Genomic DNA, 288,358 nt, shown 5'->3' on the forward strand with positions numbered 1-288,358 from the left:
TTTTCCAATAGATGTTGAAACATTGCTGGAGGGGACTTGCATCCATTAAGCCACAAGAGCAATGTTGGAACATTGCTGGAGGGGACTTGCATCGTCGGGCACTGATTTTGTGGGCGATTAGGCCTGGCTTGCAGTCGGCATTCCAATTCATTCTAAAGGTGTTCGGTGGGGTTGAGGTCAGGGCTCTGTGCAGGCCAGTCAAGTTATTCCACGCCAATCTCGACATACCATTTCTGTATGGCCCTCGCTTTGGGCACGGGGGCATTGTCATGCTGAAAGAAGAAAGGGCCTTCCCCAAACTGTTGCCACAAAGTTGGAAGCACAGAATTGTATAGAATGTCATTGTATGCTATAGCGTTATGATTTCCCTTCACTGGACCTAAGGTGCCTAACCCAAACCATGAAAAACAGCCCCAGACTATTATTCCTCCTCCACCAAACTTTACAGTTGGTACTATGCATTGGGGCATATGCATTCTCCTGGCTGCCGCCAAACCAAGATTCATCCATCAGATGGTTCACTCCAGAGAACGCGTTTTGGGGGGACAGAGTGGCGCAGCAGTCTAAGTGCAGCGGTCTAAGTACCAACTACAGACCCGGGTTTCATCCCGGGCTGTATCACAACCAACCGTGATTGGGAGTCCCATAGGGCGGCGCACAATTGGCACAGCGTCGTCCGGGTTAGGGGAAGGTTTGGCCGGGGTAGACCGTCATTGTAAATAAGAATTAGTTCTTAACTGACTTGTCTGGTTAAATAAAGGTTAAATAAAAAAGAATACAAAAAAAGAATGCGTTTCCACTGCTCAAGAGTCCAATGGCAGCGAGCTTTACACCACTCGAGCCGACGCTTGGTGCGTATGGTGATTTTAGGCTTGTGTGCGGCTGCTCGGACATGGAAACCCATTTCATGAAGCTCCCAACGAACAGAGGCAGTTTGGAACTTGGTAGTGAGTGTTACAACCGAGGACAGATTATCTTTACGTGCTTCAGCGCTCGCCGGCCCTGTTCTGTGAGCTTGTGTAGCATACCACTTTGCGGCTGAGACATTGTTGATCCGATACATTTCTGCTTCACAATAACAGTTCTTTAAGTTGACTGGGGCAGCTCTAGCAGGGTAGACATTTGACTAACTGACTTGTTGGAAAGGTGGCATCCTATGACGGTGCCACGTTGAAAGTCACTGAGCTCTTCAGTAAGGCCCTTCTACTGCCTGCAACAGGTGTGGCTGAAATAGTTGAATCCACTAATTTGAAAAGGGTGTCCACATACACTATATATCTACCTCAATTACCTCATACCCCTGCACATCGACTCAGTACTGGTACCCTGTGTATATAGCCAAGTTATCGTTACTCATTGTGTATTTATTCATTGTGTTGTAATTGTTATATTAAGTAAGCATTTCACTGTTAGTCTATACCTTTTGTTTACAAAGCATGCAACAAATTTAAATACAATGTGAAGCTCCAGTCCAACAATTTCTAACTGAACAGTGACACCTACTGGTATATGACTGGTAATGTACTTCAGTAGTAACCAGCCTACCATGTTACATGCTGCCAAGACAGGACACGTCGCTTGCGCATTGCAAAATAAATGTACACATGTTATTCAATCATTGCACCCACACTGCTCTCGAGCATCTGTGTGGCCAGGCACTAAACTAGAAATTGGTTCTCTTTGTGACGCTCAACGTGCTGCAAGTTTGGCCTCTCCCATCTCCTATTTGGTTTTTAGGAACGTATACCCACGTGCCAACTCCTCATTGTTTTTTTAGGAGCATATACCCACGTGGGTGATTGAAAGATGAACTTAGGTCCACACTCGTCGGTTGCGGCAATACACCTAAAGTTGGTTGCCAACCACCATATAAAGTCCAAAATAATAATAATAAGCCTTAAGGAAGGAGGAGAGATGACTAGAAATGAATATTTCAACCTGCATATCCTGATCGTGTCTGATGTGGGTGGGCAAAATCAATGTGCGTACGTTGGTGCGGCCTGGTCAGCATGCAAGACTATGTGCCCTGCTTAGCTTTGAAAATAAGCTATGTTGATTCAGCTGAGCTACATTTAGACATTGATCAGCTTCCATAGTCATTTGCATAGACTACCTCAAATAAAATGTCTAATCAAATATAGAATTCCACTTCATTTCAATCACCCAATACATGAATAGGATTAAAAATATCTTTAATGTTTCCATGTGGAATTCTCATCGCAATTTCAAGGTATATATAGTTCTGATGATTATGTTGAAATTAGATTCATGTAACAACCTGTTAGTCAGATGTAGTCAATGTATTTAAATTGACAATTTACCCTAATTGCAATGTTACACTGCTGGTTGAAATGAGAAGAAAACGTTTTTTCAAATCCAATGTATTTTCCACGTTGATTACACCTACATTGATTACCTTGAAAACCACTGTATGCCCAGTGGGTGTTGCAAATCCTATTTGCGCCCACTGACGTCCATATATTTTTTTTGTATTACTTCAGGAGCCTATAAAATTCCTAATTACAATTTGCTTTGCTTATCACGAACCATTAACACAATATAAAAGTAATAAATAGGCAGTGCCGAATCTAATTTGATAATCATGTGATATTTACATAATTGTGCGGACGTGCAAAAGCGGTCGGGGATGCGATGTCAGCAATGCATCCCCTGCTCCAGAAGTCTCCTGTGCTGCAGCCCAGGTTGAAGACGTACAGACGTCGGTTCTGGCTACACACTAAATTATACTGCTGCTCTGTCGCGCTCCACGTCCGTGGGCGTGGCCTAACAGATCGTCTGGGTAGCCAGGCAACTTGTTCTCGCCACTGTAAGAAAAAGGAATCTTTACCTTGTGTCGTTGATGCTTCAATTTCCGTATCGACTCCTTTCTCCTCCTCCACGCAAGACTTCTCATCCGTACCCCACCTCTCATCACAGCGTTGGTTTTATCGGGAGCGGCAGGTGTAGACTGGAAGGAGGAAGCCGCGACATAAATCATGCTTTGTCGGGAGCAGTCGGCTTTGGAGCATGGGTAGGCTACGGGTCAACTCCCTGTGGACGTTTCGTCCCTCATGGATAATTTAGCCAGTGTTGTGAGCTCGCCGAGCCTATGTTTTTCTATCAGTTATTTTCACATTTTAGCGATGGAAATACAAGGTGTAGTAGCCTATTAACTGTTGACAGTCTGTTAAGGGTTATGAAATAACATGCCAATTGTTGCTCGAATCTTCTTAATGTGGTCGAATGTTTCCATTCATGGCTACATTATTGTTTCATCACTAGGCATTAATAACCTACTCTGGCACGCTTCCTAATTGATAGCCTTGGCTGCAAACACAGCACCCAATTGAATAAGCTGAGCTATTCAATTGCATGAGCTATTCACTAATACATTGTCAAGTGTGCAAAGTAGCTATAGCCCCCCCTCCCATATATATATATATATCTCACACACACACCCTTTATGTTCTCACCAGTCAGACTGAGGAGCACCTCCCTTTATGAAGGGGACCAGTTCCTTAAATGACCCTCTGCTGAAGTCATCTTGATTTATCCCCTCAGATCATGACATGCGGCTCATACCAGATCTCCATAAGCGAGGCGCCAAGGATCACGAGTGAACATGGGGATCAGGTCCAGAAATGTTGCTAACGGTTCAGAGGAGCAGAGGGACAAAAAGTCATCAGCCCTGCCCGTGGACTTGGACCAAGAGGCTGGGGTGGACAAAGATGGAGCTCTCTTGTTGGTGGCTCCGGGTCGGGAAGATTTCAAAAGGAGCACGCAGGGTTTTGGACTGTTGGCCAAGACGCCCCTGGGGTACACGCGACCCGTTAAGCGGAATAACATCAGGAAGCGAAGAATTCAAACCCTTATTTATGATGCCCTGGAGAGACCGAGAGGATGGGCGCTACTGTACCACGCGTTTGTGTAAGTAACCAAAATATCTATGTGAAGTCTGTTTTACTCACACACATACATAACTTGTTCCCTTTGTTCTACAGTATTTCAATTTGAAACATTTGCTGAGAAAAGTCTCTGGCAGAATACTGGATAGAAATAAAAAAAAGCACACCTGGCTCACACCTTGGAAAATAATCCAATATCAAGTCAATTTTATTAATTTTAATATCCAAACCGTTTATGTAAAAATTATTGCCCTAAGATAAAAATGGAGGTAGACAGCATTATATGCTCAGAGCATCTCAAGTGTCTCACTTATCAGTCTCGCCCAAGTAATTTGAGTATAAGTAGTCCACCATTTCCAAGACTTAGCGCTCACAATTTAATACCATTTTTTTTAAGCCAGTCTTTTTGTAATGGAGCAAAATGTATGGTTTTGCTTTCATGTGTTTTTCCATGTCACAACTCTCTTCACAGATGAGTAACTGTGTGTATGTAAGTCTGGTAATCCTTTAATTTAGATTAATTGGAGAAGTGGTTGTTTTTAAGTCAATGAAAGACGTTTGTTTCACCAGAGGACAACAAAATAACACCTAAAGGGGATGGATGCCCCAAACCCAAAAGCAAATGGATCTCAAATGAAATGGTGACCAATAGTCTAGGGCAGGGGTGGGCAACTTTGATGGGGTGGGGGCCACAAAGAAATGGAACTCATCATGAGGCGCCGCAGTGGGTCTGCGTATCCACATCAGTCCATTAGCAAAACATTTTAGTGGACCCCCTCGTGAAAGCAGAGATACTTAAAAAGTATTCATTTTCTGCACATTTTGACATGGGGCATAGTGAACGTTTTTCTGTTTTAAAGCAAGTTTGCTGCAATTCTAAACATTTTGCTATGGAGCGGAGAGAAACATTAGCAGTTTTACAGCTAATTTCATGCAGTTCTACACATTTTGCAATAAAATGGAGGCAAATGATAACAGATGATCAATAGGTCAGTAATTCGACCATGCTTACTACGATTTTAGATAGCTGGCCGCTAAACATTTAGTTGACATAGGCTAACTGAGTGACTGCTGATGCACAACCACATTTTTGAAATTGCACCTTGTGTATTGTATTATTCTAACTCTCAACAGTAAGTTGAGACCCAGACTGAGTACCCAATTTGTGTGAAATTGGTCCGTGGGCCTACAAAAGGGGGTCCGGGTTCCACCAGTTGCCCATCCCTGGTCTAGGGAATTGACTCTCATGACCATTCTTGATCTTAGCCTAATGCTGTAACTCAGTGCAGTTCAAGAAGAGTTAAGAAAATATTTACCGAATAAAGTAAAGGATAATAAAAAAGTAACACAATAACAATAACAACGCTATATACAGGGGGTACCTAGTTGGTGTGCGTGGGTACAGGTTAGTTTAGGTAATTTGTACATGTAGGTGAAGTGGCTATGCATAGATAATAAACAGCGAGTAGCAGCAGTGTAAAAAACAAATGGAGGGGGGGGGGGGGGTGTCGTCAATGTAAATAATCTGGTGGCCATTTGATTAATTGTTCCGCAGTCTTATGGCTTGGGGGTAGAAGCTGTTAAGGAGCCTTTTGGTCCTAGACTTGGCGCTCTGGTACTGCTTGCCATGCAGTAGCACAGAAAACAATATATGACTTGGGTGAATGGAGTCTCTGACAATTTTTTGGGGCTTTCCTCTGACAACGCCTAGTATAGAGGTCCTGGATGGCAGGAAGCTTGGCCCCAGTGATGTACTGGGCCCAACGCATTACCCTCTGTAGCGCCTTACGGTCAGATGCCGAGCAGTTACCATACCTGGCGTTGAGGATCAACGTAGCAGACGTGTTGTTACCTACCCTTACTACCTGGGGGTGGCCCGTCAGGAAGTCCAGGATCCATGTGCAGAGGGAGGTGTTTAGTCCCAGGGTCCTTAGCTTATTGATGAGCTATGAGGGCACTATGGTGTTGAATGCTGAGCTGTAGTCTATGAACAGCATTCTCACAGGTGTTCCTTTTGTCCAGGTGGGAAATGGCAGTGTGGAGTGCGATTGAGATTGCGCAATCTTTTGGGGCGGCATGCAAATTGGAGTGGGTCTAGGGTATCTGAGATACCTGTTGATGTGAGCCATGACCAGCCTTTCAAAGCACTTCATGGCTACCGACGTGAGTGGGGTGGTAATTATTTAGGCAGGTTACCTTTACTTCCTTGGGCACAGGGACTATGGTGTTCTGCTTGAAACATGTAGCTATTACAGATTACATTTAGCTCATCTGGTTGGCTCGTGTCACTGGGCAGCTCACGCCTGGGTTTCTCATTGTAGTCCGTAATAGTTTTCAAGCTCAGAGACAATTTAGTAGGATCTGATCTTAATTCTGTATTGACGCTTTGCTTGTTTGATGGCTCGTCTGAGGACACAGCAGGATTTTTTTTATAAGTGTCCGGATTAGTATCCCGCTCCTTGAAAGCGGAAGCCTTTAGCTCAGTGCAGATATTTCCTGAAATCCATTGCTTCGTACGGTCACTGTGGGGGCGATGTCGTCTATGCACTTATTGATGAAGCTGATGACTGAGGTGGTGTACTCCTCAATGCCATCGGAGGAATCCTGGAACATATTCCAGTCTGTGCTAGCAAAACAGTCCTGACCACTTTTTTTATTGATCTAGTCATTGGTGCTTCCTGCTTTCATTTTTTCTTGTAATCTGGAATCAGGAGGATAGAATTATGGTCAGATTTGCCAAATGGAGGGCGAGGGAGATCATTTGCAGTGCTTGACTTGGGCAGGAGCTCACTGGAGCGGAGTACCGGCATCTCAAATTTTCTACTGCTTGAGCTCCTGTTCCTCTTATAGAATGTTAGCTCAAAAGTATTGTGGAGCTCCTGCACCTCAGTATAAACAGTACCTGCACCTATTCCAGTGCAAGTCAAGCACTGCTCGTTTGTGCCTAGGTGAGAACTATATGTGTGGTCCATTGCAGGGGCACATTTATATATCTGTGTTAGGCTCAGGACTGCATCTGTTAGGGTCCTATTTGGTAGCATCAGGAGTGTGTGTGTGGTAGGGTCAAGAAGAGTTTGTGTGTGTGCTCTATGGTACATTTAGCGTGTGTTTGTGGTCATTGACTGAAGTCTTTGCACTTCGCAATTGTGGTAGGAGTGTGTATGTGTGTGTTCACGCACGTGTGTTTTTAAAATTTGATTTAACCTTTATTTTGACAGGAGTCAATGCTGAGACTGGACAGGCATGTGACCTTTTTTGACTGTTCAAGTACTCGCACTGAAAAAAAATATGTGTGCATTTATCTATATGCTAAAAGTGAGAAACAATGGCTAATTTATCACAACCTTTACAGATGATGAATCCTAATTGCTAAATTGGACATACCTACTAATTTAAGGGTTTTTCTTTATTTTTACTATTTTCTACATTGTTGAATAATAATGAAGACATCAAAACTATGAAATAACACATGGAATCATGTAGTAACTAAACAAGTATTAAACAAATATAAATATATTTGAGTTTCTTCAATTTGGTTGAGGTTGGGTGATTGTGGAGGCCAGGTCATCTGATGTAGCACTCCATCACTCTCCTTCTTGGTCAAATAGCCCTTACACAGCCTGGAAGTGTGTTGGGCTATTGTCCTGTTGAAAAACAAATCATAGTCACACTAAGCGCAAACCAGATGGGATGGCATATCGCTGCAGAATTCTGTGGTAACCATGCTGGTTAAGTGTGCCTTGAACCTAAATAAATCACAGACTGTCACCAGCAAAGCACCCCCACACCATCACACCTCCTCCTCCATGCTTCACAGTGAGAACCACACACGCGGAGATCATCTGTTCACCTACTCTGCGTCTCACAAAGACACTGCGGTTGCAACCAAAAATCTCAAATTTGTTCTCCATCAGTCGAATGTCCATTGCTCGTGTTTCTTGGCCCAAGCAAGTATTTTCTTCTGATTGGTTTCCTTTAGTAGTGGATTCTTTGCAGCAATTTGACCATGAAGTGGTGTAAACCTTGCCGCCATTGGACTCTGGAGCAGTGGAAACCCGTTCTCAATGCATATTGGGTCATGTAGTAAATAAATGAGTCAATTAAAAAAAACAAGTGCCATTTATTGGAACTGTAACATCAACTGGTTATATTATAAAGTAGTCCTGTTTTGCTCAGTTGGTAGAGCATGGTGCGTGCAACGCCAGGGTTGTGGGTTCAATTACCACGGGGGATCGTTATGAAAATCAATGCCTTCTGGATAAGAGCGTCTGCTAAATGACTAAAATGTAAAAATGGCTGTGCATTGGCATAGACTTGTTTTGTTAGTTTAGCAGACAAGACAATCTTATTTCCAGAGCCCTTATCACAGTGAACACCTATTTTATAGTGTAAAACATTATTTAATATAACAGAATAAAATGGAACAAAGTACTATGGCTGGAACAGTTGTTTTCAGTAATTATTTGAAACGGTGCTCAAATTGGCAAGTTGAAAGACACCATTTTGTAGTGTTAGAACGTCTTCTTTTCGATATACAGATGTTCAATTGACTTTATTATGCTTTTTCCTTGGAATTTTCTACATGGATGAACAATTGTACATTGAACATGGCATGGGATGAATTATGTCCAGGACATCTGTCTGGTGAGTAGGCCTAGGCTTAATGACTGATGAAAATACGCACTTTGTCTTTATCAAACTAATGTTTTTGCATATTTTCAGTGTGGAACTGTCTATTTTTAGGGGGCTAATAGCCTAGGCTAACGAATTCTAAATGCCATTAGCAGTTCGCAAAGTAGGGTTGTCACTAACGTTAGTTACCACAGCCACAAAGTCATAAACCATGCTTGTTTCTACAATTTTGCTTATTAAAATCAGATTTTAAACCTTACTCTTAACCCTAGCCACACTGTTAACCTTTCACCTAACCCTATCCCATCAGTTAGATACCTTTTTCTAAGCATTCATTTCTTTACACACACAGCGCTTGTGCGTGTGAAGCTAGCAGACAAGACAGAATGCAATTGAGTGAGTGAGACGGAAAAGGGAATTTAGGGAGCAGAACTGTGTGATGCTTGGTTTATTTTCTTTTGTGCCCTGTAAAGCGCTACAGAGGGTAGTGCGTCTGGCCCAGAATGTCACTGGGGCCAAGCTCCCTGCCACCCAGGACCTCTATACCAGGAAGGTGTCAGAGGAAGGCCCTAAAAATTGTCAGACTCCAGCCACCCAAGCCATAGACTGTTTGCTCTGCTTCCGGGAATATCTGCATTGACCCGTTTTGCACTAACTCTTTTGACTCATCACATACGCTGCTGCTACTGTTTTATTATCTATTCTGTTTCCTAGTCACTTTACCCCTACTAGCTATATGGACATAACTACCTTAATAAACTCACAGCACTGCATATCGGCTCAGTACTGGTACCTCGTGTGTGTATATAGCAAAGTTATCGTTCTTTACTCATTGTGTATTTATGTTGATATTTTTCTATTTTTCTCTCTGCGTTGTTGGGGAGGGCCCGTAAGTAAGCATTTCTCTGTTGTTTAAGAAGCATGTGACAAATACCATTGTATTTGATTTGAAACCCACTCATGTTACGAGACACTAGAGGTGCATACACTTAAACGAGAGAGGGAGAGGAACAGGATGGACAAATACAGATAGATGGTGGGAGAGAGAGGAAGGGAGAGACGTTGTGCATCAGCAGTTCTAGCCTGGATCAGTATAGTGATCCTTGGCATGCAGACAAACTGGTGCACTCATTGGCAGACAGCTCCCAATGCCTATGCTCTCAGAGTAGAGATGACTGTATAATGCCTTGCTAATATGGAAGTCTTTCCTTTTACTGGAAAAGGAAAGACTGCAATTACCAAGCAGAGCATTTCCTTACTTGGTTTTCATCATGGCATGTAACAGATGTTTATTTAAAAAAAGGGGATGCTGGACGCGTACTGGCCAAAACATTATTCCGACTCAAAACTATTATTATTTTTACGAAAGTGAGAGTGCATAGAGCCCAAAAAGTGTGCGCTAGAGCAAGTTAGAGTAAACATTTGAGCTACATGCCTTCTTCACATGGAATTACATATACCAGTGGAGGCTGGTGACTTGGAAAATAGGAGGGTGGGAGACACACGGTATAGGTGCGGACCAGACGCAGACGTCAAAGCATGTTAAAATACCACCAAAGACCAGTCATTTTAACCAAAACATTTGAATAAAGACATTTATAGTAACATTATTGGGAATGGGAATGATAGGACTACTTAGTGTTGGGAAGGGATCACAGTAGTGATTATTTGAGGTGTTCAGAGGCTTGACTTTAGTGCAGGACAGAGGGGTGTACTACAAAGCAGGATCAAGGAATTAGCAAGCTAACTTTCAAGATGATTCGATACATACAGTGCATTCGGAAAATATTCACACCCCTTGACGTTTTCCACATTTTGTTACGTTAGTTATTTTAAAATGGATTAAATAGTTTCTCCCCGCCATAGAACTAAAATTATTTCTGAGTTGGATGACCATTCAAAACGATTTTTCCCAGTCGGATCTCTTTTTCGCAGTTCCCAATTGTCTTGAACGCTCGGAAGTCTGAGATTTCCGATTTCCTAGTTGTTTTGAACAACGCATTCGTCTCAGTGGAGGGAGGGAGGGAGGGAGGGAGGGAGAGAGAGAGCATGGGCCTCTCACGGCCCATGCTCTCTCCTTCCTTTCCTCCGGTGAGGCTGACCAGAGAGAGGGGACACCGTCTTCAACCCGATGGTGAAGTCGCACCGCATCTGCCTTGTTCAGAAATTCATGACCAGAGAAAGTTAAATATTCCTCTATTAAAATAGACACAACAAGCTGCTAATAATAATAAAAAAGCAGGGCTGTCGATACACTTGGTTGCTCATTCACTACAGCACGAGTGAAAGTAAGGACAAGTGGGTTTTATGTTTTGTAATAGTGTTGAGTAAAAACAGTGACACACTTAAACATGAACTCACTCGTAAATTGGATTTAACAAGCGAAATCAATAAGGAAGCATAGCTTTCACCTGGTCAATCTGTCATGGAAAGAGCAGGTGTTCATAATGTTTTGTACACTCGGTGTATACAGTTGAAATCAGAAGATTACATCCACTTAGGTTGGAGTCATTAAAACTCGATTTACAACCATTCCACAAATTTCTTGTAAACAAACTATAGTTTTGGCAAATCGGTTAGGACATCTTTACAAGTCATTTTGCCAACAATTGTTTACAGACAGATTATTTCACTTATAATTCACTGTATCACAATTCTAGTGGGTCAGAAGTTTACATACACTAAGTTGACTGTGCCTTTAAACAGCTTGGAAAATTCCAGAAAATGATGTCATGGCTTTAGAAGCTTCTCATAGGCTAATTGACATAATTTGAGTCAATTTGAGGTGTACCTGTGGATGTATTTCTAGGCCTATCCTCAAACTCAGTGCTTCTTTGCTTGATATCATGGGAAATTCAAAAGATATCAGCCAAGACCTCAGAAAATGACCGTCATTATGTTTGGAGGAAAAGGGGGAGGTTTGCAAGCCGAAGAACACCATCCCAACCGTGAAGCACGGGGGGTGGCAGCATCATATTGTGGGGATGCTTTGCTGCAGGAGGGACTGGTGCACTTCACAATATAGATGGCATCATGAGGCAGGAAAATTATGTGGATATATTGAAGCAACATCTCAAGACATCAGTCAGGAAGTTAAAGCTTGGTCGCAAATGGGTCTTCCAAATGGACAATGACCCCAAGCATACTTCCAAAGTTGTGGCAAAATGGCTTAAGGACAACAAAGTCAAGTTATTGGAGTGGCCATAACAAAGCACTGACCTCAAACCTATAGACAATTTGTGGGCAGAACTGAAAGTGTGTGTGAGTAAGGAGGCCTACAAACCTGACTCAGTTACACCAGCTCTGTCAGGAGGAATTGACCAATATTTACCCAATTTATTGTGGGAAGCTTGTAGAAGGCTACCTGAAATGTTTGACCCAAGTTAAACAATTTAAAGGCAACACTACCAAATACTAATTGATTGTTTGTAAACTTCTGACCCACTTGGAATGTGATGAAATAAATAAAAGCTGAAATAAATCATTCTCTCTACTATTATTCTGACATTTCACATTCTTAAAATAAAGTGGTGGTCCTAACTGACCTAAGACAGGGAATTTTTACTGGAATTAATGTATTTGGCTAAGGTGTACGTAAACTTCCGACGTCAACTGTATTTTGTTTGTATGTTTGGGCTTTTATAGTTTGTATTTGTACGTGTTGGGCTTTAGCTGAGATTATTCTTTAGTCAAGTATATTTGTCCAGGCCTCAATTGTTTCTTGACTAGAACCATTCATTCTCGCTGTCTATTATTAGAATGTTATAACTTCTAATAGTAAATTTATCCAGTGGCAAATTGTGAGAGAGTGAGGTGAATGCCATCTAATAGCCAACATCTTTTTTTGTGGCAGTGCTTCCTGCATGCAGTAAGCGTCTCTGATTTATTCAGATATTCAAGGAGCTATAATTGTTAAATAACATAGATGCGATGCATTGGATATTTACATTCATGCACTTTGTCCCAGAAGCATTTAATTGCAGGGCACTCCCACATCATATGAAGGAATGTGCCTACCTGATTTAGGTGACCCAGTGAACAGTTGGCCTAAATTAAAACATTACTAGTTGATGGTCTGGATTACGGGATGCCAAAGTCCTGTTTCTCCACATTATGTTTCAGTTGGAGGGTTGTTCAGATTCAATTACATCTGTGGAACATACTTTTTTAATGGCTAGCTCAGAATATGACATTTCCAAAAGTTTATATATTACTGAGATCAGTCCTTTCGGGAGCCCAGATAATTTATCAATACCATCATTAGATGGTTTGGTATAGGCCAGCATAGATTACATAAATTGTAAGTATAGGAAAAAAGGAGTTGCCTGGTAATGTGTTTATTTTTTTCAAATCTTGGAATGTTCTCAAACCATTACTGTCCATGATATCGGCAACGATACAGATTCCACATTTGGACCACTGGGGGGATGCAAAAGGTCGCCTCCAGATTGCAAATATTGGAGTATTAGTATGCCATCCCAGTTTCATTGTTTAAAAATCTTGCGCCAAATAGAGATTGTGTGTGCAATAATAGGACAAAACCATAGTTTATATCAGTGAAGAAGGATATATCTGTGAAGACCACCTCGTACAGGGCAATGGGAGACATCATATTTCTCTCTATACTCAGCCAGGGGACAGTACAATCATGTCTAAACCAATTTAGGATGGGACGAAAGGCTAGTATCTGGAAATGCAATTTAAAGTTTGGTACGGATAGTCCTCTTACGTATTTCCCTCTTTGTAAGTTACATTTTATCATCCACAATCTCTTACCTTGCCATATACATTTAGAAACCACACTGTGGTTTCACACTAACCACACTACAACACAACGGATTGGTTCAAACGCGTTAAGAAGGAAAGAAATTCCACAAATTAACTTTTAACAAGGCACACCTGTTAATTGAAATGGATTCCAGGTGACTACCTCATGAAGCTGGTTGAGAGAATACCAAGAGTGTGCAAAGCTGTCATCAAGGCAAAGGGTGGCAATTTGAAGAATCTCAAATATAAAATATATTTCGATTAACATTATTTTGGTTACTACATGATTCCATATGTGTTATTTCATAGTTTTGATGTCTTCACTATTATTCAACAATGTAGAAAATAGTAAAAATAAAGAAAAACTCTTGAATGAGTAGGTAGTGTATATGAACATATTTGAATAAAACAGTGTCAGTTCCTCTTTAACACGACCATAGTATCACACACTGCTCAGAAGATGAATTACACTCTTACAACAAAAAGGTGCTATCTAGAGCCTCAGAAGGTTATTTGGCTGTTCCCATAGGATAACCATTTAAAGAACGCTTTTTGGTTCCAGGTAGAACACTTACCACTGAGGGTTCTACCTGGAATCGAAAATGTTTATCCTATGGGGATAGCCAAAGAACCCTTTTGGAAGAGTGAACTTTTATGTTGTTCTTATTTGCAGAGCTGAACACTGTGTAGCCATTAGATGCAATTACATATAACTATATAGCAGCACAGACAAGTCTGTCATTTAATCAATGTACTTGCACAATATTGTACACTATATAATAACTATGTTACAATTTCTTGGTTTTATGCAGTGAATACACACTTAATTTGGGAATAAAAGTCAATTAAGGACTAACAAGTTCTTTAAGAGAAAATCCTTAATTCTCTGCTGTAAAGAATTTAGAGTTCATATATTTCCTCAGATATGATTTGAATTGCCAGTTTCTCTCCCATGTTTACACCTAAACTAATGTAGTTTTGAGTAATGCATGTTTCTATTGATTATAAAACATACCACTACTTCTGCATCACACATACCCTTACCTAACTTCAGATATATTGGATACGTAGCTGGAGGGTAAACTTATCTGTACGGGAAATTAAATCAAGTATGCACAAATGCATGTACATTAATTGAGCACTCAATTAATTGCAGTCTTTTTACAGTACAATGAATGTATCTATCGTTGGATGACATGTATTTTTTCTTCAAAACAGTGACAGTGGCACATGTGCTATTCATATTGCATGCAAGACCAGGGTTACACGGCATGTATATGTAGGATTCATGTCTCACTTGTCTTACTTGGATTATACCTTTGAAAACATTGTTTTTCTTTTCAAACTTGACACTGTTTTCTAGATCAACAAATTCACACACATCACTTTCACAGATATACACACACTGAGTCAGACAATCACCTCATCAGTACATTCACCTCATTTATACTATTGTCATGACATCGGTTTGTCACTGAAATCTGTTTTTTCATCAGAAATGATTGCTTATGGGTACCTTCATATGTGTGTAAAAATATTATTTGTTCTCAGATTGTAAATTCATGTAATTATTTTTGCAAAACACTATATATCCATTGTTTGGCTGGAATGGAATGTTCGTATGCTGTATATTTGTCTGTGATATGAGGTTGTGGTTGTATCTCACCTAGCCATCTTAAGATGATTGCACTGGATAAGAGTATCTGCTAAAGAACTATTGGCCGACTGAGCCACAGAGCTCACTGATTGGCAGACTGGCTGATGCACAGACCAATGTGGTACACAGCAAGCTGTGCCCCAACGGTATGGAAAGTCAGTCGTTATTTTTTACATTTGATCCGTCTCGGAGTGGGCACATTTGATTCTTTCCAGGGGCTGGAACCATGACATTATTTTCCAATCGTTCCAGCCCTTATTTTATGTTTTTCCGTTCACTTCCAGTGTTACGACATGAACAGTTCATAGTTCCTTTTTCAAAAAATGTTTTACCTGTGAAATCAGCATAGGTTTTACATTTGAATTTACTCCACCAATTAGCACATTTGAAGCAGCTTGCTATGGAATGGGTAAGCTAGTTTTTGTTTTACACGTTTGATGGACAGATGAAGCGCGAGATGTGACTGAAATGCCCAGTTGGGGAGCGACCTAGAGGGAGGGGTGGACATGTCGGGGGGCTTAGCTTGAAGCGCTGAGCTTCATGACAAGACGTGAGTTGGAATGTGTTTAGGTTATTACTAGCAACATAACTTCACTGAACGATAAATTGGACATTAGGAATATTTTTGGAACAAGAAAGAAGATTATTGACCGGTTGTCAAGATTTGAAAAAAACTCTTTCAGAACACTAGAGATCACTTTCTTTCCCGGTTCTATTTCCGTTCAAGAGGACTTCGAGTTTGGTATCAGACAAACAAGTCAGCGGACAAAGCTCCTATTGGTTGAGTTGAAGGGGCACCTGAGGAAGGATCAGATTTGTATTGGACGATTGAAGATGTGTGGGCGGGGCATCCCAAAGACAAACAGAGCTGTTATTGGCTTACTGATGTTGGTCATGGTGAGTGGTTGTCTTTTTAAGACATGCTCTTAACTTCGTACTCTGTTGTCTGGTGTCAAGCACCATTATCCCAAACGCCAGAACAAATCCAATTGTCCAGCTCTATCAGCACTCATCTGTTTCCCCCCCTCCTCCATCCTTCCATTCCCCCTCCACTGCTCTAAGAGACACATTCTGCTATGCTTTCCCAGGCCCAGACGAGCGTAATGTGCATGGCGCACAAGTTCTCCAACCCTGCCCCAACCTCCCCCATCAGGGACCTTACTTCAGGGCTTAAGGATGATGATGCCATCCAATTGAATTATGTCAAGTCGTGCACAGAAAACATTAACTACTCAGGTACCAGTTGTTTCACTACGGTTGGTCTGGGCAGCTGTGCTGGAATGAAGTGCATTGTGCTTTAGACTTGCTACAAAGACGGAGTGTATTGTGTTCAGACAGAGATGTGGTTGCGTCTCAAATGGTAACCTATTCCCTTCATAGAGCTCTACTTTTGACCAGGGCCCACTAGTAGTAGTGCACTTTGAAGGGCACGTGTCAAACTCATTCCATGGAGGTCAGAGTGTCTGCAGGTTTTCGCTCCTCCCTTGTATTTGATTGATGAATTAAGGTCACTAATTAGTAAGGAACTCCACTCACCTGGTTGTCTAATTTCTTATTTGAATGGAAAAACTAAAACCAGCAGACACTAGGCCCTCCATGGAATGAGTTCGACACCCCATTCCATATCCACACAGGGTTCTTTCTCATTCCTCAGATCGACTGCTCTGTAACAGACAAACCCCTAGGGGGGAACCGTCGTCTATGTAACAGCCATGGTGGACTCGGCTCTGTCTTTGTGAGATTAATTTGTGTGGCATATTCGGAGGTAATTAAGGAGGTCAGGTGCACATATGGCTCCACGACACGCCAACGGACATCTTGTGACTTTTTTTTTTTTCCGATACGGAAACGTGGAAACTCAGTCGGACAATTACAGCGCTTGTGTTGACTACAGACTGTGTTCAGAGACCAGATACCATAATGGAAGAAAGGCCATTCACCGTCACTGTTCAATATCGCAGCACAGTCAATGGACAATCATACACCACCACTCACCATCCGATCTGGGTTCAAATAGCTTGAATTTACCTGGCGCAATGGAACCAATGGAATAGTCCCAAAAGTGCAAACGCCGGGCACACAAGGCAGGGTCAATCAAACGCTATTTGAAAGAATTTGAAAGAATACAAATACTATTTGAACCCAGCTGTATCAACCCATAAATTGAATGCATAAAAATATTATGAAGTCACCCACTGGACACAGAATACAACAGCCACTCAGTTTATTATTACTATGAATAACTACAACATTTTGAAAATTATAGAATGATACTATAATATCCTGTATATTATACTGTATATAATACATTTACCAGAAATACTACACTGAGCTTTACCACAAAATAACATCCAGTTTGGTATCCTATGTGAAGCATTACCACATCGCAAAAGACATGACCAAACACACAGACACTATCTTTGACTCTGACAACTCCCCAGTACCACTCCACATACAATGGACTGTGGTGGTCATGACATTTTGTCAGACGGTTAATGTCATACATATTTTATTTTAGGCAGGTCTAAATGAACATGATATGAAGAAAATGTTTTTCAGAAGAACAGAATATGAGTTGGCCTACTGTATGTTATCTGGCTATGTGCCATACCATAGGCTGTAGGCTTGTTCATTTAGCAGACAAGATATGCTTAAGTCTTTTGCCATTATTTTACATGATTTAAAGTAAGAATAATATAATTGAACTTAGATGAATAAAATAGAATGGATATTTTTCCCATTCCGGAGCGAGAGTGAGCGCATATGAGGTGGCTATCACCGTAAAAGTGATAATTTGAAACGGGTCCTAAACGAGTTGTGAATGATACAAACCTTAGAATGTCTTAGAAATCAAAACATACAGTGCATTCGGAAAGTATTATGACCCCTTGATTTTTTCCACATTTTGTTACATTTAGACTTTTTCTAAAATGGATTTACAAATGTTAAAAATCCTGATCAATCTACACACAATACCCCATAATGACAAAGTGAAAACAAGTTAGACATTTCTGTAAATGTATTAAAAATACAAACAGAAATATCTGATTTACACAAGTATTCAGACCCTTTTGCTATAAGACTCGAAATTGAGCTCAGGTGCATCCCTGTTTCCATTGATCATACATAAGATGTTTCTACAACTTGATTGGAGTCCACCTGTGGTCAATTCAATTGATTGGAAGGCACACATCTGTCTATATAAGGTCCCACAGTTGACAGTGCATGTCAGAGCAAAAACCAAGCCATGAGGTCGAAGGAATTGTCCATAGAGCCCCGAGACAGGATTGGGTCGAGGCACAGATCTGGGGAAGGGTGCCAAAAACATTCTGCAGCATTTGAAGGTCCCCAAGAACACAGTGGCCTCCATCATTCTTAAATGGAAGAAATGTAGAACCATCAAGACTCTTCGTAGAGTTGGCTGCCCGGACAAACTGAGTAATCGGGGGAGAAGGGCCATGGTCAGGGAGGTGACCAAGAACCCGATGGTCACTCTGACAGAGCTCTAGTGTTTCTCTGTGGAGATTGGGAGAACCTTCCAGAAAGATGACAATTTCTGAAGCACTAAACCAATCAGGCTTTTATGGTAGAGTGACCAGACAGAAGCCATTCCTCAGTAAAAGGTACATGACAGCTCGCTTGGAGTTAGCCAAAAGGCAACTAAAGGACTCTCAGACCATGAGAAACATGATTCTCTGGTCTGATGAAATCAAGATTGAACTCTTTGGCCTGAATGCCAAGCGTCACGTCTGGAGGAAACCTGGCACCATCCCTACGGTGAAGTATGGTGGTGGCAGCATCATGCTGTGGGGATGTTTTTCAGCAGGGGAAAAAAATACCTGTCATCTCACCACTTAATAACGAATGGAGGACGCTTTTTCCGTGACTCATATTCATGTCAGCCATGTGGGCTATACTCCTGTTTGTAACGAGAAGCAATGTGCTTAATTTTAGGAAACTTAAGAAATGCATATAGTAGGCCTAGCTGATGCGATCCTGCTCTTTTTAATAGATGCCATCAAAACTCTGTTTTCTCACGGAATTACATAGCCGATAGAAATGTTGTGCAACATGAGCTCATGGTCTCTCATGAAGTGTTTGAATCGAATTTTGAGTACATTTGCATTGATGTCAGAGTGATTTAGAGGGACAATAGAGTGCTGAGTACCAGGCAGTTAGCAAGTTGGGTAGGCTGCTAATGACCAGCAGCAGTATCAGAGCTTGTAGAAGCCTAATTACTGTGTCTAAACAGTCACATGGAATTTGACTGCCGTCATGACTCGTGACCGCCGTTGTGGCGGTAATGCAGTCACCGTAACAGCCCTAGATGGACTTAATTTCATATTTAGAACAAACACACTCTCACCAAATCAGTCACACACACACCACATCCCCCAAACCCATCTCCTGCCACACACACACCTCTTGCTTTATCCTTCCTCTGATCTCGCCATTTCGAAGTGTATTTTTTATTTATTTTTTATTTCACCTTTATTTAACCAGGTAAGCTAGTTAAGAACAAGTTCTCATTTACAATTGCGACCTGGCCAAGATAAAGCAAAGCAGTGCAACACAAACAACAACACAGAGTTACACATGGAATAAACAAACATACAGTCAATAATGCAATAGAAAAAGTATATATATAGTGTGTGCAAATAAGGTAGGATAACGAAGGTAAGGCAATAAATAGGCCATAGTGGCAAAATAATTGCAATTAAACACTGGAGTGATAGATGTGCAGAAGATGAGGGTGCAAAGGAGCAAAATAAATAAAATAGATAACAATATGGGGATGAGGTAGTTGGATGGGCTAATTACAGGTGGACTATGTACGGGTGCAGTTTGGTATTCTCCTTCCTCCTCCAATCTTGTCTCCCGCAGCCCTCTTAAAGGAGACTGAGATCAATATAGTAGCAGGCTTGAGGGGGAGCACCCTGACTAGGATTCTCTTACACCCAGAGAGAGGAAAGGAGATCTGGCCAGTGTAAGTGGAAACCACTCTCCATGGCCTTGGGCACAGCAACACATTTAGATAACTGATAGGTCAGTGGCTGTGCTCCACTAATGTAACTCACACTGTCAGGGTCATGGAGGATGTAGACACAAAGGACAATTGGGTGACACTTGACATAACATCTGGCAGATGCTTTGTTAGCATATTACGAGCATGACTCATAACTAAATTACGAAATCTTGTAGTATCCCTTTAAACTGACTCAATGTGCTACAGTGTTTCCCCTTTATTCATTTAGCAGTGGGCTGCTAAATCATTGCAGCCACTCCAATAAATATGATATTAATTTATTTTTGGAAATACTTTTTCATAATGGGAAACCATTGTCAGTGTAAACTTAAATGACTAAAACCAGATATAAAATATGTAGAAAAGATAAAGGCGCTGTATATTTTTTAAAATAAGAATCTTTGAGAACTAACAATCAACAATAAAACAATTGACTGTCAGAGAGAAAGACAGAGGGAGAGGCAGAGAAAGAGCTAGAGATTGAAAACGAAAGGGAGAGGGAGACAGAGCAGTTCCGTTATGCTTCAGCAGTTTTGTCTTGCATAAGTAGGGATCTTTCCCCCATCCTCCCCCATCCTCCTGACACTCTGACAATACACTTTTTCTGTTGGCAGAAACAAGTTTCCACCATACCCTTCCATGGCTTTATAATTGGGCTGGAGCAATGAATCGCTTCACCAAGCCATTCATTATGTCAACACTTCGATTTAATCACAGAGGGATTTCCGTGGTCGTAAAACCGTTTTGCTGCTTCTCTGTATAATTAGTTAAAACTTCTTAGGGCTCAGATCCCGCTAACGGGATCGATAATGACAACAGCCAGTGAAATTGCAGGGCGCCAAATTCAAAACTGTTCATTTGTGGAATTTCTTTCCTTAATAATGCATTTGAGCCAATCAGTTGTGTTGTGACAAGGTAGGGTTGGTGTACAGAAGCTAGCCCTATTTGGTTAAATACCAAGTCAATATCATGGCAAGAACAGCTCAAATAAGAGAAACGACACTCCATCATTTGTTTAATATAAATGGTCAGTCAAATCTGGAAAATTTCAAGAACTTTGAAAGTTTCTTCAAGTGAAGTCACAAAAACCATCAGCGCTATGATGAAACTGGCTCTCATGAGGACCGCCACAGGAAAGGAAGACCCAGAGTTACATCTGCTGCAGTGGAGAAGTTCATTAGAGTTACCACCCTCAGAAATTGCAACCCAAATAAATGCTTCACAGATTTCAAGTAACAGACACATCTCAACATCAACTGTTCAGAGGAGACTGCGTGAATCAGGCCTTCATGGTCGAATTGTTGCAAAGAAAACACTACTAAAGGACACCAATAAGAAGAAGTGACTTGCTTGGGCCAAGAAATGAGCAATGGACATTAGACCGGTGTAAACCTGTCCTTCGGTGTGGGGTCCAAATGTTAGATTTTTGGTTCCAACTGCTTTGTCTTTGTGAGACGCAGAGTAGGTGAACGGATGATGTCCACATGTGTGGTTCCCACCGTGAAGCATGGAGGTGGTGGTGTGGGGGTGCTTTGCTGGTGACACTCAGTGATATATTTACAATTCAAGGCACACTTAACCAGCATGACTACCACAGCATTCTGCAGCGATACGCCATCCCATCTGGTTTGCACTTAGTCCCACTATCAGTTGTTTTTCAACAGGACAATGACCCAACACACCTCCAGGCTGCGTAAGGGCTATTTGACCAAGAAGGAGAGTGATGGAGTGCTGCATCAGATGACCTGACCACAATCACCCGACCTCAACCCAATTGAGATGGTTTGGGATGAGTTGGACCACAGAGTGAGCCTGTAATCGAACCCACAAATGCTGATGCTCCAGATACTCAACTAGTCTAAAGAAGGACAGTTGTATTGCTTCTTCAATAAGAACAACCTTTTTCATTTCTGCTAACATAATTGCATAAGGGTTTTCTAATGATCAGTTAGCCTTTTTAAAATTATAAACTTGGATTAGCTAACACAACATGCCATTGGAACACAGGAGTGATTGTTGCTGATAATTGGCCTATGTATGCTCATGTAGATACTCCATAAAAAAATCTTCTGTTTCCTGCTACAATAGTAATTTACAACATTAACTATATCTGCACTGTATTTCTGATCAATTTGATGTTATTTTAATGAAAATAAATGTTCTTTTCTTTAAAAAACAAGGACATTTCTAAGTCACCCCGAACTTTTGAACATTAGTGAATATACGGTTTCTGGTTTGGGTAGGTTTCAATATTCACATTGGGAACATCATCCCCTATAGACTTCCTGATGAACTCAGTCACCGTGCCCATGTATACGTCATTGTTATTCTCAGGGGCTACCCAGAGCATTTCCTAGCCCGCGTGATCAAAACAGTCTTGAAGCATGGATTCCGATTGGCCAGCGTTGAATAGACCTTAGCACGGGTACTTCCTGTTTGAGTTTCTGCTTGTAGGAAGGGAGGAGCAAAATGGAGTTGTGATCTGATTTGCCAAAGGGAGAGTGGGGCAGTGGTTGAGTGTATTTCCAGTGTGAGTACTTCAGTTAATGTGTTGATAGAACTTCGGTAGCGTTTTCCTCAAATTTGCTTTGTTAAAATCTCCAGCTACAATAAATGCGGCCTCAGGATATGTGGTTTCTAGTTTGCCCAAGATCCAGTGTAATTCCTTGAGGGCAGTTGTGGTATCGGCTTGAGTGGGAATATACATGGCTGTGACTATAACCGAAGATAATTCTCTTGGGAGGTCATACGGTCTGCAATTGATTGTGAGGTATTCTAGGTTGGGTGGACAAAATGTCTTGAGTTTCTGTACGTTATCACCATCACACCATGAATAATTAATCATGAAACCTACACCACCACCGTATGAGATGGGATTATGCCGGTTCATTGTTTAGCTACCTAGCTAGCTACATGTGTAAACAATAGACTCCACTTCGCCCAGAAGTCAAATTAGTCAGGTGTGTCTGGGGGTGTTTGTGTCTAGACAATACTGGCCCATCCACTTAGCTAGATGTGGCTGGGGGGTGGTTATAGCATTTCCTTCAGATTATCCATCAATTTATTTGAGTGTGGGTAAGCGTCATCTAATAATGATAAAATATTTGTATTGCTACTATTTTGATATTGCTACTATGCAAGTAACCATTTCACTGTATCATTTACACCTTCTGTATCATGTGCATGTGACAAATAAATCGATTTTTACCACATGGCCTCAAATGAATCCTTAAAGAGATGGGTGGGGCTAAAGCTTAAGAGGGTGTGAACAATGCTGAATTGTTGTAGATGAAGAGCTCCAGTAGGTGTGTGAAAAACATTCATGGACCATTTTTCTCAAAAGTGGGGCTACAAGTTTATCAACTTTCAAAGCAGTATTACTTTCCCATTGTTCCTTAACTGCAGTGAATAATATCCACATTTCTTGCTCTGAGTCTCTACTTTTATCCAATGTCAAAAACACTTTCAGATTTTGCTACATAAGATCGATGCGGTCGGTCACATATGGGTGGATGTCTATTGTTCTCCAAACTTGTCCATTTGTTCTGACCTCTGCTGCTAAAAAAAATACATTAAACATGTACTAGTTTTTATTTAGTTGTAGTTTTATAAAAACACGCTACTGTTCAAACATTTTAGAACACCTACTCATTCAATGTTTTTTCTTTATTTGTACTATTGTCTACATTGTAGAATAATAGTGAAGACAGAACTATTAAATAACACATATGGAATCATGTAGTCACCAAAAAAGTGTTAAACAAATCAAAATATATTTTATATTTGAGCTTCTTCAAATAGCCACACTTGCCTTGATGATTAGCGCCTAGACTGGTGCAAGAAATATGGTGGAAGGAGACTCTCTCGACCGACCACTGGTGGTTTACCTTCCCCTTTTAGCTAGCTACCTAGCAGAATTATTCACTGTTCGCAACTGATACACTACATGACCAAAGGTATTCCATAATCATGGGTATTAATAAGGAGTTGGTCTCCCCTTTGCTGCTATTACAGCCTCCACTCTTCCGGGAAGGCTTTTGGCTAGATGTTGGAACATTGCAGCGGGGATTATCTTCCATTTAGCCACGAGCAGTGAGTGAGGTCGGCCTACTGTAGTTCGCAGTCGGTGTTCCAATTCACCCCAAAGGTGTTAAATGGGAAAGGGGGAATACCTGGTCAGTTGTAGAACTGAATGCCTTCAACAGAAATGTGTCTTCTGCATTTAAGCCAACCGCTCTGATTACCTTAATCGACATCCAATGGGGTTGAGGTCAGGGCTCTGTGCATGCCAGTCAAGTTTTTCCACATCGATATCAACAAACCATTTCTATATGGACCTCGCTTTGTGCACGGAGGCATTGTCATGCTGAAACAGGAAAAGGCCTTCCTCAAACTCTTGCCACAAAATTAGAAGCACAGAATCGTCTAGAATGCCATTGTATGCTGTAGCTTTAAGATTTCCCTTCACTGAAACTAAGGGGCCTAGCCCAAACCATGAAAAACAGCCCCAGACCATTATTTCTCCTCCACCAAACTTTACAGTTGGCACTATGCATTTGGGGAGGTAGCTTTCTCCTGGCAACCGCCAGACCAAGATTTCTCTGTCGGACTGCAAGATGATGAAACGGAATTCACCACTCCAGAGAACGTGTTTCCATTGCACTACACGCTTCAGTGCTCGGCAGTCCCGTTCTGTGAGCTTGTGTGGCCTACCACTTTGCGCCTGAGCCGTTGTTGCTCCTAGATGTTTTCACTTCACAATAACAGCACTTAAAGTTGACTGAGGTAGCTCTAGTTCGTCAGAAATTTGACAAACTGACTTGTTGGAAAGGTGGCATCCTGTGACGGTGCCACAGTGAAAGTCACTGAGTGTCCACATACTTTTATGTATATACACTGCTCAAAAAAATAAAGGGAACACTAAAATAACACATCCTAGATCTGAATGAATGAAATATTCTTATTAAATACTTTTTTCTTTACATAGTTGAATCTGCTGACAACAAAATCACACAAATTATCAATGGAAATCAAATTTATCAACCCATGGAGGTCTGGATTTGGAGTGACACTCAAAATTAAAGTGGAAAACCACACTACAGGCTGATCCAACTTTAATGTAATGTCCTTAAAACAAGTCAAAATGAGGTTCAGTAGTGTGTGTGGCCTCCACGTGCCTGTATGACCTCCCTACAACGCCTGGGCATGCTCCTGATGAGGAGGCGGATGGTCTCCCGAGGGATCTCCTCACACACCTGGACTAAAGCATCCGCCAACTCCTGGACAGTCTGTTGGTGGATGGAGCGAGACATGATGTCCCAGATGTGCTCAATTGGATTCAGGTCTGGGGAACGGGCGGGCCAGTCCATAGCATCAATGCCTTCCTCTTGCAAGAACTGCTGACACACTCCAGCCACATGAGGTCTAGAATTGTCTTGCATTAGGAGGAACCCAGGGCCAACCGCACCAGCATAGGGTCTCACAAGGGGTCTGAGGATCTCATCTCGGTACCTAATGGCAGTCAGGTTATCTCTGGCGAGCACATGGAGGAAAGAAATGCCACCCCACACCATGACTGACCCACCGCCAAACCGGTCATGCTGGAGGATGTTGCAGGCAGCAGAACGTTCTCCACGGCGTCTCCAGACTCTGTCACGTCTGTCACGTGCTCAGTGTGAACCTGCTTTCATCTGTGAAAAGCACAGGGCGCCAGTGGCGAATTTGCCAATCTTGGTGTTCTCTGGCAAATGCCAAACGTCCTGCACGGTGTTGGGCTGTAAGCACAACCCCCACCTGTAGACGTCGGGCCCTCATACCACCCTCATGGAGTCTGTTTCTGACCGTTTGAGCAGACACATGCACATTTGTGGCCTGCTGGAGGTCATTTTGCAGGGCTCTGGCAGTGCTCCTCCTGCTCCTCCTTGCACAAAGGCAGAGGTAGCGGTCCTGCTGCTGGGTTGTTGCCCTCCTACGGCCTCCTCCACGTCTCCTGATGTACTGGCCTGTCTCCTGGTAGCGCCTCCATGCTCTGGACACTACGCTGACAGACACAGCAAACCTTCTTGCCACAGCTCGCATTGATGTGCCATTCTGGATGAGACTCCGTCTCATGCTATCACTAGAGTGAAAGCACCGCCAGCATTCAAAAGTGACCAAAACATCAGCCAGGAAGCATAGGAACTGAGAAGTAGTCTGTGGTTACCACCTGCAGAGCCACTCCTTTATTGGGGGTGTCTTGCTAATTGCCTATAATTTCCACCTGTTGTCTATTCCATTTGCACAACAGCATGTGAAATGTATTGTCAATCAGTGTTGTTTCCTAAGTGGACAGTTTGATTTCACAGAAGTGTGATTGACTTGGAGTTACATTGTGTTGTTTGAGTGTTCCCTTTATTTTTTTGAGCAGTGTATATAGTGTAGCTAGTGATAGCGATGCAAAAGCTAGGGCTATTTAAAACATCATCACCTGGCAGCATTTACCTGCCAGATTCTGAAACTCAAACTCTATTTAAAGAAAGAAAAAAGCTTGAAAACTTATTTGATTTTTGCCCAAAGTTTAGATATATATTTTTTATTAATATAATTCATAATTTTTGTTTTTAGTTTGTTTTGGAGTAAGTATAGTTAAAGTTTTTTCAAACAGTTTTGTAAAAAAAAAAAATTCAATTTACGAAGTTGTTTTGTCATGATCCCTTTTTGTTTTCATTTACTTTAATCACCTTGCAGGACATTTAATAAAAAATATGTTACATGTTCGGATGTTCCTCCTGAGATTCACTCAATCCCCCCCAAACTACCTTATTTTACTTTACTTTTTTGTTCAACCTTGGGCTCCCTTGAAGAGAGTTGAGGTAATATAGGGAAATAGGGAAATACCTTGTGCTGACACCAGCTTTGTGACACAGGAGGTGTCATATTAGAATTGAAATAGGGATTGTAACTGGATCAGCAGTGGCAGGGAGCTATATCTGGTAAGATTTAACACATATTAAGCCAAATCACTCTGAAAGATGTGTGTCCATGTAAAGCGGATGAAGGGCGAGAGAGGACACAGCTTGAGACCAGCGAGAGATGGAGTGAGGGAAGAGGGGATTGCTGACTCGACAGTTAGAAACAATGAAAGCATAAAAATCTAAAGGGCAGGTTATATGCACAGTTTCAAAGGATAAGTACTGTCACGGTCTCTGAAAAAAACAGTTAGAATACACACTTTTTCAGAGGCCATTTCAGTTGTGTGAATGTGATGCTGTCTCTCAAATTCTATTGGTCGCGTACACATATTTGGCAGATGTTATCGCGGGTGTAGCGAAAGGAACATAAGCATATCTCCAACAATGCCTGAAAATACAAAACAATACATGCAAATCCGGAATATATATATATATATATATATATATATATACACACACACACACACGCACACACACATCTCATTCCAAAATCATGTTACTTAATATGGAGTTGGTCTCCCCTTTATTACTATAACAGCCTCCACTCTTCTGGGAATGCTTTCCACGAAATGTTGGAATATTGCTGCAGAGATGTTGGGTGATTAGGCCTGGCTCGCAGTCAGCATTCCAATTCATCCCAAAGGTGTTAGATCAGGTTGAAGTCAGGGTTCTGTGCAGGCCTGTCAAGTTCTTCCACACCGATCTTGACATACCATTTCTGTATGGACCACGCATCGTTCTCGGGGGAATTGTCATGCTGAAACAGGAAAGGACCTTCCCCAAACTGTTGCCCAAAAAGTTGGCAGCACAGAATCGTCTAGAATGTCATTGTATGCTGTAGCTTTAAGATTTCCCTTCACTGGAACTAAGGGGCCTAGCCCAAACCATGAACAACAGTCCCAGACAATTATTCCTCATCCACCAAACTTTACAGTTAGCACTATGCATTCGGGGAGGTAGCTTTCTCCTGGCATCCGCCAGATGGTGAAGTGTGATTAATCACTCCAGAGAATGCCTATCCACTGCTACAGAGTTTAATGGTGGCGGTCTTCACACCACACTTGGCATTGCGCATGGTGATCTTAGGCTTGTGTGCGGCTGCTCAGACATGGAAACCCATTTTATGAAGCTCCCGACAAAGTTATTGTGCTGATGTTGCTTTCAGATGCAGTTTGGAACTCCGTTGTGAGTATTTCAAACGAGGACAGACGATTTTTACGCGTTACGTGCTTCAGCAATCGCCGGTCCCGTTCTGTGGTATCCACGAGTTCATCTGACTCTTGGGAAGTAGATAAAGGGCCAAAATCCTGAAGTATCCCTTTAATCTGGATTGGCTGAACCCAATATCAGATAGGCTGAAAGAAATTTGTTTTTAAATCTAACTTGGCTGAACACTTAACCAACTTGCCCAAACGTTAAACGCCCTGAAAAATCAGACCCTTGGTTCACGCATGAATTGTATGAAAAATTACAGGGAAGAAATTTAGCTTGAGCTAAAGCTAGATTGACTGATACTATGTCTGATTGGCAGTCCTTCAGACATTTAAAAAGTACAGTGCCTACAAAAAGTATTCACACCCCTTGACTTGTTCCACAATTTGTTGTTACAATTTAAAATGGCTTAAATAGAGATTTGTTTTGTCACTGGCCTATACACAGTACTCTAATGTCAGTGGATTCATGTTTTTCTACATTTTTACAAATTAATTACAAATGAAAAACTGAAATGTCCTGAGTCGTTAAGTATTGTTATGGTAAGCCTAAATTAGTACAGGAGTAAACATTTGCTTAACACGTCACAAAATAAGTTGTGAATACTTATGTAAATTGTATTTCTGTATTTTATTTTCAACAAATTCACTAACATTTCTAAAAACTTGTTTTTACTTTGTCATTATGGGGCATTGTGTGTAGATGGGTGGGAAAAAAAATAGATTTCATAGAGAAAAATGTAGCCTGTTGCACAACAATTTGTGGAATAACTCAAGGGCTTTGAATATATTCTTTAGGCACTGTAAATGTCTCTGTATAGAAAATGTCTCAGAAAATGTTAAATGTCTCTGGGTAGAAAAGTCAACATAGTGGGAATCCAGAAAACTTCTGGGAATAAGTCAAATCTAGGGTTGCAAAAACCAGCAACTTTGCCAAAATTCACAGATTTTCCAGAAATCCGGGTTGGAATTTTTGGGAAGTTACCAGATTTATTATTATTATTTAACCCTAGTCAAATCTCTGAAAAGGAACTCCACCCACCCTCATAGGCCCAGCAGGTTCCTTAATATACAAAATAGAAATTTGTGGTGCTTTTAATAACCATTTGTGACCTGTTTCAGGAAGCTAGGAGTATGTCGCATGTCACAAGAGAGGCGTTTCAATGTCTTTACATTTTTTAACAAATGCGTTTTTTTGGCAGAAATGCCTTCTGGAACATGTTAGCTTTCATGTGCCTTTTTAATAACAAAATTCTATACAATAAGTAAATACAGATACAATTGTTAAATTACTAGCCTAGTTGGTTTGCCCCTGAAAAAGTCATGAACCTACCCGCTAGCCATGATTGACTGAGATAATGGAAGGGCTGGACATGCCGGGAGATGGGTTTGGATTGGTCTGCCATGTAGTATGGTTCTGTATATAACTGGAGCTGCTCAGTATGTACTGACAATCCTTTCTACAATGCCTTTTTGAAAGATATAACGTCAGCCATCGAGCACTACAAAGGATTTGCTACTTTTCTCAACAACATTGATGCCCTGAATTTAGCAGGCGTTATCTTCAGGTCAGTTGGAAAAAGTTGTGATGGGCTACTTTCTGCACACGCCACGGTCAATGTGAACTGGCGTGACTTGACACAACGCTGGCCAAACAAGATGTAGCTACAAACAAACAGAGTTAAATGCGTCCAGTCTGCTGTAAAGTGTTCATCCATGTATACGGATAAGAGTCTAGCTACACTTTCATTCATTATACTTTTCTAATTTTGTCAGTTATTTTCATTGCAAGTTAAAATGTACAGTTAGTGAACAGTAGCTTGCCAGCTAAAGTTACGTTTATGATCTGTGGTAATATTATTTGAATCAGAAATACATTTGCATTGCTACTAATAGCCTAATCTTAGTTAGCTAGCTAACAATGAACCTAGTTGGTCAGCTTTAGGTACCTGCAGATTCATACAACAGCTTTGACAATTGATAAAATATTTTATCTGGACATTTTCTGTTTTTGATATTGCTACTAGGCAAATACGCAAGTAACAATTTCACTGTACCGTTTACACCTTCTGTACCCCCGTGCATGTGACAAATAAACTTAGATTTTATTTGATATAGTGTGTGGTTAGCAGAGACTGTAATGTGAAGAACAATACCTGCACCAAAGTCAGATTTGATGTAGGCCAAGGACTAGATAAAGTATATTTTTTACTTGGAGTTTTTCATTTTTGTAGGCTACTACTTTTACCACTTTTATTGCTGATAGGTGTAGACAAAAGAGACAAAGAAGAGCTTTCCAGTAGGTGTACATTCAAGGGACATTTTTTAAAACATTTTTTACAAGTTCATCAACTTTCAAAGTAGAATTACTTTCCCATTGTTCCTCAAATGCAATGTCTGATATACTTTTTCCCATCTCCGAGTCTCTACTTTTATCCCATGTGAAAAAAAAACACAATTTCAAATTTTGCTACATTTGATCTTGGTTGGTGGGCCACATTTTGCCTCAGCTGGCCATCTATGTTAAATAATAGTTTCTTGAAATTCTTATAATTCTTGTGGAGGGATACACATGCACTTTTTTTAATTTAAACCATTTTATACCTATGATGTACTAATAAGTGCCTTGCTAAAAATCTATGTAAAAAAAAAAAAATCCACAGGTGCTGATTCTATTGATCCCTTCTTACTGCAGGTCTCTGCCCCACTTTATATTTGTTTTTACTTGAGAATTGTTTCTGGTATTACCCCGAAGATCTGGAAAGTTGTACATATCCTCTACCTACACAAAGGAGGAGATCCTTCTGACTTAGATACCTTGGGAATTAGATGGTAGTTACATTATCTTGCCTTTCCAAAGTTTTAGAATCCTTAGCCAATTCTTAGTTAAACTTTTGTAACTTATCATTATATTCTAAATGTGCACTAGTATGGTTTTAGACCTGGACATAGCACTGTTTCAGCTGCTAAACTTGTTTTAGATGTGTTAAATTGCTTAGATCATAAAAAAACATTGTGCTGCCTTATTTATAGACCTTTCCCAGGCCTTTGACACTGTTTACCATTACATTCTCATTCAAGGGCTGATTGAAATAGGGCTAGATTGGGCTTCTTGCAAGTGGTTTGAGAATGATCTGTCAGATGGGACGCAATGCATGATTTCTGATATACAAAAGGGGTAGCACAGAGGTTGTTATTTGGACCTGTTCTCTTTACTAATGATATAAATAATATTGGGGCGGCAGGTATCCTAGTGGTTAGAGCGTTGGGCCAGTAACCAAAAGGTTGCTGGATCGAACCCTGAGCTGACAAGATAAAAAAAATCTGTTGTTCTGAACAAGGCAGTTAACCCACTGTTCCCCGGTAGGCCGTCATTGTAAGTAAGAATTTGTTTTTGACTGACTGGCCTAGATAAATGGTTAAATAAATAAAAATATTTAGACCAATATTATTTATAATATATGTGTGTGTGTGTTCAAACCTGTAATATTTGTCTGTATGCAGATAACTCTTATGTATACTATTGCCCCAACTGTAGACCAGGCTATGTTAAAGCTGCAATCCGACTTTGTTGCCTTACTGAAAGCCCTGGTTAATTTAAAACTTGTACTTAATACAGGCAATACTAAATATATGTTGTTCGCTAATTCTCGTAAGAATGTGTCAGATGAATTACATATTTATTCACTGGATGGTTCGCCTATCGATCGGGTTTCCACCTATAAATATCTGGGCATATGGATTGACAAAGATGTAATGTTTCAAATTTACGTATGACCTAGTTAAAAAACGTAGTTTTTTAAAAGTGGGCTTAAATAGATCTTGCCTCCCTAAATAGCAGGAAGCAGATTGTACAGTCAACTTTCCTGATAGTTCTTGACTATGGTGACAACATTTACCAGATTGCAGCAGCCACTACTCTTAAACCTTTGGATGCCGTCTACCATAGTGCACTTCGCTTTATCACAGGTGACAGTTTTAATACTCAACTGTATTCAAAGGTTGGCTGGTCCTCATTAAAGGCCCGCAGATCACTTCATTTTTGCCTTTTAGTTTACAAAGCTCTACAACACAAGCTTCCTGGCTTACCTAACTTCGCTGATAAAATATAAAAACATGAGATACCAAACCCGTTCACAACCTGTTTCCTCGGGTCTTCGCCGACCTAGGTAAATACGCTTTTAGTTTTGAAGCACCTCATTGTTGGAACCAAGTACAAAATACATTACAATTGGATTGTTCTGGTGCTGCTCTGACAATTTAATATATTGATAGGGTACCTTCTTATTGAGGAATCTAATTGTTTTTTTTGAATGTTTGTGTTGTGCTGTATTTGATATTGTATTTGATTTTGTCTTTTGTAATTGTATATGCAGGTCTCAATAAAACAAAACAAAACATGGTTAGTTTTTCCATTCCTTCCACTACAACCATTTAAATGGCTGGAGGTTGCTTACTGAAGCCTCTCAGAAACATTTACCAAACTGTTTCATGCTGTGACTAAAATAATAAAAAAAAAGGTTTCTTCTATTCACCATCCAATACCTTGCCACTATGCAATATGAACAATATGCATGCGTTTTCCAACACTATTTTCCATTATAGTGAGCGGCTCTCTTACACTTAATGTCAGCCATCACGTTGTCATTGTAAATAAGAATTTGTTCATAATTGTTCTACCTGGTTAAGTGAAACTACAATTAAAGAAATAACCTCAAGTGGATAATTTACATTGTGACATGTGGGATTGACTCCTGCAGATGTCTTAAATCATGTATTGGGAATTGTGAAACAAATGGTGTGGAATGTTGGGTCCCGAGTGGCGCAGCGGTCTAAGGCACTGCATCTCAGTGCTAGAGGCGTCACTACAGACCCTGGTTCCATCCTGGGCTGTATCACATCCGGACATGATTGGGAGTCCCATAGGGCGGAGCACAATTGGCCCAGCGTCGTCCGGGTTAGGGTTTGGCTGGGGTAGGCTGTCATTGTAAGTAAGAATTTGTTCTTAACTGACTTGCCTAGTTAACTAAAGGTTAAATTAGACTGTTCCGAAATGAAGTTTCCCCTAGGTACATACAGTTGAAGTCGGAAGTTTACATACACTTACATTGAAGTCATTAAAACTCGTTTTTCAACCACTCCACAGATTTCTTGTTAACAAACTATAGTTTTGGCAAGTCGGTTAGGACATCTACTTTCTGCATGACACAAGTCATTTTTCCAACAATTGTTCACACAGATTATTTCACTTATAATTCACTGTATCACAATTCTAGTGGGTCAGAAGTTTACATACACCAAGTTGACTGTCCCTTTAAACAGCTTGGATAATTCCAGAAAATGGTGTCATGGCTTTAGAAGCTTCTGATAGGCTAATTTTCATAATTTGAGTTAGTTGGAGGTGTACCTGTGGATGTATTCCAAGGCCTACCTTCAAACTCAGTGCCTTTTTGCTTGACATCATGGGAAAATCAAAAGATATCAGCCAAGACATCAGAAAAAAAATTGTAGACCTCAACAAGTCTGATTCATCCTTGGGAGCAATTTCCAAATGCCTGAAGTTGTTCATGTTCATCTGTACAAACAATAGTACGCAAGTATAAACACCATGGGACCACGCAGCCGTCATACCGCTCAGGAAGGAGAAGCATTCTGTCTCCTAGAGATTAAAGTACTTTGGTGTGAATAGTGCAAGTCAATCCCAGAACAACAGCAAAGAACCTTGTGAAGATGCTGGAGAAAATAGGTACAAAAGTATCTATATCCACAGGAAAATGAGTCCTATGTCAACATAAGGCCGCTCAGCAAGGAAGAAGCCACTGCTCCAAAACCGACATAGAAAGAGACTGGTACACCTCACAAAATAGATGGCACCATGAGGAAAGACAATTATGTGGATATATGGAAGCAACATCTCAAGACATCAGTCAGGAAGTTAAAGCTTGGTCGCAAATGGGTCTTCCAAAGGGAAAATGACCCCAAGCATACTTCCGAAGTTGTGGCAAAATGGCTTAAGGACAACAAAGTCATGGTATTGGAGTGGCCATCACAAAGCCCTGACCTCAATCCTATAATGGGTAGAACTGAAAAAGCGTGTGCTAGCAAGGAGGCCTTACAATCCAGGCTCCGTTACACCAGCTCTGTCAGGAGGGATGGTGAAATATTCAACCAACTTATTGTGGGAAGTTTGTGGAAGGCTACCCGAGATGTTTGACCCAAGTTAACAAATTTAAAGGCAATGCTACCAAATACTATTTGAGTGTATGTAAACTTCTGACCCACTGGGATTGTGATGAAAGAAATAAAAGCTGAAAGAAATAATTCTCTCTACCATTATTCTGACATTTCACATTTTTAAAATAAAGTGGTGATCCTAACTGACCTAAAACAGGGAATTCTTACTTAATTTTTCACAAATCCTGACATTGAATCTGAGTTTAAATGTAATTGGCTAATGTGTATGTAAACTTCCGACTTCAACTGTATCTAGGATCAGTTCGCCCTCACCAATCCTAACTTTAACCATTACTGGGGAAAATGCTGAACTGACCCAAGATCGGAATCTAGGGGCAACTTAACTTTGGAGATCTGAAAACATTGCACAAATCTGATTTGGGGTTGTGAACTATCCCTTTAAATGTCCACCCACATTGTATGTTGGATTCAGTCTTTTACAATTATTACATGTCACACTGTGCGACGTGACCAAATTAAAATCTTGATCAACCTTGCCAGATTGTACAATATTTGCTTCATTTTTGTCATCACATTCTGTGATTGGCTTGCAAGACTTCGTCAGCCAACGTAGGCTGTCAACTGCGATGTAGGCTAGGTCAACTGGGTGTCTCAAGCATGGGCGTAAAAAAGGCATTGTGTCACTGACAGCCGTGTTCCTATTGGTTAGTCATTGGGATCAGCTCGTAACTTCTGCCACACTACACGATAAAGGCAAAACAATTGTGACACTGCCAGATCTTTTTTTCGAAGCCTACGAGCCTACATAGTTGACCTAGTTCATTCATTGTGACATGGTTTAAGACGTCCGACAATCGTTTACGACCTAAGAATTGGCCCACGACGTGGATATTTTGTCTGGGACGGGAAAATCGTGGCTTAAGACTGTAGGATTTTAGCTATGTGGGCATTAAGGTGCAAAGTTCTCTCTGTCCTCTGTGGCAATGAGACAAACTGCAGACAAGGTGGGGGGAAAACAACCCAAACCAACAAAGTTGTGAGTTGTGCTGATAAATGTCCAGTTCTTTCACATAAGTGCAGATGGAGGAGTAGTGTGAAGTTGCCCCTAGATGCTGATTTTGGGTTAGTTTAGAATTTCCACAGTAATGGTTAAGGATAGGATTGTGGGAAGGAAAGCTGAATCACCCCAGGGCACAGATGGTGGAAAGGTGATGAGGACGGGAAGCCACTTCTGATTGATTGTCGATAGACACACTGAAAGAGCAACCAAGCTGTCTTCTGTCATCTCAATTCATATTTCCATGATTCCTTGCACCCTTTCTACTCGTCTCCTTTTCAACCGTATTGGAGGAGATGGTCCAAGGTCCTTTCCAAGGACATTCTTTTCCAATGTCTTTTTAGAAGAAGCTGAGGAGAGCGGATGCAATGAATCAAGGAAGGATGACTGGAGAAAGAGCCTTTGACTGAACAAGTATCACGTTTCAGGTATGACCCAGATGCAGACAGTGTTGAAGAAACAAAGTTTATTTCTAATACAGGGGCAGGCAAAATTTTTTTTATTAAAAAAAAAATAATAATAATTATTTCACCTTTATTTAACCAGGTAGGCTAGTTGAGAACAAGTTCTCATTTACAACTGCAACCTGGCCAAGATAAGGCATAGCAGTGTGAACAGACAACACAGAGTTACACATGGAGTAAACAATTAACAAGTCAATAACACAGTAGAAAAAAGGGGAGTCTATATATACATTGTGTGCAAAAAGGCATGAGAAGGTAGGCAAATAATTACAATTATGCAGATTAACACTGGAGTGATAAATGATCAGATGGTTATGTACAGGTAGAGATATTGGTGTGCAAAAGAGCAGAAAAATAAATAAATAAAAACAGTATGGGGATGAGGTAGGTGAAAATGGGTGGGCTATTTACCAATAGACTATGTACAGCTGCAGCGATCGGTTAGCTGCTCAGATAGCAGATGTTTGAAGTTGGTGAGGGAGATAAAAGTCTCCAACTTCAGCGATTTTTGCAATTCGTTCCAGTCACAGGCAGCAGAGAACTGGAACGAAAGGCGGCCAAATGAGGTGTTGGCTTTAGGGATGATCAGTGAGATACACCTGCTGGAGCGTGTGCTACGGATGGGTGTTGCCATCGTAACCAGTGAACTGAGATAAGGCGGAGCTTTACCTAGCATGGACTTGTAGATGACCTGGAGCCAGTGGGTCTGGCGACGAATATGTAGCGAGGGCCAGCCGACTAGAGCATACAAGTCGCAGTGGTGGGTGGTATAAGGTGCTTTAGTGACAAAACGGATGGCACTGTGATAAACTGCATCCAGTTTGCTGAGTAGAGTGTTGGAAGCAATTTTGTAGATGACATCGCCGAAGTCGAGGATCGGTAGGATAGTCAGTTTTACTAGGGTAAGTTTGGCGGCGTGAGTGAAGGAGGCTTTGTTGCGGAATAGAAAGCCGACTCTTGATTTGATTTTCGATTGGAGATGTTTGACATGGGTCTGGAAGGAGAGTTTAGAGTCTAGCCAGACACCTAGGTACTTATAGGTGTCCACATATTCAAGGTCGGAACCATCCAGGGTGGTGATGCTGGTCAGGCGTGCGGGTCAAAGGCAGGCAGGGGTCAATAATCCAGAGAGGGTGCAAAGGGTCCAGAACGGCAGGCAGGCTCAGGGTCATGGCAGGCAGGGGTCAATAATCCAGTTAGGTGGGGTAAGGTACAGAACGGCAGGCAGGCTCAGGGTCTGGACAGGCAGGGGTCAATAATCCAGTTAGGTGGAGCAAGGTACAGAATGGCAGGCAGGCTCAGGGTCAGGGCAGGCAGGGGTCAATAATCCAGTTAGGTGGGGCAAGGTACAGAACGGCAGGAAGTCTCAGGGTCAGGGCAGGCAGGGGTCAATGATCCAGTTAGGTGGGGTAAGGTACAGAACGGCAGGCAGGCTCAGGGTCAGGGCAGGCAGGGGTCAATAATCCAGTTAGGTGGGGCAAGGTACAGAACGGCAGGCAGTCTCAGGGTCAGTGTCAGGGCAGGCAGAACAGTCAAAACCGGGAAGGACTAGAAAACAGAAGCAACAAACAGACAAGAGCAGGGGAACAAACGCTGGTAGGTTTCACAAACAAAACGAACTGGCAACAGACATAGAATACCGGTATAAATACACGGGATATTGGGGAAGATGGCCGACACCTGGAGGGGGGTGGAGACAATTGCCTTCAGACATTAGGTAGCCACACTTGCCTCGCTTCAGTGGCATTGAGAGTTTGGGGCTGTGGTGATCTGAGCATATGTAGAATTTTTGACATTTCCCAGCCCACAGATTGGTGAATAATTGAGCAGAGCCTTCACCTCTGAGTCTGTCTCTACTATATGAGCAACACTCCCTCCCTCCATCTCATTCTCTGTCCCTCAATCCATCCCTTCTCTCTGACTCTATCCATCTGCACATTTCTCATTGTTTGTATTTTTTGCTCTTTCTCCTCTTGTTCTTTTTCTGTCTCTCTTCTCAGTGCCAGCATCTCTCTTTTTTCATCCTGTCTTATTGTCTTTTCATGCGACTTGTTCTGTGTCGGCCTCCAGCCCTTCAACGTGGGCCTCTATATCTTTTTTTCTTATAGTAGCTTTGTATAATGTTTCTGTATATCTGCCTCTCTCTCTCATTGTCTTCAATGGTTTATACCACCACTCTTAAGAGCCACATTCTTTCTGTATCTGCTTCTTTTTCTCTTTGTTCTGCCACCAGCAGTCATACTCATTTCTCTTTCTGTCCTCTCCTACTCCCTCCTATCCCCCTTTTCTGTCACCAGCTCGTTTTCTCCCCCTACCTTTCTCTCACCCCGTCCTCTCTTCAACTGGTCCTGACACCAGCACTCCTAGTGCATCATTTTGACCCCCACTCTGTCATTATTATTCTCTCCTTCTCCCCCCCCTATTGCCACTGGTCTTCTCACATTACCATGTGCAGATGGTAAGGTCTGCAGTTATTCAGCCATTTTTTTTTTGCCTTGTGTCTTCAGCATCGTGGGCTAAGCAAGTGTTTTCTTGTTGAGCATTACACCCGATACAGTGTGACTGGCTGTAAATTAGCTGAGAGATGAACCCACTTCAATGCGCACACACATTTTTGTTGTAGGAGCATCTTTGCCTCTGAAATGAATGTTCGTATTATTCGAACTAGCGTGCTGAGCGAGCAGCAAAGCATCTCACACTGCAGTCCTTCCGCTTGAAAACACATCCCTTTCAAACTCTTGTTGAAACTGTGCAACCGCTTCTACCAAGCGTCAGCAAGGTTACCTCCTTTTGCAAACTTTGCTGTGACTATAGCTCTTTTTTTTATTGCTACAACATTAGCAGTGGCAACTGGCAGCATCATGTTGTCTTATATAAGGAATGCTTGAATCATCAAAACTAATTGGCGAGGAAACAAGCTCTTTTGAACAGATTAATCGTGGTGTATTATGAACCCAGACACTCACAGCAGTTGGTCTCTTTCGTTGTATAACCCAGGCATGACTCTGCAAATATCACAACGCAATAGGGTCCCTCTTTAAATGACTTTTGCTTATAAAGGCTTCATAATGCTTTCATAAGCAGTAAATAAATGTTGTAAAGTTTCTATAACCGTATGTCCTGCTTTATAAACGGTTCATAAATGTGGCATAATCACCAATGTCAAATGTGACATAACCCACTATGTCGAATATGATATAAACGTGCTTTATAAAGGGTGACATGTTGGGTCGATGGTTTGCAATACGGTCTGAAGTGAAAAGTGAGTTATATTACACCTAGTCTTGTTCCCAGTCAGTTTGGCCCAAATGTGGACCAACGCACCAAACTTGGCCTTCATTAGTTAGGGTTAGGTTTAAAATCACATTTTAAGAAGAGAAATGGTAGAAATGGGCAGGGTTTAGCCTTTGTTACAGTTATCTAGTGACCCTGACACACATTTTTCTCAGTAAGGTCACACACCCAATTCTATGGTCAGTCCCATTAAGGCCAATTTGGAATAGTTGATATAAGCCTGGGATATTGTATGTGATGTGTATGCAATAACCTGGGGACGAATTTACACCCAGAAACACTTTGATGAAAGTTAATTGAAATACTTCCTTCTGGAACCGAGTTACATGTTCCTCATTACACAAACACACACGCAACAAAAATTAGCCATACCATGCGGTGTTTGGTTGTTCAGGTCTTTGACACATTCAACCGTTGAAAGATCAGCCACAAAATGTTGGCCCCATTGTAACAGAATGTAACCCCTGGTCTCCATGGTGCGGTAGTCTCAGGTTGGACTACTCCAAAACATCTTGGTTCTCACACACACACACACACACACACACACACACACACACACACACACACACACACACACACACACACACACACACACACACACACACAGAATGTAACCCCTGGTCTCCAACATGGGAACAGAAGAGGAATACCTGGTGCGGTAGTCTCAGGTTGGATTGCTCCAAAACATCTTGGTTCTTTTTTTTTTTTTATATTTAATTTTTGCATTTTCCAATTAAGAACATTCAAAACAAAAGTGAAAAGATATTAGACAACGATAGGACAAAGTGACAGTAGCAGACGAGCGTAACAAAAATAAATAATAATAATAGTTATATAAACAAACATACAATAAGAAAGAAAAAAAAAATAACGAGACATTGGATCACCTGCCGTAGGCTACATATTATACATTACGTGTGAAACATTATGTGAGGATTATATATAGATTCAATCAATGAGATGTGGGGGGAGATTTTCCATATAGTCAATAAAAGGTTGCCAAATTCTGTAAAATGTCTTTAACTTATTCCTCAAGCAGTAAGTGATTTTCTCCAAAGGGACACACACACACAGAATGTAACCCCTGGTCTCCAACATGAGAACAGAAGAGGAATAACTGGTGTGGTAGTCTCAAGTTGAACTACTCCAAAACATCTTGGTTCTGACACACACACACACACACACACACACACACAGAGAGAGAGAGAATGTAACCCCTGGTCTCCAACATGGGAACAGAAGAGGAATACCTGGTGCGGTAGTCTCAAGTTGGACTACTGTGGATCATGAGAACCTTCATAAATCAGCAAAATGTTAATAACCTATTTATTGGCACTTTATGTAATGTCCTGTATAGAGGTCGACCGATTTATGATTTTTCGATACCGATACCAATTTTATTGGAGGACCAAAAAAAGCTATCTATCTATCTATATTTTGTAATTACAACAATACTGAATGAACAATGAACACTTTAACTTAATACATTAATAAAATCAATTTAGTCTCAAATCAAATCAAATGTATTTATATAGCCCTTCATACATCAGCTGATATCTCAAAGTGCTGTACATAAACCCTGCCTAAAACCCCAAACAGCAAGCAATGCAGATGTAGAAGCACGGTGGCTAGGAAAAACTCTCTAGAAAGGCCAAAACCTAGGAAGAAACCTAGAGAGGAACCAGGCTATGTGGGGTGGCCAGTCCTCTTCTGGCTGTGCCGGGTGGAGATTATAACAGAACATGGCCAAGATGTTCAAATGTTAATAAATGACCAGCATGGTCTAATAATAATAAGGCAGAACAGTTGAAACTGGAGCAGCAGCACGGCCAGGTAGACTGGGGACAGCAAGGAGTCATCATGTCAGGTAGTCCTGAGGCATGGTCCTAGGGCTCAGGTCCTCCGAGAGAGAGAAAGAAAGAGAGAATTAGAGAGAGCATACTTCAATTCACATAGGACACCGGATAAGACAGAAGAAGTACTCCAGATATAACAAACTGACCCTAGCCCCCCGACACAAACTACTGCAGCATAAATACTGGAGGCTGAGACAGGAGGGGTCAGGAGACACTGTGGCCCCATCCGATGAGACCCCCGGACAGGGCCAAACAGGAAGGATATAACATCACCCACTTTGCCAAAGCTCTACACAATATTGTGCTGCTGAGGTATAATAAACATATATACAGTGCCTTGCGAAAGTATTCGGCCCCCTTGAACTTTGCGACCTTTTGCCACATTTCAGGCTTCAAACATAAAGATATAAAACTGTATTTTTTTGTGAAGAATCGTCAACAAGTGGGACACAATCATGAAGTGGAACGACATTTATTGGATATTTCAAACTTTTTGAACAAATCAAAAACTGAAAAATTGGGCGTGCAAAATTATTCAGCCCCTTTACTTTCAGTGCAGCAAACTCTCTCCAGAAGTTCAGTGAGGTTCTCTGAATGATCCAATGTTGACCTAAATGACTAATGATGATAAATACAATCCACCTGTGTGTAATAAAGTTTCCGTATAAATGCACCTGCACTGTGATAGTCTCAGAGGTCCGTTAACCTTTCTGATCTCCCCATCCCGGATCCGGGATCGTGAATACAGACTCAAGCTCATTACCATAACGCAACGTTAACTATTCATGAAAATCGCAAATGAAATGAAATAAATATGCTAGCTCTCAAGCTTAGCCTTTTGTTAACAACACTGTCATCTCAGATTTTCAAAATATGCTTCTCAACCATTGCAAAACAAGCATTTGTGTAACAGTATTGATGGCTAATGTAGCATTTAGCATTAGCATTCAGCTGGCAACATTTACACAAAAAACAGAAAAGCATTCAAATAAAATCATTTACCTTTGAAGAACTTCAGATGTTTTCAATGAGGAGACTCTCAGATAGCAAATGTTCAGTTTTTCCTGAAAGATTATTTGTTTAGGACAAATCGCTCCGTTTTCTGCGTCACGTTTAGCTATGAAAAAACCCCTGTATCCAGGATTGTGTAAATCTATCAGCAAGCTCATTAGCATAACACAACGTTAACTATTTATGAAAATCGCAAATGAAATGAAATAAATATGCCATCTCTCAAGCTTAGCCTTTTGTAAACAACACTGTCATCTCAGATTTTCAAAATATGCTTCTCAACCATAGGAAAACAATCATTTGTGTAAAAGTAGCTAGCTAGCGTTAGCATTTCGCGTTAGCATTTAGCGTTAGCATTAGCGTTAGCATCCAGCACGCAACATTAACAAAAACATAAAAGCCTTCAAATAAAATCATTTACCTTTGAAGAACTTCTGATGTTTTCAATGAGGATACTCTCAGTTAGATAGCAGATGCTCAGTTTTTCCAAAAAGATTCCTTGTGTATTAGAAATAGCTCCGTTTTATACATCACATTTGGCTACCAAAAAAAATCCGAAAATTCAGTCCTCAAAACGCGAACTTTTTTCCAAATTAACTCCATAATATCGACTGAAAACATGGCAAACGTTGTTTAGAATCAATCATCAAGGTGTTTTTCACATATCTCTTCATTGATACATCGTTCTTGGACACATGCTTTCTCCCCTGAATCAAATGGTAAAGTAGAAGCAGCTGGCAATTGCGCACCGAATTCGACGCAGGACACCAGGCGGACACTTGGAAAATGTAGTCTCTTATGGTCAATCTTCCAATGATATGCCTACAAATACGTCACAATGCTGCTAAGACCTTGGGCGAACGACAGAAAGTGTAGGCTCATTCGTTGCGCAATCACAGCCATATAAGGAGAGAATGGAAAACAGAGCTTCAGAAATTCTGCTAATTCCTGGGTGATGCATCATCTTGGTTTCGCCTGTAGAATGAGTTCTGGGGCACTTACAGACAAAATCTTTGCAGATTCTGAAACTTCAGAGTGTTTTCTTTCCAAAACTGAATATGCATAGTCGAGCATCTTTTCGTGACAAAATATCGCGCTTAAAACGGGAACGTTTTTTATCCAAAAATGAAATAGCGCCCCTAGAGCTCTAACAGGTTAAAAGCGCAGAGAGCATCATGAAGAACAAGGAACACACCAGGCAGGTCCGAGATTCTGTTGTGAAGAAGTTTAAAGCCGGATTTGGATACAAAAAGATTTCCCAAGCTTTAAACATCCCAAGGAGCACTGTGCAAGCGATAATATTGAAATGGAAGGAGTATCAGACCACTGCAAATCTACCAAGACCTGGCCGTCCCTCTAAACTTTCAGCTCATACAAGGAGAAGACTGATCAGAGATGCAGCCAAGAGGCCCATGATCACTCTGGATGAACTGCAGAGATCTACAGCTGAGGTGGCAGACTCTGTCCATAGGACAACAATCAGTCGTATATTGCACAAATCTGGCCTTTATGGAAGAGTGGCAAGAAGAAAACCATTTCTTAAAGATATCCATAAAAAGTGTTGTTTAAAGTTTGCCACAAGCCACCTGGGAGACACACCAAACATGTGGAAGAAGGTGCTCTGGTCTGATGAAACCAAAATGTAACTTTTTGGCAACAATGCAAAACGTTATGTTTGGCGTAAAAGCAACACAGGTGAACAAACCATCCCCACTGTCAAACATGGTGATGGCAGCATCATGGTTTGGGCCTGCTTTTCTTCAGCAGGGACAGGGAAGATGGTTAAAATTGATGGGAAGATGGATGGAGCCAAACTACAGGACCATTCTGGAAGAAAACCTGATGGAGTCTGCAAAAGATCTGAGACTGGGACGGAGATTTGTCTTCCAATAAGACAATGATCCAACACATAAAGCAAAATCTACAATGGAATGGTTCAAAAATAAACATATCCAGGTGTTAGAATGGCCAAGTCAAAGTCCAGACCTGAATCCAATCGAGAATCTGTGGAAAGAACTGAAAACTGCTGTTCACAAATGCTCTCCATCCAACCTCACTGAGCTCGAGCTGTTTTGCAAGGAGGAATGGGAAAAAATGTCTCTCGATGTGCAAAACTGATAGAGACATACCCCAAGCGACTTACAGCTGTAATTGCAGAAAAAGGTGGCGCTACAAAGTATTAACTTAAGGGGGCTGAATAATTTTGCACGCCCAATTTTTCAGTTTTTGATTTGTTAAAAAAGTTAGAAATATTCAATAAATGTCGTTCCACTTCATGATTGTGTCCCACTTGTTGTTGATTCTTCACAAAAAAATACAGTTTTATATCTTTATGTTTGAAGCCTGAAATGTGGCAAAAGGTCGCAAAGTTCAAGGTGGCCGAATACTTTCGCAAGGCACTGTATATATATATATATGAGAGAGAGAGTACAGGGAACATACGGTTGAATATATTATTATAGACCTGCTACATCTACTGTCTCTTTTATATTATGACATTTCAGCTAGATCTACTGTCTCTATTATATTATGACAGACCAGCTAGATCTACTGTCTTTATTATATTGCAACAGACCATCTGTATCTACTGTCTCCATTTCACTTTGGCCATTGTTGTGGGCCTGCCCTCCCCTCAACAGCCTCAAACAGGCTATTTAATTTCACAAATAATATTTTATATTATTAATTTCAAACAACGGCATTAGCATGAGAAGAACTTACCAGTCCAAAACGGTGACATTGTTCCTCTTCTGCAGGCACGTTACAGATTATACACAGTGGCTACAACGGTGTCCTTTCCGTTCAAAAAATATTCCTCCACTTGGGAATCGCTAAATGAATCTTCCTACAACAATCTCTGTCTCACTTTTCCGATCAATTTCTTCTAAAATTCTGTATATCTACTTAGATTTAGCTTTCCCTGACTTATTAGCCATACTGATTGATATATAAACAGCTGAATCTGCGCGTTTACCAAAACAACGCTGTGCGTAAAATGCGTAGCTCCTTCCAGAATAAAACTTCAATAGCGAATGACTCTCTTTACGCTGGAGTTTACGACATGGGTTGGTCTTCCAACACACAACCATTGCGTATTGCCGCTTACCTCAGATTTCAAGACGATCAGTGGTCATTGGGTTAAAATACAGTCAATCAACGAAACAGCGGTCATATCATTGGTGCACAGTGATGTCATTACTTGTTGTCTTCAAATCGGTTTCTTTCATCAATACGTCCCGCGAAATGGCCCATCAGGTTTGGTTGTGTTACAAACAAACCAGTTGATTGCAATGAAACCAAACATGACTGGAAAAGTCACGTTCTGTGTGGGTTATTTACCTGGAATGTGTCGTCGAAAATGGAATGAGACGGAATTCATGACACAAGCGGTTCACAAAATGTTTTGTGTTAGGCTATAAAAACGGTTTTGATCAAACAAAATATAATTCACTGTGTAACAATGAGCATTGGGATTGCAAACAGACGAAGATCGTCAAAGGAAAACGATTTACTTTAATGCAGTATGTGATTTTGTTACGCCTGTGCTGGTTGAAATTGTTGTTTTTTATGGGGATCTATCCTCAGATAATCACATCGTATTTTTTCACAGTAAATCCTTTTTTTAAATCTGACAACGCAGTTGGATGAGCAAGATTCTAGGCTTTCGACACTTGTATTTTCATGAATGTTTAATCTGACTATTTATGTATCGATCACCGTATGTTGTGGAATTTCAGCCTGCTACCTACCGGGTTTTGTGCTCAGAGAGGTTAACTAAATATGGTTTAAAAATATATACTTCCGTGTATAGATTTTATGGAAGACATTGATGTTTATGGTTAGGTACATTCGTGCCTAAAAATGTGCTTTTGTTAAATCATCCCCCGTTTGGCGAAGTAGTCTGTGATTCGATGATAAATTAACAGCCACTGCATTGATTATATGCAATGCAGGACAAGCTAGTTAACCTAGTAATATCATCAACCAAATAATATCAGCATCCAAAAATGCCGATTACCGATTGTTATGAAAACTTGAAATCTGCCCCAATTAATCGGTCCACCTCTAGTCCTGTAATAGTTAGTTTGAACTGAAACGCATTCAGTCATTCATAACACATCATTAAAGACTCTATCTCATGAATCTGTTGTCCTTAAGGGCTAAAACAGAAGTCAGTTCTATTTGTGACGCTGATCAAGCTGCAAGTCCTTCCTCTCCCATCTCATTTGGTTAAAAGAAGCAGATACCCACATGTCATCTCCTCATTGGTTATACCCACGTGTGTGACTGTAAGACGATCGGAGGTCGGTGGTGGTAATACACCTTTTATGAAAGTTAGTTGCCAATCGCCATATAAGTCCAAAGAAGAAAAAGTGTGAGCAAATGAGCAATGTGAGCAAATGAGGTGAGATAAGGGAGGTAAAGGCAAAAAAAAGGCCATGGTGGCGAAGTAAATACAATATAGCAAGTAAAACACTGGAATGGTAGATTTGCAGTGGAAGAATGTGCAAAGTAGAAATAGAAATAATGGGGTGCAAAATAAATACAGTAGGGGAAGAGGGAGTTGTTTGGGATAAGGGGAGACTTTACCTAGCAGGATCTTGTAGATGACCTGGAGCCAGTGGGTTTGGCGACGAGTATGAAGCGAGGGCCAGCCAACGAGAGCGTACAGGTCACAGTGGTGGGTAGTATATGGGGCTTTGGTGACAAAACGGATGATAGACTGCATACAATTTATTGAGTAGGGTATTGGAGGTTATTTTGTAAATGACATCGCCGAAGTCGAGTACCGGTAGGATGGTCAGTTTTACGAGGGTATGTTTGGCAGCATGAGTGAAGGATGCTTTGTTGCGAAATAGGAAGCCAATTCTAGATTTAACTTTGGATTGGAGATGTTTGATGTGAGTCTGGAAGGAGAGTTTACAGTCTAACCAGACACCTAGGTATTTGTAGTTGTCCACATATTCTAAGTCAGAACCGTGATGCTGGACGGGCGGGCAGGTGCAGGCAGCGATTGGTTGAAGAGCATACATTTGGTTTTACTTGTATTTAAGAGCAGTTGGAGGCCACGGAAGGAGTGTTGTATGGCATTGAAGCTCATCTGGAGGGTTGTTAACTCAGTGTCCAAAGAACATTTACGTGCAGCTTAGAGGGAACATTGGCTGTAAATGCTTTGTAAAGCCTCAATTTGATATGATTTATATTGCTTTTTATTAAGCAGTGCTTATTGCCCTTTTAAGAAGCACAGGTTTGTCATATTTGACATAGTGGGTTATGTCACAGTTATGCCACATTTATGGACCCTTTATAAAGCATGACATACAGTTATAGATGATTTTTAACATGTATGTAGTGTTTATGAAGGCTTTCTGAAGCCTTTATAAGTGTGGCACGCCATTTAAAGCGGGGCCAAAGATGGTCTAGAGACTGAAGCTGTGACAGTGTATCTGCAAATGGAAAATAAAGATGGAAATGGAAAATAAGCTGTCAAAGTAGAGACGGTGACGGTGTAAGTTGGTTAGCAGTCGGTCTTCTTCTCTTTTGGTTAGCAGTCGGTCACTTTGAATAAAATATCACAACAAATAGACCAGACACATTGAATCTTCTTATGGAAAATAAACAAAGTAGAGACAGTTGCCTACAACGGAGACAATGAGAGTGTAGGAAAAAGTCTTTGTCTCCGATACCTCTCAAGTTCCACTCGCATAGTAGTTTACCCTTTAACCCCTTTCACCGCTTGAAAGCACGCCTCCCCTGAGCTCCCACCGGCATCTGGACCGTGGTGTGTTGCCATGGTAACGCCTCCATGCAGAGAGTCCCGCTTCTCTTGCTTCGCCCTCTCTCCCACACATGGGGGTACTGGGAGTAACACTATGTGTGCTCGCTCTGTGTTTGAAGTGTATTTTTTATATGCACTAGGTGTGTTGAACCCAAATGCTCTGTGTGTGTATGCGGTAGAGGTAGACCAATTATTATTTTTCGATACCGATTAATCGGCCGATTAATTCGGTTCTTTGGAAGTTGTGGGAACATACATTTTTTGGTTTCCTATTGGTTCTGGGAACAAAGCCATACGTTTGCTGACCGGTAAAACGGTAAAAACATTAACATTCTGAGAATGGAAGTGAAAATTTCCATAATTCTTGGAACGTACATTTTTAGGTTGCAGGGAGGTCCTGAGAACATTTTACTGTGGTTGACTGAAAGTTTTCCTCTGAGGTTTTATTAATGTTCTGAGAACGTAAATGATAGGTTATTTGAAGGTAATTTAATAACGTTCTGAGAACTTTCTCTAAATGTTGTGAATGTTTTGAAAGGAATGTAAAGGTTGTAAAGGTTATTATGAGGTTTTTGAATAACTTCCTTAACTTTCACTAAATGTTTCAATAAAACTTAATAACACTGCTAGCTTAGTTTGGGTTAACTGCTTTGTACTCCAAGCACAGCTATTACACATGGAAATCCATTTGCTTAGGCATTAATCATGAAAACACATGTATTTTTATTGTGGCATGGCATCTGTTCTCTATCCATGGAGTTTGTTTTTACTCATTCTAAGTTGTTGGTTTCTTAATGTTCACTGAACTACTTGAGAACATTCTCAATGTCAAACCAGCTGGAGAACGTTCCTAGAACATTATCAAAAATGTATTTAAATGTAACCATGTTTGAACTTTTAGGAAACGTTCTGTTAAAGTAATGAAATAGCAAGAAAATAATGTTATTTTGTGAAGTTCCGTAAATGTACTGAGAATGTTCTGAAGCCAAGCAACCATTGGTGGTCACTGCACCATTCCCAGAACATTGTGGGAAGGTTTTATGCAAAATAACCATAGAACAACCACGCCCTCACCAAGCTCTAAGAAACATATGGTTCTTGGAATGTTGTGTGCTTGCTGGGTCATGCCAGAACTAAATCAATATAAATGTATCTGTATTTTTGCAAGAGGGATAGGCTCATATTGTAGAATAGGATAGTACAAATATACTGTGGCCGATTTCTTTAGAGTGGACACTATACACATAGTGGCATTACTATAAAATTATGTTTCCTCTGGGACCAAGACTCCATAAAAGAGCACTGTCGAGCACCTATATTTAGAAAAAATGTCTGTGTATGTCCGCATTATAAACTAGACTGAGTGTGTACAGTGTGCAACAAAAAAATCACAGTTGCTAGGCAACCGCACCTAAAAACGCTCAATAACCAAAATAGAGTGAAAGGAATGCACAACGCATCCAGCCTCTGCTGGAAGAGTAATAACACCTAGACGACAACTCAAACACACACAGATAAGCCACTGCAATTGACTTGACACTAAACAATCCTGTTTGAGGTTTCCTATTGAGGAATTGGCATTAGGACAAATGTTCAGTCATATTAGATAATATATATACCCATTTTATTTTGAAGAATATGAGTGGCATGTTCCTCCCACAATGACACATGCGCTGTGGGCAAACTAACCATAACATTCCAAATAGGCTGGAGCTCTGAATATCACACCTCTGAATTAATTTGAGTGCATGTGTCACGCTGTTTACTTGAACTCCAAAAGGTTGGAAGCAGCACAGGACCACCTGCAGAGCAGCGTCACTGGAGCAGGTTAGGGATTCAGTGCCTTGCTCAAGTGCACAATGCCAGCAGGTGTCACTTGAGCTTCTGACACCAGCCGTCAGCCAATGAATCAAATGTATTTTACATTGCCCTTTTTACACCAGCAGTTGTCGCAAAGTGCTTTACAGCCTAAAACCCCAGAGAGCAAGAAATGCAGATGCAGAAGTACAATGGCTAGAAGGCAGGAACATAGGAAGAAATCAAGAGCGGAACCAGGCTTAGAGGGGTGGCCAGATCCTCTTCTGGCTGTACCGGGTGGATATTTAACCCTTTAAAAGGAAAGGCGGTTGAGGTCATTTTGACAACCAATTTTAAATTAAATTAAACATGAACTTTGGTTGGCATATTTGATCATCTTAACCAATGCTATTTAGTAAAATGATCGTGAGGTTTTCATTATCGGACTTTTAAACACACATTCAAAGATGGTTGAAAACCGGGAAGTGAACGTTAGCTAAACCAAAACTCATTAATCACACATTTTCAGTACTAATTATAAAATTAGAATTGCAAGGCTGTAAAATGTTGTTGACCTTTTAAAACGTTATTTTGGAATTATGAAATAATTATATATATTTTTTTATAATTTTGTGAATTCTTATAAAATATGCTCTACCAGGCCGTTGACTTGCCCATTTAAAGGAATTTAGTCAAAGTAGAGCCCTGCGCGGGCCTTAATTTTAAGCCCGAGCCCTATCCATGCCCATGACGTTCAGGCCCTACACTACCCAGGCCCAATTGCTTCTGCGAAATTTACGGCCCAAAATCAGAAACAACTTCCTCTGTTTAGTAAATCCATTAGCTCTCTGTTACTTGTTCGCTCCCTGCGCGCAGCTAGCGTGCTCTACATGCACTCTGCTCACGGCAGCTCTGAGTCTGTGTATCCATAGCAATGACCCGGTTTTGGCTGCTCTGCCAGAGATATTAGCGAAAGGAGGAGATGGGAATCCCATTGGGCAATGAATAGAGGAGCGCATAATGCCCCACCCAGCAGACTGTCGACCAATCGCGTTCACGTTCTCATGCTGCTTCACGTTGTTGCTAAGATAATCATCACTAAATCCCTTCTTAAAGTCAGGGTACGTGCCGAAACGTGCCTATTTTCCTCAAGTATATAATGTCACAATTCCAATTATTACAGATAGAAGGTTAATTATCTGACATCTCTGAAAAGATTTGTAATGTTGTATTTGTTGTTCACAACATTCATGCTAATATTGGATTTTGAGCTAGCGCCAAATCGACTCCCATTCACTCCTTAAAGGAGAGCTCTCCTTGTCCCAGAATCACCCAGAATGCACTGTGTGGCCCATTTTGACATAGCATGAGCAACCTACACAATTGGCGTTAATACTATTTCAATGGAGTTTCCCAGATCCCAAAAAACTATCTCTGGCTCTGCTCTACGATTGAAGAGACATGAGAGAGCATTTAGCTGTTAGCTACTTTTGGTTACTCTAAACTCTGACAAAATTCAAGGAACATCATACTTTTTTAAAAATCTCTCCTGTCTTTTATATTTAACTAGGTTTAAGCACATCTGACACCATGTTATTATCTGAGACAGATATGACTGTACTGTGCAGCAGAACATGAGCAAATGGTTCATCTCCAAAATGTTAGTGATCAATTTAGTGATGCCCTACCCTTTAAACTAGTTATTGATGAAAAAACAGGCCGACCCGGCCCTAACCCGATGTATTCCATCAGGGCCCATCAGGCTCGGCCAGGTAGCAGAGCTTTTAAATGAAATAATGGACAAGGAGAACTATTGTTATGGGATTTTTTGTCTGTGCAAATAGAAACATATTTTCATGTTCATATCATTATTTCCTGTCTGCAGGTTATCTTCAATATGTTAAACTATATTATGAGCAGATTAACAGTTAACACGTGAATTTACATATACAGTGCCTTGCGAAAGTATTCGCCCCCCTTGAACTTTGCGACCTTTTGCCACATTTCAGGCTTCAAACATAAAGATATAAAACTGTATTTTTTGGTGAAGAATCAACAACAAGTGGGACACAATCATGAAGTGGAACGACATTTATTGGATATTTCAAACTTTTTTAACAAATCAAAAACTGAAAAATTGGGCGTGCAAAATTATTCAGCCCCTTTACTTTCAGTGCAGCAAACTCTCTCCAGAAGTTCAGTGAGGATCTCTGAATGATCCAATGTTGACCTAAATGACTAATGATGATAAATACAATCCACCTGTGTGTAATCAAGTCTCCGTATAAATGCACCTGCACTGTGATAGTCTCAGAGGTCCGTTAAAAGCGCAGAGAGCATCATGAAGAACAAGGAACACACCAGGCAGGTCCGAGATACTGTTGTGAAGAAGTTGAAAGCCGGATTTGGATACAAAAAGATTTCCCAAGCTTTAAACATCCCAAGGAGCACTGTGCAAGCGATAATATTGAAATGGAAGGAGTATCAGACCACTGCAAATCTACCAATACCTGGCCGTCCCTCTAAACTTCCGCTCATACAAGGAGAAGACTGATCAGAGATGCAGCCAAGAGTCCCATGATCACTCTGGATGAACTGCAGAGATCTACAGCTGAGGTGGGAGACTCTGTCCATAGGACAACAATCAGTCGTATATTGCACAAATCTGGCCTTTATGGAAGAGTGGCAAGAAGAAAGCCATTTCTTAAAGATATCCATAAAAAGTGTCGTTTAAAGTTTGCCACAAACCACCTGGGAGACACACCAAACATGTGGAAGAAGGTGCTCTGGTCAGATGAAACCAAAATTGAACTTTTTGGCAACAATGCAAAACGTTATGTTTGGCATAAAAGCAACACAGCTGAACACACCATCCCCACTGTCAAACATGGTGGTGGCAGCATCATGGTTTTGGCCTGCTTTTCTTCAGCAGGGACAGGGAAGATGGTTAAAATTGATGGGAAGATGGATGGAGCCAAATACAGGACCATTCTGGAAGAAAACCTGATGGAGTCTGCAAAAGACCTGAGACTGGGACGGAGATTTGTCTTCCAACAAGACAATGATCCAAAACATAAAGCAAAATCTACAATGGAATGGTTCAAAAATAAACATATCCAGGTGTTAGAATGGCCAAGTCAAAGTTCAGACCTGAATCCAATCGAGAATCTGTGGAAAGAACTGTAAACTGCTGTTCACAAATGCTCTCCATCCAACCTCACTGAGCTCGAGCTGTTTTGCAAGGAGGAATGGGAAAAAATTTCAGTCTCTTGATGTGCAAAACTGATAGAGACATACCCCAAGCGACTTACAGCTGTAATCGCAGCAAAAGGTGGCGCTACAAAGTATTAACTTAAGGGGGCTGAATAATTTTGCACGCCCAATTTTTCAGTTTTTGATTTGTTAAAAAAGTTTGAAATATCCAATAAATGTCGTTCCACTTCATGATTGTGTCCCACTTGTTGTTGATTCTTCACAAAAAAAATACAGTTTTATATCTTTATGTTTGAAGCCTGAAATGTGGCAAAAGGTCGCAAAGTTCAAGGGGGCCTAATACTTTCGCAAGGCACTGTATTTGACACAGAAATGTATCATATATTATTCATATGATATCAGCCCTCATTAAACTAGGCCTGTCTTCATTATAAGTAACTGAAGTAGACATAATGTTAATTAATGAATCCTATTCTTGAACTTTAAAAATCTGTGCAAATTCCAACAGAAAATGAGTTTCCCCATTATTGGGCAACTGAACCTGCTGGTTGAGATGTTTGCGATGTGTTATCTATCAAATTTTAAGTCATACAAATGAAAATATTAATTTATGGCTAAATGCACATAGAGTTCTTAAAAATATTTGTTGGGATATTTATTTCTTGGTGTGTCAGTTAAAGGGTTGAGAAAGCATATGGCATTAAGGCCAGCTCGTAATTCCAGACGTTCAAACGTTCATCGAGGACCAGTAGGGTCAAAAAATAATATCCGTGCTGGCTATTGAGGGTTCAACACCTCAGGAGTCAATATCAGTTGGCTTTTCATAACCAGGCATTCTGAGATTTGAGGTCGAAACAGCAGGTCAGAGAGAGAGAATCAGGTCAGGGGTCCGCTGCAGGCAGGCCAGCAGTCACCCCTGGGTTCTGAACCAGCAACTTTCCGATTACTGGCCCTCCTCTCTCACCTCCTGCCGTCGTGTGTATATTTTATATGTGTGTGTGAGTTTGTAGCCTCACCGACGACCTCGATGGCAGCAGTTCAAGGCTCTCTCCCGGAAGCCCTTCCAATCGCCCTCACACTGCAGTTTGTGCCAAGGTGGATAATGAGACTGAGTTGGATGACCTTGGGGTAATTACTGATCTCAGAACAGCGGTGGTCTCTGATGTTCCAATATGCTGATTTGGCCCCAGAAGAGGGTGCCTTTTGGTTAAAAAAAGTTATTGGTAGAATTTTGATGTGGGACGTTCAGGTTTTTATTTGTAGATTTTTTTCCTATCCAATTTCCAAAAAGTGACTATTGATTAGGTTGCACATATTATGCCTGGGAAGAGTCATCAAATGTCGTATTGTTAGGGTGGTAGTTTTGTATCCACACAAATGCAACTATGTTTTTCAAGGAAAATCAATACTTTTAAGACCCATGTCTCTGACCCCCCACACATGCGCACATACACAGACATGAATACTGTATTGTTAATTTGGCAAATAGTAGCACAAGACAAAGTTGGATGAACAAATATACAACCCATTTGTATGCAACCTCAAGGATGGAAAGCCCTTTACAGGGACAATACTTGAGGAAAATGCGAGAGCAGTGCTTGGTACAGGAAGGGGAGCGCAAAGAGTGAACCGGTAGACACATTTTGACTCCAGAGTTGGCAGGGACAGAGCCATTGGGAGTAGAGATGAACAGAGGCACTAGGTTAGAAGTTATGGAATAAAGGAGAGCTAGGTATGAACCAGAACAGAGTGGCAAGGTCAGAGACAGAAGCACAGGGGTCAAAAAAGGTGAAGAGAGGGTAAAGAGAGACATTTAGAGAGAAGGTTAAGATTAGAGGATGAAGAGGTTGCGGGGCTGAGAGAGAGAGGGAGAGAGATAAAAGTATAAAGTAGGGTTGGGTGGTATCCAGATGTTCATACCGTCCTTCTCTCATCCTGGATTTATGTTATAACCGGCTTAGTACACAAGGAGGTGCCAAAAAAATCTATTACCAGAATGTTAATCTATTACCAGAATGCTAACAAAATTAGCACAAGTTGTAGCTCATTTCCATGGAGGCTGCTAGTTAAATATGCTAACGAGTGCAAACATGGGAAAGAGAGGCAGTCCAGGTCATGAAGTTATACATACAGTGACTTCAGATGGTATTCACACTCCTTTACTTTTTCCACATTTTTGTTGTGTTACTACCTGATTTTAAATGTTTTACATTGAGATTGTGTGTCACTGGCCTACACACAATACCCAATAATGTCAAAGTGGAATTATTTTTTTAGAAAGTTTTACAAATTAATAAAAAATGAATATCTGAGTCAAGTATTCAACCCCTTTGTTATGGCAAGCTGAAATAAGATCAGGAGTAAAAATAAATCTTAAAACCTCTTCAGGTTTGGACCTTTTTTCTCCAATTTTCATCAAAAATGACATACCCAGACCAGAAACTGCAGGGGTTAAAACTTTTTAGAACTTTAAAATCAAACAAAACTATGCTACATTTTATCTCTGGGACCCTCAGGATGACAAATCAGAGCAAGATTGCTGAATGTAAGTACATTATTTACCTTGAGGCGAATGTATCTAACTAGTTGCCATGAATATAATATATTTGTTGTTGTGCACTCTCCCCAAACAATGGCATGGCATTTATCCACTGTAATAGCATTTAGATTAACAAGAATTTAAGCTTTCTGCCCATATTAGATATTTCTATGTCCTGGGACATTTTCTTGTTACTTATAACCTCATGCTAATCCAATTAGCGCACGTTAGCTCAACTGTCCCGATGGAGGGACACCGATCCCAGGTCACATAATGAGTTGAATGGACTCACTCGGTTTGCCATAAGTGTTTAACATTATTTTTTAACCTGTTGCGACGAGCAAACCCGTATCCGGGAGCGTAATTATAGCCTCAAGCTCATTACCATAACGCAACGTTAACTATTCATGAAAATCGCAAATGAAATGAAATAAATATATTGGCTCACAAGCTTAGCCTTTTGTTAACAACACTGTCATCTCAGATTTTCAAAAAATGCTTTTCAACCATAGCTACACAAGCATTTGTGTAAGAGTATTGATAGCTAGCATAGCATTAAGCCTAGCATTCAGCAGGCAACATTTTCACAAAAACAAGAAAAAATTCAAATAAAATAATTTAGCTTTGAAGAACTTTGGATGTTTTCAATGAGGAGACTCTGTTAGATACCGAAAATTCAGTCATTATAACGCCAAACTTTTTTCCAAATTAACTCCATAATATCGACTGAAACATGGCAAACGTTGTTTAGAATCAATCCTCAGGGTTTTTTTCACATATCTATTCGATGATAAATCACTCGTGGCCATTTGGTTTCTCCTCTGAACCAAATGGTAAAATGCACCCACCTGGAGATTACGCAATAGTTTCGACGGAGGACACCGAGCGGACACCTGGTAAATGTAGTCTCTTATGGTAAATTTTCCAATGATATGCCTACAAATACGTCACAATGCTGCAAACACCTTGGGGAAACGACAAAGTGTAGGCTCATTCCTTGCGCATTCACAGCCATATAAAGGAGACATTGGAACACAGCGCCTCCAAAATCTGGGGCATTTCCTGTTTGAAATTTCATCTTGGTTTCGCCTGTAGCATCAGTTCTGTGGCACTCACAGATAATATCTTTGCAGTTTTGGAAACGTCAGAGTGTTTTCTTTCCAATGCTATCAATTATATGCATAGTCGAGCATCTTTTCGTGACAAAGTATCTTGTTTAAAACGGGAACGTTTTTCATCCAAAAATGAAATACTGCCCCCAGAGTTTCAAGAGGTTAATGACTACCTCATCTCTCTACATCATCTCATCTCTCTACATCATCTCTCTAAATCTCTCTAAAAAAAGGGCAGGTTTTGGTAGGTGGCAAAAAAAGCAGATATTGAATATCCCTTTGAGCTTGGTGAAGTTAGTGTGTTTGGGATCATTGTCACGCTGAAAGACCCAGCCATGTTTCATCTTCAATGCCCTTGCTGATGGAAGGAGGTTTTTACTCAAAAACTCACGATACATGGCCCCATTCATTCTTTCCTTTCCAAGGATCAGTCGTCCTGGTCCCTTTGCAGAAAAACAGCCCCAAAGCATGATGTTTCCACCCCCATGCTTCACAGTAGGTATGGTGTTCTTTGGATGCAACTCAGCATTCTTTGTCCACCAAACACGACGGGTTGAGTTTTTACCAAAAAGTTATATTTTGGTTTCATCTGACCATATGACATTCTCCCAATCTTCTTCTGGATCATCCAAATGCTCTCTAGCAAACTTCAGACGGGCCTGGACATGTACTGGCTTAAGCAGGGGGACACGTCTGGCACTGCAGGATTTGAGTCCCTGGCGGCGTAGTGTGTTACTGATGGGAGGCTTTGTTACTTTGGTCCCAGCTCTTTGCAGGTCATTCACTAGGTTCCCCCGTGTGGTTCTGGGATTTTTGCTCACCGTTCTTGTGATCATTTTGACCCCGCGGGTGAGATCTTGCGTGGAGCCCCAGATCGAGGGAGATTATTAGTGGTCTTGTATGTCTTCCATTTCCTAATAATTGCTCCCACAGTTGATTTCTTCAAACCAAGCTGCTTACCTACTGCAGATTCAGTCTTCCCAGCCTGGTGCAGGTCTACAATTTTGTTTCTGGTGTCCTTTGACAGCTCTTTGGTCTTAGCCATAGTGGAGTTTGGAGTGTGACTGTTTGAGGTTGTGGACAGGTGTCTTTTATACTGATAACAAGTTCAAACAGGTGTCATTAATACAGGTAACGAGTTGAGGACAGAGGAGCCTCTTAAAGAAGAAGTTACAGGTCTGTGAGAGCCAGAAATCTTGCTTGTTTGTAGGTTACCAATTTTCAGGTGACTTATTTTCCACCATAATTTGCAAATAAATTCATAAAAAATCCTACAATGTGATTTATCTGGATTTTGTTTCTCATTTTGTCTGTCATAGTTGAATTGTACCTATGATGAAAATTACAGGCCTCTCTCATCTTTTTAAGTGGGAGAACTTACACAATTGGTGGTTGACTAAATAGCTTTTTGCCCCACTGTATATACATTTCAATATATTTGCAAATATGACAAAAAACTTGTATTCACCTTTTCATTATGCGGCATTGTGTGTAGATGATAAACAAATAAATGTAATACATTTTAAAATTTGTCTGTAACGCAATAAAATGTGGAATAAGTCAAGGGGTATGACTACTTTTGGAAGGCACTGTATATACAGCGAACAAAAATATAAACAACATAAAACAATTTCAATGATGTTTGTGAGTTACAGTTCATATAAGGAAATAAGTCAATTGAAATAAATTCATTAGGCCCTCATCTATGGATTTCACATGACTTGGAATACAGATATACATCTGTTGGTCACAGATGCCTTAAAAAAGGTAGTGACTGGTTTTCTGATTTACTCCCCTATCTGGTGTGACCATTTGCCTCATGCAGAGCGACACATCTCCTTCACATAGAGTTGATCAGGCTGTTGATTGTGGCCTGTGGAATGTTGTCCCACTCCTCCTCAATGGCTGTGAGAAGTTGCTGGATATTGGCAGGAACTGGAGCACTCTGTCGTACACGTTGATCTAGAGCATACCAAACATGCTCAATGGGTGACATGTTTGCGTAAGCAGGTCATGGATGAACTGGGACATTTTCAGCTTCCATGAATTGTGTACAGATCCTTCCAACATGGGGCTGTGCATTATCATGCTGAAACATGAGGTGATGATGGCGGATGAATGGCACGACAATGGGCCCCAGGATCTCATCACGGTATCTCTGTGCATTTAAATTGGCATTGATAAAAAGCAATTGTGTTTGTTGTCCGTAGCTTATGCCTGCCCATACCATAACTCAACTCACAATGTTGACATCAGGAAACCGCTTGCCCACACAGCACCCTACATGCTATCTGCCCTGGGATTGTCTGAAAAAAGAAGAGTACTGGCTCTGTTGCAGCATTTTTCGGGTTTATTTGTAAACTTATTTTGTGCATAATATTGCTGCTACCGTCTCTTATGACCTGAAAAGAGCTTCTGGATATCAGAACAGCGATTACTCACCTCGAACTGGACAAAGAGTTTTTCTTTAACGAGTTGGACGTGAAGGATTTACTGCTGATACTGGACCAGGCCCAAATCCCCATCATTCACATGAGGAAGAGATGGAGATATAGGGGAGATAGGTTGGGGTGCCTTGTAAGGATCTGATGGCGAGTGGGTAATCCACCTCTACCATCCATCCTATTAGCCAACGTACAATCATTGGAAAACGGGACATTAAAAACTGTAATATCTTATGTTTCACCAAGTCGTGGCTGAACGACGACATGGATAACGTAAGCAAACACTCATCCAGAGGAGGCACTCCTAGTGGCTGGGGACTTTAATGCAGGGAAACTTAAATCTGTTTAACCTTATTTTCTACCAGCATGTTACATATGCAACCAGAGGAAAAAAACCTTGAACACCTTTACTCCACACAGAGACGCACACAAAGCTCTCCCTCGTCATCCATTTGGCAAATCTGACCGTAACTCTGTCCTCCTGATTCCTGCTTACAAGCAAAAACGAAATCAGCAAGTACCAATGACTCGCTCAATACAGAAGTGGTCAGATGACGCAGATGCTAAGCTACAGGACTGTATACTAGCACATACTGGAATATGTTCCGATATTCTTCTGATGGCATTGAGGAGTAGACCACATTAACAAGTGCATCGATGATGTCGTCTCCACTGTAACCGTACATACATACCCAAACAGAAGCCATGGATTACAGGCAACATCCGCACTGAGCTAAATGGAAGCCTATAGGGAGGAGGTCAGAGACCTGGCAGTGTGGTGCCAGGATAACAACCTCTCCCTCAACGTGATCAATACAAAGGAGATGATCGTGGACCACAGGAAAAGGCTGGCCGAGCACACCCTCATTCTCATCGACGAGACTGTACTGGAGCAGGTTGAGCGCTTCAAGTTCCTTAGTTTGTTGGTGATATGGACACCATTATGGTCCAAACACACCAAGACAGTTGTGAAGAGGGCACGATAACGCCTATTCCCCTTCAGGAGACAGAAAAGATTCGGCATGGGTCCTCAGATCCTCAAAATATTCTTCAGCTGCACCATCGACAATATCCTGACTGGTTCCATTACCGCCTGGTATGGCAAATGCTCGGCCTCCAACCGCAAGGCACTACAGAGGGTAGTGCGTACGGCCCAGTACATCACTGGGGCCAAGCTTCCTGCCATCCAGGACCTCTTTACCATACGGTGTCAGAGGAAGGCCCTAAAAATTGCCAAAGACTCCAGCCACCCTACTTATTGACTATTCTCTCTAGTACCGAACGGCAAGCGGTAGCAGAGTGCCAAGTGTAGGTCCAAAAGACTTCTCAATAGCTTCTACCCCCAAGCCATACGACTCCTGAACAGCTAATCAAATGGCTATCCAGACTCTGGGTACCCCCCCATTATTTATGTTGCTGCTACTCTCTGTTTTATCTCTGCTTAGTCACTTTACCTCTACCTACCTACCTCTACCTACCTTGACTAACCTGTGCCCCCAAACATGGACTCTTTACTGGTACCCCCTGTATATAGCCTCGTTATTGTTATTTTATTGTTGCTCTTTAATTATGTTATTATTTATTTTTTATTAATTTATTTTGAGGAACATTGGGAAAGTAATTTTGCTTTGAAAGTTGATAAACTTGTAACCCCACTTTTGAGAAAATGGCCTTACGTTTTGGTACACCTAATGGACAGCTCTTCTTTGTCCCATTCAGCATCGTCCACACCCTCTTAAGACTTATCCCCACCCATCTCAAGGATTCACATGTGAGGCCATGTGTTAATCAAGGTGAGCAGTGTAGTAAACATCCAAAGATTTTAAGACTAAAAGTTGTAAAAGTAGTAGCCAACTATAAGAAAAAACTCCAGGTACACTTTATCTAGTCCTTGGCCTGTATCATAATCTGACTATGGTGCAGCTCATGATGTTCTTCACATTACCGTCTCTGGTAAACACACACTATATCAAATAAAATCTGTTTATTTGTCACATCAATCAAATTTATTTATAAAGCCCTTCTTACAACAGCTGATGTCACAAAGTGTTGTACAGAAACCCAGCCTAAAACCACAAACAGCAAGCAATGCAGAAGTAGAAGGGCGGTGGCTAGGAAAAACTCCCTAGAAAGGCCAGAACCTAGGAAGAAACCTAGAGAGGAACCAGGCTATGAGGGGTGGCCAGTCCTCTTCTGGCTGTGCCGGGTGGAGATTATAACAGTATATGGCCATTCTTGAAACATCAAAGGAATGTTTTGTGCACCTTGATACAAGATGTTCAAATGTTCATAGATAACCAGCAGGGTCAAATAATAATAATCACAGTGGTTGTTTCATAGCACATCATTCAGAGTATCTCTACCACTCCTGCTGTCTCTAGAGAGTTGAAGACAGCAGGTCTGGGACATGTAGCATGTCCGGTGAACGCGTCAGGGTTCCATAGCCGCAGGCAGAACAGTTGAAACTGGAGCAGCAGCACGGCCAGGTGGACTGGGGACATGCCAGGTAGTCCTGAGGCATGGTCCTAGGGCTCAGGTCCTCCGAGAGAGAGAAAGAGAGAAGTAGAGCGAGCATACTTAAATTCACACAGGACACAAGATAAGACAGGAGAAATTCTCCAGATATAACAGACTGACCCCAGCCCCCCAACACAAACTATTGCTGCATAAATACTGGAGGCTGAGACAGGAGGGGTCGGGAGAAACTGTGGCCTCGTCCGACGATACCCCCGGACAGCACCAAATAGGCAGGATATAACCCCACCCACTTTGCCCCTGCACAGCCCCCACACCACCAACTTACCATCCTGAGACAAGACCGAGTATAGTCCACAAAGATCTCCCCCATGGCACAACCCATGGGGGGGCAGACTGGAAGATCACGTTAGTGACTCAACCCACTCAAGTGACCACCCCTCCTAGGGACAACATGGAAGAGCACCATTAAGCCAGTGACTCAGACCCTGTAATAGGGTTTGAGGCAGATAATCCCAGTGGAGAGAGGGGGACCGGCCAGGCAGAGACAGCAAGGGTGGTCCGTTGCTCCAGTGCCTTTCCGTTCACCTTCACACTCCTGGGCCAGACTACACTCAATCATAGGACCTACTAAAGAGATTAGTCTTCAATAAAGACTTAAAAGTTGAGCCCGAGTCTGCATCTCTTACATGGATAGGCAGACCATTCCATAAAAATTGAGCTCTATAGGAGAAAGCTCTACCTCCAGCTGTTTGCTTAGAAATTCTAGGGACAATAAGGAGGCCTGCGTCTTGTGACCATAGCGTATGTGTAGGTATGTACAGCAGGACCAAATCGTATAGATAGGTAGGAGCTTGCCCATGTAATGTAGGTTAGCAGTAAAACATTGAAATCAGCTCTTGCCTTAACTTCTCCGGGATAGGGGGCAGCATTTTCACTTTTGGACAAATAGCGTACCCAAATTCAACTTGCTACCTGCTACTCATCCCCAGAATATAAGATATGCATATTATTAGTAGATTTGGATAGAAAACACTCTGAAGTTTCTAACACTGTTTGAATCATGTCTGTGAGTATAACATAACATAACTTATGTAGCAGGCAAAACCCCAAGGACAAACCATTCAGATTTTTTTTGTCTATTCAATGAAATTTCATTGGGAAACCAGATTTCTAAGGGACTTGTTTGCTGTCCCTACCGCTTCCACTGGATGTCACCAGTCTTTAAAAATTGGTTGAGATTATTCCTTTTTGTAATGACGAAGTACGGCCATCTTGAATGAGTCACTTGAAGTGGACTTTTTGAGAGAGGCACATGACTCATCATCAGTTTGTTTTCTTTTTATATTGAACACAGATCATCTGTCTTAAATTTGATCGATTATTAATGTTTAAAAATACCTAAAGTTGTATTACAAAAGTAGTTTGAAATGTTTTGGCAAAGTTTACAGGTAACTTTTGAGATATTTTGTAGTGACGTTGCTCAAGTTGTGTTTTTCTGGATCAAACGCGCCAAATAAATGGACCTTTTAGATATATATCGACGGAATTAATCGAACAAAAGGACCATTTGTGATGTTTATGGGACATATTGGGGTGCCAACAAAATAAGCTCGTCAAAGGTAAGGCATGATTTATATTTTATTTCTGTGTTTTGTGTCGCTCCTGCAGGGTTGAAATATGCTACTCTCTCTTTGTTTACTGTTTTGCTATCATCAGATAATAGCATCTTATGCTTTCGTCGAAAAGCCTTTTTGAAATCTGACATGTTGGCTGGATTCACAACGAGTGTAGCTTTAATTTTGTATCTTACATGTGTGATTTAACAGGAAGCCAGTGTAAAGAGGCTAGCACTGGAGTAATATGATCAAATGTTTTGGTTCTAGTCAAGATTCTAGCAGCCGTGTTTAGCACTAACTGAAGTGTATTTATTGCTTTATCCGGGTAGCTGGAAAGTAGAGCATTGCAGTAGTCTAACCTAGAAGTGACAAAAGCATGGATACATTTTTCGGCATAATTTTTGCACCAAAATTTTACGTAGCTGGAAAAAAGCTATCCTTGAAACAGTCTTGATATGTTCGTCAAAAGAGAGATCAGGGTCCAGAATAATGCAGAGGTCCTTCACAGTTGTATTTGAGATGACTGTACAACCACCAACATTAATTGTCAGATTCAACAGAAGATCTTTTTGTTCTTGGGACCTAGAACTAGCATCTTTGTTTTGTCCGAGTTTAAAAGTACATTTGCCGCCATCCCCTTCCTTATGTCTGAAACACAGGCTTCCAGGGAGGGCAATTTTGGGGCTTCACCATGTTTAATTGAAATGTACAGCTGTGTGTCGTCCGCATAGCAGTGAAAGTTAACATTATGTTTCCGAATGACATCACCAAGAGGTAAAATATATAGTGAAAACAATAGTGGTCCTAAAATGGAGCCTTGAGGAACACCGAAATTTACAGTTGATTTGTCAGAGGACAAACCACCCACAGAGACAAACTGATATATTTCTGACAGAAAAGATCTAAACCAGGCCAGAACTTGTCTGTGTAGTCCAATTTTTTAAAATTTTTTTATTTGTTTTTTATTTCACCAGGTAGGCTAGTTGAGAACAAGTTCTCATTTGCAACTGCGGCCTGGCCAAGATAAAGCATAGCAGTGTGAACAGACAACCACACCGAGTTACACATGGAGTAAACAATAAACAAGTCATTAACATAGTAGAAAAAAAAGAATCTATATACATTGTGTGCAAAAGGCATGAGGAGGTAGGCAATAATTAGGCCATAGGAGTGAATAATTACAATTTAGCAGATTAACACTGGAGTGATAAATGAACAGATGAACATGTGCAGGTAGAGATACTGGTGTGCAAAAGAGCAGAAAAGTAAATAAAATAAAAACAGTATGGGGATGAGGTAGGTAAATGGGGTGGGCTATATACCGATGGACTATGTACAGTTGCCGGTCTCTCCAACAGAATGTGGGGATGGATGGTAAAAAAAAAAAAGCAGCACTAAGGCCTAGGAGCACGAGGACAGATGCAGAGCCTCGGTCTGACATCATTAAAAGGTCATTTACCACCTTCACAAGTGCAGTCTCAGTGCTACGATGGGGTCTAAAGCGTTTCGTATACATTGTTTGTTTTCAGGAAGGCAATGAGTTGCTGCGCAACAGGTTTTTCTAAATGTTTTGAGAGGAATGGGAGATTCTATGCAGGTTGATAGTTTTCTATATCTGGGTCAAGGTTTGGCTTTTTCAAGAGAGGCTTTATTAATGCCACTTTTAGTGAGTTTGGTACACATCCGGTGGATAGAGAGCTGTTTATTAGGTTCAACATAAGGAAGGCCGTGCCCAGGAAGTAGCTCTTTCAGTAGTTTAGTTGGAATAGGGTCCAGTATTCAGTTTGAAGGTTTAGAGGCCTTGATTATTTTCATCAATGTGTCAAGAGATATAGTATTAAAAAACTTGAATGTCTCCCTTGATCCTAGGTCCTGGCAGAGTTGTGCAGACTCAGGACAACTGAGTTTTGGAGGAATACGCAGATTTAAAGAGTCCGTAATTTGCTTTCTAAAGATCATGATATTTTCCTCAAAGAAGTTCATAAATGTATCACTGCTGAAGTGAACGCCACCCTCTCTTGGGGAATGCTGCTTTTTAGTTAGCTTTGCGACAGTATCAAAAATACATTTGGGATTGTTCTTATTTTCCTCAATTAAGTTGTAAAAATAGGATGATTGAGCAGCAGAGAGGGCTCTTCGATACTGCACGGTACTGTCTTTCCAAGCTAGTCGGAATACTTCCAGTTACTTCCAGTTTGGTGTAGCTAATTTTCTGGAAGCTTGCTTCAGAGCTCGGGTATTTTCTGTAAACCAGGGAGCTAGTTTCTTATGACACATTTATTTTTATTTTTAGGGGTGCGACTGCGTCTAGGGTATTGAGCAAGGTTAAATTGAGTTCCTCAGGTGGTTAACTGATTTTTGTACTCTGACGTCCTTGGGTAAGTGGAGGGAGTCTGGAAGGGCATCTAGGAATCTTTGGGTTGTCCGAGCATTTATAGCACAGCTTTTGATGATCCTTGATTGGGGTCTGAGCAGATTATTTGATGCGATTGCAAACGTAAAAAATTGGTGGTCTGATAGTCCAGGATTATGAGGAAAAACATTAAGATCCACAACATTTATTCCACGGGACAAAACTAGGCCCAGATTATTACTGTGGCAGTGAGTAGGTCCGGAGACATGTTGGACAAAACCCACGAGTCAAAGATGGCTCCGAAAGCCTTTTGGAGTGGGTCTGTGGACTTTTCCATGTGAATATTGAAGTCACCAAAAATGTGAATATTACCTGCCATGACTACAAGGTCCGATAGGAATTCAGGGAAATAAGTGAGGAATGCTGTAAATGGCCCAGGAGGCCTGTAAACAGTAGCTATAAAAAGTGATTGAGTAGGCTGCATAGATTGCATGACAAGAAGCTCAAAAGATGAAAGAAAACATTACTTTTTGGGGTGAATTAAAAACTTGATATTGTCAATGTTAACAACACCTCTGCCTTTGCAGGATGCGCGGGGGATATGGTCACTAGTGTAAACAGGAGGTGAGGCCTCATTTAACACAGTAAATTCATTGGGTGTATGCCATGTTTCAGTCATCCCAATCACATCAAGATTTTGATCAGTGATTAGTTCATTGACTATAACTGCCTTGGTAGTGAGGGATCTAACATTAAGTAGCCCTATTTTGAGATGTGAGGTATCACGATCTCTTTCAATAATGGCAGGAATGGAGGTATTTTTTTTTCAGTTAGATTGCTAAAGCGAACACCGCCATGTTTAGTTTTGCCCAACCTAGATCAAGGCACAGACACGGTGTCAATGGGGATAGCTGAGCTGACTACACTGACTGTGCTAGTGGCAGGCTCCACTAAGCTGGAAGGCTGGCTAACAGCCTGCTGCCTGGCCTGCACCCTATCTCATTGTGAAGCAAGGGGAGTGAGAGTCCTGTCTATGTTCGTAGATAAGACGAGAGCACCCCTCCAGCTTGGATGGAGTCCGTTACTCCTCAACCGGCGAGGCTTGGTCCTGTTTGTGGGTGAGTTCCAGAAAGAGGGCCAATTATTGACATATTCTATCTTTTGGGAGGGGCAGAAAACAGTTTTCAACCAGCGATTGAATTTTGAGACAACGCTGTAGAGCTCATAACTCCACCTAACTGGATGGGGGCCAGAGACAATTACTCGATGCCTTCACATCTTTCTGATTCTGAGGTCCTTGCTGATTTACGCGCTGAAGCTATGTTGCACTTGGTGACCTCTGACTGTTTCATCCTAACATCGTTGGTGCCGACGTGGATAACAATATCCCTATACTCTCTACACTCGCCAGTTTTAGCTTTAGCATGCACCATCTTCAGATTAGCCTTAACATTGGTAGCCCTGCCCCCTGGTAAACAGTGTATGATCGCTGGATGATTTGTTTTAAGTCTAATACTGCGGGTAATGGAGTTGCCAATGACTAGGGTCATGTGAATGAAATGCTATAACCATCCCACAGCTACAACTAGCTAAGTGGATGGGTCTCTATTGTCTAGACATGTACACATGTTCAAGCAATACAATAGATGACCATAATCACACCCAGACACACTTGTCTAAATAGATGGGTCATGTGAAGGAAATGCTATAACCCCAGCTTGCTACGTGGATGGGTCTCTACAGAAGGTGCAAACGGTATAGACAAATGGGCACTTGCATAGTAGCAATATCAGAAATAGTGTCACTAAAAATAAATATAAAAAGTGTCAATGCGAGTAGAGAAATAACAAAATAATATACACTATGTACTAGAACAACATCAATAACCATATAATTGATACTGGTGATAGATGAGGTAGTTATACCGTATGTACTAGAACAATATCAATAACCATATCAGTGATTCTGGTGATATATGAGGTAGTTCTATGTAGTTATACAGTATGTACAAGAACAATATCAATAACCACATCAGTGATACTGGTGATAGATGAGGTAGTTCTATGTAGTTAAACAGTATGTACAAGAACAATATCAATAACCATATCAGTGATACTGGTGATAGATGACGTAGTTATACAGTATGTACTAGAACAATATCAATAACCATATCAGTGATACTGGTGATAGATGAGGTAGTTATACCGTATGTACTTGAACAATATCAATAACCACATCAGTGATTCTGGTGATATATGAGGTTGTTCTATGTAGTTATACAGTATGTAGAAGAACAATGTCAATAACCATATCAGTGATGTACAGTTTTATATCTTTATGTTTGAAGCCTGAAATGTGGCAAAAGGTCGCAAAGTTCAAGGGGGCCGAATGCTTTCGCAAGGCACTGTATACAGTATGTACAAGAACAATGTCAATAACCATATCAGTGATACTGGTGATAGATACGGTAGTTATACAGTATGTACAAGAACAATGTCAGTGACACTGGTGATAGATGAGCTAGTTCTATGTAGTTATACAATATGTACAAGAACAATATCAATAACCATATCAGTGATACTGGTGATAGATGAGGTAGTTATACCGTATGTTCTAGAACAATATCAATAACCATATCAGTGATACTGGTGATAGATGAGGTAATTCTATGTAGTTACACAGTTTTTAATAGAACAACATCAATAACCATATCAGTGATACTGGTGATAGATGAGGTAGTTCTATGTAGTTATACAGTATGTACTAGAACCATATCAGTAATACTGATGATAGATTAGGTGTATATATACAGTATGTACTAGAACAATATCAATAACCATATCAGTGATACTGTTGATAGATGAGGTAGTTATACCGTATGTACTTGAACAATATCAATAACCATATCAGTGATTCTGGTGATATATGAGGTAGTTCTATGTAGTTATACAGTATGTAGAAGAACAATGTCAATAACCATATCAGTGATACTGGTGATAGATGAGGTAGTTATACCGTATGTACTTGAACAATATCAATAACCATATCAGTGATTCTGGTGATAGATGAGGTAGTTCTATGTAGTTATGCAGTATGTACAAGAACAATATAAATTACCATATCAGTGATACTGGTGATAGATGAGGTAGTTATACCGTATGTACAAGAACAATATCAATAACCATATCAGTGATACTGGTGATAGATGAGGTAGTTATACCGTATGTACTAGAACAATATCAATAACCATATCAGTGATACTGGTGATATGAGGTAGTTCTATGTAGTTATACAGTATGTACAAGAACAATATCAATAACCATATCAGTGATACTGGTGATAGATGAGGTAGTTCTATGTAGTTATACCGTATGTACTAGAATAATATCAATAACCATATCAGTGGTACTGGTGATAGATGAGGTTGTTATACCGTATGTACTAGAACAATATCAAAAACCATATCAGTGATACTGGTGATATATGAGGTAGTTCTATGTAGTTATACATTATGTACTAGGACAATATCAATAACCAAATTTAGTGATACTTGTGGTAGATGAGGTAGTTATACCGTATGTACTAGAACAATATCAATAACCATATCAGTGGTACTGGTGATAGGTGAGGTAGTTCTATGTAGTTATACAGTATGTACAAGAACAATATAATTTACCATATTAGTGATACTGGTGATAGATGAGGTAGTTATACCGTATCTACTAGAACAATATCAATAACCATATCAGTGATACTGGTGATAGAACGAATGGCTGAGGCGACAGGTGCAACACATCCTGACCAACGAGGATGACTCCAATCTGTGCACGTCCACACCCAAATAGAGACAAAATTGAAAACAAAAACCAAAACCTGTGACAAGACTAAGACCTCATGGTGTTCCAGGTCATCTGTATTGCAGTCGTGCTGCTTGTCTCAGAATGTTGCAATATCATATTAATATGGCCACTGACATAATTAAACACATCACAAGGTGTTGTGACATCTGACAATGCTATTGCAATAGAGTACCACAGTAGGTGTCATTAATACCCATAAAACCTAGCAGCCAAACAAGGAAATGTTTCCAATAGTTTTTCCATCATTCATTTTTCCCATATGGGATTTTTTGAAACACCTAAAATAAGGTCTATGTTTCGTATAGGCTTACCGTGGCGTGCATTCAGAAAGTATTCAGACCCCTTGACTTTTTCCACATTTTGTTCAGTTACAGCCTTATTATAAAATGGATTAAATTGTTTTTCCCCCTCTTCAATCTACACACAATTCCCCATATTGACAAAGCAAAAACAGGTCATTAAATGTATAAATGTTTGCAAATGTTAAACATTTAATTATGGAGGTATTTCATCTGCTACATGTGTCAAGTCTCAAATTCAGACATAAACAAATGCACGTGGCACATAATTAGGCACACCTCTCCATTCTATTGCTCAAACTCCAAACATATTTCAGTGTGTGTCTGGATAGCACTTCACTTTGGAGCCTAGAGCCTTGCTGGCTCGGTCGAACTGTCTATCTGATGGTCTAATTATACCAGTGGTCACCAACCTCAAGATCACTTTCTGAGTCAAGCTGAGACCTACCCCTCAGATTGAAAAAAAAAATGTGACATAAAAACTTGCATAGACTTAAAGCCTATGCAACATGAATCAATTAAAAACAGTTCTGTAGCAATGAAATTTGTGCAGTTGGCTTTTGGCCCAATACATTATCACTGCATATTGTATATTCTTGAATTGCCCTACCAATGCTGTTCTTCTCAGACCATTTTGAAATTATATTTTAAAAAATGTAGGTATATGATCACACTAGTAATATAATTTATTAAATTACTTGTGAGGCACAGCTAAGTGAGCATAATAAATATATATATATATATATATATTTCATTACTGGACTGATGGCCTACGTCTATCTGATGGTCATTCTGACGGGAGGGAGGGAGCAGCGGTAAGGCTGCCTCTCCCCCAACTCACCGTCCCTCTGCTCTCCCTCCCTCCGCTGAGAAAAGGGGACCGTCTTCCAGCTGATGGCGAAACACATCACTGCATTATTTCTGCCTTATGCACAAATTCATTTTGTTGAGCGGAGAAAGTGAAAAATTCCTTTATATTAAAAAGACACAAGCCATTTTGGAATCTCACTGTATCAACTTTGTAGTGCGTTCAAGGCTTCTTATTACAGTCTATGGCTCGAGGAAACTGTGCCAACAAGGTGATCTGAGCTATCTGATTGGCCAGTGGTAGGTCTATAGGTGCACTTGATTTGCTCTCTGGGCCTGCCGGGTAGATGGAGTTCTACCTTCAGACACATGAAATGGTTCAAATTGGGAACACTTTTCCTTCCTGGCGCTAGGGCTGCTGAATCAAGTGCACCTACTGTGAAAGTGTGAAACAAAAAAACAAAAAAATTGGGATGCAAGGCTTTATCGTTGTTGTTTCTTTTACAGAAATGTTTGATCAACAAGGAAGGCCTAGTTGATCGCTCTCGACCAGTTGGTGACCACTGCCCTGCACCCTCTAATTTTCACTCCCTCAGCTTTGTGACAAATGGAGGGCCGATGGAAAGGGGGTGATTTGAGATTCAGCTCCAGCCAGTAGGCATCCCCAAGGATTCCTTTCAGAACCCATTTTAAAATCCCACGTCTTTTGTTTTGGTTTTCAGTGGCTCATTTGTTAGTTCCCCTTTTCTGTTGAGCGACAGTTGTTGGTTTATTTTGGGGGAACGTAACAGACTGATTAAGTCCTAACCCAAACTTTTCCCCCAAGTCACATTTGAACAATAACTCAGTCTTGTCACATCAGCAAAGCATGGTGATTTTTATCTACATTTTTTTCTGAGAGATACATTCTCCACCTGCAAGATATTCTTTCTTTTCCGTGACTCACACGCACACACACCTCTTAGTCATGTTCGACATATCCATTTCTCCATGCAGCTATTCAGAGTGCAAACAACCGCTGGCAGTGAAATGATTAGCAAGTCAGCGGCATATTGATAGCTATGGAAACACAATGCAATTGCTTTGATGAGAGAGAGGGGTGCTTTGCAAAGCCTCAGCGAGTGTCAAATGAGACCTTGAATATTTCCCAAATTGCACCATATTCCCTACTTAGTGCACTACTTTTGTCCAGAGAAAAGTAGTGCAATGGTTTCTGGTCAAAGGGAGTGCGCTATGTAGGGAATATGGGGCCATTTGGGATGCAGATATTTCTATAGGGAGAGCCGGTAATTGATTGGCGTCATTTTGGGCTCACATGCTGACCACAACGCTTGCGTCGCAAAATAAATGAACAATACATGTTATTCAATCATTGCACCCACACTGCTAGCGCACCTCAGCGAGCGTCTGTGTGGCCAGGCGCTAAAATAGAAATTGGTTCTATTTGTGATGCTCAATGCGCTGCAATTCCGGCCTTTCCCATCTCCTCATTGGTTTTTAAGAGCATATACCCACATGCCATGTCCTCTTTGGTGTTTAGGAACATATACCCACGTGGGTGATTGAAAGATGAACTGATGTCCACACTCCATTGGTTGTAGTAATGCACAGTAAAGTTGGTTGCCAACCTCCATATAAAGTCCAAATAAGTAAAAAGAAGCCTGAAGAAGCAGGAGAGATGACAAAACGGTAAACCAAATTCCTTTCTCATGTGGATTGTCAGAGTAGTTGACCTTGTGCATTTCACGTAAAATAACAACCCAATGTTAATAACCCAGGACAAATTAGCGAGTAACAGCAAGCTAGCTAGCTAAATTGCCATAAATGTTTAATGCTTTTTGACCTTAATCCAAATAAATTGGTTCAGAGTTTTTGATATTTCAAAAACCACACAAACACAGGACCATCAGGAAACCACACAAACACAGGACCATCAGGAAACCACACAATAGGAGACAGGACCATCAGGAAACCACACAATGAAGACAGGGCCATCAGGAAACCACACAATAAAGACAGGACCATCAGGAAACCACACAATAAAGACAGGACCATCAGGAAACCACACAACAGAAGACGGGACCATCAGGAAACCACACAATAGAAGACGGGACCATCAGGAACCACACAATAGAAGACGGGACCATCAGGAACCACACAATAGAGGACGGGACCATCAGGAAACCACACAATCGATAACGGGACCATCAGGAAACCACACAATCGATAACGGGACCATCAGGAAACCACACAATAGATAAGGGGTCCATCAGGAAACCACACAATAGAAGACGGGACCATCAGGAACCACACAATAGAAGACGGGACCATCAGGAAACCACACAATAGAAGACGGGACCATCAGAAAACCTCCGCATATGTTGGAACTCCTTCAAGACTGTTGGAAAAGCATTCCAGGTGAAGCTGGTTGAGAGCATGCCAAGAGTGTGCAAAGCTGTCAAGGCAAAGGGTGGCTACTTTGAGGAATCTCACATATAAAATATATTTGCTTAACACTTTTTTTGGTTACGTTGTTGTACTGTTTTCAGTTGGTCACCAGAAGATAGTTTCATCTCTTCAAATAATTTACTGGACACCTGGAGATTACTATTCCCAACTACAAAAGACTACTCCTTTTTTTCTCAAAGTAAGAAAAGCTATTCAAGAATTGACTACAGCAACCGCGGTGTCCTCTTCTTTGATGTTTAGAAACTATAGTTTACTATAGAATACTGCAGTACTTATTATAGAATCTATAGTAAACTGTAGTATACTTTAGAATGCTATACTACACACTGTAGTATCCATCGATCATGTGCAGTACTTACTAATGAATGTTGTAATATACTGTTAAATGTCCGCAAAAACACTTCACTACTGTAAAACATTTAATGTGCATATACCCTGCCTATTCCCCTCCATAGATGAGAAACCTAAATGCATAGACCATACAGTATGTTGTGTTATCTACAAGTTATAGAAAAGAATAGAAGCTCTGAACTATGCATTCAAACCCCAGTCCTACCTAGCGACCTACCTACAGGTTATGGAAAATATAGTATTTTTTGTATTTAGAGAGCCTCCACTTCTATGTCAATGATAATTAAACAAAAACACGATAGTAAATACTACAGTATTGTACAGACTGCAAAAACACTACAGGAAATACTACAGTATAGTACAGTCTGCAAAAAAACTACAGTATCAGCAAAAACACTACATTAATTACTATAGTGCATATACTATAGTTAACTGTAAATAATACATTATACTACAGTAAATATTAAAGTATTCACTTATGTTTTTGCGGACTAAGCTTAAACATTACACGAATACTACAGTAAAGGCCGCAAAAACTATACATTGAATACTGTAGTATTTATACCATAGTATACAGTACTATAGTATTTTTTATGTGGGTAATACAGAGCAAATTAACTGTCAGGACTGCATATTAGGCAGCCTTTTATTGAATCTTCCCCGTAAATTGGTTAAGAATACCCAGAGGCATGATCACCCCAAGGTAGACTGGCAGAAAAAGGTGCTTCCACATTGCAGTGATATGTAAATGCCTCACCAAAGTGAGAGCAACAGGTTAGCGCAGGATGGAAAGTTGACCTTTGATGTAGCCAACTCTGCCGTCATGCTCCAGAAATGTACATTGATAGTCAGTTAATCTGAGTTGATCAGTTTAGAAACTGTGTGTTGTGTGTGCTATAGCAACCTTACACTGTGAGTATGAGTGCTACTGTAGGTCATCAACAGCTTATCAGATGATAATCAGTCTTATAGCCACATTTCTCTAATCAATAATGATATAATTTGCCTTTTTTTTTCTCCACATAATGGTTATTTTAAAAACTATTACGTTTGTGTCCACAGTTTGTAACAATCACTATGCTTCAGCGAGGGTACTACTTTGTATTCCGTTCTCTCTGTGGCCTCTCAAGGGAATGTCACGCCAGACACCACACAAACCCAGAAGAATCCATTCAAGTCGAAAACCATGGTTACCACGCCAGCACTCTGCTAGGTTATTGGCTGTAGTTATGCAAGCATTGTATTCGAGAGAGGGAGAGAGAGTGCAACATCTGATGTTCACTGATGTTAATTTGGTTATTTGGAGAGGATTCAATACCATGTAGTCTAAATAGCGAGAATTGTTCTGACTTAAACTTCTGACTCTTGATGATCTAATTTATTACAGTGAGGATTGATTCGTTACAATATCTTGTACTGTAGGCTCGACCTTAAGTTATGTGCTCTCTCTCTCATCTCCGGACGCATGGCAAATGGCCCAAGACAATGCCTAAAGGTCAGTATGTCCTTACACAGTCAAGAGGCCGAAATATACGTTATCTCTCTCTACAGTATCCAGACAACTGACTCGTTTATTTATTTGATTTAACTTGGCAAGTCGGTTAAGAACAAATTATTATTTACAATGACGGCCTACACGGCCAAACCCGGACGACGCTGGGCCAATTGTGCGCCGCTCTATGGGACTTCCAATCATGGCCGGTTGTGATTCAGCCTGGAATCGAACCAGGGTGTCTGTAGTGACGCCTCTAGTGACGCCTCTAGAGATACCTTAAGACTGACCTCCTCCACCAGACTTTACATTTGGCACTATGCATTGGGGCAGGTAAAGTTCTCCTGGCATGTGCTCAACTCATATTCTTCAGTTGGACTGCCAGATGGTGAAGTGTGATTCATCACTCTAGAGAACACATTTCCACTGCTCCAGAGTCCAATGGCAGTGAGTTTCACACCACTCCAGCCAACGATTGACATTGCGCATGGTGATCTTAGGTTTGCGTGTGGCTGTTCGGCCATGGAAACAAATGTCATGAAGCTCCCGACGAACAGTTCATGTGCTGACGTTGCTTCCAGAAGCAGTTTGCAACTTGGTAGTAAGTGTTGCAACCGAGGACAGACTATTATTACATGCTACTCACTTCAGCACTCGCCGGTCCTGTTCGGTGAGGTTGTGTGCCCTACGACATTGCATCTGAGCCGTTGTTGCTCATAGAAGTTTCCACTTCACAATAACAGTATTTACAGTTTACCGGGGCAGCTCTAGCAGGGCAGAAATTATTTGAACTGGCATCCTATGAAGGTGCCACGTTGAAAGTCACGGAGCTCTTCAGTAAGGCCATTCTACTGCCAATGTTTGTCTATGGAGATTGCATGGCTGTGTGCTCGATTGTATATACCTGTCAGGAACAGGTGTGGCTGAAATAGCCACATCTACTAATTTGAAGGGGTATCCACATACTTTTGCTTATATAGTGTATCTATGTCATGTCAACTTCATCGGTTGAGTTGATATTAGAAAAGTTCATGTTAGTGACAATGGTACTTACTAGACATCACACCTCATTTATTTAGCTAACGTGGTAATGGAGCATTCCAATGGACGCATCCAGTGTGAAGTATGTGTCTAACTCGACTTCCAGTCAGGCAATAATCCTACCCATAGCAGAACATGTGTTAAACAGAGTTCGTTTTAGGTCTAGTGCCTTTGTGCTTCTTCCCTTGCGAGCGTTACTCAGGGTCTTGTGTGAATTGTGAGTTATGAGGGATTTGTGTCAAAACTCGAGTTAAGTCAATACCAAGGTATTATGTCAAATTTGGAAGTACAACTACAGTCTTCCTTCTTGACATTTGAGTCTAATCAACAGTTGAGCCCAGTGTGGCTATTTGCGTACAAGATGTGAAAATGGCAAGGTTAAAGTGAAATGCTTTTTAAATGTTCAATTCAATGACAAGTGCATTGAACTGAACACCTGTGAATCCTAAGTATACTGCATTTGATGAGGCTGCCATTTTATATTGTTTTAGTGGTCAACTCTTTGATTTCACTCTATATTTATGAGGCAGCTTAAGCTTTATAAGACATCGACACTGCTGGTTGTGCCTTATTGAACAAACTGTTTGAAGCAAAAATACTAATAGAGGGCTCAACTGCAGTGCGGCACCAATTTTTATTGGTTGCTGGGGTGCCAGTGAATTGTTTTGTTGTTGCTGGTCTTTGCAATTCAGTCGTCATGTGCTGTTTGAGTAAACATTTCTAATGGCTTTCCCAAAAAACCTTCCCAATTAAATGTTGGCTGCAAAGTAGGCCTACCTGGCAGAATGATATCACAATGATTTGTGTTAATCACGGGCCATTTGTTTTGCAAACTCTGCCATAACATGTTTCCTACACTGTACATTATACAGTACAAAAACTCCACTAGCCAAACACAACAGTCTCTAGCTAAGCGCAATCTTTTTTTAAATTTTATTCCCAGACCTCAAAAGTGTTCTGATGTGGTTTAAGCATTGTTGTGGACTTAGAACATCCAACTGTTGTAATTTTTCTATAACAAAGTGTGAATTTGAGAGTGAAAACCTGAAAAAAAAACTGGAAAAATAAAACCAGGAAAATACCGTAATTTACCAAAAGATAAAACAAATTGTATAGGGACCAACAACCGTAAAGCGACAGTTCAAAATCACTAACAATAACACCCTTTTTGAGATTTAGCCTACGATTTATTTTTTTCTCTCCAAACAATCAATCAATGTAAATATGATATTGTCAAGTTGAAATGTTATTTTTTTGCGTCTGGAGGGTAGGTCATTATTGGCTACTTGCTCAGCCTGCAAATTAAAGATAGCATTTAAATGATGTGTGCAAAAATTGGTGCGACCACATCAAGTCTAGAACCCTGCTTGTGGTTAAACCCCATTCATCATTACTTGATAGATCCGTATTTACTGTACTCTATTGACCTAACATTGACATAACCAGGTCTGTAATGAATAAACACTGTCCTTTGGCTGACTTGTCCTTACAGGTTCCCATTAGCTTGGGGTTTGGGGATACATAAAAGGGGAATCTGCACACTGCATGTTCTGGTATAGTATTTCTGATTCTTTTGACAAATTATTAATTTGTGGGGGTGGTGTTTGAAGTGGAGGTGGGGATTTTCACTGCAAAGCATTGTAAACACAGGTGGACTTTTCAGAAGGGGAAGTTGGTGATTGGAGGATGTTTTGCTGTTTCCATCCACTTCCCCCAGTTCAGATTTGAACACCTCAGCCTTCAGAATCCAATCAAGTAGCTGCACGCAAGATTTGGTTCTGGGTGCAAAAAGTTTGCATTGTGTATGACTCAGAACACATAACCACTCTGAGTCAATCAAGACTAGCAAATTACTCACGCTCTGTTTGGGCTGCCATTGAAATGCTGTTATGGTTTTGTGCTTCAGAACTTATCAGAGGTGTTGACGCAGCCTAATGGCAACACAACATGCCCATGAATGATTTCGTTTCTGGAAACTGGGGGAAAGTGCTGAGCATTAGAGAATTAGGCAGGAGGAAACTCCCAAAGGCATCCCTTTGTGAGGACTCCATTTTGGATCAGAGCTATCTAAAGTGCACTGCTCAAGTATCATAAAAGGCATGTCAACAATATACTGAAAACTGCAGATTGAAGTTCCCACATCACAGTTAACAGACGTTTTTGTGACTTTTGCCTATGTATTACTTCTACAAAGTCTTGTGAAGGCAACATTTATTCATTAGCAGGCTCAGTGTGTACACTACTGTAAGTCGTTATCCTTGTTAGCTTAGCATGTGTTTTCATGTCCTGTTTCACAACCCTCAAAGTTAGCTCTTGTGATGTGTGTAGCCTGCTTGCCTGCGCGCAGACCACTCTCTCCTAAAAAGTACTTTAAGGGGCCTCCCGAGTGGCGCAGCAATCTAAGCACTGCATTGCAGTTCTAGAGGCGTCACTACAGACCCGGGTTCGATCCCAGGCTGTATCACAACCGGCTGTGATCGGGAGTTCTATAGGGGGGCGCACAATTTGCCCAGCGTCATCCAGGTAGGGGAGGGTTTGGCCGAGGGGGCTGTACTTTAAAGTGAGTTCAATAGCATGACTTACCAAGACATTTAGTAGAAATGTAACACATCTAGCATACCATAAAACACAACACAGAAGCACATCAATCACATCAAAAATACAGAACATTTTACAGATGCAGCACTTTTTAAATGTCTGAAAAGTTATCAATTGTCGCCATTGACATGTTGCTGTCGCTGCGTTCTGTCTGTAAAGGGTTGCGGTACATATAACTTCATTGCCCAGCGCTAGCGGTCAAGCAAAAGAAATAGGACCATTATTCTGCATTGTAAATTGTAATTGACATATACAAAATGGCTGTTTAAATGTTAAGCGAAATTGTCCATTTGTCACATCCCTAGTTTTAACCATCAAGTAAGTCTCAAAACCAAATAAGTGGATTAGGCTAAGTGGGTGAGGAAAAACAACTACTTTCAAGTTGAATTAAACCATTCTCTTTTGTAGTGCACAGACAGACACTGTGGGTTTGATTGTGTTTGCCCCATATATAGCTTAGCATATAAGACTACACTTACACTTACCAGCCCTGCAGCGCTTAACAGTTAGCTTAGCATAAGAGACAATTTATGCTTGATCTGAAAATGTGGTCAGAGGCGCTGTATGGATGATGTGAAGCAATTACAGAGCCTCCAGAGGCCAAACTGAGCTCTGAACTGCATCGCCGTGCACCTCTCACATTTTGTAACAGTGCAGAGGGCTCCATATAGCTCCCCATTGACATGATTGTTTTTTATTTTATTTTATATTTTACCTTTATTTAACTAGGCAAGTCAGTTAAGAACAAATTCTTATTTTCAATGACGGCCTAGGAACAGTGGGTTAACTGCCTGTTCAGGGGCAGAACGACAGATTTGTACCTTGTCAGCTCGGGGATTCGAACTTGCAACCTTTCGGTTACTAGTCCAATGCTCTAACCACTAGGCTTCCCTGCCGTGAGGGCGGGAGGCCTTTTATAAACCCAAACCCACTTCCTTGACAACTTCCTTCACAACAGCTCTACGCTGCTCCGTGGAGCGCAAGAAGTGTGACTGCAGCTGCATGGTCAATCCGATGTCTGCATTGGCGCCACAGCGTTTACAGCCTCTGCTGAAGTCAGTGCACTCACACTTCTTGCACTTCGCAGAGTAGAGCTATTTGGTCTATGTAGAGTAAGCTGATGGCAAGGATCTTCAACTAGTAGGCATAAACCACCTGAATATTGATATTCATTCGATTTTTCTTGAAGGTTGTGCGATTTTGAGAAATGAATTGTTGTAACAAGAACATTTTCAAACACCCAGAGAGGCCAACCCTCCTGGAGAGCAAGCAGGAGTTTCTGACAGCCCTGTTTTAAAGAGAGCTCAACCAAATTACAAACTGTTTGTGTCCTTACCTTGAAACAGTCTATGGACAAGGAGACCACAATCTATTATTTGGTTACCCACTGCCATCGAGCATTAATATAAAAATGTTACTTTAAATGTAATCCCCAAATAATCTCAAAGTAACAAAGTCGTCAAATTGTTCATTTAGTGTGCAAAGCATCCTGAATTTTTACATTTTCCACCTTGGTCATATGCCTAAGCCATGTCAAAATATGTAGAATTGCAGGATATTTGCTTTATAACAGGGGTTGTGCCAGGGGGCAATGCCATTCACAAAGCAAATCTCACAGCCCTGTCATTGTTGTCTGAAAAGCTAAACTGATCCTGAATCAGCACTCCTACTCTGAGACACTTGATAAATACACAGCCCCTGCTCGCTTCCCCTTCACAGCCCTCATAGTTAGGTTAGCACTTTACTTAGTGTTTCCTGTAAACCTTCCACCATTTCACCCTTCATAAACTCTGCCCTACCCTGAGCTAATTGCCAACATGGGACCATGCTCCTGATGAGCCTGTACATGCGGTCTTATTTCAGGACCCTCTTAAAGTCATATTGAATCTGCATTGCATGTGCACTCTCCAGGCTCTGTTGAGATGAATGGGGTACGCCCAGGGAATATGGTACATAAAATAACTTTGCAAAAACACTACTCGAGAATATTGGACAGTGGCATTAGGTAAATGTTAATTGGCAGTCGGTATGCTCATGCAGTTGGTGATTCAATGCTTATTTGGACCATGATTGTTGTGTTATATTTTACATTCAGGGTATGTTTTACATTCAGGGTATTGTTTATGTTTTACATTCAGGGTATTGAGCAGTGTTTCCCCTAGGATTTTTTTCAGCAGCGGTGTCAGAGGTGTGTTCTTCCTGGGCGGGTCCAGGGGCATGCTCCTCCTGGAATTTCTAGTTTTTTGTTGAACAATTGTGAAAAGGTAACTGACTTTTTTAAAGGACAGTCTACTCCAAAATGCATGAAAATAAAATGTTATTCCTTTGAAACTCATCTGAAAATCGAGGACAGTTTAATTTTATCTCTTGATCTCAGTAACATCACCAGCCAATTTTATATTGACCCAACAAATGATTTAGCTAGCATAACGTTACTGTATCTTGGCTAACAATTATCACATATACAGTGCATTCGGAAAGTATTCAGACCCCTTCCCTTTTTCCACATTTTGTTACTTTACAGTCTTATTCTAAAATGTATTCAATATTTTTTTTTTCATCAATCTACATCTCAAGAATGATCAATGGAAAAAGGATCCACCTGAGCTCAATTTTGAGTCTCATATCAAAGGGTCTGCATACTTATGTAAATGTAATATTTGAGCAAACATTTATAAAAACCTGTTTTTGCTTTGTCATTATGGGGTATTGTGTGTAGATTGATGAGGGGAAAAAACAATTTAATCCATTGTAGAATAAGGCTGTAATGTAACAAAATGTGGAAAAAGTCAAGGGGTCTGAATACTTTTCCGAATGCACTGTATATATGAATAGGGTTGACTACATTTCCAGGATTCGGACGATCTGATGAGAATCTGAATAAGATATGTAACTTGTTGTAACTTGTCACTCTGATCTTAACCGTGTCTAGGCAAAAATGTACAAAACAAATAAGAATTTAGGGGAAACACTGCATTGAGGATGCAATATGTGGATAGATACATATGAATATACAGTACCAGTCAAAAGTTTGGACAAACCTACTCATTGAAGGGTTTTTCTTTATTTAAAAAATGTACTACATTGTAGAATAATAGTGAAGACATCAAAACTATGAAATAACACATATGGAATCATGTAGTAACCAAAAAACTGTTAAGCAAATCAAAATATATTTTATATGTGAGATTCTTCAAAGTAGCCACCCTTTGATACTTTGAAGACAACTTTGCACACTCTTGGCATTCTCTCAACCAGCCTAATGGGGTAGTCACCTAGAATGCATTTAAAATTAACAGGTGTGCCTTGTGAAAAGTGAATTTGTGGAATTTCTTTCCTTCGTAATGCGTTTGAGCCAAACGGTTGTGTTGTGACAAGGTAGGGGTGGTATACAGAAGATAGCCCTGTTTGGTAAAAGACCACGTCCATATTATGGCAAGAACAGCTCAAATAAGCAAAGAGAAACGACAGACCATCATTACTTTGACTGACCTTCATGTCTTAATCTGGAAAATGTCAAGAACTTTGAATGTTTCTTCAAGTGCAGTCGCAAAAACAAACAAACGCAATGACGAAACTGGCTCTCATGAGGACCGCCACAGAAAAGGAAAACCCAGAGTTTACTCTGCTGCAGGGGATAAGTTCATTAGTTACCAGCCTCAGAAATTGCAACCCAAATAAATGCTTCAAAGAGTTCAAGTAACAACACATCTCAACATCAACTGTTAAGATGTCGCCGAAGAGGATGGCTGACGTTTTACGTGCTCCTAACCAACTGCGTTTTTTTGCGTTGTTTTAACTTGTGTTTTTACTTATTTTGTACATAATGTTGCTGCTACCGTCTCTCATGACCGAAAATAACTTCTGGACATCAGAACAGCGTTTACTCCCCACGGACTGGAAGAAGCTTTTTCCTTTAACGAGTCCGCCGAGAAGGATAAACTGCCTTCCTGTGAACAGGAAAAGGGGGCGCAGGTTGGGCTGCCTTCTGAGAATTCGAAGGCGAGCGAGTAAACTCCCACTGCCATCCATTCTACTGGCTAACATGCATTCAAAGGAAAATAACATTTATGATCTATGATTACCCTACCAACGGGACATTAAAAACTGTAATATCTTGTGTTTCATGAGTTGTGGCTGAACGACGACACAGATAATTTAGAGCTGGTGGGATTTTCCATGCACCGGCAGAAAAGAGAAGAAGCTTCGTCTGGTAGGACATGGGGTGGGGGTGTGTGTCTTTTTGTCAACAGCTGGTGCGCGATGTCTAGAAGAAGTCTTGAGGTACAGTACCTTATGATAAGCTGTAGACCACACTATCTACCAAGAGAGTTCTGATCTATATTATTCATAGCTTTCTATTTACCACCACAGACCGCACTAAACCAATTCTATAAGGCCATAAGCAAACAAGAAAATGCTCATCCAGAAGTGGTGCTCCTCATGGCCGGGGACTTTAATGTAGGCAAACTTAAATCAGTTTTACCTCATTTCTGCCAGCATGTCACATGTGCAACCAGAGGAAAAAATACTCTAGATTACCTTTACTCCACACACAGAGATGCATACAAAGCTCTCCCCCGCCCTCCATTTGGCAAATCTGACCATTATTCTATCCTCATGATTCCTGCTTACAAGTAAAAACTAAAGCAGGAAGTACCAGTGACTCGCTCAATACGAAAGTATTTAGATGACGCGGATGCTACGCTTCAGGACTGTTTGGCTAGCAGAGACTGGAATGTGTTCCGAGATTCATAGGATGGCATTGATAAGTATACCATCTCAGTCATCGGCTTCATCAATAAGTGCATTGACTATGTCGTCCCCACAGACTCCGTACGTACATATCCCAACCAGAAGCCATGGATTACAGGCAACATCCGCATCGAGCTAAAGGCTAGAGCTGCCGCTTTCAAGGAGCGGGAGACTAATCTGGACGCTTATAAGAAATTGCGCTGTGCCTTCAGACGAACCATCAAACAAGCAAAGTGGCAATACAGGATTAAATTTGAATCCTACTACACCGGCTCTGACGCACGTCGGATGTGGCAGGGCTTGAAAAACCTTACAGACTACAAAGGGAAACCCAGACACGAGCTGCTCATTAACAGGAGCCTACTAGATGAGCTAAATGCTTTTTATGCTCGAGGCAAGCAACACTGAAGCATGCATGAGGGCACCAGCTGTTCTGGATGACTCTGTGATAACGCTCTCGGTAGCCGATGTGAGCAAGACCTTTAAACAGGTCAACATTCACAAATCCGCTGGGCCAGATGGATTTACCAGGACATGTACTCAAATCATGCGCGGACCAACTGGCAAGTGTCTTCACTGACCATTTCAATCTCTCCCTGACCGAGTCTGTAATACCTACATGTTTCAAGCAGACCACTGTAGTTCCTGTGCCCAAGAATGCAAAGGTAAGCTGCCTAAATGATTACCGCCCCGTAGCACTCACGTTGGTAGCCATGAAGTGCTTTGAAAGGCTGGTCGTGGCTCACATCATAAGCATTCTCCCGGATACCCTAGACCCACTCCAATTCACATACCGCCCCAACAGATCCACAGATGACGCAATCTCAATCGCACTCCACACTGCCCTTTCTCACCTGGACAAAAGGAACACCAATGTGAGAATGCTTTTTATTGACTACAGCTCAGCGTTGAACACCGTAGTGCCCACAAAGCTCATCACAAAGCTAAGGACCCTGGGACTAAACACCACCCCCTGCAACTGGATTTTGGACTTCCTGACGGGCCGCCCCCGTCTTGATCCTTAGCACTGGTGCCCCTCAGGGGTGTGAACTTAGTCCCCTCCTGTACTCCCTGTTCACCCATGACTGCGTGGCCAAACACGACTCCAACACCATCATCACCAGTGCTACAAGTGTTGTGTCGTCACCAAACATAATGATGGTGTTGGATCACCGACAACAATGAGACAGCCTATAGGGAGGAGGTCAGTGAACTGGCAGTGTGGTGCTGAGGGAGAGGAGCTGATTGTGGACTACAGGAAAAGGCGGGCCAAACAGGCCCCCCTTAACATCGACAGGGCTGTAGTGGAGCAGGTCGAGAGTTTTCAAGTTCCTTGGTGTCCACATCACCAACAAACTATCATGGGGCCAAGATTCCTGCCATCTAGGACATATATAATAGGCGGTGTCAGAAGAAAGCCCATAAAATCGTCAGAGACTCAGTCACCTAAGTCATAGACAGTTTTTTCTGCTACCGCACGGCAATCAGTACCGGAGAGCCAAGTCTAGGACCAAAAGGCTCCTCAACAGCTTCTACCCCCAAGCCATAAAACTGAATTACCTCAACTAACCTGTACCTCCACACACTGACTCGGTACCGATACCCCCTGTATTAAACCTTGTTATTGTATTGTGTTAATTTTTATTATTTTTTACTTTAGTTTATTTGGTAAATATTTTCTTAACTCTTCATGAACTGCACTGTTGGTTAAGGGCTTGTCAGTAAGCATTTCACAGTAAGGTGGTGGTTGTTCTTGGCGCATGTGACAAAGTTTGATTTGATTTGTTAGAGGAGACTTTGTGATTCAGGCCTTCATGATTGAATTCAGGCCTTCATTTTCTTGCATAGTTATGTTAAAGTAAACGACTGAGTTAAGTGAAAGAGAAAACATGCTTTGCAGTCAAGCAATAGCTGAAACAAGGATGATATCACAGCCATTTTACAGCTTGTTAACTGCACAGTGAATTAAATTAAAATGAGTATAGTCTGGTGAACTAAGGTCACGCATGACTCAGAGCTGTCTAGGAAATTCTAGTGCAGAATATAATAAGAATAAGTGAAACATTTTTTTTTACTTCTGTGTCTCATGCCAGGATGGGAGCCGTCATGCGCTGGTTCTTGCCGGTACAGTACACTACATATAAATAAACAGCCTATAATAGTCTTGGATGAGCTATTGTTATATTGCTCATATCTATCCAGTCTTTTCTGACCTGCAAGGGCTGTTTTGGGACAATGTTCTGCACAATTGCGATCTGTCATTTAGGGCAAGTGGGCTTGCCTGTTTTGCATGTTGTTTTGGCATTAATACGTGTCACATATCAGTTTGCAAACAATGTAAAAAATAATATATATCATTGAATTAATAAAGCCGCATACAAACATGGTCTCTTTTTTGGTTTCTTGAGTAAGGCAGCTCCAAAATACAGGTGTTTCAAGTCTAGCTCAGTGCTTTCTTTGGTGGTGGGGAAAGCCAGCAGAAAATATGGAGCGTTGCGCAGTGATTGGCTCAGTCTTCTGTCACTCAAGTGGACTTTACGTTAGGTCATTTAGGGTGTGACACCTACTCCCGTTGCCTGCTGCACTGCTGCTTGGATTCCACCTGGCAATCTGTTCACTCTCTGCCCTGGCTTGTCAAATCAAATTGTATTGGTCACATACACATGGTTAGCAGAGGTTATTGCGAATGTAGCGAAATGCTTGTGCTTCTAGTTCCTACAGTGCAGCAATATCTAACATGTAATCTAACAATTCCACAACAACTACCTAATACACACACATCTAAGTAAAGGAATGGAATAAGAATATATACATATAAGTATATGGATGAGCAATGACAGAGCAGCATAGGCGAGATGGTATAAAATACAGTAGATACAAATGAGATGAGTAAGATATGTAAACATTATTAAAGTGACTAGTGATCCATTTATCAAGGTGGGCAATGATTTCAAGTATGTATGTAGGCAGCAGCCTCTGTGTTAGTGATGGATGTTTAACAGTCTGATGGCCTTGAGATAGAAGCTGTTTTTCAGTCTCTTGGCCCCAGCTTTGATTCACCTGTACTGACCTCGCCTTTTGGATGGTAGCGGGGTGAACAGGCAGTGGCTTGGGTGGTTGTTGTCCTTGATGATCTTTTTGGCCTTCCTGTGACATCGGGTGGTGTAGGTGTCCCGGAGGGCGGTGATGCATTGTGCAGACTGCACAGGATGCTCTCACTTGTGCATCTGTAAAAGTTTGAAGCCAAATTTCTTCAGCCTCCTGAGGTTGAAGTGGCGCTGTTGCGCCGCCTTCACCACACTGTCTGTGTGGGTGGACCATTTCAGTTTGTCCGTGATGTGTACGCTGAGGAACTTAAGACTTTCCACCTTCTCCACTGCTGTTCCGTCGATGTGGATATGGGGGTGCTCCATCTGCTGTTTCCTGAAGTCCTTTGTTTTGTTGACGGTGAGTGACGGTGAGTCCCTGTAGGCTGTCTCGTCGTTGTTAGTAATCAAGCCGACTACTGTTGTGTCGTCTGCAAACTTGATGACGGAGTTAGAGGTGTACATGGTCACGCAGTCATGGGAGTACAGGTGGGGACTTAGCATGCACCCTTGTGGGGCCCCAGTGTTGAGGATCAGCAAAGTGGAGATGTTGTTTCCTATCTTCATCACCTGGGGGAGGCCCGTCAGGAAGCCCAGGACCCAATTGCACAGGGTGGGGTTGAGACCCAGGGCCTCTAGCTTAATGATGAGCTTGGAGGCTACTATGGTGTTGAATGCTGAGCTATAGTCAATGAACAGTATTCTTACATAGGTATTCCTCTTGTCCAGATGGAATAGGGCAGTGTGCAATGTTATGGCGATTACATCGGCTGTGGACCTATTGGGGCGGTGAGCAAATTGAAGTGGGTCTATGTTGACAGGTAAGGTGGAGGTGATATGATCCTTGACCAGCCTCTCAAAGCACTTCATGATGACAGAAGTGAGTGCTACGGGCGATAGTCATTTAGTTCAGTTACCTTTGCCTTCTTGGGTACAGAACAATGGTGGCATGTGCGGACAGCAGACTGGGATAGGGAGAGATTGAAAATGTCTGTAAACACACCAGCCAGATGGTCTGCGCATGCTCTGAGGACGCAGCCTTGCGAGGGTTAACACGTTTAATCGTCTTACTCACGTCGGCCAGAGTTTTGCCAGAGCGAGTACTACTGTTATTTGGGGCGATAGGGTAGCCTAGTGGTTAGAGCGTTGGCCGCGTAAACGAAAGGTTGCAAGTTCAAATCTCAGAGCTGACAAGGTACAAATCTGTCATTCTGCCCCTGGACAGGCAGTTAACCCACTGTTCCTAGGCCATCATTGAAAATAAGAATTTCTTCTTAACTGACTTGACTAGTTAAATAAAGGTAAATGTGTCGTGATATCGGCTTGAGGGGGGATATACATGGCTGTGACAATAACCAAGGAGAATTCTCTTGGGAGATAATACGGTCGGCAATTCTTGGTCAGGTGAACAAATGGACTTGAGTTCCTGTATGTTCTTACAATTACACCATGAGTCGTTAATCATGAAACATACACTCCCACCCTTCTTCTTCCCGGAGAAATGTTTATTCCTGTCTGTGCGACGTACAAAGAATCCAGGTAGCATGTCCCGAGAGAGCCATGTTTCCATGAAACAGAGTATGTTACAATCCCTGATGTCTCTCTGGAAAGCAACCCGTGCCCTAATTTCGTCTACCTTGTTGTCTAGAGACTGGACATTAGCGAGTAATTTACTCTGAAGTGGTGGGTGGTGTGCGCGCCTCCGAAGTCTGACCAGAAGACCGCTCTGTCTACCTCTTCTCTGGCGGTGTTGTTTTGAGTCAGCCTCAGGAATCATCTGAAATGCCCTTGGAAGTTCGGACAAAGGATCCGCTTCGGGAAAGTCATATTCCTGGTCGTAGTGCTGGTAAGTTGACGCCGCTCTGATATCTAATAGTTCTTCTGGCTGTATGTAATAACGCTTAAGATTTTCTGGGCCAACAATGTAAGAAATAATACATAAATAAACAAAATACTGCTTAGTTTCCTAAGGACTAGAAGTGAGGCAGTTCTCTTTGTCTGTGGCATTTTCCCTGTCTGGAACAGGCACCCCACCACACACTCTCGCTTCCGCTTGCCTCCAGCACACAGCCACTATTGGGGCGAGTGACTCTAAACTTACAATGGCTAGCCCCAAGTCGTTATATTTATTTTTTTGTGCATTTAGCTATTTTACTATTCGCCTCATGACTCCTGCATGCTTTGCTGACTGAACTTTCTTGTTTACCCAACCGTGGGACAGACTATGTTTTTCCCACACTCGGGACTCTGACTCTCTTTTGGTTAGACAGACTTCTGTTCACCCGTCCTATTCTAACGACCTCTCGCCAGCTTTGTATTCATGTTACCTGATGAAATTGCTGTACAATATGATCTTGTTGCCATTGAATGCACATTAAAATGTCATAAAATAACACTGTAGAGCTCTCCCTGTACAATGCCGTGCCTTGATTATATTACTGTTGATGATATCTGGAAATGTGCATGCACACCCTAGCCCATCTACTGTTGCTAGTCCCAATTCTGACTTGTGCACTGATATCTGCTTCACTGATTTCTGCTCTCATCCGTTAAAACTTCTTTAGCCTAGGCGTCCCGCTCAGCGGGACAACTTCCGGTGAGCTGAAGGGCGCGTAATTCAAATAAATAATCATAAAAAATATGGATATTACACATTTAGGTACATGTGTCTTATATCAGTTGAAAGCTTAAATTCTTGTTAATCTTACTGCACTGTCCGATTTACAGTAGGTATTACAGCGAAAGCATGCCATGCGATTGTTTGAGGACGGTGCCCTACATCAAAATATTTTGCCATAAATTCACAAATAGCAATTTAAATATTCACTTACTTTTGCAAATCTTCCTCTAATTTGTCATCCAAAGGGTCCCAGCTTAAACATGTAGTGTTGTTTTGTTAGATAAAATCCTTCTTTATATCCCAAAAGGTCAGTTTAGTTGGCGCCATCGTTCTGAGTAATCCACTCGTTCAACATGCAGGGAAAGAAATCCGAAAATCTACCCCTAAACTTTGTTTTAACAAGTAAAAATATGTTTCTATTTACTCCTCAGGTACCCTAAAATGTAATCAAACTAAAATATTTCTTATGGAAAGAAGTATGTTCAATAGGAAACAGGTGCGTCCTTTCTTCATCGCGCGCGCAAACACGAATTTCCAAGACTTTGTCCCTGTACTAAAACTGATATTTCTTATTAGTTTTGAAAGTTACAAGCCTGAAACCTTGAACAAAGACTGCTGACACCCTGTTTGACTCAGCCATGCCTCCTTGCCCGTCCAACATTTCCTCATCTCCCACCCCTTCTAATGCTACTAGCCCCAATGCTCCTCTTTTCCCGCTGCCCCTCTACAAAGTTTCTCCCTGCAGGCAGTCACTGAGTCCAAGGTGCTAAAGGAGCTCCTTAAACTTGACCCCCCAAAAATATCTGGGTCAGATGGTTTAGACCCTTTCTTCTTTAAGGTTGCTGCCCCTATCATCACCAAGCCTGTCTCTCCTCTCGGGGGAGGATCCCATTGCTTGGGAGGCAGCCACGGTTCATCCTTTATTTAAAGGGGAGATCAAGATGATCCTAACTGTTATAGGCCTATTTCTATTTTGCCCTGTTTATCAATAGTGTTGGAAAGACCTAGTATTCTTCCTAGTATGCAATCTGGTTTCCGATCAGGTTATGGATGTGTCACAGCAACCTTAAAGGTCCTCAATGATGTCACCATTGCCCTTGATTCTAAGAAATGTTTTGCTGCTATTGTTATTGAGCTTTTGATACAGTATCAAATTTTATTATAAATCCCTTCTTACATCAGCTGATATCTCAACGTGCTGTACAGAAACCCAGCCTAAAACCCCAAACAGCAAGCAATGCAGGTGTAGAACACGGTGGCGAGGAAAAACTCCATAGAAAGGCCAAAACCTAGGAAGAAACCAAGAGGGGAACCAGGCTATGAGGGGTGGCCAGTCCTCTTCTGGCTGTGCCGGGTGGAGATTATAACAGAACATGGCCAAGATGTTCAAATGTTCATAGATGACCAGCAGGGTCAAATAATAATAATCAAAGTGGTTGTTGAGGGTGCAACAGGTTAGCACCTCAGGAGTAAATGTCAGTTGGCTTTTCATAGCCGATCATTCAGAGTATCTCCTCCGAGAGAGAAAGAAAGAATTAGAGAGAGTATACTTAAATTCACACAGGACACCGGATAAGACAGGAGAAATACTCCAGATGTAACAGACTGACCCTAGCCCCCCGACACATAAACTACTGCAGCATAAATACTGGAGGCTGAGGCAGGAGTGGTCGGGAGACATTGTGGCTCCGTCCGACGATACCCCAGGACAGGGCCAAACAGGCAGGATATAACCCCACCCACAGCCCCCACACCAGTAGAGGGATATCTCCAACCACCAACTTAACATCCTGAGACAAGGCAGAGTATAGCCCACAAAGATCTCCCCCTCGGCACAACCCAAGGGGGGTGTGCCAACCCAGACAGGAAGATCACGTTAGTGACTCAACCCACTCAAGTGACGCACCCCTCCCAGGGACAGCATGGAAGAGCACCAGTAAACCAGTGACTCAGCCCCTGTAATAAGGTTAGAGGCAGATAATCTCAGTGGAGAGATGAGAAACGGCCAGGCAGAGACAGCAAGGGCGGTTCGTTGCTCCAGTGCCTTTCCATTCGCCTTCACACTCCTGTGCCAGACTACACTCAATCATGTGACCTACTGAAGAGATGAGTCTTCAATAAAGACTTAAAAGTTGAGACCGAGTCTGCGTCTCTAACATGGATAGGCAGACCATTCCATAAAAATTGAGCTCTATAGGAGAAAGCCCTGCCTCCAGCTGTTTGCTTATAAATTCTAGGGACAGTTAGGAGGCCTGCGTCTTGTGACCGTAGTGTACGTGTAGGTATGTACGGCAGGATTAAATCGGAAAATTGGGTAGGAGCAAGCCCATGTAATGCTTTGTAGGTTAGCAGTAAACCTTGAAATCAGCCCTTGCCTTAACAGTAAGCCAGTGTAGAGAGGCTAGCACTGGAGTAATATGATAAAATGTTTTTGTTCTTGTAAAGATTCTAGCAACTGTGTTTAGCACCAACTGAAGTGTATTTATTGCTTTATCTGGGTAGCAGGAAAGTAGAGCATTGCAGTAGTCTAACCTAGAAGTGACACAAGCATGGATACATTTTTCGGCATAATTTTCGGACAGAAAGTTTCAGATTTTTGCAATGTTACGTAGATGGAAAAAAGCTGTCCTTGAAACATTCTTGATATGTTCGTCAAAAGAGAGATCAGGTTCCAGAGTAACGCCGAGGTCCTTCACAGTTTTATTTGAGACGACTGTACAACCATCAAGATTAATTGTCAGATTCAACAGAAGATCTATTTGTTTCTTGGGACCTAGAACAAGCATCTCTGTTTTGTCCGAGTTTAAAAGTAGAACATTTGCAGCCATTCACTTCCTTATGTCTGAAACACAGGCTTCCAGCAAGGGCAATTTTCGTGCTTCACCATGTTTTATTGAAATGTATAGCTGTGTGTCATATGCATAGCAGTGCAAGTTAACATTATGTTTCCGAATGACATCACCAAGAGAAAATATATAGTGAAAACAATAGTGGTCCTAAAACGGAACCTTGAGGAACACCGAAATTTGCAGTTGATTTGTCAGAGGACAAACCATCCACAGAGACAAACTGATATCTTTCCAACAGATAAGATCTAAACCAGGCCAGAACTTGTCCGTGTAGACCAATTTGGGTGTCCAATCTCTCCAACAGAATGTGGTGATGGATGGTATCAAAAGCAGCACTAAGGTCTAGGAGCACGAGGACAGATGCAGAGCCTCGGTCTGACGTCATTAAAATGTAATTTACCACCTTCACAAGTGCAGTCTCAGTGCTATGATGTGGTCTAAAACCAGACTGAAGCGTTTCATATACATTGTTTTTCTTCGGGAAGGCTGTGAGTTGCTACACAACAGTTTTTTCTAAACATTTTTGAGAGGAATGGGAGATTCGATTTAGGCCGATAGTTTAAAAAAATATTTTCTGGGTCTAGGTTTGGCTTTTTCAAGAGAGACTTTATTACTGCCACTTTTAGTGACTTTGGTACACATCCTGTGAATAGAGAGCTGTTTATTATGTTCAACATAGGAGGGCCAAGCACAGGAAGCAGCTCTTTCAGTAGTTTAGTTGGAATAGGGTCCAGTATGCAGCTTGAAGGTTTAGAGGCCATGATTATTTTCAGTAGACCATTCCATTCTTGTGGGCCGGCTAAGGAGTATTGGTGTCTCTGAGAGGTCTTTGGCCTGGTTTGCTAACTACTGTTCTCGAAGATTGCAGTGTATAAAGTCAGAACATCGGCTGTCTCAGCCACTTCCTGTCACCAAGGGTGTACCCCAAGGCTCGATCCTAGGCCACACGCTCGTCTCAATTTACATCAACAACATAGCTCAGGCAGTAGGAAGCTCTCATTCATTTATATGCAGATGATACAGTCTTATACTCAGCTGGCCCCTCCCCTGCACTATCTCACACCTGATTTAACTAACCTTGGGTTTGGTGATTATTAATTTAGTTAAATTGCAGTGTGTTAGTACTGGGCTAGAACACGATCAGTTTTAACAGGTGTGTTAGTACTGGGCTAGAACACGATCAGTTGTAACAGCTGTGTTAGTACTGGGCTTATTAGTGCTGGGCTAGAACTAGTTGATCAGTTGTAACAGGTGTGTTAGGACTGGGCTAGAACTAGTTGATCAGTTGTAACAGGTGTGTTAGTACTGGGCTAGAACACGATCAATTGAAACAGGTCTGATCGTACTGGGCTAGAACACGATCAGTTTTGACAGGTGTGTTACTACTGGGCTAGAACACGATCATTAGTACTGGGCTAGAACTAATTGATCAGTTGTAACAGGTGTGTTAGTTCTGGGCTAAAACTAGCTGATCAGTTGAAACAGGTGTGTTAGTGCTGGGCTAGAACTAGTTGATCAGTTGAAACAGGCGTGTTAGTACTGGGCTAGACCACGATCAGTTGCAACATATGTGTTAGTACTGGGCTAGAACTCGTTGATAAGTTGAAACAGGTGTGTTACTACTGGGCTAGAACACGATCAGTTGAAACAGGTGTTAGTACTGGGCTAGAACAGAATCAGTTGTAACTGGTGTGTTAGTACTGGGCTAGAACAAGATCAGTTGTAACAGGTGTGTTAGTACTGGACTTGAACTACAGTGCCTTGCGAAAGTATTCGGCCCCCTTGAACTTTGCGACCTTTTGCCACATTTCAGGCTTCAAACGTAAAGATATAAAACTGTATTTTTTTGTGAAGAATCAACAACAAGTGGGACACAATCATGAAGTGGAACAACATTTATTGGATATTTCAAACTTTTTTAACAAATCAAGAACTGAAAAATTGGGCGTGCAAAATTATTCAACCCCCTTAAGTTAATACTTTGTAGCGCCACCTTTTGCTGCGATTACAGCTGTAAGTCGCTTGGGGTATGTCTCTATCAGTTTTGCACATCGAGAGACTGAATTTTTTTCCCATTCCTCCTTGCAAAACAGCTCGAGCTCAGTGAGGTTGGATGGAGAGCATTTGTGAACAGCAGTTTTCAGTTCTTTCCACAGATTCTCGATTGGATTCAGGTCTGGACTTTGACTTGGCCATTCTAACACCTGGATATGTTTATTTTTGAACCATTCCATTGTAGATTTTGCTTTATGTTTTGGATCATTGTCTTGTTGGAAGACAAATCTCCGTCCCAGTCTCAGGTCTTTTGCAGACTCCATCAGGTTTTCTTCCAGAATGGTCCTGTATTTGGCTCCATCCATCTTCCCATCAATTTTAACCATCTTCCCTGTCCCTGCTGAAGAAAAGCAGGCCAAAACCATGATGCTGCCACCACCATGTTTGACAGTGGGGATGGTGTGTTCAGCTGTGTTGCTTTTACGCCAAACATAACGTTTTGCATTGTTGCCAAAAAGTTCAATTTTGGTTTCATCTGACCAGAGCACATGTTTGGTGTGTCTCCCAGGTGGCTTGTGGCAAACTTTAAACGACACTTTTTATGGATATCTTTAAGAAATGGCTTTCTTCTTGCCACTCTTCTATAAAGGCCAGATTTGTGCAATATACGACTGATTGTTGTCCTATGGACAGAGTCTCCCACCTCAGCTGTAGATCTCTGCAGTTCATCCAGAGTGATCATGGGCCTCTTGGCTGCATCTCTGATCAGTCTTCTCCTTGTATGAGCTGAAAGTTTAGAGGGACGGCCAGGTCTTGGTAGATTTGCAGTGGTCTGATACTCCTTCCATTTCAATATTATCGCTTGCACAGTGCTCCTTGGGATGTTTAAAGCTTGGGATATCTTTTTGTATCCAAATCCGGCTTTAAACGTCTTCACAACAGTATCTCGGACCTGTCTGGTGTGTTCCTTGTTCTTCATGATGCTCTCTGCGCTTTTAACGGACCTCTGAGACTATCACAGTGCAGGTGCATTTATACGGAGACTTGATTACACACAAGTGGATTGTATTTATCATCATTAGTCATTTAGGTCAACATTGGATCATTCAGAGATCCTCACTGAACTTCTGGAGAGAGTTTGCTGCACTGAAAGTAGAGGGGCTGAATAATTTTGCACGCCCAATTTCTCAGTTCTTGATTTGTTAAAAAAGTTTGAAATATCCAATAAATGTCATTCCACTTCATGATTGTGTCCCACTTGTTGTTGATTCTTCACAAAAAAATACAGTTTTATATCTTTATGTTTGAAGCCTGAAATGTGGCAAAAGGTCGCAAAGTTCAAGGGGGCCGAATACTTTCACAAGGCACTGTAGTTGATCAGTTGAAACAGGTTTGTTAGTACTGGGCTAGAACACGATCAGTTGAAACAGGTGTGTTAGTGCTAGGCTAGAACACGATCAGTTAAAACAGGTGTGTTAGTACTGGGCTAGAACTAGTTTATCAGTTGAAACAGGTGTGTTAGTTCTGAGCTTGTTAGAACCAGTTGATCAGTTGAAACAGGTGTTTTAGTACTGGGCTTATTAGAACTAGTTGATCAGTTGAAACAGGTGTGTTAGTACTGGGCTAGAACACGATCAGTTGTAACAGGTGTGGTAGTACTGGGCTAGAACACGATCAGTTGTAACAGGTGTGTTAGTACTGGGCTAGGACACGATCAGTTATAATAGGTGTGTTAGTACTGGGCTAGAACATGATCAGGTGTGTTAATATTGGGCTAGAACTAGTTTATCAGTTGAAACAGGTGTGTTAGTGCTGGGCGAGAACTAGTTGATCAGTTGAAACAGGTGTGTTAGTACTGGGCTAGAACACGATCAGTTTTAACAGGTATGTTAGTACTGGGCTTGTTAGAACTAGTTGATCAGTTGAAACAGGTGTGTTAGTACTGAGCTAGAACACGATCAGTTTTAACAGGTGTGTTAGTACTGGGCTTGTTAGAACTAGTTGATCAGTTGAAACAGGTGTGTTAGTACCTGGCTTATTAGAACTAGTTGATCAGTTTAAACAGGTGTGTTCGTACTGGGCTAGAACACGATCAGTTGAAACGTGTGTTAATACTGGGCTAGAACACAATCAGTTGTAACAGGTGTGTTAGTACTTGGCTAGAACACGATCAGTTGAAACAGGTGTGTTACTACTGGGCTAGAACACGATCAGTTGTAACAGGTGTGTTAGTACTGGGATAGAACTCGTTGATCAGTTGAAACATGTGTGTTAGTACTGGGCTAGAACACGATCAGTTGTAATTGGTGTTTTATTACTGGGCTAGAACACGATCAGTTGAAACAGGTGTGTTAGTGCTAGGCTAGAACACGATCAGTTAAAACAGGTGTGTTAGTACTGGGCTAGAACTAGTTTATCAGTTGAAACAGGTGTGTTAGTTCTGAGCTTGTTAGAACCAGTTGATCAGTTGAAACATGTGTGTTAGTACTGGGCTAGAACACGATCAGTTGTAATTGGTGTTTTATTACTGGGCTAGAACACGATCAGTTGAAACAGGTGTGTTAGTACTGGGCTAGAACACGATCAGTTGTAACTGGTGTGTTAGTATCTGGGCTAGAACACGATCAGTTGTAACAGGTGTGTTAGTACTGGGCTAGAACACGATCAGTAAAACAGATGTGTTACTACTGGGCTAGAACACGATAAGTTGAAACAGATGTGTTAGTCCTGGGCTAGAACACGATCAGTTGTAACTGGTGCGTTATTACTGGGCTAGAACACGATCAGTTGCAACAGGTGTGTTAGTACTGGGCTTGAACACGATGAGTTGAAACAGGTGTGTTAGTACTGGGCTAGAACTAGTTGATCAGTTGTAACAGGTGTGTTAGTCCTGGGCTTGAACACGATCAGTTGAAACAGGTGTGTTAGTACTGGGCTTGTTAGTACTGGGCTAGAACCAGTTGATCAGTTGTAACAGGTGTGTTAGTACTGGGCTAGAACACGATCAGTTGTAACTGGTGTGTTATTACTGGGCTAGAACACGATCAGTTGTAACAGGTGTGTTAGTACTGGGCTAGAACATGATCAGTTGTAACAATTGTGTTAGTACTGGGCTAGAACTAGTTGATCAGTTGAAACATGTGTGTTCGTACTGGGCTTGTTAGTGCTGGGCTAGAACACGATCAGTTGAAACAGGTGTGTTAGTACTGGGCTAGAACACGATCAGTTGAAACAGGTGTGTTAGTACTGGGCTTGTTAGTACTGGGCTAGAACCAGTTGATCAGTTGTAACAGGTGTGTTAGTACTGGGCTAGAACACGATCAGTTGTAACTGGTGTGTTATTACTGGGCTAGAACACGATCAGTTGTAACAGGTGTGTTAGTACTGGGCTAGAACACGATCAGTTGAAACAGGTGTGTTAGTACTGGGCTAGAACACTATCAGTTGAAACAGGTGTGTTAGTACTGGGCTTGTTAGTACTGGGCTAGAACCAGTTGAACAGTTGAAACAAGTGTTTTAGTCCTGGGCTTGAATGTGCACCTCCTGAATTGGTTCCCCTGGTAATTGATAGAGTAACAGTGGGGGCTACCGTAGCAACACTTCCTGACTGTAGGTAGCTAGAACTGTACACAGTGGTTACGTACCAAATGGCACCCTATTTGCTTGTAGAGCCCTGGCCAAAAGTAGTGCACTACATAGGCAATAGCGTGACATTAGGGGCTCAGGCACTTACTTGATTGATGGCTCTGTTTGGCACATGGCCTGTACTCTCTCGACCATATCCTGTTAGCAGGCATCCGGGAGTGACAACTTCCAACCCCTCACTGAGCCAAACTGAGTTGTATTGTTTCACTTTACAATTTCAACTAAAAAAGAGACCGAAGTGAAATGGACCAATCCGGTTTCAAATCAGCATACCTACAGGACCGACTAATTAATATCTACAAATGTAAGGGAATGTTGATGAGTATCTTCTGTGTGAACCTCAGTTGTGTATATCATTTTAACATGTGCTCCAGTTCTCTAAAGACGACAGTCAGTTAATGAGATACTAAGTCTGTTTACAATTGTTTAAGACATTTTAGATAAAATAGACGTTTTGTGGTCAAATGTGGTGTTTTTGAGGATCTGGGAACCTCTCCACTCCATTAATTTGGTTTATTTAGGGGATATATAAAGCAGAGATTTCTATAAACCCACACATTAGAAAGGACTGATGTCCCCCTAGTGGCATGGCTTTGTGATTACAAAATGGCTACTAGGTCGGACGGAATACAGTCTCAAATTGAGTTCACTGTAGACAATTATTGTTCATAAAAATACAATTCCATTTACTAATGAAGCATACTTTCTTATTGCAGCATATGGGCTGCCTTTGGTGCGAAATGGCTGGCCATACATTCTCCTGAATCTATTGTGAACTGTTCTAGTTTTCTGTCTTTGCAGATTTTTGATTGTGCTGGGATGTTTGATATTGGCCATACTAACAACTTTCAAAGAACACGAAAAGGCCTCCGGCCATTGGCTTGTTATATTGGTAAGTTTGAAGATTTATCTTGTAAATAAATGCACAAAAGTCCAATATTGAAATACATGCATCATAAATACAACACATTTTAATATTGGGTCCAATTGCAATAATATGTACTAATTAATGTAATGCATAATAATGCATAATAATTCATAATGATAGCAACATTTAATTTGATGTTACTGAAGGTATTCTATTTGCCTTGTTTGACTTTCTCAGGAAACATCCACCATATTTGTCTTCGGAACAGAGTTTGGGTTGAGAATATGGTCGGCAGGCTGTTGCTCCAGATACAAAGGATGGAGGGGGCGGCTCAAATTTGCCCGCAAGCCATTATGTATTTTAGGTAAGATTGAGGAAGTACAGAATACTTTTGGTTTTACCAGTACACAGCCATATTAAGAGCGCAGCAGTCTCTTCATCCAAATAAACAGATTTAGCATGTCTTTCATTTTTAGTCCTTGATTATTTGCAGTGCACGTAATTATAATTACCATTTACTACTATTATTTATTATTCATTATTAGTCAGGGCCATATCTGAAAATGTTAAGTACAAAATGCATATACACTCAATGGAATTTAAAATGCTGTTACAAAATCCCTTAAGGCCTGCATAGACTGTACAATTTTAGCCGTCTTATGCTACGATTTTGCCGTCCCAGACAAAAATGTCCTCGTGGGCAAATTCTTCGGTCGTAAACGATTGTCGGATATCTTGGCTTGTTCAGTGTGACAGGGTTTAGGTTTGCCAATGAAGCACCACTACGTGCAGTTGTAGGCTCCGACAAAGTTCTGTCAGTGTCAGAAATATTGAGCCATTATCATGTAGTGTGGCTGGTGTTACGATTCGATCCCTGTGACTGACCTGTTGGAACATGGGTGGCACTGAGTATGCACAGTCAGATGAATATAATAGTTTGATTTAAACGTTAACATGCTTTGCAAAAATAACAATTTCCCTAATAATCTTGTTTACATGACACATCTGAAATCAGGCTACCTGATGGGATTTTGATACGTGCACAAAATTGCCAATCAAAATAAACGTTCTACCACAGCGAATAAGCCAAGTTGGGACATATAAAGTTTGGTTTTGAAAACTTTTTCTAAGATGCATGCTTTCAGTTTTGACGAACTCACTTTACTCGCATATACTGTAAGATTAGAGGGAGGGACATACACAGATCAAATACACTGCTGAAGTTGACAAGCAAATTGTACAATCTGGCCAGGTTGATATCAAGATTTTTATTTGGTCAAATCGCACAGTGTGACATGTCATAAGCGTAAAAGACTGAACCTGACGTACAGTGTAGTAAGCCCTTTAGCTAATTACTAAAATATACTAGTACACAGCCATGTCTTTAAATAGTAAATACAGATATTCCCTATCAAATAAGGACTAACCCAGAGCAACCTGTTGGCACTACATCCAGAGTTGTGTTCATTAGGCACCAAAAGGAAGAAAAATGGACTGGAACAGGGACTACCTGGCTGGGACTACCTGGACTTGTCCAATAACAAATGCTCAAATGCAAAAGGTTTTACAACATTTTCTGCTGTTGCGTGCCCTAATGAACATGTTGTTATCAGATTTTTCAAAACTCAATCATCCACTCACACAGCATTCTTTATATCTATGTGATATTGTAGACTTATCAGCTAAATATACATCTATGGGCTGTTTTCCCTAATGAACCCTACTGAATATGACCCAGAACTTTTCAGAACACAATCATCCTCTCACACAGAATTCTTTATATCTGGTTGATCTGGTTGATATTGTAGACTTATGAGTTAAATATATAACTATAGGCTGGTTTCCCAGACACAGATTAAGCCTAGTTCTAGACCAAAAATCATGTTCAATAGAGATTCTCCACTAGGCTTAATCTGTGTCTGGGAAACCTTCCCTATGTTATACAAATTGACAATTGGTTTATGAATTGAATCTAATTTGGGATGTTTTGTCTTTTCATTTTCTCTCTGGTAGATATTTTTGTGCTGATTGCCTCGGTTCCGGTGGTTGCTGTGCGTAACCAAGGCAATGTGCTTGCCACGTCCCTGCGCAGTCTGCGCTTCCTGCAGATTCTGCGCATGCTCCGCATGGACCGCCGTGGAGGCACCTGGAAACTACTGGGCTCAGCCATCTATGCACACAGTAAGGTATGGTGTCCATAAACACTTACGCACACAGTAAGGTATGGTGTTCATAAACACTTACTCCATCTACTCCCACAGTAAGGTATGGTGTCCATTAACACTTACTCCATCTACTCCCACAGTAAGGTATGGTGTCCATAAACACTTACTCCATCTACGCACACAGTAAGGTATGGTGTCCATTAACACTTACTCCATCTACTCCCACAGTAAGGTATGGTGTCCATAAACACTTACTCCATCTACTCCCACGGTAAGGTATGGTGTCCATAAACACTTACTCCATATACTCCCACGGTCAGGTATGGTGTCCATAAACACTTACTCCATTACTCCCACAGTAAGGTATGGTGTCCATAAACACTTACTCCATCTACGCACACAGTAAGGTATGGTGTCCATAAACACTTACTCCATCTACGCACACAGTAAGGTATGGTGTCCATTAACACTTACTCCATCTACTCCCACAGTAAGGTATGGTGTCCATTAACACTTACTCCATCTACTCCCACAATAAGGTATGGTGTCCATTACCACTTACTCCATCTACTCCCACAGTAAGGTATGGTGTCCATTACCACTTACTCCATCTACTCCCACAGTAAGGTATGGTGTCCATTACCACTTACTCCAGCTACTCCCACGGTAAGGTATGGTGTCCATAAACACTTACTCCATATACTCCCACGGTAAGGTATGGTGTCCATAAACACTTACTCCATCTACTCCCACGGTCAGGTATGGTGTCCATAAACACTTACTCCATTACTCCCACAGTAAGGTATGGTGTCCATTACCACTTACTACATCTACTCCCACAATAAGGTATGGTGTCCATTACCACTTACTCCATCTACTCCCACAGTAAGGTATGGTGTCCTTACCACTTACTCCATCCACTCCCACAGTAAGGTATGGTGTCCATTACCACTTACTCCATCTACTCCCACAGTAAGGCATGGTGTCCATTAACACTTACTCCCTCTACTCCCACAGTCAGGTATGGTGTCCATTACAACTTACTCCATCTACTCTCACAGTAAGGCATGGTGTCCATTAACACTTACTCCATCTACTCCCACAATAAGGTATGGTGTCCATTACCACTTAATCCATCTACTCCCACGATAAGGTATGGTGTCCATAAACACTTACTCCATCTACTCCCACGGTAAGGTATGGTGTCCATAAACACTTACTCCATATACTCCCACGGTCAGGTATGGTGTCCATAAACACTTACTCCATCTACGCACACAGTAAGGTATGGTGTCCATTAACACTTACTCCATCTACTCCCACAGTAAGGTATGGTGTCCATTAACACTTACTCCATCTACTCCCACAGTAAGGTATGGTGTCCATTACCACTTACTCCCATCTACTCCCACAGTAAGGTATGGTGTCCATTACCACTTACTCCAGCTACTCCCACAGTAAGGCTTGGTGTCCATTAACACTTACTCCATCTACTCCCACAGTCAGGTATGGTGTCCATTACCACTTACTCCATCTACTCCCACAGTAAGGCATGGTGTCCATTAACACTTACTCCATCTACTCCCACAGTAAGGAATGGTGTCCATTAACACTTACTCCATCTACTCCCACAATAAGGTATGGTGTCTATTACCACTTACTCCATCTACTCCCACAGTAAGGTATGGTGTCCATAAACACTTACTCCATCTACTCCCACGGTAAGGTATGGTGTCCATAAACACTTACTCCATATACTCCCACGGTAAGGTATGGTGTCCATAAACACTTACTCCATATACTCCCACGGTCAGGTATGGTGTCCATAAACACTTACTCCATTACTCCCACAGTAAGGTATGGTGTCCATAAACACTTACTCCATCTACTCCCACAGTAAGGTATGGTGTCCATTAACACTTACTCCATCTACTCCCACAATAAGGTATGGTGTCCATTACAACTTACTCCAACTACTCCCACAGTAAGGTATGGTGTCCATTACCACTTACTCCATCTACTCCCACAGTAAGGTATTTTGTCCATTACCACTTACTCCATCTGCTCCCACAGTAAGGTATGGTGTCCATAAACACTTACTCCATCTACGCACACAGTAAGGTATGGTGTCCATAAACACTTACTCCATCTACGCACACAGTAAGGTATGGTGTCCATTACCACTTACTCCATCTACTCCCACAGTAAGGTATGGTGTCCATTACCACTTACTCCATCTACTCCCACAGTAAGGTATGGTGTCCATTAACACTTACTCCATCTACTCCCACAGTCAGGTATTTTGTCCATTACCACTTACTCCATCTACTCCCACAGTAAGGTATGGTGTCCATAAACACTTACTCCATCTACGCACACAGTAAGGTATGGTGTCCATAAACACTTACTCCATCTACGCACACAGTAAGGTATGGTGTCCATAAACACTTACTCCATCTACGCACACAGTAAGGTATGGTGTCTATAAACACTTACTCCATCTACTCCAACAGTAAGGTATGGTGTCCATAAACACTTACTACATCTACGCACGCAGTAAGGTATGGTGTCCATAAACACTTACTCCATCTACTCCTACAGTAGGGTATGGTGTCCATGAACACTTATTCCATCTACTCCCACAGTAAGGTATGGTGTCATGAACACTTACTCCATCTACTCCCACAGTAAGGTATGGTGTCCATAAACTTTTACTCCATCTACTCCCACAGTAAGGTATGGTGTCCATTAACACTTACTCCATTACTCACACAGCAAGGTATGGTGTCCATAAACACTTACTCCATTACTCCCACAGTAAGGTATGGTATCCATAAACACTTACTCCATCTACTCCCACAGTAAGGTATGGTGTCCATTAGCACTTACTCCATCTACTCCCACAGTAAGGTATGGTGTCCATTAACAGTTACTCCATTACTCACACAGCAAGGTATGGTGTCCATAAACACTTACTCCATCTACTCCCACAGTAAGGTATGGTGTCCATTAACACTTACTCCATCTACTCCCACAATAAGGTATGGTGTCCATTACCACTTACTCCATCTACTCCCACAGTAAGGTATGGTGTCCATTACCACTTACTCCATCTACTCCCACAGTAAGGTATGGTGTCCATTACCACTTACTCCAGCTACTCCCACGGTAAGGTATGGTGTCCATTACCACTTACTCCAGCTACTCCCACGGTAAGGTATGGTGTCCATAAACACTTACTCCATCTACGCACACAGTAAGGTATGGTGTCCATTAACACTTACTCCATCTACTCCCACAGTAAGGTATGGTGTCCATTAACACTTACTCCATCTACTCCCACAATAAGGTATGGTGTCCATTACCACTTACTCCATCTACTCCCACAGTAAGGTATGGTGTCCATTACCACTTACTCCATCTACTCCCACAGTAAGGTATGGTGTCCATTACCACTTACTCCATCTACTCCCACAGTAAGACATGGTTTCCATTAACACTTACTCCCTCTACTCCCACAGTCAGGTATGGTGTCCATTACAACTTACTCCATCTACTCTCACAGTAAGGCATGGTGTCCATTACCACTTACTCCATCTACTCCCACAGTAAAGTATGGTGTCCATAAACACTTACTCCATCTACTCCCACGGTAAGGTATGGTGTCCATAAACACTTACTCCATATACTCCCACGGTAAGGTATGGTGTCCATAAACACTTACTCCATATACTCCCACGGTCAGGTATGGTGTCCATAAACACTTACTCCATTACTCCCACAGTAAGGTATGGTGTCCATAAACACTTACTCCATCTACTCCCACAGTAAGGTATGGTGTCCATTACCACTTACTCCATCTACTCCCACAGTAAGGTATGGTGTCCATTACCACTTACTCCATCTACTCCCACAGTAAGGCATGGTTTCCATTAACACTTACTCCCTCTACTCCCACAGTCAGGTATGGTGTCCTTTACAACTTACTCCATCTACTCTCACAGTAAGGCATGGTGTCCATTACCACTTACTCCATCTACTCCCACAGTAAGGTATGGTGTCCATAAACACTTACTCCATCTACTCCCACGGTAAGGTATGGTGTCCATAAACACTTACTCCATATACTCCCACGGTAAGGTATGGTGTCCATAAACACTTACTCCATATACTCCCACGGTCAGGTATGGTGTCCATAAACACTTACTCCATTACTCCCACAGTAAGGTATGGTGTCCATAAACACTTACTCCATCTACTCCCACAGTAAGGTATGGTGTCCATTAACACTTACTCCATCTACTCCCACAATAAGGTATGGTGTCCATTACAACTTACTCCAACTACTCCCACAGTAAGGTATGGTGTCCATTACCACTTACTCCATCTACTCCCACAGTAAGGTATTTTGTCCATTACCACTTACTCCATCTGCTCCCACAGTAAGGTATGGTGTCCATAAACACTTACTCCATCTACGCACACAATAAGGTATGGTGTCCATAAACACTTACTCCATCTACGCACACAGTAAGGTATGGTGTCCATTACCACTTACTCCATCTACTCCCACAGTAAGGTATGGTGTCCATTACCACTTACTCCATCTACTCCCACAGTAAGGTATGGTGTCCATTACCACTTACTCCATCTACTCCCACAGTAAGGTATGGTGTCCATTACCACTTACTCCAGCTACTCCCACGGTAAGGTATGGTGTCCATTACCACTTACTCCAGCTACTCCCACGGTAAGGTATGGTGTCCATAAACACTTACTCCATCTACGCACACAGTAAGGTATGGTGTCCATTAACACTTACTCCATCTACTCCCACAGTAAGGTATGGTGTCCATTAACACTTACTCCATCTACTCCCACAATAAGGTATGGTGTCCATTACCACTTACTCCATCTACTCCCACAGTAAGGTATGGTGTCCATTACCACTTACTCCATCTACTCCCACAGTAAGGTATGGTGTCCATTACCACTTACTCCATCTACTCCCACAGTAAGACATGGTTTCCATTAACACTTACTCCCTCTACTCCCACAGTCAGGTATGGTGTCCATTACAACTTACTCCATCTACTCTCACAGTAAGGCATGGTGTCCATTACCACTTACTCCATCTACTCCCACAGTAAAGTATGGTGTCCATAAACACTTACTCCATCTACTCCCACGGTAAGGTATGGTGTCCATAAACACTTACTCCATATACTCCCACGGTAAGGTATGGTGTCCATAAACACTTACTCCATATACTCCCACGGTCAGGTATGGTGTCCATAAACACTTACTCCATTACTCCCACAGTAAGGTATGGTGTCCATAAACACTTACTCCATCTACTCCCACAGTAAGGTATGGTGTCCATTACCACTTACTCCATCTACTCCCACAGTAAGGTATGGTGTCCATTACCACTTACTCCATCTACTCCCACAGTAAGGCATGGTTTCCATTAACACTTACTCCCTCTACTCCCACAGTCAGGTATGGTGTCCTTTACAACTTACTCCATCTACTCTCACAGTAAGGCATGGTGTCCATTACCACTTACTCCATCTACTCCCACAGTAAGGTATGGTGTCCATAAACACTTACTCCATCTACTCCCACGGTAAGGTATGGTGTCCATAAACACTTACTCCATATACTCCCACGGTAAGGTATGGTGTCCATAAACACTTACTCCATATACTCCCACGGTCAGGTATGGTGTCCATAAACACTTACTCCATTACTCCCACAGTAAGGTATGGTGTCCATAAACACTTACTCCATCTACTCCCACAGTAAGGTATGGTGTCCATTAACACTTACTCCATCTACTCCCACAATAAGGTATGGTGTCCATTACAACTTACTCCAACTACTCCCACAGTAAGGTATGGTGTCCATTACCACTTACTCCATCTACTCCCACAGTAAGGTATTTTGTCCATTACCACTTACTCCATCTGCTCCCACAGTAAGGTATGGTGTCCATAAACACTTACTCCATCTACGCACACAGTAAGGTATGGTGTCCATAAACACTTACTCCATCTACGCACACAGTAAGGTATGGTGTCCATTACCACTTACTCCATCTACTCCCACAGTAAGGTATGGTGTCCATTACCACTTACTCCATCTACTCCCACAGTAAGGTATGGTGTCCATTAACACTTACTCCATCTACTCCCACAGTCAGGTATTTTGTCCATTACCACTTACTCCATCTACTCCCACAGTAAGGTATGGTGTCCATAAACACTTACTCCATCTACGCACACAGTAAGGTATGGTGTCCATAAACACTTACTCCATCTACGCACACAGTAAGGTATGGTGTCCATAAACACTTACTCCATCTACGCACACAGTAAGGTATGGTGTCTATAAACACTTACTCCATCTACTCCAACAGTAAGGTATGGTGTCCATAAACACTTACTACATCTACGCACGCAGTAAGGTATGGTGTCCATAAACACTTACTCCATCTACTCCTACAGTAGGGTATGGTGTCCATGAACACTTATTCCATCTACTCCCACAGTAAGGTATGGTGTCATGAACACTTACTCCATCTACTCCCACAGTAAGGTATGGTGTCCATAAACTTTTACTCCATCTACTCCCACAGTAAGGTATGGTGTCCATAAACACTTATTCCATCTACTCCCACGGTAAGGTATGGTGTCCATAAACACTTACTCCATTACTCACACGGTAAGGTATGGTGTCCATAAACACTTACTCCATCTACTCCCACAGTAAGGTATGGTGTCCATTAACACTTACTCCATTACTCACACAGCAAGGTATGGTGTCCATAAACACTTACTCCATTACTCCCACAGTAAGGTATGGTATCCATAAACACTTACTCCATCTACTCCCACAGTAAGGTATGGTGTCCATTAGCACTTACTCCATCTACTCCCACAGTAAGGTATGGTGTCCATTAACAGTTACTCCATTACTCACACAGCAAGGTATGGTGTCCATAAACACTTACTCCATCTACTCCCACAGTAAGGTATGGTGTCCATTAACACTTACTCCATCTACTCCCACAATAAGGTATGGTGTCCATTACCACTTACTCCATCTACTCCCACAGTAAGGTATGGTGTCCATTAGCACTTACTCCATCTACTCCCACAGTAAGGTATGGTGTCCATTACCACTTACTCCAGCTACTCCCACGGTAAGGTATGGTGTCCATAAACACTTACTCCATCTACGCACACAGTAAGGTATGGTGTCCATTAACACTTACTCCATCTACTCCCACAGTAAGGTATGGTGTCCATTAACACTTACTCCATCTACTCCCACAATAAGGTATGGTGTCCATTACCACTTACTCCATCTACTCCCACAGTAAGGTATGGTGTCCATTACCACTTACTCCATCTACTCCCACAGTAAGGTATGGTGTCCATTACCACTTACTCCATCTACTCCCACAGTAAGGCATGGTTTCCATTAACACTTACTCCCTCTACTCCCACAGTCAGGTATGGTGTCCATTACAACTTACTCCATCTACTCTCACAGTAAGGCATGGTGTCCATTACCACTTACTCCATCTACTCCCACAGTAAAGTATGGTGTCCATAAACACTTACTCCATCTACTCCCACGGTAAGGTATGGTGTCCATAAACACTTACTCCATATTCTCCCACGGTAAGGTATGGTGTCCATAAACACTTACTCCATATACTCCCACGGTCAGGTATGGTGTCCATAAACACTTACTCCATTACTCCCACAGTAAGGTATGGTGTCCATAAACACTTACTCCATCTACTCCCACAGTAAGGTATGGTGTCCATTACCACTTACTCCATCTACTCCCACAGTAAGGTATGGTGTCCATTACCACTTACTCCATCTACTCCCACAGTAAGGCATGGTTTCCATTAACACTTACTCCCTCTACTCCCACAGTCAGGTATGGTGTCCTTTACAACTTACTCCATCTACTCTCACAGTAAGGCATGGTGTCCATTACCACTTACTCCATCTACTCCCACAGTAAGGTATGGTGTCCATAAACACTTACTCCATCTACTCCCACGGTAAGGTATAGTGTCCATAAACACTTACTCCATATACTCCCACGGTAAGGTATGGTGTCCATAAACACTTACTCCATATACTCCCACGGTCAGGTATGGTGTCCATAAACACTTACTCCATTACTCCCACAGTAAGGTATGGTGTCCATAAACACTTACTCCATCTACTCCCACAGTAAGGTATGGTGTCCATTAACACTTACTCCATCTACTCCCACAATAAGGTATGGTGTCCATTACAACTTACTCCAACTACTCCCACAGTAAGGTATGGTGTCCATTACCACTTACTCCATCTACTCCCACAGTAAGGTATTTTGTCCATTACCACTTACTCCATCTGCTCCCACAGTAAGGTATGGTGTCCATAAACACTTACTCCATCTACGCACACAGTAAGGTATGGTGTCCATAAACACTTACTCCATCTACGCACACAGTAAGGTATGGTGTCCATTACCACTTACTCCATCTACTCCCACAGTAAGGTATGGTGTCCATTACCACTTACTCCATCTACTCCCACAGTAAGGTATGGTGTCCATTAACACTTACTCCATCTACTCCCACAGTCAGGTATTTTGTCCATTACAACTTACTCCATCTACTCTCACAGTAAGGCATGGTGTCCATTACCACTTACTCCATCTACTCCCACAGTAAAGTATGGTGTCCATAAACACTTACTCCATCTACTCCCACGGTAAGGTATGGTGTCCATAAACACTTACTCCATATTCTCCCACGGTAAGGTATGGTGTCCATAAACACTTACTCCATATACTCCCACGGTCAGGTATGGTGTCCATAAACACTTACTCCATTACTCCCACAGTAAGGTATGGTGTCCATAAACACTTACTCCATCTACTCCCACAGTAAGGTATGGTGTCCATTACCACTTACTCCATCTACTCCCACAGTAAGGTATGGTGTCCATTACCACTTACTCCATCTACTCCCACAGTAAGGCATGGTTTCCATTAACACTTACTCCCTCTACTCCCACAGTCAGGTATGGTGTCCTTTACAACTTACTCCATCTACTCTCACAGTAAGGCATGGTGTCCATTACCACTTACTCCATCTACTCCCACAGTAAGGTATGGTGTCCATAAACACTTACTCCATCTACTCCCACGGTAAGGTATAGTGTCCATAAACACTTACTCCATATACTCCCACGGTAAGGTATGGTGTCCATAAACACTTACTCCATATACTCCCACGGTCAGGTATGGTGTCCATAAACACTTACTCCATTACTCCCACAGTAAGGTATGGTGTCCATAAACACTTACTCCATCTACTCCCACAGTAAGGTATGGTGTCCATTAACACTTACTCCATCTACTCCCACAATAAGGTATGGTGTCCATTACAACTTACTCCAACTACTCCCACAGTAAGGTATGGTGTCCATTACCACTTACTCCATCTACTCCCACAGTAAGGTATTTTGTCCATTACCACTTACTCCATCTGCTCCCACAGTAAGGTATGGTGTCCATAAACACTTACTCCATCTACGCACACAGTAAGGTATGGTGTCCATAAACACTTACTCCATCTACGCACACAGTAAGGTATGGTGTCCATTACCACTTACTCCATCTACTCCCACAGTAAGGTATGGTGTCCATTACCACTTACTCCATCTACTCCCACAGTAAGGTATGGTGTCCATTAACACTTACTCCATCTACTCCCACAGTCAGGTATTTTGTCCATTACCACTTACTCCATCTACTCCCACAGTAAGGTATGGTGTCCATAAACACTTACTCCATCTACGCACACAGTAAGGTATGGTGTCCATAAACACTTACTCCATCTACGCACACAGTAAGGTATGGTGTCCATAAACACTTACTCCATCTACGCACACAGTAAGGTATGGTGTCTATAAACACTTACTCCATCTACTCCAACAGTAAGGTATGGTGTCCATAAACACTTACTACATCTACGCACGCAGTAAGGTATGGTGTCCATAAACACTTACTCCATCTACTCCTACAATAAGGTATGGTGTCCATTACAACTTACTCCATCTACTCCCACAATAAGGTATGGTGTCCATTACAACTTACTCCAACTACTCCCACAGTAAGGTATGGTGTCCATTACCACTTACTCCATCTACTCCCACAGTAAGGTATTTTGTCCATTACCACTTACTCCATCTGCTCCCACAGTAAGGTATGGTGTCCATAAACACTTACTCCATCTACGCACACAGTAAGGTATGGTGTCCATAAACACTTACTCCATCTACGCACACAGTAAGGTATGGTGTCCATTACCACTTACTCCATCTACTCCCACAGTAAGGTATGGTGTCCATTACCACTTACTCCATCTACTCCCACAGTAAGGTATGGTGTCCATTAACACTTACTCCATCTACTCCCACAGTCAGGTATTTTGTCCATTACCACTTACTCCATCTACTCCCACAGTAAGGTATGGTGTCCATAAACACTTACTCCATCTACGCACACAGTAAGGTATGGTGTCCATAAACACTTACTCCATCTACGCACACAGTAAGGTATGGTGTCCATAAACACTTACTCCATCTACGCACACAGTAAGGTATGGTGTCTATAAACACTTACTCCATCTACTCCAACAGTAAGGTATGGTGTCCATAAACACTTACTACATCTACGCACGCAGTAAGGTATGGTGTCCATAAACACTTACTCCATCTACTCCTACAGTAGGGTATGTTGTCCATGAACACTTATTCCATCTACTCCCACAGTAAGGTATGGTGTCATGAACACTTACTCCATCTACTCCCACAGTAAGGTATGGTGTCCATAAACTTTTACTCCATCTACTCCCACAGTAAGGTATGGTGTCCATAAACACTTATTCCATCTACTCCCACGGTAAGGTATGGTGTCCATAAACACTTACTCCATTACTCACACGGTAAGGTATGGTGTCCATAAACACTTACTCCATCTACTCCCACAGTAAGGTATGGTGTCCATTAACACTTACTCCATTACTCACACAGCAAGGTATGGTGTCCATAAACACTTACTCCATTACTCCCACAGTAAGGTATGGTATCCATAAACACTTACTCCATCTACTCCCACAGTAAGGTATGGTGTCCATTAGCACTTACTCCATCTACTCCCACAGTAAGGTATGGTGTCCATTAACACTTACTCCATTACTCACACAGCAAGGTATGGTGTCCATAAACACTTACTCCAGCTACTCCCACAGTAAGGTATGGTGTCCATTAGCACTTACTCCATCTACTCCCACAGTAAGGTATGGTGTCCATTACCACTTACTCCATCTACGCACACAGTAAGGTATGGTGTCCATTACCACTTACTCCAGCTACTCCCACAGTAAGGCATGGTGTCCATTAACACTTACTCCATCTACTCCCACAGTCAGGTATGGTGTCCATTACCACTTACTCCATCTACTCCCACAGTAAGGTATGGTGTCCATAAACACTTACTCCATTTCTCACTCGGTAAGGTATGGTGTCCATAAACACGTACTCCATCTACTCCCACAGTAAGGTATGGTGTCCATTACCACTTACTCCATCTACTCCCACAGTAAGGTATTTTGTCCATTACCACTTACTCCATCTGCTCCCACAGTAAGGTATGGTGTCCATGAACACTTACTCCATTACTCACTCGGTAAGGTATGGTGTCCATAAACACTTACTCCATCTACGCACACAGTAAGGTATGGTGTCCATAAACACTTACTCCATCTACGCACACAGTAATGTATGGTGTCCATAAACACTTACTCCATCTACGCACACAGTAAGGTATGGTGTCTATAAACACTTACTCCATCTACTCCAACAGTAAGGTATGGTGTCCATAAACACTTACTACATCTACGCACGCAGTAAGGTATGGTGTCCATAAACACTTACTCCATCTACTCCTACAGTAGGGTATGGTGTCCATGAACACTTATTCCATCTACTCCCACAGTAAGGTATGGTGTCATGAACACTTACTCCATCTACTCCCACAGTAAGGTATGGTGTCCATAAACACTTACTCCATCTACTCCCACAGTAAGGTATGGTGTCCATAAACACTTATTCCATCTTCTCCCACGGTAAGGTATGGTGTCCATAAACACTTACTCCATTACTCACACAGCAAGGTATAGTGTCCATAAACACTTACTCCATTACTCCCACAGTAAGGTATGGTGTCCATTAACACTTACTCCATCTACTCCCACAGTAACGTATGGTGTCCATAAACACTTACTCCATCTACTCCCACAGTAAGCTATGGTGTCCATAAACACTTACTCCATCTACTCCCACAGTAAGGTATGGTGTCTATGAACACTTACTCCATCTACTCCCACAGTAAGGTATGGTGTCCATTAACACTTACTCCAACTACTCCCACAGTAAGGTATGGTGTCCATTAACACTTACTCCATCTACTCCCACAGTAAGGTATGGTGTCTATAAACACTTACTCCATCTACTCCCACGATAAGGTATGGTGTCCATAAACACTTACTCCATCTACGCACACAGTAAGGTATGGTGCCCATAACACTTACTCCATCTACTCCCACAATAAGGTATGGTGTCCATTACCACTTACTCCATCTACTCCCACAGTAAGGTATGGTGTCCATAAACACTTACTCCATCTACTCCCACGGTAAGGTATGGTGTCCATAAACACTTACTCCATATACTCCCACGGTCAGGTATGGTGTCCATAAACACTTACTCCATCTACGCACACAGTAAGGTATGGTGTCCATTAACACTTACTCCATCTACTCCCACAGTAAGGTATGGTGTCCATTAACACTTACTCCATCTACTCCCACAATAAGGTATGGTGTCCATTACCACTTACTCCATCTACTCCCACGGTAAGGTATGGTGTCCATAAACACTTACTCCATATTCTCCCACGGTAAGGTATGGTGTCCATAAACACTTACTCCATATACTCCCACGGTCAGGTATGGTGTCCATAAACACTTACTCCATTACTCCCACAGTAAGGTATGGTGTCCATAAACACTTACTCCATCTACTCCCACAGTAAGGTATGGTGTCCATTACCACTTACTCCATCTACTCCCACAGTAAGGTCTGGTGTCCATTACCACTTACTCCATCTACTCCCACAGTAAGGCATGGTTTCCATTAACACTTACTCCCTCTACTCCCACAGTCAGGTATGGTGTCCTTTACAACTTACTCCATCTACTCTCACAGTAAGGCATGGTGTCCATTACCACTTACTCCATCTACTCCCACAGTAAGGTATGGTGTCCATAAACACTTACTCCATCTACTCCCACGGTAAGGTATAGTGTCCATAAACACTTACTCCATATACTCCCACGGTAAGGTATGGTGTCCATAAACACTTACTCCATATACTCCCACGGTCAGGTATGGTGTCCATAAACACTTACTCCATTACTCCCACAGTAAGGTATGGTGTCCATAAACACTTACTCCATCTACTCCCACAGTAAGGTATGGTGTCCATTAACACTTACTCCATCTACTCCCACAATAAGGTATGGTGTCCATTACAACTTACTCCAACTACTCCCACAGTAAGGTATGGTGTCCATTACCACTTACTCCATCTACTCCCACAGTAAGGTATTTTGTCCATTACCACTTACTCCATCTGCTCCCACAGTAAGGTATGGTGTCCATAAACACTTACTCCATCTACGCACACAGTAAGGTATGGTGTCCATAAACACTTACTCCATCTACGCACACAGTAAGGTATGGTGTCCATTACCACTTACTCCATCTACTCCCACAGTAAGGTATGGTGTCCATTACCACTTACTCCATCTACTCCCACAGTAAGGTATGGTGTCCATTAACACTTACTCCATCTACTCCCACAGTCAGGTATTTTGTCCATTACCACTTACTCCATCTACTCCCACAGTAAGGTATGGTGTCCATAAACACTTACTCCATCTACGCACACAGTAAGGTATGGTGTCCATAAACACTTACTCCATCTACGCACACAGTAAGGTATGGTGTCCATAAACACTTACTCCATCTACGCACACAGTAAGGTATGGTGTCTATAAACACTTACTCCATCTACTCCAACAGTAAGGTATGGTGTCCATAAACACTTACTACATCTACGCACGCAGTAAGGTATGGTGTCCATAAACACTTACTCCATCTACTCCTACAATAAGGTATGGTGTCCATTACAACTTACTCCATCTACTCCCACAATAAGGTATGGTGTCCATTACAACTTACTCCAACTACTCCCACAGTAAGGTATGGTGTCCATTACCACTTACTCCATCTACTCCCACAGTAAGGTATTTTGTCCATTACCACTTACTCCATCTGCTCCCACAGTAAGGTATGGTGTCCATAAACACTTACTCCATCTACGCACACAGTAAGGTATGGTGTCCATAAACACTTACTCCATCTACGCACACAGTAAGGTATGGTGTCCATTACCACTTACTCCATCTACTCCCACAGTAAGCTATGGTGTCCATTACCACTTACTCCATCTACTCCCACAGTAAGGTATGGTGTCCATTAACACTTACTCCATCTACTCCCACAGTCAGGTATTTTGTCCATTACCACTTACTCCATCTACTCCCACAGTAAGGTATGGTGTCCATAAACACTTACTCCATCTACGCACACAGTAAGGTATGGTGTCCATAAACACTTACTCCATCTACGCACACAGTAAGGTATGGTGTCCATAAACACTTACTCCATCTACGCACACAGTAAGGTATGGTGTCTATAAACACTTACTCCATCTACTCCAACAGTAAGGTATGGTGTCCATAAACACTTACTACATCTACGCACGCAGTAAGGTATGGTGTCCATAAACACTTACTCCATCTACTCCTACAGTAGGGTATGTTGTCCATGAACACTTATTCCATCTACTCCCACAGTAAGGTATGGTGTCATGAACACTTACTCCATCTACTCCCACAGTAAGGTATGGTGTCCATAAACTTTTACTCCATCTACTCCCACAGTAAGGTATGGTGTCCATAAACACTTATTCCATCTACTCCCACGGTAAGGTATGGTGTCCATAAACACTTACTCCATTACTCACACGGTAAGGTATGGTGTCCATAAACACTTACTCCATCTACTCCCACAGTAAGGTATGGTGTCCATTAACACTTACTCCATTACTCACACAGCAAGGTATGGTGTCCATAAACACTTACTCCATTACTCCCACAGTAAGGTATGGTATCCATAAACACTTACTCCATCTACTCCCACAGTAAGGTATGGTGTCCATTAGCACTTACTCCATCTACTCCCACAGTAAGGTATGGTGTCCATTAACAGTTACTCCATTACTCACACAGCAAGGTATGGTGTCCATAAACACTTACTCCATCTACTCCCACAGTAAGGTATGGTGTCCATTAACACTTACTCCATCTACTCCCACAATAAGGTATGGTGTCCATTACCACTTACTCCATCTACTCCCACAGTAAGGTATGGTGTCCATTACCACTTACTCCATCTACTCCCACAGTAAGGTATGGTGTCCATTACCACTTACTCCAGCTACTCCCACGGTAAGGTATGGTGTCCATAAACACTTACTCCATCTACGCACACAGTAAGGTATGGTGTCCATTAACACTTACTCCATCTACTCCCACAGTAAGGTATGGTGTCCATTAACACTTACTCCATCTACTCCCACAATAAGGTATGGTGTCCATTACCACTTACTCCATCTACTCCCACAGTAAGGTATGGTGTCCATTACCACTTACTCCATCTACTCCCACAGTAAGGTATGGTGTCCATTACCACTTACTCCATCTACTCCCACAGTAAGGCATGGTTTCCATTAACACTTACTCCCTCTACTCCCACAGTCAGGTATGGTGTCCATTACAACTTACTCCATCTACTCTCACAGTAAGGCATGGTGTCCATTACCACTTACTCCATCTACTCCCACAGTAAAGTATGGTGTCCATAAACACTTACTCCATCTACTCCCACGGTAAGGTATGGTGTCCATAAACACTCCATATACTCCCACGGTAAGGTATGGTGTCCATAAACACTTACTCCATATACTCCCACGGTCAGGTATGGTGTCCATAAACACTTACTCCATTACTCCCACAGTAAGGTATGGTGTCCATAAACACTTACTCCATCTACTCCCACAGTAAGGTATGGTGTCCATTAACACTTACTCCATCTACTCCCACAATAAGGTATGGTGTCCATTACAACTTACTCCATCTACTCCCACAGTAAGGTATGGTCCATTACCACTTACTCCATCTACTCCCACAGTAAGGTATTTTGTCCATTGCCACTTACTCCATCTGCTCCCACAGTAAGGTATGGTGTCCATAAACACTTACTCCATCTACGCACACAGTAAGGTATGGTGTCCATAAACACTTACTCCATCTACGCACACAGTAAGGTATGGTGTCCATTACCACTTACTCCATCTACTCCCACAGTAAGGTATGGTATCCATTACCACTTACTCCATCTACTCCCACAGTAAGGTATGGTGTCCATTAACACTTACTCCATCTACTCCCACAGTCAGGTATTTTGTCCATTACCACTTACTCCATCTGCTCCCACAGTAAGGTATGGTGTCCATAAACACTTACTCCATCTACGCACACAGTAAGGTATGGTGTCCATAAACACTTACTCCATCTACGCACACAGTAATGTATGGTGTCCATAAACACTTACTCCATCTACGCACACAGTAAGGTATGGTGTCTATAAACACTTACTCCATCTACTCCAACAGTAAGGTATGGTGTCCATAAACACTTACTACATCTACGCACGCAGTAAGATATGGTGTCCATAAACACTTACTCCATCTACTCCTACAGTAGGGTATGGTGTCCATGAACACTTATTCCATCTACTCCCACAGTAAGGTATGGTGTCATGAACACTTACTCCATCTACTCCCACAGTAAGGTATGGTGTCCATAAACACTTACTCCATCTACTCCCACAGTAAGGTATGGTGTCCATAAACACTTATTCCATCTACTCCCACGGTAAGGTATGGTGTCCATAAACACTTACTCCATTACTCACACGGTAAGGTATGGTGTCCATAAACACTTACTCCATCTACTCCCACAGTAAGGTATGGTGTCCATTAACACTTACTCCATTACTCACACAGCAAGGTATGGTGTCCATAAACACTTACTCCATTACTCCCACAGTAAGGTATGGTATCCATAAACACTTACTCCATCTACTCCCACAGTAAGGTATGGTGTCCATTAGCACTTACTCCATCTACTCCCACAGTAAGGTATGGTGTCCATTAACACTTACTCCATTACTCACACAGCAAGGTATGGTGTCCATAAACACTTACTCCAGCTACTCCCACAGTAAGGTATGGTGTCCATTAGCACTTACTCCATCTACTCCCACAGTAAGGTATGGTGTCCATTACCACTTACTCCATCTACGCACACAGTAAGGTATGGTGTCCATTACCACTTACTCCAGCTACTCCCACAGTAAGGCATGGTGTCCATTAACACTTACTCCATCTACTCCCACAGTCAGGTATGGTGTCCATTACCACTTACTCCATCTACTCCCACAGTAAGGTATGGTGTCCATAAACACTTACTCCATTTCTCACTCGGTAAGGTATGGTGTCCATAAACACGTACTCCATCTACTCCCACAGTAAGGTATGGTGTCCATTACCACTTACTCCATCTACTCCCACAGTAAGGTATTTTGTCCATTACCACTTACTCCATCTGCTCCCACAGTAAGGTATGGTGTCCATGAACACTTACTCCATTACTCACTCGGTAAGGTATGGTGTCCATAAACACTTACTCCATCTACGCACACAGTAAGGTATGGTGTCCATAAACACTTACTCCATCTACGCACACAGTAATGTATGGTGTCCATAAACACTTACTCCATCTACGCACACAGTAAGGTATGGTGTCTATAAACACTTACTCCATCTACTCCAACAGTAAGGTATGGTGTCCATAAACACTTACTACATCTACGCACGCAGTAAGGTATGGTGTCCATAAACACTTACTCCATCTACTCCTACAGTAGGGTATGGTGTCCATGAACACTTATTCCATCTACTCCCACAGTAAGGTATGGTGTCATGAACACTTACTCCATCTACTCCCACAGTAAGGTATGGTGTCCATAAACACTTACTCCATCTACTCCCACAGTAAGGTATGGTGTCCATAAACACTTATTCCATCTTCTCCCACGGTAAGGTATGGTGTCCATAAACACTTACTCCATTACTCACACAGCAAGGTATAGTGTCCATAAACACTTACTCCATTACTCCCACAGTAAGGTATGGTGTCCATTAACACTTACTCCATCTACTCCCACAGTAACGTATGGTGTCCATAAACACTTACTCCATCTACTCCCACAGTAAGCTATGGTGTCCATAAACACTTACTCCATCTACTCCCACAGTAAGGTATGGTGTCTATGAACACTTACTCCATCTACTCCCACAGTAAGGTATGGTGTCCATTAACACTTACTCCAACTACTCCCACAGTAAGGTATGGTGTCCATTAACACTTACTCCATCTACTCCCACAGTAAGGTATGGTGTCTATAAACACTTACTCCATCTACTCCCACGATAAGGTATGGTGTCCATAAACACTTACTCCATCTACGCACACAGTAAGGTATGGTGCCCATAACACTTACTCCATCTACTCCCACAATAAGGTATGGTGTCCATTACCACTTACTCCATCTACTCCCACAGTAAGGTATGGTGTCCATAAACACTTACTCCATCTACTCCCACGGTAAGGTATGGTGTCCATAAACACTTACTCCATATACTCCCACGGTCAGGTATGGTGTCCATAAACACTTACTCCATCTACGCACACAGTAAGGTATGGTGTCCATTAACACTTACTCCATCTACTCCCACAGTAAGGTATGGTGTCCATTAACACTTACTCCATCTACTCCCACAATAAGGTATGGTGTCCATTACCACTTACTCCATCTACTCCCACAGTAAGGTATGGTGTCTATTACAACTTACTCCATCTACTCCCACAGTAAGGTATGGTGTCCATTACCACTTACTCCAGCTACTCCCACAGTAAGGCATGGTGTCCATTAACACTTACTCCATCTACTCCCACAGTCAGGTATGGTGTCCATTACCACTTACTCCATCTACTCCCACAGTAAGGCATGGTGTCCATTAACACCTACTCCATCTACTCCCACAGTAAGGTATGGTGTCCATTAACACTTACTCCATCTACTCCCACAGTAAGGTATGGTGTCCATTACCACTTACTCCATCTACTCCCACAGTAAGGTATGATGTCCATTACCACTTACTCCATCTACTCCCACAGTAAGGCATGGTGTCCATTAACACTTACTCCATCTACTCCCACAGTCAGGTATGGTGTCCATTACAACTTACTCCATCTACTCCCACAGTAAGGTATGGTGTCCATTACCACTTACTCCATATACTCCCACAGTAAGGTATTTTGTCCATTACCACTTACTCCATCTGCTCCCACAGTAAGGTATGGTGTCCATAAACACTTACTCCATCTACGCACACAGGAAGGTATGGTGTCCATAAACACTTACTCCATCTACACACACAGTAAGGTATGGTGTCCATTACCACTTACTCCATCTACTCCCACAGTAAGGTATGGTGTCCATTACCACTTACTCCATCTACTCCCACAGTAAGGTATGGTGTCCATTAACACTTACTCCATCTACTCCCACATTCAGGTATTTTGTCCATTACCACTTACTCCATCTGCTCCCACAGTAAGGTATTGTGTCCATAAACACTTACTCCATCTACGCACACAGTAAGGTATGGTGTCCATAAACACTTACTCCATCTACACACACAGTAAGGTATGGTGTCCATAAACACTTACTACATCTACGCACGCAGTAAGGTATGGTGTCCATAAACACTTACTCCATCTACGCACACAGTAAGGTATGGTGTCCATAAACACTTACTCCATCTACACACACAGTAAGGTATGGTGTCCATAAACACTTACTACATCTACGCACGCAGTAAGGTATGGTGTCCATAAACACTTACTCCATCTACTCCCACAGTAAGGTATGGTGTCCATAAACACTTACTCCATCTACGCACACAGTAAGGTATGGTGTCCATAAACACTTACTCCATCTACGCACACAGTAAGGTATGGTGTCCATTACCACTTACTCCATCTACTCCCACAGTAAGGTATGGTGTCCATTACCACTTACTCCATCTACTCCCACAGTAAGGTATGGTGTCCATTAACACTTACTCCATCTACTCCCACAGTCAGGTATTTTGTCCATTACCACTTACTCCATCTGCTCCCACAGTAAGGTATTGTGTCCATAAACACTTACTCCATCTACGCACACAGTAAGGTATGGTGTCCATAAACACTTACTCCATCTACACACACAGTAAGGTATGGTGTCCATAAACACTTACTACATCTACGCACGCAGTAAGGTATGGTGTCCATAAACACTTACTCCATCTACTCCCACAGTAGGGTATGGTGTCCATGAACACTTATTCCATCTACTCCCACAGTAAGGTATGGTGTCATGAACACTTACTCCATCTACTCCCACAGTAAGGTATGGTGTCCATAAACACTTACTCCATCTACTCCCATAGTAAGGTATGGTGTCCATAAACACTTATTCCATCTACTCCCACGGTAAGGTATGGTGTCCATAAACACTTACTCCATTACTCACTCGGTAAGGTATGGTGTCCATAAACACTTACTCCATCTACTCCCACAGTAAGGTATGGTGTCCATTAACACTTACTCCATTACTCACACAGCAAGGTATGGTGTCCATAAACACTTACTCCTCTACTCCCACAGTAAGGTATGGTATCCATAAACACTTACTCCATCTACTCCCACAGTAAGGTATGGTGTCCATTAGCACTTACTACATCTACGCACGCAGTAAGGTATGGTGTCCATAAACACTTACTCCATCTACTCCCACAGTAGGGTATGGTGTCCATGAACACTTATTCCATCTACTCCCACAGTAAGGTATGGTGTCATGAACACTTACTCCATCTACTCCCACAGTAAGGTATGGTGTCCATAAACACTTACTCCATCTACTCCCACAGTAAGGTATGGTGTCCATAAACACTTATTCCATCTACTCCCACGGTAAGGTATGGTGTCCATAAACACTTACTCCATTACTCACTCGGTAAGGTATGGTGTCCATAAACACTTACTCCATCTACTCCCACAGTAAGGTATGGTGTCCATTAACACTTACTCCATTACTCACACAGCAAGGTATGGTGTCCATAAACACTTACTCCTCTACTCCCACAGTAAGGTATGGTATCCATAAACACTTACTCCATCTACTCCCACAGTAAGGTATGGTGTCCATTAGCACTTACTCCATCTACTCCCACAGTAAGGTATGGTGTCCATTAACACTTACTCCATTACTCACACAGCAAGGTATGGTGTCCATAAACACTTACTCCATCTACTCCCACAGTAAGGTATGGTGTCCATTAGCACTTACTCCATCTACTCCCACAGTAAGGTATGGTGTCCATTAACACTTACTCCATTACTCACACAGCAAGGTATGGTGTCCATGAACACTTATTCCATCTACTCCCACAGTAAGGTATGGTGTCATGAACACTTACTCCATCTACTCCCACAGTAAGGTATGGTGTCCATAAACACTTACTCCATCTACTCCCACAGTAAGGTATGGTGTCCATAAACACTTATTCCATCTACTCCCACGGTAAGGTATGGTGTCCATAAACACTTACTCCATTACTCACTCGGTAAGGTATGGTGTCCATAAACACTTACTCCATCTACTCCCACAGTAAGGTATGGTGTCCATTAACACTTACTCCATCTACTCCCACAGTAAGGTATGGTGTCCATTAACACTTACTCCATTACTCACACAGCAAGGTATGGTGTCCATAAACACTTACTCCATCTACTCCCACAGTAAGGTATGGTGTCCATTAGCACTTACTCCATCTACTCCCACAGTAAGGTATGGTGTCCATTAACACTTACTCCATTACTCACACAGCAAGGTATGGTGTCCATAAACACGTACTCCATTACTCCCACAGTAAGGTATGGTGTCCATTAACACTTACTCCATCTACTCCCACAGTAAGGTATAGTGTCCATAAACACTTACTCCATCTACTCCCACAGTAAGCTATGGTGTCCATAAACACTTACTCCATCTACTCCCACAGTAAGGTATGGTGTCCATGAACACTTACTCCATCTACTCCCACAGTAAGGTATGGTGTCCATTAACACTTACTCCATCTACTCCCACAGTAAGGTATGGTGTCTATAAACACTTACTCCATCTACTCCCACGATAAGGTATGGTGTCCATAAACACTTACTCCATCTACGCACACAGTAAGGTATGGTGCCCATAACACTTATTCCATCTACTCCCACAGTAAGGTATGGTGTCCATAAACACTTACTCCATCTACTCCCACAGTAAGGTATGGTGTCCATAAACACTTACTCCATCTACTCCAACGGTAAGGTATGGTGTCCATAAACACTTACTCCATCTACTCCCACGGTAAGGTATGGTGTCCATAAACACTTACTCCATTACTCCCACAGTAAGGTATGGTGTCCATAAACACTTACTCCATTACTCACACAGTAAGGTATGGTGTCCATAAACACTTACTCCATCTACTCCCACAGTAAGATATGGTGTCCATAAACACTTACTCCATCTACTCCCACAGTAAGGTATGGTGTCCATAAACACTTACTCCATCTACTCCCACAGTAAGGTATGGTGTCCATAAACACTTACTCCATCTACTCCCACAGTAAGGTATGGTGTCCATAAACACTTACTCCATCTACTCCCAGAGTAAGGTATGGTGTCCATAATCACTTACTCCATCTACTCCCACAGTAAGGTATGGTGTCCATTAACACTTACCCCATTACTCACACAGAAAGGTGTGGTGTCCATTAATACTTACTCCATTATTCACACAGAAAGGTATGGTGTCCATAAACACTTACTCCATCTGCTCCCACAGTAAGGTATGGTGTCCATAAACACTTACTCCATCTACGCACACAGTAAGGTATGGTGTCCATAAACACTTACTCCATCTACGCACACAGTAAGGTATGGTGTCCATTACCACTTACTCCATCTACTCCCACAGTAAGGTATGGTGTCCATTACCACTTACTCCATCTACTCCCACAGTAAGGTATGGTGTCCATTAGCACTTACTCCATCTACTCCCACAGTAAGGTATGGTGTCCATTAACACTTACTCCATTACTCACACAGCAAGGTATGGTGTCCATAAACACTTACTCCATCTACTCCCACAGTAAGGTATGGTGTCCATTAGCACTTACTCCATCTACTCCCACAGTAAGGTATGGTGTCCATTAACACTTACTCCATTACTCCCACAGTAAGGTATGATGTCCATTACCACTTACTCCATCTACTCCCACAGTAAGGCATGGTGTCCATTAACACTTACTCCATCTACTCCCACAGTCAGGTATGGTGTCCATTACAACTTACTCCATCTACTCCCACAGTAAGGTATGGTGTCCATTACCACTTACTCCATATACTCCCACAGTAAGGTATTTTGTCCATTACCACTTACTCCATCTGCTCCCACAGTAAGGTATGGTGTCCATAAACACTTACTCCATCTACGCACACAGTAAGGTATGGTGTCCATAAACACTTACTCCATCTACGCACACAGTAAGGTATGGTGTCCATTACCACTTACTCCATCTACTCCCACAGTAAGGTATGATGTCCATTACCACTTACTCCATCTACTCCCACAGTAAGGTATGGTGTCCATTAACACTTACTCCATCTACTCCCACAGTCAGGTATTTTGTCCATTACCACTTACTCCATCTGCTCCCACAGTAAGGTATTGTGTCCATAAACACTTACTCCATCTACGCACACAGTAAGGTATGGTGTCCATAAACACTTACTCCATCTACACACACAGTAAGGTATGGTGTCCATAAACACTTACTACATCTACGCACGCAGTAAGGTATGGTGTCCATAAACACTTACTCCATCTACTCCCACAGTAGGGTATGGTGTCCATGAACACTTATTCCATCTACTCCCACAGTAAGGTATGGTGTCATGAACACTTACTCCATCTACTCCCACAGTAAGGTATGGTGTCCATAAACACTTACTCCATCTACTCCCACAGTAAGGTATGGTGTCCATAAACACTTATTCCATCTACTCCCACGGTAAGGTATGGTGTCCATAAACACTTACTCCATTACTCACTCGGTAAGGTATGGTGTCCATAAACACTTACTCCATCTACTCCCACAGTAAGGTATGGTGTCCATTAACACTTACTCCATTACTCACACAGCAAGGTATGGTGTCCATTAACACTTACTCCATCTACTCCCACAGTAAGGTATAGTGTCCATAAACACTTACTCCATCTACTCCCACAGTAAGCTATGGTGTCCATAAACACTTACTCCATCTACTCCCACAGTAAGGTATGGTGTCCATGAACACTTACTCCATCTACTCCCACAGTAAGGTATGGTGTCCATTAACACTTACTCCATCTACTCCCACAGTAAGGTATGGTGTCTATAAACACTTACTCCATCTACTCCCACGATAAGGTATGGTGTCCATAAACACTTACTCCATCTACGCACACAGTAAGGTATGGTGCCCATAACACTTATTCCATCTACTCCCACAGTAAGGTATGGTGTCCATAAACACTTACTCCATCTACTCCCACAGTAAGGTATGGTGTCCATAAACACTTACTCCATCTACTCCAACGGTAAGGTATGGTGTCCATAAACACTTACTCCATCTACTCCCACGGTAAGGTATGGTGTCCATAAACACTTACTCCATTACTCCCACAGTAAGGTATGGTGTCCATAAACACTTACTCCATTACTCACACAGTAAGGTATGGTGTCCATAAACACTTACTCCATCTACTCCCACAGTAAGATATGGTGTCCATAAACACTTACTCCATCTACTCCCACAGTAAGGTATGGTGTCCATAAACACTTACTCCATCTACTCCCACAGTAAGGTATGGTGTCCATAAACACTTACTCCATCTACTCCCAGAGTAAGGTATGGTGTCCATAATCACTTACTCCATCTACTCCCACAGTAAGGTATGGTGTCCATTAACACTTACCCCATTACTCACACAGAAAGGTGTGGTGTCCATTAATACTTACTCCATTATTCACACAGAAAGGTATGGTGTCCATAAACACTTACTCCATCTGCTCCCACAGTAAGGTATGGTGTCCATAAACACTTACTCATCTACGCACACAGTAAGGTATGGTGTCCATAAACACTTACTCCATCTACGCACACAGTAAGGTATGGTGTCCATTAACACTTACTCCATCTACTCCCACAGTAAGGTATGGTGTCCATTACCACTTACTCCATCTACTCCCACAGTAAGGTATGGTGTCCATTAACACTTACTCCATTACTCACACAGCAAGGTATGGTGTCCATAAACACTTACTCCATCTACTCCCACAGTAAGGTATGGTGTCCATTAGCACTTACTCCATCTACTCCCACAGTAAGGTATGGTGTCCATTAACACTTACTCCATTACTCACACAGCAAGGTATGGTGTCCATAAACACGTACTCCATTACTCCCACAGTAAGGTATGGTGTCCATTAACACTTACTCCATCTACTCCCACAGTAAGGTATAGTGTCCATAAACACTTACTACATCTACTCCCACAGTAAGCTATGGTGTCCATAAACACTTACTCCATCTACTCCCACAGTAAGCTATGGTGTCCATAAACACTTACTCCATCTACTCCCACAGTAAGGTATGGTGTCCATGAACACTTACTCCATCTACTCCCACAGTAAGGTATGGTGTCCATTAACACTTACTCCATCTACTCCCACAGTAAGGTATGGTGTCTATAAACACTTACTCCATCTACTCCCACGATAAGGTATGGTGTCCATAAACACTTACTCCATCTACTCCCACAGTAAGGTATGGTGTCCATAAACACTTACTCCATCTACTCCAACGGTAAGGTATGGTGTCCATAAACACTTACTCCATCTACTCCCACGGTAAGGTATGGTGTCCATAAACACTTACTCCATTACTCCCACAGTAAGGTATGGTGTCCATAAACACTTACTCCATTACTCACACAGTAAGGTATGGTGTCCATAAACACTTACTCCATCTACTCCCACAGTAAGATATGGTGTCCATAAACACTTACTCCATCTACTCCCACAGTAAGGTATGGTGTCCATAAACACTTACTCCATCTACTCCCAGAGTAAGGTATGGTGTCCATAATCACTTACTCCATCTACTCCCACAGTAAGGTATGGTGTCCATTAACACTTACCCCATTACTCACACAGAAAGGTGTGGTGTCCATTAACACTTACTCCATCTACTCCCAGAGTAAGGTATGGTGTCCATAATCACTTACTCCATCTACTCCCACAGTAAGGTATTGTGTCCATTACCACTTACTCCATCTACTCCCACAGTAAGGTATTGTGTCCATTAACACTTACTCCATCTACTCCCAGAGTAAGGTATGGTGTCCATAATCACTTACTCCATCTACTCCCACAGTAAGGTATGGTGTCCATTAACACTTACCCCATTACTCACACAGAAAGGTGTGGTGTCCATTAATACTTACTCCATTACTCACACAGAAAGGTATGGTGTCCATAAACACTTACTCAATCTGCTCCCACAGTAAGGTATGGTGTCCATAAACACTTACTCCATCTACGCACACAGTAAGGTATGGTGTCCATAAACACTTACTCCATCTACGCACACTTTAAGGTATGGTGTCCATTACCACTTACTCCATCTACTCCCACAGTAAGGTATGGTGTCCATTACCACTTACTCCATCTACTCCCACAGTAAGGTATTGTGTCCATTAACACTTACTCCATCTACTCCCACAGTAAGGTATGGTGTCCATAAACACTTACTCCATCTACTCCCACAGTAGGGTATGGTGTCCATAAACACTTACTCCATCTCCTCCCACAGAGCAGGGTTTCCTTTAGGACAATGTGGCGCCGGATATTTGACAGGCAGCGTTTTAATTTACCCAGTAGCTCTCCAGTACCGGATTTGGAGATGTAATTGATAGTGTCCTCATTTAACTCCATCTATGTAAGTCATGGAGTCCTCATAATTCCATCAGAGAAAGTGCCCTGATACAACTCCATCTACAGTGCCTTCAGAAAATATTCACACCTATTGACTTTTTCCACTATTTGTTAGGGTACAGCCTTAATTCTAAAGTTGATTCAATTGTTTTTTTCCCCTTATCAATCTACACACAATACCCCATAATGACAAAGCAAAACAGTTTTTTTTTATGTCTGCTAATTTATTACTAATAAAAAATATGAAATATTACATTTACATAAGTATTCAGACCCTTTACCTAGGACTTTGTTGAATCACCTTTGGCGATTGCAGCCTCAACGCTACAAGCTTGGCACACCTGTATTTGTGGATTTTCTCCCATTCTTCTCTGCAGATCCTCTCATGCTCTGTCAGGTTGGATGGGGAGCGTCACTGCGCGGCTATTTTCAGGTCTCTCCAGAGATGTTTGATCAGGTTTAAGTCCGGGCTCTGGCCTTGCCACTCAAGGACATTCAGAGACTTGTCCCGAAGCCACTCCTGCTTTGTCTTGGCTGTGTGCTTAGGGTTGTTGTCCTGTTGGAAAGTGAACCTTCACCTCGGTCTGAGGTCCTGAGCGCTCTGGAGCAGGCTTTCATCAAGGATATCTCTGTACTTTGCTCCGTTCACCTTTCCCTCGACCCTGACTAGTCTCCCAGTCCCTGCTGCTGAAAAACATCCCCACAGCATGATTCTGCCACCAGCATGCTTCACCGTAGGGATGGTGCCAGGTTTCCTCCAGACGTGACGCTTGGCATTCAGGCCAAAGAGTACAATCTTGCTTTCATCAGACTAGAGAATCTTGTTTCTCATGGTCTGAGAATCTTTAGGTGACTTTTGGCTAAGTGGGCTGTCAAGTGCCTTTTACTGAGCAGAGGCTTCCGTCTGGCCACACTACCATAAAGGCCTGATTGTTGGATTGCTGCAGAGATGGGAGAACCTTCCAGAAGGACAACCATCTCCACAAAGTAACTCTAGAGCTCTGTCAGAATGACCATCGGTTTCTTGGTCACCTCCCTGACCAAGGCCCTTCTCCCCTGATTGCTAAGTTTGGCCAGGTGACCAGTTCTAGGAAGACTCTGGTGGTTCCAAACTTCTTCTATTTAAGAATGATGGAGGCCACTGTGTTCTTGGGGACCTTCAATGCTGCAGAAATATTTTGGTACCCTTCCCCAGATCTGTGCCTCGACACAATCCTGTCTCGGAGCTCTACGGACAATTCCTCCGACCTCATGGCTTGGTTTTTGCTCTGACATGGGACCTTATATAGATAGGTGTGTGACTTTCCAAATCATGTCCAATCAATTGAATTTACCACAGGTGGACTCCAATCAAGTTGTAGAAACATCTCAATGGAAACAGGATGCACCTGAGCTAATTTTTTTCGAGTCTCATAGCAAAGAATACTAATCTAAATAAGTATATTCGGTTTTAGGTTTTTTATTTTAATACATTTGCAATAATGTCAACCTAATTTTGCTTTGTCTTCATGGGGTATTGTGTGTAGATTGCTAAGGATTATTTGGGGGGGTTACTACATGATTCCATATGTGTTATTTCATATTTTTGATGTCTTCACTATTATTCTGCAATGTAGAAAATAGTAAAAATAAAGAAAAACCCTTGAATGAGTAGGTGTGTCCAAACTTTTGACTGGTATTGTATTTCAATCTGTAAAGTTCAGAGTGCTTCACGTCCCTAAATACACATCAGAACCCTTACTGTATGTTTCTGTGTGACTGGCTTTTAGGAGCTGATCACCGCTTGGTACATTGGCTTCCTGTCCCTCATTCTGGCCTCCTTCCTGGTGTACCTGGTGGAGAAGGATGATGTCACCATGGAGGTGTCGGATACTGATAGCCCCACCATTAAGCCCGAACCCCAGGACTTTGACACGTATGCCGACGCTCTGTGGTGGGGCCTGGTATGTATTTGTAGAAAGACCTGTAGTTGGTACCTTCCCAGGTCTTTGTTTTAAGAGAATCTCAGCCAACTGGTATATTCCCAGTTTGCACAAAAAGTTCTAAGAGCCATATGTTTCCTAGAGAGCGCGTTTGCCCTATGTTTAGTAATGCGCGGGTTGACTCATAACCCGCAGTCCCCGCGGATAACCGCGTGGCGGGCGGGTTTAGGATCATGAAATATTGTGTGGATGAAGGGCAGGTGGGATAAAGAGAAAAAAATACCTTGAAAAAATCTATAAATGTTTCATTTTTATGCAAATTATATATACAGTATAGTCTACATTTACGTTTTTCTTTCATTATTTTAAACTGCCTGGCATTAGTGCGTAAGCCTAAGTTTTAGGGTCTAACTGTACGCGTGCCAAAAAGGCCTACGCGCCAATCGCCGAATGCTTTTGGGAACGGCATTAAAAAGTTAACGTTATTCACAGAGGCGAAAAGGACAATGTCGGAATTGAAAAGCTGTAAAATGGAGAGTTGAAAATAAAGGAAAGAGAGGGTCAGAAAATACATTTTTGGTAAAGATTTGGTGAAATGGTAAAAGAGGATGATAGGCAGTGCCAGCTATATTGTGTGTGATGATTGTGAGGTGCTATACAAATTCCACAGTCACAAGATGGGGACTTCAAAAAGGCTTATGGCACATCAAGGGAACTGTAGCCTGCTGTTCAGATGAGTTAAATAGAATCTGAAATCTGGCCACTGACTGTAGGTCTATAACAGCTCACATAGCCTTAATATTAACTCCTGCAGAATTAAGCATTTCTTACAGTAAAATGATACACCAAATGTACATTTTGACATGGGCACAGGAGTGGAGAAATATGATGTATTTCTTTCTGCATCTTGAGAGAATTCGGGGGGCAGGACCAAGTTTGGGAAACGGAGTGTACAAAACATTAGGAACACATTCCTAATATTGACCCCTTTTGACCTCAGAACAGCCTTACACATGGATGCTAGCCCATGTTGACTCCAATGCTTCCCACAGTTGTCAAGTTGGCTGGATGTCCTTTGGGTGGTGGACCATTCTTGATACACAGAGGAAACTGTTGAGCGTGAAAAACTCAGCAGCCTTGCATTTCTTGATGAACTCAAACCGGTGCGCCTGGGTATGGTGGGTATGGTAAACCTACTACCATACCCTGTTCAAAGGCAATTAAATACTTTGTCTTTCCCAATCACTCTCTGATTGGCACACATACACAATCCATGTTTCAATTGTCTCAGGGCTTAAAATCCTTCTTTAACCGGTCTCGTCCCCTTCATCTACACTGATTGAAGTGGATTTACCAGGTGACATCAATCATAGTTTTCACCTGGATTTACCTGGTCAGTCTATATCATGGAATAGCAGGTGTTCCTAATGTTTTGTACACTCAGTGTATAATGACAGAAGATAAGCTGCATGTATTTAATTGTAGAGAAGTTGACTAACAAATAGTTAAAAATTATAAGCGGAAACCTATAAACCAGGCAAAAACAAAAGTAGAGCCAAACTCAATCACTCATGCCGTAGCAATGTTTATGTAATGTTTTTTGTACACTATTTATCTTTAATCTCTGAGAGCTGGAAGCATCTGCAGTACATATGGATAGCTACAATACCAGCTGGCAATGTCACACTTGTCAACTTTTAACTTTGAAATCAAGATCCTACCTGCATCTTTACAAATACAGCAACATTCACATTACCAACCATTTTGTACATTTCTTCAGTTTCCATGGCGCCGTGTATGAAGATCATGTCTCTCTCCCCTGTACGTAGATCACATTGACCACCATTGGTTATGGGGACAAAACCCCAAAGACGTGGGCTGGGAGACTGTTAGCTGGCACTTTTGCTCTCATTGGAGTGTCCTTCTTCGCTTTGCCTGCAGTAAGTAAAATCTCTTGGATAGGGTTTAGTCCATGATTACATTATTGTGAAATGTATGAATTATCACATACTTTACACATGCATTTGTTTTGCAATTGTACATCAAGATGCAAATTCTATACCACGCCAGTGTCAATTTGCTCAAATGTTAAAATAATGATTAATTATGTACTGTATAGTAAGACCACTTATTTACCCAATTGTCATTCTTCAAGGATTAGGTGACTGAATCATCAAAATGAAGAAGTAGTATTTTATTGATGAATAATGTCTGTTTCCTTAATGGATACATATGTATTTGATATAAAGCGTATGTTCCTTAGGCTATGTGTAAACTTGGTAAACTCAGTGGCTTCGCAAAGGCGATCAATAGTTGATTAAAGGCCCAGTGCAGTCAAAAACGTGATTTCCCGTGTATTATATAAATTTTCACGCTGAGTTTGGAATAATATTGTGAAAATGATAATACATTTTTGTGTAATAGCAGTTTGAAAAGACTGCATTACATTTTTGCCTGTTTTAGTGGAATGGAATTTTGGCCTGCTTGGTGACATCACCAGGCGGCTAATTAGTTAACAGACCAATAAGAAAATGAGTTTATAAACCTCTCTGCCAATAACAGCTAGTTTTCAGCTTCATTTCTTGCTTGAGAAATTGCTCTTTACTAAGAAGCAATTTTTGTTGAAGACATTCACAGTAAGGTACTTAATTGTTACTCATAAATAAAAATGGTTGCATTGAACCTTTGATGCTGTCTTTTCCACAATGGGAACGATAGTTAATGATGCTGCCTGTCTCCCCCCTAGGGCATCTTGGGCTCAGGCTTGGCTTTGAAGGTCCAGGAGCAGCACAGACAGAAGCACTTTGAGAAGCGTAGGCATCCAGCTGCTGGGCTTATTCAGGTGAGACTACAGTAACAGTAAAGGTGGAATGCCTCACACATACAAAAATCCCTTAATGGTTATGGCGTACAGTGTCTGAATGAAACTCCTTGAGAGAAAAGGGCCATTTTTTATTATGAAGGGATATATTTTACTGGCACAACCTAAATCCCTATAACTTTGATTAAGTAAAGAGACAGTATATCTCAAACTGGGGCACATTCTGAGTGTACACTTGCGGTTGCCTCCCTAGGCACATATATGATTATCCTGCCTGTATGGTTATGAATCCGGGCACCTACCAGCCCTACTCTGTATCTCTATGTCTATCTGTGCTTGGAGTTAAAAACAATTATCCAAAATAAGCCAGCAGTGTTATTAAAAATCTTAATGAAACATTCAGCGACAGTTCAAACAAATTGCTATTCAAAAAGTTTTCGGAGTACTAAGAAAACGTTTAATATTAACGATATCAAAACTTTCACAACGTTTAAAGAATGTTCTCAGAATGTTATTTAATCGCCTATCATTTCCGTTCTCAGACCTATACAATCGTTAATTAAATGTTCACAGAACTCACCTTCAACCTAAAAACAAATGTTAACAAGACTGTCTGGAATGTTAGCGTTTGTTCTCAGAATGTATAAAAAACATTCAGTTTTACCGGTCAGGAAACTTGAGGGTTTTGTTCACAGAACCAAAAAACACCTGCTTCCACAAATTCTAAGGAACCAAATGTGCTCGCTGGGGAGACTTGAGAAAACAGGATAGATCTGGTATATCGCATTAATGGAAAAATGACAGCGGATCAAAGACTAAACCCTGTGAGGCCTCTGACATTAATTCCCACTGCATAGGCATAGTGGTGGTATTATATAGACAAAAGTACTGATTAGTGATTTCCTTAAAGGTACTGTCAAAAACGTGATTTTAATTATATTTCCACACTACGAGGTCAAAAGAACTCTGAAATTGTGAAAACTATGATAATACCCTCTTTGTGTAAGAGCTGTTTGTTTGTAAAAAAAAAAGTGTAATCTGATCTGATTATCCTGACCAATGGCCAATCTTTTATTTGAATACCCATTCAAAAAGGAGGATGCATAAAGGCGTCCGCATGCTTCCCGTCTAAAACAGTTCAGAACAGTTTGTGCATATATCATGACAACATTTTGTAACGTTTTGGTCTTCGGCAAGGTTTTCTTGTCCCATCACGTTCTAGCGACTCCTTTTGGCGGGCCAGGTGCCTGCAAGCTGACTCCGGTCGCTAGTTGGACTGTGTTTCGTCCGACACATTGGTGTGGCTGGCTTCCGGGTTAAGGGAGCAGAGTATCAAGAAGCAGTGCGACTTGGCAGGGTTGTGTTTCGGATGGCGCATGGCTCTCTACCGTTGCCTCTCCCGAGTCCGTAGGTGAGTTGCAGCGATGGGACAAGAGTGTAACTACCAATTGGCTATCATAAAATTGGGGAGAAAAAGGGGTAAAAAGTACAATTAAAAATACATGACTAGAGAGACTCAACAAATACAGCATAGAGCTATCAAATGTTATTTGTCACATGCGCCGAATATAACAAGAGCATACGTTTATCGTGAAATGCTTACTTACAAGCCCTTACCCAACAGTGCAGTTCAAGAATAAGAGTAGACTTAAATAAAGTAGACTTAAATAAAAGTAATAATAAAAGTAACACAGTAAGAATAACAATAATGAGGTTATATACAGGGGGTACCGGTACCGAGTTAGTTTACGGGGGTGCAGGCTAGTTGACGTAATCTGCACTTGTAGGTGGGGGCAAAGTGACGATGCATAGCTAACAAACAGCGAGTGTACAAAAGGGAGGGGGGTGGTGTCAATGTAAATTGTCCGGTGGCGATTTTATGAGTTGTTCAGCAGTCTTATGGCTTGGGGTTAGAATCTGTTGAGGAGCCTTTTGGTTCTAGACTTGGCACTCCAGTGCCGCTTGCCGTGCCGTAGCAGAGAAAACAGTCTATAATTATACTTGGGTGACTGGAGTCTCTGACAATTTTATGATTTTCCTCTGACACTATTACATAGGTCCTGGTTGGCAGGAAGCTTGGCCCCAGTGATGTATTGGGCCGTTCGCACTACCCTCTGTAGCGACTTACGGTCAGATGCCGAGCAGTTGCTATACCAGGCAGTGATGCAACCGGTCAGTTTGCTCTCGATGGTGCAGCTGTAGAACCTTTTGAGGATCTGGGGACCCATGCCAAGTCTCCTGATGGGGAAAAGGTTTTGTTGTGCCCTCTTCATGACTGTCTTGGTATGTTTGGACCATAATAGATTGTTGGTGATATGGACCCCAAGGAACTTGAAAAACTACAAACCTCAGATTTCCCACTTCTTGGTTGGATTTTTCTCAGGTTTTCGCCTGCCGTATGAGTTGTGTTATACTCACAGACATCATTCAAACAGTTCTGGAACACTTCAGAGTGTTTTCTAACCAAATATACTAATAATATGCATATATTAGCTTCTGGGCCTGAGTAGCAGGCAGTTTACTCTGGGCACGCTTTTCATCCAAACGTGAAAATGCTGTCCCCTATCCCTAACAGGTTTTAAGGATCAGCGTGGCAGATGTGTTGTTGCCTACTCTTACCACCTGGGGGTGGCCCGTCAGGAAGTCCAGGATCCAGTTGCAGAGGGAGGTGTTTAGTCCCAGAGTCCTTAGCTTAGTGATGAGCTTCGTGGGCGCAATGGTGTTGAATGCTGAGCTGTTGTCAATGAACAGCATTCTCAAATAGGTGTTCCTTTTGTCCAGGTGAGAAAGGGCAGCGTGGAGTGCGATTGAGATTGCGTCATCTGTGGATCGGTTGGGGAGGTATGCTGTTGGAATTGGAGTGGGTCTACGGTGTCTGGGAAGATGTTGTTGACGTGAGCCTTGACCAGCCTTTCAAAGCACTTCATAACTACCGACGTGAGTGCCACGGGGCGGTAATCATTTTGGCAGGTTACCTTCGCTTCCTTGGGCACAAGGACTATGGTGGTCTGCTTGAAACATGTAGGTTTTACACTCGGTCAGGGAGAGGTTGAAAATGCCAGTGAAGACACTTGACAGTTGGTCCGCGCATGCTTGAGTACACATCCTGGTAATCCGTCTGGCCCAGCAGCTTTGTGAATGTTGACCTGTTTAAAGGTTTTGTTCACATTGGTTACCAGGAGCGTTATCACACAGTCATCCAGAACAGCTGGTGCTCTCGTGTATGCTTCAGTGTTGCTTGCATAAAAGGCATTTTGCTCATCTGGTGGGATCGCGTCACTGGGCATCTCGTGTCTGGGTTTCCCTTTGTAGTCCGTAATAGTTTTCAAGCCCTGCCACATCCGATGAGCATCAGAGTAGGATTCAATCTTAATCCTGTATTGACTCTTTGCTTGTTTGATGGTTTGTTTGAGGGCATAGCGGGAATTCTTATAAACATCCGGATTAGTCTCCTGCTCCTTGAAAGCGGTAGCTCTAGCTTTTTGCTCGATGCGGATGTTGCCTGTAATCCATGGCTTCTGGTTGGGATATGTACGTACAGTCACTGTGGGGACTACGTCATCGATGCACTTATTGATGAAGCCGATGACTGAGATGGTGTATTCCTCAATGCCATTGGATGAATCCCGGAACATATTCCAATCTGTGCTCGCAAAACAGTCCTGTAGTGTAGCATCCGCGTCATCTGACCACTTCTGTATTGAGCGAGTCACTGGTACTTCCTGCTTTAGTTTTTGCTTGTAAGCAGGAATCATGAGGATAGAATTATGGTCAGATTTGCCAAAAGGAGATCGGGGGAAAGCTTTGTATGTGTCTCTGTGTGTGGAGTAAAGGCGGTCTAGAGTTTTTTTTTCCCTCTGGTTACACGTGACATGCTGGTAGAAATTAGGTGAAACGGATTTAAGTTTGCCTGCAAGTCCCCGGCCACTAAGAGTTCCGCTTCTGGGTGAGCATTTTCTTCTTTGCTTATGGCCTTATAGAGTTGGTTTAGAGCGGTCTTCGTGCAAACTTCGTTTTGTGGCGATAAGTAGACGGCTACGAATAATACAGATGCAAACTCTTTTGGTAGATAGGCGGCCTACAGTTTATCATTAGGTACTCTACCTCAGGCGAGCAATACCTCAAGACTTCTTTAATATTAGACATTCCTCACCAGCTGTTGATGACAAATAGACACACACTCCTGCCCCTCGTCTTACCAGACGTAGCTGCTCTGTCCTGCCGATGCACGGAAAACACAGCCAGCTCTATATTATCTGTGTCGTCGGTCAGCCACGACACGGTGAAACACAAGATATTTAATGCCCCGTTGGTGAGATAGTCTTACCAGTTTCTTCCAGTCCGCAGTGAGTAATCACTTTTCTGATGTCCAGAAGTTTTTTCCGGTCATAAGAGACGGTAGCAGCAACATTTTGTACACAATAAGATAACATTTTAAAAAGTTTTAAAAACGCAAAAAAAACTACTAAATAGCACAATTGGTTGAGAGAATGTAAAACGTAAGCCATGATATTCGGCGCCATCTTTACAAGTAAGTTTTACAAGTAACATGTTTAAGTTGTTATTTAGCACTGTCAACACTTTGTTCAATAGTTTTATAAGCCATAAAATGTGCGTTCTCCCAACTTCCACTCACGCTACAAACAGAACTGCAGCTGCTATGAATGAGTAAGTGTTTTGATAAGAATAGTTCACTTTCTCTGGTCATTGGAGTAGCAACATGAATTTGTGCATGAGGCAGAAATAATGCCATGCGACTTGAGTTTCACAATCAGATGGAAAATTGTGTCCCTTCTTCTCAGCGAAGGGAGGGAGAGCGCAGGGACGGTGAGTCGGGTGAGAGGCAGCCTCACCGCTGCTCCCTCGCTCCACTCAGACTGACCATCAGATGCAGACCTTCAGTCCAGTAAAAAAAATAAGCAAATTATTACGGTCACTTAGCCGTGCCCCACAAGTAATACAACAAATTATCTATTACCAGTGTGGCCATATACCTAAAATGGTTTAATTTAATTTCAGAATGGTCTGAGAAGAATAACATCGGCTGTGCAATTCAAGCATAGACAAAATGCAGTGATAATGTATTGGGCCTATAGCTTACTGCTCAAACCTCATTGCTCCAGAACTCTTTTTAATTGGTTAATGTTGCATAGGCTTACGCTTTTTAAGTCATGTTTTAAAAAACATCTCAGCGGTAGATCTCGGCTTACATTTTGACTCAGAAAGTGATCTTGACTCAGAAAAGGTTGGTGACCACTCGTCTAAACAATCAGGGCTGTGTATGTAAGTATTTTATCAACACGCCCACACAATCAGTCTGAGCATTTCAATGGCAGAAGGAGGCTCAGGGAAATAAATTATAAAAATATATTTGGAGTTACAGTGCCTTGCGAAAGTATTCGGCCCCCTTGAACTTTGCGACCTTTTGCCACATTTCAGGCTTCAAACATAAAGATATAAAACTGTATTTTTTTGTGAAGAATCAATAACAAGTGGGACACAATCATGAAGTGGAACGACATTTATTGGATATTTCAAACTTTTTTAACAAATCAAAAACTGAAAAATTGGGCGTGCAAAATTATTCAGCCCTCTTAAGTTAATACTTTGTAGCGCCACCTTTTGCTGCGATTACAGCTGTATGTCGCTTGGGGTATGTCTCTATCAGTTTTGCACATCGAGAGACTGAATTTTTTTCCCATTCCTCCTTGCAAAACAGCTCGAGCTCAGTGAGGTTGGATGGAGAGCATTTGTGAACAGCAGTTTTAAGTTCTTTCCACAGATTCTCGATTGGATTCAGGTCTGGACTTTGACTTGGCCATTCTAACACCTGGATATGTTTATTTTTGAACCATTCCATTGTAGATTTTGCTTTATATTTTGGATCATTGTCTTGTTGGAAGACAAATCTCCGTCCCAGTCTCAGGTCTTTTGCAGACTCCATCAGGTTTTCTTCCAGAATGGTCCTGTATTTGGCCCCATCCATCTTCCCATCAATTTTAACTATCTTCCCTGTCCCTGCTGAAGAAAAGCAGGCCCAAACCATGATGCTGCCACCACCATGTTTGACAGTGGGGATGGTGTGTTCAGCTGTGCTGCTTTTACGCCAAACATAACGTTTTGCATTGTTGCCAAAAAGTTCAATTTTAGTTTCATCTGACCAGAGCACATGTTTGGTGTGTCTCCCAGGTGGCTTGTGGCAAACTTTAAACGACACTTTTTATGGATATCTTTAAGAAATGGCTTTCTTCTTGCCACTCTTCTATAAAGGCCAGATTTGTGCAATATACGACTGATTGTTGTCCTATGGACAGAGTCTCCCACCTCAGCTGTAGATCTCTGCAGTTCATCCAGAGTGATCATGGGCCTCTTGGCTGCATCTCTGATCAGTCTTCTCCTTGTATGAGCTGAAAGTTTAGAGGGACGGCCAGGTCTTGGTAGATTTGCAGTGGTCTGATACTCCTTCCATTTCAATATTATCGCTTGCACAGTGCTCCTTGGGATGTTTAAAGCTTGGGAAATCTTTTTGTATCCAAATCCGGCTTTAAACGTCTTCACAACAGTATCTCGGACCTGTCTGGTGTGTTCCTTGTTCTTCATGATGCTCTCTGCGCTTTTAACGGACCTCTGAGACTATCACAGTGCAGGTGCATTTATACGGAGACTTGATTACACACAGGTGGATTGTATTTATCATCATTAGTCATTTAGGTCAACATTGGATCATTCAGAGATCCTCACTGAACGTCTGGAGAGAGTTTGCTGCACTGAAAGTAGAGGGGCTGAATAATTTTGTACGCCCAATTTTTCAGTTTTTGATTTGTTAAAAAAGTTTGAAATATCCAATAAATGTCATTCCACTTCATGATTGTGTCCCACTTGTTGTTGATTCTTCACAAAAAAATACAGTTTTATATCTTTATGTTTGAAGCCTGAAATGTGGCAAAAGGTCGCAAAGTTCAAGGGGGCCGAATACTTTCGCAAGGCACTGTATATTCATGAAATTAACACACATAGTGAACCGAGTGGCACAGCATTCTAAGGCACTTCATTGCAGTGCTAGAAGCATCACTACAGATCCGGTTTCGATCCCGGGCTGTATCCCAACCAGCCGTGATCGGGAGTCCGATAGGGCGGCGCACAATTGGCCCAGTGTCATCTGGGTTAGGGGAGGGTTTGGCCGCAGTAGGCTGTCATTGTAAATAAGAATTTGTTCTTAACTGACTTCCCTAGTTGTGAACACAGTGAACACTTCCGGCGCCGACAGAGATGGCCGCCTCGCTTCGCGTTCCTAGGAAACTATGCAGTTTTTTGTTTTTTTACGTGTTATTTCTTACATTAGTACCCCAGGTCTTCTTAGGTTTCATTACATACAGTCGAGAAGAACTACTGAATATAAGATCAGCATCAACTCACCATCAGTACGACCAAGAATATGTTTTTCGCGACGCGGATCCTGTGTTCTGCCTTACAAACAGGACAACGGAGTGGATCCTATGCAGCGACCCAAAAAAACGACTCCGAAAGAGAGGGAAACGAGGCGGTCTTCTGGTCAGACTCCGGAGACGGGCACAGCGCGCACCACTCCCTAGCATTCTTCTTGCCAATGTCCAGTCTCTTGACAACAAGGTTGATGAAATCCGAGCAAGGGTAGCATTCCAGAGGGACATCAGAGACTGTAACGTCCTTTGCTTCACTGAAACATGGCTCACTGGAGAGACGCTATCCGAAGCGGTGCAGCCAACGGGTTTCTCCACACATCGCGCAGACAGAAACAAACATCTTTCTGGTAAGAAGAGGGGCGGGGGCGTATGCCTCATGGCCAACGTGACATGGTGCGATGAAAGAAACATACAGGAACTCAAATCCTTCTGTTCACCTGATTTAGAATTCCTCACAATCAAATGTAGACCGCATTATCTACCAAGAGAATTCTCTTCGATTATAATCACAGCCGTATATATCCCCCCCCAAGCAGACACATCGATGGCTCTGAACAAACTTTATTTAACTCTCTGCAAACTGGAAACAATTTATCCAGAGGCTGCATTCATTGTAGCTGGGGATTTTAACAAGGCTAATCTGAAAACAAGACTCCCCAAATTTTATCAGCATATCGATTGCGCAACCAGGGGAGGAAAGACCTTGGACCATTGTTACTCTAACTTCCGCGACGCATATAAGGCCCTGCCCCGCCCCCCTTTCGGAAAAGCTGACCACGACTCCATTTTGTTGATCCCTGCCTACAGACAGAAACTAAAACAAGAGGCTCCCACGCTGAGGTCTGTCCAACGCTGGTCCGACCAAGCTGACTCCACACTCCAAGACTGCTTCCATCACGTGGACTGGGAGATGTTTCGTATTGCGTCAGATAACAACATTGACGAATACGCTGATTCGGTGTGCGAGTTCATTAGAACGTGCGTTGAAGATGTCGTTCCCATAGCAACGATTAAAACATTCCCTAACCAGAAACCGTGGATTGATGGCAGCATTCGTGTGAAACTGAAAGCGCGAACCACTGCTTTTAATCAGGGCAAGGTGTCTGGTAACATGACCGAATACAAACAGTGCAGCTATTCCCTCCGCAAGGCTATCAAACAAGCTAAGCGCCAGTACAGAGACAAAGTAGAATCTCAATTCAACGGCTCAGACACAAGAGGCATGTGGCAGGGTCTACAGTCAATCACGGACTACAGGAAGAAATCCAGCCCAGTCACGGACCAGGATGTCTTGCTCCCAGGCAGACTAAATAACTTTTTTGCCCGCTTTGAGGACAATACAGTGCCACTGACACGGCCTGCAACGAAAACATGCGGTCTCTCCTTCACTGCAGCCGAGGTGAGTAAGACATTTAAACGTGTTAACCCTCGCAAGGCTGCAGGCCCAGATGGCATACCCAGCCGCGCCCTCAGAGCATGCGCAGACCAGCTGGCCGGTGTGTTTACGGACATATTCAATCAATCCCTATACCAGTCTGCTGTTCCCACATGCTTCAAGAGGGCCACCATTGTTCCTGTTCCCAAGAAAGCTAAGGTAACTGAGCTAAATGACTACCGCCCCGTAGCACTCACATCCGTCATCATGAAGTGCTTTGAGAGACTAGTCAAGGACCATATCACCTCCACCCTACCTGACACCCTAGACCCACTCCAATTTGCTTACCGCCCAAATAGGTCCACAGACGATGCAATCTCAACCACACTGCACACTGCCCTAGCCCATCTGGACAAGAGGAATACCTATGTGAGAATGCTGTTCATCGACTACAGCTCGGCATTCAACACCATAGTACCCTCCAAGCTCGTCATCAAGCTCGAGACCCTGGGTCTCGACCCCGCCCTGTGCAACTGGGTACTGGACTTCCTGACGGGCCGCCCCCAGGTGGTGAGGGTAGGCAACAACATCTCCTCCCCTCTGATCCTCAACACTGGGGCCCCACAAGGGTGCGTTCTGAGCCCTCTCCTGTACTCCCTGTTCACCCACGACTGCGTGGCCACGCACGCCTCCAACTCAATCATCAAGTTTGCGGACGACACAACAGTGGTAGGCTTGATTACCAACAACGACGAGACGGCCAACAGGGAGGAGGTGAGGGCCCTCGGAGTGTGGTGTCAGGAAAATAACCTCACACTCAACGTCAACAAAACTAAGGAGATGATTGTGGACTTCAGGAAACAGCAGAGGGAACACCCCCCTATCCACATCGATGGAACAGTAGTGGAGAGGGTAGCAAGTTTTAAGTTCCTCGGCATACACATCACAGACAAACTGAATTGGTCCACTCACACAGACAGTATCGTGAAGAAGGCGCAGCAGCGCCTCTTCAACCTCAGGAGGCTGAAGAAATTCGGCTTGTCACCAAAAGCACTCACAAACTTCTACAGATGCACAATCGAGAGCATCCTGGCGGGCTGTATCACCGCCTGGTATGGCAACTGCACCGCCCTCAACTGTAAGGCTCTCCAGAGGGTAGTGAGGTCTGCACAACGCATCACCGGGGGCAAACTACCTGCCCTCCAGGACACCTACACCACCCGATGTCACAGGAAGGCCATAAAGATCATCAAGGACATCAACCACCCGAGCCACTGCCTGTTCACCCCGCTATCATCCAGAAGGCGAGGTCAGTACAGGTGCATCAAAGCTGGGACCGAGAGACTGAAAAACAGCTTCTATCTCAAGGCCATCAGACTGTTAAACAGCCACCACTAACACTGAGTGGCTGCTGCCAACACACTGACACTGACTCAACTCCAGCCACTTTAATAATGGGAATTGATGGGAAATGATGTAAATATATCACTAGCCACTTTAAACAATGCTACCTTATATAAATGTTACTTACCCTACATTATTCATCTCATATGCATACGTATATACTGTACTCTATATCATCGACGGTATCCTTATGTAATACATGTATCACTAGCCACTTTATACTATACTATGCCACTTTGTTTACATACTCATCTCATTTGTACATACTGTACCCGATACCATCTACTGTATCTTGCCTATGCTGCTCTGTACCATCACTCATTCATATATCCTTATGTACATATTCTTTATCCCCTTACACTGTGTACAAGACAGTAGTTTTGGAATTGTTAGTTAGATTACTTGTTATTACTGCATTGTCGGAACTAGAAGCACAAGCATTTCGCTACACTCGCATTAACATCTGCTAACCATGTATGTGACAAATAAAATTTGATTTGATTTGATTTGATTTAGTTAGGTTAAATTAAAAAAATAACAAAATATACAGTACCAGCCAAAAGTTTGGATACCTACTCATTCAAGGGTTTTTCTTAAGGCAAAGGGTGGCTAATTTGAAGAATCTAAAATCTAAAATATATTTTCTTTGTTTTACACTTTTTTGGTTCCCACATGATTCCATATGTGAGTTCTACAATGTAGAAAATAGTACAAATACAGAAAACCTCTGGAATGAGTAGGTGTGTGTCAACTTTGACTGGTACTGTATATTAGACATACAGTGATTTAAAAATACAATAAAAAAACAGCATGGAGTTTAATTGGCAACTGGTACACACAAACATGGAAAAAACTGTAAGATGACTTTCCTTACAAAAAGTGTATTGTTTTCTTTCTTGTGCAGTCTGCCTGGCGATACTATGCCACCAATCCAATCAGAGAGGACCTCATTTCTACATGGAGATTCTACGAAACGGTCATCTCATTACCCTGTTTCAGGCAAGTACTTGCGTACATTTATGAAACATATGTAGGATCTTAATTTGAGCCAGTTTGCAACAGCAGGAAAATAATCCTGCAGCAACAGTACATTTGCATTTTTATGTGAATTTTTGGAGGGGTTGATACATTTTGAAAATCAAGTTTGGCATTTCAAAGTGGAAATTACAAACCTTAAACCTCAAATACACTACAAGTTTGACATTTCCTGCATACAGTTCTCCTGTAACAGGGGGATCAAATGAAGATCCTACATATGCATGTGAAACTCTCACCATTTCTCTATCACATGCTACAATGTGTTTTTGTTTGATCAAGTGTTGCATTCATGTTGTCAACCCAACATGTACAGTGTGAGTTTCTTCATGATTTATCAATTCATTTGTGCATTTGTATCCTCACCATATGATTTGTTCAACTTGATTTGTTTTGTTTTTTAGTTTGCATGATTTACATTACCCTGAGTTGGAGACATTGGTTTCCATGGAAAACTGGATTCCTGCAACCAAACAGGATAACAATCTGTGAGGTAACACAGATATCATTTGGTCCTATTTTAACTGTCTATTCCCTCACTGATTTTTTTTCTTGGTCAAAATATACATTAAGTGAAATGTCTGTTATAGGACTTTATATAATATTGTCATTAGAAATAACAGTTGTCGTAATAGCTAATTGATGACTGAATAAGCATCTAATCTCATGTTAACTGCCTCATAGAGCCTAACGGCATTATTAATATAGTTGTATTGCTAAGACTCTACCTTAGCTTCCTCTTGTAACGTGATCCTATATGATCTGAAATGTAAACATATTTTCTTTCTGTGTCCAAAGGAAGGATAATTTGGAGGGCATAGCAAGGTAGGTCACCAATGACTGATCTCTTATACTGATAGATCATGTATAGTCACGAACATGGAAAGTCACTAGTATAACAATCTCTCATGGCATTTTCAGACTAACGAGTGTCCCAAATACCCCTTCTTCAAATAACTTCCTCGATTAATTCACAACTCATATCGATCTGCCAACTCAGTAGTGGCTAATGGCCATAATAAATATGTGTTCTATGACTTTCTCTCATACACATCTTCTTCTTTAATGAAGAAACCTCTCAAATTAGACACATTTATTTTTAGAAATCTATTAGCTAGTCCATTAGTTACTTTTCAATTATAATGACTGTTAGATCATTAGGAGAGTGGGATAATTATGTGAGGTCTTGACATTCGTACATTTTATTTTTATTGCACCATAGGACATTAATACAGGGCTTGGGCTGTTACGATGACTGTATTACCGCAACACCAGCGGTCACGAGTAATGACGGTTTAGTCACGGTAATTAGGCTTCTCCAAGCTCTGATGCTGCTGATGGTCATTAGTAGCCTTCCCAACTTGCTAACTGCCTGGTACTCAGCACTCTATTGTCCCTCTAATCACTCTTACATCAATGCAAATGTCATCTAAAATCGAATCAAATACTTCAAGAGATCATGTTGCGCAACATTTCTATAGGCTATGCAATTGCGTGAGAAAAGGGTTTTGATGGCCTCTATTAAAAAGAGGAGGAACCCATCAGCTTTCTATAGGCTAGGCCTACAATATTTATTTCTCAACTTTCCTAATATTAAGTATATTGCTTCTCTTTACAACAGGAGTATAGCCTACCTGGCTGGCATGAAAATGTACCAATACATGACATGTATTTTTTCCCCCTACCCATGTTTCAAGACCGATACATGATAATGGTCCATTCTAAATCTAAACAAATTTCGCACATATATTATTTAGTATATGTAAAGACAAGATTAAATCAAGAATAGTCTGATGGGTGACAATATTAGCTTATCACTTAAGAATGATATATCTATATATATGATGTATATAAGAATAAATCAAGTAGGCCTAGCCTATAGAAAGCTAATGGGAACTTCTTTTTAATAGAGACCATCACTGTTTTCTTGCGCAATTGCATAGCCTATAGAAATGTGGTGCAACATGAGCTCATGGTCTCTCATGAAGTCTTTGATTACATTTTTGAATACATTTGCATTAGTGTCAGAGTGATTAGAGGTACAAAAGTGCTGAGTACCAGGCAGTTAGCAAGTTTGGAAGGCTACTAAAACCATCAGCAGCATCAGAGCTTGGAGAAGCCTAATTGCTGTGACTAAAATGTCATTACTCACATGGAATTTGACTGCCTTCATGACTCGTGACCGCCGGTGTGGCGATAATATCGTCACCGCAACAGCCCTAGCCATAAGTCAGTAGTGTCCCCTGTCAATGATTTTGGAGGACAGGATAATTACGATTTAAATGGTTGTACTGTACAGATCCGTCTACACCTGTAAGAGATCAAGACAATGCGTGCCTGAATACCTACAGAGGTGGTCAGGAAGATCTGATCACAATGTGTCTTTTAAAGATTTTTGGGTCTACACATTGTATTAAAATGTGAAAATGATTAGACTGATATTCTTCCAAATAATATGATGTATTTATTTTAAGACAATTAATGATGGCATAAGTCAATGGTGCTACCTGTCAATGATTTTAGAAGCTATTATAAGGATTATTTAAGTGGTTTGACCATCCAGATCTGTTTACACTTGATTAATATCCAGACACAATGCCTACCTTTGGAGGTGGTCAGGGAGATCGGCCGTGATTGGGAGTCCCATAGGACGGCTCACAATTGGCCCAGCGTCGTCCGGGTTTGGCCAGGGTAGGCCATTAATGTAAATAAGAATTTGTTCTTAACTGACTTGCCTAGTTAAATAAGGGTTAAAAAATAATAATAATAAAAAAAATAAGAATTGTCTAACCTGTCTAAAAATGCAGACCAGATCAAGACAAAGTGTGCATGTTAGCACCAGTTATAAACAGGGCTTAAAAATTTGAACACAATCAGAATGTGGTCAAGATCAGTTTAAAGGTGCATGTTCGAACAAGGTATAATCGGTCCCAGGTTGACGTTCACTGTAGCATGTCCTATGCCAGTGTTTATCAACTCCTTGAGTGTTTTAGCCCCACATGATCATCAATCAAGGCCTTGATGATTAGTTGAGAAGTTTAATCCGGTTTACTTGCGTTGTGTGGGGTTACTTGAGGAGGAGAGTTGAAATACATTGTCCTTGGAAAGACAAGAAGGCCCAAGGCCCTCTTATGTTCCTACTGTACTACCACCTTTCAAAAGTCCTTTTCATTCATGGATATTCACTACCCTACAATTAATGGGATGTTATTTTGACAACAACCACTTCATTTCTATTTTTTTCTTATTTTTTCCCCTTTTTTCCCACCCTTTTTCTCCCCAATTTCGTGGTATCCAATTGTTAGTAGCTACTATCTTGTCTCATCGCTACAACTCCCGTACGGGCTCCGGGGAGACAAAGGTTGAAAGTCATGCGTCCTCCGATACACAACCCAACCAAGCCGCACTGCTTCTTAACACAGCGCCATCCAACCCGGAAGCCAGCCGGCCAAGCCCTCCCTAACCTGGACGACGCTATGCCAATTGTGCGTCGCCCCACGGACCTCCCGGTCGCGGCCGGTTACGACAGAGCCTGGGCGCGAACCCAGAGTCTCTGAACAACCACTTTTCTAAACATTGGCTATATCCCAATTACCTCTGCTTCCTCCCACATTGTGCACTTGTTCACTTCAAAGGAAATTACTGCTATAAAAAAATATGGTAGAAATTCACTGTATCCCAGGCCTCCACCAATCCAATGCTTTTAGATTTTTTTGTTGTCCCGATAGGCACTCATTACAAGACTAGAAGAGGATACGTTCTGCTCCAATGCCCTGGCTTGCCGCCCCCCGCGTTACAAATCCATGTTCACCACTCAGGATTGCCCCTAAATGTTCCTTGGCAGCCACCCCAAAGGCCAGCCCTGGCACCTCTGCCAAGTCTGAGACAGGGAGGGGGAGAGAGACAGACAAGAGAGTGAGGGGAAGAGAGAGATGGAGGAGAGATAGTGTTCCCATGTCATTTAAAAGATCAGGTGGATATCAAATCAGTTTTCGGTCATATGAGAAACAAAAGTGCCCCGATCCACAACTAACGGGCAATAAGCAAAAAGGAGAGGTGATCTCTTGTTTCTTACTGGCCCGTTCAATGTGTTTCTCCTACTGCAGTCTTTGAGTCTTCGTTCATACCTCAGTACTGAAGCACTGTTACGTTTAGGCAGCAGACTGTGAATCCGTCCCCAGTCCAAGGCAGACAGCCCTAACAAAATAGAAACCAAATTATTGGGTTGTCTGTCTAGGCAGTGGTATCATCATGCGTGTCCACAAAGAAGATCCTGAATTTACTTCTATTTTGGAGAAATTGATTCACAGTAGCTGATTGCCTGCCTTGTTTAAGTGTTTATTACCATATTGTCATTACTGTTATTATCATCTATGTAATTTAATAAATTCAAGTCACTCATAGGAAAAATACTTTCCTCTCCCCTCTCTCTCGTCTCAGTCAAAAGCTGAGTTTGCTGGAGCGTTGTCGCATGCCTAATTCGCGACAGTCGACAGTAGTGAGGGGCAGGGTGCTGATGCCGGGGAACCCGGACATTGAAGAGAGTCCTTCCAAGGAACCCAAACCCGGCGGCTTCAGTAACCGGGAGCGGTTTCGCACAGCCTTCCGGATGAAGGCCTACACCATGCGTCAGAGCTCTGATGGTATAACAAATTCAGCCAATTCCAATCTACATTTCCTCAATTATAATTTAAGTTTACTTCCTGAATTGAAATTAAATTGACACCAACCCTGCTGCCTATCAACACAACTGTGACCATCTGAAGTAATTCAGTAAAATCATCTGTTGTTGCAGTATATGGTAATCTGGCGTTATGATCTATTTTGTTTTACCCAAGGAACTGGGTAAGGTATGACATAGGCTTATAGAAGATTTGTGAAACATCTATGTAGTGCTTATGAAGAGTTTATATATTCTATATAAAGCCTTTATAACATGTAGTTTGTAAGTAGGGACAGTCTTTGTTCCCACAGATGCTGGAGCCCTGCAGGACCCCGAGGAGCGGGGCTTTCCTGCAGACATCCTCCTGGAGGAGATGATCCCCACGCTAAAGCTGGTCATCAGGGCAGTCAGGTAATAGAAGTTTAAAGGGGAAGTTCCGTATTCAACAATTTAATGTTAGATGGTTCGACACCCTGAAAGAAATCTTTGGCCAGTAGAAACTGTAATCCATGATTATTAACAGCCACTACAACTTGAGCTATGTTTAGCCACAGCTAGCTAAAAATCTATGGAAGAGATTGAACTTACATGCATATTACATACTTTAAATCCAACCACTTGGCTCTCTATGAACGGAGGAATGGGACCTGAGAATTTTAACCTCTTTTATATTCATAGACAGAGCTAGGGATACAAGGACTGAATTCATGAGATCATCATGAGTTTGTTTTAAACCTGGCCTTATTGTGGTACCTCTACATTCCAGCTCGGTTATAACTGGGTAATCAGATGGTAATAACTATGTATTTACTAGGTAATTAGTTAGTAATTACCATTAGTAGTTACCATGTTGTTTCTTCCCCAATCCTTTCCTGACATCCCAGCCAGCACATGGTTGTTACCTGGAAACAGTGACTGTAGTGTGTATGTAATAACTGCATCTGTGCTGGAAAGTGCCTCATAACCTGTTTCTCTTTAGTTTTAACGTTATATCCCTTCCCCATAACAAACATGACAGTGACATGTGCTTGTAAAGTGTAAAATTATTAACTTTTTTTTTTTTACCAATCACAAGAGCTTAACCGCACGGGATGCCCTAATGGACATGCCACCACTGGTCTGTTTCCTTCCACACCATTATCTGTGGGTGAATAGGGTGGAATGGCAAGTTCTGTTGGGTTTCATTTTTTTTAAAGTGAGAGTGTGCGCCATAAAACTATGGGAAAGGTGTTGAATTCAAGTCACTAGAAACTGAATTGCTCCAGAAACTGGATCGCTTTCCAAATTACTCAGATCAATAGAGCTAGAGAGACCATATTTTATGACCAACAACGTATATACAGTTGAAGTTGGAAGTTTACATACACCTTAGCCAAATACATTTAAACTCAGATTTTCACAATTCCTGACATTTAATCCTAGTAAAAATGTCCTGTTTTAAGTCAGTTAGGATCACCACTTTATTTTAAGAATGTGAAATGTCAGAATAATAGTAGAGAGAATGATTTATTTCAGCTTTTATTTCTTTCATCACATTCACAGTGGGCAGAAGTTTACATACACTCAATTAGTATTTGGTCGCATTGCCTTTAAATTGTTTAACTTGGGTCAAAAGTTTCGGGTAGCCTTCCACAAGCTTCCCACAACAAGTTGGGTGAATTTTGGCCCATTCTTCCTGACAGAGCTGGTGTAACTGAGTCAGGTTTGGAGGCCTCCAGTTCTGCCCTCACGTTTTCTATAGGATTTGAGGTCAGGGCTTTGTGATGGCCAGTCCAATACCTTGACTTTGTTGTCCTTAAGCAATTTTGCCACAACTTTGGTAGTATGCTTGGGGTCATTGTCCATTTGGAAGACCCATTTGCGACCAAGCTTTAACTTCCTGATGTCTTCCTGATGTCTTGAGATGTTCAATATATCCACATAATTTCCTGACTCATGATGCCATCTATTTTGTGAAGTGCACCAGTCCCTCCTGCAGCAAAGCAAACCCATAACATGATGCTGCCACCCCCGTGCTTCACGGTTGGGATGGTGTTCTTCGGCTTGCAAGCCTCCCCCATTTTCCTCCAAACATAACAATGGTCATTATTGTCAAACAGTCCTATTTTTGTTTCATCAGACCAGAGGACATTTCTCGAAAAAGTACAATCTTTGTCCACATGTGAGGTTGCAAACCGTAGTCTGGCTTTTTTTATGCTGGTTTTGAAGAAGTGGCTTCTTCCTTGCTGAGAGGCCTTTCAGGTTATGTTGATATAGGACTCATTTTACTGTGGATATAGATAATTTTGTACCCGTTTCCTCCAGCATCTTCACAAGGTCCTTTGCTGTTGTTCTGGGATTGATTTGCACTTTTCGCACCAAAGTATGTTAATCTCTAGGAGACAGAACGCGTCTCTGTCCTGAGTGGTATGATGGCTACGTGGTCCCATGGAGTTTATACTTCCATACTATTGTTTGTACAGATGAACGTGGTACCTTCAGGCATTTGGAAATTTCTCACAAGGATGAACCAGACTTGTGGAGGTCTACAACTTTGGTCTTGGCTGATTTCTTTCGATTTTCCTATGATGTCAAGCAAAGTGGCACTGAGTTTGAAGGTACAGTCATTGCCAAAAGTTTTGAGAATGACACAAATATTAATTTTCACAAAGTTTGCTGTTTCAGTGTCTTTAGATATTTTTGTCAGATGTTACTATGGAACACTGAAGTATAATTACAAGCATTTCATAAGTGTCAAAGGCTTTTATTGACAATTACATTAAGTTGATGCAGAGAGTCAATATTTGCAGTGTTGAGCTTTCTTTTTCAAGACCTCTGCAATCCGCCCTGGCCTGCTGTCAAATTACTTCTGGGCCACATCCTGACTGATGGCAGGCCATTCTTGCATAATCAGTGCTTGGAGTTTGTCAGAATTTGTGGGGTTTTGTTTGTTTGTTTTGTTTGAGGATTGACCACAAGTTCTCAATTGGATTAAGGTCTGGGGAGTTTCCAGGCCATGGACCCAAAATATCAATGTTTTGTTCCCCGAGCCACATAGTTATCACTTTTGCCTTATGGCAAGGTGCTCCATCATGCTGGTGTTCGTCACCAAATTGTTCCTGGATGGTTGGGAGAAGTTGCTCTCGGAGGATGTGTTGGTACCATTCTTTATTCATGGCTGTGTTCTTAGGCAAAATTGTGAGTGAGCCCACTCCCTTGGCTGAGAAGCAACCCCACACATGAATGGTCTCAGGATGCTTTACTGTTGGCATGACAAAGGACTGATGGTAGCGCTCACCTTGTCTTCTCTGGACAAGCTTTTTTCCGGATGCCCCAAACAATCGGAAAGGGGATTCATCAGAGAATATGACTTTACCCCAGTCCTCAGCAGTCCAATCCCTGTACCTTTTACAGATAATCAGTCTGTCCCTGATGTTTTTCCTGGAGAGAAATGGCTTCTTTGCTGCCCTTCTTGACACCAGGCCATCCTCTAAAAGTCTTTGCCTCACTGTGCGTGCAGATGCACTCACACCTGCATGCTGCCATTCCTGAGCAAGCTCTGTAGTGGTGGTGCCCCGATCCCGCAGCTGAATCAACTTTAGGAGACGTTCCTGGTGCTTGCTGGACTTTCTTGGGAGTCCTGAAGCCTTCTTCACAACAATTGAACTGCTCTCCTTGAAGTACTTGATGATCCGATAAATGGTTGATTTAGGTGCAATCTTACTGGCAGTAATATCCTTGCCTGTGAAGCCCTTTTTGTGCAAAGCAATGATGACGGCACGTGTTTCCTTGCAGGTAACCATGTTGACCGAGGAAGAACAATGATTCCAAGCATCACCCTCCTTTTGAAGCTTCCAGTCTGTTATTTAAACTCAATCAGCATGACAGAGTGATCTCCAGCCTTGTCCTCGTCAACACTCACTGAACCTGTGTTAATGAGAGAATCACTGGCATGATGTCAGCTGGTCCTTTTGTGGCAGGGCTCAAATGCAGTGGAAATGTTTTTTGGGGATTCAGTTCATTTGCATGGCAAAGAGGGACTTTGCAATTAATTGCAATTCATCTAATCACTCTTCATAACATTCTGGATTATATGCAAATTGCCATCATACAAACTGAGGCAGCAGACTTTGTGAAAATTAATATTTGTGTCATTCCCAAAACTTTTGGCCACGACTGTAGGCCTTGAAATACATCCACAGGTACAACTCCGATTGACTCAAATGATGTCAATTAGCCTATCAGAAGCTTCTAAAGCCATGACTTCATTTTCTGGAATTTTCCAAGCTGTTTAAAGGCGCAGTCTTCAACTTAGTGTATGTATTGTGATACAGTGAATTATAAGTGAAATAATCTGTAGTTAAACAATTGTTGGAAAATGACTTGTGTCATGCACAAAGTAGATGTCCTAAACTATAGTGTATTAACAAGACATTTGTGGAGTGGTTGAAAAATGAGTTTTAATGACTCCAACCTAAGTGTATGTAAACTTCCGACTTCAACTGTGTGTCCACTACCATTAGCATCTGTCATTTAATTTCTAGGGTCATTGAGTTTAAATTAAATTGACCAAGAACAGAACTACCTCAGCAATACTTTTGTACCTGCCGGCAGGGCGGGATTAACACAGCCTTGGATCTGAAATAACTGCTGGCGAGAAGTGCACCATTTTCAATGACTATTAATGCTTAGCCCAACCAATCAGCTGCGCTCCAGCTGTCCTTGTCATGCGCGCTCCTCGTGTCTTGATAGAATAAATGTCTTAATTCTCTTCACAAACAGCAAACTCATCATTCTTATCACATGTCCATGTCTTGACATAAGGTAATTGACCTCTCGATAAAAGCTTATGTGAGATGATCCATCAAGTCAATTGATTAAGGTATAATTCGAATGTCATATATAATTTTCAAACATTCAGTTACTTGTTGATATTTTGCTAACATTATAAAAGGAATATGAACTAGATGAGACAATGGACTGTGCTTAATAGTTTATTTTATTTTATTCCAGATTATCATGTTACTTTCGTCCCACCCATCTCTCCTGTAACTTCTCCTAGGCTAAAATTCCAACTAGCATGATACTTGAAACCTATGCTGTCATTTAGTCACTAGTTGAGATGTTTGGAACCTTAAACAACTAAACACAACTCTACAACCGAAAAACACTTCCTGGTTTATTTCTCTCAAAATCACTTTTTGTTGATAACTCAGCAAAACATGGTCTGATTGGGCTGTCTTTTTGCAAGGAGGTCGTCCTCCACATTAGGAACGTGCTGACTTCATTATTTCATTTTAGCTTCTGTTTTATCTGAGAAAATGGGCGTTACTTTCACCCATGTTACTTTTGTCCCGGCTCTCTACTACAAAGCAGGTTAGAATGAGTTTTTTTCAAACACAAAGCTACTGCACTAACTAGGTTGTGTTCTTTATTGTGGTTTTTGAGGCCTGCCTTTGATTTTGATTGACAGGTGTCCTTATAAAATATTGTTAACCATTTCACATGTTCTGATTGGACTAAGTTAATTATTTGTTTTCCTCACAATTTATCTGGTTCTAATTGCCTTAAACATTTGAGGAGGTAATTCACTTCATCCAGTTTGTATGGTATTTATGGTACCTTTTTACTTGTTCTGATTTGTCAAAAGACAAGCTGCACCTAACCCAATTTTGGACGCTGTCTCACAGGATGAATGAAGTTCCCTCTGGGAAAAATTAAGTAATTCAGTTATACTCTATTCTACAGGATCATGAAGTTCCTCTTGAACAAGAAGAAGTTTAAGGAGACATTGAGACCTTATGATGTCAAGGATGTGATCGAGCAGTACTCTGCCGGCCACCTAGACATGCTCTGTAGAATCAAATACCTCCAGACAAGGTAAGCAGAGTTGGGGTTACATTTTGAGTTGACTGAAATGAACCGAGTCGACATTGAACAGCACCGTAAATTGTATTGCCCAAAGCATTTGATTTACAGTGCCTAGTGAAAGTCTAGACACCCCTTGCACATACTTCACAGTTTGCTGTTTTAAATTTAAATCTAAAAGACACAACAGAATGGCTTTCCAAAAGGTGTTGAGTGTTCCTGAATGGTCCTGAATGGTCTCAGTCCTGAATTAAATCTGCTTTAAAATGAGAAACAAGGTTTGAATATTGCTGTCCATCAATGACTCAAAAACAATGGGTATATGTTACCCTAAGAGTTGTTCAAAGTTAGAATCTTATTCAAAGTGATATAATGGCGCCAGAGGGGATGGCTGCCGTTTTACGGGCTCCTAACCAACTGTGCTATTTTGTTAGTTTTTTTGTATTGTTTGTAACTTATTTTGTACATATCACATCAAATTGTATTGGTCACATGCACGTGTTTAGCAGATGTTATCGCAGGTGTAGCGAAATGCTTGTGTTTCTAGCTCTGACAGTGCAGTAATATCTAACAAGTAATATCTAAAGGTTTCACAACGTATACCCAATACACACAAATCTAAGTAAAGTAATGTAATCAAGAATATATAAATACATGGAGGAGCAATGTCAGAGCGGCATAAACTAAGATACAATAGAATAGAATACAGTATATACATATGAAATGAGTAATGCAAAATATGTAAACATTATTAAAGTGACTAGTGTTTAATTTATTAAAGTGGCCAGTGATTTCAAGTCTATGTATATAGGCAGCAGCCTCTAATGTGCTAGTGATGATGAACAGCTGTCTATCCTGTCTCCCTGTAAAGCTGTCTTAGGCGTCTCACAGTCCGTACATTGCAATTTATTGCCCTGGCCACATCTGCAGTCCTCATGCCTCCTTGCAGCATGCCTAAGGCACGTTCACGCAGATAAGCAGGGACCCTGGGCATATTTCTTTTGGTGTTTTTCAGAGTCAGTGGAAAGGCCTCTTTAGTGTCCTAAGTTTTCATAACTGTGACCTTAATTGTCTACCGTCTGTAAGCTGTTAGTGTCTTAACGACCATTCCACAGGTGCATGTTCATTAATTGTTTATAGTTCATTGAACACGCATGGGAAACAGTGTTTAAACCCTTTACAATGAAGATCTGTGAAGTTATTTTGGAGTTTTACGAATTATCTTTGAAAGACAGGGTCCTGAAAAAGGGCAGTTTCTTTTTTTTGCTGAGTTTATGTTACTCGTTATATTAAACCTACCACCTGCACCTGCTTCTCGACTCCCAGCATCTACATTACAGGAAAGCCCAAAAAATTGTCAAAGACTCCAGTCACCCAAGTCATAGACTGTTCTCTCTGCTACCTCACGGCAAGCAGTACCGGAGCTCCAAGTCTAGGACCAAAAGGCTCCTTAGCAGCTTCTACCCCCAAGCCATAAGACTGCTGAACAATTAATCAAATGGCCACCCGGACTTTTGTTTTTTCCACTGCTGCTACTTGCTGTTTCATATATATATTTTTTTTTACTTTAGTTTATTTAGTAAATATTTCCTTAACTCTATTTCTTGAACTGCATTGTTGGCTTGTAACTAAGCATTTCACAGTAAGGTCTACACCCGTTGTGTACGGCGCATTTGACAAATTTCAATTTGATGTTTATAATGTTCATGAGATCCAAGGTGGTGAAAGTTTACATGCTTTAAGTAAACAGGGCACCAATTCAGTGCATGCTGTGTAATTGTGAGATGCTGTGGTCTGTTTTTCTTCAATTGCATTTTAATCCAGACAAAATAGCAAATTAATAAAAATTATTTCACAATTCCTAGTCAATATTTAGACAATATTTATAATTCAAGAACTGCATTTCAATTAATTATCTGACTTGTATCCAAAGGCGAGGCCTCTCAACCTCAGGCATATACATCTAAACTGACTTTCCGCCATGAACTTCTATGTAAAAAAGGGAAGTTTAACTAATCCTTTCGTTGCACTTAGCATTTGTGCTATTTATGCGGAGAACATTTGAGCCCATGATTCTTTGTGTTGAAACCATATCACAATATCTGTTCATACTAATGTTATCTGTTCTTGTTTTTTTTCTTTTCAGAATAGACATGATCCTCGCCCCTGGTGCCCCTCTGACCCCGAAACATAAGAAGAGTCAAAACAAACAGAACCCATTTGCCTTTCCAACTCAACAGTCACCAAGGTCTGACTGCAAAGTCATTTTCTGTCAAAACATTGCCCCACCGTCATACAAGCTTGCATTATTTATACTAATGTGTGGTGCTTGCGTCTTGTACTGCATTGCTCTGATCAAACTGTATTAATCCCTAAATGTGTTGCAGGCATGAGTCCTATCTAGCCAAAGCATCCATTCCAGATGCTGACCAAGACCAAAGCATGATGGGTAGATTTGTCAGAGTGGAGAGACAGGTACAGAAAATGCCTTATCAGTCCATGTTCCATCCTTTTTCTCTAGTTGTGCTCCTGAGACCTATGTCTGTTTTTCAGATGTGCCCAGCACAATACAACACATATACATATTATATCAAAAATATGCATACGCATTTTTTTTAAAACACTGTCATGGGAAACACAAGTAAAACATCATAAATCACCTGCAAAAACAGTTACATTCCTCCACAAATAAGTCCCCAATCAATACTCTAAACTGCCCGAACGGCACCAGAACGTTGATTAAATGTATTTAGAGTATTGTTCTAGCAATACGGGACTTTAAACTAAAAGCAGATTTACCTAGCTCGGTGGAGACCCTAGGAACCTCAAGAGTTAACCAATTATGTGAACAGGTTAGGCAACTCAGGTGTCTATACTTCAACAGCACAGTTAGGTAAGACGGAAGTTTATGAAGTAGAACCTTGTAAATAAAAAGGGAGTAATGTAGAGATCTATGGGTTTTTAGTGAAGTCCAGCCAACCTTTTGATGCAGGATGCAGTGATGAGTATCAGAACTGTCACCTGTAATGAAACGAAGTGCACAATGTTAGATGGCATCCAAAGGTTTAAGAGTAGTAGCATCTGCACTTTGATAAATAATATCATCATAATCAGGAACGGATAAAAAGGTTTACTGAATAATCTGCTTCCTACTGCTTAGAGAAAGGCAGGATCTGTTTCTGTATTAGAAGCCAACTTTAAATCTTATCTTCTTAACCAGCTCATCTATATGTTTTTTTAAATGTCAAATCCATATCAATCCAAATGCTTTATATGAGGGAACACTTTCAATTGGAGATCCATCTAATGAGTGAACATGCATTTCATCTGAAACATTCTTGCAATAATTTTAGAACAACATGTAAGGGGATAATACACTCCAAAATCAAAGTTTCTCAGATGTTTTCAGACCTCAAAAGTGGCCTCATGTAACACAATTCCAAATACATTTTTATTTGATTTATTTCACCTTTATTTTAACAGGTAGGCAAGTTGAGAACAAGTTCTCATTTACAATTGCAACCTGGCCAAGATAAAGCAAAGCAGTTCGACACATACAGCGACACAGGTTTACACATGGAGTAAAACAAACATACAGTCAATAATACCGTAGAAAAATAAGTCTATATAAAAAATAAGTCTATATACGATGTGAGCAAATGAGGTGAGATAAGGGAGAAGACATTGATGTTTATGGTTAGGTACATTCGTGCCTAAAAATGTGCTTTTGTTAAATCATCCCCCGTTTGGCGAAGTAGTCTGTGATTCGATGATAAATTAACAGCCACTGCATTGATTATATGCAACGCAGGACAAGCTAGTTAACCTAGTAATATCATCAACCAAATAATATCAGCATCCAAAAATGCCGATTACCGATTGTTATGAAAACTTGAAATCTGCCCCAATTAATCGGTCCACCTCTAGTCCTGTAATAGTTAGTTTGAACTGAAACGCATTCGGTCATTCATAACACATCTTTAAAGACTCTATCTCATGAATCTGTTGTCCTTAAGGGCTACAACAGAAGTCAGTTCTATTTGTGACGCTGATCAAGCTGCAAGTCCTTCCTCTCCCATCTCCTCATTTGGTTATACCCACGTGTGTGACTGTAAGACGATCGGAGGTCGGTGGTGGTAATACACCTTTTATGAAAGTTAGTTGCCAATCGCCATATAAGTCCAAAGAAGAAAAAGTGTGAGCAATGTGAGCAAATGAGGTGAGATAAGGGAGGTAAAGGCAAAAAAGGCCATGGTGGCGAAGTAAATACAAATAGCAAGTAAATAGCAAGTAAAACACTGGAATGGTAAATTTGCAGTGGAAGAATGTGCGAAGTAGAAATAGAAATAATGGGGTGCAAAATAAATACAGTAGGGGAAGAGGGAGTTGTTTGGGATAAATTATAGATGGGCTATGTACAGGTGCAGTAATCTGTGAGCTGCTCTGACAGCTGGTGCTTTAAGCTAGTGAGGGAGATAAGTGTTTCCAGTTTCAGAGATTTTTGTAGTTCGTTCCAGTCATTGGCAGCAGAGAACTGGATGGAGAGGCGGCCAAAGGAGGAATTGGTTTTGGGAGTGACCAGAGAGATATAGCTGCTGGAGCGCGTGCTACGGGTGGGTGCTGCTATGGTGACCAGCGAGCTGAGATAAGGGGGGACTTTACCTAGCAGGGTCTTGTAGATGACCTGGAGCCAGTGGATTTGGCAACGAGTATAAATCCAGGGCCAGCCAACGAGAGCATACAGATCGCAATGGTGGGTAGTATATGGGGCTTTGGTGACAAAACGGATGGCACTGTGATAGACTGCATCCAATTTATTGAGTAGGGTATTGGAGGCTATTTTGTAAATGACATTGCCGAAGTCGAGGATCGGTAGGATGGTCAGTTTTACGAGGGTATGTTTGGCAGCATGAGTGAAGGATGCTTTGTTGCGAAATAGGAAGCCAATTCTAGATTTAACTTTGGATTGGAGATGTTTGATGTGAGTCTGGAAGGAGAGTTTACAGTCTAACCAGACACCTAGGTATTTGTAGTTGTCCACACAAGTCAGAACCGTCCAGAGTAGGGATACTGGACGAGCGGGCAGGTGCAGGCAGCGATCGGTTGAAGAGCATGCATTTGGTTTTAATTGTTTTTAAGAGCAGTTGGAGGCCACGGAAGGAGAGTTGAATGGCATTGAAGCTTGTCTGGAGTGTTGTTAACACAGTGTCCACAGAAGGGCCAGAAGTATACAGAATGGTGTCGTCTGCGTAGAGGTGGATCAGAGAGAGAGACAGAGAGAGACTCAACAGCAGCAAGAGCGACATCATTGATGTATACAGAGAAGAAAGTCGGCCCAAGAATTGAACCCTGTGGCACCCCCGTAGAGACTGCCAGAGGCCCGGACAACAGGCCCTCTGATTTGACATACTGAACTCTATCAGAGAAGTAGTTTGGAATGGAAGGATGGAATGGAAGGAGAAGGTTAGGAAATGTAGATTTTTGGGACATTAGATTGCAGATAGGTAGGGAAATTGAGAGGCAGGTAGACAATAATCCATTTATACTGAACAAAAATCTAAACACAACATTAAACTATTTCAATTTTTTTACTGAGTTATAGTTCATATAAGAATATAAAATCAAATAAAATGTTATTTGTCACATTCCCCGAACACAACAGGTACAACCTTACCGTGAAATGTTTACTTACAAAAACAATGCAGTTTTAAGAAAATAGAGTTAAGAAAATATTTACCGAATAAACTAAAGTTAAAAAATAAAAAAAATAAACAAATGAATACAATAAAATAACAATTGAAATAAATTCATTAGGCCCTAATCTATGTATTTTACATGATTGTCAGGGACGCAGCCATAGGTGGACCTGGGAGGGCATAGGCCCATCCCCTGGGGAGCCAGACTCACTCACTAGGGAGCCAGGCCCAGCCAATCAAAATGAGTTTTACCCCGCAAAATGGCTTTATTGCAAACCAAAATACTCCTCAGTTTCATCAGCTGTCCGGGTGGCTGGTCTTAACCATCTGGACAGCTGATGAAACTGATGGTAGAGAAATAGAGAAAATAATATTAAATTATCTGGCAACAGCACTGGTGGACATTCCTGCAGTCGGCATGCCAATTGTACACTTTCTCAAAACTTGAGACATCTGTGGCATGTGACAAAACTGCACATTTTAGTGGCCTTTTGTCCTCAGCACAAGGTTCTTGATATGCCACACCTGTCAGGTGGATGGATTATCTTGGCAAAAGAGAAATGCTAAGGGATGTAAACAAATTTGTGCACACAATGAGATAAATAAGCTTTTTGTGCATATGGAACATTTTGGTGTTCCACATCATTTTGGTGTTCCGCATCCACACCCTTTTGGTGCTATTAGCTAGGTAGATTGTTTTTCATAGAATCCTCTAAGAAGGGTTCTACCAATAAACCTTTCATCTTTGAAGAGTTCTTCCTTGAACCCTCCATGTAGGGTTCCAACGGCCTTATTAGCCTTTAAAATTAAACTCATTTTTACAATCTATAACATATCATAAGGCCTTTCTTTGATGGCCTTTGTTGTACCCTAACACAGTTGTGTGAGGAAACTCCTGGTTTACAGGCCATATCAGGCCTGCAAGTCACATTATGCTGGCGAAGTTATATGTTATTCCTATAATAATCCAGCCTGAGTGAGGATATCCAACATTTGGAACTTTTATTCACCTGCAACCTGCATTCAGAATAACTGCTGGGGGGGTAGAGAGGATTGAGTAATGAGACTACCTAACTCATCTAAACTGAAACAACCATCTCAGTAGCAGGTGCAGTAAGTCCAACTATTAAGAGATTTGATTAGTTTAGAGTATTTATTTATTTATTGTATCATAAGATTAATCAACCACTCAATGTACATGCGAAAACACAGATTTTGAAACAAACAATTCTGGCAATCAATCTACAATAGAGCAATACGATAGTGATGGGCGATTGTTTGAGAGTTTTACTCTGCAAATAGTAAAAATCACACTCAACTCTGGATATTAAAGACATGCTCTGGAACTTTGGTGACTAGTAAAACATTTTTAAACCTCACGCTTTTGGCTGGATGTGTCAATGTGTAGTTCATACATGCGTGATCTATGAGCATGAGCTATCCCTAGTTTAAAAGTGACTGTTTACTGGAAGCTCTACAGCACCATTTTCCCTTAAATTTTCCCTCCACGTGGGCCAGCCTAATAGCAATGCGAGTTCCAGCCAATGAGGTTCAGCCACTTGCCATTTGAGTGACAGCTAGCAAGATGCACACACAGCAGAGCGAAAGAGAAGGCAATGGTACGTGTGATGTAGTATGCAATTTTTGGCTCGTGAGCACTACTTTCAAAACTACTGGCTAAAAAGTATACAAAAGTACCGGAGAATCTCTAACACCAACACTCGGATTATTTTACACCACTGTGTTAAATTCATTTAACTTCTGAATCAACATTAGAAATGTTAGATGGAAAAATCAACACAATGTCAAATTTAGCCAATTTGCTATGTACCATACAACACACTGCTGGTTGACTCATACTCCCGTCAATTCCTCTACTCTCTGCACAATAAAATACTAATTTGAAAGACATAAATCATATCACTTTGTCAGTACTGTATATGTAAAATGATTAAGGGAATACCAGCGGCATGCACAAAAAGTCCCATATAGGTATAGTTTTTAAAACGTTCTCACACCTATCTTAAACATATCAGATTACTCAAACTCCTGATGCTAAGGCACTAATGCTCAGTCACTATTTAAAAGAGAAAACAATATGTATATGTAGAACCCTTCTATATCCTTCCAAAAAATCATCAAAGAAGCCCTTCTTCCAAAAATAGTTATTAGAATGAAAAAGATTTGAGGTAGAACCTGTTGCCCTACAAGTAACCCTCGTCTCCAAGAAAGGGGTCTTCAGATGAAAATGGACCTTTGTAGAACCCTATCCCTCAGTAGAACCCTTTTGGAACTTTTAGGAAAAAAAGAGTGTAGGATTGTAGTAGTTCCAGTATGTAGGTGAGTAACTGTTGTGTGGTCTCAGGTGGAGGACATGGAGAAGAAGCTGGACTTTCTGGTGGACATGCACATCCAGCACACTGAGCACCTTCAGGTGGACTCGGCCGGCGCCGCCCACATGACCACGGAGCCCCTTGACCATGTGACAGGCAACACAGGCTCTGACGGCAAGGAGGGCTGTGGCTACACTGAGATCCGCCGGGTCTTCTTCAACTACACCGAGACATGCCCCCAAATGTCCTACCAGGTGCCTGTGAGCAAAGTGATGCCTTACTACAGCTGCCGCAGGGAGCCCAGTGCTGCAGCTGGAGGGGCGGAAGGAGTTGGGGGAATGGGGCTGCCTGGGGGTGGCTACATCCCTGCTGACCATCAAGTCCCACCTGGCCACCACCTAGCCCCGATCCCTACCTTCACAGAGCGGCCCAATGTACTCCCCATCAGCTCACTCCTGGACACCCAGATGGCTGGACGGGATGGGCATGGGCCACAAAGTCCCTACACGGAGCACCTCACGCTGGGGTTGGGCCGGACCATGGGGCAGAGAGCAGTGACGGACACTTCGCCGCTATCCATGCTTTCTGTGAACCACGAGGAGCTGGAGCGCTCACCCAGCGGGTTCAGTATATCGGGGGAGCGCGAGGATAGGGAGGACCCCACACTGGGGACAGCAGGGGGGTCGGGAAGGTTGCGGGACAGCCGTTACCTGGCAGAGGGGGAGACGGACACAGACACGGAACCCTTCACGCCCAGCGGGGGTGGGGGGCAACTCCCCAAGTCATCCACAGGAGAGGGCTTCCCTGATTCTGTATGGAACACACCGCCCTGAATCGCTCACCATTTTTATTCCTTAATTTTACACCTCCTCACCAACCCTTATTTAGTTTGAGTCAAATCGACAACCTTAAGCCCCTAAGCCCATGCCTCTAAAAGCCAGTCGTCTTTGGGTTAAACGGACATCACTGAACTCAACGCCATGTGCAAGTTCAATCGGCACATGTCAATTATTTTGGGTGAAATCCATGTCTCTACACCCAAGTCAGTTTGGATAGAATTTATCCCCATAGACCCCAATTCAATCCAGATTTAATTGACACTAAAACCTGACTCATTTTGGTTTACACCCTACACTTATTGGCCCAGAGAAAGCCCAGAGAAAGCCACGGTCTCAAGACTACGTACACACACGAAAAGAAAAGACAGCGTTTGTATAGTTAACAGACTTTGTACAGTACAGCGCACGCATCACAACATACATAAAGCTAAGATGAAAAAGTATATAGCATTAATATAAATATATACACCCAAACCTTTATCGCTGCAAAGCAAACCGCACTGCATGTACCGCATGCATTCTTTTTGTCGTAGAGCCTACAATGTTCAGGTTTCAGGAAAAAGAAAACAATTTTGAATGGTACTTATAAATACTGTCATTTTTTGTAATACTTATTTTTTTATATAAATACATTTAATTTTTTTTGCATGGTTTGCATGATGATGCACAATTTACAGACAGTTGACCTGAATATTTTTAACAAAAGTCTCCTGTCTCATTCTTTAGTACTTGCTTACTAATGTATGTGTGAGTTGGGAAAATAATGACAAGCCAGAGACAAAAGACTTCTGCTTCCTTTTTGTCAATAGACAATATAGGGATGCCCCTTCTTCTTTCATGCTGTGCAGTTTTTGAAAGGTTGTTTTAGTTCCTATCAGAAATACATTCAAACATAAAATCAGTCATTAATTCACTACTATCCTTAAATGAGAGAAAACTCTTCCTCTTTGACACACCACAGATTTATTTGGCATACAGTAGTTTTTGCATCTTTAAAAAACTTGTAATGACACATTCAGGACAACTCAAGTAAGTTCTGTGATGAGGCATGGTAAGAACCAATTATTGCATTATAAGTTACAGATCATTTGGCAGATAGGCTTAAAGTGAATTTGCACATGCCACGTCTAGATTAGAATAAACGGTTATCTAGCAAGATTGCATCACAAATTCTGATTCCATAATTTAAAAAAATCATAATAATATTGTATGTACTTAGACTTATGACAAATCACTATATAAATAGTACAATATCTGAAAACAGCTAGAATAATACCATAAATATATAATCTACATAGTATGTAAAATGAGAAAACAGTGACAATATCATTACATTTTCACAGAATGTAATGACAAGTGTAGCATGATGTAGGTCAACTTTAACGATAAGTGAAAAAATAGTGTAATGTCTTATTATATTACTGAGAGCAGATTGGCAAATAAATCACAGTGATGTGAATCACTTGAAGAAATATGAACAAAAGTGAAAAAAATGTCCCCCTCACAAATGTAACATTGAAGTTTTTAGTGTTTTTCCCCAAAAAATTATTTTCTTTTTGGTTTAAAATGGAAAATGTAGTTTCTTTGTAGATGTCAATCCAGTGGGTAAAACTGTTTTCAATTACGTCATTATGCTGTTTTTTATGACGCCCTAGTCCGAGGAAGTTTTGCTAACGTCTTTTTAACAACCAGAAAAGTGTAATCTGGCCAGATAAAAAAAAATTATTGGAATGAAACAAAATGGCATTATCTGGTTGTAATCTGGTTATATGACATCTTCTCGACCAGACATACAGCATCCAGACAGTCTTTAAGACTTGCCAAATTTTAGACTCAAAGGTTTATTTATCTACAGATTGAATAGATAGAACAGATTAAAGACATTAATACAAAATGAAAATGATTGTTAATTTTAAACAAAGTTTTAAGTGAGAAGTAGACATTGGTCTGACGCCGAAAAAGAAAGGAAATTCACATGAGCACCACAATGCCTACTCCATCCATGCTCTACCAAGGTTTTTCAGCTAACAGCTTTGACCTACTACAGTAGCTATGTTGGTCTATTGTACTTCAAACAATGTGTATGCAGTTTGCTTAGGATTCAAACCTTCTCAAACAGCCTACTGTAATTCATAGTCTTAGAATTGGTGCTCCCACTATAAAGTGATTTGTACCACATTCAACTTAAAATATTGGCAGTGCTATTGTAACCTTTAATTTGGCCTCTGCCAAAAGATCAGCCTTAATGCCTCAGGTGATGTGCTTGCATAACTGCAAGGGTTGCTGGTTTAAATCCTGTTCTGCTGGCTGTAGCCCTTTAACACCCTAAGGTCGATGTCTACGTCCCTGCGGAAATCAAATTAGTGTTAATAAAATCCACATAGAAATCTGTCAGTTTGAGTTGGAGATATCTATGTAACACTTCCACATTTGTGGTGAAAGGTGACAGAGCAAGAGCAGTGTTTGTCAGACCATGAAACATCCAGAAAATCAGTCTTCTCACAAAATCGTCTCTAGCGTCTGTCGTGGAAATTTTCTGTATTTACCAAATCATGAGAGCAAACCACACACAAGTCAGAGTTAGTTATCACAAAGTCCATCTTTAATTATATGAGCTCTATCACGACCCTGTGACTCTCAGATCAATTCAGTGTTTATCAATGAATTCTCTGAGAGTCCCTTACACATTGCAACTGAGATCCTTTATAGCAAAGACACACATAGTCAGACAGCATCGGCATAATTCATCGTTCAGCTTTGTCTCCTAAACTATGTTATTTTCTCAAACTTAGAACCATAAACCAATCCTCCATATCAACAGCCATATATCAAATCCATCCTATCTTGACAAGATCACAGAGACACATTGACTGGCACACAGACATTGTGGAGCCAAGAGATACACGCTTGACCTCTCCCCTCTCTCCGGCCCAAGTAACTTAGTCTTGACATAGAACAGATACTGCAACCCCGCCACAGTATTATACAAACACATTCTGATGAGAAGTAACTTACAAACATATGATGAATATAAAACATCTTACCTATGTTACCAACTAATTCTGATTATTCTCCAACATTCCCCTCTCAGGGATATTGTCCCTTCTAAAGAATCAGAATATTAATTACATACTCAATATTTAAAAGGACCTCAATGTCAAATACCTTAGCTTATATGTAAGCTTTCTCCCTTCTGAAACTAAGTTTACAACCTTTATTCTACAAGACCAACTTGCACATGTTTAATAACACAGAATAATCCATTTGAGGAAAATAAAAACATAACATATAAATGCTCCTTAAGTTACATGAGAACCAGTATCTAAACACAGGCCTCCTCACAACATATAGGACAGACATCCCTCTAAGTCCTCATGCTCAGAAATATACTCAGGAATAGAGAATAGGTCAGTGAAATCATTCATATTCCAAATCATAAGTAACAACCCAACTATTTATCCAACCAATATTTAGAATAGCGATTTACGTTCAGTATAATTATCCCATAATTCTACTATTAACTTTTTTAATCATGATTATAATATAGATCAGTATCTCAATGCATTCTTGATCTAAATTACTACAATTTACATGGTGTAGACCTCTTCAATCAACCTGATACCACAAAAGTATAAACACTTTAATGGCACAGTTGACCAACCCCCCCTCTCAGGCACTGAATCTTCTGGCGTCTCTTTCGTTCTTCTTCAGATAGCTTTATACAGTTCAAAGTGGACGGCCCATGATAATGTCCCAATTTCAATGTCTCATCTTTACCACTCATGTCTTGTCCATTCGTCAACCAATATACCAGCATCATAAGAAAATGTTAGAACAGATCTTTCTCCATGATCACTCCAAGTGGACTCTCACAGTATGAGAGAAACATGAAAGAAAAGCAGTTGATAGCTTAGATCTGATACTGTACACCAATTTCTGCCTTGGTTCTTTTCTCTCGGTAGAAGTGGTTTGGAAAGCCTCCTTCAACGCCTTTGTCACTCTTCTTCAGCCAGTTAGATGGGGTACACAGACTATTCGGTCCAATTATCTCTTCCCATGCATTAAGATACAGTCTGATGTCACTTTTCATGATAACCTCGAAAGAACAGATCAGAACAACAGTTTTGTTCAGTTCATTAACTACATGATAAATTATTACTTTTACCAATTATTCTTAATACACATATCTAAACATATTTCACAGAGAATATCAAAACATTCTATTGAAACTATTCTTTCAAATTGGTTTATACTCCCCATCTCACTGTCAACTCCATCGTAGAGCCAAGGATCAAGAAGTTAGACCTCGGGAATAGAACAAAACAAACACAACTATACACTCAACAATACACTCCTTCACATATCACTTAAGTTGTATAACTTCAATTCAAACCCTCAAAAAACTGAATCCTCCCCCATGTTTTACACACCTCTCTCCGTATGAGAGTAATGTAAAACAAAACTGAAAAAAAAATGTAAAACAAAATTTCAACTAACCTAATCAAATTAAAATCACTAAATTGAAAAAAACTCCACAAAGAAAAATTATTTAACCCCTATGGTCATAGGAAAATAGACTTAAAGCAGCATATCCTTAGTTAAAAGCAATGCCCTCTCCCTCTTCACAGTGGTCCAAATTACAAATATGGCTAAGAAACATATTTACCAATTACACAAATTATCTTGAGAGCAGTATTACAAATGACCATAAATTCATTATCCAAATGGCTTTCCAATGCGGGTGATCAAGCCACAACGGAAAGTCATCAGAAGGTCATAGGTCATACAAAACCCTCCAAAGCAGTGTTTTTCACTATATTACACAAATTGCAAACAATAGTCAACTAGTTCCAACATTTTTTGTATTTCCATGTTCCCAGAACATTCCTTTATCAAAAGAATTTGCATGTGTAATGAAAACTCAGAAAATAAAAACTCATTAAAATCCCATGTGGTGAGTGCCCCTCGAAAATACCTTTGCACTAAAACAAACAACTTCCAGGCCCTCTTCAATGTGGTAGTTTATGGCCTCAATTTCACTCACTCTCCCCAAGAGTATAGTCCCTGGAAACATTCCAGAGAGAGACAGTGAAATATCAATTTTCCCGGAGAAAACACAAAACACTTAGTTAGTATTCATTACACTACATCGATTCAGAAACTCAAATGTGAACTATAAACCAAACCTAATGATAATTCCACTGTATCTCAAATCATTAATCATAAGTTTTAATCAACCTCAATGTATATGTATGATACAATGTTTAATTCAGTTAAATCAACTCCTAGAAAAACCTTTAATCAGCAATCTAATAATTTCAACCTGTTCATATAAATTTAGTAAAAACCAATCCTGATTTTTTTAAACAAATCTAAAATCTTTCAAAAGTTGGCGCTGTCTCATCAGCGTAAAAATCAAAACAAACTTTTTTTCTCTCACTCATATCCACAAAGCTTTCATTCCCCAAAACAAATGAAATTGTTTTGACTATTGCGGTAACAACACTATAATTTAAATCTATGATACTCCCCCACTTAACATATTAGTTTACTAGTTTGGCCCAATCTTGCTTTTCAACATTCATACCCATTCAGTCTTCTGCCAACAGGCTCTCATACTAGTCAATCCAGCCATCACCTGTAATGACCTGACATTGTTCCACATAATGGAAACATACTATAATGTTAGACTACATGAACTTTCCTGCTCAAATTAACTGATGTTACTTAGACAATCAAACCAAGAATCAATAACCATCAGAATCCATTCTCACAATGTCTTACTCACTCACTACTTTCAGCTTAACTCTCCTATTTCTTTTTCCCCCAGTGGGCAAAAATATATCCCCTCTTATTTCAACGTTTTTCCTTACCTCTATCGTAAGATTAAAACCCAACTTTATAACTTCCTCTTCTCTTTGCTCTTCACACTTATGAAATGTATCCTATTTCTTTAAAAATAACACACGCAGCGCCAACATTATAACATGCGTCAGTCAATCTATAAGAATGAAAATCATTTCGGTAATCACTTTCTATCGCCATTCTCTCTCCGCTATTATTCAGAATTTCTTTAACTTCGGTAACTGTCTTCTCTATTGATACAGTAATTTAAATATGACTCAATTCTCAATACATTATTCCAGCAGATAATTTAGTGAACAGACATCGTCTTGCATCAGAATTCACTTCGTTATTATTTTAAGTTGAATTAGTCTATCAATTTAACCTAAACAATCTATTGAAAACTTTCAATTTATCCCTTCTATCAATTTGAACCAGACAAGCTATTAAAATGTTCCGTTTATATCTTGTACAAACACTAGCGACCATAACTTTCCAGGCAAAACATACAAATAGATTATTTTACAATCAAAAACTCAGAGTTCAGTCAGCGCAAGACTGGGAAAAGAATCCCGGCCTCCCGCGTGGCAGGCGAGAATTCTACCACTGAGCCACTAATGCTATACGAAAAACGAAGATACTCCGCAAATAAACCCAGTTTATAAGTAAAATCAAAACATGTCACTATCTGCAATTCCCAGAAGAAAAACAGTTAATGACTAGGAAACAGATATTGCGCCTTTTAATAAAAGTAGATTATGTTTACTTATGCAATGTATTTCAATTACTTTACTACATCACATTAATCACGCAATGATAATTAGTTTGGTGGAAAACCTTAGGCTTTGTACGACATTATAAATTACATCGAGATTCCCTCTTAATTCTCTCTAACTTTATTCAGTTTATTCAATAAATCCCGCAACTTCTCTTATACTGGGAAGAAAAAATATAACATGTTCAGACCTTAAGGGCAGTTAAATTTCAAATGTTTCACCCAGACAGAGATAATCCAATATGCGTTTTATAGTTACATCGTTAGGGTAAGATAACCAAAAGTGGACACACTCTACAGAATGAGGTCCTTCGTCCAATAGGGCTTCACCAAATGCCGTGTTTTCACTTAGAAATTCACAGTCCCTTTGTTCCCTCACCCCGACAGACCTCACAAAATCCCCACTGTGATCAATTCAGTGTCAGGACTGCTCTTGATCACTTGCAACCGGACAGTGGCAATTACTCTCCCCTGACTCGGCCCTGCTTACGCCGCCAAGGTGCCTTCCTTACAAAGGAATTCATGCTCAGAGTATACGTAACAGGCATAATTAAAAAACTTGACTTCAAATCTGTGTGTGGTTCGCTCACCTTTTTCTTTTAAAAAAACCTCAGTTTGAGATGTGGTATCCACTCGGCTCGCTTCCTCTCAGATCAAAGGTTGGTCCATCTGCTTCGTTCCCGAAGTGTGGTTTCCCTGAGATCCCAAGTTTTAGGGGATCCCTCGTGCACAATTTATTTACCTAGATCGTCAGGAACGGTCACCGAGTGAAGATTCACATCCCCACCTCGTCGCCAAATGTTGTGGAAATTTTCTGTATTTACCAAATCATGAGAGCAAACCACACACAAGTCAGAGTTAGTTATCACAAAGTCCATCTTTAATTATATGAGCTCTATCACAACCCTGTGACTCTCAGATGAATTCAGTGTCCATCAATGAATTCTCTGAGAGTCCCGTACACATTGCAACTGAGATGCTTTATAGCAAAGACACACATAGCCAGATAGCATCGGCATAATTCATCGTTCAGCTTTGTCTCCTAAACTATGTTATTTTCTCAAACTCAGAACCATAAACCAATCCTCCATATCAACAGCCATATATCAAATCCATCCTATCTTGACAAGATCACAGAGACACATTGACTGGCACACAGACATTGTGGAGCCAAGAGATACACGCTTGACCTCTCCCCTCTCTTGACATAGGACAGATACTGCAACCCCGCCACAGTATTATACAAACACATTCTGATGAGAAGTAACTTACAAACATATGATGAATATAAAACATCTTACCTATGTTACCAACTAATTCTGATTATTCTCCAACACGTCCAAACTATTATGACCACTCTATGGAAAGAAGAGACTCTCCTGAACATTATGGTGTTCTCTGTTTTGCTCTACGACCCCCACAAGCATCTTAGGACTTGTCTGAAGTCGGTACAGCCGATCTGCCAACTTCTGTCTGTAGCGTCCGCACAGTTTGGGCTACACACTAATAGGACCCCTCTGTGTAAAGGTGAGACTTGCACGAACATGTTGGTTGTTTTGCTCTAGGACGCCCACAGGCCTCACAAGACTCGTCTGAAGGTCCCCTGGTACCAGTTGAAAAAATGAATGGAAGTATAAATGGAGACTGTTTAGTGACAAAAATAAGGGGTTAAATACATGTAAAAAAATAAAAAATAAAGTTTCCTGATCTTTCATGTGACCGACTGGCTCAAATCGGTCTTAATTAGCAACATTTGAAATTGTGTTTTTTTTTTACATTGGAGAAGAGTAAAGACTACAACATGGTATATCATACACTCCATTTTTGAGGAGCAATGGGAAAGTAATTATGCTTTGAAAGTTGATAAACTTGTAAACTCACTTTTGAGAAAATGGCCTTTGAATGTTTTGGTACCTAGAGTGAAGAGCTAATCTTTGTCTACACCCATTCAGCATTGTTCACACCCTCTTAAGCTTTAGCCCCACCCATCTCGTTTCGCTCTCTAAGTGCACACTTGACGCTCTGGCCGATGATTTGTTTACCTCTGGATAACATGAAAACAGCCTAACCAGCACTGCTGGCAACATTTTCATTACACTTTTTTGCTGACGTTTACTGACACCGGCTATATTTAATTGGTGTTGTGCGTTCGTAAATTCATCAGTTATTCAGCGCTCTGGCGTACTCAGACTGAATTTATGAACGCACCCGAAATTGATACTTTTGTTAAGACATGTAGCTAGCTAGCTAGGTAAACAACGTGTAAGATCATACACGTAACGTTAGCTAGCAAGCCATTAATCTAACGTTTGCTAGTTAAACACAATGAACATAGTGCCAAATCATGTTGTTACTACCCTGCATGAATCAGCTGGGACCTAACCAACCAGGTTCAATGTTAGCTAGCTAACATTAGGCTCTAACTAACCAAGCAAACGGCTCTGGGATACGAATAATAACATCGTGCATGTAACTTTAGCTAGGGAGCCAGCCAGCTAAAGTTAGCTAGCTAGCTAACAGTACACTTTAGCTTAAGACATATAGTTAGCTAGCTAGGTAAACAATGAACCTAGCTAGGCAAACAACGTGTAAGATCATACACATCACGTAACGTTAGCTAGTGAGCCAGCCAGCTAACGTAAGCTAGTTAAACAACAGTTAACATAGTGCCAGCTCATGACGTTACTACGCCTCGCCTTGCTGGTAGTGGTAACTAACCAACAAGATTCAATGTAAGCTAGCTAACATCAGGATCTAACTATCCAAGCAAACAGCTATGGGATACGAATAATAACATCATACACGTAACATTAGCTAGGGAGCCAGCCAGCTAACAGTACACTTTAGCTTAAAATTAAACCATTTTCTGTCAAAATTTGAAATGATGTAAGCTAGCTAGACTATCTTACATCATCAGGCATGATGGACATGTCTCCCTGTCACGGATGCCATCCCACGGTTGCCCTTAGTTTGAAGATGTAATCCGGAGACAGGTGTTTTCTCCATCTCTTTAGCTATCATACTATAATTCCACTGATTTCAAACCTCGATCCTCCAGAAAGTGGAGATCAACACTTATGCAGCTCCACTACACGATACGAGTTCGACAGGATTACCAGCACAGACTGACCAGCTCAAATAGACAGAAGCCCTCTATATGTCAGACCAATTTGAACTCCTCTCTCGGCATGTCCAGCCCATTCATTATCTCAGCCAATCATGGCTAGCAGGAAGGTTGCTGTTTTTTTTTCTGTGGCTTAACCAACCAGGCTCATAATTTAACAATCATATTTGTATTTAAAGATGGCATACAAGTTTGTTGTTAAGGCACATGAAAGTTCACGTTTCAGAAGGCATTTCTGCCCAAAAAAACGCATTTTGATTTAAAAAAAAGTTTACGTTCCAATGGCTCTCCTGAGAAGTAGTGACCCGCGACATATGCCTAGTTTCCTGAAACGAGTCACATATCTCTCAGATATGATAGACACTACACTTGTTTTTTGGGACTACAGTGGTGCAAAAAAGTATTTAGTCAGCCAACAATTGTGCAAGTTCTCCCAATTAAAAAGATGAGAGAGGCCTGTAATTTTCATCATAGGTACACTTCAACTATGGCAGACAAAATGAGAAAAAAAATCCAGAAAATCACATTGTAGGATTTTGAATGAATTTATTTGCAAATTATGGTGGAAAATAAGTATTTGGTCAATAACAAAAGTTTATCTCAATACTTTATTATATACCCTTTGTTGGCAATGACAGAGGTCAAACGTTTTCTGTAAGTCTTCACAAGGTTTTCACACACTGTTGCTGGTATTTTGGAGCAGTGATGTTTTGGGGCTGTTGCTGGGCAACACGGACTTTCAACTCCCTCCAAAGATTTTCTATGGGGTTGAGATCTGGAGACTGGCTAGGCCACTCCAGGACCTTGAAATGCTTCTTACGAAGCCACTCCTTCGTTGCCCGGGCCGTGTGTTTGGGATCATTGTCATGCTGAAAGACCCAGCCACGTTTCATCTTCAATGCCCTTGCTAATGGAAGGAGGTTTTCACTCAAAATCTCACGATACATGGCCCCAATCATTCTTTCCTTTACACGGATCAGTCGTCCTGGTCCCTTTGCAGAAAAACAGCCCCAATGCATGATGTTTTCACCCCCATGCTTCACAGGAGGTATGGTGTTCTTTGGATGCAACTCAGCATGCTTTGTCCTCCAAACACGACGAGTTGAGTTTTTACCAAAAAGTTATATTTTGGTTTCATCTGAACATATGACATTCTCCCAATCTTCTTCTGGATCATCCAAATGCTCTCTAGCAAACTTCAGACGGGCCTGGACATGTACTGGCTTAAGCAGGGGGACACGTCTGGCACGGCAGGATTTGAGTCCCTGGCGGCGTAGTGTGTTACTGATGGTAGGCTTTGTTAGTTTGGTCCCAGCTCTCTGCAGGTCATTCACTAGGTCCCCCCGTGTGGTTCTGGGATTTTTGCTCACCGTTCTTGTGATCATTTTGACCCCACGTGGTGAGATCTTGCGTGGAGCCCCAGATCGAGGGAGATTACCAGTGGTCTTGTATGTCTTCCATTTCCTAATATTTACTCCCACAATTGATTTCTTCAAACCAAGCTGCTTACCTATTGCAGATTCAGTCTTCCCAGCCTGGTGCAGGTCTACAATTTGTTTCTGGTGTCCTTTGACAGCTCTTTGGTCTTGGCCATAGTGGAGTTTGGATTGTGACTGTTTTAGGTTGTGGACAGGTACTTTTATACTGATAACAAGTTCAAACAGGTGCCATTAATACAGGTAATGAGTGGAGGACAGAGGAGCTTCTTAAAGAAGAAGTTACAGGTCTGTGAGAGCCAGAAATCTTGCTTGTTTGTAGTTGACCAAATACTTATTTTCCACCATAATTTGCAAATAAATTCATTAAAAATCCTACAATGTGATTTTCTGGATTTTTTTCTTCTCATTTTGTCTGTCATAGTTGAAGTGTACCTATGATGAAAATTACAGGCCTCTCTCATATTTTTAAGTGGGAGAACTTGCACAATTGGTGGCTGACTAAATACTTTTTTGCCCCACTGTATCTGTTGTTCCATCATGTTATTCAATGTGTTCGTATGGGCTAATAGGCCAAATAAAATGTTATCAAATAATTTTTGCATATATTTTTGTTGTACTTCAAGAGGTCGTAAAATTCTAAATCAAATAGCAAAATGATCATTGGTATTACCTTCTTAAACCAATTCCATATAGCTTAGTAGTACCCCCCTCCCCAGCTTAGACTCTTATGGGTTAATAGCTCAAAACAGTTTGGAACTAACTATTAACATATGTGTAGAATTTAGCATGGATAGTCAAAAGTAATTGTCTGCAGTTATCTGAGAGGTGAATTGATTGTGACAGTCTTACATTCTAAAATATGACAAAAGTAAAAGAAGACTAAGGTCATATAATCATAAAGACTAAACAAAGATATTCCCAAATAAACTAGAGCCGCATCTTTCTTGTGCCTTTTGCAGCTTGTTTCTAGCCTAAAGCATTGCAGAGTTATGCATCCTATACATTTCTATAATCCGGCTTTGGGGGGCATTTGGACGTTAGCTAGCTAACATTAGCTATTTTCTGTGTCAAGGTCAGCCGTTGTCGGCCGTTGTCGGCTGACGGCTGAAGTAATTTGTGTAAAAACCTTCCATGCCCAAATATAGCTAGCTACCTTTCTTTACCTATTTTTGAGCTAACTAGCAAGCTGATTGGTGTTAGCTAGCAAGCTGGACTGATGTTAGCTATCTAACATTAAATAACTTTGCAGGCTTGCGCTGGCTAATGTTAACTAAGGATGGCAGCCAAGGACGTTCGCTAGCTTATTTGTTCATATGTGTTTGTGCTCTGATTACACACAAGTGTCTACCCAGCTAGCACAGTGGATCTGGGCCGATTCCGGCTGAGAGTCAGACTCGGCCAACGTCATGTGGCCTTCGGCAGTATTACTTATGGCTAGGATGCGGGGATTGAGCTCGGGCCGATTCCGGTGTGAGTTATCTGGACCAAATATATATTAATTAGGGCTCTGACCAATTGTGGCTACTTTCTGGCAAAGGATTACACAGGTTGCTTTATATAATTAACATTTCATTATTTATTTATTTTTCCATGTTTCCTCATTGTTTCTGTGATCAAAAAATAAAATGTACATTTAACTTAAATTCTTTAAGTCCTGTTCAAGTAGTATTTAAAATATATATATACTTTGTGCCAGGCAATTGATAAGCATTAAAAACTTTGGATGGGGTCCTGAGTAGCACAGCAGTCTACAGATGCTGGTTCGATGCCCGTGCCGGCCGTGATAAGGAGACCCATAAGGCGATCCACAATTGGCCCAGCGTTGTCCGGGTTAGGGGAGGGTTTGGCCGGCCGTGATGTCCTTGTCCCATTGCGCTGTAGTGACTCCTGTGGCGGGCCAGGAGCATGCATGCTGACACAGTCACCAGGTGTTTCCAGGTGTTTCCTCCTACAAATTGGTGCTCTCGACCTTCGCCTCACCCGAGGCCGTACGGGAGTTGCAGCGATGGGACAAGACAATTGGATTTGACGAAAAGGGGGTAAAAAAAAATAAAAAAAGATAAATAAAATTATTTTCAAAAGTTGTGAATGGGTATAATTTCTATAGATAAAACGTATAATAGTATTATTTATAACTGCACCGGGCCGCTTCTGGGGGGATTCTGGTAAGATACCAGCAAATTCGGCTAGAATTCTGGTAGGCAGAAACGACCTGATGTACTTGGGCCGATTCTGGGCCAATATAATCAGTTCCAGGCCCTCGGAAGAGGGCCGCTTCTGGGCCGATTCATCATTGCAAGCTGGATAGGTCAGCAGTTTACACAGATGACGTCAGTCTTATATGAAAAACCTTCCTTGGCAAAAAAATTAGCTAGCTCGCTTTACTTGCTTGTTGGTTAGCGACCTAGCCAACGTTAGCTCTTGTCTGACTGGTGTAACGTTACATTAGATAGCTTGCTATCTACAACTACAAAATCACATTCATTTGGCTTATCAAATTGGAAACAGATCACTGATAACAACAAACCTATTTTTTCATGTTAGACAATTATCTGTATGCATTTATTGATTAACCTCAGCTTGAATACCAACATATCTACAGTAGCCTAGGTTTGTTTTCAAACACTTATTTTGCTTGGTACAGCCGGCCAGCTGTGTTATTGAGTTGCTGAGCAACCTAGTTGCTGGGCCCGGTTTTAGATAGAACTCTGAGATTAGGTTGAAAAATATGTTAGCATTGTTAGAAATGCTACAAAAAGTTAGCACCTCCTTGTTTCTCTATTGACACTTGAGAGTGATAAATTATCAATTTAATCAGAACTGTTGCACCTACAAACATAGTCAGTCCGAAAGGGAGCAAGTCTAATGGTCACTTTATGTACACTGCATTCTTGTTCTTATCCGACGCCTAGATCTTGAGCTAATCGGGTCGTGCCAGAAGATACCGGCCTTACCATTACGCTTGTTTACACTGAGATGCACTGGGGTCGGAATGCAATCTCAGTTACATTAAGACGCTGTGGACCCGGCGTGAGATATTGGTCAGAAAATGTACCTCAATGCAAGGATGGGAATTGCCACTGTACTCCAAATTTGACCTTTATCCACACTGCTCCATAAAAACTGCCCTTTTCATCCTCAATAAATATAATATTTTTTCTTAATGCTAATGACCCTGTTAAAAATCCGGTATGTGGTTTTCGGTAAGGGCTGAACGGCTCATGACTAGAGGCGGGGGAGTGTTGTGTACCTCCGATAAGGGTAATTTATGAAGTTTCATCGACATTGATGTAATACTGGCTTAGATAAACTTTAGGGAGATTTTTTATTTAACATGGAGTTTAAACCAATCCCATACTATAGTCACGCCTATAATATCGCATAACACTTCACTGTCTGTGAGATAATACAGTCACTGTCTGTGAGATAATACAGGAAATAAAAATTAGTTTATTGATCAACGATGTACAGTACCAGCTCTGCATTGCTCCTTCAAATCATTTCTGGCTAATAAAGTAAGTACCTTACTGAAATAGTTGTCCATTAAAATGGGCAAACACAGTTTTTAAAAATATATACTTTCTCAAAAGCAATAATTTTTCTAGGTTTCAGTAGCTCTGCATTAGAACACATCCCTCACTATTTGCAAAATTTTAGTGTCCATTTTGCAAATGTAATTAATACGTTTGTAGACAATGTTATTGAAACAGCTCCTGAATTGGATGATCTTTTTGAGTTTATTTGTGAATCTTGTCCATCACGTCGGCAGAAAGACAATTCATCCAATTCAGATTTGAGTAATCACAGCAAGTCCTGGAACAGCTTTGGGATTTACCCATTCACTAAATAGTGCTTGTATGCTTACAATCAAGGAGAGGTTTAATGGATCTACAACAAAATTCCATATACTAGTTCTCACAAATCATATTTTAGCAACTGTTACTTCTGACAAGCTAACTAAATTAAATTGAATAACTGATGTGAGTACATCTTTGTCAAATTCAAGACGATTGAATTCAGTAAAAATTGCTGTTGGTATTACTATCAATCCATAGTCTTCAAATCAAAATCAGATCAAATAGTATTTGTCACATGCGCCAAATGCAACAGTGAAATGCTTACTTACAAGCCCTTATCCAACAATGCAGTTTTAAGAAAAATAAGTGTTAAACTATTTACTCAAATAAACTGTAAATAAAAATAAAGAAGAAAAATAACTAATAATAGTCGAGGTAATATGTAGGTAGAGGTGAAGTGACTTAGAATGGATAATAAACAGAGAGAAGCAGCAGCAAATAGTCTGGTTAGCCATTTGATTAGCTGTTCAGGAGCTTGGGGGAAGAAGCTGTTTAGAAGCCTTATGGACCTAGACTTGGCAGTCCGGTACTGCTTGCCGTGTGGTAGCAGAGAGAACAGTCTATGACTAGGCTGCCTGGAGTCTTTGACAATTTTTAGGGCCTTCCTCTGACACCGCCTGGTATAGATGTCCTGGATGGCAGGAAGCTTGGCCCTAGTGATGTACTGGGCCGTACACACTACCCTCTGTAGTGCCTTGCAGTCGGAGGCCGAGCAGTTTCCATACCAGGCAGTGATGCAACCAGGATGCTCTCGATGGTGCAGCTGTAGAGCCTTTTGAGGATCTGAGGACCCATGCCAAATCTTTTCAGTCTCCTAAGAGGGAATAGGTTTTGTCGTGGTCTTTTCACGACTGTCTTGGTGTGTTTGGACCATTCTAGTTTGTTGGTGATGTGGACACCAAGGATCTTAAAGCTCTCAACCTGCTCCACAACAGTCCCGTCGATGAGGATGGGGGCGTGCTCGGTCCTCCTTTTCCTATAGTCCACAATCATCTCCGTTGTCTTGATTATGTTGAGGGATAGGTTGTTATCCTGGCACCACACTGCCAGATCTCTGACCTCCCTATAGGCTGTCTCATCGTTGTCGGTGATCAGGCCTACCATTGTTGTCATCGGCAAACTTAATGATGTTGTTGGAGTCGTCCTTGGTCATGCAGTCATGGGTGAACAGGAAGTACAGGAAGGGACTGAGCACACACCACGGGGCCCCCGTGTTAAGGATCAGATTGGAAGATGTGTTGTTACCTACCCTCACCACCTGGGGGCGGCCCGTCAGGAAGTCCAGGATCCTGTTGCAGAGAGAGGTGTTTAGTCCCAGGGTCCTTAGCTTAGTGATGAGCTTTGAAGGCACTATGGGGTTGAACGCTGAGCTGTAGTCAATGAATAGCATTCTCACATAGGTGTTCCTTTTGTCCATGTGGGAAAGGGCAGTGTGGAGTGCAATAGAGACTGCATCATCTGTGAATCTGTTGTAGCGGTATGCAGATTGGGGTGGGTCTAGGGTTCCTGGGATAATGGTGTTGATGTGAGCCATGACCAGCCTTTTAAAGCACTTCATGGTAGGCTCGTGCCACTGGGCAGCTCGCGGCTGTGCTTCCCTTTTTAGTCCGTAATAGTTTGCAAGCCTTGCCACATCCGATAAGCGTCAAAGCCGGTGCAGTACGATTCAGTCTTAGTCCTGTATTGACGCTTTGCCTGTTTGATAGTTTGTCGGAGGGCAAAGCGGGATTTCTTATCAGCGTCCGGGTTAGAGTTTACTCCTTGAAAGCGGCACCTCTACCCTTTCGCTCAGTGCGGATTTTGCCTGTAATCCATGGCTTCTGGTTGGGGTATGTATGTACAGTCACTGTGTGGACGACGTCATTGATGGGGTGTACACCTCAATGCCATCAGAAGAATCCCAGAACATATTCCAGTCTGTGCTTGCAAAACAGTCCTGTAGCTTAGCATCTGTGTCATCTGATTACTTCCTTATTGAGTGAGTCACTGGTATTTCCTGCTTTAGTTTTTGCCAGTAAGCAGGAATCAGGAGGATAGTTATGGTCAGATTTTCCAAATTGAAGGCAAGGGAGAGCTTTGTACACATCTCTGTGTGTGGAGTAAAGGTGGTCTAGAGTTTTCTTTTCCTCTGGTTGCACATTTAACACGCTGATAGAAATGAGGTAAAATGTATTTGTTTCCCTGCATTAAAGTTCCCGGCCACTTGGAGCGCCGCCTCTGGATGAGCATTTTCTTGTTTGCTTGTGGCCTTAAACAGCTTGTTGAGTGCGGTCTTAGAGCCCCTAAGGCAGACTTTTCATTTTAAGATCATTGATTAGACTCTGGCATCATCATTTGATACATACATAACAGAATGAGTGATTTGATATTGATAATATTGCAAAATAATTTCACAATGCCAGCTGATAACAGCAGTCATGGATTTAGATTTGCTCTGCAGTTTACTGTTAACACCTTCAGAAAGTATTCATTCCCCTCGAGTTATTCCACATTTAATGTATACTCTAATCTACTTGTCCTCTTGCTCAGTTGTGCAACGGGGCCTCCCACTCTTTCTATTCTGGTTAGTCGGTTTGCGCTGTTCTATGAAGGGAGTAGTACACAGCGTTGTACGAGATCTTCAGTTTCTTGGCAATTTCTCGCATGGAATTGCCTTAATTTCTCAGAACAAGAACAGACTGACGAGTTTCAGAAGAAAGGTCTTTGTTTCTGGCCATTTTGAGCCTGTAATCGAACCCACAAATGCTGATGCTCCAGATACTCAACTAGTCTAAAGAAGGCCAGTTGTAATTGCTTCTTTAATCAGTATAACAGTTTTCAGCTGTGCTAACATAATTGCAAAAGGGTTTTCTAATTATCAATTAGCCTTTTAAAATTATAAACTTGGATTATCTAACACAACGTGCCATTGAAACACAAGAGTGATGGTTGCTGGTAATGGGCCTCTGTACGCCTATATAGATATTCCATTAAAAATCTGCAGTTTCCAGCTATAATAGTCATTTACATCATTAACAATGTCTACACTGTATTTCTGATCAGATTGATGTTATTTTAATGGACAATTTGTTTTGCTTTTCTTTAAAAAAGCAAGGACATTTCTAAGTGACCCCAAACTTTTGAACGGTGGTGTATATCATTTAACAAAAGTCAAAGAACCTTTATGGACATGTCAGATAGCTGTTATATACCATTGTTATCATTGGGTTCTCGCCCCTTTGTGACAATCTTTTTTGTTAAGGAAAAAACTGTTCACTGTTGGACCTTGATGCTCGATTCAAATAATGCACAGACAAATAGGTTTAAGTAGGGCGAATAGGAAAGGTGTTCTATCATGTCCAACTATGTCAACAATTTTAATTGGCTGATACGGAATTTGAACCGGAAATAATCATGGCCACCTGGTGACGTTAGCATAGATGCACCGGGTTATGTGACGGGAAGAGCTAACATGTAGTCTTTGATTACGTGCAATGCGTCAACGATGTTAATTGTCGATTTCTTAAGCTAAATCTTGAACTTTCTAATGTTCACAAGTATGACCCTGTAATATCCTGAGTTATTGTGTGTAAGCCAATCACACGTTGCATTCTAGAGGTTTTGATCATCTTTAATGTATTTCATTGATGCAGTTTTGAATGCCCTTGAAGTTTGAAAACCAAATTGTGTGAAAGACTACAATAGTCTGTCATTTGACTGTCTAGATGCCTGCTTTTGGCATTGGAGTTCGGGAGATACCCTTTAACATTTTATTTGACAATCAGGGGTTTCAACCACCTTTGTATTCACATGGATTTTGTGTTTTGTTAATTGGACGTAACCAGAAATCAATGTTTTTGAAACACTGTTGAATTGTAAAATGCGCTAGCTGAAAGTTTGTTCCTTGACTGTCCAGCAAGTGAAGTCAGAACTGGGTTTGATTGTATTTATTAGTCCACACCCAGGGTTGGTGAGTTATGGATAAAATAACTGTATTTACTATTTATGACACCTTTCAGTTTTCTCAGTGATATTCAAAATCAGCATTGAAAAAAAGATGCAAGTTTAAAGAGCGACTGCCTTTAAAAAGCAAACAATCCTTTTGAAAACGGCCTGTGTGGCAAAGATTCAAGCCAGAATAAGGTATTGTGTCAAAATTGACTACAACATGTAGGATCATTTTGGTCATAAAGTCAGTCTCGTCTAATATTAAGGTTGAGTTTTGATTTGACGATGTCCATATGCCCACTAACATGTGGGGAAGCTGTGGTGATTTCTCTCTATCCAATAGCATAGACAGTAAGACAGACCTGCCCAGCAACTCTTTGTTTATGTAAAACAACACGTCGTGCATTCTTTTACTTGAGAAATACTGCAGCAAACACTGTAGTTGGGTGTAAAATTGCGCAACTAAAATGTCCTCGGCAAAAACGTCTAAATTAATTACAGACGTCTTTTAGATTCATTCTGATTATTTTTATGATGTGAAATGGGCTTCCGTGTCTACAGTGGCTCATGGGGGACAAGCATATTTAACTAAATGTGGAATCAGTCAGGAAACACCTCCAAGACTGAAATCTAATGAACAACAGAAAAACACACGTGCCAATCGGCGTATTCAGTGGCTATTTAAGTTTGTTCCACCTGAGCGAGTCTGACTACAAGTAAGAGCAGGGCCGTCGCCAGAACAAATCAGTTGGATGGGCCTTTGATTTCCCCTAGGTGAGCACCCGTTCACAATTTTTGTAAATTGGTGTAATAACGTTTTCGTTTCACCAAATAATTGTCACGTGGTTAATCATAATCTGATGTAAAATGATACAAATCTAAAAAGTTTAAATTCAACTGAGGCGAGAGCACCAGCCTCAATATGGACACATTGATACACAGTGATCCATTGGCGGCTAAAGGAATGAGAGCATAGAACACAAATAGTTTATGGCAATGCAGCTTATGGCAATGCCGTTTATGCCAATACAGCAGTAGGCCTAACTTCAATTGTCAACTAAGTAAAATGCATAGGCCTAAAGTCGACAAAAAAAAACAGTAAAAAATATCCTGATAAATTCTGGTTCTTTCAATCACATTAATCTCTCAACTCCGCCTGTCTGCCTCCTTTTCTAAATCTTGACTTGAGTTATTATAGTGAAGTACAGCATTGTATCAAATCATCACCGAGTCCGGCCAGTCGCTAGCGAACTTCCAATATTGTATCAACTAGCCTCAGAGATTCCTGCACCAGTGAACTCAGGACAGACAGCTGTTTTTTTTTATTATGTTTCCACTGGATGCATGGGATCATCAGATAATGAAATTTTGCTCTTTCACACCGAGGCTTGGTGAATATCGAGGCCGGGAGTGTTGGAAAGATTTTTAAGTAGTGAGGGACTATCATGTGCAATGGATGTTTATAAAAAACTGTTGACTTACTGTGTGAGTTGAAGAAAAAATTACAAACTCAGCTTACATTGCCAAATGGGCACTTTCCTACATATGGATGCATTCGGGAGACGCACCACATCTAAGTCACACTCCCCTCCCCTACTTCTTTATGCAACATTAAAAATTATACTCAAGACACATTATCTTCACACATTTTAGACGCTTTTCACTGACAACCGCAACTCAATCAGCTATACCTATTATGTTACGTGATAAAGTTTTTTTTGTTGACAGGAGTAATTATATAATTTTGGCAAAACATCAATTTACTTTAGGGCAATCCAGCATCCTAACAGTGCACTATGCACCCGCCAAGTTTCCAATTTGCAAGAGGCTGAAACCAAAGATCTGTATTTCATGACGAGCCACTCATGACTCTGCCCTAACAATGGGAGACTTTGTCCCAAAGGCGGGAAGGTAGGCGACAAGCTTAGATCTGCATATTATGCCCATAGAAACATATTGGGCAATTTGGGCTTATTCTGGACAGATATTGGTGAGAGTGAGCCCTCTTGCGTAAACTCTTCCTCTCTGCTAAAACGATTTCACCAGAGAAAGCATCCGAGCGAGCGAAACAGCGCCCCCTCTATCTGTAGCCCATGTCAGAAATGGTATCATACTATTTTGGTCCAGATAGCATCAGATACTTTTTGCCATGTAGTGTATGTGGACACCTGCTCATTGAAAATATCATTCCTAAATCATTGGCAATAATATGGAGTTGGTCCTACCTTTGCTGCTTCAACAGCCTCCACTCTTCTGGGAAGGCTTCTCACAAGCTGTTGGAACATTGCTGCAGGGACTTGCTTCCATTTAGCCACAAGAGCATTAGAGGTCTGCACTGATGTTGGGAGATTAGGCCTGGCTCGCAGTCGGCGTTCCAATTCATCCCAAAGGTGTTCGATGGTGTTGAGGTCAGGGCTCTGTGCAAGCTTTTCCACACCGATCTCGACAAACCATTTCTGTATGGACCTTGCTTTGTGGATTGGGGCATTGTCATGCTGAAACAGGAATGCTAGATTGTCATTGTATGCTCTAGCGTTAAGATTTCCCTGCACTGGAACTAAGGAGCCTAGCCCGAACATGAAAAACAGGCCATTATTCCTCCTCCACCAGCCTTTAGAGTTGGCACTATGCATTGGGGAAGGTCGCGTTCTCCTGGCATCCGCCAAACCCAGATTTGTCTTTTGGACTGCCAGATGGTAAAGCAGGATTCCTCACTCCAGAGAACGTGTGTCCACTGCTCTAGAATCCAATGGCGGTGAGCTTTAACCACTCCAGCTGACGCTTGGCATTACGCATTGTGATCTTAGGCTAGTGTGTGGCTGCTCGGCCATGGAAACCCATTTCAAGAAGCTCCCGTCGAACAGTTCTTGTACTGACGTTGCTTCCAGAGGCAGTTTGGAACACGGTAGTGAGTGATGCAACCGAGGACAGACGCTTTAGCACTCAGCGGTCCTGTTCTTTGAGTTTGTGTAGACTACCAATTCGCGCCTGAGCTGTTGTTGCTCCTAGACGTTTCCACTTCACAATAACAGCACTTACAGTTGACAGTGGCAGCTCTAGCAGGGCAGAAATTTGACTAACTGACTTGTTGGAAAGCTGGCATCCTATGATGATGCCACGTTGAAAATTAAGGAGTGCTTCAGTACGGGCATTCTACTGCCAATGTTTGTCTATGGAGCTTGAATGGATGTGTGCACCTATCAGCAACAGGTGTGGCTGAAATAGCCAAATCTACTAATTTGAAGGTGTCCACATACTTTTGTCCATGTAGTGTACATACTCTACACAGTTGCGCTCTTTCGCTCGCTCTGATGCTTTAACTTATTGATGGTCTTTCTCTCAGCACGGATTCGGTCAAATAAAATAATATTTATTTGGACGGGCAAGGAGGTATGGTAGGACAGGCCAGGCCACCTAAGGCCCGCCCATAATGCCGTCCCAGAGTCATAGACTACTATGATGACACATCACATGCATTTGATGGATCGCGGGAAAAATGAAGGAATAGGCTTTTGTAGGCTACAGTTCAAGGGATGTCAACCGGTGATATGGACATGACTTATTGATATCTACATGGACTCACACTGCTGCTCTCTTATTTAGCTGTTTGTGCCTTAGATTGTGGTTGTTGGGGATGGCTGTTCCCAAAATGTCTGTGTATTTTAACCCAAATGAATTGAAGAAGTTTAATCTGCATATCATTCATTGTTTTTGAGACCCCTGGACAGCCAGTGAAATGTGCGCTCTTGCAACAGCTGCATAGTACGGATCCCAGCCTACGGAAGAACAGTTTGAGAGAGTTCATCCATTCTAAACTCCTCCATGGTATTGTGGTCCATACTGTCAAAAATTAGTTACATTTTTTAAATTTTTTTATTTATTGTGGTATCCAATTGTAAGTAGTCACTATCTTGTTTTTGAGTTGCTGTGCGTTTTGTTGCCAACCTGTTTTGCTACCTGACAAATTTACGGTTTTTACTTTTTAATTACCGTTTATATTTTTGTTTTTTCCTACTCAACTTTTTCACTCCGGACGCTTTATCTGGACACGGTTCGTCAGGACCTCCAACAGCCGAAGCTAAGTAGTAACATTAACATGATGCCTTCTAATTGCAGTCGCTGTACTCGCCTTACGGCGAGGATAGCTGTGCTACAAGCCCAGCTTCAGACGCAATCGCTAGGAAAGGGTAATTTCAGTGTAGGAAAGGATGAAACCGCGTCTGTGCCACCAGTAAGTACAGATAGTAGTATAAATCCCCTGGCACAGTCCCCGCAGCTGGACAACTTTCTCACGGTTTCTGGAAGGAAATGCTGTAGGAACGCTCAACCGGTGTCGCTCATTCAGCCAACAGAAACTTTCAACCGGTTTTCCCCATTAAGCAGCGGGTCGGAGTCAGAGGCCGAGTCTTCTTTGGTCTCTACTCCTCCCGTTACGGGGTCTGAGACGCCGAAGCTTCCCACCATTAGCTCTGACAAATTGAAAACTCTAGTCATTGGCGACTCCATTACCCGCAGTATTAGACTTAAAACGAATCATCCAGCGATCATACACTGTGTACCGGGGGGCAGGGCTACCGACGTTAAGGCTAATCTGAAGATGGTGCTGGCTAAAGCTAAAACTGGCGAGTGTAGAGAGTATAGAGATATTGTTATCCACGTCAGCACCAACGATGTTAGGATGAAACAGTCAGAGATCACCAAGCGCAACATAGCTTCTGCGTGTAAATCAGCTAGAAAGATGTGTCGGCATCGAGTAATTGTCTCTGGCCCCCTCCCAGTTAGGGGGAGTGATGAGCTCTACAGCAGAGTCTCACAACTCAATCGCTGGTTGAAAACTGTTTTCTGCCCCTCCCAAAAGATAGAATTTGTAGATAATTGGCCCTCTTTCTGGGACTCACCCACAAACAGGACCAAGCCTGACCTGCTGAGGAGTGACGGACTCCATCCTAGCTGGAGGGGTCCTCTCATTTTATCTACCAACATAGACAGGGCTCTAACTCCTCTAGCTCCACAATGACATAGGGTGCAGGCCAGGCAGCAGGCTGTTAGCCAGCCTGCCAGCATAGTGGAGTCTGCCACTAGCACAGTCAGTGTAGTCAGCTCAGCTATCACCATTGAGACCGTGTCTGTGCCTCGACCTAGGTTGGGCAAAACTAAACATGGCGGTGTTCGCCTTAGCAATCTCACTAGGATAAAGACCACCTCCATTCCTGTCATTATTGAAAGAGATCATGATACCTCACATCTCAAAATAGTGCTACTTAATGTTAGATCCCTTACTTCAAAGGCAATTATAGTCAATGAACTAATCACTGATCATAATCTTGATGTGATTGGCCTGACTGAAACATGGCTTAAGCCTGATGAATTTACTGTGTTAAATGAGGCCTCACCTCCTGGCTACACTAGTGACCATATCCCCCGTGCATCCCGCAAAGGCGGAGGTGTTGCTAACATTTACGATAGCAAATTTCAATTTACAAAAAAAAAATGACGTTTTCGTCTTTTGAGCTTCTTGTCATGCAATCTATGCAGCCTACTCAATCACTTTTTATAGCTACTGTTTACAGGCCTCCTGGGCCATATACAGCGTTCCTCACTGAGTTCCCTGAATTCCTATCGGACCTTGTAGTCATAGCGGATAATATTCTAATCTTTGGTGACTTTAATATTCACATGGAAAAGTCCACAGACCCACTCCAAAAGGCTTTCGGAGCCATCATCGACTCAGTGGGTTTTGTCCAACATGTCTCTGGACCCACTCACTGTCACAGTCATACGCTGGACCTAGTTTTGTCCCATGGAATAAATGTTGTGGATCTTAATGTTTTTCCTCATAATCCTGGACTATCGGACCACCAAACATTGACCCAGAAAATATAAAAAACTATCGGCCTATATCGAATCTTCCATTCCTCTCAAAATTTTTAGAAAAGGCTGTTGCGCAACAACTCACTGCCTTCCTGAAGACAAACAATGTATACGGAATGCTTCAGTCTGGTTTTAGACCCCATCATAGCACTGAGACGGCACTTGTGAAGGTGGTAAATGACATTTTAATGGCATCGGACCGAGGCTCTGCATCTGTCCTCGTGCTCCTAGCCCTAGTGCTGCTTTTGATACCATCGATCACCACATTCTTTTGGAGAGATTGGAAACCCAAATTGGTCTACACGGACAAGTTCTGGCCTGGTTTAGATCTTATCTGTCGGAAAGATATCAGTTTGTCTCTGTGAATGGTTTGTCCTCTGACAAATCAACTGTAAATTTCGGTGTTCCTCAAGGTTCCGTTTTAGGACCACTATTGTTTTCACTATATATTTTCTCTTGGTGATGTCATTCGGAAACATAATGTTAACTTTCACTGCTATGCGGATGACACACAGCTGTACATTTCAATTAAACATGGTGAAGCCCCAAAATTGCCCTTGCTAGAAGAATGTGTTTCAGACATAAGGAAGTGGATGGCTGCAAACTTTCTACTTTTAAACTCGGACAAAACAGAGATGCTTGTTCTAGGTCCCAAGAAACAAAGAGATCTTCTGTTGAATCTGACAATTAATCTTAATGGTTGTACAGTCGTCTCAAATAAAACTGTGAAGGACCTCGGCGTTACTCTGGACCCTGATCTCTCTTTTGAAGAACATATCAAGACCATTTCAAGGACAGCTTTTTTTCCATCTACGTAACATTGCAAAAATCAGAAACTTTCTGTCCAAAAATGATGCAGAAAAATGAATCCATGCTTTTGTCACTTCTAGGTTAGACTACTGCAATGCTCTACTTTCCGGCTACCCGGATAAAGCACTAAATAAACTTCAGTTAGTGCTAAATACGGCTGCTAGAATCCTGACTAGAACAAAAAAATTTGATCATATTACTCCAGTGCTAGCCTCTCTACACTGGCTTCCTGTCAAAGCAAGGGCTGATTTCAAGGTTTTACTGCTAACCTACAAAGCATTACATGGGCTTGCTCCTACCTATCTCTCTGATTTGGTCCTGCCGTACATACCTACACGTACGCTACGGTCACAAGACGCAGGCCTCCTAATTGTCCCTAGAATTTTTAAGCAAACAGCTGGAGCCAGGGCTTTCTCCTATAGAGCTCCATTTTTATGGAACGGTCTGCCTACCCATGTCAGAGACGCAAACTCAGTCTCAACCTTTAAGTCTCTACTGAAGACTCATCTCTTCAGTGGGTCATATGATTGAAGTGTAGTCTGGCCCAGGAATGGGAGGGTGAACGGAAAGGCTCTGGAGCAACGAACCGCCCCCCCCTTGGGTTGTGCCGTGGCGGAGGTCTTTGTGGGCTATACTCAGCCTTGTCTCAGGATGGTAAGTTGGTGGTTGAAGATATCCCTCTAGTGGTGTGGGGGCTGTGCTTTGGCAAAGTGGGTGGGGTTATATCCTTCCTGTTTGGCCCTGTCCGGGGGTGTCCTCGGAATGGGCAACAGTGTCTCCTGACCCCTCCTGTCTCAGCCTCCAGTATTTATGCTGCAGTAGTTTATGTGTCGGGGGGCTAGGGTCAGTTTGTTATATCTGGAGTACTTCTCCTGTCCTATTCGGTGTCCTGTGTGAATCTAAGTGTGCGTTCTCTAATTCTCTCCTTCTTTCTTTCTCTCTCTCGGAGGACCTGAGCCCTAGGACCATGCCCCAGGAATACCTGACATGATGACTCCTTGCTGTCCCCAGTCCACCTGACTGTGCTGCTGCTCCAGTTTCAACTATTCTGCCTTATTATTATTCGACCATACTGGTCATTTATGAACATTTGAACATCTTGACCATGTTTTGTTATAATCTCCACCCGGCACAGCCAGAAGAGGACTGGCCACCCCACATAGCCTGGTTCCTCTCTAGGTTTCTTCCTAGGTTTTGGCCTTTCTAGGGAGTTTTTCCTAGCCACCGTGCTTCTACACCTGCATTGCTTGCTGTTTGGGGTTTTAGGCTGGGTTTCTGTACAGCACTTTGAGATATCAGCTGATGTACGAAGGGCTATATAAATAAATTTGATTTGATTTTGATTTGATTTGTTTCATCGCTACAACTCCCGTACTGGCTCGGGTGAGATGAAGGTCGAAAGCCATGCCTTCTCCGAAACACAACCCAACCAAGCCGCACTGCTTCTTACAGCGCGCATCCACACCGGAAGCCAGCCGCACCAATGTGTCGGAGGAAACACCATGCACCTGGCGACCTGGTTAGCGCACACCGCGCCCGGCACGCCACAGGAGATCTAATATATTTTTTTAAATCCATAAGGCCTAAATTCGCACACTTTTGATAGACTTAACACCTGAAAATGATCGAGTCATCAAAATGTCACCAACAAAAAATGTATAGCAACTGCAGCATATGGCATTCAATTTTCACATGCAAATAACACTTTAAGGTAGTGCTCAAAGCATGCCGTTCCATGAGCAGCATTTATTTTTCCTCTTGAAGCAATGAGCCCAACCAGTCCTCCATGACAACAAAATCATAAACAGAGGAGGCTGATATTTAATTTGTTTTGGGGTTATGCTCAGGTAAAACAATTTGGCTAATCTACAATGTTTTTTCCCCTCATCAATCTATACACAATATCCCATAATGACAAAGCAAAAAGTTTTGACATTTTTCAAATTGATTAGAAATAAAAAACGGAAATATCACATTTACAAAAGTATTCAGTACTTTGTTGAAGTGCCTTTGGCACTGATTACAACCTTGAGTCTTGGGTATGATGCTGCAAGCTTGACACCTGTATTTGGGGAGTTTCTCACATTCTTCTCTGCAAATCCTCTCAAGCGCTGTCAAGTTGGACGGGGAGTGTCGCTGCACAGCTATTTTCAGGTCTCTCCAGAGATGTTCGATCGGGTTCCAATCCGGACTCTGGCTGGGCCACTTAAGGACATTTAGAATTGTCCCGAAGCCACTCCTGCATTGTCTTGGCTGTGTGTCTTGTTGGAAGGTGAACCATCGCCCCAGTCTGAGGTCCTGAGCACTCTGGAGCAGGTTTTCATCAAGGAACTCTCTGTACTTTGCTCTGTTCATCATTCCCTCATTCCTGACTAGTCTCCCAGTCCCTGCCGCTAAAAACAGCATGATTCTGCCACCACCATGCTTCATCGTAGGGTGGCGCCAGATTTCCTCCGGACGTGACGCTTGGCATTCAGGCCAGAGTTCAATCATGGTTTCATCAGACCAGAGAATCTAGTTTCTCATGGTCTGAGAGTCTTTAGGTGCCTTTTGGCAAACTCCAAGTAGGCTGTCATGTGCCTACTTACTGAGGAGTGCCTTCCGTCTGGCCACTCTACCACAAAGGCCTGATTGGTGGAGTGCTGCAGAGATGGTTGTCCTTCTGGAAGGTTCTCCCATCTCCACAGGGGAACTCTGAAGCTCTGTCAGAGTGACCATTGGGTTCTTGGTCACTTCCCTGACCAAGGCCCTTCTCTCCCGATTGCTCAGTTTGGTCGGGCGGCCAGCTCTAGGAAGGTTCTTGGTGGTTAAGAATAATGGAGGCCACTGTGTTCTTAGGGATTTTTAATGCTGAAAAAAATTGGTACCCTCACCCAGATATGTGCCTGGACACAATCCTGCCTTGGAGCTTTACGGACAATTCTTTGACCTCATGGCTTGGTTTTTACTCTGACATGCTGTGAGACCTTATATAGACAGTTGTGTTCATTTCCAAATCATGTCCAATCAACTGAATTTACCACCCACCGGTGCACTCCAATCATGTTGTAGGAACATCTTAAGTATGATCAATGGAAACCGGATGCAACCATGCTCAATTTCATGTCTCATAGCAAAGGGTCTGAATACTTATGTATTAAAAGATATTCCAGATGGATTTTTTTTAATACATTTGCAAAAATGTCAAAAAATCATTTTTCGCTTCGTCATTATGTGGTATTGTGTGTAGATTGAGAAAAAAATATTTAATACATTTTAGAATAAGGCTGTAACGTAACAAAATGTGGAAAATGTCAAGGGGGCTTAATACTTTCTGAATGCGTTGTATATTTCCAAGTCTTATTCTTGAAAATAAAGGGGTATTAAATTATTTGGATTGGAAATCTGACACTTGTTTTTTTTTAATGTAAATATATAACCTAATATCTGTATTAAAGTATAAAGAAATTGGTTAGAAGAAGCCTACACAACCAACGCATAAAGTCAAATGTAACATCCATTTATTGTTAACTGTGTAAACTCTAACATTGATTTATCCTGCAATAGCAATAGATATGGTCAAATGCCTCCTAAGGGGAAAGTAATCTAAAAGTAACTGAAAGTAAAAACGTTAGAGTTTGGGTAATCCAAATGTTACTGATTACAATTTGACAGGTAAATAGTAACCTACCCAAACCTGTGCACACACAATGTTTTGCAACAGAGCATTTTTGCAATGGAAACAACTGTTTCTTATTGGACACCTTCAGTTAAGTCCCTTACCTGTTTCAATCAGTTTTTTGTTGTTGTTGGGTGCCTAGTGAATTTGACATGGAACATTGCATAAGTATAGCTGTGAAGCCCAATCCCAAAACGCACTTGTGGAGCTCCACAATGGCCTCTTTTTGTCTAAGTGAAATGTTCACCATATTGCTCACACCAGTCCAATCCTCACAGATCTGTACAAGTGTTTAGGGGTCAGGGTGAAGGTGCTTGGGGTTGTTTTGCGTTTGGGCGTAAGCCATACTTGCTCCATACCTCCTCAGAAGTGATATTTGGATTAACAGCCATCTTCAAAAACTATAACTGGTCCTTATGTCAAAATGTGCACCTTATCCAACAGTAAAACACAACGCAGAATATTGTTCATGCTGTAACGGATGACAAGAGATTTGAACATAAAATTAAGTTAACCCTTTACCAATAAGTTAACCCTTTGTTTATAATTTTGGCCTTTTACAAAAGGTGTCTAAAATATGTATGTTATTCTGCATATTTATCACACTGTGGACATGTACATTCAAACTTCTATACATTGAAGAGTAGAAGAACTTCATGGCATAAGAATTAATCGAGAGGGCAGTAGTACTTGCTGTGATACATGTTTTGTTCTCCTTTTGGACTTTTGGTCATTTAAATGCATACCATGCAATGCACTTCTCATGATGTATACATTTGGCATAACCTGTACTTATGGACATATGAACGCTGTGAATTATTTGTGCCTTGCCCTTTTACAGTTCCAAGTTCTCAGTGTATGTTCATATATTTTTTGGTGAAACCTAACTTGCTGTTATATGGCCTTGCAAAACTGTGACATAATCACTGATAGACGTTCTACACTTGCTCCCAATGGACGTGAATGCTTTGAGAAAGTCATTCGACTCGTACGTCGGTCAACATGAGTGTAGGGTCATGTTCATTAAGACACAACAGACTTTTTTTTTTATGTTGCAACAGAAAACACAAAAGTACATTTCTTATTGGACAAGTATAGGGAGTCCCACCCCCCCTTTTTTTCCCTACCTAATGAAGGCGATCCAGTTGTTAGTCAGCAGGCATTATGTTGCTGTGACAGTGTTACAATACACTAGTGGCCTTCATTTATCATAGCACTACTGCCCTCTCGATTCATTCTCATGCCATAAAGTGCTTCAACTCTTATGTATGGAAATGTGGATGTACATAGACATGTCTACAGTGTGATGTTCTCTCATTTCTTAAGAAAATGTTGACCTTACACAAGTGGCCTTCAGAGCTGTGTATCATGGTTTCTCATTCCAGTTTTTTTTAAATGACTTGTACTTTCTATTCTGTACTAGACCACTTTTAATATTTTGATTTAAATATATAATATGCAAATTATATTCTTACATATTTTATGTTTCCCTTTGTCTTTTCAATTGGACCAGTTATTAATAAAGATACATTTAAAATGGATCAGTTTGGAGTTTATATCAAGTTCTATCTAGCAATAGAATTCCACACACAATTGCATAGAAATACAGTGCCTTGCGAAAGTATTCGGCCTCCTTGAACTTTGCGACCTTTTGCCACATTTCAGGCTTCAAACATAAAGATATAAAACTATTTTTTTGTGAAGAATCAACAACAAGTGGGACACAATCATGAAGTGGAACGACATTTATTGGATATTTCAAACTTTTTTAACAAATCAAAAACTGAAAAATTGGGCGTGCAAAATTATTCAGCCCCTTTACTTTCAGTGCAGCAAACTCTCTCCAGAAGTTCAGTGAGGATCTCTGAATGATCCAATGTTGACCTAAATGACTAATGATGATAAATACAATCCACCTGTGTGTAATCAAGTCTCCATATAAATGCACCTGCACTGTGATAGTCTCAGAGGTCCGTCAAAAGCGCAGAGAGCATCACGAAGAACAAGGAACACACCAGGCAGGTCCGAGATACTGTTGTGAAGAAGTTTAAAGCCGGATTTGGATACAAAACGATTTCCCAAGCTTTAAACATCCCAAGGAGCACTGTGCAAGCGATGATGTTGAAATGGAAGGAGTATCAGACCACTGCAAATCTACCAAGACCTGGCCGTCCCTCTAAACTTTCAGCTCATACAAGGAGAAGACTGATCAGAGATGCAGCCAAGAGGCCGATGATCACTCTGGATGAACTGCAGAGATCTACAGCTGAGGTGGGAGACTCTGTCCATAGGACAACAATCAGTCGTATATTGCACAAATCTGGCCTTTATGGAAGAGTGGCAAGAAGAAAGCCATTTCTTAAAGATATCCATAAAAAGTGTTGTTTAAAGTTTGCCACAAGCCACCTGGGAGACACACCAAACATGTGGAAGAAGGTGCTCTGGTCAGATGAAACCAAAATGGAACTTTTTGGCAACAATGCAAAACGTTATGTTTGGCGTAAAAGCAACACAGCTCATCACACTGAACACACCATCCCCACTGTCAAACATGGTGGTGGCAGCATCATGGTTTGGGCCTGCTTTTCTTCAGCAGGGACAGGGAAGATGGTTAAAATTGATGGGAAGATGGATGGAGCCAAATACAGGACCATTCTGGAAGAAAACCTGATGGAGTCTGCAAAAGACCTGAGACTGGGACGGAGATTTGTCTTCCAACAAGACAATGATCCAAAACATAAAGCAAAATCTACAATGGAATGGTTCAAAAATAAACATATCCGGGTGTTAGAATGGCCAAGTCAAAGTCCAGACCTGAATCCAATCGAGAATCTGTGGAAAGAACTGAAAACTGCTGTTCACAAATGCTCTCCATCCAACCTCACTGAGCTCGAGCTGTTTTGCAAGGAGGAATGGGAAAAAATTTTAGTCTCTCGATGTGCAAAACTGATAGAGACATACCCCAAGCGACTTACAGCTGTAATCGCAGCAAAAGGTGGCGCTACAAAGTATTAACTTAAGGGGGCTGAATAATTTTGCACGCCCAATTTTTCAGTTTTTGATTTGTTAAAAAAGTTTGAAATATCCAATAAATGTCGTTCCACTTCATGATTGTGTCCCACTTGTTGTTGATTCTTCACAAAAAAAGACAGTTTTATATCTTTATGTTTGAAGCCTGAAATGTGGCAAAAGGTCGCAAAGTTCAAGGGGGCCGAATACTTTCGCAAGGCACTGTAACTGCCTTGTTTTGTTCCCATATAAATAAATGGACAACTGGATATCAGTGTCAGAAAATGAGAAAGTATACTTCAAAAAAAGTATAAGTCAGGAAGCCAGCGCAACTTTTCAGACAAAGTCACTCATTGCACAAGGATGGTCACCAATCACCTACATTACACGTCACCCTTTGACCTCATCCTCCTCATAGACAGCTGAATCACAGCACAATGTAACTGATGTAATTTAAACCCAGATCTCCTGTGTGCCAGAAGAATACCTTAGTCCGCTAAAGCCCATACATTGGCTCAGGGAGCAACTTGGGTCACTGATCCACCTCCTTTAAACATAGATCGTTACAGAGTGTTAACATATCTATGCTGAGATTCAACAATTAGTTTGGATCGTTTTCCTTCAATAATATTGCTTATGAGTGGTCAAGAAAGCACAGTACCTAGATAACATCTGTTAAACCTTATCTATTTGCACAGCTTTTCCCAAGTAAATAGTTTGTGTACTGCATGCCAGAAGATTTTACAAGTTAGTATCCTACCTGGACTTTTCCCATAAGTCGTCTGTCCCAGGGCCCCCCATTGCTTATTTCGGCCCTCTGCCAATTACGGAATTGTGCCCAATGAATTTGAGTGCCACGGCAAACCGAGTGCCCACTGTTACACGTCATTCTAACTCCTTTTTCCTCCACCGCCACCCGGGCTCATATGACACATTGAGAGCATCCGGTTTGGCTTTATCACCTCCTGGAATGGTAACTGCACCACCCGCAACCATAGGACTCTCCAGAGGGTGGTGCGGTATGCCCAACACATCACCGGGGGCAAACTACCTGCCCTCCAGGACACCTACAGCACCCGATGTCACAGGAAGTCCAATAAGATCATCAAGGACAACAACCACCCGAGCCACTGTCTGTTCACCCCGCTATCGTCCAGAAGGCGAGGTCAGTACAGGTGCATCAAAGCTGGGACCGAGAGACTGAAAAACAGCTTCTATCTCAAGGCCATCAGACTGTTAAACAGCCATCACTAGGCAGCTTTGTTATGAATTTTATGTAAAATGACTAAATGATGTAAACATTTAAAGTAATGATAGGACTATATCTAACATAATTCTTCCCTGTCTCTGTATAATGATGAAGAATGTTTGTCCATAAGGAAGAGGGACTGTGGCAGACAACTTGTGACCACTGTGAAGCTGATAACAGGGAAGGAAGTCGCCCCACCTAGGGAGGGGAGAAACCTTGGGCTTGCAGTAGATTGTGTAACATGTGGCAGGATGTGATAAGCAATGTATGAGTAGGAGAAGACTTGTATACTATATTGTCATTGTCTGAGAGGAGGAGGGACATTTATGATGAAATGGGAGATATATAAACCAATGTACATGATATGATTGGGAGACCTCTCGCAAATAAACTTGGATTCGATGAATTGTGAGCTGGGAAATCTGTCTGTTTCATTTAAACCAGGACTTTACAAACTCTCGGTTTCAGACCAATTAAGATAAATGAAATTTATGAACATTGACTACAAAACAGGCTTCCACCCGGTTATGTAACCCTGCACCTTAGAGGCTGCTGCCCCATATACACAGACTTGAAATCACTGGCCACTAATAATGTTACTCAACCCTGCACCTCAGAGGCTGCTGCCCCATATACACAGACTTGAAAACACTGGCCACTTTAATAATGTTACTCAACCCTGCACCTTAGAGGCTGCTACCCCATAAACACAGACTTGAAATCACTGGCCACTTTAATAATGGAACGCTAGTCACTTTAATAATGTTTACTTATTTTTGCTCATATGTATATACTGTATTCTATTCTACTGTATTTTAGTCTATGCCACTCCAACGTTACTCATCGTAATATTTATATATTCCTTAATTCAATTGTTTTACTTTTAGGTTGTGTGAATTGTTAGACACTACTGCACTGTTGGAGCTAGAAACATTGCTACACCCGCAATAACATCTGCTAAACATGTGTATGTGACCAATAACATCTGCAAAACATGTGTATGTGACCAATAACGTCTGCTAAACGTGTATGTGACCAATGACATCTGCTAAACATGTGTATGTGACCAATGACATCTGCTAAACATGTGACCAATGACATCTGCTAAACATGTGACCAATGACATCTGCTAAACATGTGACCAATGACATCTGCTAAACATGTGACCAATGACATCTGCTAAACATGTGACCAATAACATCTGCTAAACATGTGACCAATAACATCTGCTAAACATGTGTATGTGACCAATGACATCTGCTAAACATGTGTATGTGACCAATGACATCTGCTAAACATGCGACCAATAACATCTGCTAAACATGTGTATGGGACCAATAACATCTGCTAAACATGTGTATGTGACCAATAACATCTGCTAAACATGTATGTGACCAATAACATCTGCTAAACATGTGTATGTGACCAATGACATCTGCTAAACATGTGTATGTGACCAATGACATCTGCTAAACATGTGTATGTGACCAATGACATCTGCTAAACATGTGTATGTGACCAATAACATCTGCTAAACGTGTATGTGACCAATAACATCAGCTAAACATTGTATATAGACTTTTTGTTTTCTTTTGTTCTACTGTATTATTGACTGTATATTTTGTTTATTCCACGTGTAACTCTGTGTTGTTGTATGTGTCGAATTGCTATGCTTTATCTTGGCCAGATCAGAGTTGCAAATGAGAACTTGTTCTCAACTAGCCTACCTGGTTAAATAAAGGTGAAATAAATAAAAAATGTGACCAATGACATCAGATTTAGATTTGACCAGCAGCTTGATACAGCGATTCACAGGACAACTGTTAGGACCCCAACAAGGACTGTGCTTGGTGCTCTCTCACTATGTCTGCCCATCCTGTGCCCGCTGACGTAGAGCTCCGTGAAGTGCCAGTCTAGTCTGCTGCCAGGCTTTGCCATCCCGCAGTGGAGGAGAAAAGCTTGTTCCACAAGCCATGGGTGTTTGTTTGAAGTGACAAACTGTCGCTGGCAGAATTCAGGCTGAGGATTCAGAGGTAAGCTCTGTTTGTTGTTAAGAGAGACTATGAATGATGGGACGATAAAAATAAGATACTCGAAAATAAAAAGATATACAGTGGGGCAAAAAAGTATTTAGTCAGCCACCAATTATGCAAGTTCTCCCACTTAAAAAGATGAGAGGCCTTCATCATAGGTACACTTCAACTATGACAGACAAAATGAGAAAAGAAAAACACATTGTAGGATTTTTAATGAATTTATTTGCAAATTATGGTGGAAAATAAGTATTTGGTCACCTACAAACAAGCAAGATTTCTGGCTCTCACAGACCTGTAACTTCTTCTTTAAGAGGCTCCTCTGTCCTCCACTCGTTACCTGTATTAATGGCACCTGTTTGAACTTGTTATCAGTATAAAAGACACCTGTCCACAACCTAAAACAGTCACACTCCAAACTCCACTATGGCCAAGACCAAAGAGCTGTCAAAGGACACCAGAAACAAAATTGTAGACCTGCACCAGGCTGGGAAGACTGAATCTGCAATAGGTAAGCAGCTTGGTTTGAAGAAATCAACTGTGGGAGCAATTATTAGGAAATGGAAGACATACAAGACTACTGATAATCTCCCTCAGTCTGGGGCTCCACGCAAGATCTCACCACGTGGGGTCAAAATGATCACAAGAACGGTGAGCAAAAATCACAGAACCACACGGGGGGACCTAGTGAATGACCTTCAGAGAGCTGGGACCAAACTAACAAAGCCTACCATCAGTAACACACTACGCAGCCAGGGACTCAAATCCTGCAGTGCCAGACGTATTCCCCTGCTTAAGCCAGTACATGTCCAGGCCCGTCTGAAGTTTGCTAGAGAGCATTTGGATGATCCAGAAGAAGATTGGGAGAATGCCATATGGTCAGATGTAACCAAAATATAACTTTTTGGTAAAAACTCAACTCGTCGTGTTTGTAGGACAAAGATTGCTGAGTTGCATCCAAAGAACACCATACCTACTGTGAAGCATGGGGGTGGAAACATCATGCTTTGGGACTGTAAAGGGACCAGGACGACTGATCCGTGTAAAGGAAAGAATGAATGGGGCCATGTATTGTGAGATTTTGAGTGAAAACCTCCTTCCATCAGCAAGGGCATTGAAGATGAAACGTGGCTAGGTCTTTCAGCATGACAATGATCCCAAACACACTGCCCGGGCAACGAAGGAGTGGCTTCGTAAGAAGCATTTCAAGGTCCTGGAGTGGCCTAGCCAGTCTCCAGATCTCAACCCCATAGAAAATCTTTGGAGGGAGTTGAAAGTCCGTGTTGCCCAGCAACAGACCCAAAACATCACTTCTCTAGAGGAGATCTGCATGGAGGAATGGGCCAAAATACCAGCAACAGTGTGTGAAAACCTTGTGAAGACTTACAGAAAACATTTGACCTCTGTCATTGCCAACAAAGGGTATATAACAAAGTATTGAGATAAACTTTTGTTATTGACCAAATACTTATTTTCCACCATAATTTGCAAACAAATTCATTAAAAATCCTACAGTGTGATTTTCTGGATGTATTTCTCATCTTGTCTGTCATAGTTGAAGTGTACCTATGATGAAAATTACAGGCCTCTCATCTTTTTAAGTGGGGGAACTTGCACAATTGGTGGCTGACTAAATACTTTTTTGTCCCACTGTATATATATAACCTTGATTTTCATTATCCATGACATCAGATGTCTCTGTACCTGGCTGTTACAATGTGTCAAAAAAATATTTAAAAAAAATACCTTAGAAGTGAATTTGTCTATTGGGTATATGTAAAGCATTACATTTGTGAGAAGTGTCTTGTAATTCCTGTACCACTCACTATGACCTCAATTGATGGCCACACATGCTTTTGATAACCAGTCAATACATGTATATGAAGTCAGGGGATTTAAGTAAAAGCATTTATACACGACAGCAACTGGGCTGGGTTTCCCAAAGCCTTCGTAGTGGCACTTTATTTTTCTCTAACGACCCTGACTGATGTCATTTGTAGAACAGCAAAGTACTTAATTTGACCGATGCTTGTTCACACATTGGCCATCAAATACCAATTTTATAACCATGTGTCAGGAATGTGAACAGAGAAATGACACACCATGTACTGTACCCTAACACTTTCACCATAGGAGTTCTGTCAACTTCACCTGTAGATGGGTAGGTGTAAAGCTGCTAGAAACAACTTATATCCCCATTTCCTCTCCCAGAATTTGATCTTCTTCATGAATCCACACACTTTGTCATACATCTTTAGGATGTGTGTGTCTACCTTGCAGAGTTCGATTCAGATTGTTCAGTTTGCTCAACACATCAGCAAGATGGGCAAGGCAGTCTCTCCAGTCTGTGTCCTCGAACACAGCCACAAAGGGGTGTGAGTCAGACAGAAAATCACTTACTTCCCCATGCAGCTCAAAAAGCCTCTAGCGTTTTCCCTCTGGATAGCCAACGGACATCGGTGTGAAGCCGTAGCTGCTTGTGCTCAGTCCCGCTGTCATCACAGAGCCTTTCAATCAATCGGTGATTCAGAAGTCTGGACATGATGAAGTGAATCACTTTCTCTGTGTCCTTTAAAACATCATGTAACTCAGTACTCATTCTCTTGCTAGCCAATGCCTCTCTGAATGATACAGTGGGATTTATCTTTATTTGGGTAATTCATCATTTCACTCTCCCAGACATTGATGCAGCATGATCTATGAACACAGGATTTCCAATCCAGATAGTGCTCTGAGAAAAAGCTGTCAATAACGTGAAACACATCCTCACCTGTAGTTCTCCCCGTTAGCTTCTTGCAGAACAGAATGTGCTAATTTATTTCCGAAATGTTTCACAAACACAATCAACGCAAACTGTCAAGTCGATTCGTCCAACTGCAGAGAAAACGGACCAGATTTTTCTTCACCACTTGATCAACAATATCAACGACAATGTCATTGATCCTACCACACACTGTTATTTGACCATGGTGAAGTCTTCAGTGCATCAGCTGCTATCTTATCAATCATAGTTTCTGCGAGGATAACAGCACCAGGTGTAACAATACTGATGTTACTCATATTGATGGTATACAGGAAACGGAAACCAATTGTTACTTACTGTCTTCATGTACTGGATGTGCAGGTTGACCACATTCATAGTAAAGTTTGCTTAACTATATATACAGTGCCTTGCGAAAGTATTCGGCCTCCTTGAACTTTGCGACCTTTTGCCACATTTCAGGCTTCAAACATAAAGATATAAAACTGTATTTTTTTTGTGAAGAAGCAACAACAAGTGGGACACAATCATGAAGTGGAACGACATTTATTGGATATTTCAAACTTTTTTAACAAATCAAAAACTGAAAAATTGGGTGTGCAAAATTATTCAGCCCCTTTACTTTCAGTGCAGCAAACTCTCTCCAGAAGTTCAGTGAGGATCTCTGAATGATCCAATGTTGACCTAAATGACTAATGATGATAAATACAATCCACCTGTGTGTAATCAAGTCTCAGTATAAATGCACCTGCACTGTGATAGTCTCAGAGGTCCGTTAAAAGCGCAGAGAGCATCATGAAGAACAAGGAACACACCAGGCAGGTCCGAAATACTGTTGTGAAGAAGTTTAAAGCCGGATTTGGATACAAAAAGATTTCCCAAGCTTTAAACATCCCAAGGAGCACTGTGCAAGCGATAATATTGAAATGGAAGGAGTATCAGACCACTGCAAATCTACCAAGACCTGGCCGTCCCTCTAAACTTTCAGCTCATACAAGGAGAAGACTGATCAGAGATGCAGCCAAGAGGCCCATGATCACTCTGGATGAACTGCAGAGATCTACAGCTGAGGTGGGAGACTCTGTCCATAGGACAACAATCAGTCGTATATTGCACAAATCTGGCCTTTATGGAAGAGTGGCAAGAAGAAAGCCATTTCTTAAAGATATCCATAAAAAGTGTTGTTTAAAGTTTGCCACAAGCCACCTGGGAGACACACCAAACATGTGGAAGAAGGTGCTCTGGTCAGATGAAACCAAAATTGAACTTTTTGGCAACAATGCAAGACGTTTGGTGTAAAAGCAACACAGCTCATCACCCTGAACACACCATCCCCACTGTCAAACATGGTGGTGGCAGCATCATGGTTTGGGCCTGCTTTTCTTCAGCAGGGACAGGGAAGATGGTTAAAATTGATGGGAAGATGGATGGAGCCAAATACAGGACCATTCTGGAAGAAAACCTGATGGAGTCTGCAAAAGACCTGAGACTGGGACGGAGATTTGTCTTCCAACAAGACAATGATCCAAATCATAAAGCAAAATCTACAATGGAATGGTTCAAAAAAAGTTCAAGGGGGCCGAATACTTTCGCAAGGCACTGTAACTGCCTTGTTTTGTTCCCATATAAATAAATGGACAACTGGATATCAGTGTCAGAAAATGAGAAAGTATACTTCAAAAAAAGTATAAGTCAGGAAGCCAGCGCAACTTTTCAGACAAAGTCACTCATTGCACAAGGATGGTCACCAATCACCTACATTACACGTCACCCTTTGACCTCATCCTCCTCATAGACAGCTGAATCACAGCACAATGTAACTGATGTAATTTAAACCCAGATCTCCTGTGTGCCAGAAGAATACCTTAGTCCGCTAAAGCCCATACATTGGCTCAGGGAGCAACTTGGGTCACTGATCCACCTCCTTTAAACATAGATCGTTACAGAGTGTTAACATATCTATGCTGAGATTCAACAATTAGTTTGGATCGTTTTCCTTCAATAATATTGCTTATGAGTGGTCAAGAAAGCACAGTACCTAGATAACATCTGTTAAACCTTATCTATTTGCACAGCTTTTCCCAAGTAAATAGTTTGTGTACTGCATGCCAGAAGATTTTACAAGTTAGTATCCTACCTGGACTTTTCCCATAAGTCGTCTGTCCCAGGGCCCCCCATTGCTTATTTCGGCCCTCTGCCAATTACGGAATTGTGCCCAATGAATTTGAGTGCCACGGCAAACCGAGTGCCCACTGTTACACGTCATTCTAACTCCTTTTTCCTCCACCGCCACCCGGGCTCATATGACACATTGAGAGCATCCGGTTTGGCTTTATCACCTCCTGGAATGGTAACTGCACCACCCGCAACCATAGGACTCTCCAGAGGGTGGTGCGGTATGCCCAACACATCACCGGGGGCAAACTACCTGCCCTCCAGGACACCTACAGCACCCGATGTCACAGGAAGTCCAATAAGATCATCAAGGACAACAACCACCCGAGCCACTGTCTGTTCACCCCGCTATCGTCCAGAAGGCGAGGTCAGTACAGGTGCATCAAAGCTGGGACCGAGAGACTGAAAAACAGCTTCTATCTCAAGGCCATCAGACTGTTAAACAGCCATCACTAGGCAGCTTTGTTATGAATTTTATGTAAAATGACTAAATGAAGTAATGATAGGACTATATCTAACATAATTCTTCCCTGTCTCTGTATAATGATGAAGAATGTTTGTCCATAAGGAAGAGGGACTGTGGCAGACAACTTGTGACCACTGTGAAGCTGATAACAGGGAAGGAAGTCGCCCCACCTAGGGAGGGGAGAAACCTTGGGCTTGCAGTAGATTGTGTAACATGTGGCAGGATGTGATAAGCAATGTATGAGTAGGAGAAGACTTGTATACTATATTGTCATTGTCTGAGAGGAGGAGGGACATTTATGATGAAATGGGAGATATATAAACCAATGTACATGATATGATTGGGAGACCTCTCGCAAATAAACTTGGATTCGATGAATTGTGAGCTGGGAAATCTGTCTGTTTCATTTAAACCAGGACTTTACAAACTCTCGGTTTCAGACCAATTAAGATAAATGAAATTTATGAACATTGACTACAAAACAGGCTTCCACCCGGTTATGTAACCCTGCACCTTAGAGGCTGCTGCCCCATATACACAGACTTGAAATCACTGGCCACTAATAATGTTACTCAACCCTGCACCTCAGAGGCTGCTGCCCCATATACACAGACTTGAAAACACTGGCCACTTTAATAATGTTACTCAACCCTGCACCTTAGAGGCTGCTACCCCATAAACACAGACTTGAAATCACTGGCCACTTTAATAATGGAACGCTAGTCACTTTAATAATGTTTACTTATTTTTGCTCATATGTATATACTGTATTCTATTCTACTGTATTTTAGTCTATGCCACTCCAACGTTACTCATCGTAATATTTATATATTCCTTAATTCAATTGTTTTACTTTTAGGTTGTGTGAATTGTTAGACACTACTGCACTGTTGGAGCTAGAAACATTGCTACACCCGCAATAACATCTGCTAAACATGTGTATGTGACCAATAACATCTGCAAAACATGTGTATGTGACCAATAACGTCTGCTAAACGTGTATGTGACCAATGACATCTGCTAAACATGTGTATGTGACCAATGACATCTGCTAAACATGTGACCAATGACATCTGCTAAACATGTGACCAATGACATCTGCTAAACATGTGACCAATGACATCTGCTAAACATGTGACCAATGACATCTGCTAAACATGTGACCAATAACATCTGCTAAACATGTGACCAATAACATCTGCTAAACATGTGTATGTGACCAATGACATCTGCTAAACATGTGTATGTGACCAATGACATCTGCTAAACATGCGACCAATAACATCTGCTAAACATGTGTATGGGACCAATAACATCTGCTAAACATGTGTATGTGACCAATAACATCTGCTAAACATGTATGTGACCAATAACATCTGCTAAACATGTGTATGTGACCAATGACATCTGCTAAACATGTGTATGTGACCAATGACATCTGCTAAACATGTGTATGTGACCAATGACATCTGCTAAACATGTGTATGTGACCAATAACATCTGCTAAACGTGTATGTGACCAATAACATCAGCTAAACATTGTATATAGACTTTTTGTTTTCTTTTGTTCTACTGTATTATTGACTGTATATTTTGTTTATTCCACGTGTAACTCTGTGTTGTTGTATGTGTCGAATTGCTATGCTTTATCTTGGCCAGATCAGAGTTGCAAATGAGAACTTGTTCTCAACTAGCCTACCTGGTTAAATAAAGGTGAAATAAATAAAAAATGTGACCAATGACATCAGATTTAGATTTGACCAGCAGCTTGATACAGCGATTCACAGGACAACTGTTAGGACCCCAACAAGGACTGTGCTTGGTGCTCTCTCACTATGTCTGCCCATCCTGTGCCCGCTGACGTAGAGCTCCGTGAAGTGCCAGTCTAGTCTGCTGCCAGGCTTTGCCATCCCGCAGTGGGGGAGAAAAGCTTGTTCCACAAGCCATGGGTGTTTGTTTGAAGTGACAAACTGTCGCTGGCAGAATTCAGGCTGAGGATTCAGAGGTAAGCTCTGTTTGTTGTTAAGAGAGACTATGAATGATGGGACGATAAAAATAAGATACTCGAAAATAAAAAGATATACAGTGGGGCAAAAAAGTATTTAGTCAGCCACCAATTATGCAAGTTCTCCCACTTAAAAAGATGAGAGGCCTTCATCATAGGTACACTTCAACTATGACAGACAAAATGAGAAAAGAAAAACACATTGTAGGATTTTTAATGAATTTATTTGCAAATTATGGTGGAAAATAAGTATTTGGTCACCTACAAACAAGCAAGATTTCTGGCTCTCACAGACCTGTAACTTCTTCTTTACGAGGCTCCTCTGTCCTCCACTCGTTACCTGTATTAATGGCACCTGTTTGAACTTGTTATCAGTATAAAAGACACCTGTCCACAACCTAAAACAGTCACACTCCAAACTCCACTATGGCCAAGACCAAAGAGCTGTCAAAGGACACCAGAAACAAAATTGTAGACCTGCACCAGGCTGGGAAGACTGAATCTGCAATAGGTAAGCAGCTTGGTTTGAAGAAATCAACTGTGGGAGCAATTATTAGGAAATGGAAGACATACAAGACTACTGATAATCTCCCTCAGTCTGGGGCTCCACGCAAGATCTCACCACGTGGGGTCAAAATGATCACAAGAACGGTGAGCAAAAATCACAGAACCACACGGGGGGACCTAGTGAATGACCTTCAGAGAGCTGGGACCAAACTAACAAAGCCTACCATCAGTAACACACTACGCAGCCAGGGACTCAAATCCTGCAGTGCCAGACGTATTCCCCTGCTTAAGCCAGTACATGTCCAGGCCCGTCTGAAGTTTGCTAGAGAGCATTTGGATGATCCAGAAGAAGATTGGGAGAATGCCATATGGTCAGATGTAACCAAAATATAACTTTTTGGTAAAAACTCAACTCGTCGTGTTTGTAGGACAAAGATTGCTGAGTTGCATCCAAAGAACACCATACCTACTGTGAAGCATGGGGGTGGAAACATCATGCTTTGGGACTGTAAAGGGACCAGGACGACTGATCCGTGTAAAGGAAAGAATGAATGGGGCCATGTATTGTGAGATTTTGAGTGAAAACCTCCTTCCATCAGCAAGGGCATTGAAGATGAAACGTGGCTAGGTCTTTCAGCATGACAATGATCCCAAACACACTGCCCGGGCAACGAAGGAGTGGCTTCGTAAGAAGCATTTCAAGGTCCTGGAGTGGCCTAGCCAGTCTCCAGATCTCAACCCCATAGAAAATCTTTGGAGGGAGTTGAAAGTCCGTGTTGCCCAGCAACAGACCCAAAACATCACTTCTCTAGAGGAGATCTGCATGGAGGAATGGGCCAAAATACCAGCAACAGTGTGTGAAAACCTTGTGAAGACTTACAGAAAACATTTGACCTCTGTCATTGCCAACAAAGGGTATATAACAAAGTATTGAGATAAACTTTTGTTATTGACCAAATACTTATTTTCCACCATAATTTGCAAACAAATTCATTAAAAATCCTACAGTGTGATTTTCTGGATGTATTTCTCATCTTGTCTGTCATAGTTGAAGTGTACCTATGATGAAAATTACAGGCCTCTCATCTTTTTAAGTGGGGGAACTTGCACAATTGGTGGCTGACTAAATACTTTTTTGTCCCACTGTATATATATAACCTTGATTTTCATTATCCATGACATCAGATGTCTCTGTACCTGGCTGTTACAATGTGTCAAAAAAATATTTAAAAAAAATACCTTAGAAGTGAATTTGTCTATTGGGTATATGTAAAGCATTACATTTGTGAGAAGTGTCTTGTAATTCCTGTACCACTCACTATGACCTCAATTGATGGCCACACATGCTTTTGATAACCAGTCAATACATGTATATGAAGTCAGGGGATTTAAGTAAAAGCATTTATACACGACAGCAACTGGGCTGGGTTTCCCAAAGCCTTCGTAGTGGCACTTTATTTTTCTCTAACGACCCTGACTGATGTCATTTGTAGAACAGCAAAGTACTTAATTTGACCGATGCTTGTTCACACATTGGCCATCAAATACCAATTTTATAACCATGTGTCAGGAATGTGAACAGAGAAATGACATACCATGTACTGTACCCTAACACTTTCACCATAGGAGTTCTGTCAACTTCACCTGTAGATGGGTAGGTGTAAAGCTGCTAGAAACAACTTATATCCCCATTTCCTCTCCCAGAATTTGATCTTCTTCATGAATCCACACACTTTGTCATACATCTTTAGGATGTGTGTGTCTACCTTGCAGAGTTCGATTCAGATTGTTCAGTTTGCTCAACACATCAGCAAGATGGGCAAGGCAGTCTCTCCAGTCTGTGTCCTCGAACACAGCCACAAAGGGGTGTGAGTCAGACAGAAAATCACTTACTTCCCCATGCAGCTCAAAAAGCCTCTAGCGTTTTCCCTCTGGATAGCCAACGGACATCGGTGTGAAGCCGTAGCTGCTTGTGCTCAGTCCCGCTGTCATCACAGAGCCTTTCAATCAATCGGTGATTCAGAAGTCTGGACATGATGAAGTGAATCACTTTCTCTGTGTCCTTTAAAACATCATGTAACTCAGTACTCATTCTCTTGCTAGCCAATGCCTCTCTGAATGATACAGTGGGATTTATCTTTATTTGGGTAATTCATCATTTCACTCTCCCAGACATTGATGCAGCATGATCTATGAACACAGGATTTCCAATCCAGATAGTGCTCTGAGAAAAAGCTGTCAATAACGTGAAACACATCCTCACCTGTAGTTCTCCCCGTTAGCTTCTTGCAGAACAGAATGTGCTAATTTATTTCCGAAATGTTTCACAAACACAATCAACGCAAACTGTCAAGTCGATTCGTCCAACTGCAGAGAAAACGGACCAGATTTTTCTTCACCACTTGATCAACAATATCAACGACAATGTCATTGATCCTACCACACACTGTTATTTGACCATGGTGAAGTCTTCAGTGCATCAGCTGCTATCTTATCAATCATAGTTTCTGCGAGGATAACAGCACCAGGTGTAACAATACTGATGTTACTCATATTGATGGTATACAGGAAACGGAAACCAATTGTTACTTACTGTCTTCATGTACTGGATGTGCAGGTTGACCACATTCATAGTAAAGTTTGCTTAACTATATATACAGTGCCTTGCGAAAGTATTCGGCCTCCTTGAACTTTGCGACCTTTTGCCACATTTCAGGCTTCAAACATAAAGATATAAAACTGTATTTTTTTTGTGAAGAAGCAACAACAAGTGGGACACAATCATGAAGTGGAACGACATTTATTGGATATTTCAAACTTTTTTAACAAATCAAAAACTGAAAAATTGGGTGTGCAAAATTATTCAGCCCCTTTACTTTCAGTGCAGCAAACTCTCTCCAGAAGTTCAGTGAGGATCTCTGAATGATCCAATGTTGACCTAAATGACTAATGATGATAAATACAATCCACCTGTGTGTAATCAAGTCTCAGTATAAATGCACCTGCACTGTGATAGTCTCAGAGGTCCGTTAAAAGCGCAGAGAGCATCATGAAGAACAAGGAACACACCAGGCAGGTCCGAAATACTGTTGTGAAGAAGTTTAAAGCCGGATTTGGATACAAAAAGATTTCCCAAGCTTTAAACATCCCAAGGAGCACTGTGCAAGCGATAATATTGAAATGGAAGGAGTATCAGACCACTGCAAATCTACCAAGACCTGGCCGTCCCTCTAAACTTTCAGCTCATACAAGGAGAAGACTGATCAGAGATGCAGCCAAGAGGCCCATGATCACTCTGGATGAACTGCAGAGATCTACAGCTGAGGTGGGAGACTCTGTCCATAGGACAACAATCAGTCGTATATTGCACAAATCTGGCCTTTATGGAAGAGTGGCAAGAAGAAAGCCATTTCTTAAAGATATCCATAAAAAGTGTTGTTTAAAGTTTGCCACAAGCCACCTGGGAGACACACCAAACATGTGGAAGAAGGTGCTCTGGTCAGATGAAACCAAAATTGAACTTTTTGGCAACAATGCAAGACGTTTGGTGTAAAAGCAACACAGCTCATCACCCTGAACACACCATCCCCACTGTCAAACATGGTGGTGGCAGCATCATGGTTTGGGCCTGCTTTTCTTCAGCAGGGACAGGGAAGATGGTTAAAATTGATGGGAAGATGGATGGAGCCAAATACAGGACCATTCTGGAAGAAAACCTGATGGAGTCTGCAAAAGACCTGAGACTGGGACGGAGATTTGTCTTCCAACAAGACAATGATCCAAATCATAAAGCAAAATCTACAATGGAATGGTTCAAAAATAAACATATCCAGGTGATAGAATGGCCAAGTCAAAGTCCAGACCTGAATCCAATCGAGAATCTGTGGAAAGAACTGAAAACTGCTGTTCACAAATGCTCTCCATCCAACCTCACTGAGCTCGAGCTGTTTTGCAAGGAGGAATGGGGAAAAAATGTCAGTCTCTCGATGTGCAAAACTGATAGAGGCATACCCCAATCGCAGCAAAAGGTGGCGCTACAAAGTATTAACTTAAGGGGGCTGAATAATTTTGCACGGCCAATTTTTCAGTTTTTGATTTGTTAAAAAAGTTTGAAATATCCAATAAATGTCGTTCCACTTCATGATTGTGTCCCACTTGTTGTTGATTCTTCACAAAAAAATACAGTTTTATGTCTTTATGTTTGAAGCCTGAAATGTGGCAAAAGGTCGCAAAGTTCAAGGGGGCCGAATACTTTCGCAAGGCACTGTATATCTCTGTCTTTCGTGACTACAACACGAAGCTTATTTAACAGCAGGCACTGTAGCGCACAGAGCAAAGGATCATGTTCACTTGGCACGATTAGAGGAGCAACCATTGACCCGGCGGGCGGGCGGGCAAGCAAAGGCCAGGTAATACCGAGGTAAAATCAGTTTCAAGTTGGATATTCAACGGATATTCGGGCTAACAAACCACCTGAGCCACAATAAGTGTCATGATGGTGTAAAAATTGCGCAAAACATTGCACAGGTCTTCACGATTTGGACAATGAGTTGCTTTCCAAAGCTAATAAACATTTGGAAATGTGAGCATTTTGTATTCCTAGTTGAATTAGTTAGGGAGCGTAAACAAAGTACAAACTGTTTTTTACATTCTAATTTAAATAGCTCCTTGGTCATGTGACCTACTGACCTCAATCAAGGTTCACAATGTCCACTGACTACCCTTCTATATTGCACACCCTTTTGTTCGTCCCTTTTCATCTCAGGTGATTTTACATTTTTCAAACGTTCTAATTTCAATAGCTCCTTGGTCATGTGACCTACTGATCTCTAACAAGGTTCAGATTGTACTCTGTGGGCCTACATATTGCACACCCTTTAGTTTTTCAATTTTTATCTCATATGTTACAATTGGCAATATGGCATGGATAACGCTTCAGAGCGCATGCCAAGACCATGACGTAGTGCACATAAAAATAACGTTTGCGGTTAAATTCCCATGCACCAAATGAAAATGCAAGTTAAATGGGTTTCCAACGCAATTTCAACTCGACTGACTGTTTTGTCACAAAAACTGTTGTTTATATGGCAGATGTGCCCACACACTATTGTCAATTGTAACATTTAATATTCAACTAACACCTCATAAGGAAGTGTCGCAATAGTGATTATTGGAAGACTCAAACCTCTCATGTAATGAGATCCGGAAGCTCAGACTGCTAGGGGAGGAGAGTGAACGATTGTAAGTGGAAATTTCAGTGTAAACTTCTTTGAAAGACTGTAGTGGAGGGAGACTGCTATGGAAGGTTGAGTGGAAGCTTATGTGGAATGACTAGCTAGTCTAGTCCAGGGGACAAAATGGAAGGTGGAGGTTCAGATGTGATGGCATGCTAAATTTGCTTAATTATTTTGGTTGGTTCAGCATTGTAATTCTTTGGTATAACGAGCTAACTGTAGCTAACTATATGCTAACAGCGGCTAACTAAACTAGCTAGCTAGATTGCATACAATTTGGTTCCATTGTGGCTAGCTAGCTCTCTCTTATTAACATTAGCTAGCCAATCTAAACTCAAGTCTATCGTAAATCATGGAGTTAAGTTAGTTTAGCTAGCTAGCTGTTTTAAATGCTGACCAGACCACTTCCCTTTTCTAGCTAACCTAGGTAGCTAGCTATATAGCAAACAAAAGGGCTAATGTTAACCCATTGAATGTTTCATAAGCTTGTTACGTTGAAGCCATCTGCGTGTGTGAGAAAGAGAGGAGTAGCTAGCTAGTATGAGAGGGAGGGATTTAATTTTTTCATTTCACCTTTATTTAACCAGGTAAGCTCTCATTTACAACTGCTACCTGGCCAAGATAAAGCAAAGCAGTGTGACACAAACAACAACACAGAGTTACACATGGAATACACAAGCGTACAGTCAATAACGCAATAGAAAACAAAGAAAGTCTATATACGCTGTGTGCAAATGGTGTGAGGAGATAATGTTATTTATGCATGGCGACACGTCGTGACATTCCAAGGAGGTATAGCTAAGCTAAGTTACCAGTTGTGTGTCTGTCTCTGTGTTACACCTTTTATAGTGGCAGATACCTGAGATGATTCCAGACCAGCTGGACAGGACTATGAGACTTCAAGGAGAACCGGGCAGTGTGTTTGGGATCATTGTCATGCTGAAAGACCCAGCCACGTTTCATCTTCAATGCCATTGCTGATGGAAGGAGGATTTCACTCAAAATCTCACAATACATGGCCCCATTCATTCTTTCCTTTACACGGATCAGTCGTCCTGGTCCCTTTGCAGAAAAACCAAAAATCCAAACGCATGATGTTTCCACCCCCATGCTTCACAGTAGATATGGTGTTCTTTGGATGCAACTCAGCATTCTTTGTCCTACAAACACGAAGAGTTGAGGTTTTACCAAAAAGTTATATTTTGGTTACATCTGACCATATGACATTCTCCCAATCTTCTTCTGGATCATCCAAATGCTCTCTAGCAAACTTCAGACGGGCCTGGACATGTACTGGCTTAAGCAGGGGGACACGTCTGGCACTGCAGGATTTGAGTCCCTGGCGGCGTAGTGTGTTACTGATGGTAGGCTTTGTTACTTTGGTCCCAGCTCTCTGCAGGTCATTCACTAGGTCCCCCTGTGTGTTTCTGGGATTTTTGCTCACTGTTCTTGTGATCATTTTGACCACCACGGGGTGAGATCTTGCGTGGAGCCCCAGATCGAGGGAGATTATCAGTGGTCTTGTATGTCTTCCATTTCCTAATAATTGCTCCCACAGTTGATTTCTTCAAATCAAGCTGCTTACCTATTGCAGATTCAGTCTTCCCAGCCTGGTGCAGGTCTACAATTTTGTTTCTGGTGTCCTTTGACAGCTCTTTGGTCTTGGTCATAGTGGAGTTTGGAGTGTGACTGTTTGAGGTTGTGGACAGGTGTCTTTTATACTGATAACAAGTTCAAACAGGGGCCATTAACACAGGTAACGAGTGGAGGACAGAGGAGCCTCTTAAAGAAGAAGTTACAGGTCTGTGAGAGCCAGAAATCTTGCTTGTTTGTAGGTGACCAAATACTTATAAAAATAAGTAATAAGAAAATAAATTCATTAAAAATCCTACAACTTGATTTTCTGGATTTTTTTTCTCATTTTGTCTGTCATAGTGGAAGTGTACCTATGATGAAAATGATAGGCCTCTCTCATCTTGTTAAGTGGGAGAACTTGCACAATTGTTGGCTGACTAAATACTTTTTTGCCCCACTGTATACTTAAGTATCAAAAGTTAAAGTATAAATCCTTTCACATTCCTTATATTAAGCAAACCAATCACCACCATTTTCTTGTTTTATTTTATTTTATTTTATTTTATATGGGCACACTCCAACACATTTACAAACAAAGCATTTGTGTTTAGTGAGTCCGGCAGATCAGAAGCAGCAGGGATGTTCTCTTGATAAGCGTGTGAATTGGAAAAAAAATCTGTCTTGCTATGCTTTGAAAATGTAACGACTACTTTTGGGTCTAAGGGAAAATGTATGGAGTAAAAAGTACATTGGTTTCTTTAGGAATGTTGTGGAGTATAAGTAAAGTTGCCAAAAATATAAATAGTAAAGTAAAGTGCAGATTCCCCCAAAAAGTACTGTATTAAAAATACTTTAAGGTACTACTTACACCACTGCTAATTTGAGTATAATGATGTCTGTTTCTTGTGAGGTTTTCTGTCCTCAGTGAGCTGTGAAAGCCTGTATGCAGATGAAGAGGTCACAATGAAGAGCAGTGGTTCTCAGTATTCTTCCTGGGGAGTAGATTAGAGTTTTTGCCTAAGCACTACACAGCTGATTATATATTCATTTGTGACGCTATCCTTGTTATTATCCTCCTATTCTACATGCTACACGTGCACGTGTGTGCACATGCATTTATCTATCAAATGTTATCATAATTTGTTATAAGAGATATTATACTTTAGTAATCCACAATGACCGGTGATGTAGGAGTCTAATAATTACATTATCTTCCATATTCCTACAGATACCTTGTAACTGGAGATTCCTTCAAAACAATTGCCTACAGTTGGGTGACCAGGGCCATCTGGGACTGCATCGTGGGGGAATTCAGGCATGTGTGAAAGCTACCTGTGTCCTGCATAACTTCATGAGGATGGACACGAGGACCAGAAGGGGACCTGCAGCTCGCCGCCATGTACCAGAGGAGAGGTCTGCGGCTCTGCAGGATGTTACAAGGATGGGGGCCAACAACGCGGCATGAGAGGAAATCCGTGTGCGGGAGATCTTCACCTCCTAGGATTCGGCTATTTCAGCCACACCCGTTCCTATGAATTAAAACAGTTTTTCAACATAATGAGCCTGATTCACAAAAAAATATATATTTTATCATCAGATGATAGCCGAACAGACGTCACAATGAGTTATAGGCCTAATAATGAGTTATTGGTATTGAATGAAAAACTGGTAGACCAATAACTTACATCATAAACTTTTATTTTCATATTTAGTCTATAAGTGTTTATGTGTTTTGTTAACATTCAAATGGAACAGTATGAATGTTATCAACAATAGGGCACCTTTTAGCTCTCCCAGTCTTGTTTCACACTCGGGAACTGACCAATAAAAAAACACGCTCAATCAAAACCATCTAACCAATTACAGAGTGGTGGTCTAACGCCTTACGCTGTTGATACTCCCACTTATGTTGATGCCCCCACTTTCAGACACACTCCATGTATGTCATTACCCATACTTGTAAGTCGCTCTGGATAAGAGCATCTGTTAAATTATTAAAATGTCAAATGTTAGAGACAGAAACAGACACTAGATGGCAACATCTGCTTGCTCACTGATAGAATTACACAGTGTACAAAACATTAGGAACCCTTGCTTTTTCCATGACTGACGGGGTGAATCCAGGTAAAAGCTATGATCCCTTATTGATGTCACTTTTTGAAATCCTCTTTAATCAGTATAGATGAAGGGGAGGAGGCAGGTTAAAGATGGATTTTTAAGCCGTGAGACAATTGAGACATAGATTGTGTGTGTGTGCCATTATGGGTGAACGTTATGGAAGACAAAATATTTAAGTGCCTTTGAACGGGGTATGGTAGTAGGTGCCAGGCTCACTGGTTTGAGTGTGTCAAGAACTGCAAAGCGGCTGGGTTTTTCCACTCTCAACAGATTCCCATGTGTATCAAGAATGGTCCACCACCCAAAGGTAGTCCAGCCAACTTGACAGAACTGTGGGAAGCATTGGAGTCAACATAGGCCAACATCTCTGTGGAACGCTTTCGACACCTTGTAGACTCCATGCCTCGAAGAATTTAGGCTGTTCTGAGGGCAAAACTCAATATTAGTAAGGTGTTCCGAATGTTTTGTACTCTGTGTATATACACCCTCATCACACTGGATATGGCAGTCTTTGGCATAATGCCCTTAGAATTCCCTTATTAATAATTGGATTTCTAATTATTATAAACAATCATTCATTATGGGGTTGTGATAGACTCAATGGCAGCACGTTGGCCTTTTCATCCACTCAGAAATGAACAGTGACTGAAAACTACTTTTTATTTATTTGTATTATTTTCAATTATTTATTAGACGTTTGTCTACTCAAATGGAATTGGGGACATGGTTCATTTGTGGTGTGTGCAATTTTATAGGAATGATATTGTAATGTCTAAGAAATGTAGACTATATTGTCTTAATTAACTGTAAGTCGCTCTTGATAAGAACATCTGCTAAATTACTCAAATGTGAATGTAATGTGAGGCCTACGTATTGAAACCAAAGGAGATTGACTCTACACTGGACAGTTATTTCATGCATGTCCAGTGTCTTTTCACTCGGTTTAACTGAGGTGTAAAGTGAGGTACCCGTGCTCTCATAGGGCCCTTTTGTGACTGGAAGTAGCTTTATATTTATATGGTAATTGGAGGTCGGTGCACCTGCTAACTGATTATAATCAGATCAAATAAGCTCCTCTGTGATTCATGTGAGGGGAATTGAATCCTTACACAAGTGAGAATGAAAAGGAGCTTCCTATTGAGGGAGCATTTGAATGGATCAGAGGCTATCTACAGGAAGCATGGCTACAAGGTCTGTCGAGTATTGAATGGAAATATCTGATGGGATGTGTAGAAATAGATCTGAGCACACACCGTTTTTTTAAATGACCAATATTTTGTATATTTACCATGAATATATACTTTTTTTAATGTGTCGACCCCTCCAGATTCAGTAAATGTGGAGATTTTTTTGCTGAAAGCATATGTTATTATATGTTATCATTACATATCAACTATTTAGGTTTTATGAAGGACTGGTAGGAAAATCAGATTGCAATTTATGTTTCTACGGTAGCTCTTGTGGTAAAGAAAAGTATTGAGCATCTTAGCAAAATCATCTTGTAATCGTTTAGGGGAGATTAATTGCAGTGAGCCCTGTGTTGTGCCACTGCCATCTCGTTCAGATCTTGACCGACAAATCTACCTAATAATTTATGTTGTGGTAAGAAAATGGTGGACACCCCAATGTACCTCTAAGTCGGAACTGGTAGATTTGATTGAATTTTAATGTGAACCAGATATTCAACCCCTCTTGGAGGAAAATAGAAATTGAAAACAAGTGTCTTTCTATGAAGAAAGGTGCATGATAAGTTTTGCTATAAGAATTCATAACAGGCCTTCTGAGTGACACAGTGGTCTAAGGAACTGCATCGCAGTGCTAGTGACATCACTACAGACCCAGGTTTGATCCCGGGCTGTATCACAACCGGCCGTGATCGGAGTCCCATAGGGCGGCGCATAATTGGCCCAGTGTCGTCCGGGTTAGGAGAGGGTTTGGCCAAGGGGGAGTTGCAGCGATGAGACAAGATCGGAATTGGGGAGAAAAAGGGGGTACAATACCGACAAAAAAAATATTAAAAAAGAAAAGTGCCTACTGAAACTGTGGTCGGATGCCATCAAGAAATAAAGATATGCATGAAGAAATATAGTCGTGCATGAGAGAAAAAGCATGCCACCCGTTCCCACGTCCAATGCCAGCGCAAAACCAGATTTGAAAACATTGTACAGAAAGGACTGTAATAGAAGGAAAGGGAACGGGAGAAGCCCATGCCCATTTTAACCAGAGTTGGAGGTGGTATTGGGTGACCATCCCACCACCCACCGTTCGTTCTGGACAGTGCTGTGGCAATATTGAGGGAAAGCTGCTGAGCGCTTTATCAACTTTTTGGGTTATGTGAATAGTCTAATTAAGCAATAAGGCCCAAGGAGTTGTGGTATATGGCCTATATACCATGGCTAAGGGCTTTTCTTAGGCATGACGCATCGCGTCCCCTGTGGTGCCTTATTGCTACTATAAACTGGTTACCAACACAATTAGAGTAGTAAAAATAAATGTTTTGTCATAGCCGTCGTATACGGTCTGAAATACCATTGGCTGTCCGCCAATCAGCATTCAGGGCTCGAACCACCCAGTTTAGAATTCAGTCTCTATATTAGATGTGAAAATAATACAGTGTTATACAGTGGCTTGCCTATGGAAATGTTATAAAAGTCCCCTCTGGCTAGATCTAAAGATACAGGTTGAAATGGGACTTATAGGCCTACAGATTGATTATACCTCGCCATACACTTGTCATGCACTGCGCTCTTCTGCTGCGACCAGCAGTGCGTCCCATGCATCCCCAATACATTTGTAATTCAGTTTAAATTCTGTCATGCTAGTATATCAGTCTATCAATCTTCGATGAGTGAAAGACTCCGTTACTGAATTATCAGTAATCAATGATTTGGAGGAAAACCAAACCACTGTCGTTCTCCCAGCACGTCACTTTTTTTTATCCTTTGGTTTTCCTACTGTTTAGGCCTATACTAAATAAGAATCTGACTCCTGGAATGTAATGCAATCCTTTTCGATTGAATTGTATTCTATTCTATTATATTCTGTGAATCTTTGATAATTTTCCAGACAAATCCCTAGCAATAAACTGCAGAATATGTCCAAATTGATGCGTAATGGCACATCATTTCTGTATGCATGGGCGAGGCCACTGTCCAATATGAAGTACAATAGAAATGACTCTTCAGGCTACATTTAGATTTACAGTGCCTTAAAAAAGTATTCATACCCCTTGACTAATTCCGCATTTCATTGGGTTGCAGCCTGAATAAAAATGTATTAGATAGGTAAAGAAATACATCTACACACAATACCCCATAATGCCAGTGAAAACATGTTTGTATCCATTTTTCTAATTGATTGAAAATGAAAAATAAATATCTCACTTGCATTTGGATTCAATACTTTGTAGAATGATTACAGTTGTGAGTCTATTTGGGTAAGTCTCTAAGAGCTTTGCACACCTGGATTATACAAAATATTTGGCAATTATTCTTAATTTATTCAACCCCTGCCAAATTGTTGTTGGTCATTGGATAGATTTTCCAGACGATTTAAGTTAAAACTGTAACTAGTCCACTCAGGAACATTCAATGTTGTCTTGGTAAACAACTCCAGTGTATATTTGGCCTTGTGTTTTAGGTTCTTGTCCTGCTGAAAGGTGAATTCCTTTCCCAGTGTCTGTTGGAAAGCTGTATTCTGTTCTTTTTATCCACAAAAACTCCATAGTCTATGCCGATAACAAGCATACCCACATGATGCCACCACCATGCTTGAAAATATGAAAAGTGGTACTCAGTGATGTTCTTAAATGCAAGTAAAACTAAATGCATGCTCTTCAACCGATCGCTGCCCACACCCACCCGCCCGTCTAGCATCACTACTCTGGATGGTTCTGACTTACAAATACCTAGGTGTCTGGTTAGACTGTAAACTCTCCCTCCAGACTCACATTAAGCATCTCTAATCCAAAATGAAATCTAGAATCGGCTTCCTATTTCGCAACAAAGCATCCTTAACTCATGCTGCCAAACATACCCTTGTAAAACTGACTACCCTACCGATCTTTGACTTCGGCGATTGTCATTTACAAAATAGCCTCCAACACTCTACTCAGCAAATTGGATGTAGTCTATCACAGTACCATCCATTTTGTCACCAAAGCCCCATATACTACCCACCACTGTGACCTGTATGCTCTTGTTGGGTGGCCCTCGCTTCATATTCGTCGCCAAACCCACTGGCTCCAGGTCAAACCCACTGGCTCCTGGCTCCAGGTCATATCTTTGCTAGGTAAAGCCATGCCTTATCTCTGGTCACCATAGCGCCCTTCCAATGACTGGAACGAATTGCAAAAATCACTGAAAATGGAGTCTTATATCTCCCTCACTAACTTTAAGCATCAGCTGTGAGAGCAGCTTACCGATCACTGTACCTGTACACAGCCAATCTGTAAATAGCCCACCCATCTCCCTCATCCCCATATAGTTATTTATTTTTTGCTCCTTTGCACCCCAGTATCTCTACTTGCACATTCATCTTCTGCACATCTGTCACTCCAGTGTTTAATTTCTAAATTGTAAGTATTTCACCACTATGGCCTATTTATTGCCTTACCTCCCTAATCTTGCTACATTTTCACACACTGCATATAGATTTGTCTATTTTGTTATTGACTGTAAGTTTGTTTATGTGTAACTCTGTGTTGCTGTCGCACTGCTTTGCTTGATCTTGGCCAGGTCACAGTTGTAAATGAGAACTTGTTCTCAACTGGCCTACCTGGTTAAATAAAGGTTAAATAAAAAAAATTGTGTTTGTATTCAGGATAATAAGTTAATTTCTTTGCCACATTTGATCTAAAATGTAATCTACATAATCTCCAAAATACATGTTTTATCACGAGAGGATCATAAACAATAACTCGTAATGCTGCATACTCTAAGAAAGGTTACAATCTCACCTTTCTGGTAAAAATAGTTATACATTGCTGAGGTGTCATCACTTTTGAGGGCACAAGCTCAAGTTCACAGTACAAATATGATAAAAATATGAAATATTTCATGATGTATTTCCTACTCAACAAAACTGTATGAATAAGGCTTGAAATAATTTATATGCTTTCTAAATATAGTATAATCAAATTATAAAACCACTAACTAAGATTTCACCTTCCTAATAACTGTAAAATACATATTTGTATGTTTAGACTTAGAGAAAATGTGCATATTTTCTAAAGGTATCTTGATCAAAACATCTGCCCCCACCGCTGTGAATATCACACATAGCTCGCCTTTCATCTCATATTAGTCTTGTCCATCTATGACAAACAGAAAGTGTGTTTTGTTTAAAATCTATTAATTATTTCAGATTAATGGCTATAAATTGATCTCTGAATGTGCTATGGTGATGGAACACTTTCACAAAATGTATGAATACATGGCTAAAGGTCAATAAGATTTGTGATCATAATCCCTAGCTATGTATTGTCGCTTTCCATGTTGTCTGTTGTCTGTAGCTTGTGGAAACACTTTGTTGCTTTTATGAATTTTGTCTCGCTTCTATGTTGCTCTGTCTGTATGCTACGTCTTGCTTGTCCTATGTTCCTATGTCTGTATGCTATGTCTTGCTTGTCCTATGTTGCTCTACGTGTGCTCACTGCTCAATTATTGTCTATATTGTAATTGTTTTTAATAACCTGCCCAGGGACTGTGGTTGAAAATTAGCCGGCTGGCTAAAACCGGCACTTTTACTGAAACGTTGATTAATGTGCACTGTCCCTGTAAAAATAAAATAAACTCAAACCACTATTTCCTGCTTTCCTTCATATGATGTAAGGATTGTAGGCATGTGCTTTGTCAGTGGATGTGACCTAGGGTTCAGCCAGGAGTTGGATAGTCGGAAGTGCGAATGAAATGGTACGAGGGACATCCCAGCTTCAAGAGGTTTCAGATTTCACATCCCACAGTATGTCACACAGGCTCATTTCGATCTACGGTGTCCACAGATCGATTTATAAGCGGTCGGAACAGGTACCAGAACCACGCAGGTCCCCTACACGAGTGACTTTACATCTAAGATGTTAAGTGACTCTTTGTAAACAGGATGCAGGTTTTGGAATAATTTTATTCTGTACAGGCTTCCATCTTTTCACTCTGTCATTTAGGTTAGTATTGTGGAGTAACTACAATGTTGCTGATCCAGCCTCAGTTATCACATCACTCTGTAACTGTTTTAAGATCACGGATTTCACCATGAAGCCAATGGTGAGCAGTTTCCTTCCTCTCCAGCAACTAAGTTAGGAAGGACGCCTGTGTCTTTGTAGTGATTTCGTGTATTGATACATCATCCAAATTGTAATTAACAATTGAACTATACTCAAAAGGTATTTTCAGGGGCCTCCTGGGTGGCGCAGTGATCTAAGGCACTGCATCCCAGTGCTAGCTGTGCCACCAGAGACTCTGGGTTAGAACCCAGGCTTTGTCGCGATCGGGAGGCCCATGGGGCGGTGCACAATTGGCCTAGCGTCGTCCGGGTTAGGGAGGGTTTGGCTGGCAGGGATATCCTTGTTTCATTGCACACTAGTGACTCCTGTGGTGGGCCGGGCGCAGTGCACGCTGACCAGGTCGCTAGGTGTACGGTGTTTCCTCTGACACATTGGTGTGGCTGGCTTCCGGGTTGGGTGCGTGCTGTGTTAAGAAGCAGTGCGGCTTGGTTGGGTTGTGTTTCGGAGGACGCATGGCTCTCGACCTTTGCCTCTCCCGAGTCTGTGTAGGAGTTGTAGCGATGAGACAAGATAGTAACTGCTAACAAAAAACAGTTTAAAAAAAAGGTATATTCAGCGTCTGGTGTTGTGTTTTGTTTTTTTCCTGAATGTATTTAGGCTTGCCATAATAAAGTGGTTGAATAATTCATTTTAATTTTTATGAATTACAAAAAAAAATCTACAAACAAAATTCCACCTTGACATCATGGGGTATTGTGTGTAGGTCAGTGACACAATCTCAATTTTATCCATTTTAATTTCATGCTGTAACACAAAATGTGGAAAAAGTAAAGGGGTGTGAATACTTTTAGAAGGCACTGTACACTATATTCATTTATAGACATAATATTTGCTTTACATGCGTGCTCCTTTGCACTTTTTGATCAATTGCCACTTTTGTCAATTTTCATAATATGACTACACGTCTTGCCATAGGTTATCATATTAGAGAGTCTTAGAAGAATTAGCATACCAAAAGTCTGCCGAAGACCTGCCTAAACCCAACCAATGCTCGTAGGCATACAAAGCTGTTTTGCTGTTTTTAAAACAGGAAGATATTAAATAGCCTAATATATATTTGTATGGATGTGGACAGGTCGAGGATATCAGGACAATAGCCTAGAACACCACAGTCTTAAATCATTGGATAACAAATATAGGCTGTAATGATGAGTGTAAAGCTATTGACTACAAGTAAACGAGTAAACGAGTGTAAAACTGTGTTTGTGTGTGTAATGTGTATGTATGTTTGTGTCGGTATGCGTGTGTGTGTGTTATGTGTGCGTATGTAGTGTATGTGAATGTGTTTGGGTTATGTGTAAGAGTGTCAATATCGTGTGTGTGAACGAGTGTTTTATATCGTGTGTGTATATATAGTCCAGTGAGTTTTCGTAGGGTCAGTGAAAATAGTAGTCTGTTAAGATGGCGTCTCATGGAAACATAACATGTGCAGTTTGAGCTACTCCAGGAAGTGATGTTGCAGGCTCAGTGCTGCCCCCTCTCATTTAGTAAATTAAGGCTGCCACTAGCAAATCAGTTATCCTTATAATTTTTCTGTGTCAGATTTTTTAGATAATCATTTCAAGGACATACATCTGGAGTATTTTAAGTAATTATTGGTACCATGATTGTCTTAAAAATATATATACACTATCGTTCAGAAGTTTGGGGTCATTTAGAAATGTCCTTGTTTTCCATGAAAATATACATGAAATCAGTTGCAAAATGAAATATAGTCAAGACGTTGACAAGGTTATAAATAATGATTTTTAATTGAAATAATAATTGTGTCCTTCAAACTTCGCTTTCACCAAATAATCCTCCATTTGCAGCAATTACAGCCTTGCAGACCTTTGGTTGTCAATTTGTTGAGGTAATCTGAAGAGATTTCACCCCATGCCTCCCGACGCACCTCCCACAAATTGGATTGGCATGATGGTCACTTCTTACATACCATACAGTCAAGCTGCTCCCACAACAGCTCAATAGTGTTGAGATCCGGTTACTGTGCTGGCCACTCCATTATAGACAGAATACCAGCTGACTGCTTCTTCCCTAAATAGTTATTGCATAGTTTGGTGCTGTGCTTTGGGTCATTGTCCTGTTGTAGGAGGAAACTGGCTCCAATTAAGCGCTGTCCCCACGGTATGGCATGACGTTGCTAAATGGAGTGACAGCCTTCCTTCTTCAAGATACCTTTTACCCTGTACAAATCTCCCACTCTCACTACCAAAGCACACCCAGAATATCACATTGCCTCCACCATGCTTGGCAGATGGCGTCAAGCACTCCTCCAGCATCTTTTCATTTTTTCTGGGTCTCAAGAATGTTCTTCTTTGTGATCCGAACACCTCAAACGTAGATTCATCTGTCCATAACACTTTTTTCCAATCTTCCCTGTCCAGTGTCTGTATTCTCTTGCCCATCTCAATCTTTTATTTTTATTGGCCAGTCTGAGATATGGCTTTTTCTTTGCAACTCTGCCTAGAGGGTCAGCATCCCAGAGTCGCCTCTTCACTGTTGATGTTGAGACTGGTGTTTTGTGAGTACTATTTAATGAAGCTGCCAGTTGAGGACTTGTGAGGCGTCTGTTTCTCAAACTAGACACTCTAATGTACTTGTCCTCTTGCTCAGTTGTGCCGGGGATTCCCACTCCTCTTTCTATTCTGATTAGAGCCAGTATGCGCAGTTCTGTGAAGGGAGTAGTAGACAGCGTTGTACGAGATCTTCAGTTTCTTGGCTATTTCTCGCATGGAATAGCCTTAATTTCTCAGAACAAGAATAGGCTGATGAGTTTCAGAAGAAAGTCCTTTGTTTCTGGCCATTTTGATCCTGTAATCAAACCCACAAATGCTGATGCTCCAGATACTCAACTAGTCTAAAGAAGGCCAGTTTTGTTGATTCTTTAATCAGAACAGCAGTTTTCAGCTGTGCTAACATAATTGCAAAACGGTTTTCTAATGATCAATAAGCCTTTTAAAATGATAAACTTCGATTAGCTAACACAATGTGACATTGGAACACAGGAGTGATGGTTGCTGATAATGGGCCTCTGTACGCCTATGTAGATATTCCATAAAAAATCTGCCATTTCCAGCTGCAATAGTCATTTACAACATTAACAATGTGTACACTGTATTTCTGATCAATTTGATGTTATTTTAATGGACAAAAAATGTGCTTTTCTTTCAAAAACAAGGACATTTCTAAGTGACACCAAATCTTTGAATGGTAGTGTATTTACACAAAATATTGCAATTTTTCATTCACTATAATGGGGAATCCTGAGTTAATGTCAGACAAATTTTCAGTAAATCCAACATATTAGTGTTTCAAAAACACTTAATGTTTAAAAAAAATCATTGTTTGTAGCTTATGTTGTACATAATGTTGCTGCTATCTAAAAGAGCTTCTGGACATCAGAACAGTGATTACTCACCTTGAACTGGACAAATTATTTATCTTTAATGAGTCGGAATAGAGAGGGATTTACTCCAGACACCCAAACAGGCCTTCATCCCCGTCATTCGCTGGAGAAAGAGACGGAGGTTTGGCGGAAGGAGATTGGGGTGCTTTGTGAGGATCCGGCGACAAGTGGCTAATCTGCATTTGCCATAGGTACTATTGGCCAACGTACAATCACTGGATAATAAATTGGATGAACTAAAAGCACGTATATCCTACCAATGGGACATTAAAACTGTAATGTCTTATGTTTCACCGAGTCGTGGCTGGATGTAAACAACAGCTGGTGCATGATATCTAAGGAAGTCTCAAGGTTTTTCTCGCCTGAGGTAGAGTATCTCATGATAAGCTGTAGACCACACTATCTACCTAGAGAGTTTCATCTGTATTTTTCGTAGCTGTCTACATACCACCACAGACCAATGCTGGCACGAAGACCGCACTCAATGAGCTGTATACCGCCATAAGGAAACAGGAAAACGCTCATCCAGAGGTGGCGCTCCTAGTGGCCCGTGACATTAATGCAGGGAAACTTAAATCCATTTTACCTCATTTCCACCAGCATGTTAATTGTGCAACAAGAGGGGAAAAAAACTCTAGACCGACTTTACTCCACACACAGAGATGCGTACAAAGCTATCCCTTGCCCTCCATTTGGCAAATCTGACCATAATTCTATCCTCCTGATTCCAGCTTATAAGCAAGAATTAAAGCAGGAAGCCCCAGTGACTCGGTCAATAAAAAAGTTGTCAGATGAAGCAGATGCTAAGCTACAGGACTGTTATGCTAGCACAGACTGGAATATGTTCTGGGATTCTCCCGATGGCATTGAGGAGTACACTACATCAGTCACTGGCTTCATCAATAAATGCATCGGTGACGTCGTCCACACAGTGACTGTACATATATACCCCAACCAGAAGCCATTGATTACAGGCAACATTCATACTGAGCTTAAGGGTAGAGCTGCCTCTTTCAAGGAGTGGGACTCGAACCCGGAAGCTTCAAAGAAATCCCGCTATGCCCTCCTACGAACCATCAAACAGGCAAAGCGTCAATACAGGACTAAGATCGAAAAGTACTACACCGGCTACGACACTCGTTGGACGTGGCAGGGCATGCAAACTATTACAGACTGCAAAGGGAAGCACCGCCGAGAGATGCCCAGTGACACAAGCCTACCAGACGAGCTAAATTACTTCAGTGTTCGCTTCGAGGAAAGTAACACTGAACCATGCATGAGAGCAGCAGCTGTTCCGGACGACTGTGTGATCACGTTCTCCGCAGCCGATGTGAGTAAGACCTTTTAACAGGTCAACATTCACAAGGCCACAAGGCCAGACGGATTACCAGGACATGTACTCTGAGCATGCTCTGACCAACTGGCAAGTGTCTTCCCTGACATTTTCAATGTCTCCCTGCCTGAGTGTGTAATACCAACATGTTTCAAGCAAACCACCATAGTCCCTGTGCCCAAGAACACTAAGGTCACCTGCCTTATGGACTATCGACCCCTAGCCCTCACGTCTGTAGCCATGAAGTGCTTTGAAAGGCTGGTCATGGCTCACATCAATCATCAACCCACTCCAATTTGCATACCGCCCAAACAGATCCACAGATGATGCAATCTCTAATGCACTCCACACCCTACTTTCCCACCTGGACAAAGGAAACACCTATGTGAAAATGATATTCATTGACCTCAGCTCAGCTTTCAACACAATAAAGCCCATCCCTAAGCTAAGGACCCTGAGACTAAACACCTCCCTCTGCAACTGGATACTGGACTTCCTGACGGGCCGCCCCAGGTGGTAAGGGTAGGTAACAACACATCCGCCACGCTGATCCTCAACACGGGGGCCCTTCAGGGGTGCGTGCTCAGTCCCCTCCTGTACTCCCTGTTCCCCTGTTCATGACTTCATGGCCAGTACGACTCCAACACCATAATTACGTTTGCCCATGACACAACAGTGGAAGGCTTGATCACCAACAACGACGAGACAGCCCCTGTCGGGCCAGGACAACATCCTCTCCCTCAACGTGATCAAGACAAAGGAGATGATTGTGGACAACAGGAAAAGGAGGACCGAGCATGCCCCCATTCTCATCAACGGGGCTGTAGTGGAACAGGTTGAGAGCTTCAAGTTCCTTTGTGTCTACATCACCAACAAACTAACATGGTCCAAACACACCAAGACAGTTGTGAAGAGGGCAAGACAAAGCCTATTCCCCCTCAGGAGACTGAAAAGATTTGGCATGGGTCCTCAGATCAAGGGCATCTTGACTTGTTTCATGACTACCTGGTATGGCAACTGCTCGGCCTCCGACCACAAGGCACTACAGAGGGTAGTGCGTATGGCCCAGTACATCACCGGGGCCAAGCTTCCTGCCATCCATGACCTCTATACCAGGCAGTGTCAGAGGAAGGCCCTAACAATTGTCAAAGATTCCAGCCACCCTAGTCATAGACTGTTCTCTATGCTACCGCACAACAAGCGGTACCGGAGCACCAAGTCTAGGTCCAAGCGGCTTCTAACCAGCCTCTACCCCCCAACTCATGAGACTCCTGAACATCTAATCAATGTGCTACCCAGGCTATTTGCTTTGCGACCCCCCCCCCCCCCTTATGCTGCTGCAAGTCTCTGTTATTATCTATACATAAGACTTTAATAACTCTACCTACATGTATATATTACCTCAATCACCTCAACTAACTGGTGCCCCCGCACATAGACTGTGTTCCAGTACCCAATACAGTGGGGCAAAAAAGTATTTAGTCAGCCACCAAAAAGATGAGAGAGGTCTGTAATTTTCATCATAGGTACACTTCAACTATGACAGACAAAATGAGAAAAGAAAATCCAGAAAATCACATTGTAGGATTTTTAATGAATTTATTTGCAAATTATGGTGGAAAATAAGTATTTGGTCACCAACAAACAAGCAAGATTTCTGGCTCTCACAGACCTGTAACGTCTTCTTTAAGAGGCTCCTCTGTCCTCCACTCGTTACCTGTATTAACGGCACCTGTTTGAACTTGTTATCAGTATAAAAGACACCTGTCCACAACCTTAAACAGGCACACTCCAAACTCCACTATGGCCAAGACCAAAGAGCTGTCAAAGGACACCAGAAACAAAATTGTAGACCTGCACCAGGCTGGGAAGACTGAATCTGCAATAGGTAAGCAGCTTGGTTTGAAGAAATCAACTGTGGGAGCAATTATTAGGAAATGGAAGACATACAAGACCACTGATAATCTCCCTCGATCTGGGGCTCCACGCAAGATCTCACCCCGTGGGGTCAAAATTAACACAAGAAAGGTGAGCAAAAATCCCAGAAACACACGGGGGGGACCTAGTGAATGACCTGCAGAGAGCTGGGACCAAAGTAACAAAGCCTACCATCAGTAACACACTACGCCGCCAGGGACTCAAATCCTGCAGTGCCAGACGTGTCCCCCTGCTTAAGCCAGTACATGTCCAGGCCCGGCTGAAGTTTGCTAGAGAGCATTTGGATGATCCAGAAGAAGATTGGGAGAATGTCATATGGTCAGATGAAACCAAAATATAACTTTTTGGTAAACACTCAACTTGTCGTGTTTGGAGGACAAAATGCTGAGTTGCATCCAAAGAACACCATACCTACTGTGAAGCATGGGGGTGGAAACATCATGCTTTGGGACTGTTTTTCTGCAAAGGGACCAGGACGACTGATCCGTGTAAAGGAAAGAATGAATGGGGCCATGTATCGTGAGATTTTGAGTGAAAACCTCCTTCCATCAGCAAGGGCATTGAAGATTAAACGTGGCTGTGTCTTTCAGCATGACAATGATCCCAAACACACCACCCGGGCAATGAAGGAGTGGCTTCGTAAGAAGCATTTCAAGGTCCTGGAGTGGCCTAGCCAGTCTCCAGATCTCAACCCCATAGAAAATCTTTGGAGGGAGTTGAAAGTCCGTGTTGCCCAGCAACAGCCCCAAAACATCACTTCTCTAGAGGAGATCTGCATGGAGGAATGGGCCAAAATACCAGCAAAAATGTGTGAAAACCTTGTGAAGACTTACAGAAATCGTTTGACCTCTGTCATTGCCAACAAAGGGTATATAACAAAGTATTGAAATAAACTTTTGTTATTGACCAAATACTTATTTTCCACCATAATTTGCAAATAAATTCATTAAAAATCCTACAATGGGATTTTCTGGATTTTTTTTCTCATTTTGTCTGACATAATTGAAGTGTACCTATGATGAAAATTACAGGCCTCTCTCACCTTTTTAAGTGGGAGATCTTGCACAATTGGTGGCTGACGAAATACTTTTTTGTCCCACTGTATATAGCCTCACTCTTGTTATTTTTTTCTGCTGCTCTTTAATTATTTGTTACTTTTATTTCTCTTTAGGTTTTTTTCTTAAAACTGGATTGTTGGTTAAGGTCTTGTAAGTAGGCATTTCATATTCGGCGCATGTGACAAATAACATTTGATTTGATTGGTTAATTGGTTAATGTATTTCATAATTTAACCCACTTTGGCAGGCATCGTCGAGCACAGTGCTCAATCCACCAGCGTTAACCTACCTGGAGATAGAACTGCAAGACTTGCATGGTGCTGATCTTGCCTCTGTCATTAAGAGTTCTGATGGTGGGAATTGGTGGTCTGATCATTGAAAGTAAATTTGCCTGATGGTTTTGGTGTCTGTTCATCATGATCTATTACACCTCATGCTCTGGCACCCGTCATCTCACAACTATGTCTGAATTTATAAAATGTTTTCAATAAATGATTTTCACACTAACCGTTATTTTTAATTCCCACATATAGCAAGCGAAGTGTTTTTGTTGTCGAATCTACATGGGTAGTGAGTGAGTCAGAAAGACTCATGCATCTAATTAGACTATTTCTCAGCGGCGCCGGCAGCAGCATGACTCAGCCTCCTGGCTCTCAAGTTCAAAAAAGTTATGTGAATCAGGTCGGACTCGGATGGAAAGTGAGTGTGTTGTTTAAGATGGATAAACAAAAGGCAAGACCAAGTGGTGCACAAAAACACAGCAAATAAGCTTTATCTGATAAAGCTCATGCCAAATTACCAAAGATAACCATATCAGCAAAGCTACCACCAATAATGAAAAAATAATCATAAAAAAATGCATTATCTGAATTAGATCCACAAAATTATACCTACAGTAGGTGGAGCAGATTCTATGAGGGAGATTTGAATGTCCTTTGAGGTAGCTAGCTGACAAGCTTGAGCTAGCTAGCTAAAAAGCTTGTGCTAGCAAGCTAGCCAACAAATTTGTATGCACAGCGGCACCAGAATTAAAAACATATCTTACCTGCCAGCCAGCATTCTAAATAGCAGCATTGCGACACTGTAGGCCTGTAGCTTTGTGAACAACAAATCGTTAGGTTTCAAATTTGAAAATGACGACCAAACAAAAATAAACCTGTACAGTGCCTTCAGAAAGTATTCACACCCGTTGACCTTTTCCACATTTAGTTGTGTTACAGCCTGAATTTAAAATGGATTGAGTTTTTTTGTCACTGGCCTACACACAATACCCCATAATGTCAAAGTAGAATAACGTTTTTCGAAATGTTTACTAATTCATTACAAATAAGCTGTAATTACTTGAGTCAATAAGTATTCAACCTCTGATATGGCAAGCCTGAGTAAACATTTGGTTTACAAGTCACGTAATAACTTGCAACTTCACCATGTGTTCAATAGTGATTAACATGATTTTTTTTAATGACTGCCTCATCTCTGTACCCCACACATATAATAATTGACAAGGTCCCTCAGTCGAGCAGTGATTTCAAACACAGATTCAACCACAAAGACCAGGGAACTTTTCCAATGCTTCGCAAAGATGGGCACCTATTGGTAGATGGGTAAAAAAAAAGGCAGACATGAATATTCCTTTGAGCATGGTGAAGTTTACACTTTGGATTATATAAATATAAATACACCCAGGCACTACAAAGATACAGGTGTCCTTCCGGAGAAGACGGAAACCGCTCAGGGATTTCACTATTAAGCCAATGGTGACTTTAAAACAGTTACAGTTAATGGCTGTGATAGGAGAGAACTGAAGATGGATCAACAACATTGTAGTTTCTCTAAAATACTAACCCAACTAACACAGTGAAAAGAAGGAAGCCTGTACAGGATAAAACATATTCCAAAACGTGCATCCTGTTTGTAACAAGGCACTAAAGTAATACTGCAAAAATTGTGGCAAAGAAATTAACTTTGTCCTGAATACAAAGTGTTATGTTTGGGGCAAATTCAATTCAATACATTACTGAGAACCACTCTTGTAACGTACACGCTGGGAGTCGGAAAGAACCTAAGGGAGTGACAGGACCGGGGGTTAGTAGAGAACCCAGGACCGGGGGTTAGTATACAGTGCCTTGCGAAAGTATTCGGCCCCCTTGAACTTTGCGACCTTTTGCCACATTTCAGGCTTCAAACATAAAGATATAAAACTGTATTTTTTTGTGAATAATCAACAACAAGTGGGACACAAATCATGAAGTGGAACGACATTTATTGGATATTTCAAACTTTTTTAACAAATCAAAAACTGAAAAATTGGGTGTGCAAAATTATTCAGCCCCCTTAAGTTAATACTTTGTAGCGCCACCTTTTGCTGCGATTACAGCTGTAAGTCGCTTGGGGTATGTCTCTATCAGTTTTGCACATCGAGAGACTGACATTTTTTCCCATTCATCCTTGGAAAACAGCTCGAGCTCAGTGAGGTTGGATGGAGAGCATTTGTGAACAGCAGTTTTCAGTTCTTTCCACAGATTCTCGATTGGATTCAGGTCTGGACTTTGACTTGGCCATTCTAACACCTGGATATGTTTATTTTTGAACCATTCCATTGTAGATTTTGCTTTATGTTTTGGATCATTGTCTTGTTGGAAGACAAATCTCCGTCCCAGTCTCAGGTCTTTTGCAGACTCCATCAGGTTTTCTTCCAGAATGGTCCTGTATTTGGCTCCATCCATCTTCCTATCAATTTGAACCATCTTCCCTGTCCCTGCTGAAGAAAAGCAGGCCCAAACCATGATGCTGCCACCACCATGTTTGACAGTGGGGATGGTTGTTCAGGGTGATGAGCTGTGTTGCTTTTACGCCACACATAACGTTTTGCATTGTTGCCAAAAAGTTAAATTTTGGTTTCATCTGACCAGAGCACCTTCTTCCACGTTTGGTGTGTCTCCCAGGTGGCTTGTCGCAAACTTTAACCAACACTTTTTATGGATATCTTTAAGAAATTGATTTCTTCTTGCCACTCTTCCATAAAGGCCAGATTTGTGCAATATATGACTGATTGTTGTCCTATGGACAGAGTCTCCCACCTCAGCTGTAGATCTCTGCAGTTCATCCAGAGTGATCATGGGCCTCTTGGCTGCATCTCTGATCAGTCTTCTCCTTGTATGAGCTGAAAGTTTAGAGGGACGGCCAGGTCTTGGTAGATTTGCAGTGGTCTGATACTCCTTCCATTTCAATATTATCGCTTGCACAGTGCTCCTTGGGATGTTTAAAGCTTGGGAAATCTTTTTGTATCCAAATCCGGCTTTAAACTTCTTCACAACAGTATCTCGGACCTGCCTGGTGTGTTCCTTGTTCTTCATGATGCTCTCTGCGCTTTTAACGGACCTCTGAGACTATCACAGTGCAGGTGCATTTATACGGAGACTTGATTACACACAGGTGGATTGTATTTATCATCATTAGTCATTTAGGTCAACATTGGATCATTCAGAGATCCTCACTGAACTTCTGGAGAGAGTTTGCTGCACTGAAAGTAAAGGGGCTGAATAATTTTGCACGCCCAATTTTTCAGTTTTTGATTTGTTAAAAAAGTTTGAAATATCCAATAAATGTCGTTCCACTTCATGATTGTGTCCCACTTGTTGTTGATTCTTCACAAAAAAATACAGTTTTATATCTTTATGTTTGAAGCCTGAAATGTGGCAAAAGGTCGCAAAGTTCAAGGGGGCCGAATACTTTCGCAAGGCACTGTACCAGCGACTTCGGAGGCTGATGGATGATGTTGGGATCCAGAATGTCTTCCAACTGAACCCTATACCACTCCTCTGGGCCATACCCCTCCCAGTCCACCAGATACTGGAGCTGACTCCAGTAGAGATCTGACGGCACAAGCTGGACCCTGCTCGATGTCCAGGAGGGTTGGAGGGGTGCTGTGGGGGACAGCATCAGCTAGGGGACCAGGAATCACCAGACCCTCCGGAGAACCGTGAACAGCCCCACAAACCAGGGGCTCAGCTTCTTGCAGGACAGGCGGAGTGGGAGGTACCTGGTAGAAAGCCAGACACAAACCCCAGGATGGTACAAGGGGGTCTCACTGCAGTGTCAGTCTGCCTGCTCCTTTTTACGGTGGACGGCGCGCTGGAGTCTCACTTGAGCATCACTTGGCAAATGTCCACGTCGACGAATAGACGGGACAGGGCATCGGCCTGTGTGTTTTTTTTAACCTGGGCGATATGTCAGTGTGAAGTTGAACCTTGTGAAGAAAAGGTCCCACCTTGCTTAGTGCGGATTCAGCCTCCTCACTGTCTGTAAGCTTTGCTTGCTGTTTGGGGTTTTAGGCTGGGTTTCTGTACAGCACTCTGAGATATCAGCTGATGTACGAAGGGCTATATAAATACATTTGATTTGATTTGATTTGTATGTACTCCAGGTTCAAATGGTCAGTGAGGATGATGAATGGTTCCTTGGCGCCCTCCAGCCAGAGTCTCTACTCCTCTAATGCCAACTTTACCGCCATCATCCACGTCCTAATTCCTCTTTGCAGGGGACAGTTCCTTAGAGTTACATGCACACGGATACAATTTCTGTGGATTACCCTGTTGTTGAGACAGAACTACCCCCACGCCCACCTCTGAAGGAGGAGGTTGTGGGATGTGGGTGTTTGAGCAATGGGGAGGAGGTGAAACGTCCCTTGAGTAGATGGAAGGCCCCGTCAGCTGCTGGGCTCCACACCAACCTACGGGGACCACCCTTGAGGAGAGAGGTGAGAGGGGCGGCAACAGCGCTGAAGTTCCTGATGAAACGGTGGTAGAAGTTGGCAAACTCCAAAAAACATTGTAACCCCTTTATGGTGGTTGGGACTGGCCATGATCTGACCGCATCTATCTCCTTGTCTTCCATCCTCACTCCCTGTGGGCTGATTTGGTAGCCTAAGGAGACAGCCTTCTGATGAAATTGTCACTTCTCAGCCTTGACGAACAGGTGGTTATCCAGGAGGCGTTCCAGGACTGTTCGAACGTGAGTGTTGTGATCCTCCAGGGTAGCCGAGTAGACCAGAATGTCATCGATATTCACTACCACCTGGCGTCCGAGCATGTCCCTGCACACCTTGTTAACGAATTCCTGGAGCATTGGCTAAACCAAATGGCATCACCAAGTACTCGTAGTGACCAGACATCGTGCTAAACGCAGTCTTCCATTCATCCCCCTTCTGGACTCTCAACCGATGTGGAACCACAGGGGATGGAGAAGTAAGTCCTCTGGCATTCAGGTGACCGTTCTGTGATTCTCATCCTTGACCATGAGATGGTGGGGTTATGATGTTGAAGCCAAGGGAGGCAGAGGATGCTCTTGTGAACTGGAGTACTGGTGATGAAGAAGGGGGTGTTCTCCTGATGAATGGACTCCACGGTGTTTGTGAATGGTTGGGTAATGTGTGTGATGGTTCCAGATCCTAGTGGCCGACTATCGAGGGCTGGAACCTGGAAAGGAGCGGAGAGCGGGTATGAGATGATGTTAAGAGAGGAGGTAAGGGTCTGGTCAACAAAGTTCCCCGCGGCACCGGAATCCACTAATGCTGTAGACACAGTACATGAGGGACAGTCAACTAGAGTGATGGACACCAAAAAGAGCAGAAAGTGATGAAGATGGAATGCTCACTCCTGCCCCAGTAGGTGGAAGATCAAGTGACCGGCCCTCTGCTCTTGTGGATCCCTGTTTGGGAAGTGCCGGACACCATTGGAGCTGTTGCCCTCTTTGACCACAATAACAGACAGAGCCCAAGCTCTGTTTGTCTGCGTCGCAGGGAGGCGTGTGACCCCTACCTCCATGGGTTCAGGCTCTGATCCAGAGTGTTCACTGAGGGAGGGAGAGAAGCGATGAGAGTACTGAATTAGGTTATACAGCTGGATGGCCATCGCAATGAGTGCATCCAGGGTGAGGTTGTCGTCTCGACAGGCCAGTTCCATCTGGACCTCCTCGCACAGTCCTCTACTGAATAGCGTACAAAGCGCCTGCTTATTCCATCCGCTGGATACTGCTACTGTCCGGAAGGTGAGCGTGTACTTGGCAGCCGTCTGGTCCCCCTGCCATAATTGATGTAAGCTCCCCTTTCTGCCCTCCGGGGGATGATCGAAGATGCACTTGAGTAGAAGTGACAGCTCTCCATATTTTCAAGCATAGTTGGCTGCATCATGTTATTGGTATGCTTGTAATCGTTAAGGACAAGGGAGTTTTCTTGGATAAAAATTAAAATGAAATGGAGCTAAGCACAGGCAAAATCCTAGAGGAAAGCCTGGTTAAGTCTGCTTTCACCTTTCAGCAGGATAATAACCTAAAACAGAGGCCAAATCTACACTGGAGTAGCTTACCAAGAAGACAGTGAATGTTCCTGAGTGGCCGAGTTACAGTTTTGACATAAATCTACTTGAAATCTATGGCAAGACCTGAAAATGGTTGTCTAGCAATGATCAACAACCAATTTGACAGAGCTTGTAGAATTTTTCAAAGAATCCAGGTGTAGAAAGCCAGAAAGACTCACAGCTGTAATCGCTGCCAAAGGTGCTTCAATAAAATATTGACTCATCGCTGTAAAAAGTTATGTAAATGAGATATTTGTTATTCAATAACTTAGCAACATTTTCCAATAACGTGTTTTAATTTTGTCATTAAGTTGTATTGTGTGTAGATAGGTGAGAGAAAAAAAAATATTTTATCAATTTTTAAGGGGTATGAATACTTTCTGAAACTATTCATTTTATTACAAAAATGTAGTAAATTAAATCACAAAATGTTCTCTCTTGATTGTCTTCATGAAATAAATTGTTGCTAAAATAAAATGAACAAATCATTGAAATGACTTGAACTCATTGGTATTAAGTATATGTTGCTGTTATGTTTTTTTTTGTCAATTTCAATTTCACCCAGAATATTTTCTTTTACAGTGTACTATAATATTGACTGTAGTGTTTTTGCGGACATTACTGTGGTATACTGTAGTATTTACTGTAGTGTTTTTGCTGACAATACTGTACTGTTTTAGAGGATATTACTGTAGTGTTTACTACAGTGTTTTAATTGTATTATCTTTGACGTAGAAGTGTGGGCTTTCTTCTTGAGAAACCTACTGCACAAGTATTAAAAGTGCACATTTTCCATAACCTGTAAGTAGGTAGGACTGGGGTCTGAAAGGATAGGTTCAGAGCTTCTATTATTTTCTATAACGTTTAGGGAACACAATATATCTTCTACACTTGGTAAGTAGGTTTCTCAGTCATGAGTGGCACAAATTGGGATATGGGGAAGATGAATAGACAGAGTGTATGCAAATGAAGTATTATCATATCAATACAGTGTGAGGTAAACATCAAAAATTTAGAAATAGAAATTATGTGTGACTCACCGAAACTTTTCAAAGTGTTCACAAACTAACACCCCTAACTAGCACCATGGGTGTTGCAAATTCCGACTTAAATTAACACATTATTAGATGTTGATGCTGTTACACTTTTTTTGTGTTAGTAAATTATACTGTATATACTCTATTCTATTCTACTGTATTTTAGTCAATGCCACTCCGACATTGCTTGTCCTAATATTTATATATTTCTTAATTCCATTCTTTTACTTTTAGATTTGTGTGTAATGTTTTGTATTGTTAGATACTACTGCACTGGTGGAGCTAGGAACACAAGCATTTCGCTACACTGGCAATAACATCTACTAAATATGTGTATATGACCAATAAAATTTGATTTGATTTGAAACTATTCAAAACAAATCAACCTACAACAAAGCATTCTGGGAAGAATGATAATGAGGCCCATTTCACATCTTTTTCACTCTGAGTTAATGGAAATGAACTTGAGTAACAACAACGCCATGTAGTGTTGATTCCAATTTGATTCAAATTACATTTTTTCACCGCATTTCACTTAACACCGAGATTTTAACACTTGCAAATGAGTTTGATTAATTGGAAAATATTTATTGCAGATCAAAGCAATACATCAGGCCAGCTGCCTCTGGGAACCGGGCATAACCAAAAGCGTATTTGGCGATGGGGGATCCGATCATAAAATGAGGAACTGAGTCACTGTGGTGCAAAGCCACATAAAGCTAGTAGCTGCCTGGTATTTTAAAGTGGGGAAGAGTTCAGCAGCATGCACTAAGCTCTATCGCTTTCTCTTTGTGGTGTTTGCTGAGGACATTCGAAATTAAGGGCGTCCCATGGTCCCGGGGATAATACAACAATATGTCTGGGACAGTTCAAAACAGACTCTGGGACAGTTCGGGGACAATAGATCCAAAATTCATACAACCACTGTACATAAAATAAACAATTTAGATTTTTTTTACAAAGTTTTTTTTGGGGGGGGTTTGTTGGGGGGGGGGGGTTACAGGTACATTATCCATTTAAATGTTGAACCGTAGGCTGCCACTCAAAATAAAAAACAGTAACATATACATAGAGTTTAAGTAATAATAAATTCAGTATACACAGGAAAAGAAGGTGGCCTCCACCCACAGCCTCCCATCTTATGTCCCCGAGCCAACCCCAACCAACCAGCCAGCCAGCCAGCCAACCCCCCCCCCCCCCCTCCCTGTGATCAGAGAAAACCATACCACCCCTTCCCCTTGGACCTGAGAACAAAGAAAGTAGAAATATTAAAATAGGTATATATATTTTGTTTGTGTGTGTTTATTCAACCTTTATTTAACTAGGCAAGTCAGTTAAGAACAAATTCTTATTTACAATGACTGCCTATCCCGGCCAAACCTAACCCGGAAGACGCTGGGCCAATTGCGCGCCGCCATGTGGGACTCCCAATCACGACCGGTTGTGATACAGCCTCTAGCACTGAGATGCAGTGCCTTAGACCGCTGCGCCACTCGTGAGCCCATAAAATGTATGTGTTGAGCTTTAGCAGAAATTATTCTTTACAGAGCCAAGTATATTTTACCACGCTTCAATTGTTGACTAGCACCATTCATTCTCGCTGTCAATAATTTTATGTTATAACTTCTAATAGTAACTGTAAGCAGTGGGAAATTGGGAAAGAGTGAGGTGAATGCCATCTATAGGCAACACCAGCGCAGTGCTGCCTGCAGGTAGTAATCATCTTTGATTGATTGAGAGATTCAATAAGCTATCATTGTTAAGTAACATAATAGATGGAAAGCACTGAATATTTACAATCATGCACTCCCACATATGAAGGAATGTGTCTACCTGATTTAGGGGACACAGTGAACAGTTGGGAGTTGGGGTTAATTTCATTGTAAAATATTTCCTTTGTGTTAATACAGTCTGTGAACAAACTGTAATTTTATAACTTGAGATGAAGCTGAATTGATCTATGATTTCCAGTGAATTTGGGAGCGATTGAGATACATTGAGAGATACATATAGATATAGTAAAATATCATCTACATATATTGATATTAAGTTATCAGTAGATTTGAAGGAAATTGGTGTTATTTCCTTCGATTGACGAATTGCCTAGGCCAGGGTTCCATGGATAATAAAAATAGCAAAGGCGAAATTGGATCACCTTGTCTGCTTCTTCTAGTGATTCTGAACAGAGCAGAGCTGATATTTCCTGTTATAACATTGGCTGTGCGATTGGCACATATCATTTCAATCATATTAATGAAATTGGAGCCTATTTCCATATGTTCCAAGACAGACCAGAGATAATGTATGTAATTGTCGACGGAGGTTAGCCGAGGATAAATGTTTTTTAACAAACCCGCCTTGGTACGTGTAGACCAATTTGAGTAAGTAAGTATCTCTGAAGACAGGAGGACAACATTTTGGAAAACATTTAATATCTGTGTTTATCAAAGATAGGGAACGATAGTGAGAACACTGGGTGCCATATTAAAAACAAAAATTGACATTAGTGCTGTATTCATATATCTCCTAAATTTACATTTATTCATGCTATCCAATAATTCACTGAGATAGATTTGGGCTCCAAGTGAGGTGGCTTCTTCTTTCAAGAGAAGAGGAGTTCTTTAATTAGTCTGGCTTGGTGTGGATTTACAATCAGAGGTGAACAGTGCTTTATAGAAGCTGGATAATGTTGTTTTAATATTGCAGATATATTGTGGCTTCCATCAATGTAATTGTCTACCTAGGTGCCAATCCACAATAAATTAATTCATATATTTACAGTGCATTTGGAAAGTATTCAGACCCCTTGACTTTTTCCACATTTTGTTACATTACATCCTTATTCTAAAATTGATGAAATAATTTTGCCCCTCATCAATCTACACACAATACCCCAGAAGGACAAATCAAAAACAGGTTTTTAGAACCTTTATTCAGTAACTTTGTTGAAGTACCTTTGGCAGTGATTCCAGCCTCGAGTCTTCTAGGGTATAATGCTACAAGCGTCGCATACTGGTATTTGGGGAGTTTCTCCCAATCTTCTCTACAGATCCTCTCAAGTTCTGTCAGGATGGATGGGGAGCGTCGCTGCACAGCTGTTTTCAGGTCTCTCCAGAGATTTTTGATTGGGTTAAAGTTCAGGCTCTGGCTGGGCCACTCAAGGATATTCAGAGGGTTGTTGCGAAGCCACCCCTGTGTTGTCCTGGCTGTGGGCTTTGGATTGTTGTCCTGTTGGAAGGTAAACCTTCACCTCAATCTGAGCACTCTGGTCCTGAGCACGCTGGAGCAGGTTTTCATCAAGGATCTCTCTGTACTTTGCTGCGTTCATCTTACCCATGATACTGACTAGTCTCCCTGTCCCTGCCGTGAAATACATCACCACAGCATGATGCTGCCACCAACATGCTTCACCGTAGGGATAGTGCCAGGCTTCCTCCAGACGTGACAATAGGCATTCAGGCCAAAGAGTTCATCAGAACAGAGAATCTTGTTTCTCACGGTCTGAGAGTCGAGATTCTCCAATACAGTTGAAGTCTGAGGTTTACATGCACCTCGGCCAAATACAGTTAAATGCAGTTTTTCACAATAATTTCAGTAAAAATTCCCTGTCTTAGGTCAGTTAGGATCACCACTTTATTTTAAGAATGTGAAATGTCAGAATAATAGTAGAGATAATGATTTACTTCAGGTTTTATTTCTTTCATCACAATCCCAGTGGGTCAGAAATGTACATACACTCAATTAGTATTTGGTAGCATTGCCTTTCAATTGTTTAACTTGGGTCAAACGTTTCGGATAGCCTTCTACAAGCTTCCCACAATAAATTGGGTAAATATTGGCCCATTCCTCCTGACAGAGCTGGCAAAACTGAGTCAGGTTTGTAGGCCTCCTTGCTCGCACATGCTTTTTCAGTTCTGCCCACACATTTTCTATAGGATCGAGGTCAGGGCTTTGTGATGGCCACTCCAATACCTTGACTTTGTTGTCTTTAAAGCCATTTTGCCACAACTTTGGAAGTATGCTTGGGGTCATTGTCCATTTGGAAGACCCATTTGCGACCAAGCTTTAACTTCCTGACTGATGTCTTGAGATGTTGCTTCAATATGTCCACATAATTTTCTTCCCTCATGATGCCATCTATTTTGTGAAGTGCACCAGTCCCTACTGCAGCAAAGCACCTCCACAATAGGTTGCTGCCACCTCCGTGCTTCACGGTTGGGATGGTGTTCTTCGGCTTGCAAGCCTCCCCCGTTTTCCTCCAAACATAACGATCGTCATTATGGCCAAACAGTTCTATTTTTGTTTCATCAGACCAGAGGACATTTCGCCAAAAAGTGTGATCTTTGTCCACATGTGCAGTCGCAAACCGTAGCCTGGCTTTTTGTCGATATAGGACTCATTTTACTGTGGATATAGATACTTTTGTACCTGTTTCCTCCAGCATCTTCACAAGGTAATTTGCTGTTGTTCTGAGATTGATTTGCACTTTTCACACCAAAGTATATACACCCCTAGAAGACAGAACACTTCTCATCCTGTGCGTTATGATGGCTGCGTTGTCCTATGGTGTTTATACTTGCATACTATTGTTTGTACAGATGAACGTGTTACCTTCAGGCATTTGTAAATTGCTCCCAAGGATGAACCACACTTGTGGAGGTCTACAATTTTTTTTCTGAAGTCTTGTCTGATTTCTTTTGGTTTTCCCATGATGTCAAGCAAAGAGGCACTGAGTTCGAAGGTAGGCCTTGAAATATATCCACAGGTACACCTCCAATTGACTCAAATGATGTCAATTAGCCTATCAGAAGCTTCTAAAGCCATGACATCATTTTCTGGAATTTTCCAAGCTGTTTAAAGGCACAGTCAACTTAGTGTATGTAAACTTCTGACCCACTGGAATTGTGACACAGAAATAATCTGTCTGTAAACAATTGTTGGAAAAATTACTTGGGTTCATGCAAAGTAGATGTCCTAACTGACTTGCCAAAACTATAGTTTGTTAGCAAGAACTGTGTGGAGCGGTTGAAAAACAAATTTTAATGACTCCAACCTAAGTGTATGTAAACTTCCGACTTCAACTGTATATATAAATTCCAGTCGTACTTTATCAAATGCCTTTTCAAATTCAGCAATAAATACCAGGCCCGGTTTCCCAGATTTTTCATAATTTTCTATTGTTTCCAGTGCTTGTCTTATATTATCTCCAATGTAACGTCCATGTAAGAAACCTGTCGGATTAGGAGAAGTGTAAGGGGCCTCCAGCATTTCTGTTCCCCCATATTCCATCCAGTTCAGTTTGGTTTTTAACAATATATTACACTTGATCTTACCGGAATAAGTTCCTCCATTTCATTTCGTTTTTCCTGTAACTTATTCTGTGCCTGTTTGATATAGATACATGGTACAGTTTGTATTGCTATCTATCTGTATTGTTAGTCCCTCTATTTCCTTTGTTAATATGAACTCTTTTGACCTAAATTGCTTTTGTTTCAAAGATGAGTATTGCATTGCATGGCCTTTAATTTAAAAGTCTCCCCATACAATCTGCTGTATCTACTGTATGTTATGTTGGAAAAAAATCTGTGATCAATTCTTCTGTCCTGGTTAAAAACAAGTTGTTTCCAATAGGCTTTGATAAAATTTCCATGATCCTCGCCCATGTGGAAATTCTGTAAGAGTAATGTATATGCCAATTATTTGATGGTCTGACTGCATTATGTCCCCTATCAACACTTTTTAAACGTTTTGTGCCAGTGAGAATGACATAAGAAAGTAGTCAAGAAGCCCAACTTGATTGTATATCTCACTTGGTCAGGATATTTAAGCTTCCATATATCCACTAGTTCCAATATATCCATGATATTTCTGATTTCCTTAAGAGCATGAGGGTGATAGTTTGTATTGTGATTTCCTTTACGGTCCATAGAGGTATTTAAAACCGTATTATAATCTCCCTCTATAATTATAGAGTCTTGTATAGCTTGTAGGCTTGATAAATTATTATATAAATAATAAAAGCGTGAATCATCATTATTTGGACCGTATAGATTAATCAGCCAAGTCTGTTTATGATCCAATAACATATTTTAAATAATTAATCAACCTTGCGGATCTATTTAGACAAATTGCACATTTGGATCAAAATGATTGTTAATTAATATCATCACCCATTTTGAGTTTCTTTAACCATGGGAGAAGTATTTTCGCGCCCCCCAGTCCTTTTTCCACACAACTTCATGTAAAATTGTTGATGAGTTTCCTGTAAACAATAGATATTATATTCCTTCTCTTTTAGCCAAGTAATACTGATCGTCTTTTCTTACTGTCTGCTAAGCTATACTTATTTCACTTTTTTTTTTAAATGAGATACAAATTTCAATTCTATTTATCATTATATATGTTTGTAAACTTACCATTAAAAAGTGCAAAAATGATTGAGTGTCCATTTAGCTGTACCATGATATTTGCATGCTACTGAGTAAACATCCAATTGTTCTCCACTATTCCACCCGCTAAAACCTCCCCCCTTTATAAGTTGGGTTGTCGTCCTTGTGACTGGCAGACCACCCCTGTCCATCTGGATCCTAGGGTATTTGAGAGATTGGGACCCATCCTAAAAAGAGCACACAGTGCCCCCCATAGAACAGAAACAGATTAACTGCCAAAGGCATTTCCAAGTCCCTCACCTCGTATACAGTTATAATATATACAGTACCAGTCAAAAGTTTGTTCAGTTTGCTCATTCAACGGTTTATCTTTATTTTTAGTATGTTCTACATTGTAGAAAAGTAGTGAAGACATCAAAACTATGAAATAACACATGTGGAATCATGTATGAACCAAAAAAGTGTTAAACAAATCAAAATACATTTTAGATTCTTCAAAGTAGCCACTCTTTGCCTTGATGACAGTTTTGCACACTCTTGGCATTCTCTCAACCAGCTTCATGAGGAATGCTTTCCAACAGTCTTGAAGGAGTTCCCACATATGCTGAGCACTTGTTGGCTGCTTTTACTTCCCTCTGTTGTCCAACTCATCCCAAAACATCTCAATTGGGTTAAGGTCAGGTGAATGCGGAGGCTAGGTCATCTGATGCAGCACTCCATCCATCTCCTTCTTGGTCAAATAGCCCTTACATAGCCTAGATGTGAGTTTTGAGTCATTGTCCTGTTGAAAAGCAAATGATAGTCCCACTAAGCGCAAACCAGATGGGATGGTGTATCACTGCTGAATGCTGTGGTAGCCATGCTGGTTAAGTGTGCTTTGAATTCTAAATAATTCACTGACAGTTTCTCCAGCAAAGCATGCCCATACCATCATACCTTCTCCATGCTTCACGGTGGGAACCACAAATGCGGAGATCATCCGTTCACCTACTCTGCGTTTCACAAAGACACGGCGGTTGGAACCAAAAATCTCAAATTTGGACTCATCAGACCAAAAGGACAGATGTCCAATGATCTAATGTCCATTGCTTGTATTACTTGGTCCAAGCAAGTCACTTCTTCTTATTGGTGTCCTTTAGTAGTGGTTTTGTTGTAGCAATTCAACCATGAAGGCCTGATTCACGCAGTCTCCTCTGAACAGTTGATGCTGAGATGTGTCTGTTACTTGAACTCTGTGATTTATTTGGGCTGCAATTTCTGGGGCTGGTAACTGTAATGAACTTATCCTCTGCAGAAGAGGTAACACTGGGTCTTCCTTTTCTGTGACAGTCCTCATGGGAGCCAGTTTCATCATAGCACTTGATTGTTTTTGCGACTGCACTTGAAGAAACTTTCAAAGTTCTTAAAATGTTCCAGATTGACTGACCTTCATGTCTTAAAGTAATGATGGGCTATTGTTTATCTTTGCTTATTTGAGCTGTTCTTGCAATAATATGGACTTAGCCCTATTTGGTAAATGGCCATCTTCTGTATACCACCCCTACCTTGTCACAACACAACTGATTGGCTCAAACACTTTAAGAAGGAAAGAAATTCCACAAATTAACTTTTAACAAGGCACACCTGTTAATTTAGATGCATTCCAGGTGACTGGTTGAGAGAATGTCAAGAGTGTGCAAAGCTGTCATCAAGGCAAAGGGTTTTTACTTTGAACATTCTCAAATATAAAATATATGTTGATTTGTAACCATCCTTTGATTACTACATGATTCCATATGTGTTATTTCATAATTTTACAATGTAGAAAACAGTACACATTTAAAAAAAAACTTTGGACTGGTACTGTATGCATATTAAAACATCTTCATTTATTTCCACAATTAATGAATAATATGCATAATAAAGTAGACAGTTCATATGTAGGATTGTTTTCCTATAACCGAGATTGACATTACAAAAATGCATATACAGTTGTAACTGTTTGAGATGGCATGGAACATTTATCAAGAATGAGGAGATTTGATTAACCAATGTCAAGTCCTAGCTGATACACCCCTTTCCCCTGAAACACACAAATCAAATCAAATGTTATTTGTCACATACACATGGTTAGCAGATGTTAATGCGAGTGTAGCGAAATGCTTGTGCTTCTAGTTCCGACAATGCAGTAATAACAAGTAATCTAACTAACAATTCCAAAACTACTGTCTTGTACACAGTGTAAGGGGATAAAGAATATGTACATAAGGATATATGAATGATTGATGGTATAGAGCAGCATAGGCAAGATACAGTAGATGGTATCGAGTACAGTATGTACAAATGAGATGAGTATGTAAACAAAGTGGCATAGTTTAAAGTGGCTAGTGATACATGTATTACATAAGGATACAGTCGATGATATAGAGTACAGTACATACGTATGCATATGAGATTAATAATGTAGGGTAAGTAACATTATATAAGGTAGCATTGTTTAAAGTGGCTAGTGATATATTTACATCATTTCCCATTAATTCCCATTATTAAAGTGGCTGGAGTTGAGTCAGTGTCAGTGTGTTGGCAGCAGCCACTTAGTGTTAGTGGTGGCTGTTTAACAGTCTGATGGCCTTGAGATAGAAGCTGTTTTTCAGTCTCTCGGTCCCAGCTTTGATGCACCTGTACTGACCTCGCCTTCTGGATGATAGCGGGGTGAACAGGCAGTGGCTCGGGTGGTTGATGTCCTTGATGATCTTTATGGCCTTCCTGTGACATCGGGTGGTGTAGGTGTCCTGGAGGGCAGGTAGTTTGCCCCCGGTGATGCGTTGTGCAGACCTTACTACCCTCTGGAGAGCCTTACAGTTGAGGGCGGTGCAGTTGCCATACCAGGCGGTGATACAGCCCGCCAGGATGCTCTCGATTGTGCATCTGTAGAAGTTTGTGAGTGCTTTTGGTGACAAGCCAAATTTCTTCAGCCTCCTGAGGTTGAAGAGGCGCTGCTGCGCCTTCTTCACGATGCTGTCTGTGTGAGTGGACCAATTCAGTTTGTCTGTGATGTGTATGCCGAGGAACTTAAAACTTGCTACCCTCTCCACTACTGTTCCATCGATGTGGATAGGGGGGTGTTCCCTCTGCTGTTTCCTGAAGTCCACAATCATCTCCTTAGTTTTGTTGACGTTGAGTGTGAGGTTATTTTCCTGACACCACACTCCGAGGGCCCTCACCTCCTCCCTGTTGGCCGTCTCGTCGTTGTTGGTAATCAAGCCTACCACTGTTGTGTCGTCCGCAAACTTGATGATTGAGTTGGAGGCGTTCGTGGCCACGCAGTCGTGGGTGAACAGGGAGTACAAGAGAGGGCTCAGAACGCACCCTTGTGGGGCCCCAGTGTTGAGGATCAGCGGGGAGGAGATGTTGTTGCCTACCCTCACCACCTGGGGGCGGCCCGTCAGGAAGTCCAGTACCCAGTTGCACAGGGCGGGGTCGAGACCCAGGGTCTCGAGCTTGATGACGAGCTTGGAGGGTACTATGGTGTTGAATGCCGAGCTGTAGTCGATGAACAGCATTCTCACATAGGTATTCCTCTTGTCCAGATGGGTTAGGGCAGTGTGCAGTGTGGTTGAGATTGCATCGTCTGTGGACCTATTTGGGCGGTAAGCAAATTGGAGTGGGTCTAGGGTGTCAGGTAGGGTGGAGGTGATATGGTCCTTGACTAGTCTCTCAAAGCACTTCATGATGACGGATGTGAGTGCTACGGGGCGGTAGTTGTTTAGCTCAGTTACCTTAGCTTTCTTGGGAACAGGAACAATGGTGGCCCTCTTGAAGCATGTGGGAACAGCAGTCTGGTATAGGGATTGATTGAATATGTCCGTAAACACACCGGCCAGCTGGTCGGCGCATGCTCTGAGGGCGCGGCTGGGAGCAAGACATCCTGGTCCGTGACAAGGGCTGGATTTCTTCCTGTAGTCCGTGATTGACTGTAGACCCTGCCACATGCCTCTTTTGTCTGAGCCGTTGAATTGAGATTCTACTTTGTCTCTGTACTAGCGCTTAGCTTGTTTGATAGCCTTGCGGAGGGAATAGCTGCACTGTTTGTATTCGGTCATGTTACCAGACACCTTGCCCTGATTAAAAGCAGTGGTTCGCGCTTTCAGTTTCACACGAATGCTGCCATCAATCCACGGTTTCTGGTTAGGGAATGTTTTAATCGTTGCTATGGGAACGACATCTTCAACGCACGTTCTAATGAACTCACACACCGAATCAGCGTATTCGTCAATGTTGTTATCTGACGCAATACGAAACATCTCCCAGTCCACGTGATGGAAGCAGTCTTGGAGTGTGGAGTCAGCTTGGTCAGACCAGCGTTGGACAGACCTCAGCGTGGAACCTCTTGTTTTAGTTTCTGTCTGTAGGCAGGGATCAACAAAATTGAGTCGTGGTCAGCTTTTCCGAAAGGGGGGCGGGGCAGGGCTTTATATGCGTCGCGGAAGTTAGAGTAACAATGATCCAAGGTCTTTCCACTCCTGGTTGCGCAATCGATATGCTGATAAAATTTAGGGAGTCTTGTTTTCAGATTAGCATTGTTAAAATCCCCAGCTACAATGAATGCAGCCTCCGGATAAATCGTTTCCAGTTTGCAGAGAGTTAAATAAAGTTTGTTCAGAGCCATCGATGTGTCTGCTTGGGGGGGGATATATACGGCTGTGATTATAATCGAAGAGAATTCTCTTGGTAGATAATGCGGTCTACATTTGATTGTGAGGAATTCTAAATCAGGTGAACAGAAGGATTTGAGTTCCTGTATGTTTCTTTCATCACACCATGTCACGTTGGCCATGAGGCATACGCCCCTGCCCCTCTTCTTACCAGAAAGATGTTTGTTTCTGTCAGCGCGATGCGTGGAGAAACCCGTTGGCTGCACCGCTTCGGATAGAGTCTCTCCAGTGAGCCATGTTTCAGTGAAGCAAAGGACGTTACAGTCTCTGATGTCCCTCTGGAATGCTACCCTTGCTCGGATTTCATCAACCTTGTTGTCAAGAGACTGGACATTGGCAAGAAGAATGCTAGGGAGTGGTGCACGGTGTGCCCGTCTCCGGAGTCTGACCAGAAGACCGCCTCGTTTCCCTCTCTTTCGGAGTCGTTTTTTTGGGTCGCTGCATAGGATCCACTCCGTTGTCCTGTTTGTAAGGCAGAACACAGGATCCGCGTCGCAAAAAACATATTCTTGGTCGTACTGATGGTGAGTTGACGCTGATCTTATATTCAGTAGTTCTTCTCGACTGTATGTAATGAAACCTAAGATGACCTGGGGTACTAATGTAAGAAATAACACGTAAAAAAACAAAAAACTGCATAGTTTCCTAGGAACGCGAAGCGAGGCGGCCATCTCTGTCGGCGCCGGAAGTCACACGCTAGTCCCCAGTTGTGACCATTTTCCCAAGCATCTCTGTGCAGTCAGACCATTTGATTACTTTGTGCCACTAGGGCCACAATTATATACCCCCTCTCTGAATGTCCGAGTGTGACCCCCGCCCCATGGGTTACTGCAGCTAGTGTAGTCAGCACTGCCACTACCTGGGTGGGGGCACCCCACTGGAATTCCCACAGGCTAGGTACAAGGTTGTCAAGTTTCTCATTAGCAGCTTTGAGAAATTCCTTGTGTATCATGCTCACCCATCTGGGAGCTTTGGCTTTGTTGGACCAACCCTGCCAGGCAGGCTCAGACTCCTGAGGGGCCGGTGCTGCTTTAGGGGGTCTTGGACTGCATTTGTCTTTCTATCTTGGCTGTGTATAGGCTACTTGCAATAGGCCTATAAAACAGAGTACTTCTCCTTAGTGTGTGGGTCGCTCAGGTTGGTGTATAGGGTTGGGGGCCGTTCCATCATGAAAGGACAATAAATAAATATACTCTATTTATCATTTATTTTAAAGTGTATATCCCATATCTGCACAACATTGAAAGCTCTCTCTGTCACATCTCCTGCTCGCAGACACACATGGGCTCTGGCAATTGCAACCATTTTCGTAACTTTTCCAAACCCGAAAACACACACCCCACCTTCCATCACAATACACCCACACATACCCACATACTGTGCCTTCTATGTCCTCTGTCTACTGTGTTTATCCCTACCATGTTGATTCCTCCCTAATTTCAGGCTTTTCAGTAATTTTGTCTTCCAGTTCAGTACTGTATATACTCTTTTGAGAGTACTCCTGTTGGAAGGAGTCTTTTGAATTGGGCTCTCCAAAGACTGACTGTTATTTATTCTTATGGTCCTCAATGATCTCCGCAAGTCTTTACATAAAACAATCATTAGTTGAATCGTTGACACCACACTGTCACTTAACCCATCCTTCATGAACAATTATAACATTTAAGACCAGTTCAATACAAAAAAGCGACTAGCATCAATGGGACTGAAATACTGACCCAATACTGGAATGGAATTTATTTCCAAGCCTTTAATTCTGCCACATTCCGTGGTGCTTGAAGAGAAATTAAAAAGTTGCCAGAACTGATTTACACTACAGGTGTTCATATTTTAGAGCATCATTTGACATTTGTTAGCTAAACACGATATGAACATGTTGCTTTGTTTTCACTTTTTATGTTTCTCTACCTCTTTTTCTTTCTTGTCCTCATCCACAGATTTCAGTAGGAAAGAGACAGAGACAGGGGGATATACTGAAGACAGAGAGGAGACGACACACAAAGAGAGTGAGTGGAGGAGATCACACAGGAAGAGCTTTTTTAAGAGCACAATGTTTTGTTCAGAATCCAATAAATTGTCCTTTCCAACCACCTCTGTCTGGGGGTCAATGAATTTGTCTGGCAATCAGTTGGATATCGAACAAAATACCCAGTGGGCAAAATGCCTTAACCAATAACAACGCCACAGACACAGCAGGCATTTCTTGATGTTCTACTCTTTCCGATCTAGTGCTTAAAAGTACCTTAAATACTATTATACATGTATTATATCATGCACCAATTATTTGAGAGGGCACTAATTGCCAAATGCAATATCTTGGCATTAATTGTGTCTTCTACAGTTTTATCCTAAATATTTATGCAATTGTAGGGGCACGACCCCAACTCAGTTTCAATATGTGTGACCCATTTGGACCATTGTCAAAAATCATGGCAAGCTTTCAATTACTCCAGAATTATACGATCAAGTAATTCAGTTTGAAGACAAAGAAAACTTGGTAGATAATGGACATGATGGGAAGCTATCATCCCAAGTCAAGACATTCAGTCATGTCAGTCTATCGGTAACTGTGGGCTATTGCTTCATAATTTGTTATCAGGGAAAGTTAGCAAAAGGGATCTTATCTGTAGCTCAAGGATTTATTGCTAATTAAGACAGTATAAGAGCCCAGTCAAAGTTTCTCAATCTTTTCTAAAGCATGAGAAATGAAAAATCTTCATACAAACTGGTCATAATGTTTTCACTTGGGTTTATTCATAATCATTGTCTCGACATTACTCAATTCATTGTATTGTCTCAACAGATTTACCAGTTGACTTTTTAAAAAGCCAATTTCTAGCTTCATTGACTGGATACATTGTTTAAAAAAACTAAATCACAAAACTATTTACCCTTTATCGGTCCTGAAAAAACACCAGAAGTAAAGCTATTTTTTGTGGTAGGTATGCATAAGCCCTAATGGACTAAATTATAGTTTGACAAATGGGTTTTTAATCTCCAATTAGATGGTAACGCTCCAGCATCTCTCCCCCATCTCTCCTATCTCTCCATGTTTGGCACCTGTTCCACACAACGCTCCACTATCTGAGCTCTTCCATCATAAACACGTGGTGACTGACTACTTTCAATGTACATGGGTCCATTGATTAGGCCTTGTACATGTTGATACCCAATACCTTGTTTCCAACAATACCATGCACTTAAAAACTCTGAGAAGACCCTTAGCAAGGAGCCTCTGAGACAATGATAGGTCTGTATGTATGGGAGAACATTCCCGTCCTTGGTTTATGGTCCTTTCGGTCATGTATTAGGTCTTTGTACATGTTGGCCTTAATGATATTGCGTTTAAGATGCTGTCACATGACCTACAAGGCTTATCATATAGATGCTTCCTGCCCAATGAAGCTCATTTGAGTTTATCCATCAGATGCTTGGACTCTAGCTCTGACCATTTCAAGGTAAGATTGTTTCACTGTAGGATGAATGCATTATGAAAATGTATGCTTTCAGATTTGTAAAATTTTTGGCATAGTCAAACGAATTAACGACATATGCATGATGCTGATATCACCCACCTTCTGAAAAAAACAATTTGTTAGGACAGCAACTTATACCAGTTAGATTGTACATCATGAGTGGATTCAACAGACAATCACCCTGAAATCTAATGTCTGAGTAGGAATAGTTATTTATTTGTATAAGACACTTGCTGCCACTCTGAAAATGGACATGGGCAAATTGGAGAAGTACATGCCGTTGTCTCATCCCCCAAAACAGAAGCTCACTTCACACCAAAATTAGCAGTGTGGTGCCAGAAATGAGTCATATCAGACTAGACGCTATGATCTCCCATGCATTGTTGTAGAATCACAAGTGCTGTCTTTTCCAGGGGACAAATGCGCTTGGGGCATGAATAACATTAATGAAGCATTTCATATTCTCTGTTCCGCACCATGCCAAGTTAGAGTGACAGGTGAGCTGATCTGTTTGAAGTCCTAGAGAGAGAGGGGGAGAGAGAGAAGAGAGCCGCTGGCCAAAGAGTTTTAGAGCAGAATTGTTATGAATTCCCTGCAGGTGACTGTTATCAGCACCTCACAACCCTGAGCTGCACACTCCACTCCCCACCCCCCACGACCAGATCCTAAAGTCTAGGGGGTACCATAAACCTGCCTCTCAAATACTCTCTGACCTGTGTGAACTGGGCCCTGATAGGTTGCTAGGGAGGTTACTAGGGTGACGGACATCTGCAGGCCACACAATACTTGCAGTCTTCCTCAAGCAGTGGCAGAGAGCAACATCTCTGTCTCTGCCCATCAACAACTGGACACCTCTGGACTTGTGGAATGGTGTGCGTCCACAAAGTGAGTGTGTAACATGTATATAATTATTGCTTGTTGTTCTTTATAGTACTACTATTGTCTATTGTATGTTTCTCCTCTGTGTTTACTGTGTTGTGTCTTGCACAAAGTTATCAACGTGAGGGGATTTAGTCTTTTTCTCACCAAACTTTTTGCCTAAATCCAATGACGGGGTGAATGTTTTAGTTGATTTCAAATTGAATTCACAGTAGTTCACAACTCAACCAAATGTAAATCAAAACCAGGTGTTGAACTGACGTCTGTGCCCAGTGGGAGTCCTGTCCTGGAAAATGAACACGTTGCAGGAATGCCATAAATCATGGGTGAATCTATTTTTTTTTACAGAATCATGAGGCGAGGAGATAGGACGGAAGGAATCAAGGAAATACAATTGAGATTCACCCTTTTTGGGATAGGGGGCAGCACTTTCACTTTTGGATGAATAGCGTGCCCAGAGTGAACTGCCTCCTACTCTGTCCCAGATGCTAATATATGCATATTATTATTACTATTGGATAGAAAACACTCTGAAGTTTCTAAAACTGTTTGAATGATGTCTGTGAGTATGACAGAACTGATATGGCAGGCGAAAACCTAAGAAAAATCCAACCAGGAAGTGGGACATCTGAGGTTGGTAGTTTTTCAAAGCTTGGCCTACTGAATACACATTGAGATATGGATAAAATTGCACTTCCTACGGCTTCCACTAGATGTCAACCATCTTTTGAAACTTGAATGAGGATTCTACTATAAAGGAGGAGCTCATGAGACCTCTTTGAGTCAGTGGTCTGGCAGAGAGCCTTGGTTTTATGACGCGCACTCCCGACAGAGTTATCTCGCGTTCCAGTGCTTCTCTGAAGACAAAAGGAATTCTCTGGTTGGAACATTATTGATGTTTTATGTTAAAAACATCCGAACGATTGATTCCATACATCGTTTGACATGTTTCTAAAGGACTGTAACGGAACTTTTCAAGTTTTTGTCTGGATGAAGTGCCTGCGCCTCATGAAGATGGATTACTGGGCTGAACACGCTAACAACAAGTCGCTATTTGGACATAAATGATTTAACTTTATGGAACAAATCAGTAATTTATTGTCGAACTAGAATTCCTGGGATTGCCTTCTGATGAAGATCATCAAAGGTAAGTGAATATTTATGGTGTTGTTTCTAACTTTGTTGATTCCAAAATGGCGGCTATTCCTCTGGCTGTTTTGGGTTCTGAGCGCTGTTCTCAGATTATGCTTTTTCCGTAAAGTTTTTTTGAAATCTGACACAGCGGTTGCATTAAGGAGAAGTCTATCTTTAATTCTGAGAATAACACTAGTATCTTTTATCAATGTTTATTAGGAGTATTTCTGCAAAATCCCCAGATGTTTTGGTATCAAAACATTACTGCACGTAGGCGCCAATGTAAACTGAGATTTTTGGATATAAATATGCACATTATCGAACAAAACATACATGTATTGTGTAACATGATGTCCTATGAGTGTCATCTGATGAAGATCATCAAAGGTTAGCGATTAACTTATATATTTCTGCTATTTCTGCTTTTTGTGACTCCAATCCTTGGCTGGAAAAATTGCTGTGTTTTTTTAACATGGCGGTGATCTAACATAATCATATGTTGTCCTTTAGTTGTAAAGCATTTTTGAAATAGGACATGATGGGTAGATTAACAAGATGTTTATCTTTCATTTGCTGTATTGGACTTGTTAATGTGTGAAAGTTACATATTTCCCAAAAATATTTTTGAATTTCGCGCTCTGCCTTTTCAGCGGAATGTTGCGCTAGAAAGGTTAAGTGAATATAACCCACATCCTATCTAGTGAAGGGATTAAACCAAGGCCTCATACCTTTTAAAGGGTTCATAAATTGTGCTATGATAAACTGTAAGGTCTCCTCTCAGGATACCTTTCTGTGTGTGTTAAAACCTGCTTTGAGTGATATGCCCTGCAGACACTATCAGAAGGCGGAAACTGCCTACGCTCACACTCCTCCTGTCTGGGTCCTACCGTGACTGTCTGAGGTTCTGAGAGTATGACTGGTTTTCTGAGAACACAAGGCCACCGCAGGCCTTATGGAAACCACCACCTGGCAGAGGATGCTTAGACTTATCTATTTTGAAATGTCAATGGGGAGGCAGGATGTCTTAGACACTTTGCAGAACTTGGAGAGAACTGTCATCTACTGTACTCTGTACCAACTTCTGCCATGCAATTGTATTACTAAAGGAGAATCATAATGCTTAAACAAAGAGTCCGTTTCCTTTCTACTACCAATATATAAGTTTGATAATTATATAGACCTGCTCATCTGTTGAAGAAATTCACCAACACTAGTCAAATAATTAAAGCAAAATTGTCAAATTTACAGATGTTTTTTTTTATTATTCTAGGCATAAATCATGTTTCTGACATGGATTGTTAACCGATCTACATGTCAAAACAGTGAGTAAAGTACATCCAATCATTTCAACAATAGAAATGATTGAGGCCAGGCCTCCTGTTTTGTGGTGACAAAATTGTGAGTTAGATAACTAAATGCAATAAAAGTTGTAGAAAATTGACTGCATGTGTAACCGGTTCTTTTCTGACTAAAGACATTCTAGCATTCTAACATTCTGTAAAAAATGAATTTCTAGATGAAACATTACCTGAACAAGCCAGCCATAACTGTCTTTCTGCATGTTTTCCTCAGTCATTTCCGACAACTCCATATTCTCCATATCCCAGAGACGATGGACCTAAACACATGATCTCCTTATAGGTAAGATTGTAATCTATGTCCCAGAGACATACAGTACAGTCCAGTCTTCACAGAGGGACACAGATTAAACCTAGTGCTGTACTTAAAAGCATACTCAGTGGAGATTCTCCATTTAGGGACGGTTTCACAGACACTGATAAATAATAATAATTGTAACTTTGATAGCGCTTTTCATAATAGCAATCTCAAAGCTATTAAGCTGAATGCTTTGCTTGTATGAGGCCCTGGGTTCAATCCCTGGCATCTCCGCCATTGTTTGGGGCGGCAGGTGGCCTAGTGGTTAGAGCGTTGGGTTAGTAACCGTACGTTTGCTAGATTGAATCCCTGAGCTGACAAGGTAAACATCTGTCGTTCTTCCCCTTGAACAAGGCAGTTAATCCAATGTTTCTCGGCCGTCATTGTCAATAAGAATTTGTTCTTAACTGACTTGCCTAGTAAAATAAAAAAAATAGCAATCTCAAAGCTATTAAGCTTACTTGCTGACATTCGAGGTCAACTGGTTATCACATTTGGTGTCATAATACAAGACATAATCTGAGTTGAGTGCATGTCGGCTCCCCAGCGAGCTGTGAACTAAATACTTTTCTGCTCCACATGCCTCCCCTTGCATTCCAAGGTTTCCTGTCTAAGATTGAATCTCTTCACTTATCGATGGCCACAAGTGAAATTAACCCACTCCACTCAGAAATGAAAGTTATTCAGATGCAATCAGACCTCAAAAGTAGAGTAATGTTAACATGAAACCAAACTTTGATTTCAAAGTGTAACGCTCCTACAGTATAAGCAAGACAACAAAAATAGTGCTGGTGGTAGACAACTGGTGCCAAAATCATGGCTCTCCAAGTAACTGCTTTTTAGGGTCTGTCTGAGATGGTCAAACAAATCTAGACCTCTATTTATGGAATTTATAATTGGAATGATAGAAATGAATGTGCCTTGAAATTGTATGAGGCCTAGATCTAGCCTATATCAAAGTGGATATATTGACTTCCAGGACTGCTTTGCTCTGCTCGACCCAATCAGGTATTCTACAATCTTACCCTACTGGCCAGGGTAGAATGGAGCAAACAGCAAACCTTACTTGTCGATATAATTCCATAACTCCGGCAATCAGTTCCTGTATACTCCTGATGATGTCGGCAGGAGAATCGCCTTGAGCTACTTTGTTTGTTCCCGTTTGTATTATCATCAGCAGGTCCCCACTTTCCCCGCAGATGCTGATTTAGGCTGTGCAGCAGTGTTGTCCCTGTATGCACTCACACATGTGCTCCCAGTAGAGCATTCTCCACCCCATGCAGGATAAAGTCCAAGAGGACACAAACCTTAAGTGCCGTTAGGTAGTCAAAAGATTAAGCTCATTCTCAAGGCATAGAGTTCGGCTAGGTGGAGATTTAATTAAACAAATAATAGGTTATATGGAGGTCACTCACTAGCATTAGTCCTCCCTGAACATCTTGGGACATGCGGGCATACTTTCCTTATGAGCAAAAGACGTTGAAAAGACATTTTCAAACAACTTTGCTCACTGGGTTTGATCAGCAATCCTTGATTGTAGAGGTTTTGACTTAGGCACTCAACAGAGGGGGTGGTTGTCTTGATGCTCTCTGAAAACGCCTGCTCTAGTCAAAGTGGCTGGTCCCTTCACATGGAAGGCAATGGCCGCCGGTGACCATAGCAACGAAGTGAACAAACATTATCGTTGGCCAAATCAACTCTATTATTGGGTTGAACACATGTCTTCCCACTCTCCAGATAGCATCATCTTCTGTGTGTATAACACTATCAGACCGTGACTGCTAAGAGCTGCAGATAGGAACGTGTGAGCATCTCAAAGAACTTCACCTACTCTAAGGGAAACACCATCAACTGTGGTAAAAAAAAAAGTAAATCAGCTGTACCAGTGATTGTCCGGGAGGTGAGTTTGTTAATTTCGTTACCCATCATTCATGCAGTTTGTTCGAGAGGGCCGGTTCCGTCAAGCTGACATGTAAAACTATCTCTTATGGCTCCTAAAATCATGTCCCTCTCTTAATAAAAACACTTTCATAATTTTTCATATTTCATGCACAACACATAGGATTGAAACTTCGTACATGTAGTGGGTTACTTTCCAAGTTCAGTATTTCCTTTATACCATTTTTAATGTCATCACAAAATAACAACCAAAACTACATTAGTGTTCTTTAGATCGCCTCTGACCATTCCCCACTTTCTCTGTCAGAAATATTGTTCCAGTTTTCACTTTAGAACATGTTTCAGCAGGAAAAGTCTTGTGAAACAAAGGCACAGTCCTCTGGTGAACACTAGAGAGGGAGATGCTGAATGTTCTGTCCTTGATTTACAACACGGGGTAAGTTGCTAAACCCCACCAGTTCTCTCCTTCTGAGGGTCTGGTTGAAGTCATTCATTGCGAACTTGATCTGACCGATCTGGATCCTCACAAGACAGTCATGACAATATCAGAAGTAATCCATCAAACTAATGTTCTTTGATACGCACAGATTCCTCTTATGCCAGCAGCAGTTTTGTGAATGTGACCGGGCTGCCATTGAGTGCATGGTTCAAAAGCCCCTACAACTCTGCCATGACAAGCCTTGCTGGACAATACTGTTCAATAGAAGAACAAACAGGTACTTCCTGCTTCCTGTTTTTTTAACAGCTCCTGAGTTATGCTAATAGCTAATCTAATCATTCCAGTTGTGCCTGCTTTGTATTGTAGTTCCTTGAACATGATGTGAAAGCGTGCTGTTTTCACATACCGTATGTAAACACTCATATGGTGCCGGAGATAATTAATATGAAGTTGAAAAGTGGTGGAATTTCCCCAGAAACTTGATTTTGTGCTTTTAGTTGCAGATTGGGGACAGGTGGAGCTGTTTGGTTCGTCAAGGTGACAAGTTGCACCTGGGTTTGGGATCAACTAGGAGATAAAAGTTCCTGGTGCCCAGTCCCAGCTTTCTCACCACAAGCACTGTTTAGATATGGTTGATTGGTTTTTTGATTAGGTGCACCCTTCAACACTTACACATGGTTTACCTTCATCATGCATCTCCATTACATGCCTACTGTCACACTTCACAGGTTAGTTTTCCTCTGTGGTTTTGTACTTTGTTGGTGGTTTAAGTATTTTTGTTACTCCTTAACTGCCAACGTGTGGACTCCCTTGCTTGTCACCATCTAAGAGCCAGGTTGTGACAGAAGTAAGACAATTATAAACAATGTACAAAACATTAGGAACACCTGTGCTTTCATGACATGGACTGACCAGGTGAAAGCTATGGTCCTGTATTGACATCCCTTGTGAAATCCACTTAATCAGTGTAGATGAAGGGGACGAGACAAGTTAAAGACGGAGCCTCCTTTCTTTTTGATGCCCAATTAACCTCTACCAAAGAGCACCTGCTGTCTACCAAAACCTACTATTGTGTACTTTAGTAGTGCCTCCTTTTTTCAACAGGATTTTTAAGCCTTGAGACATGGATTGTGTATTTGTGCTTTTCAGAGGGTGAATGGTGAAGACAAAATATTTAAGTGCCTTTGAACGGGTATGGTAGGTGACTGGCGCACTGGTTTGAGTTTATCAAGAACTGCAATGCTGCAGGGTTTTTCCATATGCTCAACAGTTTCCTGTGTGTATCAAGAATGGTCCACCACCCAAAGGAAGTCCAGCCAACTTCACACAACTGTGGGAAGCATTGGAGCCAACATGGGCCAGCATCCCTGTGGAATGCTTTCAACACCTTGTACAGTCCATGCCTGACAAATTGAGGCTGTTCTAAGTTTAAAAGGGTGTCTTGTACACTATGTACATCCACTGAATGATGCTTCCTTTACTCATCTCAGTCGCCAAATAAATTCTTAAGTTGCCTGTTAAGTTTATGCGGAGAAGGTAGAACTCATTCTGGACTCTTTTCTCATGTCTGACTTTGTTGTCCAGTGTTGCTGCATAACGAATTGATGGTCAGTGAGGTCTTCAATGTTACAACAGAGTGCCGTCAATTCCCTTCTCATGAAACTAACAGCTAGCTAATAATGAAGGTCCACCAGTCCGCATCTCTTCGTCAATATGCTTATAGAAAAACAAGTAGAGTGACGTCAGTCTTCATTAAAGACAAGGTAAGATTGGGCTCCTGAGTGGCGTAGCGGTCTAAGGCACTGCATCTCAGTGCAAGAGGTGTCACTACAGTTCCTGGTTCGAATCCAGGCTGTATCACATCCAGCCGTTGTTTGGGAGTCCCATAGGGCGGTGCAAAATTGGCACGGGTTCTTAACTGACTTGCCTAGTTAAAATAAAGACAGTGAGTCCAATCAATCAAATGTATTTATAAAGCCCTTTTACATCAGCCTAAAACCCCAAACAGCAAGCAATGCAGATGTAGAAGCATGGTGGCTAGGAAAAGCTCCCTAGAAAGGCAGAAACCTAGAGAGGAACCAGGCTCTGAGGGGTGGCCAGTCCTCTTCTGGGTGTGCCAGGTGAGGATTATAAGAATACATGGCCATTTAAGGCCAGATTGTTCTTCAAGATGTTCAAATGTTCATAGAATACCAGCGGGGTCAAATAATAATCAGTAGGTGCAACAGGTCAGCACCGCAGAAGTAAATGTCAGATGGCTTTTCATAGCCGACAATTCAGAGGTCGAGACAGCGGGTAGAGAGAGAGTCGAAAACAGCAGGTCCGGGTCAAGGTAGCACGTCCGGTGAGCATGTCAGGGTTCCCCAACCGCAGGCAGAACCATTGAAACTGGAGCAGCAGCACGACCAGGTGGACTGGGGACAGCCAGAATTCATTCAAAATTATATTGTGCCTATCTTTCAGATCTGCCAACCAAGGTAACAGTGTTTCCACCAAGCTGTTCAATGCCTGGAGTGGCACGCTGGAACTTCCAGAGGCTTGTAGACCTGAAGCAGTGTGATGTGGTACAGGTAAGTATCACACACACTCAATCACTTACTTTTGTTGTAATAATTATTTTAACTTAATTATTTTAACCACAGTCTTAACAGCTGGAGTCGTGTGCCCTGCAACTGCTAAACTGGCCATGAAAGGTGATACAGGTAATTATCACATGCATGTATACACATATGCACACTCTCCCTCACTTGGGGCGCTATTTAATCACATCCGCTTTAGCCGACATCCACATAGCGGTTGTTTTGGCGGTGTCTGAGGTGTCAAATTCACAAGCGGCTCCTGGCATTATACCTAAAGTGGACATCGCATTAACAGAAATCTCATGCAGCCCTGTTTACAAGAACACTGGAATTTGAGATGTAATCTACACCTTAATTAGGCTGATAGAAATCCAGATTATTTAGTTGAATGATTTTGAATTTGAGTGTCATAATTTCTATATAACCTACAGTTTCTAGTTCTGAACTTGTAACGCAAGTAGGACGGACGTGGTTTTGTGACAATGATCAAGAGCTGCTGCTTACTGATTCGACAGATCCAACACAGTTACACCTCAGACACGGCCAAAACATCAGCTATGCAGGTGTCGGCTATCGCCGGTTAACGCTTGATCTGTTTGAATCTAGGCCTTACACTCATTGTCTGTTTAGTTGTATGATTGCCAGTTAAGAAAATTGTGCCTCTCTCTTTTAGATCTGCCACCAGGCTTTCAGCTGCAGTCACAGTAGTCCTCTGCTGTGGTATTTAATTTACCGGCTGCACCAGTTCTTACTACACTGGCCGTGAAGGGAGAAACATTGATGGATACAGGTAATTCAGAATTATATTGCATATGCCCACCCACACCAACAGATGTACACACAGACATGTTGTTGAGCTGTTTATTTACTGTCACTTTGTGCATCTCTCTTTCAGATCTGCCATGCACTCCACCACTGCCCGACAGCCTCACCCAGAAGGGAATTACACTGGGCCTATCGAGACTGACGGCTAACTAGAAAAAATAAAACATATACACTCTCTCACACACATTTGATTTTGATTAGTATGTAAATATATCGTGATTACTTGTTTATTTTCTATGTATGCTCCATTTTATTATGATTGGAAATGTTTAGTCCTACAGATTGTGTTATCCATGTCCATTGTGGGAAATGGATATGTGCAGTTGTGCTTACTCACAGTTGGTGGAAAGGTAAGGAGAGATGGTGGCTGACAAGGAAAAATAAAATACAATATGTGCACACACACTCCCTCTCTCCCACACAATCTGTGTGCTTTTGTCTGAGCTACAAAACATGACTCATTTTAAGTATGCTCTATTTTATGAGGAAAATATATGCTGTAAAGTACATTCACAGTTAAAGCAATGTCTTTGGTTCTTTGGAAATTTCTCAGAATATGTGTGACCAAAAGGAAGTCGGCAGACCTAATTTCCTTGTTCAGGGACAGATTTTTACCTAGTCAGCTCGGGGATTAGATCCAGCAACCTTTCGGTTACTGGCCCAACGCTCTAACCACCAGAGGTGGGACCAAGTCAAATCGAGTACAGATCTATATATTGCATTTCTATCTGGAAAACTGTATCTAAATGCGGCGCCTCAGATGAAATAAGCCGCCTTTCTTCATTCATTATCAACGGAGAAAGCTCAAAACTGCGGAGGACAGCCGAGAGGGGGATGGTGGGATATGTGTGAAGCATAAACACAGAGGTTCAAGCACTCGCCGTAATCAGCAGGTTAGGAAGAGTACACAACCATTCTAGGAGGCACTCTGCCACAAATGTGCTCATTTGATCTTTTCCAGCTCCAAACAGCGTGGTGGCGAGTCAATCTACAAACCTAATCTAGGCAAGCAGTGAGGAGCGCACATAACAATACAGGCTACAGACATCACAAGCAGTGAGCACATAACAATACAGGCTCCAGACATCACAAGCCAGCAAGAAGAAACCCATGAAACAAACAAGTTACACACACTCATAAACACACAACCTCGTGTGATGGATAGCTGTCGGCTATATTAGCCACGACTTACCGTTCTTTGTGCAGCTTCAAATGTCGAACAAAGTTGGAAATTGTTGCGCCTCCGTCTGTAATTTTCTTCCCGCATGTTTTGCAAGTTGCAATCCGTTTTTCATTGATACAGCGTCATCTTTATATCTGAAAATAAATATTTGGGGTATCATCTTTCCAAGGGCTCCATCTGAATTCACCCGTCCATGTTCCTCTGCACTGCCACGCACAACTTTTTCTCAGCTGGCACAATTTGATTGGCTGCTGTCCGATTCAAACTGTAATCCGTTAAATGAAGAGTTGATGCGCTACACACTTTTTTAAATAGCATCATTTTTAATATTTGGGCTTGGGGAGGTTATCAAGTCAGGTCGAGTCATAGGCTCAAGTCATCATGTTTGTGACTCGAGTCCAAGTCATGTGACTCGAGTCCACACCTCAGCTAACCACCTGCCGCCCCAAAAATATAAAAGAGCTTAGTTAAACTGTCACCCTCCTTGAGAACCCAAAACATAAGCTTGCTTTTCTCTTTTACAATGTTTATAACAATTTTGATAATTGCAAATCCTATTTCCTCCATTATACGGATCCTGATAAATGAAATTTGCCTGGCTCAGAGAAGCGGTCAGTCTCGTCCGGACATGTTCAATCTCTATAGCATGGCAGAGACCGCACACACCTGCACATTTTTATTTTATTTATTTTACCTTTATTTAACTAGGCAAGTCAGTGACGGCCTAGGAACAGTGGCTTAACTCACAGATTTGTACCTTGTCAGCTCGGGGGTTTGAACATGCAACCTTCTGCTTACTAGTCCAACGCTCTAACGACTAGGCTACCCTGCCACCCCATTTTGAAGAGGCTGGCAGCAAGGTTTAGAACCCTCAACCAACTCTGAAACTTGATGCTAGCATGTTTTCATTGTTCCCCTCTAATAAGGGACTGATTTAGACCTGACACCAGGTGTGTGCAATTAAGTATCAGTTAGAAAAGAAAACCAGCAGGCTCTGGACCTCGTAGGGTAAGAGTTGAATACCCCTGGTTTAGACAAACCCGAACTGTTCCAAACAAAATGTTAGGCTAGAAGCATGGGGAAATATTGTCTAGACAATTTTTGCAGGGGAGATATGGGTTTATGAATAGCCTGGCTGGCCTGTGGGACAGTGGATGCATATTGATAATTCAAATAGAACTGTTTACAGGAATAACCTGGGGATTGTTGTGAATAACTCCCTGCTATCAACCAATTGGCATGCAGGATCTAAACAAACCATTTTATAATGGGGTTTGTGACATGTTCAGTGTTTTTTTTTTGAGGTCAGATGAAAAAATACATACATTTTACAGTTATTTGCCCTGGTTGTGGTTGCTGCTGTTCAAATCAAATCAAATGTTATTTGTCACATGCTCCGAAATACAACAGATGTAGACCTTACAGTGAAATGCTTACTTACAAGCCCTTAACCAACAATGGAGTTCAAGAAAGAGTTAAGAAAATATTTACTAAATAAACTAAAGTAAAAATAGTAAAATTCAAATAAAAAGTAACTCAATAAAAATAACGAGGCTATATACAGGGAGTACCGGTAACGAGTTAATGTGTAGGGGTACAGGTTAGTCAAATTATTTTGTTCATGTAGGTAGGGGTGAAGTGACTATGCATAGATAATAAACAGCGAATAGCAGCAGTGTAAAAACGTGTCAACGTAATAGTCGGGTGGCTATTTGATTAATTGTTCACAAATGTTTTGGTGTGCTTGGTACACTATTGGTGATGTGGACACTGTGGAACTTGAAACTGTTGACCCACTCCACTACAGCCCCGTCGATGTTAATAGGGGTCTGTTCGGCCGGCCTTTTCCTGTAGTCCACGATCATCTCCTTTGTCTTGATCATGTTGAGGGAGTGGTTGTTGTCCGTGCACCACACGGTCAGGTCTCTGAACTCCTCCCTATAGGCTGATTCATCGTTGTTGGTGATCAGGCCTACCCGTGTTGTGTCATCAGCAAACTTAATGATGGTGTTGGAGTCTTGCCTGGCTGTGCAGTCATGAGTGAACAGGGAGTACAGGAGGGGACTGAGCACGCACCCCTGAGGGGCCCCTGTGTTGAGGATCATCGTGACGGATGTATTGTTACCTACCCTGGGTGCGGCCCATCAAGATGTCCATGATCCAGTTGCAGAGGGAGGTGTTTAAACCCAAGGTCCTTAGCTTAATGATGAGCTTTTAGTGCACTATGGTGTTGAACGCTGAGCTGGTGTCAAGGACGTATTACAACTTTGATCTGCTCAAAAGGTAAACAACATTTCCTCCTTTATACTGATTGAGGACCTTATTATTGATGAATGCTTTTTTTTCTGCTTGCATTTTGTACTGATGTGTGTATTTTCTGTAATTTATGTAAGTCAGGGCTTAGCTGCAAAAGAGACCTTGGTCTCAGTATGACTCCCTGATAAAATTAATCTTAGAACTACCCATCCCAGATCCAGTATATTTGTCATCAGCAACGCTGAATAGCATAGCGCAACAGTCAAAAAATATTACTAGAAAATATTCATATTCATGAAATCACAAGTGAAATATAGCGAAACACAGCTTAGCCTTTTGTTAATCACCCTGTCGTCTCAGATTTTGAAATTATGCTTTACAGCGAAAGCAATACAAGCGTTTGTGTAAGTTTATCGATAGCCTAGCATACACTTAGCATCAGGAAGCTTGGTCACGAAAATCAGGAAAGCAATCAAATTAACCGTTTACCTTTGATGATCTTCGGATGTTTTCACTCACGAGAATCCCAGTTAGACAGCAAATGTTCCTTTTGTTCCATAAATATATTTTTTATATCCAAATACCTCCGTTAGTTTGGTGCGTTATACCCAGGAATCCACCGGAAATAGCGGTCACGACAACACAGACAAAAATTCCAGTATATCAGTTCTGTTATACTCACAGACAATATTTTTACAGTTTTGGAAACTTTAGAGTGTTTTCTATCCTAAGCTGTCAATTATATGCATATTCTAGCATCTGGTATTGAGAAATAGGCTGTTTACTTTGGGAACGTTATTTGTCCAAAAATTAAAATAGTGGTGCTCCCTAGGTCCAGAGGTTAAGGTTATGATATATATATATATATGTTTTTATAAATGGGAAGCAGGCATGCGTCTTTCACTGACCTGTGTAAAACAAGACTGATAGGGATGTGACCATTCATTTTTATTTCTGTAATGCAGCAATGTCCCATCTACTTTAAAAAAGAAACAAGTGTGTGCTCTGGTATTGTGCCCAGTTTGTTGGGTTGTGACATAAACCCAGCACATTGTGTAGGGGTATTGACACAGCAGCTGGGTAATTTTAAAGGTAATCCTTGGGTTATTTTCAGTATCATCCTAATTTCAATTTTGCTTGCATATTTTTGCCTTCTCTACCATCCCAACCCTTTCATAAACACACAATCAAGACACAGTGTTGAATTTCCAATAACTCATTTATATTGCCTGCATTTCAAAACATAAATCACGTCAGAGAATGTACAATAATTATATTATTTTTTAAATAGCACATTGAAACAAATCCCTATTGTCTAAATATGTAGTATTCACAAGATAAGGTTTCATAAAATGGGATTTATTTTTTGAATTTATTTATATTATTTCATGAACCAAACAGTCCAAACATCAGATTGTTATGTTGTTATGTTACAGCCTTATTCTAAAATAACATCATCGATTTACACAAAATAACCCATAATGACAAAGCAAACACTGTTTTTTAGAAATGTTATTAAATATAAAAAATATACTGTATATATTTACTTAAGTATTTAGACGACTTACTTTGTTGAAGCAACTTTGGCAGCGATTACAGCCTCGGGTTTTCTTGGGTATGACGCTACAAGTTTGGCACATCTGTATTTGGGGAGTTTCTCTCATTCTTCTCTGAAGATCCTCTCAAGCTCTGTCAGATATTTTCAGGTCTCTCCAGAGATGTTCGATCGGGTTCAAGTACAGGCTCTGGCTGGGCCACTCAATGACATTCAGAGACTTGTCCCGAAGCCACTTCTGCGTTCTCTTGGCTGTGTGCTTAGGGTAATTGTCCTGTTGGAAGGTGAACCATTGCCTGAGTCCTGAGTTCTCTGGAGCAGGTTTTCATCAAGGATCTCTCTGTACTTTGCTCTGTTCATCTTTCCCTCGATCCTGACTAGTCTCCCAGTCCCTGCCGCTGATAAATATTCCCACAGCATGATGCTGCCACCATCGTGCTTCACTGTAGGGATCGTTTCCTCCAGACGTGATGCTTGGCATTCAGGCCAAAGAGTTCATCAGACCAGAGAATCTTGTTTCTCATGGTCTGAGAGTACTTTAGGTGCCTTTTGACAAACTCCAAGCAAGCTGTCGTGTGCCTTTTACTGAAGAGGGGCTTCCTTCTGGCCACTCTACCATAAAGGCCTGATTGGTGGAGTGCTACAGCGGTGATTGTCCTTCTGGAAGTTTCTCCCATCTCCACAGAGGAACTCTGGAGCTCTGTCAGAGTGACCATCGGGTTCTTGGTCACCTCCCTGACCAAGGCCCTTCTCCCCCGATTGCTCAGTTTGGTCAGTCAGCCAGCTCTAGGAGGAGTCTTGGTGGTTCCAAAATTCTTCCATTTAAGAATGATGGAGGCCACTGTGTTCTTGGGGACATTCAATTATGCAGACATTTTTAGTACCTTTCCCCCAGATATGTGCCTCAACACAATCCTGTCTCAGAGCTCTACAGGCAATTCCTTCGACTTCATAACTTAATTTTTGCTCTGACATGCACTGTCAACTGTGGAACCTTATATAGACAGGTATGTTTCTCTCCAAATCATGTCCAATCAATTGAATTTACCTCAGGTGGACTCATCTCAAGGATGATGAATGGAAACAGGATGCACCTGATCTCAATTTCGAGTCTCATAGAAAGGGAATTTTATTACATTTCCAAAAAGTCCTAAAAATGTTGTTTTCGCTTTGTCATTATGGGATATTGTGTGTATATTTTTTTTATTTAATACATTTTAGAATATGGCTGTAACGTAACAAAATATGGAATGCACTGTATTCCGAATGCACTGTATTTACAATACAACATACATGTGCACGTTTGTTTAGTGTGTCTTATCATGTGTATGTGTGTCTTATGGACAGAGTTCTCCACATCCTAGCAACTGTTGTATCAACATTTTTTGACCATGACAGCTTACAATCCAGGGTTACTCCAAGCAGTTTAGTCACATCAACTTGCTCAATTTCCACATTATTTATTACAAGATTTAGTTGAGGTTCATAGTTTAGTGAATGATTTGTCCCAAATACAATTATTTTAGTTTTTGAAATATTTAGGGTGAACTTATTCCTTTGCCACCCATTCTGAAACTAACTGCAGCTCTTTGTCAAGTGTTGCAGTGATTTCACTTACTGTGGTAGCTGACTGTATAATGTCAGAGTCATCCGCATACATAGACACACTGGCTTTACACAAAGCCATTGCCATGTCATTAGTAAAGATTGAAAATAAATATATTAACAAAAACAATAGACAACTTAACATTTACATAGAGTGGCTTGCGAAAGTATCCACCCCCCTTGTCATTTTTCTTTTTTTTTTGCCTTACAACCTGGAATTAAAATATATTTTTTTGGGGGGGGGGGTTGTATCATTTGATTTACACAACATGCCTACCACTTTGAAGATGCAAAATATTTTTTTATTGTGAAACAAACAAGAAATAAGACAAAAAAATCTGAAAAGTCAATACTTTGTAGAGCCACCTTTTGCAGCACTTACAGCTCCAAGTCTCTTGGGGTATGTCTCTATAAGCTTGGCACATCTATCCACTGTGATGTTTGCCCATTCTTCAAGTCAAAACTGTTCCAGCTCCTTCAAGTTGGATGGGTTTCACTGATGTACAGCAATTTTAAGTCATACCACATATTCTCAATTTGATTGAGGTCTGGGATTTGACTAGGCCATTCCAAGACATGTACATGTTTCCCCTTAAACCACTCAAGTGTTGCTTTAGCAGTATGCTTAGGGCCATTGTCCTGCTGGAAGGTGAACCTCTGTCCCAGTCTCAAATCTCTAGAAGACAAACAGGTTTCCCTCAATAATTTCCCTGCATTTAGCACCATCCATCGTTCTTTCAAATCTGACTAGTTTCCCAGTCCCTGCTGATGACAAACATCCCCACAGCATGATGCTGCCACCACCATGCTTCACTGTGGGGATGGTGTTCTCGGGGTGATGAGAGGTGTTGGGTTTGAGCCAGAGATAGTGTTTTCCTTGATGGCCAAAAAGCAACATTTTTGTCTCATCTGACCAGAGTACCTTATTCTATATGTTTTGGAGTCTCCCACATACCTTTTGGCGAACACCAAAGTGTTTGCTTATTTTTTTCTTTAAGCTTTACTTAAAGCTGAAGGTAATCAAAGTGGGTGAATACACATGCACGCACCACTTTTCCATAAGTAGTTTTTTTTTCATTTCACTTCACCAATTTGGACTATTTTGTGTATGTCCATTACATGAAATCTAAATTAAAATCTATTTAAATTACAGGTTGTAATACAATGATCCACATGTTCCCACCGTATCCTCACCCAATGCTGTTTCTAAGTCTTGTGAGACTGTGCCCCATATGACTTCAAATTGTGTTATGTTGTAGCCAGACAAACAATTGCTTTTCATTGCAGTGGCTAAGACCTAACTCTTGAAGTCCTTCTGACTTCTCACTGAAAAACACCCACAGCACCACGCAGCCCCTGAGCGCCACCCACTTTCTATTACAATGCTTGGATTAAAAAAAATAATAATAAAAGCTCTGAGGACCAAGAAACGCTGTTGTGCCTTCTTTACCACACTGTCTGTGTTGTTGGACCATTTAAGTTTGTCTGTGGTGTTATTACTATGACAAAATGTAATATTTCAGTTGTGTATATTTGTTTTTATTTGATTACTTAATAATTTTTAATTCCTTAACCTTTCTGATCTCCCCATCCCGGATCCGGGATCGTGAATACAGACTCAAGCTCATTACCATAACGCAACGTTAACTACTCATGAAAATCGCAAATTAAATTAAATAAATATGCTAGCTCTCAAGCTTAGCCTTTTGTTAACAACACTGTCATCTCAGATTTTCAAAATATGCTTCTCAACCATTGCAAAACAAGCATTTGTGTAACAGTATTGATGGCTAACGTAGCATTTAGCATTAGCATTCAGCTGGCAACATTTACACAAAAAAACAGAAAAGCATTCAAATAAAATCATTTACCTTTGAAGAACTTCAGATGTTTTCAATGAGGAGACTCTCAGATAGCAAATGTTCAGTTTTTCCTGAAAGATTATTTGTTTAGGACAAATCGCTCCGTTTTCTGCGTCACGTTTAGCTATGAAAAAACCCCTGTATCCAGGATTGTGTAAATCTATCAGCAAGCTCATTAGCATAACACAACGTTAACTATTTATGAAAATCGCAAATGAAATGAAATAAATATGCCATCTCTCAAGCTTAGCCTTTTGTAAACAACACTGTCATCTCAGATTTTCAAAATATGCTTCTCAACCATAGGAAAACAATCATTTGTGTAAAAGTAGCTAGCTAGCGTTAGCATTTAGCGTTAGCATTTAGCGTTAGCATTAGCGTTAGCATCCAGCACGCAACATTAACAAAAACATAAAAGCCTTCAAATAAAATCATTTACCTTTGAAGAACTTCTGATGTTTTCAATGAGGATACTCTCAGTTAGATAGCAGATGCTCAGTTTTTCCAAAAAGATTCCTTGTGTATTAGAAATAGCTCCGTTTTATACATCACATTTGGCTACCAAAAAAAATCTGAAAATTCAGTCCTCAAAACGCGAACTTTTTTCCAAATTAACTCCATAATATCGACTGAAAACATGGCAAACGTTGTTTAGAATCAATCATCAAGGTGTTTTTCACATATCTCTTCATTGATACATCGTTCTTGGACACATGCTTTCTCCCCTGAATCAAATGGTAAAGTAGAAGCAGCTGGCAATTGCGCACCGAATTCGACGCAGGACACCAGGCGGACACTTGGAAAATGTAGTCTCTTATGGTCAATCTTCCAATGATATGCCTACAAATACGTCACAATGCTGCTAAGACCTTGGGCGAACGACAGAAAGTGTAGGCTCATTTCTTGCGCAATCACAGCCATATAAGGAGACAATGGAAAACAGAGCTTCAGAAATTCTGCTAATTCCTGGTTGATGCATCATCTTGGTTTCGCCTGTAGAATGAGTTCTGGGGCACTTACAGACAAAATCTTTGCAGATTCTGAAACTTCAGAGTGTTTTCGTTCCAAAACTGTCAAGAATAGTCGCATCTTTTCGTGACAAAATATCGCGCTTAAAACGGGAACGTTTTTTATCCAAAAATGAAATAGCGCCCCTAGAGCTCTAACAGGTTAAGGAAATCACCTCATCTCTGCTCAGGCAGCAGCAGTCAACCAGCCAGGCCATCAAACGTTATGTGCTCCCCATACTAAATTGTCTTTAATCATCCTATTTAGCTAGCCTGCCTAAGTATGCTGCAGAGCTGTCTGACGAAATCATTTTAATTGTTCTTCAAACAATTAACTGTCTCTGTCCCACTAGTCATTGTGTTGTGTACATTCCTCTCTCATGCGGTCTATATGAAGATGGCGCCGACAGAGAGGGCTGCCTCGCTTCCAGTTTTTATGAAACTTTGCAATATCAATTTTTTTCAGTATTATTTCTTTCATTGTAAGCCCAGAAAATGTTATGTGCTATTACATACAGCCGTGAAGAACTATTGGATGACAGAGCGACGGTAACTCACCAGCACTACCGGCACTACGACCAGGAATACAACTGTCCCGAAGCGGAAGCTTTGTTTGCACCACCCAGGGAAATTAAACTGATTCCAAAAGCCGACACAAAACAACACCTGCGAAGAAGAGGAATTCGGAACGGTCTTCTAGTCAGACATAGTAGGCGCGCACACCAACCACCGCTTCCGAGTATATTACTCGTTAACGTTCAGTCCCTGGATAACAAAGTTGACGAGATCAGGGCAAGCATTTATTTTCAGAGAGACATCAGGTAACATACTCTGTTTTACGGAAGCATGGCTCTCTCGGGATATACAGTTGAAGTCGGAAGTTTAAATACCTCAGCCAAATACATTTAAACTCTGTTTTTTACAATTCCTGACATTTAATTATAGTAAACGTTCCCTGTTTTAGGTCAGTTAGGATCACCACATTATTTTAAGAATGTGAAAAGTCAGAATAATAGCAGAGAGAATGATTTATTTCAGCTTTAATTTATTTCATCACATTCCCAGTGGGTCAGAAATGTACATACACTCAATTAGTATTTGGTAGCATTGCCTTTAAACTGTTTAACTTGGGTCAAACGTTTCAGGTAACCTTCCACAAGCTTTCCACAATAAGTTGGGTGAATTTTGGCCCATTCCTTCTGACAAAGCTGGTGAAACTGAGTCAGGTTTGTAGGCCTCCTTGCTCGCACATGCTTTTTCAGTTCTGCCCACACATTTTCTACAGGATTGAGGTCAGGGCTTTGTGATGGCCACTCCAGTACCTTGACTTTGTTGTCCTTAAGCCATTTTGCCACAACTTTGGAAGTTTGCTTGGGGTCATTGTCCATTTGGAAGACCCATTTGCGACCAAGCTTTAACTGATGTCTTGAGATGTTGCTTCAATATATCCACATCATTTCCTGACTCATGATGCCATCTATTTTGTGAAGTGCACCAGTCCATCCTGCAGCAAAGCACCCACACAACATGATGCTACCACCCCTGTGCTGCCACCCACACAGTTGGAATGGTGTTCTTCAGCTTGCAAGCCTCCCCTTTTTTCCTCATTAAGGCCAAACATTTCTATTTTGGTTTCAATCAGACCAGAGGACATTTCTCCAAAAAGTACCATCTTTATCCCCATGTGCAGTTGCAAACCGTTGTCTGACTTTTTTATGGCGGTTTCGCAGCAGTGGCCTCTTCCTTGCTGAGCGGCCATTCAGGTTATGTCGATATAGGACTCGTTTTACTGTGGATATAGATACTTTTGTACCCATTTCCTCCAGCATCTTCACAAGGTCCTTTGCTGTTTTTCTGGGCTTTTCACTTTTCACACCTAAGTACGTTCATCTCTAGGAGACATAATGCGTCTCCTTCCTGAAAGGTATGACGGCTGCATGCGCCCATGGTGTTTATACTTGCGTGGTATTGTTAGTACAGATTAACGTGGTACCTTCAGACGTTTTGAAATTGCTCCCAAGGATGAACCAGACTTGTGGAGGTCTACACATTTTTTTTCTGAGGTATTGGCTGATTTCCTTTGATTTTCCCATGATGTCAAGCAAAGAGGCACTGAGTTTGAAGGTTGGCCTTGAAATACATCCACAGGTACACCTCCAATTGACTCAAATGATGTCAAATAGCCTATCAGAAGCTTCTAAAGCCATGATATCATTTTTGGAATTGTCCAAGCTGTTTAATGGCACAGTCAACTTAGTGTATGTAAACTTCTGACCCACTGAATTATATGTGAAATAATCTGTCTGTAAACAATTATTGGAAAAATTACGGCATTTCTGGTGTGCAAAGCTATCATCAAGACAAAGGGTGGCTACTTTGAAGAATCTAAAATCTAAAATATATTTGGATACTTTTTTGGTTACTACATGATTCCATATGTGTAATTTCATATTTTATATGTCGTCAATATTATTCTACAATGTGGAAAACAGTAAAAATAAAGGAAAAACCTTTACTGAGTATGTGTCCAAACTTTTGACTGGTACTGTACGTGCAGATGTCAACGTTCAGCCTACTTATTTTAGTGGTTTACATCTGTCGACATAGCTGTTAGTATTGCTGCACTGCTGATTTATTAACCGACACTATTCTATATAAGACCTGGGTTCAAATAGTATTTTAAATATTTCAAATACTTTCTGATAGCATTTGCTTTAGAATGCCTGGAGAGCAAGGTGGGCAAAGTTTTCACTTTTGGGACTTTTCAATTTGTTCCATTGCAACAGCTCATTCAAGCACAGGTTAAGTATTTGACATGTATTTCAGTATTACAACCCAGGTATGCGCTAGTATTACCCTGCATTGCATTATTAACAGGTGAGAACGCAAATATTTTTTTCCCGCACTGTGCTTTCAGGAGTGTGTTTGATTTGTAAAGCATCGTGTCCTGGATGGATGGACATTACACTCGATTTAGAAATGGCAAAACAGGTAGTCTGATTCACTTTTGAAAGTGCACTGAGGGGAAAAAACACTATCTGTAATGATATCCCCAGCCTTCCTTTGCATTGTTTCCCTGTTATGTCCTATCCCATGGTGTGGGGCAGCGCAGGGTGGTGTCGTTCTTTGCCTGGTCTCCTGGAGTCTGTGGGCTCACATGGTTCTCCAGCTGTAGCCTGATAGTCAAAGTGGGAGGTCCATATTTATTTTCAAACCAGATGCTACTCTATCAGAAGGCCTTTCCTTCAAGTTTGCCACATGAGAGTTGTATTTGAATAATATGGAATTACCATCGCTTGTATTTTGCTTATCAGTCTCCCTTAGGCTGCATGAATATCATATCACAACATTTTCATTTTTAAAAATGGTTTAGCAGTATTTGACTATATTTTATGTCTCTGAATAATATACTCTATATATACACACACAAGTATGTGGACACCCCTTCAAATGAGTGGATTCTGCTATTTCAGCCACACCCGTTGCTGACAGGTGTATATATTGAGAACACAGTCATGCAATCTCCATAGATAAACATTATCAGTAGAGTGGCCTTACTAAAGAGCTCAGTGACTTTCAATGTGGCACTGTCATAGGATGCCACAAGTCAGTTTGTCAAATTTCTGCCCTGCCAGAGCTGCCCCGGTCAATTGTAAGTGCTGTTATTGTGAAGTGGAAATATTTAGGAGCAATAATGGCTCAGCCGGGAAATGGTAGACCACACAAACTCAAAGAATCGGACCGCAGAGTGCTGAAACGCGTAGGGCCTAAAACTTGTTTGTCCTTGGTTGTAACACTCACTACCGAGTTCCAAACTGCCTCTGTCAGCACAATAATTGTTCGTCAGGAGCTTCATAAAATGGGTTTCCATGGCCGAGCAGCCGCACACAAGCCTAAGATCACCATGCGCAATGAAAAGAGTCGGATGGAGTGTTGTAAAGCTTGCCACCCTTGGACTCTGGAGCAGTGGAAACGCGTTCTCTGGAGTGATGAATCCCTCTTCACAATCTGGCTGTCTGACGGACAAATCTGGGTTTGGTGGATGCCAAGAGAATGCTACCTGCCCAAATGCATAGTGCCAACTATGTAAAGTTTGGTGGAGGAGGAATAATGGACTGGGGCTGTTTTTCATGGTTACCAGTAGGCCCCTTAATTCCAGTGAAGGGAAATCTTAATGCTACAGAACACAATGACATTCTAGACGATTCCGTGCTTCCAACATTATTTGGGGAAGGCCCTTTCCTGTTTCAGCATGACAATGCCCCCGTGCACGAAGCAAGGTCCATACAGAAATGGTTTGTCGAGATCGGTGTGGAAGAACTTGACTGGCCTGCACAGAGCCCTGACCTCAACCCCATCGAACAGCTTCGGGATGAATTGGAAGTCCCCACAGCAATATTCCAACATCCCAGAAGAGTGTAGGCTGTTACAGCAGCAAAGGGGGGACCAACTCAATATTAATGCCCATGATTTTGGAATGAGATGTGAGACGAGCAGGTGTCCACATACTTTTGGTCATGTAGTGTAAGTTCTAAATATGTTTTATGAGTAGTGCATCAATGTAGGATGGCAACAAAAGAATGCTCAGTGATTTTAATTGGTTTTCTCCATTTTCTCCCCGTCTGTCACCCAGTCTCTCCCCATCCTCCGCTCTGCCTCCATCTCTCTCCTCGTCTTTTGCTCTCTCTCTCTTGGTCTCTGTCTCCCTCTCTGTAGAATACAGTCACTCCTTCAGTAAGGCAGTGGCAGGTGAGCCAGCCAGGAGGTGCCTTCTCTGGGCCAGATGCTGCACTGTCTGACTGACTGCTGTCCACATGAGTACGAGACGTACGGCTGCTACTGAGGCCAGGAAGGCAAAGGGCAACCACTGAACCAGCTCGACAGGTCAGTCATGAGACATGAGGTCATAAGTCAAATAGCAACCATTCAGTCAGGACAAATCAAAACTGGTTTTGTAACTGAAAGCGGAGGTTAAAATCAGATTGACGCATCCATAAAAAGTGATGGAAGAGATGGGAAGAATACCTAATATTTTATGGAAAATATTAGGTATTCTTCCTATCTCTTCCATCACTTTCTTTGACCCTCCCTCACTCTCCCTTCTCCCCCCCCCCCCCTTCGTCCTCTCTATTTCTCTCTCACTCCCCCTCCCTCTCTTTTCATCTGTCTCTATGTGTCTCTTTTTCTCTCAGGTGTTGTTTCTTCCACCGGTGCTGTGTGAAACAGATCAGGACCATGATGTTGGGTGCTAACTTGAAATATACCTCTTCCTATATTAGAACCTACTGATTATGTTACATGTATCATAAATGTATATGCTAGGGGTCAGTGAAGGTTGAATAGTGTTAGGATCTAAATGAATCAAGTCGAAACTCACGGACGACTAGTAAAGCTCAAACCAAGTTTATTCACCCAAAGGGTCTGACAGCTGAACAGACAAAAACATGTTTCCACCAGCACCAGTATTTATACTCCAATTTGGGTGAAGTCTCCTCCTTTCCTCTAAACATTCCATCTCTGTTGCTAGGCAGGAAGTTAATAAACCGGGTAATAAACTGTTCCTTCTCCCTTAATGTGACCTGGGCCCCATTACTCATTAATCCACAGCTCTCCACCCTTATAAGTGACTGCAAACATGTGATTGCTTACCTTTACTCAGCACATTCCAAACTTAATTGCCTCAACCATATACATTCCTCCTACAGATACCCATTAACTTCTGATGTAGAAACCTGACTATGGCACTCTCATTTCCATAGGATACCTGATGATTAACACTATTTCAAGTTTAGGAGTCAGAACACATCAATAGGAACTTTGTATTTGGAAGTACAAAAAGTTTTTCTGTTCAAACATGTTAATTTTGAATATTAATATTTCTAAGCAAGGAGGTAAAGAGCAACAGTCTAGTCTCAGTTCCTGATAAGACAGGCCAGTGGCTGTGACACTAGGACCCGGAGGGACGTGGAACTCAACTCGAGATAAAGCCAACAGTTGAAGAGAGAAGAAACCTCAGGGGTCCACCCTGACGACCCTTTAACAACAGTCACTCCCACACCCATGAAGGTTCTAGACTTAAGCTGGGCCATAACAATACCAGTAAGAGGAACAGACTCAGTTTGTGCCTAGCAACAGAGACAGATTGTTTATCTTAGACATACAAGGAGGGGACTCTGCCTAGTCGGAAGGTATAAATACATGCTTGTGTGACTTGAATGTTGTGTTTGCAGCTGAAGCATTCAGTAGGTTGAATAAAATTGCTCTGAGCCTTTTCTAGTCGTCCGTTTGAGTTCATACTCGTTTTGTTCAGAACCTAACAATGGGTTGTAGGCGAGAGAGAAAGCTTAATGCCCACATCACATGAAATTGAGATATTAATGTAGGCATGGTTTGAATAACGGGGGGGCTAAGGCACCCACATAACAAATCAGGACCCTATTTCACTTAAAATACAAAGATCGATGTATTTTTATTCATTTATTTATCCACCTCTGGCATCCCCAAGAGTCAATGTATAGAATATATTATAGTATTTTAGGTCTACTGTAAGTGTGAGCATGTTCTCCAAATGGCAAGGTGATTTGTGTGAGGAAAGATGGTATAATAAAAGTGAGATTGTAGTAAAGTGAGAACTAACGATGAAGCAATTCACGTGAAGAAGTTAAAAGTAAGACTATTGTCTCTCCGGTATTCAATAAATGACTAAATAAAAATAAACCGACATGTTAGGATTTGGCAATTTGAGAAAAGCATGGTAGTTAAAAGTTAGACCATTGTCAAGACTGGTAATTCAAGAAAGTGATATGTTTTATTTCCGTTCATTCTTTAATTACTCATGAGGTCATGTTGAGGTTTGTGAATCGAAATGAGGCCTTAGTGTATAAAAATGGCTTTTTTGCCTACCTGTATAATAAAAATAAATATTCTGCATGTTTGTGCAAAGGGCAAATTCCTGACCTGAGAAACATGACAACATACATAGATAGACCTTTACCTTGAACTTTTTGTCACCTATTGACATTAATCCGTTTTGTCTAACGAGAGCAAGCCTGAGCACATATATGGTATATGCAGGTCCCAATTAACCTGTACCATAATACACACACACAATGTTTTGGGTGCAATTGCCCACATATGGACTGTGGTCAAAGGTAGTGCACTAAATGGGGAATGGGGTGGCATAATTTGGATGTGATTTTCCCCCCCATGTTTTTAACTTTAGATAAAACTTTAACGTTTTAATTGTGAGCGAGAGACAATCCTATTCCTTCCATAAGGCATAGTATTGAAACAAATATTTGGTAACACACATGTAAACCCTTAAGTGCATTTATAATGCCTTATGACACTTTATAATACATTATAACACCTATCAAAACTCAAGTAGTCCAAGTTATGTTGTAATCGTACTCTGGTATTAAAGAGTTTCTCTGGTAATGTGGTATACTTTTTACCCAGTAGTTCTGAAAGTAGCGCTCACGGGCGTGTACTACATCACATACAGTGGGGCAAAAAAGTATTTAGTCAGCCACCAATTGTGCAAGTTCTCCCACTTAAAAAGATGAGAGGCCTGTCATCATAGGTACACTTCAACTATGACAGACAAAATGAGATTTTTTTTTTCTCCAGAAAATCACATTGTAGGATTCTTTATGAATTTATTTGCAAATTATGGTGGAAAATAAGTATTTGGTCACCTAAACAGACCTGTAACTTCTTCAAGAGGCTCCTCTGTCCTCCACTCGTTACCTGTATTAATGGCAACTGTTTGAACTTGTTATCAGTATAAAAGACACCTGTCCACAACCTCAAACAGTCACACTCCAAACTCCACTATGGCCAAGACCAAAGAGCTGTCAAAGGACACCAGAAACAAAATTGTAGACCTGCACCAGGCTGGGAAGACTGAATCTGCAATAGGTAAGCAGCTTGGTTTGAAGAAATCAACTGTGGGAGCAATTATTAGGAAATGGAAGACATAAAAGACCACTGATAATCTCCCTCGATCTGGGGCTCCACGCAAGATCTCACCCCGTGGGGTCAAAATGATCACAAGAATGGTGAGCAAAAATCCCAGAACCACACGGGGGGACTTAGTGAATGACCTACAGAGAGCTGGAACCAAAGTAACAAGCCTACCATCAGTAACACACTACGCAGCCAGGGACTCAAATCCTGCAGTGCCAGACGTGTCCCCCTGCTTAAGCCAGTACATGTCCAGGCCCGGCTGAAGTTTGCTAGAGAGCATTTGGATGATCTAGAAAAAGATTGGGAGAATGTCATATGGTCAGATGAAACCAAAATCTAACTTTTTGGTAAAAACTCAACTCGTCCTGTTTGGAGGACAAAGAATGCTGAGTTGCATCCAAAGAACACCATACCTACTGTGAAGCATTGGGGTGGAAACATCATGCTTTGGGGCTGTTTTTCTGCAAAGGGACCAGGACGACTGATCCGTGTAAAGGAAAGAATGAATGGGGCCATGTATCGTGAGATTTTGAGTGAAAACCTCCTTCCATCAGCAAGGGCATTGAAGATAAAACGTGGCTGGGTCTTTCAGCATGACAATGATCCCAAACACACCACCCGGGTAACGAAGGAGTGGCTTCGTAAGAAGCATTTCAAGGTCCTGGAGTGGCCTAGCCAGTCTCCAGATCTCAACCCCATAGAAAATCTTTGGAGGGAGTTGAAAGTCCGTGTTGCCCAGCAACAGCCCCAAAACATCACTGCTCTAGAGGAGGTCTGCATGGAGGAATGGGCCAAAATACCAGCAACAGTGTGTGAAAACCTTGTGAAGACTTACAGAAAACGTTTGACCTCTGTCATTGCCAACAAAGGGTATATAACAAAGTATTGAGATAAACTTTTGTTATTGACCAAATACTTATTTTCCACCATAATTTGCAAATAAATTCATTAAAAATCCTACAATGTGATTTTCTGTTTTTTTTTCCTCATTTTGCCTGTCATAGTTGAAGTGTACCTATGATGAAAATTACAGGCCTCTCTCATCTTTTTAAGTGGGAGAACTTGCACAATTGGTGGCTGACTAAATACTTTTTTGCCCCACTGTATGTGCAGATATGGGCACCATGTCATTGCTCTCGCACCCTGCTGTGTGTGCATCTTGCTAGCTGTCACTCAAATGGCGAGGGGCTGAAGCTCATTGGATAACTTGAATTGCTAGATGCTGGTCCCAGTGGGGGAAAATGTAGGGAAAATGGCACAGCACAGCTTTTAGAAAAACATTAGCTTTTAAACTAGGGAGGTAAAGCAGTAATTCTGTTCATAGATTATGCATGTATGAACTACACATTGACACATACCCCCCAAAGCAGGAGGTTAAAGAGTACTTAGTAGTAGCCCAAGTTCTGGAGCATGTCTTTAAAGTGTTGAAAGACAGAAACAAAACAACATTTTCATAGATTTTATATAAACATTTTATTTTGATCTTGTATATTTATCTTCTAATAATCTCTATGCACAATAATTCACTATTGAATAGAAGCTCTGTCGTCATAGTGGTTAAATTAACAATGTGTAGTTTGAAATGAGCCAAGCTTTATTATTTGCAGTTCAGTGGTTTTTAATGACATTGCAACGGTCATGAAATTAAATTAACATGCTTTAATTGTGATAGCTTACCAGCCTCCATGCAAGTCTTTCTAATTTTATCAAAGTATTTTTTACTTTGATTTATTTTTTAAATCATCACTGTATGTCTAATAAATCACTGTGTTTATTTTTGAAAAAACAAACACAATAACTTATCCTTTATTTCACTGAGCCTCCTTTTGCCATTGAAATGCCCACACGATCAGGCTGAGCATGTTCATATATTTACTTAGCCCTGACTGCCAGATAGGATCGTCCAGACTCTAGTCTAGAGCCTACGCCGCTTATCCCTTCAAACTAGGAGGATACATATGCAAATAAAAGATGACTGGTCATTGGTCAGAATAATCAGATCAGATTGTGATGTCATGCTGTCTGCTGAAAACTCCATCCCACCTGAACAGGCTGAAAATCCAGGTGTTTCTCTCTCTCTCCAAAAAGCTCTTACACTAAAAGGGTATTATCATAATTTTCACAATTTGTTATTTTGAGCTCATAGTGTAGAAATATCACGAAATAAAATAGGGATATCTAATTTTTGACTACAGTGCCCCTTTAGCATTGACATCAGGCCATTGTATCTCTAAAACAGGCACAAAATACTTTGTTTTGCATCACAACCATAAGAGAATCTATGGCCTTAATTCCGTATAAATGTGGTCACTTTATCTGTTTCACAAATCAATTTATAACAATGCATGGAGTTGTTCTGATCTGCAAGAAAATAGAACCCGCAACAAGTAGCCAAGAAATGTGAAACTGGGAAAATTACCCATCATGCATTGTTGCAATAATAATGACAAATAGCATAAATCCAGCAATAACTATATCAACCATAGTACCAGGTATATAATTATAAAAGTACAAACAATGTCAATATTCATATGTTAAAGAAGCAGCGCAGTTAAAACGTTTCTGATGATATTTCCACGAGGTCAAAATAACACAGAATTGTGAAAATTATGATAATTGCCCTTTTTGTGTAAGAACGGTTTGAAATAAAAAGCCTGTAATTTCAGCCTGCTCAGGTGGGATGTCATTTTGGCCCGCCGCATACCGCCATCTGGCGATCTGATATATTTGAAAATATTTACATATTCCCTACTAGTTTTGGGGATGGCCCCACCCAGAAGCAAGAGAGTATAGCAGTATGGCTGTATTCCATCCAAACAATCATGTCAACTGTCAGAGAAGTTCAGTTGAACCTCCTGCACAGCACACTTTGCATCGGACAACATTGCAAATCAGGCTAGGATTTCACAGCAGCTCCATTAAGCATCAAATGGATCTTGAAATCGGCAACAGCAGCAAACATTCATTGAGATGATTTGGGATGAGTTGGAGTGCAAAGTGAAGGAAAAGCAGCAACAAGTGCTCAGCATATGTGGGAACTCCTTCAAGACTGTTGGAAAGGCATTCCTGGTGAAGCTGGTTGATTCCATATGTGTTATTTCATAGTGTTGATGTCTTCACTATTATTCGACAATGAAGAACATAGTACAAATAAAGAAAAACCCTGGAATGAGTAATAGTCCAAACTTTTGACTGGTACTGTATATGATCATATTATATCTGTTATGTGAGTGAAAACTTTAAGATTATAAAACGGAACGTTGTCACCTTGCCAACAGGATGAAAACCGGTAGCTACACAATTCCCTTCCATTCATGATCCCCGTTCTTATGTGCTAAAGAGTCATCGCTGAGGAAGGCCTGCAGGATGAGGAGGACCAGGAGATCATGTACTTTTTGGAGGAAGATGCTTTTGATGAGGAGCGACTTGGTGAAGACTAGGACGACACACACACACACACACACAATGGGCAAGACAAAATATTGAAGTGCCTTTGAAAGGGGTATGGTAGTAGGTGTCAGGCACACCGGTTTGAGTGTCAAGAACTGCACCGCTGCTGGGTTTTTCACACTCAACAGTTTTACCTTGTGTATCAAGAATGGTCCAGCACCTAAATGTCATCCAACTTGACACAACTGTGGGAAGCATTGGGAGTCAACATGGGCCAGTATCCCTGTGGAACGCTTTCGACACATTGTAGAGTCCATGCCCCAATGAATTGAGGCTGTTCTGAGGGCAAAAGGGGGTGCAACTCAATATTAGGAAGTTGTGCCAGCAAGCATTTGGTCTCCCTTGACAAAAACGTTTATTTTTTATTGCCAATTAGTGTTGAGTTGAGCTCAACTGTGGGTAGTCCTGCACATCAACCCAATGGAGGCCAGTTTGGATTTGGCTTCACACCAATCAAATCACATCAAAAGCAAAACATAATTGTCAGAAAAAAGTGTCTGTTTCTGGTCTGCTTGTATTGTTGTCCTGCAGTAGGCTAGTTAGCTAAATTGGCCCTTTCCTAAGCAGTGATGGAGATGGGGATTTGGACTTGTGGTTCTGACTTAATTCTCCATACTGGCCATTGATTATACCGGCGATTCTGATCCAACCATAAATTAATATACTGTGCTACTTGCCTGAGACGATTGAAGTTTAATATGTAGGCTAGATGTAGTCTAGTAGGCTCACGTTAACTAGCTAGCTAACTTAGCTGGATCATTGTTGCCCATGCCAGGAAGTTAGGCAAGCAAGCACTTTAGCTAGGTAGCCTACGACAACAAAAACTAACATTGTGCACTACTGTATGACAGAGTCATAGACTGTTTTTCTAACATGAAAGAGCAGGATGGAATTGGCGTTCATCTAGTCTACAACTAGGGTTAGTCAACATGTTTTTTAAAACTTGTGATCGCGCACACACACACGGCAACTCTCTGTGGTTCTAAATCAGTAATTGTTTAGTAAACTGTGAGAAACATTAACTTGCTGGACCATGCTGTAGGTCATGTAAGTGTTTTTAACATGTACTATTTGCTTTGTGGACTTCACCAGACAGATGTTTGCCTCCGGTTTTGTGATTAAACAAACGTATGTGTGGTTGAATGTATCTGTTGTGTCGGCTTTATTGTATATCATGTGGCATATGAACAAATGGGTTACAGAGCAAACAACGCAATTATCACAACATAGGTTGTAATCATTTTGTTTCCTAACGCCCACACAATCTGACTGAGCATTTCAGTGGCCCAAGGAGTCTTAGAGAAATAAACAATATATATACAACAACAACAAAAAAACACTTATTTATTACACAAAGTGATGTTAAATTAAAAACACAGCATGGGGCTTTAAGAATGATGCTTAATTGTAGCCATTGCTGACCAGTCGCTCAAATGATTGTTAATTGTTATACTGTTCATTTCAGTCTATAATCACTATTCTCTATCTCGTCATTGTAATAACTAGAGAAAATTGACTCAATATCCCTGCAGCCTCTTCACCACAGTGAAGCCTTTAGTCAAACCAGGTCTTCAGACCCCCCTGTGGTTGCTGGTTTTCATGCAAACTCATCTCCTTATCCACACAAGACTTAAATCGAGCTGCTTATTGAATATTGAATTGTATCTGGCATTAACCCAACTTTTGTCAGGATTTTGTCCTTCAGGAAAGATTTCGTAGATATGTTGGAAGGAAAACCAGCACACATGGGGGCGTCTCAAAACACCAAGAATACATCAGACTTCAAAAAGGCTGGTTTAGCCAAAACAGTGGTCTCCCATTGCACCGTTTCAAGTTAAGAGGAGTGCTGATTTTGAACAATAAACAGAAGAACTCCCAACCCATTTTCTATCAGGCAACATGCCACTCATATGATGAATATCGATTTAAAAAAAAATACCATATTAGACTATTGACAAATTCAGCATAAAGAAAGCAAATGGTAGCCTAGTCCCAGACCTGTTTGTGCTCTTGTCTACTCCATTGCAGTCATTGTCAAGCCAATGAGTGACAGGGAATTTGGAATGATAGCAAAAAACAGACTGGCACTCGATCTCAGTCAATGATGCTGTATGGTCTACATTCCTCATGTCTTAACTCCCATAGGTTATACATACACACTTGATATTCCAGAATCTCTCGATAAACTCGTAGTAATATATGCTATCTGAAGTGACACCACAGTTCAAGATAAGACATCACGTGTTGCAAAAGAAAAACAATCCTATAACCATACAGAGGAGAACATATTGCACTTCGCCATGAATGAGATTACACATTTCTGATATGACTTCAGATTATATGCATCAATAGGGGCATTTCTACATATTAGGTCAAAATGAGCAAAAGGTCTCAGGCAAAAATAAAAATTTTCCATTCGACAATGGATATGGATGAACATTATTGTCTTATGCTGCTCTTGGGTGAGGTTCCCGAAATAGCAATCTCAACGACCTGGTCGCGATTGAAAAACAATTGGAAAAATCTATGTTTGAGGGCCAATCATCTGTGCCAAATGTGTTATTTTATCTGTTTCACAAGTGTCTTAGGTCTGAGTCATAAAGTACCACGTTAGCTACCATGAAATATATATATATATATATATATATTTTATATAATCCAAAAGGTCATTTCCACCACCAGCCAATTAAAATGGATGAAGCTAGTGTCCACTAATCACCTTAGTGATTCCCATTTACAATCATACACCGTACCACCCGCCGTCTTTCCTCACTATACTAACCAATTTTGATCCACTAGTCTCTCAAGCTGGACTCAAGTCTCTCAGTGGCTCAGGTTACCTGAGACTGAAAGCCTGGCTGAGCGAGACTTAACCCTTAACATGAAACCACCTTGAACATACAAAACCACCCACAGCAACGTTCTGCAGTATCCTGTTACAGAAGGTACAACAGGATGCCATCACAGAGAACCTTTTGATAACAACCTCACTTTAGCCTCTCTATTCTTCAATTTGAGCCCACGCTATTAACCATCTCAACATCACCCATATCGCTGAAGCCTCTTTTCAAATGGCCTCATAATCATTATTAGAGTGTCTTGTTTGGGAGGACTGTAGTCCCATCCCTGACACTAACCTCTGTAGGACTGAACTATGCCCACCCCTTCGCCGAATGGTCCTTTGCTTAGATGGGTCCTTCCAAAATATTCTGTTATAATCCGACAACCGCAAATCGAGGACCTTTTTTCCTTGACTAATGCAGCGTTTTACACAGCATGTCTGCATCATACCTAGCACTAGAAACAGGAGAGACACCCGCACCAAGCCAGGATGTAACAATAGTAAGATAACAACCTGGGTTATTAAACAGCCCAGTGGCGAGCCCCAAACAGCACACAGACAGATATTTGGTTCCCTCAGAAACAAAATGTTGAGTGACATCGTTATTAAGACATTAGAGGGAGGGGACGGATGGGGGCCGTGGCAAATGGATTCTTTGGTAAAGATGAAAGCGTTTTGGTATTCTAGATGGCCAACAGAGTTATGACAGATCTTGTCCTGCCAGGTAAGTTGGAAAACGATATTGGTGAACCCTCTCAATTATATTTTCCCACATACTCTAAATAACAATCAATACTAACTCAAGACAAATCATCATGACACATATCCACAGGAAGCTGCAAGCTATGAAACCCATGTGAACAATACCAATTATACTGCACACAAACATCTGGCCTATAGCAATAAGCATAACATTGTATATACTGTATCTATATTTATTTGATGCATTGTGATATCAAACCAATACGTCATGTCAAAATGCAGGTTCATCAAATTACTGGAAAGAGAAATGACAGAGATTTGAAATGTGATAATCAATAATGAAAAATCTCTAAATGTTCATGTAAAATGCCTTACAAGAAAATAGATGCAACTATCCAAAGTCCATTGCGTTAGAATATTTGTATTGTGCTCAGCGTCGGTGAGCGGATTGAGAAGATAAAGACGACTTAATAGCCTTCACATGAATCTTGTCAAGAGGGTGTAATAAAAATAACTACATGTTTTTGTACCATATTGTGAAAGTGCTATGAAAAAGATGGTGAGGAGAAGGGAGTGTACAGCTGCCCGAACACTTCAATTAATACCAAAACAGGTGAATGCACTTGGCTGCCATATCATCCTAAACTATCAATATATCAACTAAATAACATGGTGCCTTTAGTAATCAACTGATTGCTTTTCTATTAGCGTTAGCTGGTCCACAATACCATTCCTCAGTACAGGTCCTGAAGGGCATGACTCCAGTAGGTTTTGAACAGTGGTGACTGGATTCCTATCGAAGGAACCAAAATCCAAGACCATAACATAACAGGGGGGTTACTAGCCTGGTCTCATACCCAACATTTTTGAAACACTGCCATAATGGACCTGCAATAAAGACTCAATCCACCAAGATGTCTATTCCAGAATAGAATTTCCACATTTCCAAGACTCTCAATGTTCTACCTGAAATTCACCTTGTCCACACAGATTAACATATATGAATTGGTTTTCATTAAATTGGGACATTAAAAAAAAGTATTAGCTTTCTGCAGCACTGTGGCTTATCTGTCTGAAAAAGCCAATAAAATAAGCAATTTTTCAGACTGGCCGCTAAAATTACTTTTCTCTAATATGCACAGAACTGCATGGATATGCACAATGGTAAAAGGTAAACAACTGGAGACACATTTTGTGAGACCGGTTATAATTAACACGGCAGCACTATGTTGCTAGCAAAATAGTTTTGAAACGATTGCTAACTAGCTGTAAACAATTTTAGCTGGTTAGGTATGCCTCTTGGCTAACTGTGAGGCAAAACAATTAACTTATTTACTGTTAATTAGCCACTACAAATCTCTTCGCTAGCAAGCGCGATGGTATCTTTGAAACGACAATGTGCCTCCAGTAATATTCACTTTTCGATGTTCTATGACATCTCCACTTTCCAAGTGTATAAGCCAACACACCACAGCTAATTGATTAGACTATAAATACGAATGTGCGTGTGCGCGCACGTTCACGTGTGCGTAGACTGTGTGCGTGTGACTGGAAACTACAGTCATACAGCCATCTCATCTGGTAATAGACACATTAGTCTGAGGAGGGGCAGGAACAATGTGCAGTGTTAAGAAATAGGGAACACAGTATTCGGGCTTAGTGGTACAGTACCACAGTTAGTCTCTGCTGTAGCTGACATACCTTGTATAGGGCTAAGGAGCAGACTTAGGCGGTAGGGTTGAGGGTATAGGGTTTTAGTGGTTCTAAACTGCCACTGTTTTTGCTTTAAGAGACATGCAGATCTGAAGGGGTTAGGAAATGGGTTAGGGTTGAGGCTACAATGTGTTAGTGGTTAGGGTAATGGCTATGTGGTTGTCTTTGCTCCAGTAGACACACAGGTCTGGGTATGGTTAGTGGTTGGGTTAGGGTTAGGGTTAGGGTTGAGGATACAAGGCGTTAGTGGCTGGTCTTTGATCTAGTAGACACACAGGTCGGGGAACTTCATCTCGTAGACAGGGACAGACTGGTGTTGAGCGTGGCCTGCAGAGATAGACACCACCCCAGAGGGGCTGGGAGGGGGCCTGGGGAAAGAGTGAGAGAAAACCAGGGGGTAGAAAAGAGAGAGAGGGAAGGGAGAGAGAAACGGGAGAAAATACAGGATGGAATAGCAAAGGGAAAAAGAGGGAAGGGAGATACAGAATTAGGAGGGAAGAGAAAAGAGAAAGAGCGAATGGAGAGAGACAAAATGGAGGAATAAGAAAAAAAGGGAGCAGAAAGGAGGGAAGGTTATAGTTCTTACAAACACAATTCAACACCACATTTTCTATAGTCTGAGAAGAACAGACCAGATGGACAGAAAGCAGTTAGGTAAACCTTCAGGACAGTCTCAGAAATGATTGGACAACACAATTATTTTAATAATTCAATACAAGGTCTCCCTTTTAAAAGATTACTCTGACGTTAAAGGGACTTCTCTTGACCTCAATGGTCACTTACCGGATAGTGAGCTCGAAGATTTGTGCCAGTCTGTCATGTAACATATTGGCCTGTTGACAAAGAGTGACCACAGTGAAGATGGAGTTCAATATTCTTAACATATATTCATCAAAAAGGAGTCTCTATACAATTCGATCAGATGTGATTTCAGTGTTTCAATTAGCTACGCTTTCAGTCTGTGATAAACTTAACTGGACCTGTGTAGCTCACAAAGTCACTATACACTGTAGGTTTGTGTGTGTGTGTGTGTGTGTGTGTGTGTGTGTGTGTGTGTGTGTGTGTGTGTGTGTGTGTGTGTGGTGTGTGGTGTGTGGTGTGTGCTCGCGCGCTTGTGTACGTGTTTCATGGATTTTTCTGCCATATAAATCCTTGGGCGGGCCGTGTTTTTTGGGCTGCCTAAAGGCATCTGCATATATTATGACGACATTTAAGTTTTTGTTAGGTTTTTG

The 288,358-nt window shown here is 41.4% G+C and overlaps 2 protein-coding genes and 3 long non-coding RNA genes across 9 annotated transcripts in view; 2 read left to right on the top strand and 3 right to left on the bottom strand.

The window, feature by feature from the left end:
• The first annotated feature begins 2,678 nt into the window (after positions 1-2,678).
• On the top strand, positions 2,679-164,078 carry kcnq3 (potassium voltage-gated channel subfamily Q member 3). Of its 2 annotated transcripts, XM_090243467.1 has the most exons (16): positions 2,679-3,031; positions 3,562-3,927; positions 98,025-98,115; positions 98,329-98,455; positions 100,105-100,277; positions 129,561-129,734; positions 131,543-131,653; positions 132,460-132,555; positions 143,660-143,758; positions 144,593-144,615; positions 148,231-148,433; positions 148,765-148,864; positions 154,181-154,312; positions 156,447-156,548; positions 156,688-156,775; positions 162,362-164,078. In XM_090243467.1, the coding sequence occupies exons 2-16, from the start codon at positions 3,623-3,625 to the stop codon at positions 163,160-163,162; spliced, it is 2,625 nt and encodes an 874-aa protein (XP_090099593.1). In that variant the 5' UTR covers positions 2,679-3,031; positions 3,562-3,622; the 3' UTR covers positions 163,163-164,078. The 2 variants fall into 2 exon arrangements, with proteins under 2 accessions (XP_090099593.1, XP_090099592.1); XM_090243466.1 differs by lacking the exons at positions 2,679-3,031; positions 3,562-3,927; positions 98,025-98,115; ... (4 more) ...; positions 132,460-132,555; positions 143,660-143,758 and adding an exon at positions 144,161-144,283 and having other exon boundaries at positions 144,589-144,615.
• LOC149981660 (uncharacterized) lies at positions 39,852-43,159 on the bottom strand. Its single transcript, XR_016482775.1, has 3 exons — positions 42,447-43,159; positions 42,017-42,131; positions 39,852-41,058 (listed from the first exon to the last, which is right to left on the bottom strand). It is a non-coding gene; the product is annotated as an uncharacterized LOC149981660 (long non-coding RNA).
• An 85,950-nt stretch (positions 164,079-250,028) lies between the features above and the next one.
• LOC110529114 (uncharacterized) lies at positions 250,029-261,388 on the top strand. Of its 3 annotated transcripts, XR_016497801.1 has the most exons (6): positions 250,029-250,102; positions 254,856-254,907; positions 255,158-255,226; positions 260,043-260,149; positions 260,222-260,281; positions 260,832-261,388. It is a non-coding gene; the product is annotated as an uncharacterized LOC110529114 (long non-coding RNA). The 3 variants fall into 3 exon arrangements; XR_016497802.1 differs by lacking the exon at positions 254,856-254,907; XR_016497803.1 differs by lacking the exons at positions 254,856-254,907; positions 255,158-255,226.
• Positions 261,389-265,778: 4,390 nt separating this feature from the next.
• LOC149981661 (uncharacterized) lies at positions 265,779-270,373 on the bottom strand. Its single transcript, XR_016497800.1, has 2 exons — positions 269,884-270,373; positions 265,779-269,568 (listed from the first exon to the last, which is right to left on the bottom strand). It is a non-coding gene; the product is annotated as an uncharacterized LOC149981661 (long non-coding RNA).
• A 9,494-nt stretch (positions 270,374-279,867) lies between these two features.
• efr3a (EFR3 homolog A (S. cerevisiae)) overlaps positions 279,868-288,358 on the bottom strand; it is a 255,814-nt gene continuing 247,323 nt past the window's right edge. For both annotated transcript variants that reach the window (XM_021612601.3, XM_021612602.3), the window contains exons 23-24: positions 287,910-287,959; positions 279,868-287,494 (exon numbers count right to left, since the gene is read on the bottom strand). In XM_021612601.3, the coding sequence (XP_021468276.1) occupies positions 287,389-287,494; positions 287,910-287,959 (156 nt within the window). In that variant the 3' untranslated portion in view covers positions 279,868-287,388. The remainder of the gene's footprint in view (positions 287,495-287,909; positions 287,960-288,358) is intronic.

Source organism: Oncorhynchus mykiss, chromosome 8 (genome assembly GCF_057628025.1).
Source record: "Oncorhynchus mykiss isolate SJ-2025 chromosome 8, ASM5762802v1, whole genome shotgun sequence".
Classification (NCBI taxonomy): Eukaryota; Metazoa; Chordata; class Actinopteri; order Salmoniformes; family Salmonidae; genus Oncorhynchus; species Oncorhynchus mykiss.

Bases quoted from the DNA above. Each gene is read 5' to 3' on its own strand.
- kcnq3 (XM_090243467.1), top strand. From the start codon at position 3,623: ATGGGGATCAGGTCCAGAAATGTTGCTAACGGTTCAGAGGAGCAGAGG. The intron at 148,434-148,764 runs GTATAACAAATT...TTGTTCCCACAG, and splicing joins CATGCGTCAGAGCTCTGATG to ATGCTGGAGCCCTGCAGGAC. The intron at 148,865-154,180 runs GTAATAGAAGTT...TCTATTCTACAG, and splicing joins CTGGTCATCAGGGCAGTCAG to GATCATGAAGTTCCTCTTGA.